The 288,358-nt window shown below is 38.7% G+C and overlaps 9 protein-coding genes across 16 annotated transcripts; 3 read left to right on the top strand and 6 right to left on the bottom strand.

The window, feature by feature from the left end:
* Nucleotides 1-14,058: 14,058 nt before the first annotated feature.
* kalrnb (kalirin RhoGEF kinase b) lies at nt 14,059-133,115 on the bottom strand. Its single transcript, XM_052140801.1, is given in 49 exon segments — nt 14,059-15,407; nt 18,902-19,068; nt 19,974-20,145; nt 20,234-20,419; nt 25,583-25,660; nt 25,779-25,829; nt 26,943-27,035; nt 27,390-27,476; nt 27,862-27,931; nt 30,226-30,329; nt 39,862-39,928; nt 40,021-40,127; nt 40,377-40,490; nt 40,834-41,111; nt 56,422-56,509; nt 56,511-56,669; nt 63,877-63,979; nt 64,829-64,971; nt 67,395-67,496; nt 67,636-67,826; nt 69,094-69,205; nt 69,353-69,445; nt 69,969-70,058; nt 70,373-70,442; nt 71,717-71,823; nt 72,447-72,513; nt 72,796-72,920; nt 73,061-73,243; nt 74,860-74,982; nt 75,174-75,289; nt 75,397-75,511; nt 77,838-77,987; nt 78,390-78,608; nt 81,135-81,254; nt 82,785-82,951; nt 86,882-87,077; nt 89,768-89,942; nt 90,443-90,615; nt 90,762-90,953; nt 93,166-93,288; nt 95,115-95,345; nt 95,549-95,680; nt 99,376-99,567; nt 99,822-99,944; nt 101,532-102,032; nt 103,295-103,487; nt 104,040-104,154; nt 104,330-104,422; nt 132,774-133,115. Coding segments are annotated over 49 exon segments (6,945 nt in total). The 5' UTR covers nt 132,844-133,115; the 3' UTR covers nt 14,059-15,188.
* A 1,706-nt stretch (nt 133,116-134,821) lies between these two features.
* Nucleotides 134,822-141,778, top strand: LOC127653615 (ropporin-1-like protein). The gene is made up of 5 exons (XM_052140351.1): nt 134,822-134,937; nt 135,085-135,193; nt 140,595-140,756; nt 140,912-141,093; nt 141,712-141,778. The coding sequence occupies exons 1-5, from the start codon at nt 134,822-134,824 to the stop codon at nt 141,776-141,778; spliced, it is 636 nt and encodes a 211-aa protein (XP_051996311.1).
* Nucleotides 141,779-143,299: 1,521 nt separating this feature from the next.
* Nucleotides 143,300-158,268, top strand: LOC127654097 (coiled-coil domain-containing protein 14-like). Of its 2 annotated transcripts, none has more exons than XM_052141084.1 (13): nt 143,300-143,558; nt 143,652-143,707; nt 143,816-143,885; nt 144,015-144,087; nt 144,175-144,318; nt 144,428-144,637; nt 145,072-145,166; nt 148,849-149,467; nt 154,898-155,036; nt 155,114-155,196; nt 155,376-155,552; nt 157,123-157,255; nt 157,363-158,268. In XM_052141084.1, the coding sequence occupies exons 1-13, from the start codon at nt 143,526-143,528 to the stop codon at nt 158,264-158,266; spliced, it is 2,736 nt and encodes a 911-aa protein (XP_051997044.1). In that variant the 5' UTR covers nt 143,300-143,525; the 3' UTR covers nt 158,267-158,268. The 2 variants fall into 2 exon arrangements, with proteins under 2 accessions (XP_051997044.1, XP_051997045.1); XM_052141085.1 differs by having other exon boundaries at nt 143,300-143,555.
* A 1,815-nt stretch (nt 158,269-160,083) lies between these two features.
* iqcb1 (IQ motif containing B1) lies at nt 160,084-170,687 on the top strand. Its single transcript, XM_052141086.1, has 13 exons — nt 160,084-160,375; nt 160,570-160,735; nt 160,812-160,932; nt 164,080-164,173; nt 164,289-164,388; nt 164,492-164,664; nt 165,787-165,893; nt 166,158-166,291; nt 166,703-166,845; nt 167,542-167,690; nt 168,021-168,152; nt 168,287-168,443; nt 169,400-170,687. The coding sequence occupies exons 1-13, from the start codon at nt 160,234-160,236 to the stop codon at nt 169,618-169,620; spliced, it is 1,839 nt and encodes a 612-aa protein (XP_051997046.1). The 5' UTR covers nt 160,084-160,233; the 3' UTR covers nt 169,621-170,687.
* A 7,596-nt stretch (nt 170,688-178,283) lies between these two features.
* LOC127654125 (vesicle transport protein SFT2B-like) lies at nt 178,284-185,978 on the bottom strand. Its single transcript, XM_052141136.1, has 8 exons — nt 185,756-185,978; nt 184,276-184,365; nt 184,101-184,186; nt 182,139-182,220; nt 181,955-181,990; nt 181,735-181,793; nt 179,684-179,713; nt 178,284-179,460 (listed from the first exon to the last, which is right to left on the bottom strand). The coding sequence occupies exons 1-8, from the start codon at nt 185,816-185,818 to the stop codon at nt 179,421-179,423; spliced, it is 486 nt and encodes a 161-aa protein (XP_051997096.1). The 5' UTR covers nt 185,819-185,978; the 3' UTR covers nt 178,284-179,420.
* Nucleotides 185,979-186,064: 86 nt separating this feature from the next.
* Nucleotides 186,065-190,057, bottom strand: LOC127654418 (uncharacterized). The gene is made up of 4 exons (XM_052141602.1): nt 189,756-190,057; nt 188,820-189,062; nt 187,443-187,541; nt 186,065-186,818 (listed from the first exon to the last, which is right to left on the bottom strand). Exons 1-4 carry the CDS (start codon nt 189,948-189,950, stop codon nt 186,711-186,713), a joined length of 645 nt encoding a protein of 214 aa, XP_051997562.1. The 5' UTR covers nt 189,951-190,057; the 3' UTR covers nt 186,065-186,710.
* Nucleotides 190,058-191,570: 1,513 nt separating this feature from the next.
* zgc:112023 (PI-PLC X domain-containing protein 1) lies at nt 191,571-195,419 on the bottom strand. 2 transcript variants are annotated; one of them, XM_052140897.1, is made up of 6 exons: nt 194,968-195,419; nt 194,707-194,843; nt 193,882-194,010; nt 193,637-193,792; nt 193,283-193,463; nt 191,571-192,471 (listed from the first exon to the last, which is right to left on the bottom strand). In XM_052140897.1, exons 1-6 carry the CDS (start codon nt 195,068-195,070, stop codon nt 192,215-192,217), a joined length of 963 nt encoding a protein of 320 aa, XP_051996857.1. In that variant the 5' UTR covers nt 195,071-195,419; the 3' UTR covers nt 191,571-192,214. The 2 variants fall into 2 exon arrangements, with proteins under 2 accessions (XP_051996857.1, XP_051996858.1); XM_052140898.1 differs by having other exon boundaries at nt 194,707-194,813; nt 194,968-195,418.
* A 1,645-nt stretch (nt 195,420-197,064) lies between these two features.
* On the bottom strand, nt 197,065-203,591 carry LOC127653994 (PI-PLC X domain-containing protein 1). Of its 2 annotated transcripts, XM_052140899.1 has the most exons (7): nt 203,178-203,591; nt 201,911-202,031; nt 200,704-200,834; nt 200,501-200,623; nt 200,224-200,385; nt 197,708-197,882; nt 197,065-197,606 (listed from the first exon to the last, which is right to left on the bottom strand). In XM_052140899.1, the coding sequence occupies exons 2-7, from the start codon at nt 201,996-201,998 to the stop codon at nt 197,368-197,370; spliced, it is 918 nt and encodes a 305-aa protein (XP_051996859.1). In that variant the 5' UTR covers nt 201,999-202,031; nt 203,178-203,591; the 3' UTR covers nt 197,065-197,367. The 2 variants fall into 2 exon arrangements, with proteins under 2 accessions (XP_051996859.1, XP_051996860.1); XM_052140900.1 differs by lacking the exon at nt 203,178-203,591 and having other exon boundaries at nt 201,911-202,130.
* On the bottom strand, nt 202,847-215,293 carry LOC127653996 (regucalcin-like). 5 transcript variants are annotated; one of them, XR_007971887.1, is made up of 8 exons: nt 209,286-209,515; nt 207,711-207,876; nt 207,336-207,518; nt 205,996-206,211; nt 205,772-205,903; nt 203,802-203,956; nt 203,588-203,696; nt 202,847-203,361 (listed from the first exon to the last, which is right to left on the bottom strand). XR_007971887.1 is itself a non-coding variant. In XM_052140902.1 (7 exons), exons 2-7 carry the CDS (start codon nt 207,871-207,873, stop codon nt 203,646-203,648), a joined length of 900 nt encoding a protein of 299 aa, XP_051996862.1. In that variant the 5' UTR covers nt 207,874-207,876; nt 215,197-215,293; the 3' UTR covers nt 202,847-203,645. The 5 variants fall into 5 exon arrangements, 2 of the variants coding, with proteins under 2 accessions (XP_051996862.1, XP_051996861.1); XR_007971886.1 differs by having other exon boundaries at nt 202,847-203,334; nt 203,577-203,696; nt 209,286-209,514; XR_007971885.1 differs by having other exon boundaries at nt 203,577-203,696; nt 209,286-209,514.
* Between the last annotated feature and the right edge of the window lie 73,065 nt (nt 215,294-288,358).

The following is a 288,358-nucleotide window of genomic DNA, read 5'->3' on the forward strand; positions in this document are numbered from 1 at the left end:
TTGCCCATAATAAAGTTTTTTTTCTTCTTCTTTTCTTTCAGAATCCGAATAATGAGCTTTATTGCCAAGTTAAAAGCGTGAACTTGAAAATATTAAGTCAATTTTACATTTGTTTTTTATTCATAGTAAAGTAAATATTTATGATGATTATTATTATTATATATATATTTTTTAATTTGTCAACTTGTATCATTCCTGAAGTAGAAAACCTTGTCATATTTATTCACTAATTTGAGTAAATTTTACTTTTTTTAATCATACTGTTGTTCAGCATGCATTGGGGTTGAATAATGAAAGAGTTTCTAATTACATCATCATCATCAAAAAATGTGTTAATTATTACCATCATTCTGTGGCGGGTTGAAATTCCTCAGCTCGTGGAGAAGTACAACCTTTGCTGGGCCTTTTTTACTAATGGAGTCTATGTGGTCTCCCACTTCAGGTCCTGTGAGATGATAGAGCCCAAAAGAGCATAAAACCTAACCCTGTTCACCAAGTCTACAAAAGTGTCAGGGAAGAGAATTCTTGAGAGGAAATTTTAGGGGAAAAAAAATAAATCAAGGTAAATATTACTTGAGCAAAATATTTGTACTGTCCGTCATTCCCGATCAAGCTGTAATTTTTCCAAATTATGCAAAAATTGTGAAAGTGTTATTTAATAACGTTTGTTTAGGATACATAAGAGTGCTGTAACATAAACAATAGCAAGTCAAAGAAATCAGATTTTACTTTCTGGAATTCCGCAGTGATAAAATTGCCCAAAGAAGCAACCATAAATGTTCTGATCTCAAAGATTTAGGAAATACTGGTGCTGACTGCTGATAACCCCTTGAAGAATGAAGATATAGAGCTTCAAGTGATTTAGTGCCAATTTTTGGTTAAAGTTTCAAAAGTATAGACACAAGACATAAACTTTGCATGTAAACACAATTTTAGACCTATAAAATCACTTACAAACCTTTTCTGTGTAAAGTTACAGCCAATTTGACAACTTTGCTGTCTTGACATAATGTCAACAAACTCTAAAATGGCTTTAAAAATGACAATTTAAACAACTTGACAGCTCAAATAATACATGAGTTTTAACAGAAGAATAAATGCAAGTGCTTTTATAAAATTATAATTAAAATGATAAGATGCAGCCTTTTAAACGCTCCAAAAATTGGCCTCATTCACTTCCATTGTAAGTGCCTTACTGTAACTCGATTATTGCTTTTTTTAAAGAAGAGGAACGAGTTGAAATTATGCCACAAATGCTGTTGATTGCACTTAACTTGCATTGAACCTAAAATATTCCTTTAATAGAAATATCAGTAAGTCCAGCAGCAGCAGTGCTGACCCTGGTAATGTAGGGCCTGCAAGTGCCGTGCCAACTGACCCTGCAGACTGGCCTTATGTTCCTTTTGTACAGGCTGCTCTGTCATTATAAATATAGAATCATTTATACTGTATATATTGTTTCACAAGCTATTATGATTTCGCTTTTTTAAACATCAGTAAATTAGGTGCACAAAAGCATATAATAATAATAATGTTTTTTTGGGGAGAATGTTTTAAAAAAAATTATTATTCATATTTGATTTGCTGAATTGTAATCTTAAACATTTCTATAGACCAAGAAGAGAAAGTCATGGACCACAAGATTTACTATGGTGGCTTGTATGGGCTTAGAGAAACTTACATATTAAGTCCTTCACACCCACACACTGGCTATTTGGTTCATTAAATGAAGCTGAACATTGTCTTTGTGTTTGTTTTTGAGTTGCCACAGTATGCAATAGACTGACATGTTTTAAGGTCAATATTAGATAAAAAATGGCAAAAAAAAGAAACCGGTTTCTCTAGAAACTCATCAGTCAATCATTGTTTTGAGGAAGGAAGGCTATACAATGCTTTAAATTGCCAAAAACTGAAGATTTCATACAAAGGTGTACACTACAGTCTTCAGAGACAAAGGACAACTGGCTCGAACAAGGACAGAAAGAGATGTGGAAGACCAGATGTGCAACTAAACAAGAGGATAAATACATCAGAGTCTCTAGTTTGAGAAATAGAGCGCCTCACATGTCCTCCGCTGACAGCTTCATTGAATTCTACCCGCTCAACACCAGTTTCATGTACAACAGTGAAGAGAAGACTCAGGAGGACTTATGGGAAGAATTGCAAAGATAAAGCCACTTTTGAAACAGAAAAACATAAAGAAAAGGTTCGAGTGGGCAAAGAAACACAGACATTGGACAACAGATAATTGGAAAAGAGTGTTATGGATCTTAACCCCATTGAGCTTTTGTGGGATCAACTAGACTGTAAGATGTGTGAGAAGTGCCCGACAAGACAGTCACATCTATGGCGAGTGATACAGGAAGTGTGGGGTGAAAGGTCACCGGAGTGTCTGGACAAACTGACAGCTAGAATAACAAGGATCTGCAAAACTGTCATTGTTGTCATGTTTAGAATTTTCTGACTATTATTGCATATATCAGGCTTTAAAAGGTTATAATATACTTTGTACGAAAACCTTAAATGAATAATTTTTTTTTTTTAGTTTAGGTTTTTTAGTTCTTAGTTTTTTTTTTTTTTTGTAACAAGACAACCATAAAAGACAGCTGGACGGAGTGCAACAGAACACAGGGGTATTGAGAATCATTTTTAAAAGAACTATTTTTCACTTGACATGTCTTAAAGGTGCAGTCAGTAATTTTTCCCATAAAAATATTTACTCCTTAAGAAATGAATAGTAATTTGAAACATATGTATAAAATCATGAGCACTCACATGAGATGAGGACTCTAGTCATATCAGTAACCTTATGAAAGCTGTTTTACTCTACATGGGGCAGGGGAGCCCACATGGGGGCTGCCATTTTAGAATCACATGATCAGCTGAATACTAGTTGCTTAATCTCAGTAACCGGCTTGTTATTGGACACGTATTCTTGGATTACATTAATCATGGCTGATTGTGAAGAGTGATTTTCTATAAGGACATCTGTGACAGAAAACGATTGCTTTTGAATGATGCTGCATCCACACCACTAGGTGTCACTGTAAGTCCAAGATGACACAAGCAAATAGTTACTGAGTGCACCTATAAACATTAACACTTATAGTGCGACATCATGAGATGCAATTTAAAAACCAAATATATCTGCGTATGTATTAAAAATAATTCAGACTGAATAAAAAAAAAAAAAAAAACATGCATCCCTTCAATAGGTCAGTAGGACTGATTTTCAGCACCCTTTACAACACAAACCCTTCATAGTACTCTTAAACAAAATTATCAATTATCAAACGTAAAAACAGAAACACATACATTGGTTAAATGCACTCACAATGGAAGTTTATGGGGCGTGTTCACCAAGGGTTTAAAAGCATAAATGTAAAGCTCATATTTACTAGTACATTAATTCTTCATATAAAAATTTATTTGATTTGAGCTGATTTGTGCGTGTGTGACTTCTACTGTTGTTCAGCCTGACATCTGATTGACAAGAAGCTGAAGCAGATACAAGCTCAGATTGATCGTGGAGGGCATGTATCTCACATACCTGTTGTCCAGCAACAAACTCAGCTTAGCAGAGGTGTATATCAGCATCACAGAGCTTCTGCTGGGTGGTGTGGATACGGTAAGAACAAAGAAGTACAGTGGATCAAACAATGTGTGTTTCTGTTCCTCAGAAGTTAGTCATTTTACAGATGTAATTTAAGTTAAGTAATTAGTTGGTTTTTCCCAACTATATGTGCAGAAATCAAGAAAGAAATTAGCTACCTGTGATAGGGAAGTGCAAACACAAATAGACACTGTTCCAAAACCTAGAGCAAAGTGCATTGGAAAATGAACTTACCATTGATTTTGCTAGAATATGATGTTAAAGGGGTCTCGACATGCCTCTTTTAAATTACTTAATATATTCCTTGAGGTTCACTTATAATATTAGTAATGTTTTTTGCACAAACACAGTCATATATTTGTAAATCATGATCATCTTCCACCCTCATTCTGACCCTCTGTCTGCTCTGTTTTGGTGCTGCTTCTCCTTTAAGACTTGACAGTAAACTGTAAAACCCCACTGTTATGATTGGCTCTCCCTACTTGCCATCTCACTGCTCACTGCTATTGGGAGGCATAGGTGGAAATTGCGGGGGGTCAGGACCCCCCCCCATCTGAGGGTTGTCCCCCCCTAAAATATTAAAATATGTGTATTGTAAATAATACAATGATATATTCTTAAAATAAGTGTTTAAGAAATAAAATGATACAAATGTAAACAGGGCAACAACAAAAAACCCCTTGGTGTCCCCTTCAAAAATTGCTCTTGAGAATTGTTATGTTTCTTGTCCCCCTCCCAACATTTTGATGAAATTTTCGCCCCTGTTGGGAGGGGCTATGGAAGTGATAAGGTGAAGCAGGTTTTGGTGTGTTGTTGTGGAGGCGGATAGATGCAAATGTCTACCACAGAGTGACATAATAATGTGGAGGAATTAGAGAGCAATTTGCTTTGGCAGCTTGATTTCAACAAATGCTTTTTTTGCAATGAGGAGGAAGTTTTGAGTTCTGAAACTTACAGTATGTTTTTATAGTGCAGTGTTCTCTTATGTTTAAAGATCAATGAAAATATTATTCTTCACGTCATGACCCCCTAAGCATGTTGCTGAACTAACAACATGGTCCTGTAAGCATAAAAATACACAAAAAATACATAGCACAAACAAATATTGAGTAAAATCTGTGTATTTTATAAACGTAACGCTATTTCTTCCACATGCAGCTTCAATTTAATTTAAGCACAAACGCAACATTTTGAGCAGAATTGTCCATTATTTTTGCGGATTACTAATATACCAAATTCATATGCCTGTGAATTTATATTCTTTTATAATATTTTTTCCACTTTTTCCAATTGGACGGTTTTTCCTTTTAAAGCCGCTCGTAACTGACAAAGTTTAAACTCTTGTTTTAGTGCAGCATTTGATTGACAGGTAAGGGGTGGTGCTTCGCTCCGGCCAGGACCCATACAGGACAGATTAGCGTTTACACATCAAATGTGATGCATACACATGCATTTTTTACCACATTCGTAAGTGTTTTTTGTGATCCAATCAAAAAACATTTTAAACCCCGTTAAATCACCAAAAATGCATCTTAATACCAGGTTTAAACGGGGTCTTAGGCCATATCCACACATTTTCAGTTATCTTCATTATTTCAAGTATGCGGTTATGGAGAGCGTTGTTGAAATGCTTCGTTTTCCGTGGAGGAAAATGCCATTCTGGTGTGGATAAGAGGCGTAAACTTAATGAAATGAATGCATTTCCAGATGTAACCATATCCAGTGCTGGGCAGATTACTTGTGAATTGTAATCAGGTACCATTTAAAACTTGCATGACAAAAAAATGCAATCAGTAACATAATCTTGTAGATTAAATTTTTTGAGTTATCTAATCTGATTACTTTTGGATTACTTTCAACCGAATTATGCATAGTTTGGTGGTTTGAGGGGTGCTTATGTCCTCAAATTCAGAGAAATGATTGCAAATGCAAAAATCATCAACGACCGACTCAAATCTGGAGTTTCTAAAATTATGGACAGGCACAGTAACAAATGTGGTCATGCAATTTCATCATTTCACAAACGCCATCCATGTGTAGTAAGATATCAGACCACATATATTTGTGAATCAGCATCACAAAAGTCTCAGTTATCATTACACAAAAAGTGGATCATGTACATTTTTCGAGCCGACTACAAAAGCAATTTAAGAAAGTAAAAGTAAATTGGCTTCAATAGTTCAAAAGATTAAGGACAATGATATGACCCCTTTAATCATAGGACGTGTCCTGTTGTCCCTGGTAATGGATGCCTGACTGTGGACACGGTAGTAATTGTGGATAAGTAATTGAGGTATCCACTTGATCTGTCACACATACATGTACAAAGAGTCTGAAATAGTATACCTAACTCTATATCTAATGAAATACTTAAAATCCTAACTCCAGTGTTTGTGTCCTCTCTTTCTCCCTATCGTTCATTCTCTCACATACACAGTTCCATCTTTGTCCCTACGCTGTGAGTCACGATGAAGAGAGTTTCTGGAGTTTATCCCTCGGGCTTGAAGAGAAACCAACAAGCTCCAAGGAACCTGTTTTTCTAAACAAATAATATTAAATTACGCCTGCGGGGTCTCAGCCACAAACCTGCTTTTGAGGTATTGCCTATCTAGGGTAGAAGATGGAAGTGGGCCAGCCAAATATATTCAAATCTAATTTTGATGCTCATAAATATTGAGCTCAACTGTTTTAATAAATAGTTACAGATGAGGACTTGGATTGTCTTCTGGGTTTTTAAACAAGCTTTCGCCAAGCTTCATAATTTAAAAACACACTTTTCCCTTTGATATTTGTTCATTAAAAAGCATAAAGGGAGGAAAGGTGAGAGTGGATCAATATGTGCTGACGTTTTTGAGCATGGTTGAAAGCTAAGAGAGAAATTCTTCTACTTTGTATTTTTCTAATTTAATTCAATATTTCATAACAAATTATATTACCAGTATAACAATTTAAGGGCACAGTTTCATTGAAACAAATAACACTGCATTAATGATATCCTGCCTTCAAGCTGGCATGGACTCCAAAGGTCTTTGGAAAAATCTGATGATCTCAACATGGTTTGAATCTAACCTTTTGTACAAAGGAGTTATTATGGTTAATGTAACAAGTTTTTTTTTATTAGTGCCATAAATTGTGTAGAATCCTCAAAAATGTATGTCCATGTATAAATGGAGCCAATATGGACTTTTGAGCATCGTGATTTGTTTTTCTGTCACTCATCTTATATAGGTCAAGAGCGATGTCAGTGTTTCAGTTGTGGTGTAATAATATTACAAAATGGATGTCCAGTAGAGTCATTCAATACACAGCTGCATGCAGTTCCCAGTTGCTCAAGAATTTAAACGAGGAAGCCACTTGGATGAGTGACAACGCATTGAGCAACTGAACTACAGTAGTATAGCTACTTGACATTTTTGGATTGCTTGGATCACTGAGATCTTTCACAGAAAATATTACAACAAATATCAGCGAATAATACATTATTTTTGGAGCAATTCCATTTGGAGCAAATCTGTCACTGTGTGCTCTGTGAGTGCAAAAGCATTTTAATAAATGGCTTTGGGTAAAATGGGCTACCCCAGACTGTAATATGTTCTTGAGTAATCAGATGATATAGATTGCAAGCCTGCCACCTCGTGGCCTTTTATGTACTACTTGAGGACTCAAAAGTGAGGCGTGTAAATTCTGGCCAATATATATATATAAATATATATTTACTGAATATATGTTTTGAAAATACCTTTTTAAAATGAAAAATTTTGATTTATACATAGAATAAAAATTAATACATTTCCAATGTGACAAATGACTCATTTATTTTCTTTATGTATTTTACATTTATTTAATTCCACACGAATTAATTTCCGCATTTATTTATTAATAATTTTTTTTAAATGTAGTTCCACACTTATTATTGTCTCTGAGGTGGGTGATACAGTATGACCAAAATATTTTATCACTGTTTAAGTAATTTTATATCACTGTAACTGTATGTAACTATGGTACGATCTCGGGATGTCCGGGATTCTGCTGAAAATATTGTCAGACAATCTGAACAGAAACCGCTAATTCCACAGATCTGATAATAACAGACACTTTAGGGATTGGGGTGGGATAATAGGTTTCAAAACAGTGTTTCTATGAATGCAAACTTCAATACAGTGAAAAAGACACTATTAGCATAACATAAACATGTACACCATTATTTTGAATGTCCATGTACTAAAATAAAATAGTTGATGCCATGAGTATAGCTTCATTTACTATTACTATTATTTTGAATGGCCATGGAAAATGAAGCAATGTGATGTTGCAAAAAGTAGTCGTTAATTTACCTGATGAACTTTCACCTGTTGCTGACCCTTTATGCTTCACAGAGCCTCACTTGCGCCTTTATTAGCAACTGACGCATATGTGCCATCTTTACATGTCATACATTCTGCTTCCCACGGATCTCTCTTCTGTAAATTTGCACTTTCGTTTGGGCATTGTTTCTACTCAGCTATCATTTGCTGCTACTGTCAAGCAACAGTTTGATGCCGAACACAACAGCGCTTCACGCGTTCGCGGAGAGATTGACAGGCAGGAATTTGGCCAATAGTTGTTGCAAGCCTCTTATAAATTGACCAATTGGTGTGCGAGAAGGCGGGACTTACAAAGACGGGTTAAACAATGCAAATATGCGCGCGCGCACACACACACACACAATGAAGTATTAGACCAGATGCACATCATAATGCAGCTAAAGTCGAATCCCGGACACTTGCGCAAATTTAGAAAACCCGGACTCTAAAGTCAGGTTGTGAGATTCATCAGCCAATCAGATTTATTTATTTGTTCTTGTAGGCGTGGTTTTAAGGATTTGTCCCAGTCCAGGCCTTCTAGATCCTAGACATAATAAATAGTATTTATTATGTCTATGTTCTAGATGGCTTTGAGTGACGCAATCACACTTTAAGTATTGAAATTGAAGGCGAAGAGTGCGAGATCTTGCTGTCATCACTGCCGCTATCGAGAAAGAGATCCTTATTTAAAAACCTAAGATGTTTTGCATGATCGTTCGATTGATCAACTAAACAGGAAAGGAGGGCTGATTTTCACTTTAATAAATTGGTAAGTGCTTGTTGCTTTGTTATAGCAACATCAGGATTTTTTGTGTGTGTAAATTAGGCTGCTTGAGCAGTCAGTGTCAGATCAAGTTTTGAAAAGTAACCGTGTACCCTTACAAAACAAAATTTATTGCAAGCAAAATTTAAATCACAAATATTATTAGAGAGCTTTTTCTTGGTATTAGACCTTGGTTCTGGCTTTTGTGAGTGAACGTGTTTTTAAAAACGTAAATTGGTATTATTAGCTTACTGCCACGTAATGTATGATGGGCATACGGAGTCTAATTCATTGTGAAACTGTGTTTTTTAATGCCATGAATCGGCACTGAAGGCCTAGACTTAAAATGCACGGGCCGCGGCTGATAGTAACACACTACATTTACTTGAGTAACTTTTTAGAAAATAAAATGTACTTTTAGAGTAGGTACTTTTAAGTGGGTAAGTTTTACTCTCACTCAAGTAAATTTCTAATGGAAAGAAAATTACATTTACTTCATTATAATGGGCGGCATTCCTGTCAATACATTACTGGGTTTCATTTTAGTTTGTCACACTGTACCTCAAGCCAAGTGTACAGGTCACTTCTGCAGCATCATGCTCTTCTAACTGAATGAAACACTGTCTTCACTCAAATAATATTTTTGTCATGCAACACCATTTTACACCAAGTCAAGTGGATATTTCAAGATTAAAACTGCAGCTCCAATTTAAGGCAGCACATTTAAGTAAGTTGTGGCTATAATGCTTACGTGGGCGTTTTTGTGTAATGTGATGATCATTTTCAGGGAGATTCTGTAACTGGGCTCTTATGACATTAGTTTTTATGTGTACATTTTCCCGCATGTCACAAGCAGTATTTATGCATTTACCCAGTGCAGCTATCGCAGCTATTTCGGGCTGATTAACTGTAACAACTGATATAATTCCATGTAAACATCCAAGTTAAGTGTAAATGCCTTTTGCTCTGCCGTTCATGTGATTGACAACTGGAGCATGAACAGACAGCATTTCTGGGTGTGCACAGTGAGGTGCAAGGTGATAATTTCAGCATTGTTCATGTTTTCACCGAAATTATTACTAGACATGTTTCCAAACCTCTCTTCTTATTGACAAATACTTCCAGATCTGACAAGAGCCCTTAAAGGGATAATTCACCCAAAAATTTAAATTCTCTAATCATTTACTCACATTTATGCCAGATGTGAATGACTTTCTTTAATCTGCTGAACTCAAAAGGATTTAACTACTTGAGTCGTATGGATCACTATTATGATTCCTTTATGTGGTTTTTGGAGCGTCAAAATTTTGGCACCATTCACTTGTATTCACCTAGAGAGCTAAAATATTCTTCTAAAAATCACAATTTGTGTTCTGCAGAAGAAATAAAGTCATACACATCTGGGATGGAATGAGGGGGAGTAAATTCCAAGAGAATTTTCTTTTTTGGGTGAACTATTCTTTTAATTTGACTGCAATTTACTCTTACTGTATGTCAACAATGATCTAATTGAAGAGAGATACAGTAGCGGTTTGTTCCACCAGTGTTAGATACAGTGTAAACATTCAGAGACAACTAAGTCATTCATAGATTGATTCCAATGAAAACTGTAACACTGGCTCTATGATTCTATCAAAACAAACAACTTTTTGTTTGAGCATCCCAAGCAGCCTGACATATAGAAACTATCTATTATGAGTTAATGATGAGAGAATTTTCATTTTTGGGTGAACTATACCTTTAAAGTGATAGCTCTTATTGATCGAACACAATTGATCTAATTGATCTGTGGAACACAAAATGAATGTTAAATGAATGTTAGGGACTGACAGTCTCGGTCACCATTCACTTGATATATAGTTATATAACTCATTCAGTGAAAGTAAATGTGATCAAGGGAAACATTCTGTCTAAAATCTCCTTATTGTGTTGCATGGAAGAAAGAAAGTCATATGGGTTTGGAACAACATGATGATGAATGATTTCCATTAATTATAATAATAAAAACATTATTCTGTAATACATGTTAAATGTGTATTATTTAATGGAATATAAGGGAGTTAGCACTCTGGATACTTTCTTACTCTTACTCAAGCATTTATTTATGTTAGCACTTTTACTTCTACTTGAGTAATTATTATTATTTTTTTTAAAAGTAATTATACTTTTACTTGAGTACAGTTTTTGGCAAATCTACCCACCTCTGCACACATGAAAATATCCCATATTAATCACATTTATTGTAAACGCACCAGATGTTGGTTATGAGAGCTTGTTTATTCAAGGCTGATGTATAAATGAAAAAAACCTTCGAGTGTGTCCTTGCAGTTGCATTCTTCCTTCACTCTCAGGCCACGAGGGCCCCCCTAAAACTGTCTAATTGAGTCATAACAGCTGCCTGAGTCTTAATCACAGTTTTGATATATTTAAAATGCATTGCAGTGCCCCCTAGTGGCTCAGGAACACTAAACGGCCACTTATACCGCTTATAGCTGGCTCCCGCTAAAACCGTCCAGAGTTTTGTATGAATTTCATAGGGGAAACTGATTTTTTGGGTGCACAAAGCCCTTCGTAGTCAGCGCTTAGGGGAACATTGGAGCTCTGGGTGAAGTCTCAATTCTCTCACAAACAGATTAATGTCTTCAGCTTGCTCTCGTTCAGTCAGTATGTGGATGTGGTTCGATCTTACCTCAGTGTATCTGTAGACCTCTCAGATCCCAAATTCTCTAATAAGTGAAACCAAAACTTGAGGCTACAAATTGAACAAACATGTTAATTATTGAACTGAGCCTCCAAATTACTTGCACACTAAATGGAATAATTCACCCAAAAATGTCATCACTTACTTCAGTGCAACACAAAAGGAGATGATTTGAAGAGTGTTCACGCTGCTCTTTTCCATACAATAAAAAAATGTACCATGATCAGGGGTTGTCAAGTTCCAAAATTGGACTAAAAGTACTGCACCATTAAAGTACTGTTGTATCATCAAGCATGCAAAATCTGAATGTGCACAAATTTGGAATTCAAACAGGTCAGAAATGACAAATGCTGTTGGTTCTTGTGTGTTTTGTTACCAGTCATGATGTGGCAAGTTTGAAATTGCAGAAGTGATTTGAGGACTGTGGCAGAAGGAAAGTTTGAGCGAATAATAAATACATTTTTGTCTGTTCCTCACAGGAGATTTGGAATATAGTGCACAAATCATATGGACTGCTTTTATAATGATCTTGGCTGTGTCTCCCAAAAGCATTGTAAGCCAAAGTTTATCATAAAAACCATTGGTGCCAATGATATCTACGTTAAACTTAAGCTTACGGTACTTTTGGGAAACCCAGCCCTTGGCTTTTGAAGTTGATGTCCTACAGCCGTTGCCAAATGTATTGGCAGTGACATAAATTTTGTGTTTTGCAAAATTTGCTGCTTCAGTATTTGTAGATAATTTTCTCACTTGTTTCAATGGTTTACTGGAAAACAATGAAAAGCGTTTCATGAGTTTTAAAGGCTTTTATTGGCAAAAACATTCAATATATGCAAAGAGTCAATATTTACAGTGTTGACCCCTGTTCTTCATAACCTCTGCAATTCACTCTGGCATGCTGGATATCAGCTTCTGGGCCAAATCCTGACTAATGGAGATCCATTCTTGCCTTATTAGTGCTCGGAGTTGATCACAATTTGTGAGCTTCTGCTTGTCCTCTCACCTTTTGAGGATTGACCGCAGGTTCTCTATGGGATAAAGATCCGGGGAGTTGCCTGGCCACGGATCCATAATTTCAATAAAATGATCTCCATGCCACTTCATTTTCACATTTGCCTTGTGACATGGTACTCCATCATGCTGGAAAATGCACAGATCATCACCAAATTGCTCATGGATCGTTGGGAGAAGTTGCTCTTGAAGGAAGTTTTGATACCATTCTTTATTCATGGCTGTGTTTTTGGGCAGAATTGTGAGAGAGCCCACTCCCTTGGATGAAAAGCAACCCCACACATGGATGGTCTCAGGATGCTTCACTGTTGGCACGACACAGGACTCATGGTAGCGTTCACCTTTTCTTCTCCGGACTATCGATTTTCCAGATGTTCCAAACAGTCAGAAGGGGGGTTCATCAGTGAAAATAACTTTGCATCAGTCTTCTGCTGTCCAATCCTTGTACTTCCTGCAGAATTTCATTCTGTCCTTGATGTTTTTCTTGGAGAGAAGTGGCTTCTTTGCTGCCCTTCTTGACACCAGGCCATTGTCCAATAGTCTTCGCCTCACTGTGCGTGCAGATGCACTCACACCAACCGGCTGCCAATATTGAGCTCTGCACTGGTGGTGACACAATTCCGTAGCTGACTCCTCAGAAGGAGACGGTCCTGGCGCTAGCTGGACACTCTGGGACGTCCTGAAGACTTCTTCACTGCAGTTGAACCTCTCTCCTTGAAATTCTATTTGATCCGGTAAATGGTTCTTTCGGGTGCAATATTCTTTGCAGCAAATTTCTTGCATGTGAGGCCATTTTGATGCAATGCGATGATGGCTGCACGTCTTTCATTAGAGGTAACCATTTCCAACAAGAACACAATGATTGGAAGGAATTCTTCCCTCTTTTTATAGCAATCAGTCTGTTCTTATAATCCAATCAGAATGATAGAGTGATGTCACCTGACTAGTACTCGTTCACACTTTCCCAGGTGCTGCTGATATGATTAGTGAAATGATGTTAGCTGGTCATTTTGTGCCAGGGCCAAAAAACTGTGAAATTTGTGTTTTTGTGATAGTAAATTTTTTTTGGCCAATGAAGCTTTTTGCAATTATTTAAAATGCATCTGATCACTCTGCACAATAATCTAGAAACAATGTGAATTAATATCACAACAACTGAAGCAGAAAACTTTGCGAAACACAAAATTGATGTCACTGCCAATACTTTTGGCCACGGCTGTACAGCAGAGGGTTAATGTAGGGGAAAGAGAGCAGGACATACTGTACAATTGATTACAGCAGGAACCTTTGTACATTTTGTTGTACTTCCATATGATTGCTTCACCATTCTGCTTTCAGAAAGGCACATCAGAAGCACTATTAGGTTACAATTTGCATCATATTGTTACGGGAGAAATATGTAATTACATGCTGCACCACAAGATAAATGCACATTGACAATTACGGTAATACAAAGATGATTTGTATGATTGATGTTGATTCATTCTGATTATACTTTTGTTAAACATTTATAGATAAAATATATTTTAGTATTAGAACTATAGTATAGTTCCGTAATATCTGCATTGATGTAGCTAATGAGAGATTCACCGGTATACATATGATATATAACATGAAATGTCCAAGATGAAAAATTGTCAGCTTTATTATGAACAACATTCAAGAGTTTAACAAGTTATACACCTGCTAGAATGATTTGTTTTACGTTTATTTACACATATGTCTGAGATCTCGGAATGCTGACAGCAGAGACTACTTTTCAGAAATCAACAACATCCATTTTTAACCGACTAATTTTGAGTAAACATCTGGTCTGATATGATTCAGATGGTAACTTATTACATACTAAATCTGATGATGTCAAATGTAAAAATCGGAGGATCTGGTTTCGGAGGCAGTGCAGACTTTAGCTTTCTTTTTTGAGCCTGACAGGAGTAGGAGCATTTTCCTCTGCTGTGTATCTATTATGGCAATGTCAAAAATATTATGTACAAATTTAAAATGATACAGAATAATACATTTAAATCTTTAGTTACAAGTACAGTTATGAGCATTATGACGATTGTGATATTGTACAACTTACCATCATTGCGATACTATTTGTTGGAAAAGTGTCGAATACTTTGTACAGAACACTGAACTGGTTAAAAGAACTGAAGGAAATGATAGATGTGCCACACTTAGTAGCCGTAAAAAATAAGACAATTAAAATAAAAGAAGTTTCCAAAAATAAAATCTTATTAAAACTAAATATACACATGTGCAAATGACTTGGCATAGACAGAGACAGGGAAATAGGGGGAGCCCCATTTAAAAACAGTCCGTAGCACATAATGGAGCATGTTGATGAGAATCGGTGACATTAACATCCATACAAATCCACACGTAATTCACTGACAAATTCTCCTCAGTTTCCTCTATATGCAACTTAGTCTTTTTTTAAATTATTAGCAATATAATATATTTTCTTGCACTTTCTTATTTCACATTTTCTTTTGTCCATATTGACAATTGGAGGTGATGTTGCACCGTTTTTTCACAGCGTGCATCTTTAGTCCTTATCAGTACGACAGCAGGGGAAAGAGGCGGGATTTCCCGTTCTGACTGACCAAAGGCAGATTAGCAGGAGTTTAAATGGCATGTCTTCAACACCTTCCCAGAGTAGACTGGTTCACTGTGGTGAAACTTAAGGGTGAATTTGATTGGTTGAGTTCTGGCTGTAGTGGTTTTATTCCAAGGTGTTGAGGGGGCGTGGCTTTACCGGGTCAAGGACAGTACATGACCCGGTACCCAGCCCTCTGCAGCAGGTGATTGGCTGTTTGCTGGTCGATAAACCAAGCGCATGTTCTGCTGATTAGATGCCAGGATCTGCACCTTCTCACCAACCACCACACATATCTCGTCCTCCTTTACAGCATTGTAGTCCTGCGTCACGAGCACCGATGACAAGCCGTTACACTCCCCCTCGTCCAGCTCCTAGAGGACAAAAAAAGCCCCACACTTGTATAAAACACTTGCAAATGATGCAAAACACAAGAATTAACAACATTATCATCAAGAATATGGTTAAAGTGACATGAAATGGAACAACATGATCACATGGGAGGTTGGCGAGTGTGATTTGGCGGTTGCATTTTTCCCTCTAACATTACTTTTAACTCCACTGATGGTTGGGTTTAGGTTTAGGGTTTGGGTACAGTTTACAAAAATATGCATTCCTTCTTACTGTATTACAGCCAGTGGCATCTCTGCTCTGGGGCAAGGCAATTGGGGCTAAGCCCCACCAGAGGTGGCGCAGTTGTGCAAAACGTGTGGCATAATCATACATTTATTTAAAGCAATAATATATGTTACGCATCTTAAACTTGTTTTATGTCCATTATACAAGAAAAAAGTAGAAATTCTTTTGAGAATTTTTTTCTTTCCCCTTTTTCTCCCAATTTGGCATGCCCAATTCCCAATGTGCATTTAAGTCCTTGTGGTTGTGTAGTGATTCGCCTCAATCTGAGTGGCGGAGGACGAATCCCAGCTGCCTTCACGTCTGAGACCGTCAACCTGCGCATCTCATCATGTGGCATGTGCCATGGAGACATAACACGTGTAGAGGCTTAACGCCATCCACCGAGGCATCCACGCTCAACTCATCAAGTGCCCCACCGAGAACTAACCACATTATAGCGACCACGAGGAGGTTACATCATGTGACTCTAACCTCTCTAGCAACCGGGCCAATTTGGTTGCTTAGGAGACCTGGCTGGAGTCACTGAGCATGCCCTGGGATTCGAACTAGCGAACTCCAGGGGTGGTAGCCAGCGCCTTTAACGTTTAACTTTAATGTTATGCACATGTGCAATGAGCCTTTAATGATGGCCCGAGGGGCTCGTTTGCCTTTGCACCTGAGTCAATCAAAAGCTTTGATCATATGTCAAGCTGTTGACACGAGCCTCGGAAATAACCGCTCTTGAGTGCAGACCTGCATAGTGAACGTCATTGGTAAGTTTTAAAAGCGTATTTTATTCGAATATGTTGCTGATTGGATTAGTTAAAGCACACCACTCATCATTCAATGAATTGTATGCCATTGCTTTGAGGAGTTGTGTTGTTGATGCATTGATTTATATTAGATTACAATAACTGCTATATATTGAGAGTCTGTTCATTTTTATTAGTTGTTCATACGAGGTAATATGCACAGCCTTTGACAATTTGCCCATTTATGGTTTTCTTTACTGTCACTTGAGCTTTTTGACAAGGATGTGCATGTTTTAGTGGTGTTTTGTGCTGAGATTAAATTATTAGGGATGTTTGTGTTTGCCATCAGGTTGCGCTAGAAAAACAATCTTTTTCTTTCACTCTCTGTAAAATTGCATGATCTATTTTTATCCGTCATACTTGTCTTCATTTTATACTTAAGTACTAGAACTACATTCAGGGGCGTATCATCAATTAGAATGGCATACACATGACAGTAGGCTTAAATGATAGATTTGTTTACTCAACATGCTTAAGAGTCGTTAAACCAAGATGTTCTAGGGTGAACATTCTACCTGTCAATCAACCGCTGTGCTAAAACAAGCTTTTTAAACTTTGCCGGTTAAAGTGCAAACATGCAGTTTAAAAAACTTTTTTGTTGCCCCTGATTTGAACATTAAGAGCCACATCTCTAAAGCTCAGTTAATACTGCACTTAAATAACTGACAATTCTGCTCTGATGTGCTCTATTATCATGCATTAACACAATGACGCAACACACAATTGATGTATGCAGTCATGAATCAGTGACCCTGTTGGCCTCTACTCAAACTATAAACACAAAAGAGACAGACAATACCAGGTGTTAATGTTGATACGCTTCTTAACGCATCTTAATACCAGGGAATAAACAGAGTAAACATACAGCAGGAATGTGAGACAGAGAGTAAAGTTAAAACTGATGCACTAGGTATGCCCATCCCATATGCCCAACAACACTTAACGCTTTGGCCACTGGGGGGAGTGTTTCACATTTCGGTAAGCACAGACCGATTTTACCAAAAGAAAAGTCATCCTTCTGACTGTTTCCGAATTCACAATGAGATCAGTCTAAACAGAATGCACAACCAATTTTACTTCTGTAATCTGATGGATTTCAGAGTGAAATCAAATCAATACACTTTTATTAAAGAGTACTAGGGCAGTACATTTTAAATGTTAATTTAATGCAATTAATCATATAAAAAATAACAAGAGAGAATTAACACATTAAATATTTATTTAGTTCAATTATTAATATATATATATATATATATATATATATATATATATATATATATATATATATACACACATATATATATATAATTATTCCTCATTTCGTACTAAGAAATATTTGCTCTCGAAGCAATTCAAGCTTGTATCATCTCAATTTAAAGCTCGTTTCTGAGTGTCTGTAGTTGTCCACCTACAGGACACAGACTGGTGTTCATCAACAGCTTGACAGAGCACAATAAATACAGAATGGATAACTAACTACTTTTAACTTAATGAATTGTGCACAACTAGACCTACAGGTTTTGAACATATGTTCTTCTCTATATGGCTGTACACTGTTGAAAGGCTAATCAGGACAAAGGTTCACATGGACACAAGTCTGTTCCTCACTCTCTCTGCCTGCGCCACTGTGCCAACCTTGACCTGGCACTGGCATTGGAAATAAATAGCTCAGAGTGAAAGCTTAGCTTTGAGACATTTAAAAATAAAAAAGTAGCAAGCAGCTCCTCCAGTCTGGTATTCAATTACAGTCTGATTTATTAGGACCACAGAAAGCAGGGTGTACCAAGGCCAAGATAAAAAAAATCACCAGAGAAAGAGAGTGAGAGAATGTGGGGAAAAGAAATAGAACAAGAAAGACAGAATGCAAGGAAACAGAACAGAAGAAAGAGACCCTGCAGAGACCAGAATTAGGTACAGAACACAGGGAGAGCTGGGAAAACTAGGCCATTGCCCCTCACTAAGGATAACTAGCAGGCGCCTCTCCTCCCCTCAAAGACAATTAGAGGAGAACTTCACAGCCCTGCAGCACGGGAAAAATTCAGTTCAGTAAGGATACACATCCACAGACAGCAGCGACTGGCATAGTGTGAACTAATTTGGTTTAATTACATTTATCTGTCCTAGATGAGATGCTAATTAAACCGGTCTGGGCAAATGATTGATTTGAGATCCCATAATTCTAACTACACAATGCTATTGATATAATTGGCCTTTTGCTTTTAGTCACAGGTTTTTAGGGAGCTTTCACACTTGGTAAAATAAAAATATTTTTTATGCCTAACAATTGATATATTTTGTAAGTAGCCATGTATTAATGCAGATGAATCCTTTTAGTGTGATACAAGACCACTCCAGGTTCTGTAACAGTATGTGTGTATGTGACATCTGCACAATCATTTGATTGGAGTGGATTGAATCTGTTTGGCAAACACGCTCACCTCCTCTGCATGCTTGTTGGATTTGTGGGCGGGGCTGCCATTTGGGGCGGTGTTCGGTTTGAGGGGGGTGGAGGGGTGAGAAGACAAGGAACGGCTGCTATTGGAAAACTGTCTGGTCAGAGAACCTCCACTTTCCTTCTTCTGATACTCCTGTGGGTTCTGGAGAGCTGATCAGGAAGATACGAAAGAAGATTAAGAAAACCAAGAATTCTTTACAATAAAAATATGATCTGAGAAGAATTCAAAACGGCACAAAAATGTCTGTTTATCAGCCAAAAGCTGAAAATACCAAATCTACAATCCCTCCATCCATATTACAATCTCATCAGTCGGTCAATCCATCTATACATCTATTCATCCACATTTCTTACAAACTCATCCATGCATCCATCCACATAACTTACAGGAACATCCATCCATTCATATTACTTATAAACTCATCAAACCATCTCTATTACTTACATAATCATCCATCCATCCATCCTCATCAATCCATCTGCATTACTTGCATTATCATCCATCCATCCATCCATCCATCCATCCATCCATCCATCCATCCATATAACTTACAGAATCATCCATCCACATTATATACACATACATCCATCCATCCATCCATCCATCCACATAACTCCATCCATCCACAAACTCATCCATAAATCTACATTACTTACATAACCATCCATCCATCCATCTTACAGAATCCTCCATCCATATTACTTACAAACCCTTCAATCCATCTGCATTACTTGCAAACCCATCCATCCATCCATCCATCCATCCATCCATCCATCCATCCACAAACTCATCCATACATCTACATTACTTGCATAACCATTCATCCATCCATCTTACAGAATCTTCCATCCATATTACTTACAAACCCTTCAATCCATCTGCATTACTTACAAACCCTTCCATCCATCCATCCATCCATCCATCCATCCATCCATCCACAAACTCATCCATAAATCTACATTACTTACATAACCATCCATCCATCCATCATACAGAATCCTCCATCCATATTACTTACAAATCCATCCATCCATCCATCCATCAATCCTCTCACCCGTTAGGAAGTTCATCTGCATGTCCAGTAGTCCTCTGATACTTTGCACCCACTCTTTCTTGATGTCGATGTTAGCAGCCTGTAGTGTTAACCGTTCAGATGAGCCGCGACATAATAACACAAACTTACAGGGATCACTGTCCACATGCTCCTCCATGCTAAGGTAGCTCACCTGCACAGGTAAACACATTACAAACACTGCACCTTTACTATGCATAAAATAAAAAAGACTCTATGGAGCAACTACACTATAAGTGTACCTTGATGCCCTTTTTAAACTGGTACCCCGGTGTTGAGGACCCTTTACGCAGAAGCTCGCTGAAGATGACGATCTGTTCGAAGAGAAAGACTCTGCGCTCTTTACTGCGAGACAGAACACCACTGTCCTGCTCTGTCACGAAGAATGTGTCCTGCTGCAATAACTTTCCCTGAGCTACAAGCTTCCCCTACACAGAGAAACATAATAGAGGGTTATGAATATTGTTAACACTCTGTTATGCAATGCTGATGCAATGTAGAAATCCATGCACTGATACATACATTATTTGATTGTGTTTGTGCCTACACCCTGATATTTCTCCCTCATGTAGAACTGTATGGGGTAAATATACTTTACAGTTGCCCAACTCATGTGTGCTGTATTTTAGCCAAACAAACAAACAAACAAACAAACAAACAAACAAACAAACAAACAAACAAACATATAACAAGACTAGAATAAGACTATTGTTTGTTTGTTTGTTTTAGTCTTATTCACTAATTGCCCATCTAGTTTACGTTCCTTTATATGTAAATAAGGCTTATTATAAGTAAAAAAGAGAAAAAGCAGGTGTACTACAAAGGTAGCAAAAAAGTATAGCCACTGGTGCTCACTGGAAAAAGGGGAAACAAAAATGTTTGAAAAAAGAGAAAAATGCAAGGCATTCACGTGGTATGAATTAAAAAGCCTTTATTTAATCGGGCTACAACATCTAAAATGGCCAAAGTGTTTCAGCTAAGAAAGCCTTCATCAGGGTACATTTCAGGGTATTTCCCAGTATAAAGATGCACAATATATACAGTTCATCTGGAAAGTATTCACAGCGCTTCACTTTTTCCACATTTTGTTATGTTACAGCCTTATTCCAAAATTTATTAAATTCATTATTTTCCTCAATTCAAACAAACAATACCCCATAATGACAACGTGAAAGAAGTTTGTTTGAAATCTTTGCAAATTTATTACAAATAAAAAATGAAATGTACATAAGTATTCACAGCCTTTGCCACAGCACTCAAAATTGAGCTCAGGTGCATCCTGTTTCCATCCTTGAGATGTTTCTACAACTTGATTGGAGTACACTTGTGGTAAATTCAGTTGATTGGACATGATTTGGAAAGGCACACCCCTGTCTATATTATGTCCCACAGTTAACAGTGCATGTCAGAGCACAAACCAAGCCATGAAGTCCAAGGAATTGTCTGTAGAACTCTGAGACAGGATTGTATCGAGGCACCGATCTGGGGAAGGGTACAGAAACATTTCTGCAGCATTGAAGGTCCAAATGAGCACAGTGGCCTCCATCATCTGTAAATGGAAGAAGTTTGGAGCCACAAGGACTCTTCCTAGAGCTGGCTGCCCGGCCAAACTGAGTGATCGGGGTGAAGGGCCTCAGTCAGGGAGGTAACCAAGAACCCGATGGTAACTCTGACAGAGTTCCAGCGTTTCTCTGTGGAGAGAGGAGAACCTTCCAGAAGAACAACCATCTCTGCAGCACTCCACCAATCAGGCCTGTATGGTAGAGTGGCCAGACGGAAGCCACTCCTCCGTAAAAGGCACATGACAGCCCGCCTGGAGTTTGCCAAAAGGCACCTGAAGGACTCTCAGACCATGAGAAACAAAATTCTCTGGTCTGATGAAACAAAATTGGACTCTTTGGCCTGAATGGCAAGCGTCATGTCTGGAGGAAACCAGGCACCGCTCATCAACTGGCCAATACCATCCCTACAGTGAAGCATGGTGGTGGCAGCATCAGCGGCAGGAACTGGGAGACTATTCAGGATTGAGGGAAAGATGAATGCAGCAATGTACAGAGACATCCTTGATGAAAACCTGCTCCAGAGTGCTCTGGACCTCAGACTGGGGTGAAGGTTCATCTTCCAACGGGATAACTCTGTGAATGTCCTTGTGTGGCTCAGCCAGAGCACAGACTTGAACCCGATTGATCATCTCTGGAGAGATCTGAAAATGGCTGTGCACCGACGCTCTCATCCAACCTGATGGAGCTTGAGAGATCCTGCAAAGAAGAATGGGAGAAACTGCCCAAAAATAGGTGTGCCAAGCTTGTAGCATCATATACAAAAAGACTTGAGGCTGTAATTGGTGCCAAAGGTGCTTCAACAAAGTATTGAGAAAGGCTGTGATTTATTTGTATTTTTCTTCAGTTTAAAAAAAAAAAAAAACTTCTTTCACATTATCTTTATGGGGTATTGTTTGTTTGAATTGAGGAAAATAATGAATTTAATAAATTTTGGAATAAGGCTGTAACATAAAATGTGGAAAAAGTGAAGCGCTGTGAATACTTTCCAGATGCACTGTAGTGTTGGCCATCAGTGAAAACATCAACAGCTGATCAACAAGTTGGAGTGGCTCACAAACTAGCTGTAAGTTTGCCAAATGTTCAGATGAAGTAAAAATGAACCAACAGATAGTACACTTAAAACAACAACAAAACACACACACACGTTAATTCATAGAAATATTTATAAGAACCTACAAAAAGGTTCGATTTCTTCATTAACATCAGGTAACGTAGTGGCATGGAGAGGCCACTCATCGAAGTAGACATTTTAATCTATTACCACCTCTTATTGAACATGGGATAGATTCTATTCCTGTCACTTGAAGGGAGCTGTCACTGCAATGGCCACCTTCCTTATAATGCTTTGCCATTAGGTCTACCAAATTGGAAGTATGAATGGCATATTTGTGTTCAGCCACTCTCATTTTGAGCTTCCTTTTTCTTCGACCAATGTAAAAATGGCCACTTTCACAGTTCATTTTATAGACAACATGGGAAGAGTTACAATTGATAAAAAACTTAAGAATTTGGCATATTATATTTGAGAAAACATCAGTAAATGTTTTTGTTTTAACCATGGTACTGCAGTGATTGCCTTCCCAACAACTATGATTGCCTGCTGAGGGCCTCAACCATGTTCTCTTTTCAGGAGCAGGGAAATGGCTATAAACAACCGTATCCCTAATAGTAGGTGCATGTCTGTAACTAACAGATGTCATTTCCTGGAAGACAGCACAGAGAGCACTATCACTGTTGAAAATATTCCAATTACATTTAATGATTTTAGGCTGTCACTAAGTGCAACCAAGGCGGATGGAAGCTGTTGGCTCTGAGGACATTGCGGTCCATTGGTTTTCTGAAAATCGAGGTATGTATATCACCATAAGATTTCTGATTATTTTACTCATTGACTGAGAAAATGTATCTCCGTCAATGTGTATTCCAAGCACAGTTTCAAATTATCGTTGATATCATTTAACAAATTCATGAAAAGTATGAAGTTCTTTTTCTGAACCTGACCAAATAAAAAAAGACACCAATACATATCTGCCCCACCATGCAATCTTATCAGGGAAGGGGTTGACTGAGGAATAAATAAACCTCTCTTCCCACAATCCTAAAAACAAGTTTGCATAATCTGGTGCAAAACAAGCACCCATAGCCGTGCCCTTTACTTGTTTGTTAACTGGTTTTGAAATAAAAACACATTGTTCTTAAGGGTCCACTCAGTTAATTGTAACAAAGCTGTAGGTGGCATATTTTCAGAAGGTCTACTGCTCAAGATGTGTTCAGAGGCTTCAAGACTGTCTGCATAGTAAGTATTAGTATACAAAGATTATACGTCCATTGTGACTAAGAAATAAGATCCTATATTCTTAATGTCATTAATTTTATTCAGCACGTAAGTGCTATCTTGAATAAAGGATCGAAGACCAAGCACAAAGGGTTGCAGAATGCTGGATCTGCTGAATTTGTGTGAGGTTGGTTTATTACATCTATTTAAATGAGATATGTGCATATTTGTAGATATATGCATATTTGTAGATATGTGCATATTTGTAGATATATGCATATTTGTAGATATGTGCATATTTGTAGATATGTGCATATTTGTAGATATATGCATATTTGTAGATATGTGCATATTTGCATATGGTATATGATATTAAATTTATTGATATTTGCCCTTTTTTATTAGACATGAATGAAACGTAGCACTTTAACATTATGAGCTAAACGTGTCTACCACGGCTCTGATATACGGACCATTTAAATGAGACTGTGTTGCACACCAGTCTATTATTGTAGTAACACGATGGCACGTAACAACAAAACAAACTGTGACTGGACGTTTACATGACTCAGTTGCTTCACATTCTCCGCACCCACAAGAAACAGATTGGCCAAACAGGATTTTTGGGCCTTGGCGATGTATTGGTCAACCACTAGTTTTACGTGTACTATCTGTTGGTTAATTTTTACTTTGTCAACCTTACAGCTAGTTTGTGAGTGTCAGGAGGAGGAGGAGGAGGAGGAGGGCGGGACCGGGCCGTGAGGACACGTGGCCGGCCCTGAATCGGGCTAATGAGCCGGGAGGGGGAACGCGTTTGTGCCTCTGTGTCTTTATGTTTTATGTTGTTTTAAGTTCATTTATATAATTAAACTTTACATTGACTGTTCAGCCGGTTCCCACCTCCTCCTTGCCCATCCCTTACCCCATTACACTGAACCACTCCCACTTGTTGATCAGCTGTTAATGTTTTCACTGATGGCCAAGACTATATATTGTGCCTCTTTGTACTGGGGAATTGTATCCTGATGAAGGCTTTCTTAGCCGATAAGCATTGGCCGTTTTAGATGTTGTAGCCCGGTTAATTAAAGGCTTTTTAATTCATACCACATGAGTGCCTTGGAATTTTCTCTTTTTTCAAGGCTTATTAAATATTGTCTTACTCGCAAAACTTAGCGCTATTAGCCTGGAATAGATAACAGAGTGCTATTACCTCCCACAGAAAGCAGGTGGAAAACAGAATTTTATTAAAAAGAGATGTTAGTGTATATTTTCTGGCATGGCAGAAGAAACTCATCAAATGATCAGAGAAAGTGCTAAAATCAGGCATATATTCAGATGTGTGCTGTAGTAAAGCACAGTTTCTACAAGGAGCCAATTCATCTTTTTCCTTTCCGTCATACATTTCCTCTTACTGTTGCTAAAGCCTAGATTCAATCCCAAAGTTTGTAGTCTAGACAGTGAGTGTAAACAGCCCCAAGCTGTTGCTACAATTCCAGTATAGGCACAGTATTCGATTACAATATTTCATTCTTAAGTTGCCCAGAAATCTTTATTTGTCAGTGTAAATTAACAGCTACTACTACTGCAGTAACCAACTATGACTCACCTTGCAGCATTTGTAATTATAATAATTAGAATTCCAACAAAATAATTTGCAGTTTAGTTACTTCCTTATGAAAACTTAAACTTTTCATAAAGTGTCTCTGTTGTTGTTTTTGAAATGATGTCAGCGAAAGGTATTTATCTATTTTTACCTCGTAGCCCTGCAGTCGTCCCAGATTCATCATGTCGTTACATTGTTTGGGCACCAGGAACATCAGATCAACTGCTTTCTGTAAGAGGCAAGGCACAGACCAGCAGTGTCACTACATGACAGGACATTAAGGATAGAAGTATATTGTAAATATAGAATTGATACAAACTCATATAGAATTGCTTTAGGCCACTTACCTCTATCTCTTTACAGTCCAATCCTGCCTTAGAGCTGTACTTCAAAAAGTCCTTCAAGATACAATGCAAACATACAGGAATAGAGACCACATTAAAATAGCATAATAATCTGCCCATGTTGTGATAAAAGCAATTAAAAGAGTGTTAATTTGCCATAGTAATCATAACTACTGTGGTGCTTGCCCATTCAAAACTTGCCGCCATGATATTGTGGGTATACCAGGGCGTTGCTATGTGGTTGCTCGGGTGTTCTGGCTGGTTGCTAGGGCATGGCTAAGTGTTTTCTACTGTGCTCTGGGTGGTTCTTTAAAACTCAAATTCAAAAGAGCCCATCTCAAGTTTCAATGATATTCTCATCCCAGATGCATCTTGGGTCCCTCCTTCATGATAAGAGTCAACACCCTCCCAACCAATATTTTACATTATGGGGCATACTGTGTATTTACCCCCTTGATTTAAAATATTGGCATTTATAACCTTAGGGAGCATATTTATTTCAGACCATTTTAAAAAACTGTCTCATCCGTTTATGCCAACTATGTTAATTTTGATGAAAAATTCTCAAGATTGAGAATGTATTAGCTCAACATCAATATATGCCATAATAGTATGTATAACTAAGACTAAAATAGAATATTGAGAACTATTTTTGATGTTGCAAATAAAACAAATCAACAATTCATTTTGAGGGCATTTTTTGACCCCACATTTTGAATATCGTGGGCATTTATGTCATATTTGGTGGCATTTTTGCCCATCCATCCATTCATCCATCCATCCATCAATAATAACAATCATTTCTGACCCTTATGCATTGTTGACTTTAAATAATTCGTAACACTAAGGTTCCATTCGTCAACATTAGTTAATGCATTAAGTATCATGAACAAACAATTAACAGTATGTTATTTAAAACCATTTATTAATCTTTGATAATGTTAGTTAATAGTCTCATTGTTAATGTTAGTTCACGGTGCATTAATGTTAACATGTACAGTACAACTTTTGATTTTAAAAATGGATTAATATGTGTTGAAATGCTGTAAAGTTTTGTTCATTGTTAGTTCATGTTAAATAATGTTGATGACTAATGTTAACAAATGAAACCTTATGTAAAGTGTTCCCAAATAATCACATGTGTTTGTGTAATTGCGGGTCTGTTACCTTGAGCAGGAGCTGGTATTTGGTAATCCTCTGGATGGGTTTGATGAGAAAATCACTGATAGACAGTCTGGAGTTTATCTCCTGCTGTACCTCCTGACAGAAACATCAACAACATCATCAAACTGAGCACTTGAACGGATCAGCTCCTTTCCACCAAAAGGGTACTGGTCCATAAAATGATGTTACTTACAAACATTGTACGATAAGTGTTAATTGGTTGCTAAGAACTTTTGACGGATACATTGATAGCAGCTTGTGATGTCATAGAGATGCTGAATTAAATTACTTTGGATGTTAAAAATGTTCTCAAAACATACAATACCCGTAAACAAAGAGGTTCTCAGTTCCCCCGGCTAAACACGGAGTACAGTATGAGAACCAGCAACATTTTGGTGGAAAAGGGGAATCAGAGGACGCAAAACAGAGCTGTCCTGCAATAACACTCACCTCAAAGAATTTGTCATATTCAGCTACAACAAACTCTGAGTGGGGCTTGTTCTGACAGTAGATCACATACATGTGTAACCTTCTCTCCTGGATAACAGGAAAATCAAATGAGGTTTACCACACACACACACACGTTTGTTTTTCATGTTGGGGACTTTTTTTCAACAATCATCATCTTAGCAAATTTATTTTATACTAATAATTTTTTTTTACAAAAATTACCCTCACATGAACCATTTAGCATTTTTCCATTTCATTATGACATTACATGCAATGTAAAAGTTCATTAATAATAAACTGTTTTCCTCGTGTGGACTGTTGTCTGGTCACCATAATATACTGTAGGACGTGATTTCAGGTTTTACTATTCTTTTAGTGGGGACATTTGGTCAATCAACAATATTTGCAAAACTTGACCCCCTCATCCCGCTATACCCCTCCACACATACAGAATTTACTCTGTTGAACTCACATGCTTGATAAACAGCTCGGCCAGTCTATCGTGATCCTCCAGACATTTCTCCAGCTCACCGAGGAAGAACCTTTAAAGAGAGCACAGAAAACATTTAGTTATGCTTATAAACACCCCTCACTCAAACAATTTCTACCTTTAGTGTGAGTCCAAACAGGAACGTTTTTGCATGTTCAAGTTTTGCATACTGATTTTTATTTTATTTTTTGCTAAAAACAGACACTTGTATTTATGCTAAATGTTTGCAAGATTGGGACAATGCTGTGCAGTGGATTTACGTCAAACTGTAACATCAAAGGGCTCATCATCAGGTCACATACTGAATTGCAAATAGTATTCTTGTATAGAAATGAAGACTGAATTGTGATTGGTCTTTTCTTTGTTGGATTAATTTAATCATCTATAGCCGCCTTTCCACTGCATAGATAGTATCGTATTGGGTGTTGACTCTCACCCACAGCAAACAGAACAAATGACAATGGAGACTCTGATACACTATGTTATTTACATAGAACCAAATCTATACTTTTACTGCCATCTGTGTAAACACTGGTATTTCCTTCTGTAAATGCAAATCTAGTTTCAGTTAGTTGCTGTTATTAAAGCATCTAAAACGCTTACTGAGCAATTAAATGCCTTAATTCAGTGTTTCCCAAACACTGCCAGATTGTCAGGTGTGCCGTGGAAAATTATCAAATTCCACAAAATAAATAAATGCATGAAAAAAACAATATTTCAGGGATCCAAACCACTCACTTTTCGGAGTAATTCGCCTTTTGAAAACCATAATCGGTCACTTTTGTGATTGTGAAAAGCAATGATTAATGCGTAGAAGTGAGTGATAATTATACACGTTAACGGTCATCACATGACTCGCGTCAGCGCTGCAGAATACATTGAACTCTATAAAAGTGACGTCACACCAAAGTGTTTTTCACATGTTTTTGCTTCACCAATAATGTCTTTGAGAGTACTAAGCAACAAGAAATATTTATGTCCAATTTTGTGAAGAGACATTGAATGTCTCATAATTTCTTTAATTAAATATTACCTTATCATTTACGAATATCAGAGACCCCAGTTATTGAACTCATTTAAATTCACCAAGAAAACGCTTCGACCTAAACACAAACGAGTCCTTTTATTACTTTCTGCTATCAAAGCAACTGCAAGCTTTTTTCTCTCTTCCAAATACATGTTTTCAATGTTTATTGTGCACTCACATGCTGGCGTTGAATGGAGCGTTGATGCCTCGACTCAACTCGTGCGAAATACGCTTTACAAAACAAAAGAACATTATTGAAACTCAAATGTATTATTATATTATTATTGGTCTTTTCTGATAAAGGTCATGCTCAGCAGTGTAAATGGGCTACTGTGGGAAAATAACACCGTAGATCTGCTTTATGTTTATACCTTTACTGAAGTCAGGAGATTTGTAGCCATGCAATTTTTAATAAAGGAGAAGGACGTTATTGAAACTCACTATTACTAGACTATTATTGTTGTCTTTTTGGATGAAAAGTAATGCTCAGACTGAAGGAAGACACTAGATCTGCTTTGTTCTTTTATTGATTAAACACTATAAAGTCTCTTGGTAGATTTCGGTCATGAACGACTCAAAATGATTCACTGACTCACTCACATTACATACGACGCTCATTTGTCGCCACATAGTGACATTTCCGGAAGGGGTCACTGAACTAATCAGTTAATAAAATGTAACAAATTGGTGAAACAGAAGAAAGCCTCACCAAAATACTCTTTATTTTGCAGATAATTCTGCACAATTGTAAACTTCAATAAACTCGAATAACTAAAATAGCTGGAATTGGTGCTTTTAGCTTATTCTTTAAAACAATATCTCCAGAAACTATTTCGTAGACCAGTGATTGTCTTACCTTTTTTGCCCTTCATGAGTTTGCATCCCTGTAATTTGTTGTGACATTGCAAGATGATAAAAGAATCAAATTTGTTGTTTTTTAATTACCCATTTAGCGTTCTTGCCACCTGTGACCTCACACAGCGTAGCCTACCTGTGATTTATTTTTTTAATATTTTTTGCATAGCCTAATTTTAAATATTACAAGTAAACGCTACTAAGACAGACAGAAAACATGGACAAGTTCTTGAAAAGGAAACATTTTGATGATGGTTACCCTATGTGGGATAGTGGTGTGACGTAGAATTATTTAGTCGTAAAAAGTGTGCCGTGGCAGAAAACGGTTGGGAAACACTGCCTTATTTAAATTAAGCTGTTAGTATTTGTCAATCTGTGAAATTTCTATCATGTTAGATTAAGGAAAACAGCTCCATTCCAGCAGCTCTAGAGAGATGTGACAGCATGATAAAGATATATCTTACTCTTTATGCCAGTCGTAGATTTGATGAATGTTCCCGAAGACTATTTTATCCTTCCCAGTCATGTCCTCCGGAACACCTTTCTCTCCAATCTTTCTCATGAAGCCCTGAGATGAGGAGGAAAACAGACATTTTGGAGAGTTGGTTATTCAGAAAAGGTTCTTTGCCGCACCTTAGGTTCAACAAATAACTATTTTCTTATTTAGAAAAATATATGTTAATATAATAAAAGTTTCCACTTTAAAGAGTTCTTGAGTTGCTCAATGGCTCTTGGAGATTGGAGCTTTAAATAGTTACATTTCAGCAGTATCACAAATCAAATAAAACATAAAATATTTAGGCTATTTATCGGCCCCTGGAACTTCCCGTTATGAGGGCACTTATGATATATATATATATATATATATATATATATATATATATATATATATATATATATATATATATATATATGTCATTATGTTTATATTCGTATAATGTAAGGGGTATTCGTGATATGTTAAAAAGAAAAGAAATAGTTTTATATCTTAAGAGATTCAAGGCTGACTTCTATTTTTTGCAAGAGACTCATGCATTGGGATCTGACTACAAATTCTGGAGAAATCAATGGGGAGATGATGTTTGGCTGTCATATGGAAGCAGTAACTCTGCAGGTGTTGCGATTTTAAGAGGAATTTTTAAGGGGAAAGTACTTAAAAGTAATGTTTCTGGAAGATGGATCATTTTAGTAGCTGAGATAGAAGATTATATTATTATTTTAGGAAACATTTATGGTTATAATAACAAAGCTGAGAATCAAACTTTGTTGCAGAGTTTTGAAGAGGAGATTTCAGAAATGTTGTTAACTTTTTAACGCTAATTTGGTTTTGGGTGGAGACTGGAACACCATCAGTAATCCCTTATTGGACTGTCTTCCTCCATGATATGTTAGACAGTATGGTTATTTTTCTTATATTAATGATTTATGTGTGCATCTTAACTGTCGTGATGAATGGAGAAATAGGAATCCTGGTAAAGTTGAGTTTACATGGAGTAATAAAGATGGTTCCAGACAATCCCGAATTGATTTTTGGCTTTTGTCTAAAGAATTGGCACATAAAGCTAAAAAGATTGATATAATACATTCTTACTGATCATAAAATGATCCATGTTATGATTAGTTTTGATAGTTTAGCTGAAAAAAGATCTGGGTTTAATTATTGGAAGTTAAATAACTCTCTCCTTAGAAATGAACAATTTCAAAAAGTTGTTAAAGATATTATAACTGATTTTTATAGTTATATTGCAAAACTTGACCCCCTCATCCTGCTATACACCTCCACACATACAGAATTTACTCTGTTGAACTCACATGCTTGATAAACAGCTCGGCCAGTCTATCGTGATCATTATAGTTTTATAGCAAATTATTCTAAAATGTATGGGAAGCATTGGGAATTTATGAAGTATTCAGTAAGAAAGTTTGCTATTAGGTTTGGAAAATAAATGGCCAAAGGCAGAAGAGATAAGGAGGATTCCATCATTAAACAAATTATTTTATATATGGAAAACATAGTTCCCCTTCTGTCGCTCTCTCCACGTTGTGTCGGAAAAGCGACACTAGGGGTCTCTCTTGAGCGCCGATATCCACCTCTGATCTATGAAAAAAGGCCAATGAGAGTTGGCAGCCGGTATTTGCATGTCCCGCCCCCGGACATACGGGTATTTAAGCAGCGCAAATACGGGAGTTCATTCAGAAAATTTCTTCGGAGCCGATGGTCTGTTTGCAGTTTGCTGCGAGTTACACACCACTAACGTTCCTGTTTCCTCTGACGATCTGCATGCTGTTGGATCTTGACGGCGCACAACAGCGGCTTTCTCCTTCACATTGCACGGCGTGCATTGTTGCCCCTGAGCTCGACAGCGCAGACACACACACATTGTGTATTTAAAAGAGTAAATTCCTATTAAAAGAGTAATTTCTCTAAAAGAGCAAAACACAGCGGCGTTGAGCGTCCTTTTCAGGGCGCATCTTTTTCAAGATGCCCTTCCGCCCCTGTGTTGTTCCTGGATCGCGATAGAGTGCTCTCCGCTTCAGGCGGCCACAGGCTGTCTCGTGTGTTTGGGCGCGATCACACCGAGGCGGCGTTTGTGGATGGCTCATGTTCTCACTGCGAGAACATAACCATGACCACGTTACGGTCGCGGCTTGCTTTCAGCAGACAGCAAGCCACCCCAACTGCACCCGCATTGCTCCTTCTTCCCACGGGATTGAGGGCGATCGCGGTTGGCGCTGAGGGCGATTTGGGGTGGCAGCGGGTGCAGTTTCGCCGGGTAGCCCCCGCAAACCTCCCGTTCCCGACACGCTCGCTGGTCCCGTCTACGCTTCGTGGCGATAGCGGCTTCGCCTCACGGCCCGGCTGTCTATCCTCCCGAGCCCGAAGCAGATGAGCTCGCCGCTGCATCAGAGAGTGTGATGTCTGATGCCGAGGACTCCCCTGGACTGTCGCCTTGGGCCAGCAGGCCCAGGCTGAGCCGACGCTCAGATGTCTGACATGCTTTCCTGGGCGCCGTGAGCGTGGGGTTGGATTGGAACCCTCCATCCTCCCCACAGCCTTCCACGGTTGGATGACTGGTTCCTGGGGGCAGCACGGCGTTCGCGGCCTCGCATCCCCGGTCCCGTTTTTCCGGAGGTGCATGGCGAGCTGGCGTCTACGTGGAGAGCCCGCTCTCCGCTCGTCTAGGTGCCACCCGCTCCACTCTCACCACCCTCGGCGGCGGAGCGCCACGGTACGGGCGATTCCCCAGGTCGATAGGGCAGTTGCGTACCATCTATGCCCCGGTAGCCCTACCTCCTGGCGTGGCTGCCCCGTACTCTCATCCAAGCCCTGTAGGACAACATCCTCGCTCAACGCGAAGGCCTACAGTGTGGCTGGACGCGCTGCCTCCACCCTGCATGCGATGGCCCTCCTGCAAGTCCACCAGGCCAAAGCACTCAGAAGCATGCACGGGGGTGGACCTGATCCTGATGTGCTGCAGGAACTGCGCTCAGCGACTGACCTCACCCTGAGAGCGACGAAGGCCACAGCGCAGGCACTCGGACAGGCGATGGCCACCCTAGTGGTCCAGGAACGCCATCTCTGGCTCAATCTGGTCGAGATGCATGAGGCTGATAAGAACCGCTTCCTGGACGCACCTGTCTCCCAGATTGGCCTTTTCGGCGACACCGTCGAGGACTTCCCCCAACAGTTCTCCGCGGTGAAGAAGCAGACGGAGGCCATCAGTCACATCATGCCCCGCCGCAGACCTGCCGCTACGGGCCCCGCCCCGTCTGCCCGCCGAGGGTGTCCCCCTGCGAAGAAACCAGCTCCTGCTCCGCCTCAACCCGGACCCAGCTCTCAGCCCCAGCGTCGAGCACCCCGCAGGCGGCACACGCCCCCTGTCTCATGAACCCCCTCTAGGACCCGGAAGGCTCCCAAGCGTTCCTGAGACAGCCGACCCAGAGCCGAAGGCGTTAGCTCGGAGGTGGTAAGACCGCTCCGTCCCCGGTGGAGGGCGGGAGGAGAATCCTTTGTTTTTCATTTGCCACACCCCTGAGGGGGCTGTGGTACCCACATTCTCAATAAAGAGCTATTTCCTTTGCCTCTGGGTCACCTGGCCCGCAAATGCCGTTCTCACGGCAATCTGCTTTCAGATTACGACAGTCCGGTACACGGGACGTGGCGATCCGCCTTCCGCCTGCCCACGACTGTCCCCGGCCTGCCGGTTCAGACGAGTCCAGAGGGCGCCAGCATCAGACCTCCTCCTCAGTCACGAACCCGCCCCTGCCGGGTGCGTGGAGCAAGGTAAGTGCTTTGAGTCTATTCTCAGCACCTCAGCCTCAGGCCGCAACGAAGCCGCCCGATGCTGCACTACCTGTTCCGGCCCGCTGCGAGGCCCGCCGGGTACATCCAAAATACTGCGTCCCTTTGGTGCCCCTAAGCGCCAGAGCTGGGAAGCGTGGCTTTCGCTTCCCAACGCATCACGCTGGCTGCACGGACCATTCGACTTCGGTTACACAATTCAGTTTGCCCGGCTCCGCCCCCTTCAGAGGCGTCCGCTTTCCGCAGTACACGGCGAGCATGCCAGTTCCCTGCGCCGCGAAATCGCGACCCTCTTAGCCAAGGGCGTGGTAGAGCCCGTCCCTCCAACCGAAATGAGGAAGGGTTTCTACAGCCCTTACTTCATTGTACCCAAGAAAGCGGCGACTTACGACCAATCCTGGACCTCGCGAGTTTTCAATCGGGCCTTGTTAAAACTCCCGTTCAAAATGCTCACGCAGAGAAATATTCTGGCTGGCGTTCAGCATCTAGATTGGTTCGCAGCGGTAGACCTGAAGGACGCGTACTTCCACGTCTCAATTCTGCCACGACACCGACCCTTCTTACGGTTCGCGTTCGATGGCCAGGCGTTTCAGTACAAAGTCCTCCCCTTCGGCCTGTCTCTGTCCCCTCGCGTCTTCACGAAGGTCGCAGAGGCGGCCCTTGCCCCGCTACGAGTAGCCGGCATCCGCAGAGTCCAGGTGCTCTGGCACCTCAGCCGTTTGGGGCTTCAGGTCAACTGGGAAAAGAGCAAGCTCACTCCGGTTCAGAGCATCTCTTTTCTCACGTTGGAGTTAGACTCAGTCTCAATGACAGCACGTCTCATGAGCGAGCGTGCTCAGTCGGTGCTGGACTGCCTCGCTTCCTTCAAGGCAGGCAAAGTGGTCCCTCTAAAACTTTTCCAGAGGCTCCTGGGGCATATGGCGTTCTCCGTGGCGGTCGCGCCGCTGGGGTTGATGCATATGAGACCACTCCAGCACTGGCTCCAGACTCGAGTCCCGAGACAAGCATGGCACCACGGCACGCATCGGGTAAGGATCACCCCCGCCTGCCTCAAAACACTCCGACCCTGGACAGACTTCTGCTTTTTACGGGCAGGAGTGCCCCTGCAGCAGGTGTCCCGACGCGTTCTGGTCACAACCGACGCCTCCCGGTCCGGGTGGGGTGCCGTGTACAGCGGGCACGCAGCAGCGGGCCATTGGAAAGGGGCCCCGCTGCGTTGGCACATCAATTGCCTGGAGTTGCTGACCGTCCTTCTTGCTCTCAGGAAGTTCCTCCCGTTAGTTCGGGACAAACATGTCCTCATGAGATCGGACAACACAACGTGTCGTTCCCTCCCTCGGGGAATGGAGGTTACATACGTAACCAAACGTTAGTCTCAGATAGATAAAGATATCTTTGTTAAATTACAATTAGAATTGGATCAAATATTTGAGAATAAAGCTAAAGGAGCATTTGTGAGGTCACGGCATAAATGGTTGGAAGGAGAAAAGAACTCAAAATATTTTTTCAATTTGGAAAAGAGAAATACTGAATTGATGCTAAAGTTTCAACAGATTTAAATGAGATCTCTGAATTTGTAACAAGCTTTTATAATTATACGCAAAAGGTGAAGGCATTGGAGATGCTAAATCTTTCTTGGATAATATTTAACCAATTCTACTATAATAGATGAAGACAAAAAAAAATTTGTGATAGGGAAATAACATTGGATGAAATTCATAAAAATATTGCCAAAATGAAGAATAATAAATCACCGGGTAATGATGGTTTAACTGCTGAATTTTAAAAAACCTTTCAGGAAAATCTTTCTGTGTTCCTTTTACATGTTTTTCAGGAAATATTGGAAGCTGAGAAAATGTTGCCTACAATGATTCAAAGTTTAATAACTCTTATTCCAAAATCAGGTAAAGACCCACTTAATATTGAAAATTGGAGACCCATATCATTAGTTAATAATGATGCTAAAGTGTTATCGTCTATATTTGAAGAGAGGTTGAATTTTTGTGTGGATAAAATTATTGATGACTGCCATTCAGGTTTTATGCGTGGAAGATATATTGGAAATAATATTCGTCTAGTTTTGGTTATATATTATTTGCTGATTATTATAAAGCCTTTGAGTCTGTGGATCATGCATTCTTGATGGAGACTCTTGGTTTCTTTGGCTTTGGTAATAATTTTATAAGAGCGATTCATACAATGTATAGCGATTGCAATACTTATATTAAATTATATTAAATGGTGTTGTTGATTTGAATTTAACTATTCACTTTAACTTAAAATTGGATGGTATAATTATTGTTGATAAAAAATGCAACAATAACTTCATTAGACAGATCTGTCGGTCTTTTAGGTATCCCCAGCTAAAAGTTTCTGGAATTCACGCTTCCAGGACATTGAGTGGGAGGAGGCTTTTATGGTTTCCAGGAGATACTGTGTCATCAATAAGATTAGAGAGATTTCATTTAAAACTATTCATTGTATTTATCCAGTAAATCAGGTTATAAAAAGATTTAAGAAACATATTGATTTGAAATGTGTGTTTTGTAATTTGAATGAAGAGAGTATTTGTCATCTTTTTTTGAATGCATTTGCAATAAATTGTTCTGGTGTGATTTTAAGGTCTTTTTTAAAGAGATTTCTGGATCTGATATTATTTTGGAGGACAAAAATATATATTTATTTTTACGATAAACCTTTTAGAATATATATATTTTTTTTACGATAAGCCTTTAGAATAGAAATCTTTTTTTGTTCTTAATTTGTTTATTATTTTAGGGAAAAATCACATTCATAAATGTCATTGGTTAAAAAGTACACTTAGCTTTGCACAATTTAAGTTTGAGCTTTGTCAGAATCATAAAGCATTGGAGGGTGTAAGGAACACTAAAGCAAAAAATACTATAGATTGTTGTAAAGCCTTGAAATATTATTCTTTTTAAGGATTTTTGTATTTATTTTGTAATTAGAGATATGTTTTTGATTTTAATACCCCTATGTATATAGTTCTTAATTCTGTTATTTTGTTGTTAATTTATTTTATTTACTTGTAATATTTTGTATTAATATAATTCTTTTTACTGATTTTATTGCAATTATTGTTATTGTCATTCTGTATTTGATTATTGTGTGATTTTGATACCAAAAAAAATAAAAATAATAATAATTCAACTCACGCGAATGAAGCGATTTCGCGTTTTCGCTTTGCGCCATTCGCTCCATTCTCGCTGGCCGCCGCGAATTCGCATCTATTCTCGTCTTTGCATTGACTTTGTATGTACGCTTGACGCTTGATTCGCATTGTATGTGAATTCACCATAAGAGATATAGCTGACCATGACATTGCCTGATTTATTCAAGACTGTAAAAAAATCTGATGGAGTTGATGCAATGTGAGGACACAACTTTAATCGGCAGTTTTAAAAAGATTAATTTAAAACATAATTTAAAGTTTACAATGTGTATTGTTTGATATCTTATAGATCCATACCTTTCATTTGATATTTATATTTATAAAGTTTCTGCATTTTTAAACACTTGGTTTTGCAGTTTCCATGTATAGAGCATGCACTTTAAAACTTTCTAATTATATGATTTAAAAATATTAGTAATGAATACCCTGATAACACACAATTTCTTTAAATGTATATTTTCTAGTATATTTATTATTATACATTTCTAGATTTTTTTTCAATAAATATGACTTTTTCATGTTAGACATGTTTTGTCCCTTATCTCAAGAATCAGTGAAATACAGAAAATCACCACATGGGACATTTCAAATGTCTGGGGCATCATTTTTATTATTTCTGTCCCCACATTATAGGTTCTTCAGATCAGTGAAACTTCTGGGTTCTTTAAAGCACCAGTATACATGGATACTTTTTAAAAGAACTACAGCAGTGTTTCTCAATCGTGATCCTGGAGAACCCCATTAATGCACATTTTGGATGTTTCCCTTATCTGACACACCCATTTCAGATCGTGTAGTCTTTACTAAAAAAACACTAAACAGTAGAATCAGCTGCGTTAGAAAAGGGAGTCATCCAAAATATGCAGTGCTATGGGTTCTCCAGGACTAGGATAGAAAACACTGAACTATAGAATAAAAAGATATTTATGGAATTATAAAAAGTCCCCTAGTCTTTAAAAACCTTTTCAAAAAGTGTGAGCAATTTGTAAAGGGTTGATGGAAAATCATAATACAAGGATGGACTCAGAGGGCTCTATTTTAGTGACTGCACCAGGCCTATTTTCGTGACAGTACAAACAGCAAGTGGGCATGGTAAGTGCCACACAGCACAATTTGCTATTTTCCTGTGAAATAGGTTGTTGCACCAAGACATCTGAGAACCCCGTCTATTCTCGACACAAATTCTCAACTCTTGTCTCTGCATTGACAGTTTGGAGATTCTACCAGCGGGAAGTAATAAAGTTCATGTTCAAACTCTGAAAATACAGTGGAACATCAAATTGTGTCTCTGACAATCACTGGTAATACTAGTCATGATTTGTGTCAGTAGATAAAAATGAGTCACTATCTTTACATTTTCTATTATTTAAAGGAGACCTATTATGCCCATTTTTACAAGATGTAAAATAAGTCTCAGGTGTCCCCAGAATGTGTCTGTAAAGTTTCAGCTCAAAATACCCCACGGATCATTCATTATGTTGTAAATGCCTCTTTTTGGGTGGAATCAAAAACACGCGGTTTTCGTGTGTGTCTCTTTAAATGCTAATGAGCTGCTGCTCCCCGCCCCGACATAGCTCTGGTCTCCGTGAGTACTTTTACCATTGTAAGGTTGTTGTGTACACACACACACAGTGCCGACACACATTTACGTACATACACCATGTAAAAGTGAATTTTGTATAATAGGTCCCCTTTAATGGAGCCAACATCCAATTATTTCTAACAAGTAACACATCATGTGTATAAAAGGAGCATATCACTGTCATAAAGATATGCTTGCCATTCAACAAGGAAGCATTTCATGTGCAAAATGATGCAAGTTCTGCTCTTCTAATGTAATTTATTGCATACAGTCCATTTACACTACCAACTTCTAATGTTTATGCTGTCTTCGTTTATATAGCTGGTGCGTGACAGTGAATGTAATATCTACAGTAAAGGGACGCAGATGGCGCACCAAATGCTTTTGCAATTGCAAGGGAACCTTGCATTGCTGTATCCGGTGCATGCTTTGCGCATCTACTTGGATTGCACGCAGAGCTTTAGAAGCTCTGAGCAGCTCTTTGTCTGCTATGGTGGACTGCGGAAAAGAAGCGCTGTCTCCAAACAGAGGATCGTCCACTGGGTCATTGACGCCATCGCTATGGCATAATCATGCACAAGATGTGCCACCCCCTGCTGGGCTGCACGCCCAGTCTTCCAGGGGTGTAGTGGCCTCCTGGGCACTAACCAACGGCGCCTCTTTAGCAGACACTTTGGAAGTGTGTTTTCACGAACCCACTTGCGCTTGGACTTAGCGCATACCTGCACGAAAATACTAAACTCAATGGCCATACACACTGGCTTTGCGCATATGACATACCGCGTAGTGCTGCGTTTAAGGCATAGCACTCTTAAAACAGGGCCCTGCATGACATTCATGCAAATCAACTGCTTTGTTTGAGAACAAAAGCATCACAGAGGTTCAACCGAATATTGAAATATGTTCATGCCATGACATCTAATGCGCCATTATATTTGTAACTTAATACAGATCACGTAGATGGATGGACTTTTCTTTTTGATTTTGCTGATATATATTCCAATGTATTTTGTGCCACATACCTCTACTATTACGCCCAGATTCTTCACGTAGTCTCTCTCTGTCTGTACCATTTCATTTAACACAAACCTTTGGATAAGAGAGATATGAGATATCAATATACACATGCATACACATGTTTTCATTCAGGACTCACATACACATATCAGATGGGTGCTTACATTCGTCCTCTCATGGCTTTGTTCTTCTGCTCTGTCTCTGGGTCTCTGGGTGTCTGATCAGACATGGTGACACTGCCTAACACTGGAAAAGAGCCAGACTCTGGTGTCTGATAAGAGTGAAAGAAAAAAGAGTGAGAGAGACAGGAATCAAAACCCAAAAGAGAAAGAACAAACAAAGATGGACAAAAGTTAACAAACAGGACAAGTAAGCTGACATTTGGTGCATTGAATTACATGCATTTCAGAATTTCTTAGTATTTGGTATGTCTCCCTTTGCTTAATTGATAACCTGCATGAAAGAAGGAGCAAAAGGAGAAAACGGAATAATAAAAGATTGAAGAAATCATGCGGTTCACCTTCTCCTCCTGAGCAGAGGGGTCCTTAATGATCTCCATGGGGGGAGGGAGTGGGGTGTGGGGTTCGTCTTCGGCTTCCTCTTCTCCCCCACTGTTCACTCCTCGTCTTCCCCTCTTTAGAAAAACAGAGAGAGAACATTATACATTGTTAAACTTGAAAACAAAACAAAACAGCGGTCCATGAGCTGGCAGGAATCTATCATTCATGATCACAAACAGTAGGAACAACATTCATAAAACATGCACCTTTGCAGGAAGCACTATTACATAAACATGGTTGACAAGAATAAAAAATTATCTCTGATGTTAGGTGTGCTTTCAGGGGAAAGTGCATTTCTACGCATTTTGGAATGTGGTATCGCAACAATGCCAGAATGTTGAAATGTCTTAGACAAGCATGTTCCCTACAGTTGATAAAATATCATTAGTCTGAGAATTTTTCTTTGTAAATAGTCACCTCTTCAGTGCTGTCTTGGTGTGGTGGGCCCAATTCTACACTCTTGCGGCCGTCTCGTTTACGTTGCTTATTGTTGGGTTTTTTGGCATTAGTGTTGTCACCCTTGCCATGGCTGAGGCGCCGTACAGGACTAGTGAGCCATTTCTTTAATGTGTTTCCAGTAGTTCCAGAGCGTTTGGGTCCTGGAGAACCGGTCGGCAAAGAGGTCACCGATGTCTGCGTCTGCAGGGTTGCAGCTGACTCAGATTTGACCTCTGAACTACCCACAGGATAGTTTTCTGTAAAACAAAAACGAAAGAGCAATTATATAGAGCTATGAATACAGCAGTCCTACAATGGAAAATAATATACTTTTAATAAAAGTAAACACAATTCTGAATCCTTCCCAGAATCTTTGCAGAGAAACAGGAATAGAATGGATTATTGGATACAATTAATTATATTCAAAATTAATTGTATTTAGGAATTTGGAAAGTTTTTTAAGTTTAGAACATTAAGTACATACTATATTCTCAGAACACCATATATAACCTAAAAATTGTTTATATAAAACACAGAATATAATTTTTAACCTCAGAATATTTAGATCATAATATATAACCTCAAAACACTTAAGCGCATACTGTATAACTTTCTACTCTGAACATATACAGTATCTCACAAAAGTGAGTACACCCCTCACATTTTTGTAAATATTTGATTATATCATTTCATATGACAACACTGAAGAAATGACACTTTGCTACAATGTAAAGTAGTGAGTGTACAACTTGTATAACAGTGTAAATTTGCTGTCCCCTCAAAATAACTCAACACACAGCCATTAATGTCTAAACCGCTGGCAACAAAAGTGAGTACACCCTTGAGTGAAAATGTCCAAATTGGGCCCAAAGTGTCAATATTTTGTGTGGCCACCATTATTTTCCAGCACTGCTTTAACCCTCTTGGGCATGGAGTTCACCAGAGCTTCACAGGTTGCCACTGGAGTCCTCTTCCACTCCTCCATGACGACATCACGGAGCTGGTGGATGTTAGAGACCTTGTGCTATTCCACCTGCCATTTGAGGATTCCCCACAGATGCTCAATAGGGTTTAGGTCTGGAGACATGCTTGGCCAGTCCATCACCTTCACCCTTAACTTCTTTAGCAAGGCAGTGGTCGTCTTGGAGGTGTGTTTGGGGTTGTTATCATGCTGGAATACTGCCCTGCGGCCCAGTCTCCGAAGGGAGGGGATCATGCTCTGCTTCAGTATGTCACAGTAGATGTTGGCATTCATGGTTCCCTCAATGAACTGTAGCTCCCCAGTGCCGGCAGCACTCATGCAGCCCCAGACCATGACACTCCCACCACCATGCTTGACTGTAGGCAAGACACACTTGTCTTTGTACTCCTCACCTGGTTTCTGCCACACACGCTTGACACCATCTGAACCAAATAAGTTTATCTTTATCTCATCAGACCACAGGACATGGTCCCAGTTGTCCATGTCCTTAGTCTGCTTGTCTTCAGCAAACTGTTTGCGGGCTTTCTTGTGCATCATCTTTAGAAGAGGCTTCCTTCTGGGACGACAGCCATGCAGACCAATTTGATGTGGCATATGGTCTGAGCACTGACAGGCTGACCCCCACCCCTTCAACCTCTGCAGCAATGCTGGCAGCACTCATACGTCTATTTCCCAAAGACAATCTCTGGACATGACACTGAGCACATGCACTCAACTTCTTTGGTCGACCATGGCGAAGCCTGTTCTGAGTGCAACCTGTCCCGTTAAACCACTGTATGGTCTTGGCCACCGTGCTGCAGCTCAGTGTCAGGGTCTTGGCAATCATCTTATAGCCTAGGCCATCTTTATGTTGAGCAACAATTCTTTTTTTCAGATCCTCAGAGAGATCTTTGCCATGAGGTGCCATGTTGAACTTCCAGTGACCAGTTTGAGGGAGTGTGAGAGCGATGACACCAAATTTAACACACCTGCTCCCCATTCACACCTGAGACCTTGTAACACTGACGAGTCACATGACACCGGGGAGGGACAATGGCTAATTGGGCCCAATTTGGACATTTTCACTTAAGGGTGTACTCACTTTTGTTGCCAGCGGTTTAGACAGTTACTTTGAGGGGACAGCAAATTTACACTGTTATACAAGCTGTACACTCACTACTTTACATCGTAGCAAAGTGTCATTTCTTCAGTGTTGTCACATGAAAAGATACAATCAAATATTTACAAAAATGCGAGGGGTGTACTCACTTTTGTGAGATACTGTAGATCATAATATATAACCTCAGAACATCATATATAACCTCAAAACACTTAAGCGCATACCTCAGGGCATTTAGAATATACTGTAATATATATCATATCAGAACATTATATATAACCCTAACATACTTAAGAGCATAATATATTATAACCTTATATTTAGAACATTTGGAATATAAGATATAACCTCAGAACATGTAGAACATAACATGCAAATGTATGTAACCTCAAAATGTGCATATAATATACAGCCTCAGAATTTGTATTTCTTTTACCACCTCAGATCGAGTCTTAGAGATGCTCCAGATGATAAATCAAACCCACAGAACAAAATCCAATAGAAGAAAACTGATTAAGCCAAGAAACCCGAGAGCTCTGCTCCTTAACACGGTAAGCTGTTGGAAAGCAGCCCTCTTTGCTCAAGTGAGAAAAAAACTATTGTCTGGTCTCTGTGCTAGTTGGTAAGTGAGAGACGTAATTGCAGAGTGAAAAAACCAGCTCTGATCATAAAGGCATTTTGTTACTCAATAGAGCAAGACATCACACAACACAGCGCAACTGGATGACTCAGGGAAAAAATATAATTTGACATTTTACAGCATGTGGAATTTAATAGAATATTCCAGGTAATTTCCAACCCAATGTCTATTTATTGCATGCATGTCATGCTGTTCATTGCCACAGACACCATCCCTCAATGAACACAAACAAACAACAAATGTGTTGACCGTGAACACACTAAGAAGAAAAAGGAAAATTTTGTCCAAAAATGGAGATTCTGCCATTATACTCCAAACTCTTATGACTTTCTATTGTGGACCCCAAAAGAAAAGGCTTTTTCACCATATAGTGAAAGTGAACAGTGACACCTCCAGGACTGTCAAGTTACAGAGGATAGGATACCCAAAATAAAGAGCACCGGGTGTGTTGCGTAATCATGCCTGCTGCGGTATGATTTTGTGCATGCATAGCATTTACTAAATTCTGATTCAGATACAGGGATACTCCCCATGGGGTGCGAACGTTACAAAGGTCACTTCCTTGTTACTTTTTTTGAAAGAGCCATTAACCATCATCCTCCCTGAAACTGCCAACACCCCACAGGTATTCAGTCTCGCCCAGCTTGTCCTGATAGCCTGAGGGAGTATCCACACTGAGCATGTGCTGGAATAAAGCCCCTTTGTTAGAATAACTCTTTATTTCCTCAAAGTTACACTGCTGTCACTGTAACAAGCGTCTAGTGACTCAACATTCCAACCATAGCAATAGACAAACAGGAGCTTCATATTGTTACTTTTTTTATCTAAAACAGGGGAGCCCGCCAGTTGAAAATAACATAGTCACCCACACACATGCGCAATTTGCTGATCCAACATTCTGTCCAGAGAACAAAAACAACTGGGTTTTCTACCTTTGCAATCACACAAAGACTGATGTGCTGTAAAAAATGCCGGTAAACATATTGTTATTTGGTATGTCTAAAGCCTAATCACACACAAACACTAAGGGCGAGAATTTGCAAAAGCATCTTCAAAGAAAATGTGATTCTTAAAAAAAAAAAAAAAGAAGAAGAAAAAAAAAGGGGATCAAGCAGAGCAGGCAACTTGATTTGAGCTTCAAAGCACAGTGAACAGCAGACACACCAGTTTGTTGATGGAGAAATTAGGTTACAGGGGGCAATATTACACACACACACACATACACACGTACAATACATACACACATGGAATAGTCAACAAACATCACATTTGCTATTCCTTTAATTAGTAACAATATATATATATATATATATATATATATATATATATCACACACACACACACACACACACACAAACTAACTGGGTTTATTCAAAAAATGAGTCAAAAAATATAATTCATAATTACTGAATCGACTACATTATGGTACACCAGCACACCTCATTTTTACGGTTCAGATCAGGTAGAAATATGGAGTTCTATATACTGTAGATTTAATTCCTAGGGATTGCACAGACTGATAAAAATGTGCACCCCAAATGCATTGTAAGTCATTTTCGACAAATGTGTCTACCAAAGGTGTAAATGTAACAACTGCACATTTTCACTGTTTATACTGTAAATGTCAGAGGTGAATGCTTTAAAATGACAACATTGCGCAAACCAAAATGCTACTTTCCCATAATCCCTTTATCTGTGAATAAACAGCGGCTGAGTTGAAGACAAAACACCTGCGAGCTCATCTCAGATCTCCAAGATTCAGACCACTGAACCGTTACATTAAATAACAGAGTTCAGATGAAGAGATTAATATGATTCCCCTACACAAAAAACTCAATCCTGATCACAAAACACCCAGCTCCCACATAAACATACTACCACAATGTTGTGTATTAAAAGCAATTCAACTGTCCGCATCTACAGCAATTCTATGTGTTGAGTTACGCACCTGCTCCATCACAACAGCAAATCTTTCCCAAGATCCAACTGAGACAAACTCCACAGGAGCCACACAACCTCCCACTCCGCATGCTGCTCGCTCACTGTCTCACATGTGCGTCCATAGACAGGTGTGACAGACAGAATGGGAGGTATGGAATGCTTTGTCTCTATTTCAATACTGAAGCTCTGCTAGAAGTTAAGAGCTACTCTTCACAATAAAGGGGAGGGGCAAGAGGCGGGGCTAGGGGCCACAGAGCGTGAGAGAGAGAATAGTTGAGAGATAAAGGGACAAAGAGATGGACAGAGAGAGAAAAAGGAGTTGAAAACTAATGAAAGAGTGGAATGACTGGCAGAATAATTAGACGGAGAGAAGCTGGGACACTGTGTCATTTGACTAAATCACCTGCATTTCCTGTTTAAGGTTCCGTAGTATTCACACTGAGATCCAACTTCTCACAGCAATATGCAAAAACGATAATTTTTCCAAAAACAAGACACCACTGTTTTTCAACTGATTCACGGAAGAGCAATTGTGAGAGTGTTTTGTTTGTGTGTGTGCTGAAATCAGCGACATCTGCATGCTGCAGTGGCCCATTTTTGAGAGGGTGTGTCTATATCACAAGACAAACATCCCCACTTCTGCAAGGAGCAAAGACAGATGCAGTACACAAATACACTTTCTATGCAATTTTCCCTACATTTTTTGTTCTTGCTGAGCAAAACCTATTCGCATTGGTCACACACTTTGGTCACCAGAGCATCCTGTTCCCATGTACTAGAACTGTTCCATTCTTTTCAAAGAAATACTATAAAAAAGTATAAAAATGTAATGCAATGTAATTGAATGCTTTATATATACAGTAAATGTAATGGCTATATACTGTATATCAAATTTAGCATTCATCTGCTTCGTGTGGTTCATTAGTTCTCTTCATAAATAAATAAATGCATAATCTGCTATATGCTTGTCCTGTAAATTAATGATTAAAGATGAAAATGTGAACGAAAATAAAAGCTATTAAATGTCACATCATCATTAAAATATCAAAATTAAAATGACGTGTAATAATAGATTATGACGGAATTATGACAGACAATGAGAAGGTCTAATTTTTAGACATTTTTGCATAGCCGAATTAAAAAAATTACAAGTAAACATGCTACTAAGATATACAGAAAGTTCTTGAAAAGGAAAAATATTGACGATGGTTTGCCTATGTGGGATAGTGGTGTGTCACGAACCCCGCTCCTCTGCCCCATCCCCGCTTCGTCGCACACACACTCACTCCCTCGACCTCACTTCCTCGCTCCGCCCCCTCGAGCTTTTCACGCTCTTTTTGCTCGCTCGAGCCCTCAAGCCCACTTTGCTCCTACTCGCTCACATGCTCGTAGGTTATCTCCCGTCCTCTGGTTTCTCACGCGTTTCCAATCCCCCAGAACATTATGACCACCTGCACTCGCGTCATCTGCACTCCTGCACATTAGTTTCACCTGCACTCGTCTCATCACCTGTCATGGTTTACACCTGCACCTTCCCCTATAAATACCACAGCACATCCGTTTCACGGGGGTTGGTTATTGTATTTAGTTTCCCGTGTCTTTGCCCCCCGCTAGTCTCGTCTAGTTTTGAACTCCTCTTGTCCTCCTCTTAGCTTGCCAGCTCCCCTTGTTCCCCTGTCTTTTGCTCCCACTAGTCCCGTCTACTCTGATCCTGTTTCCCGGCTTCGACCTCCCCACTCTCGTTGACCACTCTCTCCCGGATTTGCCCCTTTACTCGACTTTGTTTCCCCGGCTTTTGACCCTACGCTACCCTGACCATTCCCCTCTGGATTTTCCGTGCTGTACTTTTGTTTGCCTGCAAATAAACGCAGTTTTGACATACATTGTGACTGTCTCTTCTTGTGCGGGTTACAAAATAACCAACCGTTACCGAAGACAGTCACAATGCCCCGCGCTGAGGATTCGCGCAGCTCACTAGAGCGGAGGTGCACGCCACATTCGGCGCGAGGAGCTACAGTTTGGAGGCAGGACCAAGCGCCATGGCCCAGGGGCAGCAGGTATGTCCCTTGTCTGATTTATGTCACCCTGTTTCACCTGTGTCTGCCCCTGAGCCCGTTTATGCCTCCAGTGCATTTCTGAGCGCCGTAAGCCTTCAATCCCCTGAGAGGTTTGATGGCTCTTCGGGCGCTTGCCAAGGGTTGTTTATGCAGGGCAGCGGTTGTAGAACTTTTAACCGTGCCCTTAACATTATGGACCCAGCGGCCCAACTCTTGGTTTTGCGTCAGGGGAGTCAACCCTTGGAGGCTTATGTGGTTGACTTTTGTGCCCTGGCTAACCAGGTGAATTTTGATGAGGTGGCTCTAAAAGACATTTTTCAATATGGACTGAATGAGCCAGCCTCATCATTCATGCCTGGTGGTCGCTGCTCTCTCAACCTGGCTCAGTTTATTGACCTCGCCCTACTGTACGCTGGTTCCTCGTTTACTGTGGTGGAGGCAGAAACTGAACCAGCGTTCCATACCACGGCCCCCGTCTTGAAGCCTACCATGGCCCCCATCTTGAAGCCTACCACGGCCCCCATCTTGAAGCCTACCACGGCCCCCATCTTGAAGCCTTACACGGCCCTAGCCCTGAAGCCTTACACGGCCCTAGCCCCGAAGCCTGACACGGCCCTAGCCCCGAAGCCTTACACGGCCCTAGTCCCGAAGCCTGCCACGGCCCTAGTCCAAAGCCTGACACGGCCCCAGTCCCGAGGCCTGTCACGGCCCCAGTCCCGAGGCCTGACACGGCCCTAGCCCCGAAGCCTGTCACGGCCCCAGTCCCGAAGCCTGTCACGGCCCCAGTCCCGAAGCCTGACAGGGCCCCAGTCTCGAAGCCTGGCACGGCCAGAGAGTCAGCGCCCATGCCCGCCACGGCCAACGAGCCAGCACCCATGCCCGCCACGGCCAACGAGCCAGCGCCCATGCCCGCCACGGCCAGCGAGCCAGCGCCCATGCCCGCCACGGCCAGCGAGCCAGCGCCTGTAGCCTCGACCGTCCCCATGGCCATGTCCCCTGTTGGCCGAGGACGCAAGAGAAGGAAGAGGGCCCCTTCTCCCCAGTCTCGTCTTGTGCTCAAGACGGCAGAGGTTCCCTCAGAGTCTTCCACAGCTCTACCGACCTCTGCTCCACCCTCAGAGTCTTCCACGACTCTGCCGGGTTAGGCTCCGCCCCCAGAGTCTTCCATGGCTCTGCCGGGTTCTGCTCCACCCCCAGAGTCTTCCACGGCTCTGCCGGGTTCTGCTCCGCCCCCAGAGTCTTCCACGGCTCTGCCGGGTTCTGCTCCGCCCCCCGAGTCTTCCACGGCTCTGCCGGATTCTGCTCCGCCCCCAGAGTCTTCCATGGCTCTGCCGGGTTTTGCTCCGCCCCCAGAGTCTTCCACGGCTCTGCCAGCCTCTGCTTGCCCCTCAGAGCCCTCGCGGGCTCCGCCTCTCGGGCCTCCTACGGCTCTACCCCCTGAGACTACAGAGCCTGCCAGGTCGTCGCCTCAGGGACCTCCCACGGCGCCACCTCCATTGGCTCCACCTCCTGAGCCTTCCAGGCCTTCCCCCCTAAAGCCTCCTTCGGCTCCACCTCCAGAGCCTTTCAGGCCTTCGCCCCTAAAGCCTCCTTCGGCTCCACCTCCAGAGCCTCTGACGGCACCGCCTTTCACAGCTCAGCCCGGACTTCCTGACCCTCTCCCTGTCCTGTGACCTCTTCCCTGGCCTCCGGACCCTATTCCTGTCCGGTGGTCACCTTCCAGACCCCTGGACCCAGTCCCTGTCCTCCAGTCGCCTTCCAGACCCCCTGACCCTGTCTCTGCCCTACGGCTGCCCCCTAGATCTCCCGACCACCCGCCTGTCCGCTATGTTCCCCCTGACCTTGCCTTGAAACTGCCCATTGACCCCATGGACTGTCTCATTTCCCTCTGTGCCACTTGGACTGCCCTCAATTTTGTTTGTGTGTTTTGTGGGTTGTCTGTTCAGGGTTTTTTGTTTGTTGGGACTTCCTCGCAACCGAGCGCGGCCATCAGGAGCCGTCCGTTTTATAGGGGGGAGTACTGTCACGAACCCCGCTCCTCTGCCCCATCCCCGCTTCGTCGCACACACACTCACTCCCTCGACCTCACTCCCTCACTCCGCCCCCTCGAGCTTTTCACGCTCTTTTTGCTCGCTCGAGCCCTCACGCTCACTTTGCTCCTACTCGCTCACATGCTCGTAGGTTATCTCCCGTCCTCTAGTTTCTCACGCGTTTCCAATCCCCCAGAACATTATGACCACCTGCACTCGCGTCATCTGCACTCCTGCACATTAGTTTCACCTGCACTCGTCTCATCACCTGTCATGGTTTACACCTGCACCTTCCCCTATAAATACCACAGCACATCCGTTTCACGGGGGTTGGTTATTGTATTTAGTTTCCCGTGTCTTTGCCCCCCGCTAGTCTCATCTAGTTTTGAACTCCTCTTGTCCTCCTCTTAGCTTGCCAGCTCCCCTTGTTCCCCTGTCGTTTGCTCCCACTAGTCCCGTCTACTCTGATCCTGTTTCCCGGCTTCGACCTCCCCACTCTCGTTGACCACTCTCTCCCGGATTTGCCCCTTTACTCGACTTTGTTTCCCCGGCTTTTGACCCTACGCTACCCTGACCATTCCCCCTCTGGATTTTCCATGCTGTACTTTTGTTTGCCTGCAAATAAACGCAGTTTTGACATACATTGTGACTGTCTCTTCTTGTGCGGGTTACATGGTGTGCCCTAGAAAAAAGTCGTAAAAAGTGTGCCATGGCAGAAAAAAGGTTGGGAAACACTGCACTAGTGCACAAGTTGAGCCTGAAATACATTTTTACTCCAAAAAAAAAACAATTAAATAGTTGTTTTCCGTATGGATCGCTCGTTTTGGAAGTTTTTATATTGTGTCTCGAGACCAGAAACAGAAAACAGGCAATTAGCATGATCATGGCGCCACCAAGTGGTTGCTCAAGAAAACTGGATACAGAGAACAAACCGCAATAAAGAACAAACTTCAATTTGCGCTCCATTCACTCCCATTCAAACACATCCGAATGCAGCACAGCGGAAATGCACGCTCATGCAAAAACATTTTGTACTATGCTGCCAAATGTTCAAGCTTGGTGAACTCTGAACCGTGAATTCGTATGACAAGAGGACGCGCGACCGATAGGAGACTGAAACGTCACATGCTGACCTCTTGGCTCAATTCAAAGGATACATTTTTCAAAGCTGCGAGATTTAAAAGAAAATAAAAAATGTAAACCATTTGGTGCCACTATAAACTCGAAACTCTCTGGACTGTTCTAGGATGCGGTCCTTGCCTTCCAAAGTAATCAACGCGGTGTAATTCTAAACAAGATTTCTCACAGCTTTACTTCCATACTGAAAATCAATGAACATGAGGAGTGACCTGTCCATTCATTTAGCTCAGAAGTGCAGAAGTGCAAGTCCACACAAAGGAGCATCTCAGAGAACACTTCATTAACATATCTATTTATATATATATCTCATATACAGTATATACATCGGAGATGCAACACACTCAAATGAAAAGCTCATTCTTGTGTGGAAATCCCATTCACAACGAGAACATATAACCCAGACAATTGTGTTGTGGCAAAACCTTTCAGCAAAACTCAAGGGAGGAGAAAGGTATAGAATATTTCAAAGGTTTTAAGTATACCATAGAGGACAACCAACATGTGAAATACCTATTAAATATAAAAATATCTTAAAGAACACCCTAAAATAATTTTTATCATTTTGTTCCAGGTCCTAGAAATCTATTTCTACTAGGAATAGGTTAGCTATAGGCCGTCACCACTGTAGGGGTGACATAAAACATTGCACACTAGAAATCAAGGTTGCAACAACATCAACATGACTCTTATTTAGTGACTCTCATTGTAGTAAAAGTCAAACAACAGGATTGAAAATGAGCCCACTTATCTTAATGAGCCATAGCACGCAGACAGATTCTTTCATGCCTTTACATGTAATTATGGAACACTTTCTGTTTATTATTATCCTATTGCATCAGAAACAGGGTAATTAAATCAGAGCAACACACACACACACGTAGTGTTTCCATGTTTTATGGGGACTTTCCATAGACATAATGGTTTTTATACTGTACAAACTTTATATTCTATCCCCTAAACCTAACCCTACCCCTAAACCTCACAGAAAACATTCTGCATTTTTACATTTTCAAAAAACATAATTTAGTATGATTTATAAGCTGTTTTCCTCATGGGGACCGACAAAATGTCCCCACAAGGTCAAAAATTTCGGGTTTTACTATCCTTATGGGGACATTTGGTCCCCACAAAGTGATAAATACACGCTCACACACACACACACACACACTAAGTATATAGGCAGAAGTGTGGATAGGCGTTAATTCAATCTACAAATAATAAAGACAGACAGTCAGGACAACAGTCAGGAGTATTTGTGTTTGTGTGATTCACGATGCTGCCAGCTTTGCATCTAAACTTCCATGGTAAGCATTTAAATTAGGGCTGTCAATTTAACGCGTTAATTCAGTGTGATTAATTTTATTAAAAATAACGTGTTAAAAACATTTACACAATTAATTGCAATGCCCCTGGACAGTAATAAGGAAGATTCATGAGTAATGCAAGCTTGTAGTACCACCTGTTTACTCCAGAGGGCAGTAAGTGGAACTTCAGCTGTATGGGCAACACACAGTTAATACAGTGAACAAAACAACATTCAGCAGACACACAACACAAACATGCGTTACAATATTGGTTTAAAAAACTTGGAGCGCAAATGCAAACTAAGGGATCTCAATATGTGTTCTAAGTATTTAACTATATTTAACACAGTGACCTAAAGATTGTATGTTTATGACGCAACGCATCCGAGACGCTACACAAGCATGTCTGATGCAGGTGTAAATTGACGGGTCCTTAAACAAGCCCTCATAATAAATCTCCAACTGATTGACAAATTCACTTGTGTAATGGATTGCTGTGAACTGTATGTCAATGATTGACTTATGATCAATAATATGGTAGTAAACAATACATTGTATTTTAAAGTTGCTTTTTGTATTGTCTTATCAATGATGAACTTCTGCCACAAGAATGTAATGCATTTTAATTATCTGAATATTTTTATATATATATATATATAATATTCAGACTAATAATTATTTCATCATTATATATTGAATTATTGTAATATGAGGGGCTTTCTCAGCAAATATTTGTAAATGCGATTAATTGCGATTAATTAATCGGAACACCATGTAATTAATTTGATAAAAAAATTTAATTGATTGACAGCCCTAATTTAAATGTTTTACATTCGTTTATACAGAATGAAAGATGAGTTGAAATAATTTTCTGACATGTTGTCAAAAGAGCTTAAGTTGTAAATATTCCTTCCAATATTATTCCGTCCGATATTAAAATCAGTGCAACACACTTTGCAAAAGGCATGGTTTTGTCGATATAGCTTCGGGATATGAAATTAAATTCTTCTGTCAATCTGTTATATTTGTACTAGTATATTTCGTTTTTTCACCAGAGCACCACCTGAGTCTTCTCCACTGGGAAGAGTTGCTATATTTTACATAGCAACTGGCCCAAAAGTTGAGTGGGGGTGTTCGCTGTCCTTTTCTTCATATTGTGGTCCGTTTTGCATAACGCAGTGGCTCATTTTAGCTTATCGTGGCCCATTCGGCCCATTTCGATGGCTAGTCCGACCTTGATTGGCCCCAAAATGCATCAGCCTACCGGGAAATTGCCCGGTATGCCAGATTACCAGTCCAGCCCTGCCTCCCATCTACCAGTGATGCTTGATTCAACTTCCCTCGTCTACTACCTGCGCAGATATCAACAGCGCAACTGGGTTGTAGGTTGCCTGGTTGAGGTCACAAATAGGTTGAAATTTGTATTATGCGTCGATTGTGTGAGTAGGATGCATTTCATACAAGATCTGGCAACTGGACAAATTAAGGGAGTTTCCCGGGAGAAATAACAAAATGGGTGGGGGGCGGGAGATGGGTTTGAAATACGGGAGACTCCCAAAAAAAACGGGAGTGTTGACAGGTATAATGTAACACTATCCAGTCCCACTCAGGTCATTTATTTGTGTAAAGCAGGGTGTGATGAGGAGGAGCTCATCGCATGAATCATCCTAATCAGCCAGGAGGGGAATAAGGACGAGCCAGAGATGCCAATTAGAGAGAGAGAGAAAGAGAGAGAGAGAGAGAGAGAGAGAGAGAGAGAGACGCACAAAGCTGTGTGTGTGCGTCTTTGTTTGTTTTCAATTTATGTTATGTTTATGTTCAGTTTGTCATAAAAGTTTTACGTTGTCTGTTCAGCTGGTTCCCGGCTCCTCCTTGCCCATTTTAAGGACCTTGTTACACTGGTGCCGAAACCTGGGAAGGAGGAGGGTTGTGCTGTCATAGAGTCCTCGCCGCTGCCGTCCACCATGGAATGGAGGAGTCGCTGCTGTCTGCCGGGAGCCGGAGGAACTGCTACCGTCCACCAGGAGGCGGAGGAGCCTTTGCCGTGAGCCAGGGGAGGAGTGGCTGTCATCCGCCAGGGGGTGGAGAGGTGGCTGAGGACCAGGCGACAGCGTGTCCAGGACCAGCAAGCCACTTTTTCCTCTCTCTCTCTCTTTGTCTCTCCCCCTCGCTCTTTCCCGTCCCCTCCCCTCATCTCTCCCAGGGTCTAAAGAGGTGGGGAAGACCTGCCGGCAGAAGGACAGCCAGAAGGGCAACTCCTCCCCTCCAGAAAGGGGAGTACATCAAGCCGGAGGCTTCCCCGGCCTGAATCGGGTGGTGGTGTGTGACGAGAAGGAGGGCGTGGCCACGCCACGAGGATGCACGCCTGGGGATGAATCGTCCTTATCAGCCATATATATATATATATACTCATAAGTAACAAAAAAAGCTTATTCAAAAGTCTGACAACATAAGAAACCCACGATGGTTTTGTTGTCGAAATGTAAACAGGTATGAGGTATGAAACACGTATGCTAACACTTGTGCACATCAGCCGGTAATAATGCTGGTAAACCAGGGGAAGAGGCCTAAACGTAAAAACACGTAAAAAACATTTGTGGGCACTGTTTTAAAAGAAGAAAAAAAAAGTATTGTATGGTGAGGCTTTGCATCGTATCGTATCTTGAAATTTGACAGCGTGAGCGTGAGCGTGATTTGCTCTAAAATGACATTTTTACTCCACTGATGCTTAGGTTTAGGGTTGGGGTTAGGTTGTAAGGTTAATAAAATAAGCATTGCTGTTGACTGTACTACATCATTCACAACTAAAAACACAACTCACTTTTGATGTCATCCTGTGGACGTTTCACCCGGAAACTGGATCTCACAATTGCCAATACATTCAACAAAACTTCCAGCTTCGGCCACTGGGGGCAGTGCTTCGAATTTCAGTCTTGCATGGTTTTCTATGTTAAAGCTGCAGTAAGCATTTTCTTCTTCTTTTTTTGGCATTACCACACAGAAATAGGTGTCTTGAGAAATAAAACCAGCATCTTTGACTGCCCTAGGCAAGTGTAGAAGTTAGCAAAATGGCACTTTTAAGTGCAGATCCACTGTGCTATCGTTCATCTCAGCTGGTTGGCGAAATATATCATGAGCTTGTGAAGGTGGACAAGACTGAAACCCCAGCCTCAGTTTGAGCCCACCAAACATATACATCAGTCCCCTGAGTCAGATCAAAGCAGGACGCAAGCTTTTGATAGCATTACTAGTACCTTTTGAAACTTCAGCACCCTGTTAATTAATCATCAAACCCTAATTGTACTTTACCCACAGAGACAAGAACTGATTCCCCTGGAAGGAGCCTGTGTTCATGTTGTTCACAGAACTGTGGACACGTGTGAAGCAGCGTGATGCTTTTATTGACGTGGGTCAACATATAGAGAAATTCATCTTTCATACAGAGCCCTTATTTTGGTTCCATTCTTATTGTTTAAAACAACACTGGGCAAATTTAGGACCTAGTAATGTTTATCCATTCATGACAACATCAACTAAATCCGCAATTCTTGTCTGAGAAATGTAAGAAGTTATATATGGTTAATTTTCATTTTATGTTGTTTTTAAGCAGCCTAATCTCACTGTGAAATCGGAAAGAGTGGGTCAATTTTTCTTTAGCATAAATCGGTATATGCTTACCGAAATTTAAAACACTGCCCCCAGTGGCCAAAGAGGTGAGTGTTGCAGGGCGTATAGGTGCATGTGAGCTCCATTTGTGTCCAGGAGAGGTCACCTAAAGCTAGTTTGAGCTCCTTTCAGCTGTACAGGATGTAATACAGTAAAGAGTAATGAATGTCCATATTTATGGGCTCTACCCCCCAACCTAAACCCACACCTAAACCTAACAATTAGTGGAGTAATAATGAAATGTTAGGGGGACAAATGCAACCTCTGAATCGTGCTCGTCACTGATTAAATGAACGCAATTACTTAATGGTTTCAACATGGATACGAACCTGGGTCTCGTGGGAAGGTAAACACACTGAAACCGATGCAAAATTGTCTGGTTGGAAATGTTGCACGTCAGTGAGTCGGCATACTGTCACCGATCCTAGGGTATCGGAACTTTCGGAAACAGCATGCCGAATTCCTGTGTGATCATTCTGGATTCATAAAAGTCATGAAAGTTATTATAAAGCATTACTCAATGACATTACCTCCTCACACTCTTAGTTGGGAGTTTGGATGGGTGTTTTTGTGAATTCCTGAACTGTATGTACCTGTCTATCTGTAAACTCTTTACCTTTTTTACCTTTCACTCAGGTGTGTTAATCAGCTCTGTGTTATTGTGTCACATGATCTTCATTCTGGGCTGTATATGTTTGTGCCACTCACCTTTCCCAGGTGGGAAAAAGCAGTCCATGTCAACACTACTGCGGGAATGAGACACAGAAAGGGTACTACTGGGAACCAGACCCTCCTGATGGGGCTGAGTTTTCGGTGGTCCGCACCAGACACCAGCCAGGTCGCTCTCCAGACCGCTCCAAGAGCTCGACTGTCTGACCCGATTGAATACTCAGCTCACCAACTGAGCCCGCAACGAAATCCTGCAGAACCACGGTCTGCTCACAGCCACCCGACAACTACAGAGAGAGAAAGACATGTTTGCAGTTTTAGTGCTTGATTGCTGACAAGGTTGACTCATAATTGATCATGGCTGATGATGGTATAAACAACTACTGTATATTCAAATGTCAGACAGACAGTTTTCTATAATTTTTAGACCTCTGCATAAAAGACAGCAATGTTTAATAAATATGTAATGTATTATTAATAATACTAATCAAAGCAAATAATTCTTTCAACAAGTTTTACAGTTCATTAGACTTCTCGTAGAAGGTTTATGGTTAATCATTCTTTGAGTTGCCTTATAAATACAGAATTCAATTGATGTGCTGGTGTTCTTATATTGGCTATTACAACCGCTTTGAAAGTAGCTCATCCAATCAGATTTTATTGCCGGAACGTTTTATAAAGAGATGCTTTGACCAGTGTGTGTCTGTGTGTGTATGTGTTTGTGTTTGTGTCTGTGTGTGTGTGTCCTCTCTAGCTAGCCTCACATGACTTATTTTAATTAAGTCTAAAACTAGCGCAGTCGGCAGGATAGATCATAAAGTGTTTACAACCCAGACTTAAACACCCCCCATTAAAAACTGCCCTTCTTACACACAATTACACACTCCATACTGAGAGACATGGTCAGAACAAGGCCATTAAGGGGCAGTTTGGGTACCAGGACTACAATTGTTTTCATAATTTGCATATTGTTGAAGTTATTTTATTAGGATAGAGCAATGTAAAATGTTGTATCTGTGTAATTGGTAAAATAATACTTGAAGATAAATCAAATAATATTTGGGCCTATGTAATTTCATAATAAATGTCGTTGGTCTTGCGATTCATCGCTGAAAATTATTACTTTTGCCTATTTTTATGATTTGCGTATTTAAATTTCACAACAAAAATCCATTAAAGTGAATTATGTAATCTTTAACTAAATTAAAATAATACAACTATACACTGTATCTTCTAAAGAGTAGCTAATGTTTTATTGTATGCTATAATTATGATCACAAGGGCCCAGGTTCACAAAACAATGACAGTTTTTACATGTTGTATATTTTCATAACTCTTTTATTTGTTTGATATACTGTCTTTAAAAAATACATTTTTATTATTTATTTCTAAATATTACAATATTATTTATAATATATGTTAATTATGCCTCATAATACACCTAATATGTCATAACTTCTCATAAATAATTGTAACCACAATTATAATTACATTATAATACTTATACATTATATATATATATATACCTTAGAGAATAATGCATTATAACACCAGCAACATCCAATTTTATCTGCAGAAGTTATAATGTATTTTATATATATATATATATATATATATATTTGTAATTTATATAACATTTATGCTTTAAGTGACAAAAGCAATGTCTTCTTATTAACATCCATTAGATATTTTTATGTGGTTATAAAATTATTTTAACCAATAATAAGTGATAAACCAATAGATATTAATTATAGAGCAATTTGAGATTTACTGCATCAGTGGATAATCATGCCATCTTGGCGAATAATCAGAAGAGTTCTGCCTTGTATCAATTCCAAAATCTACCAACAGTCTAAAGGATATGAAACATTTTCTGTTTAAAGATTTTGCGAACTTTTAAGAAATATTTTTTAAACATGTATTTGTTTGGTTTCAGCAATTTTGTGTATGTAAAATGTCATTAATTATTTGTATCATGTATTTATCAGAAATCGGCCACAGTGCAATCTAGATACAAGCATCTGCCATTTAAAACCCATATCGGTTGACCACTAATAATAGTATGAATTTTATAGACCTTTACAAATCTATTTAGAAACCCTTTTCTTAATCAAACTCTGACAGCACTGAATCATTAATAATGTAGCATAATTTCTAAAAATTAACTTTTTACCTTTACTATTGTCTTTGTACCTGTCCTTTCAGAGTGGGCAGATTAAATGGGTTGCTATGGCACAGTTGTGTCAACCACAAAATTTGGTTTCAATTAAAAGCATGAATTTGCAATTTGCATTCCACAGGCCAAAATAGACTTCTCTCAGATCACAATTAAAAAGCCAATCATGGCAAATTTTATACAAAATGTTCACAAATTTTTCCTAGAACTTGTAAAAACAGTCCCAGACGAAGCTGAAAATCACTACATCGAACCTTTAAACTCTGCTCTGGAGTGTTGTTTCAGAGTTTCTGTTTTGACTAAGCGTCCCATCCTAGACAGCACCAGTGTAGTTATGTCTGCACACATTCAGCAGGATGATCAATTTAGACAAAACTCATCCTTTTCCCATCATAGCATTGTGTGTCTCCAGTTTTGCTATCTGGGACAGTTTATTGGAGATGGTAATACCTTGTTATTTTAGGACATATACCATGTCTTTTTCATTTTAGTTTTCTTTTTTGGTAGTACTATATTTTTCAAGTGAATCTGCAATGACTCTAATTCTATATGTACAACTCTAGAGTCCCTGGAGAGCGAGAAAGAGAGCACAGAAGTGTGTGATTGGGTGGAGGAGTGAGATACACCCTCCTCTGGGGAACACTGGTTGTTTCCCCCACCCTGAAGCTTGTCAGCCAAGCAGGAATATGGAGCAGAGTATTCCACACTGACAGAATTCCCAACCATGAGGAAAGCATAATGAGACAGTGTGTTTAATATGAACCATATGAGAGAATTTAGCTCTCAAAGGCTTTTCCTTTATTCACAGTCAGTTTCAGGCATCATACAGACTGGAGTCAAGATCAGATAATATAGTGACATAATATAATATATACACATAAATGTATCTTTTAAAGGGACGACTAACCAACAAACCTTATGCTTGTTTTTAATAGGTTAGTTAACATACATTCATTTGTAAGAATTGCCATAAAAACTGATTTAAATATTTTCAATTGTATTCATATTTGAATATTCATGGACTTTTGCTCTATTAGCATTATAAAATGTTTGCTAATGACTTAATGATCAAAGCTTTTACAAAATGTTGACACATTTAACGGGAACTGGAGGCCAGTTATTATACCTAATACTGATTGCAAATCTGAAATGTGACTGGCCAAACAAACACGCAAACACATGGAGTAGGACTTCAACAGCCACTCCCTTCTGAGCAACCCAAATCCAAATCTGAGCTCATGCATATGGGGATAGAAAACACACACAGATGCAGTTATAAAAGCACAAGTGCACACCAACATAGAGAGTGCTAATGTCAGCAAATACACTTGAAATAATTTGAGAATGATTATGGGGAAAACACAGCATTCTCATAAAATAGTTTCTCGTTGAACTGAATTTCGGTAACTGCCAGAGATTGGTTAAACAGCTACTAATAAATCATATAATAAAGCATCAATCCAGTATTATAGCAGGGTAATGATGTACTGTACACTTGATATGTGAGTAGTCAACATCAAGATTTTAGGTTAAATGTATATGACGGAAATTGTATAGTTAGGTCCTGTGACTGGTCTCCATTTTGAGTGTTTCTCTCTTGTTTAACAAATCCAAGTTTTTCCACCAACGTAAATCCCCTTTCTGCCTTCACTGGTTCATTTTATTTGGTACTGTAGTGTGATAAACGCATGTTAAAAGTATTAATATTTCATGTAGTCTCTCAATTAATAATGTCATAAAAACTTCATGCATAATAATTATACATTAATTAACTGATTAAAGTAGTTTATGATAGAGTGTAGCATGCCCACTGCAGGACATGCAGTCAATATCCCAAAAAAGTTCAATGACATATACAATGTGTGAGCATCTGTGTGTGTTTGTGTGGATATGTTTGTGGCCGACTAAGTTTGAGTCTCAAGAGAGTCTGAGAAACACCCATACACACACTTTAACATGTGATGGAAATTTGTATTGCTCCCTTAACACACATCCTCGAAACACAAATCATGCTTGTCTTTAATGTGAAATTCTCCAGTGTGTGTCAGTTCAGTAACAAAAGTGGCAAGTGAAAATGGTCCCAGTCCTAGAGTTGATGTACCAATACATCACATTACAATAGAGCTACAGCTACAATAAAACTATTTTATTGTATAAACCTTGTGATTAAATCGTTTAATCAAAGAGTTAAAACTCACATACCAATCAGCATCAAAACAGTAATTCCTTCTCAAGAACTAGCACTAATAATACAAAAAAAACATCCAGCCAATCTAGTCCTCCAAAACCCCATAAAATCCAGATCGCCACATGTTAACTTACAGGTCTGGTTCTCTTGGGTATTCTGAAGCTCCTCCACCTGGGCATGATCTGTACCTCCAATTCAACCAACCAGAAGTGAGTCTGCCAACCAGATATTCCCTCTGATTGGAGGACAGTCAGGTAGCTAACGGTTTAACCCAACCTCTCAGTCCCACAGAGCTGGAGACTAAACTCATGCTAAACATGTTCTTTAGAGAGTATGGAGCACAATTACTGAACTGTCAGTTACATTTGCACAGCTGTGGAGTGACGAGAGAGATCAGCCCAAATTGGAGAGAAGGAGAGAGAGAGAGAGAGAGTCAAAAGTAAAGAGAAAAGTGAGAGAGAAGGAAATATCGAAGGCAGCAATGAAAAGATGGAACACCCTAAACTGGTGTCTTTTGACGCAGAAGGAAATAGTGAGGTCAAAGATGTGTGTATGTGTGTGTGTGTGTGTGTGTGTATGTACATATGTGCATGTGTGATAAAGACAGAAAGAGCTTCAAGACACGCACACGCGCACGCGCGCACACACACACACACACACACACACACACACACACAAACACGTTTACATAGTTATCTACAGTAATTTAAAAAGCTAAGCTAAAAAAGCTTTTTAAAAACTACATCTTACCCTAATCCTAAAAGAAAACATAAAAAAGTATTAAAAATGAATTTTCCAATTGAGAATGTCCATGAATGTGCCTAATGGGAGGTTTTGTTAGATTTTGCTCTCATTTTTGAGAATTTTGTCCTTAAACTTTAACTAAGCAAACACACAAATAAGGGACTAAAAACATTTTTTTTGCAATTTGTTTTGCAGATGTAACTGAAAATGGGAACAAAGTCATTTTCAATTGTTCTGGAGTGGAAACTTTATTTTTAAATGCTGGTAACCAGTTTTTTTTTATCACAGTACACTTTTGGAATTACTACTCCGTGTTGCCCGTGTACTTCCTGTTGTTGTTCTACATTTCTCAGTTGTTTCCAAGTCTTCACTAAATTATTATATATGATATGATGCATTACTACAGATTTGATGCTGTTGGGTTTTGACTGAGAAGCAGATCTGTGATAAAAATTATACTTGAATTATCTGTATGCTTGTTATCATTTAAGTGCTGATAAATTCACCACACCAGACTAAATTTAATGGCTCATTTTCACTCATTTTGGTGAGGCAAGTGGCTTATTTGGGCTTGTTTTTCTCTTGCCAGATCTGGCAACCCTGCAACTTTTACTTCACCCATCCTTAGCTCATAGTCATTTTAATCCCTGACACGAACACACACACACACACTACTGTAAATGGACACATGACATAAACTTCTTTTGTTTTCAGTGAAAGTAATTATAATGACTACAGACTAACCTTCATAAAAGGGTGGGCCAGGGTAGCTCAGCAAGTAAAGATGCTGACTACCACAGCTGGAGTCACAAGTTTGAATCCAGGGCGTGCTGAGTGACTCCAATCAGGCTTCCTAAGCAACCAATTGGTGTGGTTGCTAGAGAGGGTAGAGTCATGTTGGGGTAACCTCCTCATGGTCGTTATAAAGTGGTTCTTGCTCTCGGCGGGGCACGTGGTGAGTTGTGCGTGGATGCTGTGGAGAATAGCGTGAAGCCTCCACATGCGCTAGATCTCCGCGATAATGCGCTCAACAAGCCACGTGATAAGATGCATGGAATGAAAGACTCAGACGAGGAGGCAACTGAGATTCGCCCTCCGCCACCCAGATTGAGGCGAGTCACTACGCCACCATGAGGACTTAGAGTGCATTGGGAATTGGGCCTTCCAAATGGGGAAAAAAGGATAATTTTTCACCTTCTCCAATGAGAGGTTTAGCTTCTGGACAGCTACGCGAACGCACATTCACTCACACTGACAGCAAGCGCTGACAGCATGCCAACCCTAACTAACCAGAGACACAAACAAGTCAAGAAATGTCTAGTGTATACAAATAAAGAATATGACAAGTCTATATAAAGGGGTGTGCTATTTGAGGCTGAGACTAGTACATCTCAAGTCAAACCACACTGAGCAATGCCAAACAACTGATGTGTGTGCTGTTAGAACACACTAAGCTAAAACTGGAGTCAGAGCTTCTTTGTCTGCAATTATATGGTCAAATTAAACAAGAGCAGAAACGACCAGCCTGAGGTTAAGTTCAGGAGCAAGTCATCATAAAATTACAGAGAAATGACATAAAGAGATCACAGAGGGAATGGTGTTCCCATTTTGTCGCACCGACACTGGATGGAAAACAGTGAATCGGAATCAAATTTAAGCGGGACAGAGCAGAAATTATATAACAAAAACAAACACATTAAAGGCGGAGAAAGAACGAGGATAAACGAATCATCTTGCAGACAAAAATAACAACACAGTTGGGCAACACTGTAAGTCACAGTACTAAACTAATGGGTTAAAAACAAAGTTTACCAGTAAGTTTGACGATGCCTGAGGACATGTCTAATGGTTCTGTGTTTTATATCAAATGTGTTCAAGTAAAAAAACACCATAAATCAAACTAGTATACTTTATAAGTGAGAAAAAGGAGTTGATATTTTGGACTTTATTTGAACATAACCACACCCTGACATGTTCACACACCAGAGCCACACACACACACACACACACACACACTGCAAGGCAGCTGCTTACTGGCTAAACACACATAGAATATGTGTGTATGAGCAGAGTCAGATTTTCCATAGGTGAAGGAACTCCTACTGGATACAGATGAACACACACACACACACACACACACACACACACACACACACACACACACACACACACACACACACTACAGTCTGTACACTCACAAACATCCAAAAGAGCAAGCAGATACATTTAAATTATTTTCTTTGCATATAGATCCTGTCTGGCTTAAATTTCTGATCATGTGACCCCCTGGCCAAGCTAACTGGCAATATAGTAACAGCCAACCGGTTCCTGTAGACGCCCTAGTGTTATTGTGGTGTTGTGTTGATGTAGTTTACTGTAGTTCTACCTTGTCACTGTCCACAGTGTTCTGGGATGTGCGGGAAGCGATGGAGATTGTGTCGGGCTGACTGCTGGCATCACCCTGACTGTCCGCATCCTCAGTAGTGTCCCTGGAAGATGACATATATGTTACAAACTCATTCTCATTGTGATCACATACACAATGAACAATGAGACATGAAGAGCAACTATTTGCATTCTGAGAGATGGCAAGCTACTTTAATAGTTTGGAACCATTAAAACGTGGCAATACTTTTGTTTGGGGTCTCAGAGACCCCTAGATATAGAACATAAATAAATGCAATGGCCATGCTAAGATTCTCTGACTGGTGTACCAACTGAGATACACTGCTGTATCAAACTGAAACAATGTTACAAGAAAGGATACAGTCACATTTCTTCATGGCTACTTTAAGGTAAAACAGATGGACTTATTAATATCTGCAGCACTGGGTTTTTATTAGGTCAGAGGAACAGAGAGAATAGGGTAAACAAGAAAAAGTGACAAAATCTTCAGTACATTTTGTTGCACAGGGATTTCTCATTTTAGCAAATTGGTTAGTTCCAAAGTTTGTTTTACATTTACATTTATGCATTTGGCAGACGCTTTTATCCAAAGTGACTTACAGTGCACTTATAACAGGGACAATTCCCCCTGGAGCAACCTGGAGTTAAGTGCCTGGCTCAAAGACACAATGGTGGCGGCTGTGGGGATCGAACTAGCAACCTTCTGATTACCAGTTCTGTGCTTTAGCCCACTACGCCATCACCACCACCCCCCGCTTGGTTTTAAAGACATAAATGACTGGTGTTTAACACTATGTTTTTGTCTTTGTTTAATTTCAATGTTTGAAACGTTCTCCATTACAGTCAATTGATTTTCAAGAGCTTTGTGAATCGGTTCAACCTTCAAACTTTTGCGAATCAGACATCAGTAACATACAGGACTAGCAGTATACCTCTTGCTGATGCTGCGCTGTCGGGCTGGGGTTTTTGGAGGGTGTATGGGCTCCTTTAGCGCCCCCTTCAGGTGGACTGTTCTCTCCTGAATCACCTCCCTGATGTTCCTGATCCACTCCTGTTTTATTTCTATACTGGAGGCCTTCAGAGAAGAAATAAGACATAGTAACAATTATACTTAGCTTCATACACAAGTGTTTTTGAGCCTTTTTGACACTTTCATTGAAATAGTTTTTGAAGAAAACAGGAAATGCTGAGATGAAAAGATTTGAACTTGCATCATCCAAATGAGCACCAAAGCTCATCAAAGGGGCAGTGGTGGCTCAGTGGTTGAGGCTCAGGGCTACTGACCAGAAGGTCAGGGGTTCAAGCCCCAGCACCACCAAGATGCCACTGTTGGGCCCTTAACTCCAGGCTAATAAGTGCACTGTAAGTTGCTTTGGATAAAAGTGTCTGCCGAATGCATAAATGTAAATGTAAAGCTCAAACTGTCAGAACATGTGCACCATAGTCAGAAATAAGCCAGGGCTTAGGGCAAAAATGCTTTGTTTATTCTGATGTTATATTGGGCAGTTTAGCACTCTTTTCAATACTTTTCTCTTTATTTTGCATTTTCTCTGTTACATCAGCATTTCCCCCCCTCTGTCATGTCAAACTGTGCCTGTCTAACACGTGAATCAATACTCTACATTCAAGTGTGACTGGTATTCTGTGTAAATTTAGGCTGTCTGTGCGGCATTAAAAGTTCTGTGTAATAATGCATATTTGCCACTTTAAAGGAATATTTCACCCCAGAAATGTTAATTGTCATATCAATTACTCACCCTTATAACATTCCAGATGTGTATGACTTTCTCTCTGAACTCAACTAAAGATTTTGAGAAGAATTTCTCAGCTTTTGGTCCATACAATGCAAGTGCACGGGTGCCAAAAATTTAAAGCTGCAAAAGTCAGCATAAACGTAATTCATATAACTCATAAAAGTAATTCATATTACATATAAGTGGTTAAATCAATGTCTTTTAAAGTGATATGATAGGTGTGGGTGAGAAACAGATCAATATTTAAGTCCTTTTTACTATTCAATCTCCACTTTAACTTTCACATTCACATTCTTCTTCTTGTGTTTTTGGTGATTCACATTCTTCATGCATGTCGCCCCCTACTGGGCAGGGAGATGAATTTCTGAATTTATGGCTTTCTGGAGCATCAACATTTTGGCATTTTTGTATTGTGAGGACCAACAGACCTGAAATATTCTTCTAAATAAATCAAAATGTATGGTCTGCAGAAGAAAGAAAGTCATGCACATTTGGGATGGCATGAGGGTGAACATTTCTGGGTGAACTATCCCTTTAATGTGACTTCTATGCTGAGTAAAATGAATGACTGATGTTCAGACATGAAACTCTACATGCAGCAAGCTGAACGTTTTTTGAATGTTACCTGTTGGCCAATCAGCTCGCTTACGTGATATGTTGAGCCAGTCGGCTCGTAAAGTGTACAGCGATAGGTCCTTAGACATGTATTTGTATCAACTTTTGTACTCTCTTTTGTCATTTAAATTACATTTAAATTGCTTAGTTTTGCAGATATGCTGGTTTCACTGCAGTGTGGCAAGAGATTTTCTCTGAAACCCACCTCCACCCCAGCTCCACTGGTCTAGATCTGCTACATTGGGGGATGTATGTATGTCTAATTTTGTAGCAGCATGTCCAACATGCTTGATGCAGCATGTCTTGTGTTTTGTCTAACTGTGCAGCAGCAGCAGCAGCAGCAGCAGCAGCAGCAGCATGTCTACGTGCTTAACTTAGCATGTCTGTGTATGTACTAGCAATAGCAAGTATTTGCTCTATAGCAGCATAGCAGATTTAGTTTACAAAGACCAATCCTATCAATGTGTCATATACTATACATATTAACATATAAAATATTTCATAGAGTAATCATAACTGAAACTATATAAGCAAATTTAACCATAAGTCTTATTTCGCACAAACTGCTCTTGCAGATCTTGAGCGTGCGCTCATTTCGGTGGCCATATTAACAGGTTACAACCTTCACACTGGGGATGCGAACTGTGCTGTGCTGCACACGCTGGGCTAAACCGATTTATCATCATGACCTTTTGTAACCCTTTTCGAAACAATATAAAATTCTGCAGTGAACTACTCACACATTGCTTGAAAAAACACAAACACAAGTTACATTTACATTTACGCATTTGGCAGACGCTTTTATCCAAAGCGACTTACAGTGCACTTATTACAGGGACAATCCCCCCCGGAGCAACCTGGAGTTAAGTGCCTTGCTCAAGGACACAATGGTGGTGGCTGTGGGGATCGAACCAGCAACCTTCTGATTAACAGTTGTGTGCTTTAGCCCACTATGCCACCATCACTCACATGTAGTTCCACATGCAGTGGAATCTGTCTGAATCCAGATGATTTAAGCTGTTTATATTGTGCAGTTTGGGGTTTGGATTCGGTTCCATGTGAAATCTGATATACTGTAAATGTAAAACCTTATTTGTCACAGATACACACAGACTTAAAAACACCTTACCTTGAGAACTGTTTTGTTGTCAGATGTTGGCGTCCGTCCGGCCCACAGTGCAAACTTACACGGATCCCCTTCGATGTGTTCCGTGACTCCTAACTCTGATGTCTGTCAAAACACATTTTAATTCACACCCTCACTAATTACTTACTAGTTAAGTGGGAAAAAAGCTTTTAAGGCTCTGCAGATCTCATTTATCTGATGGTGTTTACACATGTTAACAAGGTGATATCCTGAAGCAACTTACCTGCAGCTTGTTCTTGTAAACATATTTGGTACGTCCCGATGAGTCTTTCATCTCTTTGCAAAAGACGAGGGAGATTTCAAAGAGGAAGAGGTGGCGGTCGCGGCCTTTGCGGATAAGTGATTTGGGGTCCCACACCTGGAAGGTGTCCTGTAGGATCAGCTCACCCTGTACGTCCAGATTCTCATCAAAACCTGAAACCACAATCACAAAGATGCCCCTGTAATGGTTAAGGATCAAACACAATGTTAGACCAGCAGATTTAAGGACTAGTTAAAGATATGTTGTTATTCCTCTGGAATAAAATGTTACTTTTTATTTTATTACGAATACTGCAGCTGTATGCTAGTGGTTATATATCATGTGCAGGCACACATCTGTTTGCATTATGCGTTGCAATTTCACTGGAAAGGAGCGTGAGCAAATAGAGCGTGTCTCTAGATCGCCTCCCGCTATCACTCAATGCCACTGATGTCGCAAAGAGCACTCAACATAAACAATAACAAACTCCTATGCTGGACCGCCACTTATTATAACACACACAAATTAAAGGGACATGTCCTACCCATCCCACCCATAAAGAACACAAATTAAGATATTTAGAAGAATGTCTCAGCTCTGTTGTTCCATACAATGCAAGTGAATGGTGATCAAAACTCTGATGGTCCAAAACACACATAAAGTCAGGATAAATGTAATCCATACAACTCCAGTGGTTAAATCCATGTCTTCTGGAGTGATATCATAGGTGTGGGTGAATAACAGATAAATATTAAGTCCTTTTTTACTCAAAATTCTTTCAATTCCACATTCTTCTTCTTCTTAGTTTTTTTGCCGATTCACATTATTTGTGCACATACTGGTTGGAGTTGGTCAAAGGTGGAGATTTGTGGTAAAAAAGGACTTAAATATTGACCTGTTGGTCACCCACACTTATCATATTGCTTCTGAGACACAGATTTTACCATTGTAGTCCTATGGATTATTTTTTTGATGCCTTTGGGGGCTTTTTGGACCATCAGAGTTCTGGTCACCATTCACTTGCATTGTAAGGACCTACAGAGCTGGAATATTTTTCTAAAAATCTCCATTTGTGTTCTGCAGAAGAAAGACAGTCATGTATATCTGGAATGGCATGAGGGTGAGTAAATTCCCTAATTTATACAAACTTTTTAAACTAAGCATTTGAATAGAAAAGTCAATTTGTTTGCCATTTCTTTAAAAACTTTAAATTTGCATTAATAATTAATTACATTTTAAGGCTTATATGAAAGATGTGAAACGCAAGCATGTTACTAACACTTAAAACTGTTTATAACAAAGCTGTTAATTAAATAAACATGATGAAAAAGACCTTTTAATTACTCAGTGACTGATACAATTGTAAAATAAAAAAAGCACAGTTCTTCTGTCTACAGTTATGCTGCATTCTTTTTTAGAAATGCTGTAATTATCACTTACCCTCCAGCATGCTGACATGCATGGCATCATTAGCACGTTTGGGCACACTGAGCATCACCTCCAATCCCTCCTTTATTTCTCCTTTACCTTCCTCACAACACGTCAGCAACTCCTGTTCCCAAAAATACATGTTCACACACATAACACACCGATTAAGTCATCCAAATGGATTCAAAATCTATTTAAAATGTGATAATTATCCAGACACATCACAGCATCTCAAGGGAAAGACAGAATAAAACTATCATTGTATCTGCACCTTCAGCAGCAGCTGGTATTTGGTGATTCTTTGGACGGGTTTGATCAGGTATGATGAGATGGAATTGGCCAGTCCATGTCTCCTCTGGATCTCCTGCGAGAGACACACACACACACATTCAAGAAAAAATAAAATCACAGCAATTTTTTTAAGTAAATAGTCAATTTCGATTTTTATGCCAACCTGAGCCATGATAGAGATTTGCTAATTCATCTTCCTCTCTGATGACAATATTGTGCATCATTAGTGACTTTTATTGATCTGAATGGAACAGAGTTGTGCGGGTGGATGACAGCAGCTCTCTGGCGCCCCCTTTCTGCCCTCTAAACCATCTCCAGCATCTCAACCTCTTTGCCACAAAAACCTCCATTAAGAAATGCAAGTAGGTATAGCTTCAAGCCGGAGAGCTCTATATGGGTGTTGGAAACTCCAAAAGGGGGTTGCGCCAACTTCAAAAGGGGGCGTCACTTCCACACATGATTAGGGGCAGGGAAGGGGTTAAGTTAGGGGCTCTCTATATCTTTGCTGGCGATTTGGAGCTTTTGCACCTTTCTAGTGCTCTGTCTGCCATCATATCCTACTAAAACATTGAGGGGAAAAATGGAAGACAACTCACATCGAAGAACCTCCCGGCCTGGCCCTGGATGAGCTGACTGGAGTCGGGTTTGTTTTTGCAGTAGGTGACGTACATGTGGAATTTATCAGCCTTTAGGACATGGACACAAACAAACATGTTCACTGTAATGTAATAATCTCACCAGAGTTTGGATGTAGTATAAATAATTTAATATTAATGCTTCAGAGCTGAATTGAATTGAAACCTTTCAAGTTTTAAATAATGGTCAGAAAAATGCAGCATAATGCAATTCCCAATCATTTCCAACCTCTCAGCACACATTAGTTTTAAAATATTTATCTGGAGTAAAATGATGATGACTAGTCCACACTGCAAACACAATATGCGCCAAACAAAGCTATATTTTTTATGAAGAAAGAACACATGATTCATCTGCGTCTCACCCATGTGACAAAACAGTGGCCCACATCTTCTGGAAGCTGCTCATAGTTCTCCAGCTCTTTTAGAAATATACTGAAAAACATGAAAGGACGTCAAAATCATAATTCAATTGACATTTTCAGCAAATATTTATCCAATTAATTTTCTTCATAAGCATTTCAAAAATTCCTCAATAAGGAGTTATAAGCCATGTAACCAACCAGCACTGAGATGAATCACAATGTTACCAACTAGATTTAAAAGGGATAGTTCACCCAAAAATGAAAATTCTCTCAGTATGCACTCATTCACATGTCATCCCAGATGTGTATGTCTTTCTTCATTCTTAATAAAATTAATTATTTTTAGAAGAATATTTCAGCTCTGTATGTTCATACAACGCAAGTGAATGGGTGCCAACATGTTGACGCTCCAAAAAGCACATAAAGACATCATAATAGTAATCCGTACGACCCCAGTGGTTTAATCCGTATCTTTAGAAGTGATCCGATAGGTGTGGGTGAGAAACAGATCGATATTTAAGTCCATTGTTGCCACAAATTCATCACCCTGCCCAGTAGGGGGCGACATGCATGAAGAATGTGAATCACCAAAAACGCAAGATAAAGAATGTGAAAGTGAAAGTTGAAGTGGAGATTGAATGAATGAGCATGGAGGAGAATTTATAGAAAAAAAAGGACTTTAATATTGATCTGTTTCTCACCCACACCTATCTTATCTCTTCTGAAGACATGGATTAAACCACTGTGTGGATTACTTTTATGCTGATTTATGTGATTTTGGAGCTTCAAGATTTTGGCACCCATTTACTTGTATTGTATTGACCAAAAAAGCTAAGAAATTCTTCTAAAAATCTTAATTTGAGTTTAGCAGATGAAAGCCATAAATGATGAGAGGATGTTACATTTTTAGATGATCTATCCATTTAAATGGAAAAGTATATTATCAAAAATTATATTGTTTTATTCTACAGGGGGCAGGGGCGCCCTCATGGGGGCTGACATTTTAGAATCACATGACCAGCTGAATACCGCGCGCTTAAGCTCAGTAACCATGCAACTACATTATTTGAATTTAATAAAAATTTTGGGAATATTTAATGTAAAAATTCCAATTTAGTTTCTCAGCCTAGTTGACAGCCCTAGTGCTCATGCTAGGTCTGTATTGAAAGGTTTATATGTTATCGTTAAAAATCAATTTCTCTATTAAGAAAATAAACTGGATTTTTACACACTTCACATGCTGACCATAAAAGTGACAGTTTAGTGTTGAGCTGCAGCACTTCAAATGCAAATCGAGCATATATAACCTGGAAACCCTGCCTGTATGAAAGACTTCAAACGTACTTGTTATGAAATTCATAAATCTCCTGAATATTCCCAAAGATCACATGTTCCTTGTTAGTGATTCCAGATGGGATCTCCGCTCCGCTCGACATTTCCCACATGAACGTCTGTGTATAAACAAACAATGAGTGTTAGGAATAGGTCCACCAAAAATTAAAATTCTGTCCTTATTTACTCACCCTTGTGTAGTTCTAACCCGTATGACTATCTTTCTTCCATGGAACATACAAGAAGAAATTTAGCAGAATGATAAATGTATCTTCCGCTGTAGCTTCCAAACTTGGATATGCACATATTTAAATTGCACAAATGAGATTTGATAGCTATGGCGGAGGAGAAGATATTTTTTGGGTGAAAAACAACCTCTATTTCAGTCTTTTCTCCACACAAAACTATATCACAGCTTCAGAAAACGTGGAATATAGCGCACAGTTCCGATGAACTACAGCTATGGTACTTTAATGGCACTTTTTGATGTCAATTTGGAGCTTGACAGTCTTCTGTCCCTATTCACTTTTATTGTGTGGAAAAAGCTGTGTGAACATTCTGCTAAACTTCTCCTTCAAAGTCAAAGTGTATAACAACGTAACCTTTTATGATTCTTGCTGTCAAGAACCATTACTAAAATGACTAACAAACTTTTAAAAATAGAAAGTTTATGTCGAACATTAAATCTGAATGCTTAGCTGCAAGTCTCGCCGTCTCTGTGGCACAACAGAGCCACTCTCACCTCCAAACACTCCTGCAGGTCTCGTACGTAAGCTCTCTCCGTCTGCAGCAGCTCAGCCATAATATACCTACAGAGAGAGCAAAAAACCCTGCTGACATTCAACTCAATTACAGACATTCGAATGCAAAGTACGTCCAAGACAGCACTTCACATCAGATAACTAATTCCTCCGAAAACCATTTAGATTAACAAGGATTTTCTATGAAGAAGCTATTGATGCTGTAATTTAGTTTGGGACTATAGGCTTAACCTATGCCCAGGAAACTGGCACACTGCACGAAGAGCAGGACAAAGACTCTGATTGGTCCTTAAAATCTCTCTGCGGGATGATGTTCATTTTATCACTCACTCTTTCCTTCTGGCAGATTTCTTTTTTTCTTCATTGATGTCGTGGTCGGGGTCGTTGAGGGTGACCTCTGGGTCAGTGTGGGTCAGGCTGGCAGGGATGATGTCCAGCTCCAGGTCTTTATGGTCCTGTTAAAGAGAACAGAGGGAAGTACTGCTGAATAACCAGAAACTTAAAAACAGACAAGCAGAAAAAAAACAGCAAGATCTAAAATTTTAACAACCAAAATTTAAGATCCCATAAATTTTTGTGTTTTTTTGCCTCTCACCTCAGAACACAGTCCCAGCGCTCGGTCTAAGCTGCAGCGGTACTGACCCATCCGCATGGAAAAGTCTCGGTACCTTCTGTCCACCGTCGACACCCACCTCTTCAGCTCCGTTACGTGGACATGCCCTTTCTCTACCAGACTACCAGCCAGCTGGATCAAGAGCTTCACCTTCTCCTGAGTTTGCTGGAAAAGAACATGAGAGGAGCCTAGTTTATAGATGGAAAAATACAATCACTGTCTTTGCTTAAACCTAGGTAAACTGATTTGGCTTGCTGTCCAAGACCCTGTTTCCACCTGGTATTAAGATGTGTTTTTGGTGACCCAATCTCATGTGGTCAGCGTTAAATCTGGGTCTAAAAGGGGTCTAAAAAGTTTTGTGATCGGATGTGCTTATAAGGGGGTCTGTGGCTCAGTTGGTAGAGCGGGTTGTCCACTAATCGCAGGGTTGGTGGTTCGATTCCCGGCCCACACGACTCCATGCTGAAGTGTCCTACTTGGTCAAGACACTGAACCCCAAGTTGCTCCCAATGGCAGGCTAGCGCAGGGTTGGTGTTGTGTGAATGGTTAAAGTGCTTTGAATACCGCTAAGGTTAAAAAAGGTGCTATATAAGTGCAGACCATTTACCATAAAAAAAACCACATACAAATATGGTCAATAATGCATGTAACCACATCAAAGCACCACCCCTCATATGTCAATCAACTGCTGCACTAAAACAAGTACTTTGACGGTTATGAGCGGTTTTAAAAGGAACGGAAAATGTTAAAAAGCGGATACATTCACAAGCATGAGAACGTCACGGAGCAGTGTGTCTGATATCAACATGTATGGACACTTATGAGAAGCACGAACATCTGCAGATCAGGTTAATACACATCATCCACTAAAATAGCGGATAAGTCAGCACGAAATGTTGCGTTTGTGCTAAGATTTAATTTGTGCTTTCTTTGTCTTTTCTGACTTTTATGGTTTATTATCATGCAATAACACGCTGACATAGTGATTGATGTATGTTGCCATGAAAACATGAGTCCTTCTCTACAAATTAAGATATATTCTATATAGAGATAGACCGATATATCGGTTTTACCATTTAATCGGTGCCGATAGTTGCGTTTTGGAACTAAATTTATCGGCAAAAATCTATGGCAATAGTTGCCGATAGCCCCGGTGTGTTTCGGGCTTAAATCAGTTTTAAAAAATATTGGCCGATAAATCGGCTTATCGGCCTTTCCCACCACATTAGTTATCATATTGGCAAAATCCACAATCGGTCGATGGAAAACCTGGAAATATGGAAATGAATTAACAATTTACAGCTTGACATATTGAATGCAAAAATAAAATTATATTAAATATTAATAAAAAGTTCGTTTTTTGGAAATTGACTTTTTTTATCCTATAAACAAAAATCGAATAATAATAATAATACGTTTTTTAACAAGTTTTTTTATTCGTATTTGATACATCAGGCTTGAAATGTTATTATCCTTCTGAGACCCAGAAATACTTTTTTGCCCAGTACTTTTTTGATTTTTTATTTATTATTTTGTTATTAAGTTTCTCATAGCCCATACTTGTCACATCAGTAAATCTTGGAGTATATTAAAATAAATCCCTGGGCTTTTAACATATATCAAATATGTTTGGAGGTTTATTTTTTACTAGAGAAAAATTAAAAAATTCTGATAAAGAAAATATTTTTAGTGTAAATAAAACATTTATCTTGATTTACTGCGAGATTAAAGAATCAGTTTTAGTGACATCAAAATAATCATCATTATCAGTAGCTTTTTACCTTAACTGAGACACGGAAATCTTCATACTCTTTCAGCAGTTCCTGAGTTTTTTCATTGCTATCACCAGGAGATGTGTGTGTGGACAGAAAGTACTCTCCTGCCTCCTGTAACCAGTCTATAGCCTGTGGAAAGGGTAAAGTTTTCATGTGTTTATGCACAATCTCTCTGTCGTTGGATAAGCATATTTCCATTCACTGCTGAACAACAGACTAAATTCAGAGAAACCTGTTGCTTTGCTAAACTGCCAAAGCAAAATAAACACCACCACATTATCAAACTCCTCAGAAAAAGAAAGAAAAAAACAGCCCCTCACCTGTTTGGCATGTCGTTCAAACAGAACGTACTGTTGGCACTGGTCTAAACGCCTCTTTTTCATAGTCCAGAAATGAAGGACGCGATTTTCCCGCTGTAGCAGCTCACTCAAAATAGCTAAACACAAGAAAAACACACAAGACAAGATTAATAACCAATTACAAAAAAATGCAGACATAATCACATACACGAAGTATACTGGTTTTAATAAGTCCTGAACTGACCTTTGACCTGGGTCTCAGTGGCACGATTGTGTGTGGCGACCCCCGGCATGCTCACATTGTTTCGATGGATGTACTTGAGAAAAACCTCTGCGTTACGACGTGCTAATGTACACGCCTAGAACCAGGGAATCAACACATTTCTTAGATACATGCAAAGCTCTTAAACACCCATAGAGTGACATCACTGAATTATTGTGAATATACCATAATGAATAAAGTGTGAATTGTTGATACTAAATTGAGTTTTAAAGGAATAGTTCAGGAATAGCCTAAGAGCTTGACACAGAAAAGGTTAGTAAGTGTTAAATCCTTTATGTCTTGTGACTATACTTTTGAAACAGTGAGTATTTTAATATAAAAAAACTGGCCTCCATTCACTTCCATTGTAAGTGTCTAATAACTATAGTCACAAATTGAGCTTAACTTGTATTGAACCCGGAATATTCCTTTAAAAGAGTTGAAAGACAGACAGACAGGGATTTTAACTACTGTCCCTTTGACACTTATATATGTAATGACCTGTCTTATGATTGTCTAACCTCTTTGCATGTGAAATGAGTAACACCATATACAGCAGTGGCCAAATGTATTGGCAGTGACATAAATTTTGTGTTTTGCAAATTTGCTGCTTCAGTGTTTGTAGATAATTTTTTCACTTGTTTCTATGGTATACTGGAAAACCATGATAAGTGTTTCATAAGTTTGAAAGGCTTTTATTGGCAAAAACATTCAATATATGCAAAGAGTCAATATTTACAGTGTTGACACTTGTTCTTCATAACCTCTGCAATTCACTCTGGCATGCTGGATATCAGCTTGTGTGCCAAATCCTGACTGATGGAGATCCATTCTTGCCTTATTAGTGCTCGGAGTTGATCACAATTTGTGGGCTTCTGTTTATCCACTCACCTTTTGAGGATTGACCACAGGTTCTCAATGGGATTAAGATCCGGGGAGTTGCCTGGCCACAGATCCAACATTTCAATGTAATGATCTCCGAGCCACTTCATTATCACTCTTGCCTTGTGACATGGTACTCCATCATGCTGGAAAATGCACAGATCATCACCAAATTGCTCCTGGGTCATTGGGATTAGTTGCTCTTGCAGGACGTTTTGATCCCATTCTTTATTCATGGCAGTGATTTTGGGCAGAATTGTGAGAGGGCCCACTCCCTTGGATGAAAAGCAACCCCACACATGGATGGTCTCAGGATGCTTCACTGTTGGCACGACACAGGACTCATGGTAGCGTTCACCTTTTCTTCTCCGGACTATCGATTTTCCAGATGTTCCAAACAGTCAGAAGGGGGCTTCATCAGTGAAAATAACTTTGCATCAGTCTTCTGCTGTCCAATCCTTGTACTTCCTGCAGAATTTCATTCTGTCCTTGATGTTTCTCTTGGAGAGAAGTGGCTTCTTTGCTGCCCTTCTTGACACCAGGCCATTGTCCAAAAGTCTTCGCCTCACTCTGCGTGCAGATGCACTCACACAAACCTGCTGCCAATATTGAGCTCTGCACTGCTGGTGACACGATTCCGTAACTGACTCCTCAGGAGGAGACGGTCCTGGTGCTTGCTGGACACTCTGGGACGTCCTGAAGCCTTCTTCACTGCAGTTGAACCTCTCTCCTTGAAGTTCTGGATGATCCGGTAAATGGTTCATTCAGGTGCAATATTCTTTGCAGCAATTTCCTTGCATGTGAGGCCATTTTGATGCAATGCGATGATGGCTGCACATCGTTCTTTAAAGGTAACATTGCTAACAAGAACACAATGATTGGAAGCACTTCTTCCCTCCTTTTATAGCAATCAGTCTGCTCTTATAATCCAATCAGAATGATAGAGTGATTTCACCTGACTAGTATTCGTTTAAACTTTCCCAGGTGCTGCTGATATGATTAGTGAAATGATGTTAGCTGGTTATTTTGTGCCAGGGCCAAAAAACTGGGAATTTTTTTATTTTTTTTGTGATAAAGAAATTGTTTTTGCAATTATTTAAAATACATCTGATCACTCTGCACAATAATCTAGAAACAATGTGAATCAACAGCACAACAACTGAAGCAGAAAACTTTGCGAAACACAAAATGTATGTCACTGCCAATACTTTTGGCCATGGCTGTAGCTTAATACTGATTAGGTATTGATATATGGGCAGTCATATGATCATGGCTTTGACATCATTATTACCATAATGATTTCTGAATGACCTGTATTCCTACCTTAGTTTACCTATATGATGGAAGCTTTGCATTGTTAATGTTATTGTATTTCTATACATAATGCATCATGTTTTTCAGTTTTGGCCCCCTAAAAAATGATGAACACGTGATCACATATATTGAAAAATTCTCGATTTTGCTATAGATTCAGTTGTTTTTAAAGGTCAGATTTGTTAGAGGACCTCTGTTGTCGCAGGTGTCCCCATGTGTGAGTGTACCTTGAGAAAGGCCTCTTTCTGCTCCAGGTGTTTGTTGATTAGAGGGCTAACATGGTCAGTCTCTGCCATTGAGCCCAGTTTATCATGACCGCCACACCAGTCCTCTTCTCTCCGGTACTCCAGTTCCAGACTCTCCAGTACATTACACACCTGAGACGGAGAAAACACACAGATACAATGCTGAGTGCCTTTAGAGTCCTTAACTAAAGTTTCAGTACTGATCACAATAATGGTCAACCAGTTCTATCAGTTTTTCAATGACCAATGCAGATATGTACAGAGCACTGATATAAAGTAGATTAAAATATACAACAGCCATTGACAATCAGTAGATTTTGAAACTGACAATTATAGCGGGTGCTAAAATTTCTGTTAATCTGGCAAGTGTGTATTGTTATTGATTGATAATCTCAAAGTAGCCATATGTTGGCCAATTATCTGGCATTGCAGATATAACAGTTTATCACTAGTGCACATCTTTAACCACAATCCTGGCCACTTACGATTCTTGCTGATGATATTAATAATCACACACTCTCCACTGTAACTCACCTGCTCAGAGGTCTTGTAGAAGGCCACGGAGGCATTAACCAGCTTCAGTCTGTCTTCCATCTTCAGCATAAGGGTCTGCCAATGCAGGGCTACAGTCTCAGCACACGCCCGTACGGCATCCGGGTCATAGTGGCCCGCCTGCAAAAGCAGCTCTGCTCTCTGCTGTAGCTGCAGGGCACTCTGGTGGGTGCGCTGGAGGGAGTCCGCATGAAGCAGAGACTGTAGACAGGGCAGGAGAGAGGAGTTTGTGGTTTATTTGAATTCTTGAGGTGTACGGATGGGCTCTTTAGGAGATCAATTAAGATGAGATCAGTGCAACGGCATGCCATTCATGCCAACTCGATCACCAGTGAATCACAGCCTGGTGTATTCATAAGAGCACATGCCTGATGAATTTAACTTACGGTCTGAATTACATGCAGAATTGTTTTACATGTACAAATATGTAAAACAATTACATGTAGAAATGCAATTTCAAACCTGGATCATGTAAATAGCAAAGACTAAGGACACTGACAAAAAAGGTAAGAAATTATGTTCTCTAAAGGCAAGTTTTTCAAGTGTCCTTGGTTTGTCCAACATGATCACACAAGAAAATTAATATGTTGCTTCCAAATGTTCAAATACCCTGACATTGACCCAATTCAGCCAAACTACTGACAAGTGTCATCCCCCATGTGATCACCTTTCCCTGTGGTGCTACTAATAGCACATTGACAGTGGTTTTGGTTTCATGGATTCATCAGGTTGCATTTTCACTCTAAAATTTAATTTTTACCCCCACTGATGGTTAGGTTTAGGGTTGAAGTTCGGGTTAGGGAGTAGGGTTAATAAAATATGCATTACTCTTTACTGTATTAAATCATTTATAATTAAAACTCACTTTTGGCGCCACTCTGTGGACATTTCATGCACGAACTGGGGTTCACATGTGCCTATTCTTTTAACAACACTTCCAGCTTCGACCACTGGGGGCAGCCGTTTGAATTTCGGTAAGTACAGACCGATTTCAGCAGCTGAACTTTTGAACTGCTGTCACTGAATTCAAAGAGTAATCAGTCTGGTTTTGACTAAGGGGGCTTTCACACTGGGCATGTTTGCTGCGGTCCAATTTCAAGTGCGATTGTTCCCGGTTCCTCCCGCAGCGTTGGTCTGGTTTCACACTCACTTGATTCTATCAAACCTTGGTCCATTTGCGTTCATCTTCCATCATCACAAACAAGCATGGTGAACACAACGCGACTCATCATACATTTCGTTTTTGTTATTTTGGTGCCATTACACACAGCAGAGTGAACGACAACAGCGTATATGTGTGCTTCATGGCGTAACTCATCAGATGTCCAGGGGAAAGCGGCTTGCTTCTGCTCACAAATGGTGTTTTTTGAGAAGACAGCTGATTACAAGGAATTAATTTACATCTTTGTTTACACTGCACACTTACGTTCGTGTCCAAGGTGAAGTTATCGCCAATGTCATCACCTATTATACCCTATATTTACAACCTATCATAGTATTTATATATAGTATTTATAAGGTGTATCGCTAGATAGACAGGCAGACAGATAGACAGACAGTATTTATAGTGTTGATTGTACTTGTATGTCATTACTTTTTTGGGACTTTCAAGAATGTGTGGATCCTTGTGTGTTGTCGAAACTAATGATGTCGTCGTCGGCTAAAACGCATGTGCAGGTTACTTTACTTCCTAAATGAGTGCACACCCGAGTCCAAGTTGCTTTCACATTCACGCGAATCGCGCTACAGTTCCATTGCAACCGAACTCAGACCACCTCCTACAGGTAGCCTTGGGTTCGGTACAGCGGTGCACAAACCGCACCACATGACAGCTTTCCCATTACCAATTTTTCATGCAAACCTCTCGGACTGTGAAAGCACCCTAAGAAACACTGGATTCAGCACCAAAAAAAAGTTTGAGTGCTATAGATAATTTAAACATCTTGGCTCGCTTATATTTGGCAGAAAGGACATTTTGGCCGATACTCAACGCTGACTTCCTTATATTAAGGGAGGCTGTCGTTACATGCAGCAATTTACTGAATTAAAACTCAGTCTTCATTTTGGGGTAATGCGCCTTTTACTGCTCATAAATTTGCTGAGTAATTGTTTTGGAAAAAAATCAAGTGAGCTCTTTGTCATGCCATCCTTTAGATGAATATGATGGTGGGGGTAGAGGGAAATAATTTATAGACCAGTTCAACCTCTTTGTACGATAGACTACAACTATGTGGGCGGCAATTTTTGCAATCATAAGCCACACTCACACCCCTCAAAATGTGTCCGTATCCTCCTGCAGTGTTAAATGATATGTTTGATATTATCCTGGCAAAGCAGAAATATGATTTCCTAATTGTAGGTTCTTGTTAACACAAGTTTTAATATTTAATTTTGATCCCCTACGCAGAGTTCCATGTGGACGTGGGGTGGGGGTGGGTTTCTATGGTTCGCGTGATATGAGCTCAAAGCAGTCAACCGTGTTCCACAGCTGCTTTCGGGTCCTTGAACAACATATAACGTGTGAGTAAGGGCAGCCAGTGGACTTTCTGGTGCCCTCCTAGGGTAAGATGGTGCCCCCATAGGGGAGTTGGTGCCCTATGCAGACTGCGTAGTCTGCTTATTGGGATTGGCGGTACTGTATTCAATATTAATGTTCACATTAAAGTATATGCAGCATTGTAAGCTGCCCCTTGTTGAGGTCATCAAGGAACATGTGTGTGTGTGTACCTCAATGGCAAGCTGGAACTGCTCGTGCTCTCTCTGAAGTTGCTCCGCCTCAGACAGGGAACCAGCATTTGTTGTGCTTGCTGTCAGCATAGACTCGCCATTACGGATCCAACCCAACACCTGCACATAGCAGTACATGCATGTTAATGCACATGCACACGTATGCAAATAAGTCATACAGTGGAATCCAATATTCTGACACCACTTGTGAAATGCTTCTAGAAATAGGGAGGAAACTTATAGATTTCTTTATCAAATATTTATTTATACCAATGTATGTGTCATGCAGTAGCATTATAAGACCGATAATAAGCCACATTTCAATGTATGACAGCAGGGTGCTGCAACATTAAAGCTGAGCTGGTGGGATTCCACCATCCCATGTTATGTAACACTGTATACATTAACATTCAACTTCTAACATAATCAATGTGCAAGAGAGTACATATAGAAGCAAGATATAATAGATATAAATGAAATACAAGAATAAGAATTATTGAGAACAATAAGAATCCAGTGCTGTCTGTAAAATAGTGCAAGTGATTTGACGGATTCATTTTTCTGAAAAGCAGGGCTGCAATCTGCCCCCACGCACTGCAAGTCTGGATATGAGAGTGTGTGTGTGTGTGTGTGTGTGTATGTGTGTGTGTGTGTGACTCAAAGTGTCAAAGATAAAGGCAATTAGCTGGCACTTGTACTCAGGGCGAATAGCATCAGACAGAATTTTGGACTGCAGTAAAGCTCAGGCTTCATTTCTGAATATAGAAGTCACAGGAACAGACATGCCTCATAACATTATGAGGGTGGTTTCAAACAGGGATCCTATGATCATGAATTGAGATTAGCAGTTGCATCGATTAGTCTATTAGTTATGCCACTTGTCGATGTGTCTGTGTCGACCAGTCAAGGATGAAATTACTTCAAATGTTCAGACAGCAGGAGGACAATCCTTCTGTTAGTAAGTTTAATAAACTGTCATGGCAAAAATATTTTTGGAATTAGAGGTCGACTGATATATCGGTTTTACTGATTAATCAATACAGATAGTAGCTTTTTAAAACTATTGGTTATTGGCAAAAATCCATGCTGATAGTTAATGATACTTTTTTTTACTCCTCATCAATAAACCCATAAATAATAACATATAGAGTATTGTAACAGAGCCAAGTCTCTGTCATTTCAAAATAACAGCCTACAATGTATTTAGAGCTTTTTTTTATAGTTAAAAGTCCCTTTTTTATGCAGCATCTTAATTTTTATGGATATTAAAGGGATTTTGGTTGCAAAATAGACTGCTTTTGGGATATAATTCTTGGGAAGGACTCTTGTAGCCTGTACTCTTGAAACTTCATCTGAGCAACGCTAAACATTTTTTAAACCAATGCCAAGGTAAAATAACACAAAGTATAGTGATATAAATGTGCATGAAATAATAATGATAAAAACAACCACACACACACACACACACACACACACGCACGCACACACACACACACGCACGCGCATGCGCACACACACACACACACACAAACACACACATGCACACACACACACATATAACACTGGGATGTATTAACTAGTCAACTTGTAAAAATTAGTAATCGTGCAAGACCTAATTGAGATATAGCATAACATTGCAAGTAAACACACCTGTTTGACCTCTGCCTGCAGGTGTCTTAGCTGCAGGCACTGCTCCAGACGTTTGTGTGTGTGTTCGGAGCTCAATTCCAACTCATGCTGTTTTTCATTCAAAAACTCCAGAAGCTCTAGAACTCTAGCCGCCAAGTCGACGTCTTTCTCTCCAGTAAGCTCCATACCTAAACAGTTCACACATACATACGTAGGTACATAAACATCAATGTTGTTCATATGTATCTCACCGTGTCTTGTGACCAAACGTCATGGCCTCATGTTGCAGGTTTGATAACAAGACGTGATGAGAACCAAGAGGTGTGATGCTATCGATGTAGCTGCCATTTTTGATTTAAGCACTTTTCTTTACTAGCATAATTTAATAACTAATAATAACATTATTTTTTACCGTACCTTTGAGCGATTTAGCACAAAGTGCTTCACAAAACATGCAATTAAAACACACCCAGTTAAACACAACACATTCATATAATAATAAAGACTTAAAAAAACAGACACAGATTCAGCAGATCTAATATTTCAGCCACCTTTAGTTTTGTATCTGGATCTTGGAACAGCCAACAGTTCACGAAAAGAAGATCAAAGAGGTCTAACTGTTTCATAAGGTCTTAAAATTCTGCTAAATATTCTGCCGCCAAACCATGTAATGCCTTATATGTAATTAATACAATTTTGTAATTGGTAAACCAATACAAAGAAGCTAAAACTGGAGTAATATGATTTGAAGCTGTAGCATTTTGCACTGATTGTAGCTGTGGTAAAGTGGATTGATTTAAAGTTGAAAACAGGGCATTAAAATAATCAGAGCAGGATGAAATAAAAGCATGTGTATAAGCTTATCTGTCTCCCTTACACTCAAGACATGTCTCGCTTTAGAAATGTTACATGAAACTGATAAAAAACAAGACATAACTAACTTCCTGACATGATATTCAAAATGTACATTTGTATCAAAACAGATGCACACATTTTTCCCAACCCACTGCATATTTGGGACCACCTGATTAAGTGCTGACTCAATCTGACTTTTTATTTTATCATGACAGATTCTAACAACTGTTTTATCAGTATTAAACTGAAGGAAATTAAATGTCATAAACATTTTTATATCTGCAATACAAGCTTGAAGCACATTTAAATTAAACAAAAAATACAACTGCAGGTCATCCACATATCAATGAATATTTATATTGTATTTTTGAATCACAGAACCAAGCGTAACATATATAGTGAAAACAATATTGGCCTTTACAGGGATCCTTGCGGAACGCCACAATCCATTTTTGAAGAGGAGGACATCTCATCTCCAACCGACACTACAAATTTCCTATTCGACAAGTAGAAAACAAACCAGTCTAAAGCCACCCCAGATATTCTCACCCATCTCTTCAATGTATCAGTTAAATGAATGATCAAGCAACACTACAATGGAGCAAACTCTAGCATCCTCCTCAATCAATAAGTCATTGGTCACCCTAAGTAAGGCAGTTTCTGTAGTGAATTTGATTGGAGAGTGAGCAACATCTTACATTTAGTTCTGTTTACATGCAAAGTGTCACTTCAGAAGACTTGGAATATAGTGCATAAATCCTATTGATGACATTTACTCTGTAAATTACTTTTTCATTGTTGAGCTTGACAGACTGGAATCCCTATTCATTTAAATTATGGCAAATAAACCTGTTAAGACTTCTTAAAAATTCACAGTTGCGGGTAAAAAAAAAAGAGAGTCTTAAAGGTTTGGAGCGTCATTAGGAATTTTCATTTTTGGATGAACTATTAATTTAAGTGTGTGTACAGTTTATTATCTAATGGGTCAAAAAACAAATCAAAAACTCTCCTTTAGACAACCATAGATTACATCTTTTCTAGAGGATATGTTTTTTCCTCAGTCCAGCAGGGGGCGCTGTGTTTTGAACTATGCTTTAGGTCTCGGTCTCTGTAATCTCAGTGATCAGTTATTATGGGATGTGAGGAGGGAATGTGTCAGACAGGCGAGCATGTGATGGAATGTCCCAACTGCCCAGCCGGTCATACATGCATTTGCATGTATACAACTGCAGGAGCGCGTGACAGAGGCGACCGGCGTCTAATCATGTGCACGAGAGACAGAGATTTACACCTCATTCTACTAACCCTTACATCACCCCACTTATCCTCAGCTACCTGCCCATGGGTAGTCTCCAAGGCAACACCACAGCGGTCCGCTGGAGTCGGTTCCCATGGGAATGGGTAATGTGTTAGTGACAGGTCGGCCCTATGCAGTAGACGGCAAAACGATCAAGAGTGGTAGAGTGTGTCCACGGCAATCCTAAAATGATGGCCTTGTCACTTGGTATAGGGGAAGTAAGAGGGGTTTCCATAGCAAGCTCACCCCGATAATGCTAGGAGAGATTCCAAAATCCCAGTATTGAGGAAAAATACCACCCTCCAACATCCTTCCACACATTCCAATCCATCCCTTAATTTCTCTCCCTTCCTCTTTCACCACACACATCTAAGACAGCTCGTAATGTGTGTAGCAGGTTTTCACTGTTGTGTCCATAGTAACGGTCTATAAAGCGCAACAGAGCACGGAGGCTGATTCACACTCTTTTATCTCTCCACTGAACACTAACTCATCATCACTCCGGCGTTCTTTCCATCTCTCAACGGCCCCTACATTAGATCTTAGCAAACACTTTTCCTGTTCTATCAGGCTATCTGTCCGAGTATCTGTATATTGACCAGTCTAAATGGGCAGTTCAAACTGAATGCTTTTTGCATCAATCTACAATTTTTTTAACAGTTTTTCTACAGTCTGTAAACATGCACTTTGAACGCTGAGTGGGATCTCGCTGTTTTTAGCGTCTCATGCCGGAGCACTGTGTTTTTTACACACTATGTTGGGTTAAAAAGAACGTCGGCTATTAAAACAGTTGGGTACTGTTCCATTTTTGTTTAGCACAAGAACATGTTTGGTCTGAACAGGCTCTAAAGACTAGTTTGTGTGTTTACTCCATGTCCTAATCAGGAGCACCAAAAGTGGATTTACGTTTTACTCAATTGTCCCATGTTCATATTACTCAAAAGATTTATGTAAGCAAGGGAACTTCCTCAACTGAGTTGATTCAACTTAAAAAAAAGTGTTGTCAGCTTTACTTAATCTATGCGTTCTGGGACAGCATGAATAGTTTTGCATTAGCATACTGAAACTGGGCAGAGGATGTCTAGTTTCATGTTTCTAGTTTCAAGACATGGTGTATTATTATGTTATTATGATATTATTTAGTTTTCTTTCCTTAAAAATGGAAAAGAGTGTGTTAACAACTCCAAAAACAACAACAACATGATTAACGATTCATTGTGATTATTTTTCTTTTTATATTAGTATTAGTGGTACTTGATTAAATAAGTAGCATTGTCCACTAAGGCACTCGCACACTTTTGTCTCCATAGAGATGGGACGGAAAATGACCTCATCTTCATGACAACAGGTCGTGATCAAGTCAGATTATTTCAGGGTTTGTTGGAATGACCGACAAACGCAGATTCAACATGTTCAGATGGTGTAAACAAACACCAACAAATGGCAACAATTGCCAAACGGGTTAAAACACTGATCGTACTACCAACCCAGGAGTCACAAGTTCAAATCCAGGGTGTGCTGAGTGACTCCAGGCAGGTCTCCTAAGCAACCATATTGGCGCGGTTGCTAGGGAGGGTAGAGTCATATGGGGTAACCTCCGCGTGGTCGCTATAATGTGGTTCGCTCTCAGTGTGGCGTGTGTTGAGTTGTGCATGGATGCTGCAGAGAATAGCATGAAGCCTCCAGGCACGCTATGTCTCTGTGGTGATGCGCTCAACAAGCCACGTGATAAAATGCGCGGATTGACTGTCTCAGACGCGGAGGAAACTGAGATTCGTCCTCCGCCACCCGGACTGAGTCACTAAGCCACCACGAGGACATAGAGCGCATTGGGAATTGGGGAGAAAAAGGGGAGGAAAAACAACAACACACTGATCGCAGCTTTTAGATGAAATGATGACCCTCTCTTATTCCTATGTATATTCCTCTGTCTTTATAGCTTGAGGATCTCTGTGCAGTTCCTCACCTGAAGCCTGGACCTCCATGATGTACTGGTGGAGGTCTTGTCCCTGCTGTATGACCTCAAAGGTCATGCTGTTCATGGCGATTTTCCGCTCATTGTGTCTGTGGAGTCTCTGTTCAGCCAATGTGAGTTCTTCTGTGTTAAAGTCAGATGCCTGTCGCATCAAATCCTGTTTCCAAGCGTCAAGCTCACCCATTACCTACAGAAAGACGGCAGAGATTACCAGATTACACTTATGAAGTACACAGACAAAAAACACACAGTAAAACATTATTTTAATGTGTCCTTGTTACACATATTACATGCATTTATTGTAACATTCAAATATGTGTAATTACAAGCAGCTAACCCTAAACCAAAACATAACCCCAACCCTAACCATAATGTTGTTAATTAGTAATAATTAGTAATTACTTGTTTAATTACACTGTAAAAGGGACACATAAAAAAGTGTAACCACAAACACAAATGTAATATACAAAGAAAACAGCAGAAAACTAGTGGCTTACACTGACACCTTGTGGCCTGGATGCAGCATCATTCAAAATCAAAAGTTTTCAGATACCAATGCCATCATAGAAATTCAATATGCACAGTAAACCAGGATTAATTTAATCCATGAATGAAAGCATCCAATAACAGGGCAGTTAATGAGATTAATCGAGTAGTTTTCAGCTGGTCATGTGATGCTAACATGGCTGTCCCCATGAATGGACCCTCTCCATGTAGAATAAATGAGCTTTTATGAGGTTACCGATATGACATGAGTGGTCATAATTTTATACATTTATATTTAAAATGAATATTCATTTCTTTAGAAGGTGCTAAGAGTTCTGACCAAAAATCAAATGTCGCAACCACGAATAAGGTCCATATTATACCATCATTACCTATTAATGCAATGCAGAGTGCAACTTTAAGACAAGTCAGTTCACCGGCAGCCATCTTTCTAACACCCATCTATGTTCTATATAGGTAACAGGCATACAAGTAGAGTAATACACTATGAACAAGGCAACATGCTCTTTTAACTGAATGTCACGACTTCTATTCATACAGCCGCCATATTGAGTGTCATTTTTCTATGAGTGGCTTATTCTCGATTCCCCTTTGGGGCACACACAAGAGGGTAAATAGTCTGTCAGAATGTACTTATTATACACATATCCATGTTTATATAGCAAAACAGCACCCACTAAACTGACAGAAGATTCAAACATTCAGTGTTACAAAATGACATACACAAACACGTGCAGATATACTGTATAAAGACTGTATAGGGTTGTTTTTATGAAATTTTGAATGGGAAAATGTCTTGGAATTTGAATAATTTCATGTCAGGTGTGGAAGGTGCCCCGTTTTGTTCCTGTCAGGCTACTTTGTACAATGGGCATATTTTCACGATGCATTCAGAACCCTTGTTAACAGGCACACTATGCCAGGAGCCGAATCAAAGGCATTCATAAGAAAGTCTGATTAATTTTAATTAACTGGTTTGTTCGGATGATAATAAATTTTCACTTTTGTGTGAACAATCCTTTTAACTTTAGCCTACTTAAGATAACTTTGATGTTCTGGAAAACATGTCCAAAAGAGGAATGCTAAAAAATACTATTTTTAAGATTTACGCAATTTCACAAAAAATTTCAAATTACATTTTTATTTTATTTTTTCCTCCTCTTTTCTCCCCAATTTGAAATGCCCAATTCACAATGTGCTCCAAGTCTGGCGTAGTGACTCGCCTCAATCCGGATGGTGGAGGACGGATCTCAGTTGCCTCCGTGTCTGAGACAGTCAATTCGCACATAGTGTAATTACTGCGGAGACCTAGCGCGTGTGGAGACTTCACTCTATTCTCTGCGGCATTCACGCACAACTCACCACGCGCCCCACTGAGAGTGAACTACATTTGAGCATATATATATATATATATGTATAATGTATATGCTATATCCAGTATTTGCAATAATTTCCATATCAAACAAGGAGTAAACAATCATAAATATTATGGGTAACACTTAGTTAAACATTAGTTAATGCATTATATATAATTAACAAACAACAAATGAACAAAATATTTTGAACAGCATTTATTTATCTAAATGTTAGTTAATAAAAATGCAATTGTTCATTGTTAGGTCGTGTTGGTTCATAGTGCTTTAGCTAATGTTAAAAAATACTTTTGGTTTTAAAAATGTATTAGTGTTATGTTTACCTTGTCTTGTTTCACTGTTGCCCTTTTGTTTGCCATTTTTGTCACTTTTGCACTCCTTACTTTTGTCCCTTGTGTAACTCCATAGTCTCTTTGTTAGCTTTCGTGTTCACGTTCATTGTTTGCACCTGCCCTCGTTTATTTGCCATTTTGCTTCTGTTTATCACCTTGTTATCTTGTTTGAGTTCTGTTTGTTCATTGGCCCCTTTTCCTATGTTCATGTATTTATACCCTGGTTTTTGGTTCAGTCCTTGTCTATTGTTGAATGTTGTTGTTAGCCTGGTATGTTTCCCCTGCCCGTGTTTTTCTAGTTTTATGTTTCTTTCCCCATTGAGGGTTTTTCCTTTGTGTTTGTTTGTTTGTTTGTTTGTTTGCTTAATCAGTAAAGTAAGTCTGCATTTAGATCCGCTCTCCTCGTCTGCCTTCATTCATTACAATTAGTATATGTTGAAATTAACATTAACCAACATTAATAAATGCTGTAAAAGTATAGTTTATTGTTAGCTCATGTTAATAAATGGAACCTTATTGTAAAGTGTTACTACAATATGTTCTATTTCTTGTATGATATCCAGCAATACTTAATTCAGTCATTGATCAGCTGTCCAGGAATGTGCATTGCATTGATCAGGTACACCACATATACATTTTAGGCTCAGGCAATCAAGCAAACACACCTCCACTGCGTACTGCTCAAAGATCCGGAGCTGCAGGAAGATGTCCAGTTTGATCCTGCGATCATGGTAAAGCTCCTCCATATGAGCCTGAGCTTCATCCAACTGCTGGAGAACCCCTTCAATATGAGCTACTGAGCTGGCATGAGGTAACTTATTACAGGCCAGTGCTGAGTCCCTGTTGAACACGCACAAACACATCCAAGCACAAATCAATATCAATAGTGATCAACACAGTAAGGACTTCTTGAAAAATTATTCTGAAAAGATATTATTAAATATTGATCTGTAAATTGAAAATTGCTGGATCAATGAATAATTAGTTAGCATGCTTTTTCAATCACATTGAGCTGGGATGCTCATACTGTACGTGAGCCATGAGCCTTTTCTCCCCATCATTCCCTGTCATCTCTTTACTCTCAATAAAAATGGTAGAAGCCCAACAAACAATTGTAGGCTTTTGAAATTCTTTCATCTTTCATTCTAAAAGCTTAAAGGAATACTTTACCCCCAAAAAATACTGCTCTGTCATTGAGAATTTTATAGACTCGTCATACTGCTTTTTTCCACATGACAACAACTTCCAGAGAGGAAGTTATAAATGGAAGAGTCGCTTTTTATAGAGAAACTGTAAGACATGTGCTCTGAATGCACTCATTGGCTGATTGTTAAACTCACCGCAGGTGTTGAATAAGCTCCTCCCCTTCTTTGATGACATTGAGCGTGGCATCCAGCGTGCTGCTCTGCTGCTGCTGAAACTGTCTGATCAGCTCCTGAACAGCATCCACCGACTCAGAGTTCACCACCGGCTCCACCAGAGACTTCTGCAGATCCTCCATCCAAGACCACAACTACATACAGAAAGATAGACAGTCAGACCATACACACATACAGACACATAAGGCAGGTAGATAGACAGATATATAGAAAGACAGACAGACAGACAGACAGATAGATAGATAGCTAGATAGACAGATAGATAGATAGATGGATCTACCTCTTTGGTGTGGGTGTGAAAAGACACAGAGATATCCAGAAGTAGTTTCCTCTGCTCCACCCTGCGGACAAACTCTTGAACTCTGACCTCTAGGTGATGGGCCGCAGCGTAAATCTCTTCAGGATCACACTCTCCCGTCTGAGCCAGCTGCTCCGCTGCTTCCAACAGCTTATCTGCATTAGTGTAAGTATTCTGGTAAGAGAGAGAGAGAGAGACACAGAGACAATATAATACAACATCTGACAATTACCTGGCTAAACCTTGCCTGAAAACCAGAGGTGGTGGTTTGGCTGCTTTATAATGCAGCAACTTGCATATCAAAAACTTTCCTGTCCAACTGACATACTCACTAAATGCAAACCATCTCAAATGCCCTTGATTTTCATGCCCCTCTTAAAAGTAGACAAAAACCACCAGATTGGCACTTTTACTGATTTTGCCACCACCACCCAATCTACAGTTTCTGATTTAATTAGCGATTCGAATTCTACTTCCTGCCAGCTTGATCCTGCACCCATTGTCTTGCTTAAACAATGTCTGCCTGTTATCTCAGTGCCTATTTCCCATCCTATCAACAGGATCAACAGTCCCTCCAGAACTGAAAACTGCGGCCGTCACTCCAGTTTTAAAAAAGTCTGGCTCAGACCCCACTGATCTAAAAAATGACCACCCTATTTCGAATCTTCCTTATTTATCTAAAGTTATGGAGAAAGAGGTTGCATCTCAACTTCTGTCCTATTTGGCCACACACAATCTCTTTGACTCTTTTCAATCTGGTTTTCGTCCTCTACACAGCACTGAGACTGCACTCATCAAAGTTGTTAACGATCTACTGATGGCTGCGGACTCTGGAGCCATCACTTTCCTGGTCCTTTTAGACATCAGTTCTGCTTTTGACACTCACAATTGCTCTCTGCAATTGGCATCTCAGGCACTGCTCTGTCCTGGTTCATCTCTTATCTCTCTGGCCACCAACACTACATTTCTATTCATCAGTTTAAATCAAATTTCTCAAGGTGTCCCCCAGGGTTCTGTACTTGGTCCTTTGCTCTTCCTCAACTATATGCTTCCTCTAGGTCATATTATTCGCCATCATGGCCTCAACTTTCACTGCTATGCTGACGACACTCAACTTTATATCAGCTCTAAACACACTGCCCCATTCCCCACAAGTTCCCTCTCTGAATGTATTAAAGACAACAACTTATGGATGATCAGTGATTTTCTAGAACTCAACACTGATAAAACTGACGTACTGATAGTTGGGTCTCCAAGTGTTTTATCATGTCTCCCTAATCAGTTGGTCGATATTAATGGTGTCCTGGTCAGACCCTCCTCTATTGTTCGTAATCTTGGCATTATCATTGACCCCACAATCTCTTTCCACGCTCACATCTCCTGCTTTCTATCATCTCCGTAAGATTGTGCGACTCCGCCCCATTCTTAGCACCAAAGATGCAGAAACTCTTGTTCACGTCTTTATTAATTCTAAACTTGACTATTGTAATGCCCTCTTTTCTGGCCTCCCCACTAAAACTTTAAACAAACTGCAATACATCCAGAATTGAGCAGCTAGGGTTCACACCTACTCAAAGAAAGCCTCTCACATCACTCCCATACTTTGTAGGCTACACTGGCTGCCTGTGTCCTATCGTATCCAATACAAAATTGTCCTTACAACATTCAAAGCATTACATGGTCTTGCCCCCTCATACATCACTGACCTCGAACGCCACTATACCCCACTACGCTCACTCAGGTCATCTGATTTGGGCCTATTATTCATTCCACGTCACAAGATGACCTCACTAGGTGGTAGGGCTTTTTGCACACTTCCCCCTTCCATTTGAAACTTGTTTAGAGTTCTGTTTGTTCATTGGTTTATGTTCCCTCATGTCATGCATTTAAGCCCTCATGTTGCCATTGTCCATTGTGGAGTATTGTTAATGTAACACTGTTTTGGATATCACATTTTATAATAAAACAGCACTTGGGTTCATCTTCACGTCTTCGTCATCGTCTTCATCATTGTAATTGCACAGCATTGTTAAAAGAGAAGAGCTCAATTACATTTTCTTTGGTTGGTATTTAAAGATTATCAGTGGGCATTTCCAGTGTTTTTGGATGTCATATTTGCAGTCAAATCATGAGACTTAACTTCTTGGCGAGTGCTAATTACTTCTATGTTGACTCATTTGTACTGTATGTATTTTCCCAAATCACCGTGCTTTAGTGGATCTTCAAAATGGTTTAGACCCCATTTCCACCTGTATTGAGCGCTGTCTACTTGTGATCGGATCGGCCGAAATGGATCTTACTACCATATGAATGACATTACCACTACAACTCATTTCCTCTGCTCTCAGCATGCACACACACAACACTAAGCAGAGTTCGCTCTAACCTGTGCCACCTCCTGGAAGTCGTCATGTCGTTTTTGTAGCGCTCGTGCTCTGTGCACAGATTTTCCAACTCCTGTGTGTTTACTGAGGAATGCCTCTCCATGGTTTTCAATCCAGTCCAAAACCTGAGAACACAGACAAATGTATTATTATGCATGTCTATTTCAAATATAAAGGAAATTATATGAAATTATATGAAATTTCTTCATCACTACCATCACAAAACATCTTACATTGGCTGGAAAAATAGATAGTTTATATATGTCAGGCTGGTTGGATGCTCAAACAAACAGTTGTTTGTTTTGATAGAATCATAGAGCCAGTGTTACAGTTTTCATTGGAATCAATCTACGAATGACTTAAAGTTGTCTCTAAATGTTTACACTCAGTGTCTAACATTGGTGGAACAAACCGGTACTGTATCTCTGTTCAATTAGATCATTGTTGACATACATTAATAGTCAATTGCAGTCAAATTAAAAGAATAGTTCACCCAAAAACGAAAATTCACTTAGAATTTACTCACACATCCCAGATGTGTATGACTTTCTTTCTTCTGCAGAATACAAATGAAGATTTCTAGAAGAATATTTCAGCTCTGTAGGTCCATACAACACAAGTGAATGGGTTCCAAAAAGTTGATGCTCCAGAAAGCACATAAAGGCAGCATAAAAGTAATCCATAAGACTCCAGTGTTTTAATCCATATCTTCTGGAGTGATATGATAGGTGTGGGTGAGAAACAGATCAATATTTGAGTCCATTTTTGCTACAAATTATTTTCCCTGCCCAGTAGGATATGCATGAAGAATGTGAATTCCCCAAAACACAAAAAGAAGAATGTAAAAGTGAAAGTGGAGATTGACTGAGCAAGGAGGTCAATTTATAGTATAAAATGACTTAAATATTGAGCTGTTTATCATCCACATCTATCAAATCACTTCTGGAGAATTTGATTTAACCACTGGAGTCATATAGATTACATTTATGGTGATTTTTGAAGCTTCAAAATTTTGGCACCCATTCACTTGTATTGTATGGACCAAAAGAGTGGAGAAATTCTTCTTGAGTAAATGATATGACAATTTGAATTTTTCGGTGAACCATTCCTTTAATGTTGATGGCATAGCTCAGATTGTTTGGTCCAGGAGTTGATATTGAAATCTCTAATATTTGATAGCAGACTTTGGCATCTTGGTAAATCTGTCACAGTTTGAGACATTGTTGAAAATTCTTCTGAAAAGACACATGAAATTACTAAGATCTGTTTCTCAGGAGAAAAAGTGGAGAAGCAGGAGCTATCCAAAGTCTCCATTTACTCCCCATTTTATCTTCTTGCTGTCTTAGAGAAATCATTGAGATGTTTTGGAACGGTTTACCAAGCTTCAGCAGTTAGAAGTCAGAGCTCTTAAATTCAGTGCACAAACTCAAAGCCCAAGTAGGCCTGATTTCTATCTAAAGAGGCCCTGGATCCAGTCACATCAAAGAAACAACACAGCCCTGACAGAGAACCAGTGAAGGTACAACAAAAGGCCCTGAAGGCAACGGCCACAGGAAGTGGAATGTATTGTTGGAGGTTTTGACTGGAGGCCAAGCACAATACTGAGGTCCCTTGAGGACGCTGAGGCAATCTCAGCCAGTTCTTTGAGTCACAGTCTGTGTCACTTCATCTGATACTCTCAGCACTTGATATTTTGTTCTGTCGTGGGTGAAACATCGTTATACGCAAAGATTTATAAACAACTGCTGAAAGGTTGAGAGTCTAAGGTCACATATTTCCGATGCTCTCATTCATGACTGTTTGTTGTTAATGTATAATTGTGTGTGTGTGCATGTGCATGCATTTCTGTGTGTTGTATGTGTGTGTATGCAGTCGTATACGTGCATGCATGTCTATGCAAAACATGCATACTGTATATGTGTACATCTGGATGCATGTGTGTGTAAGTCACCTGTTGCACATCTTGTTGAAACACACACAGCTGCAGTCTCTGGTGCAGTCGGAGCTTGGAGTGTTGCAGGAGACCCTCTAGTCTGCAATACTGATGAACTACCTCATGGACCATCTCCAGAACAACCCTAATTGCCTGACTATAGTCAGCCCCAGCTGTGAGAGACCCAGAGTCAGCTGGCGGCTGGGGCCTCTGCAACACATCCAGCAGGGTCTTCCCTTTCTGACTGACCTGAGATCAGAATCACCACAGTGCTTTAGTCAGTCGGATAAAACAAATACTTCATTCAAATATTGTCTTAAGATTTTGGGACAGAGCAACCAAAGATATACACTGTTTTATTTATGAATAAAACTAATCATAAATATGAAAAATAAAAACAAAGTGGAACACAATGGCACATTAATGAATAAATTAGCTCATGCAGTGCTCACCTCTGTGTATGCTGTGGAGACCAGCTCGTACAGATTCTGGTGGTTGTGTATGGCCTTCTCAAGCTCCTGTGTTGCCGTCGGCAACCCGCTCTCACCGCATGACTGCACCCAGCCCTCCATGCTGGACAGAAACTAAGAGCACAGGGAGAGAACACCCGCTTAAACTTAAAAAAAACTTAAACTTATTTCTAGCGGGAAGACTAGCAGCTGTACATCATCGCACCATTAGCTGGCTAATTCCTAGCCAATCACATGTAATCCATTGCTTTATAAGTCTGCTCACAATCTAACACATTGCTGTTAGAGTGTGCTAACACGGCAACCTCCACCACCCCACCACCACCAGTTGAGTCCCGTCCTGCAAGTGGGGTAGGCTCCTCGCCCCTGCCTCCTATCTCCGGCAGGATATGACGGTTCCGAGTACGACTTCTTCAGACTGCCAGATGGGGCCTACGCCAAAGAGAGACATCGCTTATCTGTTTTATATTCATCAAATAAATGTCATCTTAAATCTCACTCAAGTCTGCGAGTCTTCCTGATAGAACTGCTGATGATCAAACAAATTGGATTCATAAATCAAAGGCATGATTTAGCTACGTGTGCATATTTCGACAAAGGAGTTATTAGTAAACCGGAACCACAGTTGCACAGAGAGGAAACTGGAAATTGTACTAAATTATTCAAGGTGCCAAACAGGTGAAATACAAATTATAACATCAACTAAGCAGTGTTCATCAACACATAACAGGGGATGCTTTGCATACAGTCCATTTACACTACCAAAGTCTTTTATTATTATATATTTATGTCGAAACTGCTTGACAGGAAATGTGGAGTATATAATAGGCCGCAGACGGTGCAATAACCGGAGAAGAACCTTCAAATTAAATTTCACTTAAAACAGTTAATTAGTTCTTTGCACATGCAATTTTGCTCACCAACTTGCGCCTAGACGTAGCACATACTTGCATGAAAATATAAACATTTCATGTCCATACTCACCGACTTTGCGAATATGACATATCGCATAGCGCTTAGTTTAAGGCATATCGCTCTTAAAAATATGGCCCAAAATGTTAACTTAATAGGTGTAAAAGTGTAAACAAAAGCACTGATGCATTGTGATGCATTGATCCAAAAATGAAAAGCTAATGCATTGATTAAAATTGATCATTTTTATTTTTTTATTTTATATGAAAATCCATGTTTCAGACCTATTTTCAGTTGTAAAATTCTTAGGAATCATACCAAAATAATTAAATCAAGTTGAATTGTGATCAAATTTCAGAATTCATGATGGATTGCATCATTTAGTCTTGTAAAGAATATAACTGAATCATAATTGTTGTCAGAGCAAATATTTACACCCCCACATTAATGATCCAACTCAAATTAAAATGACCATCGCTCACATAAAAATGTCCGTCTTAGACTAAAATCTTTTCTTGAAAGATTTAATGAAAAAGGACCAAAGAGTCCAAGGACAGATTTTAAGCCTTTTCTAAGACATTTACTTTTTTATTTTACATAAAAAAATATATTGATATATGATATAGCCATACTCTCATGTTCACAATACAAAACAGACTTTTCATGGAAACTTAGCTGCAAAAACAGATCATTCAGAAACCATCATGGTTAAGACATCATTACCCTGAGCACATTAAATCAAATATTATATGATGGAGCACATACACATTTCAACACTTATTGAGAACATGATCATCCCGAGCCCTCTGACAGTGGGGTCCAGTAAGGTCCATTGTGGTACCATCAACTCATTGTGCCAAAAAATTGACGTGTAAAACAAAATTATGATATTTTTGGAGCAAGAAATTTGAGTAATAATATACACTCAAAGAATATTCCAGGCAAAAGTAATATTTAAGCAAATAGTTTAATCTGGATTTATTTAAATATGCTAAACTTTTCTATGTGTACAATTTGTTAATACCAAAACAAATGCAGTTTCTTTGACATTTACCAAACTGTATTGCTTAAAACTAGGCCTGTCGATTTAACGTGTTAATTCAGTGCGATTAATTTGACAAGAAATAACATGTTAAAATAATTAAGGCAATTAATCGCACTGCCCCCGGACCGTAGTGCACACAACACAAACATACTTTACGTTCTTGTATTCAAAACACTTGATGGAGCGCAAATCCGAACTAAGGGATCTCAAGATGTGTTTAAAGATTAAGTATTAAACTATATTTAACTTGACACAGTGACCTAAACATTTTGTGTGTATGACGCTACAGAAGCATGTTTGACGCAGGTGTACATTGACGGTCCTTAAACAAGCCCTCATAATAAATCTCCAACTGATTGACAAATTCACTTGTGTAATGGATTGCTGTGAACTGTGTGCCAATGATTGACTTCTGATCAATAATATAGTAATAAACAAAACATTGTCTTCTAAAGCCTCTTTTTGAATGGTCTTATTAATGATTAACTCTTCTGCCACAAGAATGTAATGCATTATAATTATCTGAATATTTTATATATATATATATATATATATATATATATATATATATATATATATATATATATATATATATATATATATATATATATAATATAATTATAAGTATATATATAATTTTTAAGATATTTAAAGGTAACTATGTATAATTATATATTGATATTAATATGTTTAATCTTTATATATTGAATTATTTTAATATGAAGGGCTTTCTCAGCAAATATTTGTAAATGGGATTAATCGCGATTAATTAATCGGGACACCATGTAATTAATTTGATAAAAAATTTTAATCGATTGACAGCCCTACTTAAAACTTATCAGTACATTTGGTTTACTACGTTTTTAAAAGTTCAAACTAATTTATTTTAAGTAAATGTGTCCACTATTTAAAGATTACTTAATTAAATTTTATGTAAAATTGTTATACAATTGACAAATAAATGTTAAAAGACTGAAATCGTTTTTGAATGTAAGTGGATGTTTGGGAGAAAAAATTATACACTACAGAAGTTTAGAATCAAAGCGAATGACAGAGAAACAACCTAAAGTCAATAAAAACATTAAGGAGTTCCCCCAAAATGAAAATTCTCTCATCATATACTCACCTTCATGTTATCCCAGATGTGTATGACTTTTTGTCTTCTGCTGAACACAAACAAAGATTTTTGGAACAATATCTCAACTATATTGATCCATTCAATGCATGTGAACAGTGGCCAGAAAGCACATAAAGGCAGCATAGAAGCAATCCATACAATTCCAGTGGTTTAATCCATGTCTTCTGCAGAGCTATGATAGGTGTGGGCGAGAAACAGATCAATATAGAAGTCCTCTTTTCTATAAATTCTCTTACCTGCCCAGTAGGTGGCGATATGCACTAAAGAATGTGACACCAAAAACAAAAAAGAAGAACTCTTGGGTGGGCTTGTGAACGTGGAGATTTATAGTAAAAAAAAAACAGGACTTAAATCTTGATCTGTTTCTCACCCACAACTATCACATCACTTCTGAAGACATGGATTGAACCACTGGAGTCGTATGGGTAACTTTTATGCTGCCTTTATGTGCTTTTTGGAGCTTCAAAGTTCTAGCCACAATTCACTTGCATTGTATGGATCAACAGAGCTGAGAATTTTTTCAAAAAATCTTTGTTTATGATTAACAGAAGAAAGAAAGTCATACACATCTGGGATGGCATGAAGGTGAGTAAATTCATAAATAAAAAATTAGTATTTTCATTTTGGGTGAACTAATCCTTTAAAGGATTTGCATTTTAATGTAAATGTTCTCAGAAACAGTAGGAATCAGGTGCTAAGCAGTCCAGCTGTTACCTGTTCAGACTTCTGGTGAAACACAGAGGACATGGCCAGGATGGCACTACGCTCCTCCAGCGCTGAGGCAAAACTCTTCCAGTCCTGATCTAACTGACTGGAGATCTGCTGGATCTGACCCGCTGCGTAGTGCCCCGCCTCACACAGACGCGTCGCCACAGAGACGATACGTGAAATGTTCACATATGCATTCTGAAAAAAATCAAAGACAGATCAGAGGGAGAGAGAGAGAGTGAGACAGGGAGGGTGTCATTGGTGAAAAGACATGGAGACAGAAGAGAGAGATAGACAGAGGGAAAAAAGTCAGGAGGAGAGAAAGAGACAGAGTGCCAGACAGAATGATAACACTGTTCAATTCGTAAGAAGAAACTGCATTTATGCTGTTTCATATAGTCCTGCAAGGCTGTCTCCTTTTAGCATTCCCTTAGAACAGCTGGATGTCCTACCATAGAGTTCATGGCAAAGTGGTCATGCTGGGTCTGCAAATCTTCTGCATGCTGGTAGCTTACGCCGATGTCTGTGTGTGACTGCAAGAACAGCTCTTTATTGTGTCCTATCCACTCAAACATCTATAGAGAACGAGAGCGAGAGAGAGAGAGAGAGAGAGAGAGAGAGAGAGAGAGAGGATGGTGTTGGAGGGGTCAACATTCACAGACAGTTCGGTCCCAAAAGCTTCCTGTTCTAAGTGCTCAGACACATACAGTACATAAAGTAGCAATCTATGATCGTGGGCTGTAGATTACAATACCGGACCAATCCAGATGCTTGCTTATGCATAAATATTTAGAAAAGAGTGGAGAAATTTGCTCAACAGTCGTCGTAGGCCATTGGGTGATATAGCTCTCTGTTAGTGTTGTAGTGATCTACATGTAAACCTTCAACCTTAATATAAACACACTATCTCTCTCTGGCAGCTTTACAAGCAATAGCCGTTAGTATTTTGGCTCTAGTGGAGCACAGATGGGCTCAGTCAGCAGGATTGGGGAGTGTGAGACTGCCTCTCAATTTGGGTTTAAACGGAGAACAAGGACTCCTGCAGATATTTACAGGGAGAACAGCGAAGATATCACAATGAAATCATTATTTAAATTTTTTAATTACTTTCCTTTAGGGTCTAAAATCAACTTTTTGTCACACCAGCCAGTAATGGGTGAATTGAGAAAATTTACCAGCCATAAATATTCCTTTCGGCTATGAAACTACTATATTTTGTATAAATGTTAGGGCTGACAACTGGTCAGAAAATGTAATCAAATTAATTACATGCTGATTAATTCATCAAATTACTTGCAGATATCAATATTAGATGAGAAAAGCCACCAAATAAAGTTCATTTAAAGGACTATGAACTCACAAAAACTTGATGGTGGTACAATGGGTTTAAACGACAATTTTGTTTACATAGAAAAAGAGCTTTCCAAAAACAGCCGCCAAGTGGACTGGCTTTGTTGAAAGGATCTGGAAATATGTTTGCACAGTTCTAATTAATTTGTTTTTGTTTACTTTCTTTAAATGGTCTATAAATGGCTTGGGCCACTCTTTAAATGTAAGTCTGAGGATTGTTCCACCCAGTTTATTGTCCGCGGTGGCGGGGCGGAGGGCGGGGCCGGGTCGTGATCATACACACCCGGTCCCGCCCTCTGCCCTGCCACATCCGCCAAATGAAAACTGTACTCTCCTTAATTTCACCACAATTCGAGGTATCATTTATGTCCATAGCACTCAAAGTTCAGCTGCCTTTATGTCCTTTTTGGAGGTTGAAAGTGTTGGACCCCATTGACTTGCATTGAATGAATATAAACACATCATATCTCAACCAAAAATCTTAAGTAGCTTTCTCTATCAGTACTTTTCATCACATCATGGTTATACCCTTATGATATTTGTTTGGTTATAATTGTTCTGTTCCAACACTTTTGTGATATCCAATTAGTTTATGTTCTTTCTCCCATTTCTCTCCCATTTATGTGACCCATAATGTGACCTAACCCTAACCCTAACCTAACCTAACCTAACCTAACCTAACCTAACCTAACCTAACCTAACCCTAACCTAACCCTAACCTAACCCTAACCTAACCCTAACCCTCATCCCTAACTGTCTGCGCTGCCTTTGTATAGACATCTTTCCATCATGCTCTCCTCCTTTATTCTTACCTTTTCTGCATCCTGCTCATACAGTCGTAACTGAAAACACTGGTCCAGCTGTTGTTTACGGTTGAGCCATGTCTGTAGCAGGTGCTGTCGCATAACTTGAAGTTTATCCAGCAGGGCAGAAATCTTAGGTACCAAACTCTGGAAGTCTGCCCCACCCGAAAGCCTCCCATCCCCCCCATCCCTGATCTTCTGAAGCAACCTCTGTCCTTCACAGTCTAACTCATCCACTGGCGCCTTCGTCATGGTCTTTCTTAGCCGAGCATGCTCCTCCAGGAGCTTCCGAGCTTCCTCTGCGTTAGCAGCCAGCTCCTGACGGGAGAGCACCTCCTGCAGTTCCTCCAGCCGGGAGAGGAGGTGCAGAGCACTTCCTGAGAACTCCTCAAGGGAAACTCGGAGCTCGGTCCATTCCACATGGTCATACTCCAGGGTGCCCTCCAGATCTGCCGTCAGCTGGGATGGGTCCACCAACTTTGTCAGACCCTCCACTGAAACCATACTGGTCTAAGGGAAACAAATAACTTATGTAATTAAATCAAATAACCAAATATTTATCCAACAGTTAGTTTTGGTCCTCTACTCTAGTGGTTCTCAAACTTTTCAGACCATGTCTGATCACATCAGATCATTCAAATGCCACCTATGTACCATCTTAACTATTTGCATAAAACACTGTAGATGTAAAAACGTATTCTCACAGATTTGTAAATGGATCAGAAAAATAGAAACATGATATTCTTGTAAAATTTAGATAAAAAAAACTTTTGAGTAGTGTAAATTTCCAGATTTATGTTGTGTACCACCTGGAGGAAATCTGCATAACACTTGTAGTACACAAGTGCTTATATTTAATAGTATAACAGCACTGGTACTTTCACAGTTTACATCATTCCAATTGCAGGCTATGTGAGTATGTGAGCGGTGCCGAGCGGTGAGCGGTGCCGAGCGGTGAGCGGAGCAGCATATTTTAAAAGTAATTTCTCTTACTCCAAGATCACTTAGGCCACATCCACACTAATATGTTTTCATCTGAAAGCACATTTTTTCTCTATGTTTTGGCCTTCCACACTGAGATGGCATTTTTGTTAGCAAAAATGGAGCTTTTTGAAAACGCTCTCCCAAATGGCTAAATTTGAAAACGTCGTCTTCACATTGTAGTGTGGACTGGGAAAACAGATACACTGATCAGCCTCAACATTAAAACCACCTGTCTAATATTGTGTAGGTCCCCCTCGTGCCACCAAAACAGCGCCAACCTGGATCTCAGAACAGCACTCTGAGATCTTCTCACCACAATTGTACAGAGTGGTTACCATAGACTTTGATACGGGTCAGGAGCTTCAGTTAATGTTCACATCAACCATTAAAAATAGGAAAAAATTTGATCTTAGAGATTTGGACCGTGGCATGATTGTTAGTGCCAGACAGGCTGGTTTGAGTATACTTTCTGGCCAAATTTAGTTTGAAACATAAGTTGATATTGTTGTATATTGCAATCAGCGGCTGTCAATTGGCATCAGGCATTCTTGCTTGTGATATTGTTAAATCGAAGGATGAAGGACAGGACAATGGGGGCTCTATTCTAATTAGAAGGCAAGTAAAACATTTTTTTTTTTTACAGTTCTTTACGATTTTTAGATTGGAAAAAATGCAAATTGTTATGCCTTAAAAACTTTAAATGCAAAAGTGCAAATGATGATTGTACATAAACTATGATATTATTGATTTCTTTTATATTCCCATTAGACAAAATAACACTATTTAACCTCAAAAGTAAACTTGGCACTGCCAAAGTTGGTCTTCTGCTTCTGCCAGAAGTTGTCTGGTTTGATAATCAGAGCGACACAGATCTCAGCTGGAAATGACTCCTGCAGAGTCTTCAGCAATGGCTTTATTAGATCCCACTTAGAGCCACGCATGTCGACGATCACTGTAAACCCTCGTTTACTTACATCCTCACTGTGTAGAAACAGAGATGGAGAAATAACGTTAGAGAAAGGCAAACTTAAGGCCAGGCTAAAAAACATCAATATTGTATTCTTTATGTTACCTTGACTTTAGCAACTCAAGCTTAAAATAATTCACAATCTTTTGTACAGAGCAGACAAGTATGTCACTAATAGTTTACCCAAATACTGACATTTTTTACTCAACCTCATGTCGTTTTAAAGCTGTATGCTTTCGTTTTTTCCACTGAACACAAAAGGAGAAAACTTCATGCAGATTGTTTTTATACAAGCCATGTGATCATGTCTGTCAAGCTCCAGAAAGGACAAAAAACATGTTTATTGTCTTTTTTGAGCTTGACGTCAGACGTGGACACTATGAACTGCTGTTGTATGGAACAAGACTGCTTAAAGACTCTTTAAAATGTCTTTAAAATTAGTGTTTTACAGAAAAATAACAGCACAAGGGTTTGGGATGAGATGAGGGTAAGTAAATAACAACAGAATTTTCATGTTTGCGTGAACTATTTCTTAAATTAAGTAATTTCAGGTAAAATTTTATAACCTGGGCACAGTGGAGAGGTAGGTCACCAGTTTGCGCAGGTCTTCCTGCTTTATTCTGTCATGGTTACTACGTGCTGGGAAGGTGAGGATGGGCCCCCCTCTCTTGTCTCTTCCTCCTGAAGAGAAGAGGATAATTTCATTTATTATGGAAGTACCAATGAGTCTGTGTGGGTGCATGCTTAAGAGGGTGTTGAGACAGAGTTGTTCACAACTGAAGTGAAGCAGACTGGAAAATAATGGGCAAATTGAATGAACTTGTGTGTGTTTACTATGCAATTGTGCATTTCCCACCTGAGACAAAGGCGACCTTCTCTCTTAAAACTGTCAGAACATCAGCCGCCTTTATTCCATCATTCCTTAGAGATCCTGATGAGAAAGAGGGGACTGAAAGAGAGAGAGAGGATATATAGACAATCAGCTTAAATACCTTAAAAATATACATTGCACTACCATAGCCATCTTTTGTATTAGGAATAATTAACATTTTAAAAATAAAAATATGTAGTCACCCTGGTGTCGTTCTACATCTAGATGCTTATATTTTTTCCATAGAAGACAAAATGAGAAGTTTGAGATCTTTTCCATACAACAATAACCATGTCTGTCAAGCTAAAAAAAAAATAAAACCATAAAAGTAGTCCATGTGACTAATATGCTATTTTACAAGTTATTTGAAGCCATATGATAGATTTGTGTGAGGACTAGACAGAGATTTATGTAATTATTCAGTGAAAATCTCCCCTTCCACCGCTGCTCCAGGTTTGCCAACTGTAACGTATTAGCCCAGGCATCCTATATTTGTATGAAATTAAGGTGCTTATCATCCCTTATTGAAGGCAAAACACTTTGTAGGGAATCCTGATGAAGAAAATTCCCTTATTCAAGTATCAAAATGGTCAAGTATCCCATATTCGCACAGAGAAAACTTGTGTTTCAGTGTTGTTTGATCATGGGATAAGCAAAAACCAATAATGTTTGAGGGGTAACTTTGATGTGAATGACATCCAACCTACCACAGCCTTCATATTTCAGTTTTACGCTAAAACAGAGGGGACAATTTCAGAGAAAATCGACTTAAAGTTGCACTCAGTGATTATTTTTAAATGTCATCTTGGACTTATACTGACATCTAGGGGCTGGGAGGCATCATCATTCAAACACAATAGTTTTCAGTTACCGATGTCATTGTAGGAATTCACTATTCACAATTAATCCTGATTAATTTAATCCATGAGCGAAAGTGTCCGAAAAGAGGGTGGATGCTGAGATTAACCAAGTAGTATTAAGCTGGTCATGCGATCCTAAAATGGCTGCCCCCATGAAGAGACCCTCTCCATGTAGAATAAAAACCCTTTATTAAGGTTACTGATATGACTGGATACTTCATCTCATGTTAGTGCTCATGATTTTATGCATATGTTTTGAAATTAAGATTAATTTATTTAGAAGTAAAACCTTTTTAATGAGGAAAAAATGGCTGAGTTCACCTTAAAGTTATACAGTAGCTGTACCTCACACACAGCTATCATATGGCTTTAGATGACTTAGTCGTATAGACTATTTGTTTATTTGCTTTTTGGACTTTCATTCGATGGAAAAGTGCTGTATTCTACAAAATTACAAAAACATGTTTTTTTTGTTTTTTTTTTTATATTTGTATAACTCTGGAACAAATGGAGTTATCATAAATAAATGAGAGAATTAAAAAATAAATTCACTTGAATAACATTGGTCTCTGGATGCACTAGATATGAAAGTGTGCAATTTGAACATAAATACAGGGCAACAACAGTGTTGCTCTTAGTAAATACACAAACATGATGTGTGTGGGTGTGTTAATTGAGATAGCAGTTGCTGTAGCTTGAGACAGCAGCATTGCTGTTTTGTACGTCTCGTACATGGATCACTAGGGAACACGTGAATACTGTAAATGCTGAATGGCAGACAACAGTAATAAGCAGAATAGTGAATGCTTTGAACATGGAAAATAGAGTAGTAGGCCACAGTGGGTCGAGCAAGGGAGACGGGGATGGGGGGGGGGACCAGCTGTAGGCACATCTCCTTCTGTTTAGATTCATTAGTGGTGTAATCTGCCTGCTCTGTAATCCCACCGCCGACAGCTGGGCACCGGCGCTGAGTGAGTAAAAGTTCAATCACATTTAAGCACATATAGACAGCAGAAACACACACACACACAAGCTGCATGCTCACAGATGTGGTGCAAGCACATACACTTTACACACACTCACATTCCTGTACAGTACATCTGTTGTGTCAGGATGAGGCCTACAATAAGATCTTTACAAAGGGCATTTGTGCATTTAATCTCTTGTGCAGACTCGGTTTCGTACGCAGACAGCATAAACTATTAAACCCAAGTCCAAGGGTCTGAGACTGAACATGGCATGTTACATTTACTGTGAGAAACTTGGAGGCTTTCCCCTGCCCCTGCTAGAGGGCACACACTATAGGGCACTATATGAAGAGTGTATAACAAGGCATATATCCAGATTCACGGTGTAGTCAAGTGCACGTTCTGCATGTTTAAGAGATGATCCAGATATTTGGATCATATGCTGTACAGTCCCGACAGAGTGTGTCAAATATGGTGGTCTGCGACATCCTCCCCATATAGCACTCAGAAACGGGCATGTTTGCGCCATTTCCTTATATGCATAATTTCATTGTGAATCGGGAGCTAAACCAGCACGGAGAGCGTGTGCAAAAAACGGCACTTTTACTGGCTGATATTCATTCTTATTGAATCTTCCCCTAAAAGATTATTTATTATGAAACTATACATTTTTGTGTGAAAATATCACAGTTACTGTTACTCTGTAAAATTGTGATGCATTTTAGTTGTGATGATGTGTCATTTGACAAACCTTACTTTTGGTGCATAGCTCAGGCTCTGATTTAAACAAAACAAATTAGTACTGTAATTCAAATGGGTTGCATCAGTATTGAGGGAAGCCGGTTGATGCGCTCTCTGTAGATACATTAGGTTAGAGCAGAGCAGATCATTGGTGTGTTTCAGTAAAGGCTCGTGCCACCCTCGCATGAAAACCATGCTTCAATCGAACTGTTAAAATATCATGTAGCAGATGAGAAGCATATTTAGCGCATATAAAGCGCAGAACGCGAGGGCCCAAAATTTGCTTGGATGGCCGCAGAAACTTTTACAATGCAGGGAGAACCATGTTCTTTCCCTGCTGTCCGTGACCCAGTACCAACACACCTGCGACCCACTTTTGGGACATGACCCTCCAGTTGAGAAACACTGGTTTAAGGGATACATAAACACGAAGTCATGCACAGATTACATTTACGTATGCAAGTATTTAATTAATTACACATTAGACATACAGTATGAATGCTATAGTTTATTTGCATCTGTATTATGTTTTCTTTTTATTAACAAAAAGTTCATGTACTTAATACAAACCCATTGATTTCTGTCTGCATCTTGATCTATGCAAAGACATTAAGTTCACAGTATTTTAGGGGCAGGCCAATAAGAACAACACCTTTGTTAATTATTTGCTTAGTGAAAAACAACATGTGTAACGCTGCATTACAATTTGCACACTATACATCCTAAATAGTATGTAAGATTTTGGCCCTGTCCCAATACCCCCACTTTTGGTTTGGTCTTGCCTACTTACCCACTTGTCTTATGTATTTCCAGTGTTAGGCCACTAGTGTGCAAGTAGACATGAAGACTGCAAACATATGTATGACTTGATTGCATGCACGTTGGGACACTTGTGACTTAACAATGTTGGTGCTGGTTGTGACAGCTATTTTTGTCTTTTCACTCAGCTGAAGACTGATTGTTTTTTGTAGCAGTGACTGTAATAGCCTATTTAACATAATAAATAACTGAAAATGTTTTACACATCTTTTCCTTTATGAATACACTATTGGTTGTTGGAAGTGTATTGTGCTGTAGAAAATATGCAAGTACATTTGTATTTATTATTTTTACTCATTTTGATTTTCAATACATTGCACATAAAAAAAAATGTAACAGTAAAATTGTGTCATCTCTAATTACTTAAAATATCAAATAGAAGCAATTACCCAGCAGTTTCTCAATACACTGCATAAAAATTTATAAATCAAAAACTTTATTCTATAAACCTATGTGATCCATTGATAGCTACTCATACAACCATTTAATTTATATGCCTTGTCTTGTCATTTTTTTGTATTATTATTTATTATTATTTTATGCCACTGGACAGGCCGACTCCGCCCTGCATGCCATGGCCATCCTGCAGTTACACCTGGCCAAGGCACTAAAAGATCTGTACGTGGGTAGTTCTGATCCCGATGTGCTGAGGGCAACCGCACTCGCCCTCCGGGTGACGAAGGTCACAGCGCGAGCACTCGGGCAGGCGATATCCACCTTGGTTTATCGCCGGAAGGCTCCTAAGCACCCCTGAGACACTTTTGAGAGTTGCTGTGCACGCACAAGGATTTGGTGCTCAAGCACCTTAGCCGTCTAGAGCTTTGAGTCAACTGGGAAAAGAGCAAGCTCTCTCCGGTTCAGAGAATTCTTTTCTCAGCATGGAGTTAGACTCTGTCTCAATGATAAGTGTGCCTCACAAGTGAGCGTGTGAAATCAGTGCTGAACTGCCTGAAGTCATTCAGGGGGGGACAGTGGTTCCACTTAAACACTTTCAGAGGCTTGGGTTGATGCATATGAGATCACTTCAGCACTGGCTTCAGACTCAAGTCCCAAGATGGGCATGGCGCCACGGCACACTTAGCGAAGCTATCGCACCGCTCTGCTGCCACTTATTCAGACATGGACAGACCGTGTGTTTCTACAGGCAGGAGTTCCCCTACAGCAAGTGTCCAGACGTGACGTGGTCACCACAGACACCTCCAAACTGGGCTGGGGCCACATGTGCAATGGGCATGCAGCTGCCGGTTCCTGGTCAGGGCCATGACTGGGTTGGCACATCAACAGCCTAGAGTTGCTGGCTGTACTACTTGCCCTGCGGAGGCTATTGCCATTGATCCAGGACAAGCATGAGCTGGTCCGGTCTGACAACACAGCGACAGTAGCATATATAAACTGCCAAGGCGGCGTACGCTCTCGTCACATGTTGCAACTCATCCGCCATCTCCTCCTCTAGAGTCAGCAACGGCTGAGGTCGCTGTGGGCCACTCATATCCCAGGCAGCCTCAACGCCACAGCGGACGTGCTGTCGTGACAGGCAATGCTCAGTGGAGAGTGGAGACTCCACCCCCAGGTGGTCCAGCTGATCGATTCGGCACCTCTCTAGCAGACATCTGCAGAGCAGTGGGCTGGGCACCACCTAATACCTTCGCAAGATTTTACAATCTATAGGTTGAGCCCGTTCCATCCCGTGTTCTTTCAGGTATAAACAGGTAGAGTTCGGTAATACGGAACAGCTGGCCTGGCTCTGCTCCTCAGCACAAAACCTGAAGGGAATCGCATTCCAGCTCCTTTTATAGTGGAATGCAAATTCCACTCACCAATTCTCACTGGCCTTTTCTCAAAGAATGGGAGATGTTTGGGGCTCTCAAGAGCAACCACTAGTGTCACTACATCTACACAATGTCTCATTCTCTCCATCAGGGAACTGAAGTTACGACAGTAACCAAGACTTGTATTGAAAAGCTTTCCTTGACGTCATCATTGCAAAATTACACAGATCTCTCGGGTAGGTGGTGTGTGAGCTCCTGAATTCTGGGATACACTTAGCCTGAAAGACCGCTCCAAAGCAGTATTCGCGCTAGTGTGGATTTAGTGTGGGTTAAGTGCACTGAGCTTTGGCGTGTTTTAGACATGGAACAGTCTTTGTCAATTTTTGCTCGTGTCATGTCAAGCCATTTTTATTTGTATAGCGCCTTTCACAACGCACATTGTTTCAAAGCAGCTTTACAGAAAATCATGCATTAAAAGAAAATGATACCGTAATTTCTATAAAGTTGTAGAGTCATCATTGTGTAGTTTGATCTATTGAAGACATCCCACCCTGCAAAAACTAATTTCAGGGAGGTAGCTCCATTGATTACAATGAACTATGGATAATTTTGAGCAATAATTGAAATATACGTATATTGTATTTATAATCAACATTTCTCTCACCGCATCTGCCATCTTTCTTTGTTCACAAGTTTGGAGCAGTGCACTCTGGGATTGCCATTACTGCAGAGAATTAGCCAGGAAAGCACTTTTGATGCCTTAAAATGCTGCCTATGTAGGCAGCTCACTAGCTGAGGAGATGACAGATCTCTTTGAATTTATCTGTTGCAGAAAATGTTGAAGAATGTGAAGCTGAAGCTACAACCATTTACAAATGTCTGAATCTGAAAGTGATGTTGAATATTTAGGTAATACATTTAGCTAGATGCTAACAAGAGTGTCTGTGGTAACAAGATGCAGTTTTAAAACAAACATGCATTATGGATGTCTGCATGACACAGACAGTACCTTAATCTGACACAACTCAAACCAATTATAAAGCATTCATAAAAGATACTGTAAACAAACTGCTTTATTGCAGCTTTAGCCAGCAGTTACACAAGGACCGTTGCTGCTCTGTGGGTGCTGCAGATGGCTTCATAACATCACAGATGAAAGGAAAATGGCATCACTGAGTTGTCATGAGACCATCCACTGCATACAAAGTGCTGTATCCATATTTCATAAGGATGCCATGCACTGTTTTCTGCATGTTTTATGAGATCTTCATCATGTATGCTTCATGTGAGTACAATGGGTACATGGTGACCACTTGGTCTAAGCAGAGGTGGACTTAGCACTAGGCAAAGGTAGGCAACTGCCCAGGGCCCCTTTAAAATACAAAAGCTATTTTTATAATAATAATAATAATTATTATTATTATTAAGTAAGGGATAATGTACAATCAGACATTTTTTATCGCAAAATAATGCCAGACTGTGGAATCAGGACTTGTATCACCTTGAAGAGGTTTATTTTGCGAAAGCAACCGGCTGACTGTACATTATCCCACTTATTATACACTTCTAACTAAACAAATAAATACATGGACATAAAATATTTATTTGAGTTAAAAATATGTAATTATTTCAGAATAAATAAATCACTGAACAGCTGAAATCAACCTTGCGTCTGAGTTCTGTTGTTGTTTATTTAGTCATTGCTGAATGTCTGACTGCTCATTATGCATCTTATTAAAAGACTAATTGACAAATAAATAAATAAATGCACATGAAACTTAATTTGAGTTAAAATATTTTATTAGCTTACTTGTAGAGATTGCACAGTGATCCTGAGAAGCAGGAAAGATGGCTTGCAATACCCGGATGAGAGGTCTGATATGTGGATGTGCGGTTTTTACTAAGAAATATCAAAACACTAGATGGCGCCATTGACCAATCAGAACTGAGTATTCGAGAGAGCTGTGTATTCATGCTAAATAAAATATGCTGACATTTTAAATATCGCTATCATAACACCGATATGATTAGTCGCTGTTATTTTCAGCACCGTCAATGCAAGCAACCCCACTTCCCCCTCAGATCAGGCTGTAATGGATTATTCCAAGGTTTTAAGCAATTATGCAAGTTCATGGTGGTAAACAAGTGAACGGGAGCATCACTGCTCAGACAGTTTCATATGATTTCACTTTATACACTGTTGCAAGTTCAGTTCGGTTTGAATTTGTGAAGAGAAAATATAAACTGAATTATCCTAGTGGGGCAGAGAAAAAGGAGGAATATAAAAAGTTTATCTCAACATCCATTTAACATTAAAGAAAGAGGAAGAGTGAGACAGAAAACAATGTTTAGTATAATGTATACTGTAGTTGTGTATAGTTTATGGAAGCCAGATTGTGTTTTTCATGCAACATGTTGAATCACAGCATCATAACAAAGAAAGCAAGCTCAGGGAAAATCAAGGTAAATATGCGCAAGTGAAGAGGGCCCCATTCTTGTATTTTGCTTAGGGCCCCAAAATCACTAAATCCACCCCTGGGTCTAAGCCTGTATGTGATGCAGCACAGACTAACATTAATCTGTCATGTGGGATGAACGGTATAAAGCTGTATAAAGCTCCTAGATCACATCTGATTTACCACAACTCATGTTATCTGGAGTTCTTTGTATACTCAATGTTATTGTATTGGGGGTAAACACTGTTCGGTTTGCATCGTGGATTTCTGGACACGGTTTGGTTTGATGTTGTAGTTGGTACTTGCTATTACGTGTGCACAGTATAGAAAATTTGAAGCAATAACCATTTAGATGTGATAGCCTGATGCATAATACTCATAAAATAATAAGCAAAATGCTGTTTAATATATATATATAGATGAAGTATAGCATGTCACACCACAATGTCAACTACCCATATAAAGAAAACACATTTGAATAGTTCTGTTGTAATTGTCAGAGATCATTGTGACTCACTGGCAACTAATAAACACAGGATCACACACACCAGAAAAAAAGAAGAAGAACAAGAAATACATGTCCAATACTGCCCCCAAAACTGCGCCAGTAAGAAATCATTATTATAAAATGTTTTATCTATATTTCTGGTAAGCTCTTGAACCTTTGTACAAATGCATCCTGAACCACAGGTAGCGAATCATATGGAACTGTTTCACCCCTAGTGAGTATGCACGCATTTAGTTAGATCAGCTTTCGGAATGAAGAGCACACTGTGGACCAATAAGATCGCTTTGTTCAATGAACATCAACAAATGAGTCCTATGTTTGATGCACTGTATTACACCAGGAATCCATGATCCAACCTGCCTATGGAGTCAGGATATGAGGCATTCTGTATTCCCCATGTTTCCCAGAATCAGGGTGTGTCCCCACAAACAGAAACACAAAAGCTCACAGCAGCAGCAGGAAGAGTCACTCTCTGCACTAAATGAAACCAGTCCTGCCAAAATGTTGCCAAATGGCCCCACTAGATTGAATCCTGCCAAGGGCAGTAAGAACAGCATCATGGCCAGTAAGCCTTAGGCACACCCAATTGGGAGTCTGAAAACAATGGTTGGCTGAGGTTCGGTGTTAGTATTAACCTTTGTGTAAGTGTATGCTGTGAGATCATGAACTGGTCCCGGTCCAATATCACCAGCCTGGAAGCTTATGTGGCCTAAATTTATGAGGTATGTAGGCTTGAATGGGGCTTTAGGGGCTATTTTCACAAGGGTTGTTTTGTGCGCAGAAATGTCCACCAATGGACCACTGGGCTAAAAGGGAATTTACTGAAATGTCTTAAAGATGCACTCATCAATTTTGTAAACATTAAAAAAGCTTTACCCCTACAAAATTAATAGTACTTATAAGAAATAAGTTTAAAATCATGAACACTCACATGAGATGAAATATCCAGTCATGTCAGTGGCCTAATAAATGTTGTATTCTTTTACATGGAGCTGGGCTGCCACATGGGGGCTGCCATTTTGAGATCACATGACCATATGTGCATCCCAAACAGCACACTTCTGCACCATTCAATGCCATTTTAGTGTAAGTAGGGCGAGTAGTGTGTTAACACTATAAAAACAACTAAAAGAAGCAGACAATGACTATGAGTACCCCGTAGCTGAAGGGGTAGAGTTACCTGGCTGCATTGTTGATCTTGCTAAAAAAAAAGAAAAATAATAGGGAATGTGGCAACTAGCTACACTTCACTGAATACAGTACCTTACAAATGTAAATGAATGCTTTACTATCACCACACGCTATGTGAATATGTCCATTGTTTGAGTTATAAGTGTTGAACTGAGTTTGGCTAACATGCTAAAGCTAGCAGCAACACATCGCATGCATTTGACATTACTTCTGTCAGTTGTAAAATGTTGTATGCTTCCGTATTTAAAAAAAAATTAAGTGTTTCATTTGAGACGATACTACATGTTGAAAATGCATACACTACATGGCTGAGTGCACAGTGTATAGTGTAAATGCAAAGTGGATAGTGCATCGTTTGGGACACAACTCCCAAACAATTTAAAATTTAAGAATTAACTCCCTTTCATTAACTCATGAGTTAATGGAACAACAGGAAGTTGAACTGGAATGATAGGAATTGGAATTTACTGAATTGCAATTCAGTGAAATTCAACACAGTCACACTACACAACTGAATTAGTCCAAGACACATTTTGAGACAAATAATACAGTATTGCCGCTACCTATAAGCAGACTACGCAGTCTGCATAGGGCACCAACTCCCTAGGGGGCACCAGAAAGTCCACCCGCTGCCCTTACTTGCACGTTATACTTTATTCAAGGACCCGAAAGCAGTTGTGGAACATATCAAGCTTTTCAAAATGGCACACATAGATCACAATACTTATTACATAAAACACAAAATTTTCTTCAAGAGTGTAAATGGGACTGAACCACACAAACATTTTGTGTTGTCCAGGTTGAACCAAAGTAAGGGCTGGACTGGGAAGAGAAATCGTCCCGCAAAAGTGCATATCGTTGCACCGTTTTGTGGTCTGTTCTGCATAACACGGCGGCTCATTGTTGCTTATCGCAGCCCATTCGGCACGTTTCGCGGCCGAACCACCGGCCTGCTCTGTTCTCCCGATGGACATTCCGCCCCTGATCGGCCCAAAAGTGCGTCGCCCACCGGAAAATGCCCGTTATGCCAGATTACCAGTCCAGCCCTGAATGCAGTAATCCAACTACCTGCTGTGATTATTGGACTTAAAAAGAATCTAAGTAGTTGTAATATAGAAACTGCATTAAGATACATTAGTTTTTTACTGTGTAATGTTACTGAAAATTCCTTATTTGTCATGCATGTTTCATGTTTTAATGTAAAAATCAAATGTATTATTAAAAAATAAACTGAAATTTTCATTCCATTTAAATTCTACTTCCTGAAATTCAGTTTTTGAAATCTTTTTGATTCTTCAATTCAAATTCAATCCAAATTCAGGAATTTAATTTGAATTGAATCTGCATTCTTCATTTAATTCTGAATAATGCACAATCCTGCTAAATACTATTAACTTTATTTTGGTAATTCTCCTGTTATCAGACACTTTCGCTCACAGAATAAATTAATAATGACTGACTAATAGTGCATTTCTACAATGGAGATTGTAACTGTAAACTACTGCTTTCTGTGACGCTGCATCCTCACCACTAGTTGTTAGTATAACATTGCCTCAGTCAATGGCTTGAGTTTGGGGCAGGACAACCCGGGAAGAGAGTTAAACTATCCTAAGGGGAAAAAACTGCCACTGAGTTACCCACTAATGGATAAAATCCAAGAATACTTCTGAAATTGATTTCATTGTCTCCTGGCCAACATAATTACTGAATGAACCTATTCTGCTCCAAGAACTCCAGTCCTGAGCACAATCTTGGCAAAAGCTGCTACAGCAACCCCTCTGGCCTTCAATCAGGAGAGATGGCCTGTTCAGGATGAAATAGTAGGCTTGCCTCTCTGAAGACCATGTTTCAAATTGTAAGCGCAGTCATCTACTGTGTGGTACAGCCTGTAAACTCCTGCATCCTGTAAATTGAATATGTTCAGGGATTATGGTAAATCAATGTAGCACAGGTTGCGGTTTTGCTTTGTGGTCTAGTTGCTGAAGATAACTTTTTGAAATTGGTGTTTGGTAAAATAAGTACAGTACGCAGCTACTTAGAGGGATAATTCACCCAAAAATGAAAGTTCTCTCATCATTTACCTACCCTCATGCCATCCCAGATGTGTATGACTTTCTTTCTTCAGCAGAACACAAATTATGATTTTTAGACGAATATCTCTGCTCTGTAGGCCCAAACAATGCAAGTGAATGGGTGCCAAAACTGTTATGCTCCAAAAAGTAGTCATTTTTATTTGTATAGCGCTTTTCACAACACGCATCATTTCAAAGGAGCTTTACAGAAATCTTGCATTAACAGAGCATGAAAACTGTAATATCTATAAAGTCTTAGATTCATCATAGTGTAGTTTAAATATGATTGTAATTTGTGCATAAAAATAAATAATTAAATCATAATTGTATTTATAACCCCAGTGAGCAAGCCGAAGGCGACTGTGGCAAGGAACACAAACTTGGGAGAAACCAGGCTCACTGTGGGGGCCAGTTCCCCTCTGGCTAACATCATGAATATAAAACCAATATTAGTTATTTATGTGCAGTGCAGGGCATGGTTTAAAATTAGTCAACTAAGTATTACATAGTTTGTATGAACTATAAGATTAATGACTAATGTCTTACATTAGTTTCACATTGATGCATTGTCCTTTGCTAGTTGGCCGATGAAGGCTTTTGTTGACAAATAATTGAAAGTCTATGTATTCCATTTTAAGAGTGTAGTCCATCATTAGACCGAGGTGATGCAGGCAGAGATCAGTGAGGTGCATCGCAGTTCAACCAGTAGGTCATTTCAGTGAGGTCTATCCTAAATCCAAAGTTCAGTCAGAGGCATATTAAGTATCCCATGTCTTATGGTTGGAGGTGGCATTAGTTCATCCCCTGAGGTTAATCGTAATAGACTGAAGTGATGTCTGGCTGGCACTGGCTGCATTTAGTCATCATCACTCAGAGACACATAGCAGAACAGCTCTGAGACAGGGAAATAAATAAAATAACATTAGCATAGATGCCATTAAATGTTTTGCAGAAATATAGATCATGATCAATGTTTCTGGTTCTGACAGACCAAACTAAAGGAGCCTAATTCTGAGTTGATGGATAAATTAGGTGTATGCCTGGCTAAATAGATGAGTCTTTAGTCTAGACGTAAACTGAGGGAGTATGTCTGCATCTTGAACAGTGTTAGGGAAACTTTTTCATAGTTTAGGAGCCAAATAGGAAAATTATCTACCTCCTATTGTGGATTTTGATGTTCTAGGATCTAACTGGCTAAAAGTTTGCAATCGTAATGAACGTGATGGAATATAGTGTGGTAGAAGGTCACTTAAGTACTGCGGAGCTAGACCATTCAAAGCTTTGTACGTAGTTAATTAATACAAAATTGAACAGGTAGCCAATGTAATGATGATAAAATGGGGCTAATATGATCATATTTCTTGGTTCTCGTCAGCACTCTGGCTGCTGCATTTTGAAACAATTGAAGTTTATTTATTGAACTTGCTGGACATCCTCCCAGTAATGCATTACAATAATCTAGTATTGAGGTCAGATTTCTTAATTGTATCTGACAGTCATATTAAGCATTATTAGTTCAAAAGACTTAAACATATCATGTCCTCTGAATAATACCAAAATCGTCACTGTAAATTGCAGCAACACCTCCTCCTCGACCCTTCAGGCAAGGCTCATGTTTATAACAATAACCTGGGGGAGTAGATTCATTTAAACTATTATATTCATCCGGTTTTAGACAGGTTTTTGTCAAACAGAGCGCATCCAATCTATGATCTGTAATAATTTAATTTACAATTAGTGCTTTGGTTGAAAGAGATCTCATGTTTAGTAGCTCTACCTTAATATGATGTTTATCTGAACTTTTTTTCTGAATGTTATTTTTGTTATGTTATGTAAGTTTACCTGTTATGTAAGTTATGTAAGTTTTTTCTAAATGATTTAAGGAGGGGTTTGTGTTTGGTAGTTTGGGCAACAGACACAGTCTCTGTGTGATATATAGGTGATACAGTCTCTATGTGCTGTTGTTTATGTGACCTGTGTGACATCTCACGGCAGCTAGAAGACGTTCGGATTAACCAGTTTGTCTGCTTCCTGACCTGGGCCCAGGTCAGTCAAATACAATCACTATTAAGAATATGAGCCAAATTACTAGAGAGGAGAGCGGCACCTTCCCTGGAGGGATGGAGTCCATCTCTTTTTAGCAGGTCAGGTCTACACCACAAACTCTTCCAATTGTCTATAAATCCTATGCTATTCTTCAGACACCACTCAGACATCCAGCCGTTCAGTGACACTAATCTTCTATAAACCTTGTAACTATGATTAGCAGGGAGGGAGCCAGAGCATATTATAGTGTTTGACATCATTTTTTGCAAGTTCACACACCTCTTTAACATTATCTTTAGTGATCTCCAACTGGCAAAGCCAGACATCATTAGTGCCGACATGAATACAAATTTTAGAAAATATACGTTAAGCATTAGCCAGCATGTTTTTTTTTATTTGAAAAAACAGTAGATAATCTGATGTCAGATGCTCTGGCACCGGAAATGCATTTAACAATAGTGGCTGGAGTCTCTATTTCCACGTTCTTTCAATAGAATCTCCTATAACCAAGGGCTCTTTCAACATGATTCTCAGTGGGTGCATCACTGAGTGGAGAGAATCGATTGGAAACCCAAACAAGAATGGGAGAGTGGTGTCACTTTGTCACCCAAACATTCGGATGAATATCTGATTAACCTTCTCCAACCCTCACTGCTGATGAAAGAATTTCTAGTAAACATGTGGCATGGAATCCAGGAAGCACTAATATGAGCGGATGCCATGACTTACCGCAATTGTTTGTTGTTGTTGTTTTTGTTGTTGTTATGGTTGTTCTTGAGCTTCAAGGGTTTGAGATCAATGTGATTCCCTCACACAATGGTTTGCGGTTGTTGTGTTAGATCCTGATCAGCAGATGTTTGAGATAGATGCAATAATCCATGCAAAACACAGAGGAGAAAACGAATGCATGCAATCGAAATGCGAGATGCAGACAAGCGGAAAAAGAAAAAGAAAGAAAATGGGTGAGTACGGTAATATACACGCAGTTGAAACAGCAGAAAAGCTAAAAAATGTAGCACGCGGTAAAATGGCAAAGGATAAAAAATGAGTGGGTGGGTCGTTGTCCATTTCTGCATATCATGGCCCCCTTCGGCATAATGTGGTAGCATTTTGCGGCCCTCTTCAGCCAGTTGCGGCCCATTTCAGCTTATCGCCACCCGTTCGGCGATACAGCTCCAGTGCTTTAATCCATTTCTTCCAAAGCAATATGATAGGTGTTTGTTAGAAACAGATCAAAAGTCCTTTTTTCATAGGGGTGATATGCATGAAGAATGTGAACCACCAAAAACACAAGAAAAGGACTTGAACATTTATTTGTTTCTCACCCAGACCTATCATATCTCTTCTGAAGACATTGATTTAACCACTGAAATCTTATGGATTACTTTTATGCTGATTTATGTGATTTTTTGAGCTTTAAAGTTTTGGCACCCATTCACTTGCCTTGTATGGACCAAAAGAGCTGAGAAACTCTTCTAAAAATCTTCATTTGAGTTTTGCCGATGAAAGTAAGTCATACACATCTGGGATGGTATACAGGTGAGGAATTAATGAGATAATTTACATTTTTGGGTGAACTATACCTTTAATAATATATGTGGGGATAAATGGACCATCTATTTCTAAGAGGTAACTCTGCACAAAAATGCTTTGATTATATACTTACCCTTGTGTCGTTCCAACCAGTATTACTTATTTTCTTCCGTGGAACACAAAAGGAGATGTTAGGGACTGACAGCCTTAGTCACCATTCACTTTCATAGAATGGAAAAAGAGGCAATGAAAATAATGAATGAGACTGACTGATTCTTCCTAACATCTCCTTTTGTTTGTAAAATGCAAACGGGGATAGAACAATGTTGGGGGGAAGGAAAATTATGAAGGCATTTTCATTTTATCTAAGTTACAAAGGTCATTCCATTATCAGAAGACGAAGCCTTGTCTCCAGTAATTTTCATACTTTTGTGTACCAGTGCACTCTGGGAAGTAGAGGCACTTTCTATTTCAATGTGTGATGACACATGCATGGAAAGCTGCATAACAAGTTCATATACAAAAAAAAAGGTTCTTCTGATTTCTGCTTGACTGTCCACCATTACTACAATGTGTCTCCTTATAGTAAACAATTACAAGCAAAACATCTGGTATTGAAAACTTGCTCAATTACTCACTAAAGTCAAAAGCATGCAAATTAATGTTGCATTCAGTGGGCGCAATTCATTCTTAGTGACCATCCCCCACCACCCCCACCCCCACATATGGTTTCACAGTTTAATGCGTTTCATATAATCTGAGGGATTTCAAATTAAATGCCATCCAACTGGAAAACTGTGCCTCCCTGATCTATGAACTTAGGATGTATGAAATGTAAATAGCAAATGTAAGTTCAACTGTTGAGCGGTTCATCACAGTGCAAGATGTGTTCTTTAAAGTCAGACTGAAAGCCACAAGGGGGTTGAAGCTAATATGTCATGTCACAACGATCTGTGAACATCCTTTCTCTGGCAAATCTCATCCTTTAAATGCCAAAACATTTAGCCAAGAAACTCTAGTCACTTTGTAGTTACTTTTTAAATCCAATAGAGGCATTGTAACCATTCATACATATCTAGGCTGTCAACATATTCTCCTCAATATACTACTTCATGTATATATATATTTCATATACTCCTTACTTATTGTATTGCATATTGTGTATTCTATATTGTGTGTATTGTATATAATTATCGTGTTGTGTAAGTATGTGTACATTTGATATGTAAATTGTGTTGTGTAAGTATGTTGTTTATTGTAATTGGTATATGTCTCGTCACTGTCATGACTGCTATGTTGCTCGGAACTGCACACAAGAATTTCACCTACTGTTGCACTTGTGTACATGGTAGTGTGACAATAAAGTGATTTGATTTGATTTATTATGACATCATATGCATTTTTTTATATAGCATTTGCACATGACTTCATTGGCTCAGGCCTATAACATCAGAAAGTACACACAGCAGTTTTACCACATGACAGATTATTGTAATACTGTAACATTATTGGCATAGCACATAGCAGTCAAAGCAAGAGGAACCCACAAGCTAAGCAGCTTAAAAGTTTCCATTTATATAACACAGGGGACCTTTTTGGTTTTTAGGCCAAATATCAGGCAACCCCAGTTGTTGTGGGCGTAGGCAAAATTAAATTACTTTGAAATAAATCAAATTATTTGCCGAGTTGCATAATTCCAAATAGCTGCAAATGTTTTTTTGCTTTATGGTTTATATATGCAGCGGCCCCAAACGTAACAATACAACATATGAATGTCATTGCATTGGTTTGATATTTTGTCCAAGTGTCCAAATACTGGGGTACTGGGGTCATTGTACTGTATGCACTCATGTAAAAGGTAGGTAAGTGATGAATGTTCATAGAGGCACGAAAACAACAAATGCCAGAAAACCCTCTCTTAAAGGAATATTGTGGCTTATATACAAATGAACAAAAAAATTTAATGGGTCGATGGGGCAAACATACACCACAGATGCTGTTGATAGAGCTTAACTTGTATTCAACACAGAACATTTCTTTAAACCAACATCCAATCTCTGTTTCTTTCTTTCAATCTCCTTCTTACACCTTAAACAAGTGTCTGGAGGGATACTGTGCTTGAATGAGACATCCGTCCACACAAAGTGACCGTGATCTCTCACACTGGCACAGAAATGTCCATCTCTGCCTGATTCCCAGACGTACAATACGGTGCGCATGATTATCCCACCCAGTATGAACATACTAATCCGATTTGAGAAATACAGGAACTATTAGACTGTGAATATGTTGGATAAGAGTGCAGGGGGTGTGAGAGACACGTGCCAGACAATCTCCATCATGGGAGGGATCACGGTTCGCAGCGAGAAGACACTCTGAAATCTGCCCTAGTACACACCTCCTGCTATTACTGCTAACTGGGATATGAGAGAAAGAAAGAGTGTGTGTATTCTGAGCATGCACACACATACATGCTTACCCACTACTCTGAGCATGTTCAGCAATCTCTGTGCATATTCTGATAATCCTGCACTGTATATCAGCGGTTCTCAACTGGTGGATCGTAACCAAGGTACTGATAGGGGACAGCAAGTTTATGTTAAAGTTTGTGTGTCCAATCAAACTCTTCTGTAATTTGGCACAAATTCATAACAATTAGGCAGATGCCAACATTCTGTCATCCTTGGAAACCATAAACAAAATTATGCAAAGTAAAAGAAAATACAGCCCAGACTATGCTAAATATGGGGTCATAGTAAATGATAATAATAACAGGATTTATGCCAAACACAATGTGTTTTGTGCTTTGAACTATTGGCTAAAAAATCTGGGTCTTAGAGATAGTTCACCCAGAAATGTAAATTCTCTTATCATTAACAACCTCAGTTAACCTCTGATGACTTTCTTTCTTCTGCAGAACACAAACAGATTTTCTGAGGATTATCTCAGTTCTGTAGGTCCATACAATGCAAGTGAATGGTGTCCAAAACTTTGAATATCTAAAAATCACATAAAGGCAGCATAAAAGTAATCCATAGGACTCCAGTGGTTAAATCCATGACTTCAGAAGTAATTTAATAGGGTTGGGTGAGAAACAGATCAAGTCGTAATACATTTTACTATAAAATGCCCCTTTAAATACCACATTCCTCTTTTGTTATTTAAAAATGTTCAAGTGGGATAAAATCAGAAAGCTTCAATACTTTTTGGAGCAAAATCCAACACCAAGGAGCAGCATAACTAAAAGCAGTCTTACTAAATTCAGTCGTTATACGTGGGATATTTAGGGCCAGAATGTTAACGGAGCGGAGATTGTAAATGGAATGATTCCAGTTCAACAAACTAGTAAGATAACTGGGTAAATTACCATTAATGACTTTATAAATAAAAATATGCCAGTGAAACCATCTACGGAGACCTAAAGAGCTAAAACCAGTCGCCTCATAAAGACGACAGTGATGAGTGCGTGACTTGGCATTAGTAATAAACCGTAATGCACCATGGTAGACTGTGTCGAGTGTATGCAGCAATTTAATCCACCACTGAAAGTGTCCAATAACAGGTCGGATACTGAGATTAAGTTGTGTCGAAATTTCTGTAATTACGAGATGGCAACTCTGAGGTTCTACGCTGAGCCATTGATGTCCTGAAAACTCCTGATAACAGCTTAAATTTGTTTCACTACATTAATACATTTATTCACTTTGATGTGTTGTTGAAAAATGTTTAAGAACAAAGAAAACGTTCCAGGTAACGACGGCATGATAAGATGCAGTGGCGATTTCTCAGGGCCAGTAAAGCCTTCTCTGCTGGTGTAACATGACAAATAAATAAATATTTTTCAACCTTTCATTCTCAATCACCTTTTAGCCTATGTATTTTTAATCGCTTTCCACTCTTAATTCATCTACAAACAAATAGAGAAAAACAAAAAGTATATCCAGTCAGAATTTATTCCTTGATTCTTACAAGCAAAGTGTGACAACTGTTTCACAAATCGCATGCCTGCAGTCGAGCTCATAGCGGAAGCAGCGCGTGAGTCTGAGCTCCACCACCTCAGGCCTTCAGAATTTCCACAGAAGCCCTCAACAGTGCAAATTAATGAGCAAATAAAGTCCGATTGTCAGATTCATCAGCCAATCAGATTGATTTATTTGTTCTTGGTGGGTGTGGTCTTTAGGATATTTCCTGGCCGAGGCCTTCTAGCTGGCCTTGAGTGATTTGAAAGCGAAGAGCACGAGATTTTGCTGACAGTCCGCTTTCACTGCCACATCACCATTGAGAAAGATATGGCAAGTGCAATTAGCTTTTAATAAACCCAGCATTACATGTCGTTTTATACTAGTAAGAAATAAATTAGAGAGATTTACAATTCAATTCTTACTAGTGATAAATCCAATTAGAGAGCTATACAATTGAATTGTAACTAAAAAGAATTAGGATTAGAGAGCTCTGTAATTGAATCGTTACTAGTAAGAATTAGGATTAGAGAGCTCTGTAATTCAATTGGTACTAGTAAGAATTAGGATTAGAGAACTCTGTAATTCAATCGTTACTAGAAAGAATTAGGATTAGAGAGCTCTGTAATTGAATCGTTACTAGTAAGAATTAGGATTAGAGAGCTCTGTAATTGAATCGTTACTAGTAAGAATTAGGATTAGAGAGCTCTGTAATTGAATCGTTACTAGTAAGAATTAGGATTAGAGATCTGTAATTGAATCGTTACTAGAAAGAATTAGGATTAGAGAGCTCTGTAATTGAATTGTTACTAAAAAGAATTAGGATTAGAGAGCTCTGTAATTGAATCGTTACTAGTAAGAATTAGGATTAGAGAGCTCTGTAATTCAATCGTTACTAGAAAGAATTAGGATTAGAGAGCTCTGTAATTGAATCGTTACTAGTAAGAATTAGGATTAGAGAGCTCTGTAATTGAATCGTTACTAATAAGAATTAGGATTAGAGATCTGTAATTGAATCGTTACTAGTAAGAATTAGGATTAGAGAGCTCTGTAATTCAATCGTTACTAGAAAGAATTAGGATTAGAGAGCTCTGTAATTGAATCGTTACTAATAAGAATTAGGATTAGAGATCTGTAATTGAATCATTACTAGTAAGAATTAGGATTAGAGAGCTCTGTAATTCAATCGTTACTAGAAAGAATTAGGATTAGAGAGCTCTGTAATTGAATCGTTACTAAAAAGAATTAGGATTAGAGATCTGTAATTGAATCGTTACTAGTAAGAATTAGGATTAGAGAGCTCTGTAATTCAATCGTTACTAGAAAGAATTAGGATTAGAGAGCTCTGTAATTGAATCGTTACTAAAAAGAATTAGGATTAGAGATCTGTAATTGAATCATTACTAGTAAGAATTAGGATTAGAGAGCTCTGTAATTCAATCGTTACTAGAAAGAATTAGGATTAGAGAGCTCTGTAATTGAATCGTTACTAAAAAGAATTAGGATTAGAGATCTGTAATTGAATCATTACTAGTCAGAATTAGGATTAGAGATCTGTAATTCAATCGTTACTAGTAAGAATTAGGATTAGAGGGCTCTGTAATTGAATCGTTACTACTAAGAATTAGGATTAGAGAGCTCTGTAATTGAATCGTTACTAGTAAGAATTAGGATTAGAGAGCTCTGTAATTGAATCGTTACTAGTAAGAATTAGGATTAGAGGGCTCTGTAATTGAATCGTTACTACTAAGAATTAGGATTAGAGAGCTCTGTAATTCAATCGTTACTAGTAAGAATTAGGATTAGAGAGCTCTGTAATTGAATCGTTACTAGTCAGAATTAGGATTAGAGAGCTCTGTAATTCAATCGTTACTAGTAAGAATTAGGATTAGAGAGCTCTGTAATTGAATCGTTACTAGTCAGAATTAGGATTAGAGAGCTCTGTAATTGAATCGTTACTAGTCAGAATTAGGATTAGAGAGCTCTGTAATTGAATCGTTACTAGTCAGAATTAGGATTAGAGGGCTCTGTAATTGAATCGTTACTAGTAAGAATTAGGATTAGAGAGCTCTGTAATTGAATCGTTACTAGTAAGAATTAGGATTAGAGAGCTCTGTAATTGAATCGTTACTAGTCAGAATTAGGTTTAGAGAGCTCTGTAATTGAATCGTTACTAGTAAGAATTAGGATTAGAGAGCTCTGTAATTGAATCGTTGCTAGTAAGAATTAGGATTAGAGAGCTCTGTAATTGAATCGTTGCTAGTAAGAATTAGGATTAGAGAGCTCTGTAATTGAATCGTTGCTAGTAAGAATTAGGATTAGAGAGCTCTGTAATTGAATCGTTGCTAGTGAGAATTAGGATTAGAGAGCTCTGTAACTGAATCGTTGCTAGTGAGAATTAGGATTAGAGAGCTCTGTAATTGAATCGTTACTAGTAAGAATTAGGATTAGAGAGCTCTGTAATTGAATCGTTGCTAGTGAGAATTAGGATTAGAGAGCTCTGTAATTGAATCGTTACTAGTAAGAATTAGGATTAGAGAGCTCTGTAATTGAATCGTTGCTAGTAAGAATTAGGATTAGAGAGCTCTGTAATTGAATAGTTGCTAGTGAGAATTAGGATTAGAGAGCTCTGTAATTGAATCGTTGCTAGTGAGAATTAGGATTAGAGAGCTCTGTAATCGAATCGTTACTAGACAGAATTAGGATTAGAGAGCTCTGTAATTGAATCGTTGCTAGTGAGAATTAGGATTAGAGAGCTCTGTAATTGAATCGTTACTAGTAAGAATTAGGATTAGGGAGCTCTGTAATTGAATCGTTGCTAGTGAGAATTAGGATTAGAGAGCTCTGTAATTGAATCGTTACTAGAAAGAATTAGGATTAGAGAGCTCTGTAATTGTTACTAGTAAGAATTAGGATTAGAGAGCTCTGTAATTAAATTGTTACAAGTAAGAATTAGGATTAGAGAGCTCTGTAATTGAATTGTTACAAGTAAGAATTAGGATTAGAGAGCTCTGTAATTAAATTGTTACAAGTAAGAATTAGGATTAGAGAGCTCTGTAATTAAATTGTTACTAGTAAGAATTAGGATTAGAGAGCTCTGTAATTGAATTGTTACTAGTAAGAATTAGGATTAGAGAGCTCTGTAATTGAATCGTTGCTAGTGAGAATTAGGATTAGAGAGCTCTGTAATTGAATCGTTACTAGAAAGAATTAGGATTAGAGAGCTCTGTAATTGTTACTAGTAAGAATTAGGATTAGAGAGCTCTGTAATTGAATCGTTGCTAGTAAGAATTAGGATTAGAGAGCTCTGTAATTGAATCGTTACTAGTAAGAATTAGGATTAGAGAGCTCTGTAATTAAATTGGTACAAGTAAGAATTAGGATTAGAGAACTCTGTAATTAAATTGTTACAAGTAAGAATTAGGATTAGAGAGCTCTGTAATTGAATTGTTACAAGTAAGAATTAGGATTAGAGAGCTCTGTAATTAAATTGTTACAAGTAAGAATTAGGATTAGAGAGCTCTGTAATTAAATTGTTACTAGTAAGAATTAGGATTAGAGAGCTCTGTTATTGATACTAGTAAGAATTAGGATTAGAGAGCTCTGTTATTGATACTAGTAAGAATTAGGATTAGAGAGCTCTGTTATTGTTATTAGTAAGAATTAGGATTAGAGAGCTCTGTTATTGATACTAGTAAGAATTAGGATTAGAGAGCTCTGTTATTAAATTGTTACAAGTAAGAATTAGGATTAGAGAGCTCTGTAATTAAATTGTTACAAGTAAGAATTAGGATTAGAGAGCTCTGTAATTAAATTGTTACTAGTAAGAATTAGGATTAGAGAGCTCTGTAATTGTTACTAGTAAGAATTAGGATTAGAGAGCTCTGTAATTGAATCGTTACTAGTGAGAATTAGGATTAGAGAGCTCTGTAATTGAATCGTTACTAGTAAGAATTAGGATTAGAGAGCTCTGTAATTAAATTGGTACAAGTAAGAATTAGGATTAGAGAACTCTGTAATTGAATTGTTACAAGTAAGAATTAGGATTAGAGAGCTCTGTAATTAAATTGTTACAAGTAAGAATTAGGATTAGAGAGCTCTGTAATTGAATTGTTACAAGTAAGAATTAGGATTAGAGAGCTCTGTAATTAAATTGTTACTAGTAAGAATTAGGATTAGAGAGCTCTGTTATTGATACTAGTAAGAATTAGGATTAGAGAGCTCTGTTATTGATACTAGTAAGAATTAGGATTAGAGAGCTCTGTTATTGTTATTAGTAAGAATTAGGATTAGAGAGCTCTGTTATTGATACTAGTAAGAATTAGGATTAGAGAGCTCTGTAACTGAATTGTTACTAGTAAGAATTAGGATTAGAGAGCTCTGTAATTGAATCGTTGCTAGTGAGAATTAGGATTAGAGAGCTCTGTAATTGAATCGTTACTAGAAAGAATTAGGATTAGAGAGCTCTGTAATTGAATCGTTACTAGAAAGAATTAGGATTAGAGAGCTCTGTAATCGAATCGTTACTAGAAAGAATTAGGATTAGAGAGCTCTGTAATTGAATCGTTGCTAGAAAGAATTAGGATTAGAGAGTTCTGTAATTGTTACTAGTAAGAATTAGGATTAGAGAGCTCTGTAATTGAATTGTTACTAGTAAGAATTAGGATTAGAGAGCTCTGTAATTGAATTGTTACTAGTAAGAATTAGGATTAGAGAGCTCTGTAATTAAATTGTTACAAGTAAGAATTAGGATTAGAGAGCTCTGTAATTAAATTGTTACAAGTAAGAATTAGGATTAGAGAGCTCTGTAATTGAATCGTTACTAGAAAGAATTAGGATTAGAGAGCTCTGTAATTGTTACTAGTAAGAATTAGGATTAGAGAGCTCTGTAATTTAATTGTTACTAGTAAGAATTAGGATTAGAGAGCTCTGTAATTAAATTGTTACAAGTAAGAATTAGGATTAGAGAGCTCTGTAATTGAATTGTTACAAGTAAGAATTAGGATTAGAGAGCTCTGTTATTGTTACTAGTAAGAATTAGGATTAGAGAGCTCTGTAATTTAATTGTTACTAGTAAGAATTAGGATTAGAGAGCTCTGTAATTAAATTGTTACAAGTAAGAATTAGGATTAGAGAGCTCTGTAATTGAATTGTTACAAGTAAGAATTAGGATTAGAGAGCTCTGTAATTAAATTGTTACAAGTAAGAATTAGGATTAGAGAGCTCTGTAATTGAATTGTTACAAGTAAGAATTAGGATTAGAGAACTCTGTAATTAAATTGTTACAAGTAAGAATTAGGATTAGAGATCTCTGTAATTAAATTGTTACTAGTAAGAATTAGGATTAGAGAGCTCTGTTATTGATACTAGTAAGAATTAGGATTAGAGAGCTCTGTTATTGATACTAGTAAGAATTAGGATTAGAGAGCTCTGTTATTGTTATTAGTAAGAATTAGGATTAGAGAGCTCTGTTATTGATACTAGTAAGAATTAGGATTAGAGAGCTCTGTTATTGATACTAGTAAGAATTAGGATTAGAGAGCTCTGTAATTAAATTGTTACAAGTAAGAATTAGGATTAGAGAGCTCTGTAATTGATACTAGTAAGAATTAGGATTAGAGAGCTCTGTTATTGATACTAGTAAGAATTAGGATTAGAGAGCTCTGTTATTGATACTAGTAAGAATTAGGATTAGAGAGCTCTGTTATTGTTACTAGTAAGAATTAGGATTAGAGAGCTCTGTTATTGATACTAGTAAGAATTAGGATTAGAGAGCTCTGTTATTGATACTAGTAAGAATTAGGATTAGAGAGCTCTGTTATTGTTATTAGTAAGAATTAGGATTAGAGAGCTCTGTTATTAAATTGTTACTAGTAAGAATTAGGATTAGAGAGCTCTGTTATTGTTACTAGTAAGAATTAGGATTAGAGAGCTCTGTTATTGATACTAGTAAGAATTAGGATTAGAGAGCTCTGTTATTGATACTAGTAAGAATTAGGATTAGAGAGCTCTGTTATTGTTATTAGTAAGAATTAGGATTAGAGAGCTCTGTTATTGTTACTAGTAAGAATTAGGATTAGAAAGCTCTGTTATTGATACTAGTAAGAATTAGGATTAGAGAGCTCTGTTATTGATATTAGTAAGAATTAGGATTAGAGAGCTCTGTTATTGTTACTAGTAAGAATTAGGATTAGAGAGCTCTGTTATTGTTACTAGTAAGAATTAGGATTAGAGAGCTCTGTTATTGTTACTAGTAAGAATTAGGATTAGAGAGCTCTGTTATTGTTACTAGTAAGAATTAGGATTAGAGAGCTCTGTTATTGTTATTAGTAAGAATTAGGATTAGAGAGCTCTGTTATTAAATTGTTACTAGTAAGAATTAGGATTAGAGAGCTCTGTTATTGTTACTAGTAAGAATTAGGATTAGAGAGCTCTGTTATTGATACTAGTAAGAATTAGGATTAGAGAGCTCTGTTATTGATACTAGTAAGAATTAGGATTAGAGAGCTCTGTTATTGTTATTAGTAAGAATTAGGATTAGAGAGCTCTGTTATTGTTACTAGTAAGAATTAGGATTAGAAAGCTCTGTTATTGATACTAGTAAGAATTAGGATTAGAGAGCTCTGTTATTGATATTAGTAAGAATTAGGATTAGAGAGCTCTGTTATTGTTACTAGTAAGAATTAGGATTAGAGAGCTCTGTTATTGTTACTAGTAAGAATTAGGATTAGAAAGCTCTGTTATTGATATTAGTAAGAATTAGGATTAGAGAGCTCTGTTATTGTTACTAGTAAGAATTAGGATTAGAGAGCTCTGTTATTGATACTAGTAAGAATTAGGATTAGAGAGCTCTGTTATTGATATTAGTAAGAATTAGGATTAGAGAGCTCTGTTATTGATATTAGTAAGAATTAGGATTAGAGAGCTCTGTTATTGTTACTAGTAAGAATTAGGATTAGAGAGCTCTGTTATTGATATTAGTAAGAATTAGGATTAGAGAGCTCTGTTATTGTTACTAGTAAGAATTAGGATTAGAGAGCTCTGTTATTGTTACTAGTAAGAATTAAATTGCAGAGCTTTTTATTTAAATTACAGAGCTCTGCAATATAATATATATTTTATGTGATTTGTTACTAGTAAGCATTAGGAATGCTGAGCTCTGTAATTGGAATTTTCACTAGTAAAAACTCAGTTAGAGAGATCTGTAATTGCAAATCTTACTAGTAAAAATGCAATTGTAGAACTCTCTAATTGGAATATTTACTAGTAAGAATTTAGTTGTAGAGTTCTCTAATTTATTAATTACTAGTAAAAATGTAATTAACGCTGTGAACATTAAAATATAATTTGGCTTTGCATAGAAAGAGATCCTTATGGATTTACAAACACAAGATATTTTGCATGACCGTGTGATTGCTTAATTTATTAAACAGGAAAGGAGGACTGATTATCACTTCAAAAATTGGTAAGTTCTTTTTGCATTGTTATACCAACATCAGGAGATTTCTAGGTGTAAATTTGGCTGCTTGAGCATTCAGTGTTGGATCAAGTTTTGAAAAGAAGTGCTGCGTTCCATTTAACTCGGAGAGTTGGATTTTCCAACTTTCTACTAGGAAAAGTGCAATGGAATGCATTTTGAAGTCAGGATTACAACTTTTAGGCTCATGTAGAAATTATCAACTCCGACTTCTCAACTCCGAGGATGCTGCCATATTGGTTCTATTCACATGACGTCATGACTGTCAAGTAGGAGCTTATTACGAGTTCTATGAAGATGTGAACGTTTTTTACAAGTCGGAATCTCTGTATTACGGTAATTCCAACATGGCGTGAATGTACCACAAGCAAGTGGCGCTAGACTGGTCATGTGATCTCAACATGGCAGCCCCCATAAGGGAACCCTCCCCATGTAGATTCAACAGCTTTAAAGTTCACTAATAATGTTACTGATATGACTGGTGTCTTCACTTTATGTTAGTGTTCATGATTTTATAATAAGCAATTCAATAATATTGCTTATTCTTTAAAAGTGAAACTTGTTTATAAGGGGGAAAAATGACTGAGTGCACCTTTAAATACTCATCTGTTTCTCACCCACACATATCCTATCATTTCTGAAGACATGGATTTAATTACTGGATATTCTTTTTGGAGCTTCAAAGTTCTGGTCACCATTCACTTGCATTGTACAGACCTATAGAGCTGATATATTCTTCTAAAAATCTTTTTTTGTGTTCTGCAGAAGAAAAATTGTATACACATGTGGGATGCATGAGGGTGGGTAAATGGTGAGGGAATTTCCATTTTGGGGTGAACTACTCCTTTAAGGGTTGAGAACCACAGATATAAGTTATTAAATCATACTAACATTGCCAAGTTTAAAAGCTGATACAATACAGTGTATTGTAAAGTGTCCACATGTAAACACATGTGTCCATGGTAAATGGATTGCTGCAAATGTCACTACATTGCTACAGTGATACTTGCTCACATTCCAACACACAGTGCCACACACTAAGAGCTTAAAGTTTTTTTCTTAAGGCAACACAGAAGCTGCATATTATTGGCTGAAGTTGCCAGGCAAACCAGAACTAGGTCAATGTTAAGGGTCATAGTTCAAGTGCTGGGTGAGTCTTTACAGTAAATAAAACCAATCAAGCACAGCTCAGAGGAGGGATCAGGATGGACAAATAAGCAAGGGCTAGATGGAGACTGGAGGATATTGAAAAGACCGGTTTAGACCAGAATGAATGTCCGTGCTGGTAAGTGTGGTGGTTAGTGCTGGTTTGGTGTTGGTGAAAAGCCTCCACAATACAGCATCCCAGCCATGCTGGCCTTTTAAACGGGGAATTCTTATATTAAGGCTCTTTTCCGTTCCTCGTGGAAGATGAGGTACAGTAGTTTGACTCTGCTGTTTGTGGGAATCAACAGGCTTCTGCTTAAGAAACATGAATCAATGTCACGACCGACAAAAGGCCGAGAGCCACTCCCGCGCCCGCCGCGGCGCCTCTCGATCCCCGGCGCGTCCAGAAGTGATAGTAATGTAATTAGAGAATGTGTTGAAGGTGCGAGAAAAGTGACAGGTGAAGTAGTGCCCTATTTACAGGGGGACTCCTTCCTCTTCTGCACAACAACCCAGACACACCAATGCAAGGGCGTTGAACGTGCCACTGCTGTCTGCATAGTGCACACTATGAACATTAGACTGGCTTTTGAGGAACATGGCAGTCCAATCACACATGTATTGCAGGCTATATAGCCTACAGTTACAATGTGATAGATAATGGGTGTTCTGTATATTCAGATACTCAATTATGACATTAAAATATAATCGGACACATTATTAACACATAGATGTGGGCTTACTTCTCATTAATTAAACTACACTTATAGGAGCACGAATGGATGGATGCACCTGAGTAAAACACGGCCAATTCCTCAGAACTAGAATTAAACTCATTGACATTAACTGGAACAAAAAGTCAAACTGTACAATATGCTATTCACCTGTTTTGAAAAACGGGTCTGTATCTGGATCATTTGGTCCTTCCTCAGCCGCCTCGGCAGAATTCATCATTGCAGAATAGCCTATGTGTTCCCACGGATGGACGACGATGATGGTGGTGGATTGAACGGATTTCAAACCTACGGATCTTTCAAATCTATGTGTGAAGAATACAAGAGCGCGTGGCCATCTCCATTTGTGAACGCTCGTATAGCGGATGATGATGATGATGATGATGTTGCGCGAGGTTCTGCGCTCAGCGATACTGTCACCAGCGCACTACCCGGCGCTATTGTTCAAAGCTGACCCACCTCTGCAAGGCAACCGCCGGGGAACCCCGATATAGAGATCCGTAAATAAAAACCGCTTAAGTGATGTTAATGCCGTTCTCGCAAAATCCCTTATTCGTTCGTTATCCGCTAGCCGTAGTAGGTACAGTATATTCCTCCATCCGTTGTATGTTTCGCACAACCCAGAGAATATAATGGCAGCGCTCCACTATACACGCTTGTTAGAGGTACCGCAAATTGCCTTCCACAACGGGCTCCCACTATTACAGATGAAATTAACAAAGTAGAGATAATGCAACCGTTATTTCTGAAACAGATAGTAGATCTGGCGCGCGAGACAGTCTCATCTTTATTGTGATGCAGCGTGCAGAACTGGACCAATCTGTTCTCCTGATGCGCTCAAGCGCTTCTTAATAATGGGGTGTGTGTGTGTATTTTCAAGAGGCCGGAGAACCCCTACCGTCACCATTCGGTACGGTCCTGTTTCAGGGATGCTTACAAATTAGAATACATGAATAGGCATTTATTATATAGGTACCAATGTAAAATTAAACAAACAACAAATATTTACAGAATAGCCTTTTTAAATTTTAATTAAAACATCCGCAAATATTACAAGAATAATGTTAAAGAGAAATGATGATAAAAACTATAACGTTAGGACTAATGTTGTACTTTAAAACTCTTTAAAGAAAGTAACAGCCTATATATTCTGTGAAGAAATTCAAGTTCTGTAAATAGACTCTCATAACGTAAATAAAGCAGAAGTAAATTTGCCAATACAGAAATCTGATTATATATGTTTGGCCATTTGTAGCTATAGTATTTTGAAATATGTTTCATGTGTGTAGGCCTACAAGTAATTATGTTCTTTTAGTTTTTTATATCAGTGAAAACCATATATGAACATATGTGTTTTGCATATATTGCTGTCAGATGTCAGTGTGGTTGTAATGATTGGTAATGCACGATGGTGAACGCATTATTATGTAGGCCTATACAGTATTTAGAAATTTTAGAATGATTGATCTGAGATTATGCAGTATTTTAGAACAGTATATAAATAACGGTAAATTCAGTTAGTTCTATATTGTTTTAGTTGGTGGGAATCTACCAATCAGCGCCCTTGTCAATCACCACGCCCCCTTAAGTATGAACATGAGAGTGTTTATTTTGAAATCAAATGCTTGAACTGGGGCACAATTGTTGTTTCTGGAAGTTACAAATTCCGGCCGGCTTTAACCAGGAAATTTAGTCTTCCTGTAATTCAGATTTTGTCCTGGCAGAATGTAACTACTATATCCATAAAAAACAAACAAAAAAAAACAGACGTAGGCCTACTGAATGACGCTGTATTAACATTATCTTGACTTGCAGGTTAATAATTGTTCTTGAGTATAACATAACTTCAACGACTAAGAAATGCATTCTTAGAGATATTACAGATTTAGACTATTGTACATGAAGAGAGAATGTGCTCGCAGATAGTTTATTACCGCCCTCGTGAGGAATTGTGGCGTCTTAGTAGAGGCGTCTACGACAGAGGCGTCAGTGGTTCTATTTGGAATCTTAAAAAGTATAATAGGTATTTAATATTATTTGATGTATTGACATCTTATCTAAACAGCCTCCTCACTGAATTCGACAAAATACACAGTGTTTAAGTAATCAGTCTAATTTTGCTATTCTTTACATTAACCTACCTGCTGGATTGATTTATATGGTTATTCTCTGTATAGGCCCCAGTTTAGACTCCTATAATGGCTCACACGCCAAGGCAAATGGTCATCCCTCCGGAACTGCCAGTTATTCTCATGCGGTTTACCGAGGATGCCATAAGAACCCAGCCGGAGGATATTACTGAATGGGCAGCACTGTAAGAATCACTTTGTAGACTCATTGAATCTGCTGAGAAATCAGAATGCAACTCTTTAACTCAAACCATCAAACATTCATGAGGATAAATCCATATTCTTAATAGTATGCAAGGAAAAGTTTGTGAGGGCAAGATGTTCTTTTCCAGGTACTTCAGAGCTCTGGTCCAGGGAAACCCTCTTCCTGTGAGAGAGGTGCTTCCCATGACTGATTCTGTGGACCTCAAACCGGAAATTCTCGCTGCCATGCATGCACAGGTGAGGTACTTCATAGATCAAGCCGCATGGTAGGCAGAAACATACAAAAACATCTCAAGACAAAATCACTATCCACAGACTCATAATCAGTGTTAGGTGTAACTGCAAAGTAATTAGTAACTGTAATCAAATCACGTTTTAGTCAAAAGTAGCATAAAAAATTACAGTTTAAGTTCATGTAATCAGGTTACAGTTACCAATGGCGTAGGTTTGGTTTGAATGTTGGTAGGGACATATTGCCAGGATAATATTAAAAATTTTATTATTAAGAAAATGCGAAAATGCTCATATAACAAGTCTAATTTTTTATCTCTTTGCATCACCATATTATAATATTAACTTTAAAATTAAGAATTGACCACTAGGGCTGCATGGAATGGAGGAGAAACGTGATATGCAATGAATTTGGATAATGTGACAGGGATATGCGATAACCCTAAGATCAATTGGTCAAAATCTAATGTTAAAATGTTTTTCAAGAAGATTTAACCCAATAAAATGAAATCCAAGCGACATGAAGTGACATTCTGTCAAATCCAGCATTAAACAAATGTAAATCCAAACAAAGGGACGGGGTAAATTAACAATTTACATGTGCAAAAGATATCACAAGATAAACAAATATGAGGAGAATGGAGCATTGACATGTTTCCCCACTTTCTGCTTTTCAACTCCCCTCACTTCCACATAATCTTTTCTCATACTGCTTATTTACATTTTTATCTGAAAAGGCCTCCTGAACAAAGTAGGCTTTAGGCTTAGCCTAAAAACACTTATTGGTAGTTATATTAGCATTTTAAAATCCTGAAATTAAATAAACTTGTCAACCTCAAGAGAGCACTCTTGAAAAAGCAGAATCCTCCATTGGGCAGCATGCAAAACTCAGAAAATGTTTTACTTTTAGACATGAAACATTTGTACACGAAAATTATACTTGTTAAAATCTATTAATGTCCAGGACTGGACGTAAGATGCCAATGGAAATCCACCTGTTTAATCTCAAGAAAATGATTTGTAAAAAAATGTTACAAACGACTGTGATTCTGAACAGCGTTGAGAAAAGTAACAGGTGTCACATGACAACACCGTATATACGTTGCTTCAGAAGAGGGAGGACAATAATTTACATGTAAGTAATTATACTAAGGACCTTTAATGATTATTAAAATATAAATAAATACATAGTATTATGTTATAGTATTTTCTGTGTGGTAAAATTACCCAAATGTTGGTCGGGACATTACTGATTTCTGAAAGTTGATAGAGACATGTCCCTATTATCCTTACTTAAATCTGCCAATGACAGTTACTGAGTTTTAGTTAGGGTGATTACTTATAAGTACATTAATTGAGTGGGATGTTTCTAAATTAATATTATCTGTGCAGAATACATGTCATCATCATCGGCAGTCCATCGTGTATCGACGATGACTGTCTGGATTGGAGGCTATTGTAGGCAGGCTCTTGTGTGGGCTAGAAGGCCTGCCCTCGATCTACAGCAGCGATGGCATTTGCTACAGACGAAGTCTTTTGCTGCAATGGAATAGTGCCGCCTCTCATGGGCTTTCTCATAGTCTTTCTGACGCTTTTTCTCAATAGCTGCGACAGCGGTTTTCAATCCATGCTGCCATTTCTCATGCTGCAGGGCCTGTTCCTCCCAGCTTTCCGGGGAGATCCCGGTGTTCCTCATATGTCTTTTCAGGGCATCTTTAAAACGCAGTTTTTGACCACCGCGGCTTCTTTTGCCCTCTTTTAGCTCTGCGTAAAAAACTGCTTTGGGCAGTCGGCTGTCACTCATCCAGCACACATGTCCAGCCCATCGCAGTTGTGATGATGTAATAAGGGCTTCAACACTGACCGAGCCAGCTCGTTGGATTACCTCTACATCTGGTATTCGATCCTGCCATCTGATGTGTATAATGGCACGTAGATGACGTAGCTGAACTCGTGTGAGTGTTTTGATATGGTCTGCTGTAGAGCGTTAAACACTCGGTGGAATAGAGCAGGCAAGGAAGTACAGCAGCATTGTAGACTTTCACTTTTGTGCTGTACAAGATGTCGTGACACCTCCAGAGGCGCTTCTCAAGAGAGCCAAAAGCCTTGGTAGCAGACTGAATTCTCCTCTCAACTTCCAGATCTGAGGAGTTCGTGTAGGTCACTGTACTGCCAAGGTATGTGAAGGCCTTGACAGATTTCAGGGGCTCTCCATGTACCGTCACTGGCTGTGGCTCTCTCACATTGTTGGAACACATTGGTGGTGGTTGATACAAAAGTTCGGACTTAGAGATGTTAATGTTCAGACCGAACAAATCTGCTGCCCACGAAAACCGGTCTACTATATGTTGCATTTCCTCAGCGTTGTTAGCCACGAGAGCAGAATCATCTGCATAGAGCAGCTCCCGGATGCATAGTTCTCTGGTCTTGTTGGTTGCTCTAAGTCGGGCTAAGTTGAAAAGCTTGCCGTCTGTCCTAGTGCGAATAAAGATCCCCTTGTACAGATCAAGGCACATTGAATCTAGCACAGCTGTGAGGTATAGTGAGAAAAGCGTCGGTGCAAGCACGCATCCCTGTTCCCCACCAATGAAAACTTGTCCTTTCATCCCTATGTGAAACTGCTTGATGATGTTGACAAGCTTCTCGGGGCATCCATAGATCTGTAAGACTTTCCAAAGAGTTTCTCAGTCGACCGTGTCGAAAGCCTTTGAAAAGTGTATGAACATGACTGATGTTGCTCCACTGCTTTCTCCTGTAGCTGCCGTAGAGTAAAAATCATGTCAGTGGTAGATCTCCCCGACTTAAAGCCGCATTGACTCTCTGGTAGGACTTGCTCGGCGAGGTTTTTGAGCCGACTGAGTATGATTTTAGCCAGAACTTTGCCTGTTATGGCTAACAAGGAAATGCCTCTGTAATTTCCACAGTCTTCTCGGTCTCCCTTTCTCTTGTAGACTGTGACAATCAGTGCATCCTTGAAGTCCTGAGGTACACACTCATGAACAAGGCAGCTGTTAAAAAATTTCAGGAGCTCCTCTCTGAGTACTCTTCCTCCTTTCTTGAGCACCTCTGAGGGTATTCCATCTAGACCTGGTGCTCTGTGGCTTGCTGTGGCCTTTAGGGCTTTCTCAAGCTCTTCCATAGTGATCTCACAACAGAGGTCATCGTGACTCTGGTGTCTCTTTAGCCATTTACAGGCATCTGGTTCAGCGGATCCCTGCTGATTTAGCAGATTACAAAAATGCTCTTTCCATCTACTCTGAATCTCATGTAGTTCAGTGTAGAGTTTTCCTCCATCTGCTGACTTGACAGGTGCCACTGCATTGCTCCTTGGACCATAGATGGCCTTTAGTCCTGTAAACAATCCATGATAATCATGGTTGTCAGCCATGCTTTGCAGTTTTTCTGCCTTCCTACACCACCAGTCGTTCTTTATTCGTCTCCCCACTCTCTGTACTTTGGCCTTGATCTCAGCAAAAGCAGCCTTACTCCTATTAGAGTTTTCCTGCAGATGTCGCTTATGCAGGAGGTGCTTTTCATCCAGCAGCTTCTGGATCTCCTCATCATGTTCCTGAAACCAGTCAGGTATCCTACGCTGTGGGTGACCTAAGGTCATTTCTGCTGCAGAATAGACTGCCTTCTTCAGTGCTTGCCATTGTTCTTCAATGTCCTCTGATCCTACTGTTTTGACTTTTGCACCATTTACTGCAGATGACACAGTTTCAGCCAGTCTTCTGCAGTGCTCTTCATTTGCAAGCTTTCTAAGGTCAAGTTTTTTAGGGGTTGTGCCATTAGTTTTTCTCCTTGGCACGGTTATCTTGTGTCTGATCTGACACCTCACAAGGTAATGGTCAGTTGAACACTCCGCCCCACGCATGACCTTGGTGCACATGATCTCATGAAGCCCGCTCCTACGGGTAACAATGTAGTCTAGCAGATGGTAGTGTCCAGAGCGTGGGTGTTTCCATGTGAAGAAGTTCTTATCTGGCTGACTGAAGAAGGTGTTCGTGAGACATAGCTCTTGTTGAGCACAGAAGTTAAGCAGGAGGTCTCCGTTGGTGTTCTTTTTACCTTTGCCGAACTTTCCAATGATTCCAGCATAGGTTTCACAGTCACTTCCCACCCTTGCATTAAAGTCACCCGCAACTAACAGCTTGTGTTGTGAGGGGACTCTGCTTACAATCGTTGTCAGCTCCTGGTAGAAAGCCTCCTTTTCCTCATCTGGGTTGGTCATGGTTGGGGCATACACATTGACAATGGTCAAATGCCTGTTGTTCTCAATTGGTACACATATAACCATCATCCTCTCATAGACGAATGTTGACAGAGTTGTCAGCTTGATCTTGTTATCGACAGCGAAGGCCACACCAGCGTCTCTCCTTCCCTCTGTCTTTCCAACCCAGAAAAAAAAATACATGTAAAATATTAATGAATGTGTTCATATGTACCTCTGTTTGTTTCTGTGACAACAGAAGGGTGTGCAACAATAAAGCAGGAAATAAAGACAATTTGAATTCATTGAGCAGAAAACCGAAACATTTATTTAGAAATTCATGTAATAGTAAAGTAATTACTAATGTGATTACTTTTTCCAAGGAAGTAATCAATCAAGTATTCTGATTACAATTTTTAGAGAAGTAAATAGTAATTTGTAGTTGATTACTTTTTTGAGTAACTTACCCAACACTACTCAAAATAATGTAAAAATATCAAATCTTCAACCACCTACACTGATTACAATTATTATTTGATCTCAAACTAAAATGTATTTAGTTTTAATTCAAATGTAATGTACAACTATATGATTCTAAACATCAATAATGATTAACCCTCCTATTCTGATCAAGAAGGGATGCTTACTTTTTAATTTTAGACTGGACTGGACACAGTACTTTCTTTTTTTTTTTTTTTAAGAAATGATAGCATTTATTTTACTCTGAAGTAAAACAATACAATTATGCACTTCTCTGTGTGTGTGTGCTGCATTGTGGCTGATTTGTCGATTTTGTTTTTACAAAATAAAAAAAAATTGCTTTATTTTTGTGTTTTTTAGTCTTTCCCATTAATTTCCAATGGTCATCAATTTTGACCACGAGCAGCAAAGGACCACTTTATGACCACTTAGACTTATCAAATCAAGCCCACAATATTTTGGTGTGTGTTCAGATGACAAGTGAAGGAAAAGTCACTGTCTTGTACCACTCAGATAAAGGAAACCATTTTTATTTCATTGTAAAAATTTATTTCGGTCAAAAATGACCGAACAGAATGGTTAATGGTGCTGCAATATAAGCATCATAACAAATTATGTAAATACATTAATATGGAAGTACACGTCAGGCTAATTTCTAATTGTTCAAACACTGTATTCAAAAGAGAAGCATAGTATATCCATCTTTTCTTTTGTTAGCTGGGCATGATGGACACAGTAAATAAGCTGGAGGTGGAGAAGGTGTGGCGGAGCTTTGGTCTGGCTGAGGAAGTCCTTGCACACATCTTTTCTGTCGGCTCTTTTGGTGAAACGCTTGAATGGATGAGATTCTTCGCAATAAACTGCAGCTACCTAGGAGGGGTAAATACAAATGTAGAACATAAAGTATACAAGAATACATGATTTACACTTAATTATATCTGATTCATTAAATGTATTGTCAGATGGAGAGGATATGATGATGTCTTCAAAAGATGGCTATTGCTGTTAAGTCTGTTTTGCTCTTGTATTCAAAGACATTTAGGAAGGCTATGGCTCATGCATGCTTTATACTGGGCGGTGACCCGAAATGCAAGCACTCTGATGCATGTTTGCCATTTGAGATGTTCCATGATCTTTACACCTATCTGGCAGAGATGGACCGAGAGGTTTCCCAGGCCCAGGTTGACATAGCACTTGCGTACCTGGAGGCACAAGCGTGAGTGAAATGCCTCCTGCATCATTTCATATACTTGGTATTTATGGAAAAGTACACCTATAACTGAAAATTCTAGCTTTATTTACCCAGCCTCATGTTGTTCCAAACAACTTTTCTTCAGTGGAATGCAACTAATAATCAGTTTTCAGTGAATAACAATTTAAAAATGTCATCCTGTTCCTCACACAAATCATTTCCAGAATATTTTCAGATGACTTCGAATATTCAGGAAGCACGAGTCATTTGTCTAGGCCAACTTTTATGGTGCTTTTTGGAGTTTTTTGTTTTGTCTACTTTAGAGCTTGACAGCAGTGGTCACTTTGGAACGACATGAGGATAAGCAAATAATTACAAATTTTTGGACATACTATTCCTTTAATTATAGGAAAAGTAATCATGTGGTGTTGTCACAGAAGTACTTGTTTTAATAATAAATGATAAAAACAGATTATAAGAAATCATGCTAAATAGAATTGATCTGCAACAAGCTGCAATGTCTTCTATAGCTGAACCCTGAACGCTGACTTAACATTTTTGTGTAATATTTTGATTTATGAGTGGCTTGTCATCTTTCCCTCTATAAAGCCTGCTATCTCTCTAAGACTTCTCTCATTACAGGAAGGCAAATAATGGCATGGTGAAGGTGTCTGATTTCATCAACTGTCATAAAGTGTGTTTGGGATGAGCATCTAATGTGATAACGAGAGGATGAGAGCAGAATGAAACCTCATCCACCATTTTCCCAGGAGGCAATAAACACTGGAGTCAAAAAATAGCATCCAGAGTTCTCTGTTTTCTTCCTCTTATTAGACTGGACAAAAAGCAGGGCACTCTGCACTCACATGTGGTCAGCGGTGCCAACTACACCTTTAACAAATACAATTTAGACCACCACTTAAGGTGAAGGTCATTCAGATAATCTAATTGTACCGGAATTAAATGCAAGACTACATAAAGCAACTTACTTGTGCTGACATATTGACTCGTATCAAAGATAATGTGACTGTTTAACATGGAGTCTTAGGCTGCAAGCACATTGGTCAAAAGAGAAAAGTTGTATGGCTTTGACTACAGCATTTCTCTTAACTTACGGTAGGAATATATGCAAATAAAAAATGTGTTAGTAGCCTTTATTGTATCAATCAAGGATTTGTTGAGAGGTCCAACTACAATATCACTTATTACACACAATAATAATATCTGGATTCCAGTGAGGCACTTACAACGGAAGTGAACGGAAGTCCAATCTGTAAATGTTAAAATACTCACTGTTTCAAAAGTATAGACACAAGACATTAAAGTTATACGTGTAAACATAATTTTTGTGTAAAAAAATTGCTTAACCTTTTCTGTGAAACATATCCTATTTTACAACTTTGTTGCCATGACAATGTAATGTCAATTAACCCTTAAACCCTAAAACAACTGTTTAATCAATTATTTAACAACTTTAAAGCTTAAATAATACAAAAAGTTAACAAAAGAATGAATGTAAGTGCTTTTATGAAATTATAAGCTTCACATTTCTGCCTTTAAACCCTCTAAAAAAAAAATGTGTTGTTGTAGTTGCTTTTTTTTAAAGAAAAGAGGGACGAATCGAAATTATTTATTGCCACATATGCTGCCATATTTTGTATTGAACCCGGAAAATACCTTTTCAATCTTTTCATACTATAATAATTTTATACCATGTTATCATCTATGAATTAAATAATATTACATGATAAATATTTTACATTGTGAACTATATTATAATATATAGTTGTACTTAAATATGCAAATTTGGGAATTATATTATAGTATATAGTTGTACATATATATGCAAATTTGGGAAATAAAGAAGCAATAAAGTGTTTTATGTGGCAACTTAAAAATAATAATTATATATATTTATACATACACATTTACCTCAAGAACTGAGACGCGGGAATATCATGTTACAAAACCGCGTAAATGGTTGATTATTTGGCTGCTCCATTTCCATAGAAACACCTCATTGGGCGTCCGAAGCCTTCGTGGGTATTTGTTCAGTTTGGGAAAGCGATTGGCTATCATTTATATGATTGACATAGACTACGACCAATAAAAAGAAGGTTTGCTAAAGGCTTTACCAATTTGTACCAATGAAATGCAGAGGAGAAAATTGGCTGTATTTCTATTGGTCGAAAGCGCTCGTCTTCCGTTTTTGAACGGCGGACACAGCGCCTGCATGATGGTTGTTGATAGGCGGATTCGCTTTGTTTTCCTTTTAATTCATGCGTTATTTTTCATTATTACAGTTTGATTTAACATTTGCGCTTTCCGAATGAGGATGTATCTCCCCGAAGGATAACAAAGCGATGGCAAAACATTATTAGACTCGTATTATCATGAACTATTATTGTTTTTGCTACTTGGTGATCTTTACAGATTTAGTCTAAGTGAGATCCAACATGGCAAGACAAGGTGTATCAAGACCCAAGGTAGTAGTTGCAGTCGACTATTATATATACATATGTTACGAATAACTTTGTTTTACCATGTTTTGTTTCGTACTTAAATCAAAGTGTCTCTCGCAGGTGGTCTCATCAGGCAGGCTTACAGGCTCTGGAAGGGGACAAATTCACAAGAAAAAGTAAATTACACTAGATTAAAGAAATCCTCTCTACACTGCATCACTTTTAGAAACGTTAAGATATTTGAAACAAACAAACAAACAAACTGAATATGCTGCCTGATTTAGGGTCACTGGGAGATCTGTGCCACCACTTGAACCAGCATATTCCCTTTATTCAACAGACTCCGAAGACCAGGTAAAGGAATCGCACATCTTTTGTCTTAGGAAAAATTTCAGTAAGTGTATTAATTAACTGAACAGAATGGAGAAATAATATGACATTCAAGCTCTTGTTTCATTCTTTCATACTGAAAATGTTATCCAGGTGATGACAATAGACAAGGGACTGGACCGGTGTGCTGCTTTACTCAATGGGATACTTCAAGCTGAACAAGCAGGTGTGATATTTTTGCCTCTAAAATCAATCTTCATTTTTCATGATTAGCAAACGTGTAGTGGTAAGATTGCAAATATTCACTCAACAGAATCAAAGCCCAAACCACAGGGAAAAAAGACCATCTTTAAATCCAAACCCAAGAATTTATCAAGAAAGATTGAGACAGACAAGAAAAAACATGGGAAGAAGGCAAACACGGCTATGCATGTGAACAAAATGAAAATGAAGCCAGGTAATTTTAGAAGTCTCACTCAATTTGATTGCTGCTAGTATAAAGATTATATTGTAAGTCTATGTAAGTGTTGTTTAATAATCTATACATCCCTTTTTACTTTATATAGGTCTGGTGCAAAAGACTATTTTATCTACTAGTTCTCACACCGGTTTAGCAGTGCAACCTTGGTGCCAAAGTGATCGGAATCCTGGGATCAGATGGGCACAGGGGTCACATGATCAGCCTGCAGGACTGACTCCTGTAACACAAGCTCCACAACACTCCGTTCCACTGGCCTGCTCTCAACCTGCTGCACGCTGTAATCTGCCATCTTCAGGTAAACAGACACGCGCTCGCATAAATACTCATTTACTGTAGACGGTTTATGAGGCAAGACAAAACTACATTTCCCATCATTCTCTGTAGCAGTTATAGAATATAATGCATAGATTAAGCATCAAATACACCCTAAATATGCATCCATAGCTCTTTATTTTGTCGCATTAGTGGTAAAAGGCTTATAGTATTTGTTTGGAAGTAAAAAAAAAAAAGAAAGTAATTTAAAATGGCGCAAAATGCTATTTTATTAAAAAAAAAAAAACATTTGAATTCACATCACATTGTATTTATGTCCTCCAAACTAGTAATTACAGTAGGCACTTTCCAGTCAGCATTAGCTTATTAATGAAGGTCTTCCTTTAAACAGTGTTACTCCTAATGCTGGCCCTGATATGATTTCTATATGATCTCAATTCCTGTCTCTATTTTCAGGTCCGGTTCAAACATCTACTGTGTTTAACTGTCGGCTGACCACTTCAACTCCTGCATTGAGCCCTCAAAGACCTGGATCATCACACAGTGAACCTGTATGTCTATTGAGCAAATGTAAATGGATAGTTCACCTGAAAATGACATTTTCCAATTTTTTACTCACCCACATGCCATCCCAGATGTATTGTACTTTCTTTCTTTTGCAGAACACAAAGATTTTTAGAAGAATATATCAGCTCTGTAGGTGCATTCAATGCAAGTGAATGGTGGCCAGAACTTTACATGCTCATAAATTTTTGTGCCTTCAAAGACAGCATAAAAGTAATTAATATGACCCCATGTCTTCAAAAGTCACATGATATGTGTGGGTGAGAAACAGATAAAAAAATATAGATTTTTACTATAAAGCTCCACTTTCACTTTCTTCTTTGTTTTTTAGTGATTGACATTATTTGAGCATATCTCCACCTACTGGGCAGGGAGGAGAATTTATGGTAAAAAAAAAAAAGAACCTCCAATATTGATTTGTTTCTCATCCACACCTGTCACATTGCTTCAGAAGACATGGATTAAACCATTGGGTGGTATGGACTACTTTTACATTTACATTTATGCATTTGGCAGACGCTTTTATCCAAAGCGACTTACAGTGCAATTATTACAGGGACAATCCCCCCAGAGCAACCTGGAGTGGCCGTGGGGTTAGAACCTGTGACCTTCTGATGAACAGCCCTGTGCTTTAGACACTACGCCACCACCACCACTCCCACTTTTATGCTGCCTTTATGTGCTTTTTGTAGCTTCAAAGTTCTGGCCACCATTCACTTGCATTCTATGGGCATACAGAGCGGAGATATTCTTAAAAAAATCTTGTGTTCAGAAGAAAGCAAGAAAGACACATCTTGGATGGCATGAGGGAGAGTGAATGATAAGAGAATTTTCATTTTTGGTTGAGCAATCCCTTTAAATTGAACAGTGTTATAAAGATAGTAATGATTTTCTAGAGATGGATGATTTTCTTTTCAATCCAATACCAAGTACTATTACAGCCATCATATTTAAAGGGGTCATGAAATGGAAAATCAAGTTTTCCTTGATATTTAGACATATATGAGGTAACTGTAAAACATACTGTAAATTTCAGAACTCAGAACGTCCTCCCCAGTCTAAAAAGAGAATTTAATGTTTACACCCTTTTGAAACATCAAGTTTTATTATAGGAGAGGACAGATCTGTTAGCATTGACAAAGTCCCCTGCTGGACTATTACAGCGCATGCTTGTTTATATACAACAGGCACTACAGAATTGCTGAAATGCACTCTTGTAGGAACTTTATTATGTGGCTCAAGCACATTAAGCAGATGCTTGAACCCTGTGTTCTCGACGAGTGAGTATGGTCACATATCTTTAGCAATAAATACTCCTATGGCATTCGTTAACGCTTTAGCTCTGTCTGAGCTTGCAGCAAGAGGCTGCTTGTATGCCTTGGCAAGACTTCCACAGGCTGTTTATGCTTTGCTCCTGTAAACTCAATAGACACATGTGGATAATGTCGCTGCAAATGAATCATCATTTTAGATGTGCCACCGATAAGGGGTGGATAACTGGACCTTTTGTATATCGTAACATTTTGTATAGCGTGTTCAGCAGGAGAAGCGGATCTAAACATGGAGACAGCGCGTGAAAGCTGCTGGGGTATTGCGCAAGTTGATGAAAGAACTGTCAGCATAAACTTCACATGATTTATCTGATCCACAGTTTCTAGTGTATCGTGTAGCGCTCTGTACTGTAAAATTTTTCTTTTAAGTTCTATGCGATTTGTGTTTTGTTATAAGTTGTTTTAATATTGGTTTCACGCATGCTAAGATATTTAATCATTCGTGTGACTGCGTGTACCGTACCGAAGGCCCTGTATGCATTTGGTTCGGATACATGTACTATTGCAGCCCTAATTTACATGCCCACAACATTTTTCGTTGCACCCTTGGCTCTGCCCACTGGCACTCAGTTCAGATCGTAAACCGAGTGGGAGCGAGACAGGCCCAGTGTGACCAACTATTCTTGAACTCCAAAGGGGACCCATCTGAACTATTTTATTTTTTGCAGATAACATGCATTAGACAGACGTCTTTGACTGTTGTCATGTTTATCGAGCTACTTTTTAAAGATGAGGTGTCAAGTTACAACTCTGAAAAGGAGATGCCATTCAAGTTTCATTCAGCTGCTCTGCGTCTTTGTGTGCTTGTGTCCATTTGCACTATTTTTAAATGGTGGTGTATGTAAACAAGCACTAGCTGGACGTCTTTGACTGTTTGGATGTGTTTCTGGTGATCTGCGCCTTGGTGCAGCTATGTGTGTGTGTCATGTTTCCCCATACTATGGCCTGTATGTGCGGCTATCAGCATGGACTGCTTGTGAACCAGTCATAACACAATTCGTAGAAACTGTTAGTGAAGAATGGGGCAGTTAACAACTCTTGGACTAAGTAAACTTTCATGAAGGTTTCTTTCATGAATATTTCATATGTCATGACTGTTTTATAGTTTATGTTGCTGCTTGAGTGAACATTTTAATATATTCGGATGCGTTGTGCTTTATATGTAAACCCTGAAATGTAGTTTTATAATGTTGTGGAGTGCTTGTGTATTCTCTTCCGATTAAGTTTCAAATATGGTTGTATTCAAGGGCTGCACGATGTTAGCCAATCAGAACAGTGGGCGTTTACATTGATGTTTAAAGGAGTCGCTGAGGCCAAAACCAAGAGTGTAAAATCATCATTTATTACTAAACTATGGTAGTATTGGTGCATTTTTTTTCACTGATATTATCAGTGGACCTCAGGGAAGATAATAAAATTATTTATAGAAAATGGCATTTCATGACCCCTTTAACGTTCTTTGCAATTTAAAAATGAGCATTAGAAGAAATGGCTTCTTTCATACACAACTGTTTGCTAACACGGTTCAGTTTCTTTACTTATGCATTAATTTCAATGGTAAATAAATATTTAAAAGAAAATATTAAAAAGTTAGAATCAGTATTTTTGTTTGTTTTATCTCAGTACAACGTCAGCATCAAAAGTACTGATACTTCTGTAAAGGGATGTCCTGATACAATTTTTTGTAGTACGAGTACCGATACTTCCTTTACAGTACTCACCGAAACTGATACTGAGAGCAGTTTTTTTTATGTTTAATTATTAAGTTATTTTTTTTTTTATAAGAAAATAAAATCGATAGAAAATAATAACTGTAAAGAAAACAAAGAGAGCTGATTTTGTCTATTTAAATGGAACTCTTATTTTGAAATTTACCCAGCAATGCCGCTTCATGATCTCACAGCTGTGGAAGCACAGATCGCTGGTGACTCAGTGAATTTAAACTGCTAAAGCAAGTGATTAAATCAACTATAACTGCATGTGCACATGCAGATTTTATATTTATGTCATTAAATTGCAGCCTTTGTTTTTTTAATAATAAAACTAGGACATGTCGTGGAGCTTATTTGTGCACTATAAGCTTACGCAAGGACATTCGTACGTCAGATGGTATCGATTTAGGTATATGAGCCTTTTTACAATTACACGGACCCAATTCCGATACCAGTATCGGTATCGGGATATCCCCACTTCTATCCACCCATCTCTAGAATTTCCTCTAATTTTTCTTTGCCTGTCTAGGTTTCCATGTATTACACACTGACACTCACTTTTACCCCTTGGATATTTTTGCCTGCGTGTCTCAATCTCTCTGCTTATGTCTTTCTCTTTCGTTCAGTGTACTGCAGAGTGTTTGCAGATCAATGGTTTATCATCAGGAGAGTCTCATTGCATAACTCAGTCGTGGCCCATGAATACTGCCACCCCTTTTTGCCCTCAGGGGTCTGTCGCCAAAACAGTCACACAGACTCCAGTTACTGCATTTCCTGTCCAAAATGGACCAGGCACTCAATTAGAACAAGGGGTGCCTTTGATCACCAGTCCAATCTGTGGTGTTCCTCAGTGGGGATCTTTAGGGCCGAACATTTCTTTGACATCATCAAGTGGGTTCATGAGCTGCCCTTCAACAGCAGGGTTAGCAACACAAGTCCCCATCCAGGCCCACATTACCAATCCTCAACCTGATCCAAATGGACATGTACCAATACATTACAATGCCCACAAGCAGGAGATCAGTTTGGAAGAGGGTGGAGGCAGTACCAGCACAGAAGAAAAAGATGAAGAACATAATGGGGTGGACACTACACCTGTCAGAGACATCAGTTGTCAGACCAGCAAGGAGAAATTAATAGATGTCAGTCTCGAAGACAAACCCACTACCCCAGAGAAAACCGCCCTGAAAGTGAGGACTGTCAAATTTATGCTGGGAGAGCTGAAGACTCTGGTTGCTAATCAGGGTGAGATTTGATTTTAATTTTCCTCCAGCTAAAAATAATACTCAAGTATTGGTGTCTTTAATTAGGTTATGTGCTGATTATATAAAATAATCTTTTACTGTTTTGATAAATAGTTACTCTTGATGACTAATTCAGGTGCTCCAAAAACATTTGACATAATTCATTTGATAACTTGATCTAGAGAGATAGAGATAGATAGATGCACGCATGCGGCCTTTATGTTGGTTTACGTTGATGTTGTCCATTTAGACTTTATTTTGACCGTTCAGCCGGTTCCCAATTCCTCCCTGCCCAACGTTTACCTGTTGGTTTGGATTGCCTTCATAATGTATTCCATATTACTGCATTTTTTTGCCATTGCATTTAATCTAACGTTAGTTCTCTTATCTCTAATATAACCTATATCGTAGAACAAACCCCTTTAGCCGTGCAGTTGGCCTATATAATAGGTTGTGAAATCACCATTTCTTCAGAATTTTCTTCCTTCAAGACAGCGACTTCATCTCTCGTCTTGACAAGCCCTCTTATCTCTGCTTTGCCGTCAAGAGACACTTCAGCGGACGTGTTCTTGCTCTCACAAGCAAGACAACTCATCACCTTGACAACTCGGTGCCTGCAGCAAGACGACTGACCCGCTCCCCTGTAGTGTTCTGGCGAAGACATTCACTGCCTTGCTTCACCAGCAGATGGGCTCTTCGCTACAGACTCATTGCCTTGACAACACGGTGTGACTGTCCTGCTGAGATCCTTGAATGCTTTTATCATTATACAATATATATAATCTAAAAGGATATATTTCATAAGAGCCACTTGTGTGTAACGTGTCTTTACCAAGATGTCGTTCCACAAGTATTCCACATGCGAGCAGCCAATCCCGCTGTCAGATGAACTTGAGAGCTGCATTCGCTACCTGGACCATGCCCATGCTGAAGCAGCTCTCATGGAGACAGACTGCCCTCATTCTGAGGGCATGTGTCTCCGGACGCTCCACCTCCCTCGCCCTCCCACCCTCTGTGTTAGATCCCGAGGTACCACACGAGGAGGTTGAGATGGATGAATTTGAGGAGGATGTCATGCCGGCGCAATACCACTGCGCCCCCCAATATTCCGATGTAGCGCCCTTGCGGTGCAGAATGCGCGTGATGAGCTCCGGCCCTCTGGAGCGCAAGGCCTTATCACATTTGGCTGATTTGATGATGAGGATGATGCCATGTCCTTGTAGCATCAGAAATTTGTGAATGTCCAGAGGATGTTACCGTGTCTTCCCAGTAAGGGTGAGGAGTGGTCACATGCCACTAATAAAGAGCTGCTTTGCGTCCTCTCACGTGCGGTTGAGGAGCTCTGTTTACAGTAATCCCTGACAGTCGAGCTGGAGATCTGAGTGTTAGCTCGCCTCATAGAGTGTTGATTCAAGCTGACATGTGACAGTGTCATGGGAGTGATGTGAAAATTTGTGGTTGCTTCAGAATGGCTCAGCGGGTCACAAAAAGTCAACAGCGACTCAATCTAATGACTCGCCACTGTCTTAGAAATCCGTCCCATTGCTCCAGCTCTGCCAAAGACAGCCTAAGACATCGGTGAAGCCACGTGGCATGAGAGGGTTCTTCGTGTTCAAATAAAGTATGCTCTCACATGTTCGTTTGATGTTGACTCAAACATCATGTACCATGGCATGCCTGGTGCCAGGGGTGCATGCGCATTGGTATAACTCTCCACTGTCTAGTTGCTCGGGCACACTGTGTTGCGAATGCCTGATCTTCGGCACCTGGACAGTCAGAAAGCAGGCATGGCACTTCAATCACCTGGAATTACTAGGTGTCTCTTAGCTTGAAAGCTGTTCAGGCCGGGGAGCGAATCACCACTTTCTGATTCGATCGGTCATCATGGCAGTGCTAGCTTAATCTGCCAGCCCGGAATCCGATCGATCAGCCTGACATGGCATCTCCTCCTTTGGAGCGAGCGCCAATCCGTCACGTGAAACATATGTCCCTGCACCCCTGAAAATCAGTTTAAAACTACTCAAACATTACACATGTTGGCTATCATTGTAAAAAGGCAAACGGTTGTCTGAGTCATGGCAGCGGGGCAACAGTTGCTAAAACAGGGTTGGTCAGAAACACTTAAGGCGGGGCTTAGCGAAGGGTCAATTCAGATGCTCGCTGACAATGTAAGTTGACGATGTAAGTGTCTAGGACTAGGGGTGTTCGATTTAGAGTTTTTTGGAGTCCACTCCGATTCCTGACTCCAGTCGATGGAATCGACGACTCTACTTATTTTTAATCAGGATTGTGTCCAAATTCAGGGCCGTCACCAGGGGTGGCCATTAGTGGGTAGTGGCTTCCCAAGTGACATATTTTCACCCACCAAAATTGCTTGTCAGGCATGAGCGGAAAATCAGTGTAATTATAAAAATCATCATTAATTTTCACTCGTATATTGCTCGCTCCATAATTTTTAGTTTTTTTTGTAACTCATGGTCAGTTTCTCCTACATAAATCATAACCCTAAATGTTAGTGGGACAGGAGAAGCTAACTTGACATGGCTTCCATGCTGATGGAAAAACAAATCATGCATATATTCTTGCTCGATTCACTACAATAATTATCAGTAAGCATAGTATGGAGATGTAATGCCTAATGAGAAAATAATTAATTTAGACCATTGTTTTTAATTGGAATGTACAGTATGTTATTTAAAATGATATATTAGTGGGATGTGGTGAAAAATAAACAAAACGACAGCTTTTTAAACTCTACAGTCTCGACCTTGCCGGATTAACTAGCAGTGGGTTTAATTAAGATGTTTTGGTGTGGTTATTGCTTTTAAAAAATGTCACTAGCTTACCCGTACATTTAAGATAATAGTGTTTCCTATTCCATATGTTCTGGCAATGTCCTTGTGAAGATTGCAGTCTTTATCGCACACTAAATGTAGTTTTTATTTTCTCTAAAGAGTTTTTAAAACCGTGGTTCTCAACCACGCTGCCCACTTCCACCCCCATATCAAATTATGTGACATAATCTGAAAGGCGAGATTATCCCAGATATAGGCTAAAACCGTTAAGTAACTGTAAACTGTTATTTTAATAACAAATAATGAAAAATACGGTTTCATATTATTAATAGAAATTTGTATAGCCATTTATCATGCATCAGTGTACAACGCATTGCCAAATGAGTCAGACTGAATTAAAAGTTATTGATCATCATTGGTGAATTATCCCAACACCTGAAATATGATACATTTTAATGAGTATATACACTAGAGGACAGCACCCTTCAAATAATGGCCAGAATTTACCTGATGTTTTGTATTTATTTTTTATTTTTTTACATTTAGCATAGGCTATGTTATTTATTATTTTCTTTACTATTTTAAAGGCCTATATGACATTATCGTATGCTTGTTAATATGAAGAAAAAGAAAATTAACAAAAGGGGGGTGTCTAACTAGGGGACAGGCTTGTAAATGTTCTCAGAGGGGGGCTTACTGTCCAGGACTCTGAAAACCCCTGAACTAGAAGCATGGCCTCTTCATGGGCATGGACAAATGGTGTGTCTTTGCAGGACATATGTTAAACATGTTCGCAAGGTTTTACAACCTTGACATTGTGTCCATCTCTTCACAGGTCCTCTTTGTCTAGAGCGCTTGTTGTTCCAACACTCAGCAGGTGATCCAAAACTTCCTTATTATGGGCGGGCTGCCTGATATATTTTAATACAGCCACCTGTATGTAGGCTGTTGTTGAAATTTCCCCACCCTTAGAAGTCACAAGCACTTCCGCTAGAAATAAAACCTAATTTCCCAGCCTCTGATTGTATAGGGTTTACATTTATAATGTGTGTATTTATATGTTTCATATAGATTCCTAGGCTAGATTAAATTCTAATCTGGTTTTCACCATGGTAAATGGTCTGCACTTATATAGCAGACTTTTTAACCTTAGCGGTATTCAAAGCGCTTTACACAGCATCTTGTTCACCCATTCACACACTAATGACTGTAGAGCTGCCATGCAAGGGGCTAGCCTGCCATTGGGAGCAACTTGGGGTTCAGTGTCTTGCCCAAGGACACTTCGGCATGTGGAGTCGTGTGGGCCGGGAATTGAACCACTAATCCTGCGATTAGTGGACAACCCGCTCTACCACCTGAGCTGCTTTTCAAGTGGCTAAACCTCTTGGGGTATTGCGTCATGTAGTGCGGAATGATGGGACTTAATCGACAGGGAACGTCTCCGATTACATGTAACATCGGTTCCCTGAGATGAAGTGAACGAGATATTGCGTTTAGCTGGCTGCACTACTATTTCAGGGTTTCGAGGTACGAGCGACGCACTCTTGTCCCTCAATCAGAAAATTTGGAAGAAATGGCAGTGGCATGTAATCCGCATTGTTCCAAGTGGTGGCATGTTTTAACCTTAATTGCTTCCAATCACCCCTCAGACTGTGTACACATGATAATGCTGCCAGTAAACTCGTCCAGCAGGTGAACTGAAATAGTGTCTCGAATGTTTTCTTTCTCATAATTGCGTCGCTTTCGGTGTGCAAAGACCTTAACTTTGACGGTACTGGGATTTTCTTTGTCAGTGGATAACTTGTCACATGGATCAGTTCGTTTTATCCAGGATGACTGACTGGTCTCATGGTAAAGTTTTCTCCTCTTAATCAAGGACTACTAATCCGCCCTTATATAGCTTTTTAACTTAAAGATTGGATCAGCACATATCATGAGTGGGGACATGAAAGAAAATCGCCGCCCATTGTCTCTCAAAACCACAGCTGCAACGAGCAATCATTGTTAAGTGCTGTAAACTGGATTGCCCCTTATTCTAACAGACAAACAAAATGGGAACTTCTGCTCAAGATCTGGAGATGTTTTTCTGCATTAGACATGAAAGATATTTCAAAAAGTGGTTGAAACATGTTCTACCCGTCGCACCCGTAATGATGCCTATGGACCTAAGCCATATTTAAGGACCAGAATATCATAGAGACTTGAGGGTGGGTCCTTTTGACTTGTACTAGTAAGCAACCAAATAGTTATGTACTGTTTATGTATGTAGCTAAGTACCACTTACCGAAACAATGGACTGGCAACCATCCAGAACACCTTAGCAACTGCATAGCAACAACTTATCACAACACCCTAGTACTGTGGTGGAGAATTTTGCACAGGCAAGCACTACTCTCAGTTTCTTCAGGAAATGTAAAGATCTTATCCATACAGCGATTTTATCAGGCTCTTATTACAATGCCATCTTTTAGTCATCCCCTAGCCGTGATTTATGAAAGCTGAAATCATATTTCAAACCTAATATGGGGTATTAACTTCACTTTCAGTAACATTATCATAAATGGAGGCTTGAAATATTCCTGAGTCCAGGAACTCCAGCTAGTTTGAGCAGATATTCCTTTCTCCCTTCTGTGCAGACAATGATGCTGTACGTCTGATCTCAGAGGTGGAGCAGAACATCTCACTACTACCTGTCATGGTGGGCAGCACCAACATCCAGGCGGAGATCGCACTCGCCCTGCAGCCTCTTAGGAGTGAGAATGTACAGCTGCGTAGGTCAGTTGTTTCTTTATTTCCGTGCTTTTCAATCAGTTACATATTAGAAAATGAGTGTTCATGTGCATGTCTCCCAGACGACTGCGAATACTCAATCAGCAGTTATTGGAAAGGGAGAGAGCAGAACGGCGGGCCAGACCTGTGGACTACAACATGGAGGGTGAGCAGATCCATTCCTAATGCATGCTGTCAGAGACAAATCAGCTCTCTCTGCTTTGTCTATCAAAGAATACGTCATGTGAGAGTAAAATCACACAATAAATCAGGCCTTTGAATTTGGTCTTTAATTTTCTGTCTAGCCAAGTGGATGTATGAAAACCAAACCTGTGTGTGTTTTAGTGGTTGCATTGCAGTCACTGAACCTCACTCTCCAGACCCAGTTAAACGAGAGCCGTGGAGAGCTTGAGACTCTGCAGCAGGAGAACATGAGACTACAGAAATCTGTGGAGGACATAGAAAGTTACCTGCAGCAGCACAAAGAGCTGTGCAAGTTAGAAAACCATCGCCTAAGGCTGGGTAAGAGTACTTTCTCAGTCTTGGGGTTAGATAATTATTTTTCATTTGCACTTTAAATTTTGCATGTACTTTTATATATTTATATAGGATTGTTTTAAGTAACCTTACAACCTAAATTGTCACCATTTACTCACTCTCATGTTATTCCAAATCCACATGGCTCTCGGTCTTCTGCAAAACACAAAAGGAAATAATTGAATAAATGTCTCATCTGAATTAAGTAAAATAGCATAGAGACACTTAAATCCTTAACAAAGCATCCAATGTCATAAAGATTTCACATTTGACTACTGCATCATATTCCAAGTCTTCTGAAGGCATACAAATCACTTTGTATGATGAACAGACCACGATTTAAATGATTCAGCTCTCAAATCATATCACATCCTTGTAAACGGAGCACAAATCCAATATGGCGACTTGTCAACAACACAAACCTTATTTTAACCTCACTGTAATAAACGTATAAGTGAGTCTCTATGTACGGCCATTTTATTGAATGCATCAAATGAGACATTCATTAAATTATTTAAATTGAAGTTATAATACAAAAAAGTAATAATGGGTTCAGAATGATATGAGGGTGAGTAAATGATGACCGAATTTTCATTTCCTCATTCCATCCCACATTTGACTTTCTTCTGCAGAACACAAAGATTTTAAGAAGAATATCTCCGCTCTGTAGGTCCACACAATGCAAGTGAATGGTGACCAAAACTTTGAAGCTCCAAAAAGCAAGTAAAGGCAGCATAAAAGTAATCCATATGACTCAAGTGGTTTAATCAATGTCTTCTGAATATATTTATATTACTTATATTTTAATACTTGTTTTTTATATTTCGAGAATGTGTGACACACGCCTACAACACCAAAACAAATTCCTTGTATGCGTAAAAAACATACATTGCAATAAAGCTTTTTCTGAAGCTATCTAATTAATTTTGGGTTTCATTATAAGTCTTGCTCATGATTTAAGGCTCGATTACATTTCCTAGCACCATTTAGTGCTCTGCTCATACACTAGGAAGTGTAATCAAACTTGAAATCATGATCATGCCTAGAGACTGTAATGGCAAGATGTACAGTGAAACAGGTGTTATGTTTTGGTCTGTTTTCACCCAAAACTGATTAGATCACTTCAAAAGACGGAGTCTTATGGATTGCATTTATGCTGCCTTTATTGTGCTTTTTGGAGCTTTAAAGTTGTGGTCACCATTTACTTGCATTGTACAAACCTACAAAGCTGAGATATTTTTGGCACCCATTCACTTGCATTGTTTGGGCCTACAGAGCTGAGATATTCTTCTAAAAATCATAATTTGTGTTCTGCTGAAGAAAGAAAGTCATACACATCTGGGATTTCATGAGGGCGAGAAAATGATGAGAGAATTGTCATTATGGTGTGAACTATCCCTTATGATAGATGTGGTATAATAGTATATTATAGCATTTGTCAACATTACAAGATAAGATGTCTTTTTTTTTTTTTTTTTTAAATGTAACAAAAAATCACAGATTTAGGCCTCTTTCTTAATGCTGCCTGTGATTGTCACATTACATAACCTTGTAGAGGTGAATGATGCATTAACTGAAATGCAGAGCTCCAAAAATAAATGCCAAGAGTGGGAGATTGAGAAGTCTTCATTGATGCTGAGTCTCCAGCAGAGGGAGTCAGAGATCAGCAGACTGCAGGATGTCATCAGGTTAGAGTCAACTCAATCTCACACAAATCCTGAAATGAAATTGAAAGAATAAATCGTGTAACAGAAGATGCTGGTGGGTTTAACATCTGCTATTCTTTCATGCACAGAAATCTACAGAGAAACCAGAGAAAAGACACAACTGAACATTCTCCACAATTAGATTTGTGCCAACCAAACTCTCACTCTCAGCTTACAAAGAGTGTTCTGGAATTGCATGAAAATGCACAGAGAGAGACTGTTGTATTAGACCAACTTTCAGACTCTGTAAAGACCTATCTACAAACTCTAGTGGGGACTGGACAGGCCACTCCTCCCCAAAGAATTTGTGTGAGGTCCCATACATTACAACCAGCTTCCCTCGTCCAGTCTGATGTTGGTAAAGAAAGCATTATATTATCAAATACTAAAGTCTGTTCACCAAACGTCAGGGGTATACATGAGCCAACCCTGCAAGCCATAGGTGAGAGTGTGCATCAATTACAGCAGAAGAGAACAACTTTTGCCCCTTTAAGAGAGGTACCAATGGTGCTTGCCACTGGGGTTGCTCAAAGTAAATCTCACACTCAGTGTGATGAGCTGAGAACAGCCATGGATCAAAGGGAAGATTTGGATGAGCCTGTAGGGCTGAAATATCTGGGACGTGCTTTTACTGAAAAGCTGGGCATCTCTGATGTGCTCCAGACTCCGAGCCGAGATGTCCTTTCAGATCGTGATGGTGCGGCCTTGCAATTAAATCAGGAAAACAAGAGCCTGGATGATCACACAATGCAATCCCAGCATGCCCGTCGGAGCCTAAGGATGGGTGTTGAGTCGGCATACACTGGGCGGCCCTCAGTGATGGAGAAGACCTTCTCCTCTTGTGATATTAATTCTTTGGCCTCTGATTGGAGCTTAAACTCCTGGTCGACGTTTAACACGCGAGATGAGCAGAATTTCAGAGACGGGCTAGCAGCACTAGATGCCAGCATAGCAAGTCTGCAGAGGACTCTAAAGGCTGATTTAAACAAATGAAAATGTTGTTTTAAAAGTGCATTGAATGTATTTTATTTTTAATTTGAGTAATTTATGGATATTTTACCTGTGTATTTTATTTTTTATTAAATTATTACTTGGAAAAGTTTAATTATCATTGCATTTTATTGTTTTGTGTGTTGTCATGACTACTAGAATAGACTATGAATGTATGGAAAACAGATGTAAAGCCAATTGTTTCTGGAAAATGAAATGATCTCCACGTATTCAAAGACCCTTTCAAGGCAAGTCAGTCCACTCTTTGGCCATCTTTGGAATGCTCCTGGGCAGCCATGTTGAATTTCGATTAACACAAAAATAATTTCAACTTGCCGCTTATTTACAAAAAAAAAAAGATTAGTGAGTAATTTTATCACACTAAAATCATGTTAACACGTTTTTAAACAGTGTATTTTAATGATTTTGGACTGGCCCCGTTCACTTCCGTTAAGTGCTTTGGCGTAATGACGGACGAGTCAAACTTAATGCTGTTGAGCTGAACTTGAATTGAACCCAGACTTTTTATATAAGCATATTACATATGGTGCCGCATTTATGATTCACCACAATATTATCAATCAGTGCAGTTGATATGCATGCATGATAAACAAAACATTTAATGGTTAATAAGACAAAAATTCCAATAACTGAAAACTATTTTGAAAATAAGAAAGCTGTGATATATTAATATAATAGTGTAACAATTTAAAGTGTTTATTTAAAGGGGTCATGACAAGAGAAATCACATTATCCTTTGTTTTTGTTTTTTACACAAAAGGTCATTATACTATAAAAACATACTGTAAGTTTCAGAACTCAAAACTTCCTTACTGCAAAAAGATTATTTTTTGAAACCAAGCTGTTAAACGACTCGTTCTATACTTCCTCCGCATTGTGATGGCACACTGTGGTAGACATTTGAGACATCAAAGCCTACTTTACCCTATCACTTCTGTAGCCCCTCCCAGTAGCGGTCAGTCAAGAGAAGAGAACCAATCATAATTCCGGTTTCACATATTGTCTGAGTGGGGCGTAAGCAGCGTGTTTTCGTTTCGCCACCCATAATAACAGATTACACCATATCGCAAGCGTGAGTTGCGAGGTGACTCATGCCAGAAGTATTTAGATATAGATAGATAGAAATGGTAGATAGTAAAAGGAATATTTTTGGGAAGAAATAGGAAAGAAGAGGTAAAAATAGGTTAGACTTAGGCATTCAGGTTTGAATTCATCACTGTATTTAATTGGAGTACATGAAAATGGATAATGTAAGTATTGTGGAGGAAAAGAAACAGTTGTGCTTGTAATATTTGAATGTAGTTGGTATGAAGAGGAGAGAAGAGAGTTAATTTTATATTTAAATAAAAAAAAGGTTGAAAAGATACGGATTTAGTATTTGTATTGGGCTGGGAGTATAATAGGGATCGAGTAGGGTGCAGGCTTTTGATGCAGTACTTATAAATAGTACAGGTTTGAATAAATTAATTGAATATACATTAGATTAATGATGCTATTCCACACTTATAGGATCATGAGGGGTTCTGTGTAGAGGATGGAGGAACTGAACATGCAGCACCATCTGAATCATGGGGTCTTGATTGAACTAGAGTGGGGAGAAAATATATATTTTTTAAGGGAATTGTGTACAAAAGCAGGGAGAGGAAAATGCAAAAAAAAAAAAGAAAGTTAAAGGAAAAGATTAACTAAATGAATCATGATTGCATACAATTCAGTAGGTGGCGATATACATACTGCGAATCGCCGAAAAACAAAAAGTAGTCGTCGCAGGTTGATGACGTAGATGTTGCTATGGAAAACCTGTCACTAACCCAACTCCTGCTCCTGTCTGTTTTGTCGCTTTTCCTGGACAGAGAATTAATTGATATTTCAGCTTCACCAAACATATCAACCAGGAACTGAACATAAACTGCTCATATGAAGCATACATTTTAATCGTCATTGTTTTTATGACTTCTAGCGTTTTTCCCCAACCGCTGAGCGCGATGGGGCCATCAGGGGACGAAATTAACCCAGAATATAAAGATCTGGTTGCTGACACGCGAGAAGAATCGGAACAAAAGATCCACGACGTGCTGTCAAAATTAAAAGGTGGAGATAAGTGAAATAGCAGTCCTGTCTATTGTTCTTACTTTCAGCGTTTAGTTTGGTGTTTTATCACCATACTTTTATAACTCTTATATTGTTGGTTGCTGATAACTTAATTGCTTTAGGTGCTAAAACGGCTGGTAATGCTTGAAACAATACCATGCATCTGCCACATTAAAAAAACACCTTTCACACAGATCTTCTAGGCAGAAAGTCGTTGGGAGATCAGAGGGAACTGGAGGCATGTAAACAGAGTCTTTACTCATATGGTGTACTGAAGTACTGCTCAGCTTCCCTGAGATTGAGTCCAACCAGGATTGAACAGGGCTATGCAGTCCAGACACAGATGGCAGACATTCTCAGGTATTCCAATTTTAAATGAATTACAAATAGATACACGTCAAATGGAGTTTTAATGTGTGATCCCGTGTCCTTCTAGCATGTGCTGTGTGGGTCTTGGCTCTTTCAGAGGCATGGATGTGTTCACTCAAGAATTTCTGCCATCCATGGTCGAAAATCTTCTTTTTCTTGCAGACCGTCTAATGAACAGAGCTCTGAGGGTAAGACAGGACCATGTTGTAAATCAGATGAGGAACATAATGAAGCAGAGAATTATATCTCTGCAGAACAAAAATGGGCTTTCACCAATCAGTGGGCATTTTCAAACCATTGAGATTCCCTACTTTCATTGGTTAATTTAGAAACGTCCATCTCGGTTTGGAAACGGCCACTGATTTCTACACTGAGATTCCCTACTTTCAATGGATAATTTAGAAGCGCCCATCCCAGTTTGGAAACGCCCACTGATTTCAACACTGAGATTCCCTACTTTCTTGGATAGTTTAGAATTGCCCACTGATTTTCACACTGAGATTCCCTAATTCAATTTGAAAAGTTTAGAAACGCCCACTGATTTCTACACTGAGATTCCCTACTTTCATTGGATAGTTTAGAAGCGCCCATCCCGGTTTGGAAATACCCACTGATTTCTACACTGAGATTCCCTACTTTCAATGGATATTTTAGGAACACCCATCCCAGTTTGGAAACGCCCACTGATTTCTACACTGAGATTCACTACTTTCATTGGATAGTTTAGAAACGGCCACTGATTTCTACACTGAGATTCCCTACTTTCAGTGGATAGTTTAGAAGCGCCCATCCCGGTTTGGAAATACCCACTGATTTCTACACTGAGATTCCCTACTTTCATTGAATAGTTTAGAAATGCCCACTGATTTCTACACTGAGATTCCCTACTTTCAATGGATATTTTAGGAACACCCATCCCAGTTTGGAAACGCCCACTGATTTCTACACTGAGATTCCCTACTTTCATTGGATAGTTTAGAAACGCCCATCCCAGTTTGGAAACGCCCACTGATTTCTACACTGAGATTCCCTACTTTCAGTGGATAGTTTAGAAACGCCCACTGATTTCTACACTGAGATTCCCTACTTTCATTGGATAGTTTAGAATTTTGCACTGATTTCTACACTGAGATTCCCTACTTTAATTGGATAGTTTAGAATTGCACACTGATTTCTACACTGAGATTCCCTACTTTCATTGGATAGTTTAGAAACGCCCACTGATTTCTACACTGAGATTCCCTACTTTCATTGGATAGTTTAGAATTTTGCACTGATTTCTACACTGAGATTCCCTACTTTAATTGGATAGTTTAGAATTGCACACTGATTTCTACACTGAGATTCCCTACTTTCAGTGGATAGTTTAGGAAAACCCATCCCGGTTTGGAAACGGCCACTGATTTTCTACACTGAGATTCCCTACTTTCAGTGGATAGTTTAGAATCGCCCATCCCGGTTTGGAAATACCCACTGATTTCTACACTGAGATTCCCTACTTTCAATGGATAGTTTAGAAATGCCCACTGATTTCTACACTGAGATTCCCTACTTTCAATGGATATTTTAGGAACACCCATCCCAGTTTGGAAACGCCCACTGATTTCTAAACTGAGATTCCCTACTTTCATTGGATAGTTTAGAAACGCCCATCCCAGTTTGGAAACGGCCACTGATTTCTACACTGAGATTCCCTACTTTCATTGGATAGTTTAGAAACGCCCATCCCAGTTTGGAAACGCCCACTGATTTCTACACTGAGATTCCCTACTTTCATTGGATAGTTTAGAAACGCCCATCCCAGTTTGGAAACGCCCACTGATTTCTACACTGAGATTCCCTACTTTCAGTGGATAGTTTAGAAACGCCCACTGATTTCTACACTGAGATTCCCTACTTTCATTGGATAGTTTAGAAACGCCCACTGATTTCTACACTGAGATTCCCTACTTTCAGTGGATAGTTTAGAAACGCCCACTGATTTCTACACTGAGATTCCCTACTTTCATTGGATAGTTTAGAATTGCACACTGATTTCTACACTGAGATTCCCTACTTTAATTGGATAGTTTAGAATTGCACACTGATTTCTACACTGAGATTCCCTACTTTCATTGGATAGTTTAGAATTGCACACTGATTTCTACACTGAGATTCCCTACTTTCAGTGGATAGTTTAGGAAAACCCATCCCGGTTTGGAAACGCCCACTGATTTTCTACACTGAGATTCCCTACTTTCAGTGGATAGTTTGATTGCTTGTTGTCCCAGGAAAATGATTTATTTCATAGCTGTGATATTGCATAATAAAATAATGTCAGCTCTAATCATTTTTATTTATTTATTTGGTAAATAGCTATGCAAAAAGCATAATTTACAGTCATTATCGCAAACAAACCCCTTCTGAGTAATACAAGATCCTTCGTTTTGGGGGTCACTGTCAGGGTTTATTTTGCCTTAACAACCAGGCCCAGTTGCAAGAAACTGCTTAAGTTAGGAAAACCCTTAGTGATAATGTCTTCACAATTATAATTGAGAGTTTTCTTAACTGAAGGGGTTTCATGCTACTGGGCACATTTGATAGTTTTACCATGACAACAGGCTTGTCCAAAGCCACTTTTATATGTCAACCCTTCTGTGCAGTTGACAATCAAGTAACACAGTAGCTCTTTGGGACTAAAAAACAAACACTTTTCTTTTTGTTATTGTTAGAAATGATGCATTAATACAGATTTGATGCTGCCGGCTTTTGACTCAGAAGCAGATCTGTAATAAAAATTATACTTGAAGGCATAGTTCACCCAAAAATAAAAATTCATCCCTCATACCATCCCAGATATGAATGACTTTCTTTCTTCTGCAAAACAAAAACAAAGAATATTTCAGCTCTGTTTCAGCTCTGTTGGTCCTCACAATGCAAGTGAATTGTGACCAGAACTTTGAAGGCCTAAAATGCAGCAAAAAAAAAAGTAATCCATAAGACTCCAGTGGTTAAATCTATATATTCTGAAGCGATATGATAGGTGTGGGTGGGAAAAAGATTAATATTTAAGTCCTTTTTACTGTAAATCTACATTTTCACTTGCTTCAGAAGATATGGATTTAAACACTGGAGTCATATGGATAACTTTTATGCTGCCTTTATGTCATTTTTGGACCTTCTAACTTCATTTGCATTATAGGGACCTACAGAGCTGAGATATTCTTCTAAAAATCTTCATTTGTTCTCAGCAGATGAAAGAAAGTCATACACATCTACGAGTAATTGATGAAAGAATTTTAATTTTTGGGTGAACTATCCCTTTAACCATAGATTTTGATTTCTCTCCACAACAGGACAAGGCACAAAATGAGATGATTCGTTTGTTCAGAAAAGTCTTTGATTCCATTGGCTGGCTCCTCAGGGCTCATAGACATCTTATTCATCATGGTAAGTGACAAGAAAGCGATGTTTTATAATCAGACTGAGAGCATTTATAAGCTGTATTTAAAGCTGTTCTTTAACTTCAAGAGAAACTAAACTTCATTAAACTTTCTCTTCTCAGTGATGAGGTCTAAACATTTTGAGAGTGTCCAAATGTGTGAAGACGATGACATTGCCGTTGTTACTATAAAAATGTGGAACGATATCTTCAGGGCAAACAGGTACAACAGCAAGCCACCAGTTCCATACCACAAGCTTTGGCCAACTGCTACTATTTGGAAAATATCCTTTGGTCTTTGTCTCTCACCCTCTTTTTTTCTGCAGTGCTGTTTTAGCTGAGATGGGCAACAGAGCTCTCACTGGCATTACAGATGATATTGTTTATAAAATGTCCAGTAGCTCAAATCCTGTGATTGGCAGGGCAGCTGTGAAGACACTCATACTGATTATGGACAACAGCAACTCAACCCATCAGCTCATTTACAAACGATACAGAGGTAGAGTCACATTATACACATCTCAGAATGTCCCGATGAGGGTCCGAAATTAACGTTTTGCCACAACTGCCAATGGCAGTTGGCAGGTGTCTTGGCATGCTCTCTACCAGTCTTTCACATTGCTGTTGGGTGACTTTATGCCACTCATGGCGCAAACATTCAAGCAGCTTGGCTTTTTTTGAAGGCTTGTGGTCATCCATCTTCCTCTTGATCACATTCCAGAGATTTTCAGTGGGATTCAGGTCTGGAGATTGGGCTGGCCATGACAGGGTCTTGATCTGGTGGTCCTCCATCCACACCTTGATTGACCCCGTATGTGTGGCATATAACATTGTCCTGCTGGAAAAAACAATCCTCAGAGTTGGGGAACATTGTCAGAGCAGAAGATTGCAGTTTTCTTCCAGGATAACCTTGTATGTGGCTTGACTGTCTACCTTCTGCTCTGACAATGTTCCCCAACTCTGAGGATTGGTTTTTCCAGCAGGACAATGCTCAGGGTGGAGGACCACCAGATCAAGACCCTGTCATGGTCAGCCCAATCTCCAGACCTGAACCCTCTGAAATGTGATCAAGAGGAAGATGGATGGTCACAAGCCATCAAACAAAGCCGAGTTGCTTGAATTTATGCGCCAGGAGTGGCATAAAGTCACCCAGCAGCAATGTCAAAGACTGGTAGAGAGCTGCCAAGACGCATGAAAGCTGCGATTGAAAATCAGGGTTACTCCAACAAATATTGATTTCTGAACTCTTCCTATGTTAAAACATTAATATTATGTTGTTTAAAAATTTATATGAATTTATTTGCAGTATTCGAGCTCTGATAACACTGCATCTTTTTTTGTTATGTTGACCAGTTGACATTTTCTGCAAATAAATGCTCTAAATGACAATGTCTTTATTTGGAATTTGGGAGAAATGTTGTCAGTACTTTATAGAATAAAACAAAACTGTTCATTTTACTCAAAAAGTAAATTTTGCAGTATTTTCCAGAGCTGTATATACATATATACACACATACAGATAGACGCAACATAATTTTATTTTGTTGATGATTTGATTTGCTCACGTCACTTACTGGCACTGCTTGGCACTTGGCGAGTGTTAATTTTGTTTGTGCTGCAGGTTTGGATGATTTGTCTTTGAAAGATTGGCGTGGTAAAGGCTTTGACGCTGCACTGGATCAACTTATTGACCGACTGCAGTCAGATGTCCCATGGAGAGACACTGAGGTCAGCAGCCACCAACTGTAATTCAGCATCACAGTATCAAATCCACTCCCTGCAAGCGCTGTGTTCCATTTATGAGGAGTAGTTCAGTTATCGGCTGTCCATGTTAAACTGTTATTAAATTGGATTTATTTGTATTACACAGTGATATATAGAGGGATTTTGGGGTTATAGTTATAATGAATTTCACACTTGAAATGTCTTATCTTATATTTTATTGTTTGCTTGTATTTACATTCTTCATTATTTATTTATTTATTTACTCAGCATGATCCTAAGGAGTCCTCTGAGGAGAAAGTGAGAGCAGCATGTGTAATCCAGGCCACCTGGAGAGCCCATCAGACCAGAAAAAGACTTAAGAATCTGCCTAGAGCTGTCAGCACATTACAACGCAGCTTCAGGTTAGGAAATAATGATCCTCCCCATGCCCAAATATGTCTACGTCCCTACTGCTGTATATAGTATACCAAAAAGCGTATGTCAGATGAGTAAGATGTCTGAATGCTCAGTATTAATAAAACTGTAATTGCAGTTGTAGTACAACTATTTGCTTATTGAATTGTGATTCATATTTCTTGCCTTCATCGGTTTAACCATGTAATTGCCTTTACAGAGGCAGTGTCACGTTGTGTGTTGATTCTCATGCAGTGACCGAAAGCAAGACACAAGTTTTGTTACACAGAACCAAAACTCAAAACCTAAGCTTGCCTGAAATGTTAACACCGTTTTGCTGCCTAGCAAGCACTGGTAGTTACTGAAGAAATTGTTAATCTAGTTTTTGATTATTGCGCCAATTTGCCTGTGGCTTTTAGGGAAAAGCGGAGGCGGCAACAGGAACATGCTGAGCGACAACATGCAGAAGAGGAGTTACGTCATCAAGTGTGTCTGCGAAGACAGAGAGCCATGAGACAATTCCGCCAACGCCAGCTTCATCTGATGGAGATACTACCTGCTGGTAACACATGCATCATTTCACCCAAAAATGAAAATTCTCAACCCATATGCCATCCCATTTGCTTCTGCAGAACACAAATGAAGATTTTTGAAGAATATCTCAGCTCTGTAAGTGCATGCAATACAAGTGAATGGTGACCAGAAGGCACATAAAGGTAATCCGTACAACTCCAGTGGTTAAATCCATGTCTTCAGAACCGATATGATAGGTGCAGGTGAGAAAAAGATCAATATTTAAGTCCTTTTTTAATGTAAATCTCGACTTTTAACCAGCCCTGACCAGTAGGTGGTGATATGCAGTCTTCATGCATAGCATGTAAAAGTGAAAGTGGAGATTTATTGTAAAAAAGGACTTAAATATTGATCTGTTTCTCACCCACAACTATCATATCGCTTCTGAAGACATGGATTTAACCACTGGAGTTGTACGGATTACTTTTAGGCTGCCTTTATGTGCCTTTTGGTGCTTTATTGTTCTGGTCACCATTCACTTGTATTGTATGGACCTACAGAGCTGAGATATTGTTTAAAAATCTTTGTTTGTGTTTTGCAGAAGAAAAACGTAAGATACATCTGGGATGGCATGAGGGTGAGAAAATGGTGAGAGAATTTTTATTTTTGGGTGAACTGCCCCTTTAAGTAAAAGGTTGCTGTAATATACGGGGTGGTTAATGCTGTAAATGTCCACCTCTCCCAGCCCAGGTGGAGAGATACATGGGGGAGCTGGAGAAGAAGGCAGCTGTGCTGATTCAGAGAGTGTGGAGAGGACACAGTGAGAGACGAAACTTCCAGCAACACAAATACATTCTAAAACAACACAAAGCTGCTGTCACTCTGCAGAGAGCTGTGAGTGTAGAACTAAAAGCTCTGTTGGCTAATGCACTGATGGAGTGAAACATCAGCGATGCCTCTGTCACATTGCATCGCGTTGCACGCTGGTCAAGCTATGTAAAGTGTTGTGTCTCAAGTTCAAATTTCAATTCTGACCCCCCTTTGAAGCCAATGATTACCGGGCAATTTGCAAAGTCTGTCTGTCACTTGATTCCTTGTAATTCATTTCTGTTTTCCATATTGTTTCCAAACATTATTCAGTTAAGTGTGTCCTTTTTGTTTTTTGTCTGGTAGAATATATAAAGTCTGTGAATGAATTTGCTTATAATTGTGAATATCTGACAGATTCTGCGGTTTCTAAAACGTCGTAAAGCGCAAAGGATTATTCTAACACCATTCAAGGGACCCAAAGGACTGACTGACAGTCGGAGGACGGAGCTCAGGAGACAGATAGAGGAGCACATCTCTCTACATCCTGTGAGTTACTACTGGCCCCTACTATAAATGACATCCATTTTAAACACTGTGTACTTTTATCCAGATGTTTATCCAGTGTCCAAATGATCATTTATCTCAATGTGAGCAGTCATGATGGATTTTGTGTTGTGCAGTCATCTGTGATGTCAGCAGAGGGCAGTATGGAGCTGCATCAGAGAGCTCAGAGTCTCCTTCACAAGCACCTGGTCAACAAAGCATCTGATCGGGCACAGGAGCAGCACAGACAGGCTCTCCTTGCACAGATCAACACCGACATTGAGCTTTTACTAAGTATGTACCAAAATCTGAGGCTATAGTCATGAAATATCTTGACATTTGCAAAGTGTAAGAACTTAAACAAATGTTTAATAAAAGGATTGTGAATTGGTCCTTAAAGGGATAGTTCTCCCAAAAATTATAATTCTCTCATCATTTACACACCCTCATGCCATCCCAGATGTGTTTGACTTTCTTTCTTCTGATCAACTTCAACCACGATTTGTAGAAGAATATCTGAGCTCTGTAGTTTCATTCAATATAAGTCAACAGGGTCCAAAACATTGAAGCTCAAAAAGCACATAAATGTAGCATAAAAGTAATCCACACGACTCCAGTGATTGAATCATTGTCTTATGTAGTAATATGATAGGTGAAGGTGAGAAACAGATATTTAAGTCCTTTTTACTATAAATCTCCACTTTCACATTCTTCTTTTGTTTTTGGCGATTCACTTTCTTTGTGCATATCACCACTTACTTGACAGCCTGGTGAATTTATTGTAAAAAAGGACTTAATATTGATCTGTGTCTCACCCAAACCTATCATATTGCTTCTGTGGACATATATTTAACTACTGGAGATTTATGGATTACTTTTATGCTTCCTTTATGTGCTTTTTTGAGCTTCAAAGTTTTGTACCCTGTTGACTTATATTGTATGAACCTACAGAGCTTAAATATTCCTGTAAAAATCTTAATTTGTGTTCTGCAGAAAAAAGTAAGTCCTACACATCTGGAACTGCATGATGGTGAGTAAATGATGAGAGAATTTTCATTTTAAGTGAGCTATTCTTTTAATACACTTATAAAATTGGACTTTCATCAAAACATGTAGTAAGTAATCATATTTGATTACTTTAAAGTGTAATCTAAAAGTTTACATTACTGATTACAATTTTATCTGTGCAATTTGTAATCAGTACTAAATTACACCATCTCATATTGCACATAACTTCTGTAATATTTCAGATCCCCCATCCCTGAAGGATGCCAGAGGGGAAGATGCGATCCTTTTCCTGAGCCGTTCTGTCCCTGTGGCTACACGAGCCCGTCAATCACACACTGCTTTGATCCAGAGCATGCGTCTCCCATGGTGGAGGATGCTGGGAGAGGAGTTCTCCAGCCCAGAGGACCCTCCCAGGAAAGACTATGATATGGACATTGAGTCACTGTATCTGGGCGGTAGCTAAATTATGTTGAAAAATGAACAGATGTTTACAACAGATTTTTATTACACTAGTGGTCAAAAGTGGTCACTGGTAATATAGCTCTAATATCAGCATACTTGACAATGGTACATTTGAATTGTTGCAAGTTTTTATAGGGATAGTTCACCCAAAACTGAAAATTCTGTCATGATTTACTCACCCTCCTGGTATCCCAGATGTGTGACTTTCTTCAGCAGAACACAAATTAAGACTTTTAAAAGAATATTTCAGCTCTGTAGGTCCTCACAATGGAAGTGATTGGGTGCCAACATTTTGAAGCTCCAAAATCCATATAAATGGAGCATAAAAGTAATCCATATGACTCCAGTGATTAAATCCAAGTGTTCAGACATGATATTATAGGTTTGAGTGAGAAACAGATCAATATATAAGTCAGTTTTATCATAAATACTCCTCTTTGCCCAGTAGGGAGGAGATATGCACCAAGAATGTGAATCACCAAAAACAGAAGAAGAAGAATGTGAAAGTTAAAGTGAAGATTGACTGAGCAAAAAAGGACATTTAACATTGACCTTTTTCTCACCTATCAAATCGTGTCTGAACACTCGGATTTAACCACTGCAGTCTTATCGATTACTTTTATGTTGCCCTTATGTGGATTTTGGAGCTTCATAATTTTGGCACCCATTCACTTGCATTGTATGGACCTACAGAACATCTGGGATGGCATGAGTGTGAGAAAATGATGAGAAAATTTTCATTTTTGGGTGAACTATTCCTTTAAGGCTTCCAAGATGATGTGCTTGGTAAATCGAAGAGTAAATGTGATTGCCTGTATTTTATAAATGCAATGCAATAACAGAAATGATTAGCTACATATTTACTAAAACGTTAATCCATGTAATCTAAACTAATTTGTATTCTTTACATTAAATTTAAGGACCAACGCGACAAGTCAAGTCCCTGTCTTTTATTGATTTTGAGTGTCAGATAAACTAGCAATCTATTTTAATCACTTGCTCTTATATTATTAAGTGCAGCTGTTTTTGTTGTTTTTAGCCATTGGATTTGGTTGTCCACTTTTTTTGTCCAAGGACTCCTTTAGGAATCATTTGAAATATTTCTCATATTTTTAAGTTTTTTTTTTTTTTTAGTTGAGTAAATCTGATGAAAACAATGCTACATTTCTTAGTTGATACATTATGTTCTTGTTTTATATTTGCAGGAAGTTCAGTATTATTAGAAATAAATATGAAAAAGAATTCTGAATATGAAACTTCACTGAAACGGTCTATTTCCTAAGGTCGATGCTAATGGGAAAAGTGCCAGGTAAACATAAAAGTGCTTCTGTGCCTGCCAAAACTCTGCTGTGCTACAAGTGCCAATGTGAGGTTTAATTAATTAACTACAGTAATCTTTTATGCTGGCACATGATTAAGTTTTACCACAGTTGTATTGGGCTCTTTCTGTCCCTCCAGTCAGATATTGTTCGAAGTTCAGATAACTTTTGCTGTTGCAGTCTTCTGATTAGACTTAAGTCAAAATGTACAAATGGACTGCAAGGAAATAATAAGAGTTGATAAAAAATCTCTTTTTCTTAAATCTGCATTAATGCATTTAGCATATGCTTTTATCCAAATTAACTATGTGTGATATCTGGAAATCAAACCCATGACATTTGCATTACTAGTGTCATGCTTTACCAGTTTTTAGACATTGAATGAAAAAATAAACACTTTCATTGTTAAACATTTAAAGCCGTGGCCTAAAGTATTGGCAGTTAAATAATTTGTGTGTTTTGCAAATGTTTCTGCTTCAGTTGTTGTGATATTAATTCACATTGTTTCTAGATTATTGTGCAGAGTGATCAGATGCATTTTAAATAATTGCAAAAAGCTTCATTGGCCAACAAAATTAACTTTCACTGTTTTTTGGCCCAGGCACAAAATAACCAGCTAACATCATTTCACTAATCATATCAGCAGCACCTGGGAAAGTGTGAACGAGTACTAGTCAGGTGACATCACTCTATCATTCTGATTGGATTATAAGAGCAGACTGATTGCTATAAAAGGAGGGAAGATGTGCTTCCAATCATTGTGTTCTTGTTAGCAATGTTACCTTTAAAGAACGACGTGCAGCCATCATTGCTTTGCATCAAAATGGCCTCACATGCAAGGATATTGCTGCAAAGAATATTGCACCTGAAAGAACCATTTACCAGATCATCAAGAACTTTAAGGAGAGAGGTTCAACTGCAGTGAAGAAGGCTTCAGGACGTCCCAGAGTGTCCTGCAAGCACCAGGTCATCTCCTGAGGAGTCAGTTACGGAATCGTGTCATCACCAGTGCAGAGCTCAATATTGGCAGCCAGTTTGTGTGAGTGCATCTGCACGCACAGTGAGGCGAAGACTATTGGACAATGGCCTGTTGTCAAGAAGGGCAGCAAAGAAGCCACTTCTCTCCAAGAAAAACATCAAGGACAGACTGAAATTCTGTAAGAGAGTACAAGGATTGGACAGCAAAAGACTGGTGCAAAGTTATTTTCTCTGATGAAGCCCCCTTCTGACTGTTTGGAACATATGGAAAATCGATAGTCCAAAGAAGAATATGTGAACGCTACCATGAGTCCTGTGTCGTGCCAACAGTGAATCATAAGACCATCCGTATGTGGGGTTGCTTTTCATCCAAGGGAGTGGGCTGTCTCACAATTCTGCCCAAAATCACAGCCATGAATAAAGAATGGTATCAAAACGTCCTGCAAGAGCAACTACTCCCAACGATCCAGGAGCAATTTGGTGATGATCCGTGCATTTTCCAGCATGATGGAGCACCATGTCACAAGGCAAGAGTGATAATGAAGTGGCTCGGAGATCATTACATTGAAATTTTGGATCCGTGGCCAGGCAACTCCCTGGATCTTTATCCCATTGAGAACCTGTGGTCAATCCTCAAAAATTGTGATCAAATCCGAGCACATCAGTCAGGATTTGGCCCAGAAGCTGATATTCAGCATGCCAGAGCGAATTTCAGAGGTTATGAAGAACAGGGGTCAACACTGTAAATATTGACTCTTTGCATATATTGAATGTTTTTGCCAAAAAAAAAAAAAGCCTTTAAAACTCATGAAACGCTTTTCATTGTTTTCTAGTAAACCATTGAAACAAGTGAAATAATCTACACATACTGAAGCAGCAAACTTTGGAAAACACAAAATTGATGTCACTGCCAATACTTTTGGTCATGGCTGTACACATTTAAGTTCCAAGATTCATTGTCATACGATAAAAACAACATTCACATATCTGTAATAACGGTGCTCAGATCAAATGTAATGACTCCCTTGTAATACCATAATCATGAAAACCAAATTATGATATAACAACAACAAAAGGTTCACAGTACACTGATTTGTTCTAAAAACAAACACTTTCTGAATGTCATTTAAGTAGTTCTTCACAGGTGAGTTTTACCTCTGCTCCTGAGAGACTACAACTACTTCTGCTTGAGTTGAATTATTCAGTGCTCATTCCACTAATATTGTTGTGTAATATCTCACACACTCTTCACTGTAGCCGCTTAAAATCTCTCACTCTCACTTCACACTGCCTCTCCAACATGCTCCGTTCCTCACACACTCACTCCATTCAAAGCATAAGCGCTTAATAACTGCTGCTAAATACGGCTGATTTCACACAGTCATGCCAGCTTGACTACTGCTAATGCCCACTATGATATCACTACGAGTTGAAATGTGCATTGTTCAATTGGTGAGAAAACGATTAGTCTTCTTCTGGACAATTCACTAAAATTAAACAGTGTAAATTTAGATTATATACTGACTTTATTTTACTTTCTTATATTGGTCCATATTGTACCAATAGGGCATGACAGTTGGGTTCCAGAAGTAAAAATCACATTCATTTTCTCCATAGGCAAACTCTTTTTGATTTTTAACTATAACTTATAAACCTTTAAAGACAGATTTACCGTGAGCTCCGAGGTTGTTAATCAGTGGCCAATGCCTCTTTTGAAGCCATCAGTCGGCATTGGAATTTTTGACAATCTTGTTAAATAGCTGAATTCCTGTTGAATTTCGACACTATCCATGATCAAGCAGAGAAAGATCCACCAATCAGAGAATTGCTGCCAACAAAGGGTACCAAATACACTCTGCAGCGACCACCCACTCCCATGACACCTTCACCTTGTAAATGATGCAATTAAGTCAGCCTTAACATTTGTGCATGGAACTACTTCCTTACGCGACGGAGCAGAATCTGCCGTTGCTGGTTCAAACCAAATTATGCGTCTGAGCCTCTCAAAAACGTCACTTTAGAACTAGTATCATGGCGTTTGGTGTTTCTAACAAGTTATTGGAGAAACAAGGATGTGAGTGTGTGTGTGTGTGTGAGAGCGAGAGAGAGAGAGATGCTGTAGGGTGTTAGTCAGCTTTCTGAAGATAATATTATTTTGGTAAAATGCATCCTATTTTCTCTCCACCATTTTGAACAGTATGTCCTCTGCAATATGGAAACTCTGGTAAGAGGTAAATGCCTTGAGTTTGTGTAATTAATCAGTCTGTTGTGTCTCTCAGCTGTGAGATTCTAGCAACCAAAGTGAGGTTACCCCATGTGACTCTACCCTCCCTAGCAACCGGCTACCCAGGCCCCAGTTTAAAGCTATTTTTAAACCAGCTTTAGTAGTGTAGTAGTAATCAGAGAAATCAAAGATGGCCGATGAATGAAAATACAGACTGACAGCGCTGATTAAAACCACGTCACCTCAACTGGCTAATTTACACACAAAAATGGTCTTTTGTCGCCACCTTCTGGCTACAATCTGTAATGTCACAAAAATAAATGGAAAGAGACACATCTAGCTCTTTACATATCTGCACTGCTCTTACAGGAGGAGAGGAGGGTGGAGAGGTCATGTAAATACCAATAATAATTTGGTAGCTGAGTCATACTCTAATAGAGCGGGTTGGAGCACCTCGCTCTGCTCGCAGCAGCCCCGCTGAAAGCCAGGATGGCTAGCTGAATGGACAACTCTCTGTCTGAATGGCAGGAAGTGCATTAAATGAGAAAAGTGGCAATTAAGAGCAGTTTTTCCTGTTTACATGCCGTCTCTGCAAAACATATGTGCAGTGGATGCAGAAGAGAGCACTAATTGTATAAATGCGCACTTGAAATTGCCCCATGGCAGCACACAGGGTGATTCCTAAAAGCTACAAAGGCCTGTTTGGACACATAAGATCCCTAAGAGGCTACTCAAGATTACGGAACAGGGAACGTAGCACACCTGCACAACTCGAGCGCTACCTGTAGATACTGTGTGGTGTTTGTTGATGGATGTATATAAGCAAACAGAGAGGGACAAATGTGGATGAAGCAAAGCGTCATTGACAACAGAAGATGGAGCGGCTATAAGAACAAACGGAAAGAGTTTGTTAGAGATATAAAGTATTTGAACACTTAATTAGGCTCCTGCATTTTGTAGTAGTTTTTTTTATTTTTTTATCCAAAATTCACTTATGAAACTATTTGATAACTCTTATTACTTTATTACATTGCTCTACCAGATGTGCTACAGGAATAAAATATCAAACCAAGTGACATTTATTTTAAGCTCAAACACACTTTTCAAGCAAAACTTTTTATAAAAAGAAGTTAGATGTGAAATGATACAACAATAGATGGTAAATAGTCTACACGTATATAGCGGTTTTTTAACCTTTACACTGCATCTCATTCACCCATTCACACACAGCAGATCTGCCAATGGAAGGACACCCACCAAAATAATAAACATGGATAAAAATAACAAGGCATTTTGGCCGAAATAAAGCAGAAAACTGAAAATGCTTTAAGACAAAGAAGACGTATTTTGATAATAATTTAACTGTAAAAAAGTGGCATTAATTAAATATAATAGTCCTCTTGCAGCACATTTCATTATATTAAATGTATTATTAAATGTCATTAAAAATAGTTTAGTTAACATCTGAATTTCTGCTACTATTGGAATGACAAATTGTGAATTACTCTTTTTATCTATAAAATATTTAATTTATAAAAAATGTTTGTGTTCATTTAAGTTTGAGAAAAACAACACCTTTGTGTTTTATAACTTTTTTTTTTTACTTTGACATATTGGTCAGATGGGATGCGATGGCTCACCTGCAGCTCTTCGTTACAATCATCTCATTGGTCACTTCTTTGAATTTCCTCCAGAGTTCAGATTCTTCCAATGTGACTTTGAGCTGTTTCTCTGTGGGATCTCTCTTCTCTCTCTCTCTCTCTCTCCATCACGCTCAGATGTCACTCTGTCCACGATCCCTGTGTCTCCCTCCACATTCACGAGTGATGGGCAAACCTCACACCCTCTCGACAAGTAGAAGAGAACTCTGCTCTAACTATAACTCACTATAATATATGAGGAAATGTATCACATAAATCCCTATCACATAAAACAACAGGTGAATTCTTCTTCCGGGTTGCTATTATCAGTGTGTCGCATGATAGCCTAAAGTGTGTTGATGCCTATAAGACAAAAATGGAAAACTATAACCTTTTAAACTATAAAACAGTAGATATGGATTAAAAACTATTAAACACTATAAATAATGTGTTGTACTTGCACAAGAACAAACAATAAAGAACTAAATTCTCAGTTCAGGTCACTTGATGACAATAAACATACGGTCCGGTCTCGCGATGACCTTTATTTACTAGTAAAATAATACATTCTAGAGTTATGACGAACAACCTGTTACCTATTTCTTGTCAACAAAGTCAAGCTTCAATTGAGAACATATACGATGTAAATAAGGACACGACATGCTATAACAGCTGTAGTATTGTTCTCTGCTGAGAACGGGAATTGCTGGAACTCTATCCAGCGACCGGTGCTCTCATCACGGTGACACGCGCATGGAGAGATTTGACTAGGATTTAAAGAGTTTAAATCCGGAAAAAAGGGTCTCATTAATGAAGATTCCTCCTGCACATCAAAAATCTGAAAATCAAACCTCTGACCCTTCAACAGCGAAGATGATTTACGCACATCGGTGAACTTTAAAAGTCTTGAGTGTCACATTGTGTGGCAAACACAGGATTTCTTTTATGATAGTAGAATACATATAGGCCATACCTTGAATAATAATAATAATAAAACTGAATTAAGTTGTATTAACAATGCATTAACACCAAAATATACAGTTGAGGTCAGAAGTTTACATACACTTAGGTTGAAGTCATTAAAACTCCTTTTTCAACCACTCAAACCAATTGTTTCCAACAAGAAACAGAGGTTTACATACACTAAGTTAACTGTGCCTTTAAGCAGCTTGGACAATTCCAGAAAATGATGTCAAGCCTTTAGACAATTAGCTTCTGATAGGAGGGGTACTGAATTGACGTGTAGCCTACCTGTAGATGTATTTTAAGGCCTACCTTCAAACTCAGTGCCTCTTTGTTTGACATCATGGGAAAATCAAAGAAATCAGCAAAAAAGACCTCAGGACCTCCACAAGTCTGGTTCATCCTTGGGAGCAATTTCCAAACGCCTGAAGGTACCACGTTCATCTGTACAAACAATAGTATGTAAGTCAGCCTGGTACCATGCAGCCATCATACTGCTCAGGAAGGAGACTCATTCTATCTCTTAGAAATTAATGTAGTTTGGTGTAAAAAGTGCAAATCAATCCCAAAACAACAGCAAAGGACCTTGTGAAGATGCTGGAGGAAACAGGTAGACAAGTATCTATATCCACAGTAATACAGCCCTTTATCGACATAACCTGAAAACCTGTTCTGCAAGGAAGAAGCCACTGCTCCAAAACAAAAAAGCCAGACTACAGTTTGCAAGTGCACATGGGGACAAAGATCTTACTTTTTTGAGATATGTCCGCTAGTCTGATGAAATAAAAATTTAACTGTTTGGCCACAATGACCATCATTATGTTTGAAGAAAAAGGTGTGAGGCTTGCAAGCCGAAGAATACCATCCCAACCGTGGCAACATCATGTTGTGGGGTTGTGTTGCCACAGAAGGGGCTGGTGCACTTCAAAAAATAGATGGCATCATGAGGATGGAAATTATGTGGATATATTGAAGCAACATCTCAAGACATCAGCCAGGAAGTTAAAGCTCGGTCGCAAATGGGACTTTGCAAATGGGCAATAACACCAAGCACACCTCCAAAGTTGTGGCAAAATGGCTTAAGGACAACAAAGTATTGGAGTGGCCATCACAAAGCTCTGACCTCAATCTGATAGAAAATTTGTGGGCAGAACTGAAAAAGCGTGTGCGAGCAAGGAGGTCTACAAACCTGACTCCAGTCATACCAGTTCTGTCTGGAGGAATGGGCCAAAATTCCAGCAACTTATTGTGAGAAGCTTGTGGAAGGACACCAAAATGTTTGACCCAAGTTAAACAATATTAAAGCGATGATACCAAATACTAACAAAGTTTATGTAAACATCTGACATACTGGGAATGTAATAAAATAAATAAAATCTGAAATAAATAATTATCTCTATTATTCTGACATTTCACATTCTTACAATAAAGTCGTGATCCTAACTGACCTAAGACTGGGAATGTTTTCTATGATTAAATGTATTTGGCAAAGGACTAAAAAAACATAGATCCACAAAGACTTAATGAATTTGAATACCGTTTAATAGCAATGCTGTAGTAATATTTCCACATAAAAAGTAGTGATTTTGTTTCTTATAAAACATTTATTTTCTTACATAAATGTCATCTCACATAGTCTATATTGTTCTTTATAACAGTAAAGTAGATCTTCGTAATAAAAGACAAATAAGAATAACAAAATATTGATCTGATGGGGAAATTCAAATTTTTCAGTCATGATAAAATTATTCTGAAATTATTTTTTTCATAGTCTGGATAATATTTCCATGCAAGTGCTGTAAAATAAAAGAGGTCCCTTCAGTAAACCCACAGCTGCTGAAATTATGATTTGAAATGACAAAATAAAAATAACAACATTGGGAAACTAACATTGTCATGCTTGAAATCGCTCCAGTAAAAATGAAATGTGTTTAAATACGAGGCTTAAATACAACACATTCATAAGAAAAAGCCACATGATTTTTATCTTAAACACAAAGCTAATTAAAACTGCTGGAAAAGGAACCTCCAGATATGCATTGGCACCCTAATGAGGGATTATTAATTTTACTTATCTAATACGATAAGAATTACAAAAGAAACAGGATGACAGAAACCGGCTTATTACTTATCAACTAGGTCATTTCTGAAGACTGAAATATGATTGCAACACCACTATTTAAAAAAAAAACCTTAGTAGCAAAAATAATCATTACAATCTTATTTTGAAACACTCAAAACTACCACACAAATAACACTTCAAAACGAAAACAGCACACATTGGTTACAATTCTACCCAATCTAGTACTCAAGTAAAAGACAGTGAGGAAGACCCGTGGAACGGAATCATTTAGCAATTAAGCAGCAGTTAAAAATAAAGTGTGCAGCTAATTCTTACTGTACCAAACATATCTCTACAGTTACAGGGAAGAGACCTAACATTGACCTTTTACCTAATTACAAGTCCCATCCTTCATAGTTTCCTACTTGAGAGTAAAGCACAGGTGTTTGTTCGTTTATGTGTGTTTGTTATTTCACACAGATGGAGAGTGTCCATCTGTTTGAGGAAGGGGGAGTGCCTGAAGTGTGGTGTGTGCCAGGTTGCAGAGTGGGTACATGAGTGGCATTGAAGGCAGCACCAATGCTGGAGCCAGAGCAGCACACAGAGGCATCTATCTCACTTGAAGCATGCGGAGAACAACTTCACAATTGCATCCCTAAATAAAAACAAACCCCAAAAATAACATAAAATAAGATGACTTAAAAGTGCCTTTTTTCTGCTGCTTTGATCTGCAGACCTAAATTTAGTGTATAAATGATTTGTGAAACTTACATTTTATATACATATGTAAATACCAAAAAGCAGTTGGAGTTAAAAACTGAGCATTGATTTAATGTCAACAGTTTTTCAAAAAAAAATATTTGAAAAGGGAAACTCACCTCGCAAAAGGAATGTAAGATAAGCTATACCTGCGAAATCAAATGGACAGATTTGTACTTATCAAAGGCAACATGTCATATATATGTAGTTCAAATGGATTCAGACTTCTAACGGATGCTGCTTTATTGCTTGCTAATTTAACTTGATTAAAATAGGTTAATGCAACACAATTTTTTTGCATTTGGTCTCGACTTAGCATTTGGTCGGGACTGTGTGAATACTATTTGTTGCATCAATGTATAACTGAAACTGAGCAGGGTATTTACATGTCCCATTATGCTTTGCTTGGGACAAAATCGAGAGATTTAGTGTTATTTTAATGCATTTTACACCAAATGAGACAAATAGCAGACTTGTAATTAATATTCTGTTATGTTGGGATTTAGAAGAGTTTCTGTCATGTTGAATATTTTTGGTGGTTGCCATTGTGGAGAAGGATGGAGCTAATGGTTAGGTCAAGGATGGGTAAACGTCTACTGAAATATCAAAGTATATAGCTTTTCTCATAAAGCAATAACTGAGGGATCATCCCAAGTCAGTTACTATTCTGACTGACTTCTGATGCCACAGTACCAAAAAATATAATATGCTAATGTATTTTTTTATGTAAACAGAGGCTAACTCAAATAATTTAGGTTTTCACAACACAAAGTATTTGAAGAGCATACATGCTAATTTCATATTGAGGAAACTAATTTTCATTTAGTGGAACCAATGTCCACAATTGAATTAAGTTAAACCAACAAATTTTCATTGTTATTACAATTGAATATGCAGGATTCATTACAGTACTTTAATTATTTACTTTACTTATGTTTTAAATCACTCTGGAAAAGAGCAAATGCCTTAAAAGGATAGTTTACCCAAAAACAAAAATTCTCAGAATTCTCAAAAAGGAGATTTTTAGAGGAACGTCTCAGCCCTGCAGGTCCATACAATGCAAGTGAATAGTGGCCAGAGTCCCAAAAAGGACATAAAGGTGGCATGAAAGTAATCCATACAACTCCATTGATTAAATCCATATCTTAAGGAACGATATGAGAGCTGTGGGTGAGAAACAATTTAATATTTAAGACAATATTTTACGTTAAATCTCCACTTTCACTTTCACCTTTTGTTTTTTGGCAATTCACACTCTTCATGCACATGCAAGTCCTTTTAGTACTATAAATCTCCATCTTTGACCTGCCCTGACCAATAGGTGGCATATGCATGAAGAATGTGAATCGCAAAAAAACAATAGAAGAAGAATGTGGAGGTGAAAATGAAAGTGAAGAATTATTGTAAAAACTTAAATATTGATCTGTTTCTCACCCACACCTCTCATATTGCTTCAGAAAATATTGATTTAACTACTGGAGTCTTATGGATTTCTTTTATACTGACTTTATGTGATTTTTGGAGATTCAAAGTTCTGGCCATCATTCACTTGCATTGTATGGACCTACAGAGCTAAGATATTCTTCTAAAAACCTTTGTTTGAGTTTTGCAGAAGAATGAAAGTCATATACATCAGGGATAGTGATTAAATGATGTCAGAACTTTATGTGTGAACTATTCCTTTAAATTAACATAATATACAAGCATTCTACATGTCTCAATATCCCTAATAGCTGCTAAAATGGCAACAATACCAAGCTCAGTTTCACAGTTTTTGAATTTGCAAATACATATATTTCACAACATGGCACGGAGCTTGAGAGAACAAAGCAGTTCAAGTCAGAGCTAAAATCTAGGGAAATAATTGTTTAATTTAGATTTATCAATTTGTTAACCAAAAACCACTGCCGGTCAATAGGTTGCAATTGATTTTATGCCCCCTTTCCTGCAATTCAGAGGTCAGGAGAGGACAGCTGTCTTAATGTTAAACTGAGCTTAATAATTATATGGACATACAGGTTCCTGGTTCAACGTTCCTTATTGACATAATGTATCTGACTGGTATACTGGAGTTGTCACTTCCGCTGACTCTCACCAGTTTAATAATAACATGCTTGTATACACAAAAGGTATAGTAAAAGTTCATTACTAGGGCTATCTGGTTTCTTACCAAGTAAAAGCCAGAAACTGGAGGACACAGAACAGCAGAGCAAGGCCTTTGTTCTTCCACTGAGAAAGAGTTAAAAAGATAATGACAGTAAATTACCATGAAACATGAACATTTATGTGTTAAATATTCCATGATAAAAAAAAATCACATAACTTGTTAGGTAAAAGCCAAAGTTCTAAACTTTAAAAAGCAACTAAAACAAAACAAGAAACCAACTTACCCAAAATGCAGCACAAAAGGTCAGCACCAGGCATGTCTGCAAACCCATAAAAACACAAGTAGACTACTATACATTGCTAAAAGAGCCACAAATTCACATACAAGAAACAAACTATCAACACATCTATATCTGAATCTCTAGACTTATTTTAATTTATGATGTCAGTGTGTGTGTATGTTCTCACAATCATAATGGCAGTTGCCAGTGCTCTCGTCTTGTCACACATCCTCTTGATTTGCTTTAAAGGGCCCATTAAGAACATTGTGCTGAAAGTAGTCCACAGCGATACATTAAGGATTTCGTGTTGCACCTTCTCAGACTTATAGATTCCCATAGAGATGTTGCACTTCAGTGCATACAGTACATGGGTCAAAGACATGACAATTATTTGATTTGTCCAGATATGGTGTATTGCTTCAAAATTGCTTACTCGTGATTTTTGCTCTGGCAATTTCCCTTAATGAGAAGTTGTATAAATGCCCATATTCCCCTGTAATTTACCTGGATGCATGTGCGAACAGGGCTTATAATCATTCTAGAGCATTATGGACTTCCAGCTTGGCTGAAAAGGTTTCGGGAGGGCCTTTTCTGTTCCAAAAAGACATTATTCATGCACAGAGCAAGCAGTGGTTTAGAAATGGTTAACCATAAAGAAATGGTTTACAACTGTAAACCTGGTTTGAAGGAATTTGACTGGCCTGCGCAAAGCCCAGATCTGAACCCTTATTGAACGCCTTTAGGATGAATAGGAATAGCAAGCCAGGCCCATTAACCTAATGTCAGTGCCTGATCTCACTGATGCTCTTGTGTCCTGTTGAACATTTAAAGGAAAAGTTAACTGCTCACCCTTATGCCATCCTAGACATTTATGTCTTTCTTTTTTATGCAGAACACAAAGATTTTTATAAGAATATTTCAGCTCTGTAGATCCATACAATGCAAGGGAATGTTGACCAATGCTTTGAAGCTCCAAAAAGCACATAAAAGAACTATAAAAGTAATCCATACAAATCCAGTGGTTTAATCCATGTCTTCTGAAGCAATCCAATCAGTTTGGGGTGAGAACACACCAAAATATTACTCCTTTTTCACTGTACATGATGCACGATCATGATTTCAAGTATGATTACACTTCTTAGTGCTTGACGCATGCGCAGAGCGCTAAATCGTGCTAGGAAGTGTAATCGAGCTTGAAATAATCATTGCAGTTATTTTTGGTGTACTCACCCAAAACCGAATGGATCGCTTCAGAAGACATGGATTAAACCACTGGAGTCTTATAGATTACTTTTATGGTGCCTTTATATGCTTTTTCTGGTCACCATTCACTTGCATTGTATGGACCTACAGATATGAGATATTCTTTCAAAAATGTTTCTTTGTGTTCTACAGAAGAACGAAAGACATGGGAGGGTGAATAAACAATGAGAGAATGTTCATTTTTGGGTGAACTATTCCTTTAATTAAAAAACAATGCTTTATCCATTTCTTTGCTGCTATTACAGTTTACACTCTTCTGGAAAGTCAGGGATTTGTTCCCATGCAGACACAAGGGCGTCAGTTAGGTCATGCAGTGGCATTGGGCAATGGGGCATGACAGGCAGACACAGTTCCAATTCATCCCAAAGGTGTTCAATTGGTTTTAGGCCTGGGCTTTGCCATTGTGCAAGCCAGTCAATTTCTTCCACCAGACTTTTCTATTTGGACAATACTCTCTGCAGGGGCATTGTCATGCTGGAACAAAAACAGTGCCCACTCTAAACTGCTGCCCCAATGTTGGAAGCACAATTCTCTAGATAGAATGGCAATGTTTGGCATAGCATTAATATTCATCCTATAAGCCAAACATGTTCATTAAAAGGGTTTGTTCACACACTTTCGGCCAAACTGTGTAAAAACTTTTATCTTGAAAATACATTTTAAAACATCCTATGAAAATAATAACTAGGATGTGTTCATTCAAGGTGTGGATATTACTTCACTTAATGGTTACACCACTTGACATAATTTGATTATAAAAAATATTGTTCCTTTTCATCATTTCAGACATTCTTATTTGTCATTGATCCACATGCCAATGCAAACATGTTCCATTATTATTAACAAGGTAGTCAGTGGCACACCCTATCAAGATAAAATGACTCACCTCGAAAGTGAGGCAATATTGCCCAAACTGTAGAAGACTGCGAAAAGTATCAGTCCACTTTTAGGAACCCAAAGCAAGCACGTCCCCTGAATGACAAAAATAAGGAAAGAGTAGAGGTTTGGCGGTTGTTCGCACTATAGAAACCATTTTATTTGGACACGCAGATGCACCTTACCAAAACTGAACACACGATGCCCACCACAAAGCATGCGACGAATCCCTTCACACGCGTGCCCCATCCCAGTGTTGATGCTTCATTCGCTGCCTACAACAGCCGGGTTATATTCATGTAAACATACACTGGTGGCCAAAAGTTTGGAATAATGTACAGATTTTGCTCTTATGGAAAATAATTGGTTCTTTTATTCACCAAAGTGGCATTCAGCTTCTTAAAATACTTCAAAGAGTTCTCATCATCCTCCACATGCAGCAATGACAGCTTTGCAGATCCTTGTTATTCTAGCGGTCAGTTTGTCCAGATACTCAGGTGACCTTTCACCCCACACTTCCTTGTCTTGTCGGGCACTTCTCGCACACTTTACAATCTAGCTGATACCACAAAAGCACAATGGGGTGAAGATCCGTAACACTCTTTTCCAAGTATCTGTTGTCCAATGTCTGTTTCTTTGCCCACTCGAACCTTTTATTTTTGTTTTTCTGTTTCAAAAGTGTCCTTTTCTTTGCAGTTCTTCCCATAAGAGTCTTCTCTTTACTGTTGTAGATGAAACTGGTGTTGAGCAGGTAGAATTCAATGAAGCTGTCAGCGGAGGACATGTGAGGCGTCTATTTATCAAACTAGAGACTCTGATGTATTTATCCTCTTGTTTAGTTGTATATCTGGTCTTCTATATCTCTTTCTGTCCTTGTTAGAGACAGTTGTGCTTTATCTTTGAAGACTGTAGTTACACCTTTGTATGAAATCTTCAGTTTTTTGGCAATTTAAAGCATTGTATAGCCTTCATGCCTCAAAACAATGATTGACTGATGAGTTTCTAAAGAAACCTGTTTCTTTTTGGCCATTTTTGACCTAATACTGACCTTACGACATGCCAGTCTATTGCATACTGTGGCAACTCAAAAACAAACACAAAGACAATGTTCAGCTTCATTTAATGAACCAAATAGCATTCAACTGTGTTTCATATAATGGCAAGTGATTTTCTAGTACCAAATTATCAATTTAGCATGATTACTCAAGGATAAGATGTTGGAATTATGGCTGCTGTCTAGATTTGATCAAAAATGACTTTTTTCAAATAGTAATGGTGCTGTTTTTTACATCAGTAATGTCCTGACTATACTTTGTGATCAGTTGAATGCCACTTTGGTGAATTAAAGTACCAATTTCCTTCCGAAACAGCTTAATCTGTACATTATTCCAAACTTTTGGCCGCCAGTGTTTTACAAAAAACAGACAGTTAAAATCGATTTCAGATTTCTAAACATGACATCTCCTCCACAGTTACTATGCTTTTTATAGATATTATCATTACAATGTTATGACAGGCGTGTAAACACGTGGTCTTTATCGCAACAAAACAAGATGTAAAGGTCTGGATACAAATTTGAAGTAGCCACAATTAGATTAAATTGAGAATATAACTCAACTACAACTTAATCGAGCTAGCGGGCTGTAAACTGTTAATCGTAACTACCTGAAGTACGTTGAGGTCGTCATTGCCGTCTTGGCCACTCAAAACTTTCTTTAATTTATCCATTAATGTTCAGATTCACGATATAAATAAAAATCGATCCAAAAAACCGATGTCTCAAGTCGAAATAGACGTGGCACACAACAACTTTGGTCAAAGGAAATGTATTGATTTGCTCCCTTTCCTGTTCGAAAGTGTAACAGGTGCATTCGATAACTTCCGTATGTAGCCACGGCAACGATTATGTGACGTCATCACGTTCGACGTACTGAAACCAAAAGCAAAAGCGATAGCAGATTTAGTTTTCCTTTATTGTTTAGACCAAACATGATCTCGTGCTGTATTACATTTACACTAGACTCTTAAACATGTGTGTAGACAATGTATGAATATACACTTACACTTTTGTTGATGGATTGATGATACATTAGTTTCATTGTAAAATAGACGTTTTATACAATAATAATATACAACTCTAAAATATTCCAGATAAACCTAATAAAGTAAGGTACATTTTACATTTGCATTATACAGCTTATAAATGTGTCTCCAGAAAAAAATATACAAGGTAGAAAATGAGACATTCCTTGTCTTAATATGTAAATACAATAATAATAATACAAATAATAAAAAAAGCTTTTCATGCAATAAGTGAGAAAAATAAGCCTAATGTGATGTTTCTCCTGATATACACAATCTCCCCTTTGCCAACATTTTAAAAGCACATTTCTACTACCATTTTGAAGCACAACAGATTTAGAAATTAAGAGTCTCTGAAAATGGGTCTTTCTTGTCATGTTAGAGGAATAATGCTAGATTGCAACAGAACAGTGTAATATGAACGACAGCTGTTCCTTTTAAATCCATTGTCCGACTCATATCCAAACTTTTGGAGACAGAAGATCTTTGCTATACATCCCATAAAAAAGCGGATGGTTTGAATGGGTGCTTGGAGAACTCAGGGCACTATTACTCTGGTAGATGTCCAGTAGAGGGGCTCCGGCATGGCAACATGCTTTCGACATGTAGGACAGGTCTGCGTGGTCCACAGCCACTCCTCTATGCACTAAATCAGAAAGAGCAGAATATTCAATTAAATCAAGTGTAGTTTTATTTGTATAGTGCTTATAACAGTAATTACTGTTTCAAAACAGCTTAATAGAGAATAAGGCCTTAATACCCCAGTTTATAAGCTACAGGCGAGAGAAGCTAAATTGAAATGTCCTAAGATGGTTAGCGAGAAAACAAGGCTCAGTATTAGCTACTCACTCAGATTAAATACTGATCAGATCGTAGCTGAAATACCTGACTTTTGAACCATTTATATTTGACAATGATTAGCAGTCACTTGTGGAATTAAAGGTATAGTTCACCCACATATGAAAATTCTGTCATCATTTACACCATGTTAGTCTTAAACTATTTTTCTCCATACAATTAAAGCGAATGGTCACTGAGGCTGTCATTCAGCCTTGCATCTCCTTACCTGTTCCACAGAATAGAGAAAGTTATACAGGTTTACAACAACATAAGGGTGAGTCAATGATGACAGAATGTTTGGGCAAACTGTCTATTTATGCCCATAGCTGTTCGGGCTGTAGAAGACTTCTGTAGAAGATTTCTGAAGTTAAACTCCTGAAAGACAATTTACAATCTCCAGATTACCGTTTTATAAAGTCTGAAATCTGACCTCACTGTGAAAGCTGTGGGAACAGTGAAGCTCTCTGATAGCCCCGCCTCTTTTGTGTAGGTCTTCATGGCAGATCAAACACATACTGTAAGCATCACTCTGAAAGGCAGATACCACATTATGAATCCAGTTGAATTTGTCCTACTGCACATTATATTTACACTGTAAAAAATGAAATAGCATTTTATCCTGCTGGGGGTTGTGTCACAGATACTACGAAATGTAAATTACTTTGCATCTATACAAAAACAAAAGTTAGACCAACAATATTCCCCCAAATGTTGACCCAACTAGCCTAATAGACCTGGCTAGAGTAACTCAGCACTCCCTAGATTCGAACTTGCAACTCCTGGGGTGGTAGTCAGCTTCAATACTCGCTGAGCTACCCAGGCCCCACTAAGGACAATTATTAAGACATTTGTTTAGAAAAGTCAAAAATCTCTTGCAGCCTGTTCCATTATATTTTGAGTTTTCACAACTTTTTTGAAGATCAAAAAAGCACATAAAGGCAGCAAAAGAATCCATAAAACTCCAGTGGTTTAATCCATGTGTTCTGAAGCAATCCAATCGGTTTTGGGCAAGAAAAGACCAAAATATAACTGCTTTTTCACTGTGCATCTTGCCATTGCAGTCTCTATGATCATAATCTCAAGATCAATTACATTTATAGTGCTTGATGCATGTTTAGAGCACTACATGGCACTAGAAGTTAGATTAGATAACTTCAGAAGACATGGATTAAACGTATGGATTGCTTTTATGCTGCCTTTATTTGCTTTTTGAGCTTTAAAGTTGTGGTCACCATTCACTGGCATTGTATGGACCTAAAGAGCTGAGATATTCTTCTGAAAAGCTTTATTTGGGTTCTGTAAAAGAAAGAAAGTCAAATATAACTGGGATGGCATGAGGGTGAGTCCATGAGAGAATGTCAATTTTGGGGTGAACTGTCCCTTTAAGGTTCTTTAGGTGAGGATCTAAATGTTCTTGCAGTGAAACTCAGATGAATGAAAACAACCCTTTTCATTAGATAGTAAATGATGAGAGATTTTTCATTTTTGGGTGAACTATTTCTTTAACTTTATGGGCATTCCGAAAGATTCGGGGTCAGTGAACCCCTGGGGGTCTGTGGAGGTAATGCACGGATCCACAGAGAACACACACACACATATATATATATATATATATACACACACACTTAAAACATAGAATATTCTTTAAAACAATTAGTGACATTTCTAACAATCTGAATTATTTTATAAGCACTTTAAATGAAAGTTAAGCCTATTATATAACATTACTGAGAAAATCTGATTATTTAATATTGGGGTCCCTAAATTGGCTGAGAGTGTAAAGGTAGAGAACCCCAATCACACATACCAGAGACATGACATTTCGGCTCCTAAATCTAGCTTTTCTCTCCATGGGCTCGCGGACCTCAGGAATGGTGGGGATGGCAGATGGTCGTCTTTCAGAAGCTCTGCCTTTGGCATGCGCTCTCTCCTCACCATTACCACCATGACTAGATCGAGAGCATGGCCTCGCTTTACCACTCAGGTAAGCTGGGCTAGGGGCCATGGTGGCAGCATGCAGACGACTTAAATGCATTGCATTCAGCTGAGCCTGAGACAGTAAAAGTATATAGGTACAGAGAACAAGAAAGCAGTGTCCTGTAGTGTGACATGTATTCTGTAATTATTAAACATGCAGAGCTTATGTCTTAATCTTTACTAGATAGAAATGATTTTGTCACACCGCAGGGCTATTTAAAATGAACCAGTGAAGGTGAAAATGTGATTTAAAAACAATATTGATCAGTTTAAAATGTACTTTTAATCCAACATGTCCAAACTGACATAATGCTAAGTAAAGATATATAGGATAAACTCCTCTAAGAGTTCGGATTAGGTAAAAGGGTGTCCTGCTTTGATCTCTGAGCTCGCTAACCTGTAAATCAAAGCCAAAGTCTTCATTTTTAAAGGTGTGCCTTAGATTCACAACCTAACTCAGTTATGAAGATGTTTAAATGATTCACAGGTATATGCCAGATAAGGCTGTTTTTCAACTGTGTAAATTTAGAGCCTCTACAACAACGCTTTTAGTTTAATAACCTGAATGAAACATAAACTTTTATATTTATCTTCAAGCTCATTTTTTTCACATAAAATGACAATATAACACATTTCACTTTGAACTAAGAGAACAGAGAACATGCCATCACACTCAAATACTCTTGATTTACATATGAAGAAAACTATTTAATCAAATCCTTACACAACACACACACAAAACTTTCATGCACACTGATCTACTAACTGGGCAAGGAAGTGAAGCTCTGCGGCTGGCCAGCGACTGACTTGGAATCGGGATATCCCAACTGCTCTTCCTCCCAGCCTCTGGCTCCTCTTCTTCTTCCTCTTCCTCTTCCTCCTGTTCCTCCACATTCTCCTGCCCTTCATATCCTCCCTGCATGGTTGCAAAGATGTCATCTTCCTCTTCCTCATTCTCCATGTTAAAAAAAGTAGTTGTCAACAATCCCTGAGCTAAGAGCTTCTTGCAGCTGAAAGAGGAACTGCGAGGAGGCAGTGGCTTGAAGCTTTGCAGCTGGCTTTACCTGCTTCTGGCTGGGCTTTGGCTTGATGAATAAGCTTTTGTAATTAGATCCCCTGGTTTTCTTATCCCATCTGCTTCATCTGTGGCTCTAAGCCTAATTCAAAGACTGCACAGGGTTTAGTGCAGGTTCCTTTAACTCCTGGGTAATCTGTTAAAGGCTTGAAGAGAGAGGTGGGGACTGGATGGGGGAGGGAATTCTCCAATCTATCTGGAAGTATCTAATTCCATGTTTTGATTGTGATGGATATCACATGTAGCACTATATTATCCTATGCTGCACTATGCTATACTGCATGAGGGTGAAGTAATTTAAGCCAAAAATAGGTCCAGGAGGATGTCTTATGTATATGAAGTTGTCCACACTTTAAGCATGACAAAACATGGTCGGGATACCATTGGTGGAACCCTTTGGAAAAGTTCTTGGCACACTGTGGAAGGCACCTCGATTTTCTATTCTGCACTCAACCCTACTGTTATGATCGGCCATTTTTGACCATTTTAAGAATTAGAAACATTGAAAAACTAATATTAATCTTGTATTTGGTCAAAATGCCTCCACAACAGTTAATTCATTTGTAAGTAAAAAAACAAAAAACAAATATTTCATTTTTTGTGTTTTGGGTGATAACTAGGTTGTTGCTAGATGGTTGCTAGGGCATTACTAAATGGCTGAAAGTCAAAAGAGACCATTCCTAAGTCTCTATGACATCCTGATCCCAATATACATATATGTGTGTGGGACGTTTTCAATGCAAGTCTATGGGATTTTTTGGCAAACGTTTTTACCACCAGGCAGAGTTTTATATTCAGAATAGTTTTTTCTTTTAATGAAAACAATGATTCTATATTTGTTTCAAACAAATTCAATTTGTAAGCATTATAGTTTCCATATTTTTACTCAAAATTAACGGTTTACTACGCTGTAAAATAGTACCACCAATGAAATCAACAGTAGGGGGTTCTCTTTCCATATGAAATTGCATTTTAAAAAGCTTGTGTTTAATGTTAGAAGAGATCAATTTAAGTCATTTTCAATTGTCAGTAGGTGGTGATATGTAGGAAAAAAGTAAATGGCCAAAAACAAAAGAAGAAGAATTTGAAAGTGAAAGTGGAGATTTACAGTAAATAAAGACCACTCATATCATATCGCTTCTGAAGACATGGATTTAACCAATGGAGATTTATGGATTACTTTAATGCTGCCTTTATGTGTTTTTTGGAGCTTCAAATGTCTGACCGCCATTCACTTGCATTATATGGACCTACAAATCTAAATATCTTTGTTTGTATTCTACAGAAGACATAAAGTCACACATCTGAGATGGCATGAGGGTGCGTAAACGAAGAGTGAATTTTCATTTTGGGGTGAACTATCCCTTTAAGGTAACAAATGCAGGTTACCACTTTTTTTTTTTACAGTGTATATACAGTGTTGGTCCTGGAAAATTTCACTTTATGAAAAGTGTTTTTTATAACATGGAATCCAAAGAAAAACAATCACACATTCAATATAGACCTCATGTTTATTTACCTTACACATTTACACAAACTGAGTGTGAAAGGCATCAGTGAACAGGATCATCACTTAAGTAGATACTATATATGTCAAGCACCTTAGAGAGAGCATCAGAAGAGCCATCTAAAATTAGAGCCCAAGGATGGATATCACACACATGGATGAACAGATAGCCAACCAGAGTGTCAACACAACAATTGAATTAGATATTAATAAAATGAAGTGTGACTCATTGGACGGCCATTGCAACCAATTTGTTTAGCCCTTGAGAGTTTGATATATGAATATGCTTTTTCCATTTTGTGAAACTACCGAAAAACCTAATTTGGAAAGCTTGTTGTCACAATGAGTTAGCCAGTAACATAATTTTGAGGCACGTCTCTCAGTAGTATTTAACAGAAGTATTTCAACAACAGTATACATATGTATTGCCTCTAGATGGAAACATTGCACAAACCATTTCCAGTTTAGGGAACCAAACGAAACATTCACAGTTTGGGGTTGTCATAAAACTCAAAACATTATCAATTTGGAAACATTAAATATGTGTCTCCTTATCAAAAGCATCCAGAACCCTAAGAGTTTAAGTTGCATAATAGTGAGTTCACCATCTAAGACAGAGATCCTCTGCTATTAAGTCAAAGATCTACATGATGTCAGGCCTCCTCAAGAGTTTTTGATTAAGTCCAATAACCAGCTGAGCAAATTCATTGCTGAAATCCCCGACAAAATCTGCACAGATGATGTTGAGGCATGTTTTGCCTAAACCTGGACGCTGCTGCTTGACCCAGTTCAGGAGCAGACTATAGGAGCTCAGGGTCATGCCTCTTAAAGACTGGCATGGATGGGAAACAACATACCAAGCATCCTCAGTTAGATTCAGACCAGCTGCAACAAACCCATCTGAAAACAATGTAGAGGCATTATTGATTCAGGGAAAATCCTTATAGCACTTACATTTTCCACTGTATTTTAACAAATATGTGTCATTTGGCAATAAGTAGAAGATACACAAAGTAAAAAGACATCCGGGAAGCACAAATCATCAAGGTTTGTAATACTGTATGTGAATGCGCTCAATCACATTCAAATCAGAACGATAGCCCCATTTACACCTGCTGTTACCATACCATACATTTCATACGTGGACAGCACTAAATACAGGTGTAAATGGAGACCAAAAAGTTTAGTGATCTGATAACCAAAATCACATACAGTCACATTGCATTTGTAGTTTAAATTAACAGGATTCGAACCGGCGTCTCCAGCATGGTAGGCGGGTGTGCAAGTGAGGAGGCTAAAGGTTGCAGCCTCTAGCATCAGTCACTAGGGCACCTCTTGAGGCCAGGGGAGTGAAGCTTACCCATACTGCACAGCTATCACGTACCAGCTGGCTCCCGTTACACTCAGCCCCCTAAACCTCACTCCCATCCGGGTCACGGCACCACTGTAACCGGTCCTACCTGACCCGCTCCGAGAGTGAGTCAAACCTGTGTCAGCGGCATGGGAGGTGGGCGTGCTAACGAAGAGGCTAAAGGCTGCAGCCTGTAGCATCAGTCGCTAGTGCGCCTCGATGCCAGGAGAGTGAAGTTTACACAGGCTCCCGTTAAATAAACACTAATGTGAACTGATGCATCCGGACAGTGAAGGACCACATACTGTCAATCAACCACTGTCAATTATGACTTTAAAGAAAACAATAATTATGACTGACCTGGTCTTCCTTCCTCTTTCCTTTCCTCCAAGTAGGATATGACACAGTTTGGATCTGATGTATTTGCCCACCAGTAGTCACACTTCGGCCACAGTTCATCATGACCAGTCGCAGCCAAGTCATCGTATGTAAGAATAACCTGATAACTGTGATTCCAACACTCTCGTACTGAGGGTGTCACCTGAAATAACAAAAACGTGTTTTTATTTAAAATGTGTTTTTTTGCTTCAAATTTTAAGGCTAGATAAAAGGCTGTTGTTGCATGTAAAATGTCCACTGTGACATTTATGTTCAGATTGCTCACAGACTCATATTATATTGCATATGATATTGCAAATATTTGGAAATACTTACATTACTAGGGCAAATTTTATGGCCAAATGTCCTTATGAGGAAGTGAATAAGGTCTTGGTGTTGGTCCAGGTTCATGTCATCAAAGGCAGAAAGTGCAATGATGACCACTTCCTTGGTGTGCTGGTCTAACCAGTGAGCTACTTCTGTCAGCGCCTCCTTATAATAACAAGAACACAGACAAATGTAATCTCGACTGGAATGAGGAATTAACCTTCTATAGATTACCGCTGTTAGATCAAACTTACCTGTACGGTCAGGAGGGAGTAGATCCCATGTGCAAAGTAGAAAACCTCATCAGGATCTTTTCTCTTATGAGCTATTCTTAGATCAAGGAACCGAATGCCTAAATCCAACTGGTTACAAATGCTGCCATCCTGAAAAAAAGTTAAAGACAGTAAATATAAGAATAAAAATACTACATATACAGATATCAACTTTTGACTGTTCTAAAACCACAAACACACACACACACACACACTCTTAAAGGGACAGTTCACCCTAAAATAAAAAAATATCTCATCATTTACTCATCTCATGCCATCCTAGATCTGTATGCCTTTCACACAAAAAACACAAACAAAGATTTTTAGACTCCAGTGGTTAGATCCATGTCTTCTTAAGCGATATGATAGGTGTGGGTGAGAAACAGAACAACATTTAAGTCCCTTTTTACTGTAAATCTACATTTTCACTTTCACATTCAGCCACCTACTGGCTAGGGCTGGTCAAAGGTGGAGATTTACAGTAAAAAAAAAGACTTAAATATTGATTTTTTTTCTCACCCACAGCTATAATATTGCTTCAGAAGACATGGATTTTACCACTGGATTTTTATGGATTATTTTATGCTGCCTTTATGTGCTTTTTGGACCTTCTGAGTTCTGGTCACCATTCACTTGCATTTTTTGGAGGCATTCTTCTAAAAAAAAAATCTTCATTTGTGTTCTGCAGAAGAAAGAAAGTCATACACATCTGGGATGGCATGAGGGGGAGTAAATTATGAGAGTGTTTTAATTTTTGGGTGAACTATCCCTTTAATTGATAGACTCAGATTGACAGACATGGCTTACCTGGGTTGTTGCCCATTTGATTATGCAGGGCCGAACGAGGCAGGGAAACAAAGTGTCTAAAATTCGCAACACCTTTGGCTCAGACTGCAACACTGAGGATTGCTTGTCTAAACAGAAAGTCATGGTGTCATGACTTCCTGAAAACCCGTAAGCAATACGCAGATGTTAACGATTGCAAAAACAGAAGTAAAAAAAGCTTACATGCCAGCTATTAGATGATATTAGCTAAACAGGAATACAAAAATAAAACAGACGTATTACCTGGTATAGCAAGATTCCATAGCGGAACGTCCCAAAGACCCGCTGGCATCTCTGACATCCAGTCCGCACAGCAGGAGATACATATTCTTTCTTCATCCCCCATTTATTTATTCATTTTTTAAAAAGGAAAACAAATCTAAAGACCTAAAACACTATGTGTACTATAGTGGATTTACAGTACCATCCATCCCTCCGTAATCGTTTCCGTGTTGTTGTTCTTTGATGTCGTGCGATATTCAAGCGAAACCGAAATTCGTGACGTTATCGTTATATTTGTGAAATTTAGATTCATTCGAGGGTTTGGAGGAACAATAAAGATTCCACATGTTCATGCAGATCTCGTGCCAGTCAGTTTCTCGATGACAACAATGTTAGGGATCGTCTTAAAATGTTCATTTTTTTGCATTTCGTGTAAAGGGGCGGTCACACTTGGCTTTGAGCACGCGAATCTCACGTTATGGACCAGGATATGATGTCACGCGGGAGGACTTCTGGTGTAAGTAAATAAAACATAACAAATAATACTATACAAAAAATGTTAAAATATATGGTCTACTCACTTTCCTGCAACAATAAATCACAAGTGTGACATTTCAGTCTTCTATTGGTCACGCATCCTCTGTTCCGCGATTTAGAGTTCACTAACGTAATTTTTTTTCTCCCCAATTTGAAAAGCCCAATTCTACGTGCTCTAAGTCCTCATGGTGGCTTTATTACTTGCCTCAATTTGGGTGGCGGAGGACGAATCTCAGTTGACTCTGCGTCTGAGACGTCAATTCAGGCATCTTATCACTTTGCTTGTTGAGTGTGTTACCATGGAGATGTAGACGTGTGGAGGTCCAAGCTATTCTCTGTATACACAACTCACCATGTGCCCTACCGAGAGCAAGAACAACACATTTTAGAGACCACAAGCAGATTACCCCATGTGACTCTATCCTCCATAGCAGGAGGACTCTATCCTTGGTTGCTTAGGAGACCTGGCTGAAGTCACTCAGCATGTCCTGAATTCCAACTCCAGGGGTTGTAGTCAGCGTCAATACTCGCCGAGCTAGCAAGCTTTTTGTTTGTTTGTTTTAAGTTAGCTTTTGAAGTTTGATGTTAATATGCCTGTAATTAAAAAATCTCACAAAGACACTTATCAATCTAATGAAATGTGGCATGCTGTATTTTGAGTATTTAAATATTTTCTCTGTTCCGTGTCACGATTCTCACAAAACAAACAGGCCAAGTGAATTTGGGTCCATTATTGGGTGGAAAAAGAATGTGATGTAAGTTGGAGGTGAATGGCGTTAAAAGTTAAGTGCTTGTTTGCCATCTTCTTTTCTTCATGGTCCAGTTTCATGGCCCTGTGTGCTTGATTTTCATTGGCTGCTCACTATATGTATTCATATTGGAGTCGTGGAGCATCATACTCTACAAGATTTCCTCTATAGTCAGCCCTAAAATATCAAACATGTTTGATATCCTCCTACTGAATAGAGTAACTTCACTAGTTGTCCAATTTGAGGACATTTGTTTTACTCCTAAATAACTGCATTTTCTCCGTCAGGACTTTATGATTGGCCCAAAGCAGACTTCTTATACTTTCTGTACAAATAACCCACAGATGAGAGGAGGACTGTAAAATTGGAGCGGCTGTGGCTCAGGTGGTAGAGCGGGTCGGCTGCCAATGACAGGGTTGGCTGTTCAATTACTGGCCCACATGACTCCAAATGCCGAAGTGTCCTTAGGCAAGACACTGAACCCCAAGTTGCTCCCAATGGCAGGCTAGCGCCTTGCATGGCAGCACTGCCACCATTGGCGTATGAGTGTGTGTGTGAATGGGTGAATGGGACACAGTAAAAAGTGATTTGGTAACCTCTAAGGTTAAAAAAGCACTATAAAAGCGCAGACCATTTACCATTTAAAATCTGTTTGTAAAAGTCCTGTTTGTCAAATCTGATATTAGCTTCTTTTACCCATACCAAAATAATTATGTTAAGAGTTATACATTTAAATTTCATGACAAAATTTCATCACATTTAATTGAGTAATATAAAACAAAATAAATGTAAAAAAAGAAGGAAAAAAACCAACTAAATATTTTTACAAGTTTTATTCACTTCATTTGGTTAAAGTTTACACTATTGGCCTAGTCATTTCATACCTTCATTCCACGTTCACTTATTGGGTTTATTGACTTCCTATGAATGAACAAAATTTGGAAATCTCACAAGTACAAAAACATTTTTATGCTTGTATCTCGCTCAAAGAGTAAAAACATATTTTAGCCTGGAGGGAAGTCATCTTTTTTGTGTCTGAATCAGGTTAATACCATATAACCTGATAATAACCAGGTTATAACTCATTATAAATATAGTAATAGAAGTAGTACAACATTGGTTACCCATTGGATCTTCATGAACCACTGTCTGCTCTATTGAGCTGAATGATATCCTGAGCAAAGCTATTCACCCCAACAAAATCTCCAGCAATGATGTTAATGCTTTCTTTATCAGGGCCCTGGTGTTGTTCCTTCACCCATTCCAGCAACAGAGGGTACGCCGCCATGGTCTTGTCCTTCAAAGACTTCATTAGGTACAGGAGCATGTCATTCCCATCAAAAGTCAGATTAAGACCAGCAACAAAAAGTCCTTCTATAGACCAATTAAACAAGTTATAAGGGAGAATGAGAAAGGATAATGCTTTAAAAAGTACTTGCAAAGAAAGTAATTTTTGAGTTGACTGGTTAACTCACCTGGCCTTCCCTTTTGTTTCTGGGTATTGAGGTGTGAAATTACTTCCTTGGGGTCTGAGTTATCAGCCCACCAGTATTCGATTCGAGGCCACAGTACAGCTTCATCATTGACTAAATTGTTGTCATAAGAAAGGATGACCTGATGACCATTTCCCCAGCAGTCACTTAGTGAGGGCTTCACATAAAATGGAAAGAAAATTTGATCATATAGGGTATTAATTTGGAATTGCACTTTAAACCTTAAATGCATACATGGGGTCTTTAGTGACCCAAGATCTCTTTCCACCTTCTTTACCTCAACCATTGTTTGGAGTTATGCCCCCACTACTTAATGATTCCTCAAACTTTCTCTTACATATAAGTATATATATATATATATATATATATATATATATATATATATATATAAAGTGTATAGGGTCTTTAGTGACCTGAGATATGTAATAGTGCCACAATATACAGTACATTTCTACTTTTATAAATCATATTTTTACGATTATTCCATAACTATTTAAACCCCTGAGATCCTTGCGTGACTGCTGTGTGTATTTTCCATTTCCCTTTGTGATCTGTAAATAGTAGCACCTCATAAACAAGCAATGCATTTATAATTTTGTTTTTCTAGAGCTAGTAGTTCCCTAAAAATGGATGTCCACATATGTGGACAGCGGGACTAAGTTGTGAAATTTTAAGAAGTCAGATTTTTATCATCAAATAGTTTATTATGTGTCCAGGAGTGTTGGTTATTCATGTTTTTGAGATGTTATAGACATTACAGAGCTGAATTAATCAATCTGATTAAAAGTAATGGCCAGCATCATCATATCACTGCCAACCATGTTAAAATAACATTTTGCATTATAAAATCCTGAATCTATGTAGTGATTATAATTGTCCCATGTCTGTCAAACATGTTGAGCATTTCAAACATCATCTGCAGCCTGAAACTGAACTTTTGGTAGGATTTTAGGAGTGAATGCACTTAGCTGCATAGACAGCTATAGGATGCACCCTTGATCCCTTGCTCCCTATTTAGTGAAGGACTTAACGTCCAGTGTGCTGTCTGTCTGCACCGGCCTCAGATCAGTTAGAAATGCACCTCCTAACTCATCCTAACTCCATATAAAGCCTCTGAAAGCAACATTTGTCAGCTTTTGCATGAATACATTTATTCTCAATGTGAAAATGCACAGTAAATGTATAGGAATGCATTTACTAGTGTTAATGAATAGAACAATACCGTGAGAACAAAATAAAACAATAACAATATATATATATTAAAATGAAACAAATTGTTAATGTTGTATTAATGTTGAATGAAAAATATTCAAAATAACTAACATGTTTTTTAAGTTTTGATGGAACACGGTCCTAATTTCCACATATGTGGACATCATGTTTATCAGAGCGCTGATGCACGAAAAATGAATGGATTTTTTAAAGCTGCATATCAAACGAAACTAGAGACGCTTCTCTTTACAACCAAATAAGTTTCAATAAAAAAAACTTAAAAATGTTTCTTAGCAGTGGCGCTTTTGTTGGTGCGGCGCCAGTAGCAGCACTTCCTGGAAATTAACGTCATGCTGTTGTGTCACGTGACACGGTGCACCAGAAGTTTAACCCTTAAATGACAGTGTAGAGTCTTGCGAACAGTATTCAGTTGGTTTCAGTTCATTTAAATAATGCGTTGAGAATAGCGAAGCCAAAATACAACATCCACACACGTGGACGCGAGGTCGCTCAAGGTTAAGTTTACTATTCCAGTAAAGTTGCTATGATGGTGAATTATCAGTATCCCATATGCATATCCACATACATATTAAACATGTTTTATGTTTTGAGATTTGACACTGTAGTTTCAGTGATTGACTTGATTCACCTTTGACATTGTTATTTGATGTTAAAGTAACATGGAAGTAAACTATAGCAAGTACAACACATGAACAGTATGATATGGCTATTGACATTTGGGTGTACTGTACTACTCAATAGCTGCCTGGGAAAATACATTTGTGTAGCTTATGTGTAGCTTATGTGTTATGTGTAGCTCAATTTGTGTTTGAAAGCCAGTTTAGTCTCATAAAATTTCAGTGTGGAAGTAATGAATCCTATCCTTTCAGTTGTTGCAATCTATTTGATATATAAATAATATAACACACCAAAATATAACACAATATATTCTGTTCTATTATTTTCTAATTCTAAAATGTTACACTATCTGGGCATTTTGTAGATCCATTTGTAATAGATATAAGTTCCAGGTTGCTAAAGACCTAAGGTATGAATTGAAATAATTTTTGGCAAAAAACCCCCACATCATTTAAGGGTTAATTGCTGTGTACAATTTATGGCCTCTTTTATGGTGATTCAACAAATATTTGAAAGATGTCTACCAAAGAATAATGTGCATTCACTCAGTAGGTTTATAAAATAAAAAGTAAGAATTGGACTTTACATGGGACATTTATATGGGGATCTGCCACCAAGATGGTTATGGCTATTCAGAGGTTACATACCACTTGAGGCTTTGGGCAGAGTTTTGTTTTAAAGTGCTCCTTGAGGAACTTGGTCAGGTCCTTATGTTGATCGGCTGTCATTTCTTTGAAATGCGAGAAAGTAAGGATCACCACCTCCTTGGAATGCTGGTCTAACCATTTATCCAATTCTGTCATTCCCTCCTATAAAGTTATTAAGCATAATTGCAATTATAATAATTACAGTACTTTCTATGAATCACTTTTATTTCATTTATGTAAAGTATTAGTTGAAATGATTAAAAAATGACGGGACAACCTTCACTGTCATTGTCGTGTAGAGTCCATGGTAGAAGAATAAATCACTGGATTCAGGCTTCCCAGCAACCCTCAGATCAAAGTATCGCACTCCACCGTCAAGCTGCTCGGAGATGTTTTTTTCCTGAACAAACATTTGAAAACATGAACAATCGACTAGTGCACGTGTATCATGAGATAACTGTGCTTTAAAAGGTGCTTTACCTGGACAGTGCCCCATTTTTTGACAATGGGCCTTAAGAAAGCACTAAACATTTTATCCAAGGCCTTCAATCGTTTAGGTTCCAGCACAGAAGAGTCCATGTCTAAGCTGTATGCCATAGCATCATGGCTCCCTAGAGCAAAACAAACAAGCAAAAAAATGTACAGTATGTTTATTTTGGGTCTCTTTAACTCATGGAGCATTCTGTGCATGAGCGTAATTTGTTATTATATTCTGTATGTCATGGTTCCCTAGCATAGTGTAAGTTTATTGGATAGCGTGAAAGATAGAGATTGAGGAAACCTATAGGCTGATTCAGAGGTGCCCAAACGTTTTCCTTCGAAGGGACAAAATCAAACTTGATTGAGGGCCGTGGGCCGAAAGTTAACGGTGCATTTTATCAAACTGTATTATATTAAAATATAAAGTTGCCCTGGTTACTCTCCTTTATGATTTCATAATATAACAAAGATAATTATTCTGCAATCGGAAAAATGTATGTAATGAAGCGTTGCGTCAATGGCATTACCCCCCTCCCCCCTTCTTGTCATATACGGCATGGCAGGCCAAATCAAAGCTCATCATGGGCCAACTTTGGCCCGCCGGCCCTGATTTGGGCATTTTTGTGCTAACTGAACACAATTATTATATCTTATTGGTCATTTGCATCAACACTGATTTATTTTATGAAATTATGGAATATGCTAATTATGAAATAGAACAAGGAAAGAGGCCTGGAAAGCTGTTTTAAATGGGGTTCCCTGCTTAGATGATGCTACCAGTGGCATGGTCAGGATTCCCAATGTACAGTATACTGTAAATTCAATGCACTGTGTGTCACTTTGGATAATAGTGTCTGTCAAATGCTTAAATGTAAATGAATTAAGCAAGAAATGAAGGTAGTTAATAACTAAAACATCTAATAAAATTCACATTTCCTCATGAAAAAAAAGTTAGGTATGTGTGTATTTGCAAAATATGAAATAAATTAGAGCCTTATTCACAGTATAATGTTTAATAATTTATATATATATTATCTCATGTTTGATGAAAACCATGTACATTTTCTAAATGACTTGTTTCCAGTACTAACACATTAGCCCGTATCAGAATATAGTATAAGACAGCTGTTCAATTTTTCAAAAGGTTTCATTTTGAAAATGGATTGAGATTGACCACTCTGTAGTTTTTGATATTCATATTACTCACCCGGAATGGCAAGGTGGCTCAAAGGAATTTTTGTGAACTTCTCATTAAGGTTAGACATCCAGTCAGCAAGATGCTCCGTTTTATCCATCTTTCTGTTCTTTCTCAATAGGGATACATTTGCCTATAAGGAAACAAATCATACCATTTATAACAGCTTTTTCCAAACACAATCTAGAATTAATCACAGACAGTTCACATTCTTTTGTGGTTTAGCTGGAAAAGCAAACAAAGTACCTATTTGTTACATACCCATTTGTGTTGTTTGTTCTTAAAATTCACAGCATTGTCTTTATATGTAGTTTTAGGTAACACCCTCCAGTTAGGTCATTTTAGATTACTTAGGAGGGACCAATTGGTTGCTTAAGAAGCCTGACTGGAGTTACTCAGCACACCCTGGATTCATACTTGCGACTCCACGTGTGGTAGTCAGCACCTTTAATTGCTGAGCTACCCAAGCCCTGACAAATGTGTTATTGTGACCTTTCTGAGGCAAGGGAGGTTATGGTCCATATTACCATCAGTGGTCTGCTGGATATTGGGCACATACAAGATTATTTGCTGGGCATCTATTGTAGTCCAATGAATCATTGAGCCCATATGAAAATGAGGACTTTCTCAAAAGCTACTTATAAACATATTCACACTTGAATGCAAAGTTAGACCGTTCACAAACAGTTAAGAGAAGATTTGTAGTTTTTGCCAACACAGCTGTTTACTTCCCTTTTTTAGTTGTAAATGTTGCCATTTTGCAGCATTGGCTAAATGCTGAAATCGGCAAACAACCACATTTATAGTTGTTCAGAAGAAAGAAATGAGAACAAATTTGCAACAAAAATGTGATAGCAATTAACCCCAGTGCATGAGCATGCAAAATACTTTGTTGGCATTTTAAAGGCTAATATTAAACTGAACTTTATCAGCAGTTGTTCTTTACTGTTTTTATTTGTCATTTGCATTTTTATAAACTTCACAGAAGGTCTAAAGATCATTTGAGTGAATTCTAAACTTTTTTTTTTTTTTAAAGTGTTCACTATTGAACAAATCCATTACTGACAATCATTTCTTAATAGTTACAGATTGTGCCCTTAGTACGGTTAATGAAATAGAAATGAATACATTTGTTTCACATCTTGATCTTAGTCATGCAATAGAAATGTAAGTGCAGTTTAGTTCTAGTGGGAATACTAGCAGCTGTACATCATTGCACAATTAGCAGGGTAACTCCTAGCCAATCACATATAAGCCGTTGCTTTATAAGTCTGCTCACAATCTAACACATTGCTGTTACAGTGTGCAAACATGGTAACCTCCACCACCCCACCACCACCAGTTGAGTCCTGTCCTGCACGGGGGTAGGCTCCTCGCCCCTGCCTCCTATCTCCGGCAGGATATTACGGATCCGAGTACAACTTCTTCAGACGGGGCTTACGCCAAAGAGAGACATCAATTTTCTGTTTTATAGTCATCAAATAAACAGAACTTATTCATTATATTCATTATGTAAGTGGATTATTAAAGAAACACCAACAGCAGCCGCATCATTGACCAATACAATTATCTATTTAATCCAGTTTACTATTAAACAAATAGTTCCCAATGTATATAATCCTGGAAATCATCAAAATTAGGTCAGATTTTCAATATCATTAGGAGTTATATTACTGACTGCATGATTACAACATTGTGACAGCAAAATGAATGTGATGCTTTAATGAACATCACGTCTCCTTGGTTTTCATCCAGTAAAAGAGTATGGTGGGATGCCCTTGAACCCTAAACCGGAAACCTGGGCCGAGAATAAAGTAGATATTACTTGTCAAAAAATAAAATGCCGTGTTAAACCCATTTCACACACGCTACGTTGACCCATGATATGAAATATGATATCTACCTTAAATATGCAGCCGGCCTCAGGCTGTTTGGCCAGTGAATGTTCATCCATGCCTTTATACGCTGTGGTGACGTAGAGATCGCTGTAGTCCTTCCCACCAAAACAGCATGATGTGGTTTTCTCAACTGGTAGTTTTACGGTTTGTAGCCGTGTTCCTGAGAGAAGTTCATTATTACCACAAGGCACAAGCACCTTTCAAAGACAGTGTTTGTGTATATGCATACCAAACATTTACTTACAGCATTGTATACTCCGCACAACCAATACTGTAGAAAAACTGGTAAACGCTACATTATTTTAGTGTTGACTAAAATATTTGTCACACCCAGACTATGTATCCCATTGTCTTTTCAGTCATTTGCAAACTTTTGATGGTGTAAAGCAGGTCTGTACTGAGTATCACTTCTTGTACTGTGGTCTCTTGTAGCGGTTGACCAATAGTAGATTTTTAGTTCACTGTGCAACCAAAATCCCAATAATAACCAGAAAAATTACGATGTAGTGTATAATCGTAGGACTTTTAAATATAAACTGAAATTTACCAGGGACTCTTATTTTAAAATGATAAAGACTTGGATCAGTTACAATGATTACAATTTAACTATTTTTAAGTATTTATTAAATTAAGCTTTTTAAAGCCTATATATTCACCAGATAAAGGATTTTATATATATATATTTATATATACACCGGCCACTTTAATAGTTACACCTGTACACTTACTTATTCATGTGATTATCTAAACAGCCAATCATGTGGCAGCAGTGCAATGCATAAATTACACATATACGGGTGTTATCTCAGTGAATTGGCATGATTGTTGGTGCCAGATGGGCTGGTTTGAGTATTTCTGTAACTGCTGATATCCTGAGATCTAGAGTTTACTCAGAATGGTGCCAAAAACAAAAAACATCCAGTGAACTGCAGTTCTGTGGATGGAAACGCCTCGTTTATGAGAGAGGTCAACGGAGTATGGTCAGACTGCTTCGAACTGACAGAAAGGCTATGGTAACTCAGATAACCGCTCTGTACAATTGAACTCAGATAACCGCTCTGCACAACACGTCGAACCATGAGGCGAATGGGGTATAACAGAAGAAGACCACACTGGGTTCCACTGAGGCTGCAGTGGGACTACCACTCGCTGAAATCGAGATTCATCAGACCAGGCTATTGTCTTTAAATGTCCAGTTTGGTGAGCCTGTGCCCACTGCTGGAGATCAGCAGTGAAAGAAATACTCAAACCAGCCTGTCTGGCACCAACAATCATGCCAAAATCCGGAGATCAAATTTTTTCCCCATTCTGATGGTTGAAGTGAACATTAACTGAAGCTCCTGACCCGTATCTGCATGATTTATGCACTGCTGCAACACGACTGGCTGATTAGATAAATCACATGAATAATTAGGTGTACAGGTGTACCTAATAAAGTGGTCGGTAAGTGTATATATGTGTTTGTGTGTGTATACTGTACATACAGTATATATATATTACAACAGGTGAGGTTTTTTATTATTATTCACAAGATATACAGTAAAGTTGGAGACACGATGTATGATGCATGGTTCCATGTAATCACATTTTTCTTTGCATGCCCTTGCTTCAATATAGAACACTTGATTATCTAATACATTTTTTTTTAAATATATGAATATTGTCAATGATGACAGATTTACATACAGCAAAGTGTCAGTGATTGTAGAATCAAGCCTTTCTAAATGTAGAATCCTTAAGCATGACCACGGAGGAATAATAATAAAAAAAACTATCGGCATAGATTTTTTGCATATAACCAATAGTTCCAAATAGCAACTATCGGCACCGATTAATCGGTAAAATCGATATATCGGTCTATGTCTATCCCTTTTTACAATGATTTTTTGTCATTGGAGTGCTAGGTGTTTGGCAGCATTTGTAAATCTCCTTACCTTTGGTACATATTACGCTAATGTGTATACATTTAACACACCTGTTTGTGGGTCAATGCGCAGCACTCTTCCTCCATTGTAGCAGGCGACCCACAGTTTGCCTTCTGCGTCTATACACATACCATCTGGTATGCCTTCATCCTTCTCCATCTTGTAAACCACTCTGCGGTTAGCTTAAGCAACCACACACACATGCATAGATTTAGAGAAAACATGCAAAGCAGTTTTACATCAAGACCACCTAACAATGCTCATGCAAACTCACATAGCCCTCCAGTCTGGATGTCATAATCAAAGGCTTCCACCTTGAATGCCAGGCTGTCTATGTAGTAGAAGACGCTGTGATCCAGTGACCAGTCCAAACCATTGGAGATGTCCACTTGGTCAAAATTCTGGACAACAGAATGGTCAGGATAGAGGGTGTACAAAGACCCCTGTTTCCTCTCCACAACTGCAGGCCGCAATACCATACCCATGGTACCTGGACACAGCAGGGGAGAGGTGGGAAAGTGACAATCCAAGAGAAAATTGTTTAAATGGCTTATTTAGAGAATTAAATCAGAATCAGGAACTATTTCAACATGCTAGAAATTCAAAAATGCACTCAAATTGTTATGCTCATAATGTAAGTTGCACTTTTTTTTTAAATGTCATCCCAAATGTGTATGACTTTCTTTCTTCTGCAGAACACGAATATTTTTAAAAGAATATCTCAGATTTGTAGTGAATGTAAGTGAATGGTGCACAGAACTTTAAAGCTCCAAAAAGCACATAAAGGCAGCATAAAAGTAATCCTTATGATTCCAGTTGTTAAATCCATGACTTCAGAAGTGATATGATAGGTGTGGGTGAGAAACAGATCCATATTTAAATAATATTTTAATATAAATCTCCATTTTGCTTTTACATTCTTCATTTCTTGTTTTTGGTGATTCACATTCTTCATGCACATTGCCTCCTACTGGGCAGGGAGGAGAAAAGGACTTAAATATTGTTCTGTTTCTCACCCACACTTATTATATCGCTTAAGACACCATTGGAGTTGTTTGGATTATTTTATGCTGCATTTATGTACTATCTGGAGCTTCAAAGTTCTAGCCATCAACATTGCTTTGTGTGTTAAAATTGTGGCTTGTGTTCTGCAGAAGAAAGTCATATACATCTAGGTTGGCATGAGGGCATAGGCGGAAATCGTGGGGGTCGGGGGTCAGGACCCCCCCATCTGAGGGTTGTCCCCCCCTAAAATATCATTAAAATATGTGTATTGTAAATAATATAATGATTTATTCTTAAAATAATTGTTTAAGAAATAAAATAATACAAATGCAAATGGGGCAACAACAAAAAACCCTTCAAAAATTGCTCTTGAGAATTGTTATGTTTATTGTCCCCCCCCAACATTTTGATGAAATTTTCGCCCCTGCATGAGGGTGAGGAAATAAATAGGGCATTTTCATTTTTGGGTGAACTATCCTTATAAATAATATAAAAAAGCTAAATAAAAGCAGTTAAACAAGTGTGCTCAGACTTTTGAACCCCACTACTGCATGTACGAAACTGTTCATGAAACACCACAGAAGATTAAGATTTCTGGCTCTTTCATACCTGCAAAAAACCTGCCGGCTGGATCGACTTTTCCATCATTGAAGCGGGTGTTGGTTTTTTCCTTGTCCAGTTGAGCAACAGTTGTAATAGTATGCTTTCCCCAGTCAGCAAACGCAAATCGAGTTCCCTCTGCAATTACGTAACCACCTGACTGGCGTGGAACCACAGAACCCACAGGTTTCTCTGTGAAAAGACAACATACTGTATTTGAATTCCTCAGCATTACAGTAAATGCCACATACTGTCAGTAAGATCAACATAAACACATTGCTTAATTGAAACTGTGTACATCTTGAAACTTAGACTTTACATGGCTTTTGTTGCAACAGCTAAAATGCAAACCATATTACACTTAATGATGTCTTATTGGTTTACCTGTAGCAATACTCTCTATTTGACTGGTCAGAGAGCTCCATCGGCTGACCCTTTGACCTGAAATATCAACATATACCAAAGAGGAGTCCTTCTCCTCCCAGACTGGACTCTCTCCAACCTCATTCTTTTCTTTGATTACACACTCGATCTTTATGGATGACATGACCTGAAGTACACAATTAAAGTTCATGTTATTGTGTGATGTCTTGAAATAGCTTTTACTTCCAAGCAGAAACATAGATACTACTTAGATGAGTGAAGTTCAAGGGAGACAAAGTTCAAATAAAAAACAGAAGCATCTTGTGTGTTATCGAATGTATGTTTCATAGTAAACCAACTAAACCAGACTTATTTAAGCTATTTAGAACACGGCTTTTTAGAAAATAGACCTCTATCTTATTTTAACATGCACTCCAAATATCCAACATGTTAAAGATGCACAAATATAAGTGCATAATGTTATACAAGATGCATTATTTATTTGGTAGGAAACAAAATATCCAAATAATTTTCATTAATAACACAAGTAACGCGTAGCAGTAAGACAGTTTGTCACATATTTCAGATTCACATACAAATTTACATGAACTACTGGATTTGTTAAGCATTAGGCTTTATTATGTTTGTTAATTACTTATTAAAGGAATAGTTCACCCAAAAATGAAAATTCTCTCATCATTTACTCCCACCATATCCTCCCATATGCGTATGACTTTCTTAAGATTTTTAGGAGAATATCTCAGCTCTGTTGGTCCATCCAATGCAACTGCATGGTGACTTCTGAAGGTCCAAAAAGCACATAAAGGCAATATAAAAGTAATCCATACGACTCCAGTGGTTAAATCCATGTCTTCAGAAGTGATATGATAAATGTAGGTAAAAAACAGATCAATATTTAAGTGAGTTTTTACTATAAATCTCCACTTTCACTATCTACTTTTTTTGTTTTTTTTACTTGTTGGGGCCGGTCAAAGGTGGAGATTTAAAAAAAGTTAAAAAAGGACTAAAATCTGGATCTGTTTCCCACCCATGCCTATCATATAGTTTCTGATGACATGTATGCAACCATTGGAGTCGTATGGATTACTTTTATCCTGCCTTTATGTGCTTTTTGGAGCTTCAATGTTCTGCCCACCACTCACTTGCATTCTATGGACCTACAGAGCTGAGACAGTCTCTTAAAAATCTTCATCTGTGTTCTGCAGAAGAAAGAAATTCATACACATCTTGGATGGCATGAGGGTATGGAAGCATATGGGTAGCAATATTCAATTTGACATTTAATATGCAAAATGACAATGCAATATGTAAAATGGCAATGCATTCTGTATTTAAATTTACATTTTACATTACCATTCTAGCAACGTTTGGTGCAAAATGAAAATGAAATTACATAATTTACATTTGCCATTTCATACACTCGTTTTAATATGCATTATTGAAACGCATTATAAGTTGCAAAATTAAAATGAAAATGTATTACAGAAATGATTAGATATGTGTAACATGTTCAAGCAAAAACTGTGGCAAAATGATCATTCAAATGTTATTTTTCTTAAATGCATTTACACTCACAGTCAAGACACTTGCGATTGCTTTTTCATTAAATGTCCCGCAATGAATGTAGCAAAATTCAATGTGCACATTGAAAATGCATTCCCAGCCGATCACGCCCCTGCCCCGCCCTGCCCCCTCCCACCCTGTCAATCACTGCATCAAGGCGGGGCTCGGCAACAGGCAAACATAACATGTTATGGCTATGTTACGTGTTTTGAGCTTACAGTCTATGGTTTTGAGGTGTTGGAAAAATGGCGGCGGCAGAGCTAATACGAGCGTTAAATTCACTAGCAGATGAAGTGGAGCGTGAACAGAGAAACGGTAGTATTTCCGAAGATTATTACGAGTATGTAGGTGCTAGAACCAGTACGTTGTTGGAACGTCTGGGAGAAATTTCTGCCTTATCAGGCGCCGACACCCGTTTGGATGCTGACCTCTTAAAGGTGGTGGAAGAACAATTGTATTCGGAGAGGCCTAGGGGAGTGGGGAGACCAGCAGCCCTGGAGATCCCTGGCGAGGCCATAGAGGGGTATCTTATGTATGGGTTAAAAGTTAAAGATATCGCAGCCTTGTATGGAGTTAGTCGATGGACGGTACATCGACGAATGCAGCAGTGTGGACTGAAGTAAACAACAACTTAAATATATTTTAATGATTTTATACAAATGCCTCAAGGCCATAGTCTCTGTGTTTACTCCCGAATTCTGCCATGGGGATTTTAATAAAAAAAAAAGGCAGTTTTGTTTTTTAAATGTAGTAACGTTAACTGTTAATAGTTATCTAATGTTACTTCAGTTAATTTCAGAAGTAACAATTGATTTACATATATACTACCGGCAAGTCTTATCCTGCGTGACTGATGTATTTAGACCTGCTTTGTCTTTGTGGTGGTAAAACGTCTTGAAGCAACAGAGAAACATACAGTTGAATAGAATAATCTGATAGGTAGAAGTTAAACTAGGACATTCAGATATGACATGAATAACTAAGACACAGACACATGTGTATAGGGTTTTACACATTTCTGTTCATCACATAAATATCTGATGCATCTAATGCTAAATACATCACTCTATTATTCACTTGTTCCGCAGAGTTTCAGAGTTGTACTCTGGCATTGAAAATACAGAACTGGACCGTTTGGTGATGGACATTCAAAGGGAGCACCCACGGTGTGGGTATCGTATGATGAGAGCTTTTCTCCAAGCAAGTGGACATTTGATTCAGTGTAAGTTTGTTTTTGTTTACATACTTGCAGGCTGATTTATACTTCTGTGTGGGACCTATGGCAGACCTGCATAGCCTTTATGAGGTTTGCATTTATAGCCCCGCTTTGGTGTGTTTGTATTGTTCTGCAAGTATACAGCCAAACCAGTGGTGTCGACTACAGGAGTAGTCAGCAGAAGCAGGTATTTTATGTTATGACTAATTGTTATTTGGATTCATGTTTTATGAGCTTTTCCTTCTATATATTTGTGTAAGCAGCCTTTGCACTTTCATTACAAGCAATCAGGCACTATTACATTTAGTCCCAATGAATGCAAAACTACTGCAGATATATTTTGTATAATCCTGGGGAGGGTCTTTGGTTCTGACCAATTACAGCACTTGCATTCTGCGTAAATGCAATGTATAGTTATATTATGGAGAGGTGTAACCATCGTAGCTACACAGAGCATACGGCTTTGTTCCAATGTAGAAGTATAAACCAGCCTTCAGTCTACACTCACAAGATAGCTAATAAGATATTTGGTGTGTACACACAAACATTAAGTCCAGTTCAATTCTGAAAGATATAAAAACCATTAGTCATTATTATTATTATTATTAATTTTATTTCAGTAACTCTCTTTTTGAAATTCTTGTATTTACTTTGACAAGTAGAAGTGATTTTACCCAACTCTAATTAACTTTACGCAAATGCAACATTACAAAAATCACAATAATATCTCATCATCTGAAGTTTTTAGGGTACGTGAATCACTACACAGAGTGGACCCAGAGGGAACACAACTCGAGCCCTGGCTAACCGGACTCTTCATCGCAGACAGTACTCGTTCCTGCTCGAATTGCATGTGGCATATAGATGGAAATCATAAATTAATACGGTAATTCGATTTTTTGGATGGCACCCAACTGGGATTGTCAAATGTTTTGATGCCAAAGACCCCCAAATATTATGATCTCCTTGTGAGGGACCTACATATTTTCATTTACTACACATTTATACTGTGAGACAATAATATTAAGCATTATATTTTGAATGACAACAATGTTGTTATAATTATATTCATTATTAAATTATATACAAGACAGATTTACAGGTGAAACTCGAAAAATTAGAAAATCGTGCAACAGTTCATGTATTTCAGTAATTCAAATTAAAAAGTGAAACTAATATATTTAGTATATAACTGTATACATATGTATGATTATACTTTTCAGAGGGCCGACATTTCTGTATTTAAAATCCTTTTTTTTATTGATTTTATGTAATATTCTAATTTTCTGAGATTTTGAATTTTGGGGTTTTCATAAGCTGTAAGCCATAATCATCAAAATTATAACTTTTGCACGATATTCTAATTTTTCGAGTTTCACCAGTAAATCTGTCTTGTATATAATTTAATAATGAATATAATTATAACAACATTGTTGTCATTCAAAATATAATGCTTAATATTATTGTCTCACAGTATAAATGTGTAGTAAATGAAAATATGTAGGTCCCTCACAAGGAGATCATAATATTTGGGGGTCTTTGGCATCAAAACATTTGACAATCCCAGTTGGGTGCCATCCAAAAAAATCGAATTACCGTATTAATTTATGATTTCCATCTATATGCCACATGCAATTCGGAGCAGGAACGGAGTACTGTCTGCGATGAAGAGTCCGGTTAGCCAGGGCTCGAGTTGTGTTCCCTCTGGGTCCACTCTGTGTAGTGATTCACGTACCCTAAAAACTTCAGATGATGAGATATTATTGTGATTTTTGTAATGTTGCATTTGCGTAAAGTTAATTAGAGTTGGGTAAAATCACTTCTACTTGTCAAAGTAAATACAAGAATTTCAAAAAGAGAGTTACTGAAATAAAATTAATAATAATAATGACTAATGGTTTTTATATCTTTCAGAATTGAACTGGACTTAATGTTTGTGTGTACACACCAAATATCTTATTAGCTATCTTGTGAGTGTAGACTGAAGGCTGGTTTATACTTCTACATTGGAACAAAGCCGTATGCTCTGTGTAGCTACGATGGTTACACCTCTCCATAATATAACTATACATTGCATTTACGCAGAATGCAAGTGCTGTAATTGGTCAGAACCAAAGACCCTCCCCAGGATTATACAAAATATATCTGCAGTAGTTTTGCATTCATTGGGACTAAATGTAATAGTGCCTGATTGCTTGTAATGAAAGTGCAAAGGCTGCTTACACAAATATATAGAAGGAAAAGCTCATAAAACATGAATCCAAATAACAATTAGTCATAACGTAAAATACCTGCTTCTGCTGACTACTCCTGTAGTCGACACCACTGGTTTGGCTGTATACTTGCAGAACAATACAAACACACCAAAGCTGGGCTATAAATGCAAACCTCATAAAGGCTATGCAGGTCTGCCATAGGTCCCACACAGAAGTATAAATCAGCCTGCAAGTATGTAAACAAAAACAAACTTACACTGAATCAAATGTCCACTTGCTTGGAGAAAAGCTCTCATCATACGATACCCACACCGTGGGTGCTCCCTTTGAATGTCCATCACCAAACGGTCCAGTTCTGTATTTTCAATGCCAGAGTACAACTCTGAAACTCTGCGGAACAAGTGAATAATAGAGTGATGTATTTAGCATTAGATGCATCAGATATTTATGTGATGAACAGAAATGTGTAAAACCCTATACACATGTGTCTGTGTCTTAGTTATTCATGTCATATCTGAATGTCCTAGTTTAACTTCTACCTATCAGATTATTCTATTCAACTGTATGTTTCTCTGTTGCTTCAAGACGTTTCACCACCACAAAGACAAAGCAGGTCTAAATACATCAGTCACGCAGGATAAGACTTGCCGGTAGTATGTATGTAAATCAATTGTTACTTCTGAAATTAATTGAAGTAATATTAGATAACTATTAACAGTTAACGTTACTACATTTAAAAAACAAAACTGCCTTTTTTTTTTAAATTAAAATCCCCATGGCAGAATTCGGGAGTAAACACAGAGACTATGGCCTTGAGGCATTTGTATAAAATCATTAAAATATATTTAAGTTGTTGTTTACTTCAGTCCACACTGCTGCATTCGTCGATGTACCGTCCATCGACTAACTCCATACAAGGCTGCGATATCTTTAACTTTTAACCCATACATAAGATACCCCTCTATGGCCTCGCCAGGGATCTCCAGGGCTGCTGGTCTCCCCACTCCCCTAGGCCTCTCCGAATACAATTGTTCTTCCACCACCTTTAAGAGGTCAGCAGCCAAACGGGTGTCGGCGCCTGATAAGGCAGAAATTTCTCCCAGACGTTCCAACAACGTACTGGTTCTATCACCTACATACTCGTAATAATCTTCGGAAATACTACCGTTTCTCTGTTCACGCTCCACTTCATCTGCTAGTGAATTTAACGCTCGTATTAGCTCTGCTGCCGCCATTTTTCCAACACCTCAAAACCATAGACTGTAAGCTCAAAACACGTAACATAGCCATAACATGTTATGTTTGCCTGTTGCCGAGCCCCGCCTTGATGCAGTGATTGACAGGGCGGGAGGGGGCGGGGCGGGCAGGGGCGTGATCGGCTGGGAATGCATTTTCAATGTGCACATTGAATTTTGCTACATTCATTGCGGGACATTTAATGAAAAAGCAGTCGCAAGTGTCTTGACTGTGAGTGTAAATGCATTTAAGAAAAATAACATTTGAATGATCATTTTGCCACAGTTTTTGCCTGAACATGTTACACATATCTAATCATTTCTGTAATACATTTTCATTTTAATTTTGCAACTTATAATGCGTTTCAATAATGCATATTAAAACGAGTGTATGAAATGGCAAATGTAAATTATGTAATTTCATTTTCATTTTGCACCAAACGTTGCTAGAATGGTAATGTAAAATGTAAATTTAAATACAGAATGCATTGCCATTTTACATATTGCATTGTCATTTTGCATATTAAATGTCAAATTGAATATTGCTACCCATATGCTTCCATATGAGGGCGAGTAAATGAAGAGAGCATTTTCATTTTTGGGAGAACTATCCCTTTAAAGATATTGTGAAGAGTGACCATTTGATAGCCTATCATACGTAACGTTAATATGGATAGTACACTAAATTAATGAGAATTATGTTACTTACATGGCATCTTTAAGTTTGAGGAAATGTGTAAGGGCAGTTTTATAACTAATTTAAGTTGCGAGTGTAGTTTTGTCACGGGGACTCCGTCAACCGCCACTGTCAACAGTCTCGCTCATTCATTCTCACGCACCTAATTTGACTAATTATTGAATTTCTACATTTCCAGAAACTGTGACAGGACAATGACATTTTTTGTAGGACGTTGTAACAAATGCGTCACTGCACAATCACAATCGCGAATGACACAACTGTGATTCTTTTGAAAGGGATTTCATCCACCTATGTTATAACAAAAAGTGACCATGCAGGGTTGCAAGTGAGCCTCGTTTGACACTTAAAATAAATAAAGCTGCTGACTAAATGTTTCACTTTTAAAAATAAATATTAAACCAACAAAACTATTCAAACTACATTTAATTTGCAGTATAAAGTAACCTATCTGGATAAGCAGAACTGTTAAATCAATGACAGGGAAATTCTGAATATGAGTAATCGGTGTCATTAGACATTAACCAGTCTATAAACTCGGAGTTTTGTGTTGTCGTACCTTTTGAAACTCTCTTCAATCGGTGTCTTTGCGACTTCCAACTCAGCAAAGATTCAGACGTCTGACTCTGTAAACGTATAATGAGTCCAGAAGAGCGCCCTCTTTGGTCAGACGTGTACATACATCTCCAAAGCCAATTTAATATCCAAGTGCAAATAAGAGGAGTTTGACCTCTTCTTTCTTGGCACCATAAACAGTGCCTGGATATAAGCTGTTGTTTAAAACAACAACAACAACAAAAAAGTCACTTTAAACAGTTATGCAAGTTATATTTCCTCCTACAATAACTGGGTGACAGAGACATCACACATTACAGAGCAAACCAACAGTGTGATTTCAATGCACGCATAACATACAAGATTCAGTATGCAATCATGGATTAATTAGAGTGACAGATATTTCTCTGTCATTCAAGTGTTTAGGTTATATTCAAAAAGACAGATCGGTTTTATGTAACACAGGCATATGATTAGTGACATGTATGATTTTACCACAAGCACACAATGGTTCAAAGACGGTTTCAAAGTTTATATTGTGGGGGGAAATGGGAACTGCTTTTGGCTGTCCACTGGAGGCAGGAAAACACATATGCTGACATGCAAGTTCTCTTGCTGTTCTTCTCTCTGTCTGTGCATCCAACTAGACATTTTTCCCAACTCCTTCCATCTGCGTCAGCCATTCTCTTTCTGGAAACTTTCCATTACACAACTGAAAGCAAAATCTGCAAACTGCTGCGAGTTGCTTTGGGTTCACAGGGGTTCACTGTTTGGCAGCAAATACAGTTTGGTTGAACAGGGTGGAAGTGTAAAAGTCACTTTTTGGCAGCAGTGGCTTTAGCACGGTTTAGACGATCAACCAGAGCATGATCTGTGGTTACTGAACAGCGCAAAAGAACAGTACTGATCTCGGATTCATTCCATCTCTCCAGATCCCTGTGAACGAAAGAATAATAAATATATAAGACATAGTGTGCTATGTCTTTTCCAATTTTTTTGAAAGGGCTACTTTGAAGCGCAATTTCGCGCCAGTGCAAAGAGCAAGTGCTGTTGTTGGGAGTGTTTTTGCGCTATCTGTGGGTGTATATGCGCAAACTGTGGGTGTATTGTATGTAATTGAAGCGGCGCAAAGCACAATCACAAATTTGCTATTTTCCTGAGAAATAGATAACTGCGCTAAGATGTTTGAGAAGCACGTCTAATCTCAGCGCGACGTCTAAAATCAGTTCCTGCATTTGCAGTTTGGAGATTAAACCAGCAGGTGTTATTAAAGTTCATGCCCAAACTCTGAAAATATATGTCATATATAAAGTATATCAAATTATGTCCCCAACACAGTTGTAGCAATTTTATGATTTTTTTTTTTAAGAGATGAGAGTTAAACTATCTATAGGTCATGGTTTGTTTCAATTATTATTATAATGTTTATATTTACAATTGTATTTATGATATAATTTGAATTGGTATTTTTCCACCTGTTGTCGTGGAGTGATTTTAAGTCACTGCATAAGGGGCGGGTGAAGAAATTGGAGAGTAAATTGTTTGGATTTGGTATGATCTTTTTTTACCACTTTATTATTTTGATTATGTTTTTGTTTTGTTTGAGGTGTAATTTGAATCGACAGATAGAAGTGAGTGCATGCGTGCTGAAGCAATCACTGTTAATACTAGCCCTGGTTTGTGTGCCAGCAGATGAAAATAATTAATAATATATCCTACATCCAAATCCTGTCGAGAAAGCACATTTTCCATGCGTATAAAAGGAGCGCATCACTGTCATAGAAATATGCATGACATTCAACAAAGATGCAGTTAATGCACAAAAGACCAAAAGTCCATATTTCTTTTCTTATAATTCATTGCATACAGTCCATTTACACTACCAAATTCTTATGAATGTGATGTCTTTGTTTATATCGCTGGTGTTTGACAAGGAATGGAACATATAATAGGACGCACTGGTGCAATAATTGGAGAATACATTTAGAATTAAATTGCACACTACCCATTAGTACTTTGCACGCGCAATTTTGACAAACCCACTCATGCATAGACTTCGTGCCTGCTTGCACGAAAATACCAAAACTTCATGGCCATGCCTACTGAGTTGCGCTTATGATTAAAGCAAAGCTCTGTGCTTAGCGCTCTTAAAATAGGGCCCTGGATCTCGAATCTCAGGCACATACATTTGTGCTCAAAGTTTACCCCCTTTCTCATAAGCTTACATATGCTTTGCAGAGTCAGTTAATTTTATTTAGAACTGCCCTGAAAAAGCTATGTGACTGAGATGTTGAATTAACCACACCCCCTCATTCCAAAGATAATTTTGAGACTAAAACAAGAGCAAAAGAGCAGCATTGTTTGTTTCTGTGGCTGTCAAATGCAACAGTGGCACAATAGCGCCCTCAACTGACAAACTGAATCACATCCTCAATGTTCCGCTTCAAATACAACACTATGAGAACGAGCAAAATGATTGACAGGAAATTATACATGAATCAGTAATTGATTTGATCCCTCTTATTTAAAAAAAAAAAAAAAAAGAAGGAAAAAAAAGAAGAGGATAAACATTTTGCACATTCTCCAAGAGATATAAACATAAACAAATCAAACCAAACGTATGAGAGGAACTCTACACACACATCCAAACTATTACCCTACATCAAGGTGATGAGGGTGCTTTCAAACTTGGTTCGATCGCTTGGACCGAACCCTAGTTCATTTCCTCCCAACTCCCATCTGGTCTCTGTTCACATCATATTTTTTGGGTCCGATTACATCATCAATGCAAGTACATGTGGCAGCTGTTTACCACTGTAACTAGGCAACAACTCAAGAAGACATCATCTTTGCTGTGATATTAAAGTATTCATCTCTAAGGTTTTACCAGCAAAACAATTTCTGTTGTTGCTGTAAAAGTGAACATAAGAGTCTTCATGTTCTCCCGGCATCAGAGCCAATGAAGACGCAGTGGACAAGTTGAAGGAAATGTGCCCCAAAACAAAAATGTGTGTATGTTTGTACAAATAATTTTACACCGGACTGCTTTGTAAATGAGTGTCAATATAAAGCAGGATTTTCTTCAAATTGGATTCTCAAGCATGGTTCAATACCAACTGTTCGTGTTCCAGCTTTATATCCTGAAGATGTAAGTATCGCACTTTATATTTTGTGAATGTTTGCAAATCGCCTTTCCGAATGTGCTTGTTGGCTGATTCCATGGCCAATGCAGCTACCATTGTCTCTGATTGTACTCACGGAGAACAGAGCTATGTCAGGGGCGGGGAGCAGCAGCTAATTTGCATTTAAAGAGACACACACGAAAACAGTGTGTTTTTGATTCCACCCAAAAAGAGGCATATACTGTATAACATGGTATAATAAATTATTATACCATGAAACTTCACAGGCACATTCTGGGGACACCTGAGGCTTATATTACATCTTGGAAAAAGGGGCATAATAGGTCTCCTTTAATAGTTTTTAGTTGGTTCTGTAGACACAAGAGGTGTGACGTAGGTGAAATACATCATAATTCTTCAGTCTTTCATTAGCTATACATGCTAATTCAACAGGTTAACACAAGAATTTATCCTAAATATAAATTCTAATTAACAATATTTCTATGGGTTACATTTGTTGTACAGTTTTTCATTTCAGTGCTGCTTCATCATTTAGCTCTGGATATTTGAAGACATGGCCAAAAACAGCACTGAAGATTGTTCTGGGCCAGTGATTTCCAGTGTGTATAGTTTATTTAAATAAAATAGAAAGAGAATGACTGAAACAAAGTGTGAGAGGAAGTTAATATAAGAAGGAAGAAATAATACAGTCAAGGACACCACTTTTCAGGCACTCTTAAGGTCTCGTAGAGTTGTTCGCCGTGTTTGTGCAGTCCCGGCGGCCTAGTTTGCCCTGGTCTGAGGTCCTCACCTTGGCAGCAAATTCATTCTTGGCATTCTTGGCCGTACTCGTCCACAGCACTTTGTAAATGAGTAATCCAAGTCTCCAATATCTGCACAAACATACAACATTTTTTTTAACAGATTTTTCATTCCAAAGCAGCTTTGATAAAAACCAGATGCATATCTTGTTCCTTCTTGCTCGGGTGAAGCTGAGACATGTTGAATTCTATCTCTGAAGTCTTTTGTTAAAACCTCTATCATAATGAAGCCAAGGTGGAAACCTGAGGGCGGTAGGTCAGTCTAAAAGCAATAACATTGGCTTACACATACAGTGTTTTCTCATTTACAATATCTAAACATCAAAGGTGTTAGATAGTATATGTTGACTTTTGTGTTTTTCAAAACCTTGGACATTAGCAGGAATTTTGCCATCATGACAATATACAGGATTGGGTTAAAGGTGCAGGAAGCATTTTTAGTGTTCTGAAGCTTCACGTGACTGAGCTGTTGAATTAACCACGCCCCCTCATTCCAAAACCCCACCCTCCAAAGATCATTTTGAGACTAAATTCAAGCAAAAGTGCAGCATTGTTTGTTCCTGTGGCTGTCAAATTCAACAGTGGCACAATAGCGCCCTCACCTGACAAACATTATGAATCATAGCCTCAATGATCCGCTTCAAATACAACACTATGAGAACGAGCAAAATGATTGATGGGTGAAAAGAGTCAATGTCCATGGACACATAATTGTTTGCTGTTTACAAAGTCTACAGCTGCACAAAGATATCTCAGGACACTTATCTCATTCATATCTTCAAGGGAGTATGAACACTTTTTGCATCCTTTTCCATGAAAAAATAGCTTACAGCCCCTTTAAGCAGAGAGAAAATTAGGAAAAATGAAAGGTGCTAACCTGCACTTTATAACTGGCCTTTATATAGACGTTGCAGAGTTCGATACAAGAAAGCTCAGATGTCACTCTAAACCCCTTTGACTTTCTTCGGTAGAACACAAAGGAAACATTTTAAAAATATTTTTATATATAATAATACACATTATTTTCGCCATAAGCTCCATATGACTCGTGCACAGCATTCCAAGTCTTATGAAGCCATACGATCATGTTATTTAAGGAACAGACAGACATTTTAGACGTTATTCACTTTCAAATCAAATCGCTGATCAACTTGTGTCCACAGCGCCAAACCAAATATGGCAACAACATCATTTACATCAAATCTTATTGGTTCTTGTGTCATGATGTCATTATATTTGGTCATAAGAGATGCCAGAACCAGTGAGGTTTCATGTTATTGACATAGTCGCCTTATGTGATTTGGGTGCTACATTTGTCCTTGTGTTCCACAGAAAAAGTAATTCGGGTTTAGTGCAATATTAGGGTTTTAAAAACATAAATGGCCTGGTTATAAATATAAATAAAGGGAGTTCAAAATTAATGAACGATTCCTTTAAAGAGAGCATAATTTTGGTCCCTGCTGTTTGTTACAGCCTTTGTGTCTTGCCTATGATACCTAAAAATGTTGTCTAAGTGGGCAGCTCACAAGGTTTTTAAACATATGCATGCAAATGGGTGTGTACCGAGGTCTGTGTCTCCACTCTCAATAGCTTTGCTCAAAGCTAGAGAACTTCTCTTCATTTTTAACAGCAGTGGGACCTGCTCACCAGAGTGTGGCTCAAATTTCAACAACTGAAAGAGAGAGTGATTTCGGCTTAAAATATATTAAACACAATATTTTTTGTGGGCTCTGGTCTTTATTAATATCCACATTTTTCCTGACCAACCACTGTGCGGCACTATGAAGCTTTGAATTAGCCATGCCTCCTCATTCCAAAACCCCACCCTCCAAAGATTCATTTTGAGACTAAAACTGAGCAAAAGAGCAGCATTTTTTGTTCCTGTGGCTGTCAAATTCAACAGTGGCACAATAGGGCCCTCAACTGACAAACATTATGAATCATAGCTTCAATGATCCACTTCAAATGAGAACGAGCGAAATGATTGACAGATGAAAAGCGTCAATATCCGCGGTTCGAGGACATATAATTGTTTGCGGTTTACAAAGTCTACAGCTGTCACAGAGACTAGCGAGATATGTCATGACACTTATTTCATTACTATCTTTAAAGGGAGTAGGAACATTTTTGCATACTTTTCCATGAAAAAAAGGCTTACAGCACCTTTAACTTTATAATATTTATGCAAAATTCAAACAAGATTGAATGGCCCAAACAAGGCCATGGTTCTCAGCAGGAAACCCATGGAGTGCGTAATCCGGGTAGGGAAGGAGGTATTGCCCCAAGTGAAGGAGTTCAAGTACCTCGGGGTCTTGTTCACGAGTGAGGGAACAATGGAGCAGGAGGTTGGCCGGAGAATCGGGGCAGCGGGGGCGGTATTGCACTCGCTCTATCACACCGTTGTCACGAAAAGAGAGCTGAGCCGGAAGGCAAAGCACTCGATCTACCGGTCAATTTTTGTTCCTACCCTCACCTATGGTCATGAAGGTTGGGTCATGACCGAAAGAACTAGGTTGTGAGTACAAGTGGCCGAAATGGGCTTCCTCAGAAGGGTGGCGGGCTTCTTCCTTAGAGATAGGGTGAGGAGGTCAGTCATCTGTGAGGAGCTCGGAGCAGCCGCTGCTCCTTTGCGTCGAAAGGAGTCAGTTGAGGTGGTTTGGGCATCTGGTAAGGTTGCCCCTGGCCGCCTCCCTAGGGAGGTGTTTCAGGCATGTCCAGCTGGGAGGAGGCCTCGGGGAAGACCCAGGATTAAGTGGAGAGATTACATCTCCACACTGGCCTGGGAACGCCTCGGGATCCCCCATTCAGAGCTGGTTATTGTGGCTCGGGATAGGGAAGTTTGGGGCCCCCTGCTGGAGCTGCTGCCCCCACGAACCGACTTCGGATAAGCGGTTGAAGATGGATGGATAGATGGAATTCAAACAAATATTGCTGTATTTGTAAACAGAAAATGTGCATCATTCATTGATAGGCTGTATGTAGATTTTGGGACTGACACTAGGTGTAATGACCAATCTGTTAAACTGCCAATTGGACACAGTTACCATCTGATGATCTCAAAATGATCAAACATCGGCAGAATTATCGGCCACTAGTTACTAAATCACAAGTGAGTTTTAAGAGGTCTTACTATATTTGCATAAACACTTAGGGTCTCACAAGTATAGAAAACAAGTACACATACACCTTGTAGCAGGCCCAGTGTTTGAGGACAAAATGGGGATTTGGAATGCACGCACATCCAACACTTCTCAGGTGCTGGATCAAGGCAAAAAGGACTGAAATAAAACTGAAGTGGATCCACACATTAATTCAATAATCATAAAACAACCACAACAGGTCTCAACAATGAGGTTCCGCACAGTTTTAACGTCTCACCTATCTATGAGCACCTGTACAGTCATCTGTTTGAATGGGTGTGCGTGAGGGGAATGCCGACGGTATAGTCTCGGATTGCATTCAATACCCGGAGGTCTCTGCACAAGCTGACAAACTGCTCAAGAGGAAAATTACTCAGGAAACACTTCCCAAATGATGCCGCCTGCAGAGAGAGTGATAAGGCAAAAACCTGTGTTTTCCGTCATCTCTTCTGTAAATGTAATGGGTGCAATTTTGTCAACAGGAGATTAAGTAATGGTGCTGAAGGGAGGCCATGTCTCAATGCTCAGTATGTTCAATCTGTGTATCTTACCCTCAGGAGTGTTTTCTGTGTCTCCGGTTTGTGTTCGTGTCCAGCTGCCTCCACACACTGCTTCACGGTCTCACTCAGCAGACTCTGTTCTTTAATGTCTCAGATACTCGTCTGCCTTCTGACTCTCTTTCTGCACTCATATACAGTGCATTCAGAAAGTATTAAGACCCCTTAATGACAAAGAATAAACCAGATGTTTGATAACTCTGCAAATGTATTAATAAGAAATATCACACTGACATAAGTATTCAGACCCTTAACTCAATACTGAGTTGAAACATCTTTGGCAGCGACAACAGCCTCAAGTCTTTTTGGGTATGATGCGGCAAGTTTTGCACACCTGGATTTGGGGATCTTCTGCCATCCTTCTCTGCAGGTCCTCTCAAACTGTCAGGTTTGACATTTTTAAATCTCTGCTCTAATTTTCTCTATACATTTTTCACTATTCATTTACATGTCTTTTCTGTACAATCATGCACGGATACTGCCACTAAATTATTTTGATAAATTATTTCCAAGTTGGTCATGTTATGAAATAATATATTTGAGAAAACCCCACTTACTTGCCAGAGTAAGCTACAATATGGACCGGACCGTGCATGTACCACCGTGAGTATTAGTGGCAGCTTTTTACCACAGTAGTAAGATAATGAATCTAACCCTAAAATCAAACCCTAACCCTAACTCTCAGTGTTGTTGTCCTCGAGTCCAGGACTCAGACTCGATCCCAACTCGAGTGACTCGTCTCGGACTTGAACACTAATGACTCGGACTTTGGCTCGAGCATTGGGTGCATTCTGACTTGGAGTATGCACCCAATTGTATTATATATTATTCACACAAAACTGTATAAACAAATATAAATGCGACTAAATGGTTGCATTTTGCGATATTATTCCTAACAGTGCGATTAAACTTGGCAAGAGGTCGCACTGGTTCGACTACAAAGTTGGCTAACTCTGATTATGTGCTGTGGTTTTTTGTTGCATATGAGAAATATCAAACGGCAAACGTTCCAAAAGCGAAACCAAACAGCTCTATCCAGATCATTCACTGCAGCTCAATGGATAGATCAGAGAAGAGCAAGTGTGTTTACACGTGAACCGGTCTTGAGCTCAGCAAGTGGTCTGCGTGATCATCATAAACAGCGCTGTGAGCAGCGTGGGCTGGGTCACGGTTTCTGCATTGATTATTTGTTGAAAACCCATAATGTGTCAGTCATTAAACTAGTTTAAAAAAGGCTTTGTTTGTATTCAGATGACTATATTTGAATCAGTTAGATCCTGATGAAAGGAAACCATGAAAGAATTTCTAACTCCCACTCTCATACTATCCTATTAAATAGAGGTGTTTTACAGATTACTTTTGTAAATATGTAAATTTCAAAATAAATGTCTGGAACCCTGGATTGGCTGCTGGCGGCCATTTTTGTTGATTTGTCCAATCGATATGTTAAGGATATGTTTGCACTTGCAGCGCATTTTTTATTTGAACTTAGATGACCAAACAACTGCAGAGTTATTGTTACAGTTTTTGCAGCCCATACATTTTAGGGCAGCAAAAGAATAACAATAAGAACATAATTAATCCTAACAAATACCAATAGGTTTCCTTTGGTGCTTGGCCTCATAAATAGATGTGTATAAGATATAGCAAACACTAAACATACATAAATCATGCAAACTGGAAAATGTTTTCATACCAGGCCATCTGTTTGGGGGGAGATTTGATTTTGAAACACAACATTAATCATCTGATGATGCTGATTACATATTAAGGCTGACAGAGAAATTAATTAACTAGTCCATTATATAACTGAAGGAGACAGAGTAATGAACTGATGAACTACAATTGCTTAGACCATGAGGCTTTTAATAAATCTGCTACAAGAATCTACAAACACTTCATTAAACACATTCACAACCAATCAAACACTTGGTAGACATAATGAAGTGTCAAATCAATCAAATCAAATCAAATCACTTTATTGTCACACTACCATGTACACAAGTGCAACAGTAAGTGAAATTCTTGTGTGCAGGTCCGAGCAACATAGCAGTCATGACAGTGACGAGACATATACCAATTACAGTAAACAACATACTTACACAACACAATAATTATATACAATGTACAGTAAACTATACACACAATATAGAATACACAATATACAATACAATAAGTAAAGAGTATACATTATATATATATATATATATAAGTAGTTGTATTGAGGAGAATATGTCCAGACAGTCCAGTGTGAGATTATAGTTTAATAAAGTGCAGTGCAAATTATTGATCGTGAGAAATCAATTGTTCAACAGTCTGACTGCTTGGGGGAAGAAGCTGTCATGTATTCGGCTGGTGCAGGTCCTGATGCTACGATACCGCCTGCCTGATGGTAGCAGTGAGAACAGACCATGACACGGGTGACTGGAGTCTCTGATGATCCTCCGAGCTTTTTTCACACACCGCCTTGTATATATGTCATGGAGGGAGGGAAGCTCACCTCCGATGATGTTTCTGGCAGTTCGCACCACCCTTTGCAGGGCTTTGCAGTTGTGGGCGGTGCTATTGCCGTACCAGGCAGTGATGCAGCCAGTCAGGATGCTCTCTACAGTACTAGTGTAGAACCGTGTGAGGATGTGTTGGTTCATTCCAAACTTCCTCAGCCGTCTCAGGAAGAAGAGGCGCTGGTGAGCCTTCTTCACAACGGCCTCAGTGTGGAGGACCATGTGAGTTCCTCAGTAATGTGGACACCGAGGAACTTGAAGCTGCTGACTCTCTCCACCGGTGCTCCGTTAATGGTGATGGGGCTGTGTTCTCCATCTTTCTTCCTGAAGTCCACTACAAGCTCCTTGGTTTTACTGATGTTGAGGGAGAGGTTGTGCTCCTGACACCAGCGTGTCAGAGTGTGCACCTCCTCTCTGTAGGCTCTTTCATCATTGTCAGTGATCAGACCTACCACCGTCGTATCGTCAGCAAACTTAATGATGGCATTGGAGCTATGTGTTGCCACACAGTCATGCGTGTATAGGGAATACAGGAGAGGGCTGAGAACACAGCCCTGCGGGGCTCCAGTGTTGAGGGTCAGTGATGAGGAGGTGTTGCTGCCCATTCTAACCACCTGACGTCTGCCTGACAGGAAATCCAGGATTCAGCTGCACAGCGAGCTGTTTAAGCCCAGAGCCCGGAGTTTCTCATCAAGCTTGGAGGGCACTATGGTGTTGAATGCTGAGCTGTAGTCTACAAACAGCATTCTCACATATGTGTTCCTTTTTTCCAGGTGGGAGAGAGCAGTGTTTAGTGTAGATGCAATGGCTTCATCAGTGGAGCGGTTGTTGCGGTAGGCAAACTGCAATGGGTCAAAAGAGGTGGGCAGAACAGAGCAGATGTAATCTCTGATTAGTCTCTCAAAGCATTTGCTGATGATGGGGGTCAGAGCAACAGGACGCCAGTCATTTAAGCAAGTGATTGTGGCTTGCTTTGGTACAGGCACAATGGTTGATGTTTTGAAGCATGTGGGGACTACAGACAGGGAGAGGGACAGATTGAAAATGTCCGTAAAAACACCTGCCAGTTGATTCGCGCACGCTCTGATGACGCGACCCGGAATGCCGTCTGGACCCGCGGCTTTACGGATGTTCACCCGTCGGAAGGATCGGGTTACATCCACAACAGAGACGGAGAGTGAACCAACCTCTGTAGCGTCAGCCGCGAGTGCTCTCTCCGCGAGGGCGGTGTTATAGTCCTCGAAACGAGCATAAAATGTATTAAGTTCGTCCGGGAGAGATGCAGCGGTGTTCACGGCAGAGTCTTTATTCCGTTTGTAGTCCGTGATGATGTTACTTCCCTGCCACATACTTCTAGAGTCAGTGGTGTTGAACTGACCTTCGAGTTTGTGCCTGTACTGGCGTTTGGCTTCACTGATAGTGTTACGGAGGGCATAACTGGCTTGTTTACGCTCCTCCGTGTTAGACGAATTAAAAGCGGAGGTCCGCGCAGTGAGTGCCGCGCGAACATCGCCGTTAACCCATGGTTTCTGGTTGGGGTATATCCGTATTGTTTTGGTCGGAACAACATCCTCTACGCACTTCCTGATGAAACACATTACGCTGTCAGCGTAAACCTCGATGTCGTCATCAGAGGCGGACCGGAACATCTCCCAGTCCGCGTGATCAAAACAGTCTTGTAGCGCAGAGTCTGATTGGTCCAACCAGCACTGGATTGTTCTGAGGGTGGGTGCTTCCCGTTTCAGTTTCTGCCTGTAGGCGGGCAGAAGTAGAACGGAAGAGTGGTCCGATTTGCCAAATGGGGGGCGGGGGAGGGATTTGTAGCCATACCGGAAAGGAGAGTAACAATGATCTAAAACTCGGTCCCCTCGTGTGTTGAAGTTTATGTGTTGGTGGTATTTTGGTGCTATTGTTTTAAAATTTGCTTTGTTGAAGTCCCCGGCAACAATGAATGCAGCCTCAGGGTGCGCGGTTTCCTGCTCACTTATACTCCCATACAGTTCCCTGAGTGCCCGGTCTGTGTCGGCTTGTGGGGGGATGTACACAGCTGTGATGATGACCGCTGTGAATTCCCTCGGTAGCCAGAATGGTCGACACAGAAGCATGAGATATTCCAGATCAGGAGAGCAGAAAGACTTGATGAAACGTACGTTCCTCTGATCACACCATGATTTGTTGATCATAAAACATACACCACCACGTCTGCTTTTACCTGAGAGGTCTTTCGCTCTGTCCGCTCGGTGCACGGAGAAGCCCGTGATTTCGATGGCCGAGTCTGGAATCTCCGTAGACATCCAGGTTTCTGTAAGACAGATAACACATCAATCTCTCGTCTCTCATTGGAAAGAGATCCGCGCTCTCAGCTCGCAGAGCTTGTTGTCTAGAGACTGAACATTTGCCAATAGTATACTGGGTAGCGGGGGTCGAGTTGCACGACGTCTTACTCTGATGAGAACGCCGGCTCTTTTTCCCCTTTTCCTTCTGCGTTTCCACGGCCGAGCAGCCCAGACAAAGGGCTCCGCCGGCGTGTTTGTAAACAGCGGGTCAGCGTTGAGGAATTTGAAGTCCGGTTTTCGATGTGTAATTGTAGAACCAATGTCCAAAAGAGTTAATTGTCGTAAACAATAAGGCAGACAACATCCAAGACAAAAAAACAAAGAACAGTAAACAAAACAAACAATAAACCGCAGTGTTGTATCGGAGCTCGCAACGCAGCAGCCATACTCGGCGCCATCTTGTTATAATATTGCTGGGTTTTACTCACCCTTAAGTTGGACGTGCACATCCACACATGGCCAGATCAGTGAGGAGAGCTAGATACTTATAACTGAATGACACACACATGTACACACACACAAGGAGTTGTTGGAGAGATTACATAATGGGTTCATGGAGATTTAACCATCACAAAACAAAATAACTGTTTATTTATTTATTTTTGATCAGACATGAATGGAAGTTCATGAAAAGAAAATGCAAACATTTGAACAAATGATAATAATAATAATAATAATATATTATAATAGTAATATATAGCAATATATCTCAATCGTGCACCTTTAACTTTTAAACCCTCTGGCTTTTATTTTGACATTCTAAACTCTCCAGGAAGTCCTGTAAGTGTGTTTGTTTGTAGGCAAGTTCACAGTAGTTTAATTCGCTTCTTATTCAAATTCTGGTTCTAAATGCATATGATAAGTGAACCGAACTTTTGAGCATCTACATCCGAGATGTTGTTTGTGAGTAGCACTCAAATACTGCACAACGCGTGAAGGCTAAAAATAGCCACAAATGTGTGTGTAAACAGAGGTGCATTTTATATATTTACTTATTAAACACAGTCTTTTGTAATTCACAGAGCTATCGCACGTCTTCAAGTGGCTTTGATTAAAATGCACGAGTCATATGAACTACTTTAATTGCGTTTTTATGGTTTATGTCATTTTTGAGCTTGACAGTAACGAACATGACTAACACACATTATCACGAGATGCTATGAATACATGATATTTGAAATAATTGCATAATTCTCTGCTTTTGACATCAAAACACGAAGAGGCATGCACACGACACTTACGTACATTGGATAAGCCGGTAATTACACTGGTTAAGGTGTTTACATGCAATGCCAAATCACGGTAAAGAGTAGTGATGTGTCGTTCATGAACGATTCGTTCATTTTGAACGAATCTTTAATATGACTCGGGACTACCGAGTTGTCTCAGAGAGTGATTCGTTCTTTTTGTGTTGACCGCGCAACATCGCATAAGGTACATGAAGTCATAAATGATTAGTTCATCTTTCGCGAGTCTTCGGGTTCGGCCGGGTCCGAGTCTTTCGTTCTTCCTGTCAGTCCTGTCATAACAAAAAATGTTGTCGTGGGAGCCAGAAATCTTCCCATTCTATATCATTAAACGTATTATTCCAAAAGCTTACACAAGCAGGTAGAGAAATCTGACACGTGTTAAGAATTAAACAAATTTTTTGGTTTGACATGTTACTGAAAAGACATTGGTCAACAAATAAATTAGTGTTGTCAAAAATAGGAGGAGAGCGTAAGAAATCTTTAGGGCCAGGATTTACTAAAAGTTTGACACAATCAGGAATTGCAACAAAAACAGTGGCATACTCTCTTGGGGGTACTGAAAAAGAGAAAACTTGCATAACATTTTGTAACTGAGCAGGACACCCCTATCATCTACAAGTTGACATACTAAAAGTATATTCTTGTCAAACCAATTATGAAAAAAAAAGAGATTCATTTTTATATTTAATATTTTTGTTGTTCCAGATAAAATAACTATGTGGAGAAAAACTATAATTATATATCAGGGACCAACATATTAAAGCCTGTTTATGAAAACTAGATAAAGCTAAAGGTATTTTAGAGACGTCATAGTTGCAGCACAAGAAAAAAATTTAAACCTCCAACTGAACTGAAAATATGATTTGGAATGACATTTCAAAAGGACGTGGGGTTGTTTAAAAATGATTTTATCCATTTAACTTTGAAAGAGTTATTAAGAGTGGAAAAGTCCACCAACTCAAAACCCCCCATAGCCCGATCAGCTATCATAACACTCTTTTTTATTAAGTGAGTTTTAGAATTCCAAACAAAGTCTACAATAATTTTGTCAAATTTTCTACAAATCTCCACAGATACATTCAGTGCCACTGTGGGATAGATAACCAGAGATAATCCATCTGCTTTGGAAAGCAACACTTTACCCGTTATAGAAAGATCACGCTGTAACCAGGAGTTTAATTTACAACGAATAGCAAGGATAAGAGGTTCAAAGTTCAGTTTTGTAACAAATATTAACATCAGTGGAATGTTTTACAGATAAAAGTTCACATTTGTTGATATTAAGAACAAACCAGAAGAAGATGAAAAAGAATGAATTATGTCTAAAGCTAAAAGAACTTGATCTTTATTTTTTCAGAAATAGAGTTGTGTCATTAGCCAATTGGCTTATTAATATTGATCGATTTGCTACAGAGATACCTTTCAAATTACTATTTTGAATGAGGGTGGCTAATAATTGCATAGGAAGCAGAAAAAGGTAAGGTGAGATTGGACAACCTTGACGGATGCCTCTCTCTAAATTAAACCTATGAGTAGTACCAAGTTGTAATTTGATTGAAGCATTGGCGTTATTATACAAAGTTTGAATTTTGTTAATAAAATTGGGGCCAAAACCAAAAATATTCAGGGACTTGAGAATAAAAGGAAACTCAACAGAATCAAAAGCTTTATAAAATCAAGAAAAAGCAAGAAACTGTCATCAGGGATCAAATCTGAGTAATCTAAAATATCAAGAACAAGTCTAATATTATTTGAAATAAGTCTGTCTCTCATGAAACCTGACTGACGTTCATCAATTATATCATCTAGAACACATTTAATCTTTTTAGCAAAAATCATGGCTAATAATTTGTAGTCGTTATTTAGGAGGCTAATAGGTTGACAATTTTCTAATTGAGCATGGACCTTTTGAGGTTTAGGGATCAAATGAATAATGCCCTGAGTCATATAGGGTGAGAGAGTACCCTTATGAAGACTTTCTAAATAAACTTTGACAAGAAAGATCGTTTGAAAATTTCTTATAAAATTCTGTGGTCAGACCATCATTTCCAGGAGATTTATTCCGTTTCAACTTGTCAATCTCCTCAAAGATATCTTTAATTTGAATAGGAGATTCACACAGAAGCTTGCCATTATCATCAATTTTGGGAATATGGTCCATGTCAAGGGAGTTAAAAAATAAATCCAAGGTATGTTGAGAGTGTCTAGAACAATAAAGGTCTTTATAAAACTCTTCGCAATAATTAGAAATGTCTTTATGATTCTTTAAAACCACTCCATTTACATTAAGACTATTTATAGAATTAAGATGATTTTGTTGTTTCTCTAATTTGAAAAAATAGCTAGAATAACGTTCTCCCTCTTCCAGCCACCTCCTTCTTGAACGAACAAAAGCACCCTTTGCTTTATGTATATACAAGCTATCTAATGAATTCTGTAGTTCAACCAATTCTGATTTCTGAACAACTGATACATTTTCAAAGGGGATGCAGGAGAGACAGACACTTCTTTTAACATTGTTGAGTTCCTCTAATTTAAATTGTTTGGCTTTTTGAGTTCCAGATTTAAGTAGCATTAACTTCCTCGCCCATCTCTTCCTACAAATTTTTCTGGCTCGGAGACGTCACATCTGTTTCGCCCACTAGTGGTTTGTTTATGGCACAACACCAGGTGTTTCTCAATTCTAAGTATGCAGAGAACGGACTTGTGTTCTTATGAAGACCAGTCTTACCAAGGTACCTTAGAAGAGCGAACTCGGAAGGACAGGAAGACTTTGAAATGTTCTGCGATCTTCATGTTGCGCAATTAATCGTCAGTGAGAGAACTACTGGCATTATCACACCAGTGACAACATTAATATCATCACACCAGTAAGGTTTTGCAGGACTAGTGATACGTTAAAAGAATACAGTCTGTATATACTTGTTCTCTTCATGTTTATTACTGTATTAACCCTTGTGCGACCTTCGGTACATTTATGTCTTTTTTTTAAATAATTTTTTAGCTGTTAATGCCAACGGCATGAAGTTTTACCAAATGTGTGTATTTTGGGGGGATTTTTGATATTTCAACCTCACTTCCTACAATACATCTATAATACACTATGTAAACAAAGTAGTTACACTCAGGACCTTCAGGGAAACAAAATGTCACCATTGAAACCCATTAAAACGGCAATATTTGATCCCAGTGACATTAAAGCATATAATCATGAATTACATGACATTATACTTTCATTCTGGAGCCCTGGCTTCAAAATGTAATTTTTTTTTATATTTTCCACCAGATGGTACCATTTTTCTCATGTTTAACCTGTGGAGCAAATACAAATTAAATAATACTTTTCCCCCTGTTTTCTTTTTGTTGTATAATAGAGCACTGCAGGACAATTGAATAAATGATGCAGCTAAAATTGTGTGGGTGTGTTGGGATGGATGTCAGAGTGCGTTTTGTATGTGTGTTGAGAAATGTGCATGTGTGTAAAAAAACAACAACAGTGGCATTATTTAAACAAACTGGCATTTAAAGGGTTAAAATCCTGAAAATGAATGAATATTTAGTAGTTATGATTAGGACTGATGTTGGTTAAAAAATGTAATTATTGAAAGTGGAAAATAATATTAACATTATTATTGAGTGTTTTTTTTTTTTTTAATCTGACACTGCACAAAAAAATAATAATGCATCAAAATCAATGTTGTTGCTAATAATTGACATATCCCAGATTGTGAGAATAATAATAAAAATATATAAAAAATAAGTAAAATAAAAAAAAAAACACTTAGCATATGAAAAATTATTCGTTTTGTGTGTGTGTGTGTGTGTGTGTGTGTGTTTTCCATACAAAAACAACAGTGGCAATATGTAAACAAACTGGCATTTAAAGGGTTAAAATTCTGAAAATGAATGAATATTTAGTAGTTTATGATTAGGACTGATGTTGGTTAAAAAAATTAATTATTGAAAGTGGAAAATAATATTAACATTATTATGGCAGTTTTTTAAAGTTTATTTTTGTCCTCTAAGGACCTCTGAGTTACTTTTTTTAATGGACGCACAAGGGTTAAAATTATGCCAAAAAATAAAACAACAACAAATGTTTACGGAGTATAACGACTCACGAGCCGTCAGACTGTAGCGAGCTTACAGCAGGCCTGTACCATGCAGTTTTAGATTCGTTTTTTTTTATTTTATTTTATTTTTTAAAAAGAACAAATACATCTTATTATTGCATACCGTATATATATTTGCATACAGTATTATAGCCTTTTTTTTTTACTTTTTATTTTTGCATATTTTTTTTACTAAAGACAATATACAAATTGTACATCAAGAAATAGAAATAATAATGAAAAACCCCCACAATGTTATTTTGAATAGCCATATCATATAACCATTCACAAAATAGTTGATAAATAACATGTGCAATTCATTCATTTACATGTTATATTTTATTTCAAATAAAGTGGAAAGAATTTTAAGGCATCACGTCCTTTTTTTAAAAATAAAATTAAATGAGATAGGGCATCATACTTTAACTAATTTTGTTAAAAAATCAAGAATCTGAAGGAAACAATCTATCTAAATTAATTTATAATGTTTTCAAGCAAATCCAATTTATGTTCACATTCCAGACTTTTATTATTAATTATAAATGTTATTTGGTATATTTCCAAAATCTTTGAAATTGTGGGGGCATGAGGGTTTAAGTTTTTTTTTAAAAACTGTTTCAAAGCCTGAGTGTTCTTGTTGTGGGCCGATAATTCACTTACGCATTGATATACCAGCTGTTTTATATATATATATTAATCACATTAAGACTTTGTTTGCAGCAGTCCTCTTGAGCTCTCGTAGCAGATACTAGATCTGTAAATGTCTTTAATGGCTTCATAATTTTACAGTTTTCCATGAACTTTTTCTGCCACCTACCGAGTTCTTGCCCACAAGTCATCATCCGATGCATCTTCGAAATTAAGGACACATTCGCGTCACTTCCTGCGTCCTCGGCGCTTGCGTCCTCAGCAGTGGATGATGACGTAGAACAAGCTCACGAGAACGCGCAACAGAATTTGTTTTATCTGATACTTTTCTCAGCAATGTGAGCATGGACCATTTATAGTTGTTTATGGTACAGGAGAAGGCATTTTCCTTTTGAGTATCGTTTATCAGTGCTTAATAGATTTAAAAGATTATGCGTTTAGTGTACATGTACCGACAATAAGCTAAAGTAACGTCCCTTGTTTTAAACTCAGCTCAGAGGGGGATTCAGTCTATTGTCGCCACCTAGAGGAAGACAAGTGACCAATGCCAATAAATATCCACTTGGTGTCGCTGCTCACCCATATATCGCGTTCATTTACGTCCACACCGAGCATGGACACCTGTTAGGACGTTTGATCAAATTAGGGACAGAAGAATGGTTCAGGTGTGTTGGCTTACATAGCATTAGGAATCAGTCTTGGCTAAGTTGTCGTCTTCGTGTCTTTGTATTGCCTCATTTAACTAGCTACTCTGTAACAGGCTGTAATCATTAGGATCTTTTGTGGTAGATGATAACATCCTTGAGCGTCTCAAAATCGCATTATTGTTACGATTATAATAGCAGTGCTGCATAATTGTACTGTTGTCTTGTGTGGGGTGGGGGTTCACTATTTAACTGTCAATCAGATGAGAACACTTGGTACTCTCTTTTAATGAAAGAGCCCAAAATAAGTTTGATTTTAAAACTAACAATAAAAGATATAATTATTATAATTATATTATTTTTTAATGTTTCAATTGACTGTTATTTGAAGGTAATTTACTGTTACATCCATATGTAAGTTGTTTTTCTTGCAGTCTCTCACTGAAAAACAATCCAAAATGTCTGAGTCATTCTTTAAAATTAGCCACATTACAAAAGCAATCCTAATGGAAGAAGATATGAAAAAGGATTTTTGAGAGGGGGAGGACAGGATCAGATGGCAAAATAATTAATTAGTTTTTTACTCAAGCAAGAGAAAGACATGGTTTATTACACATTTAGTCTTGGCGAGATAAACAATGCCATTATTTCTGATAACAATGCAGAACATGTCAAGTTGCCCCGATAGCAAATCATAGTTAAGCGCCCGGCTCAGAAGCATGATATTAGCACCCGATGGAATGACTTAAGATGATCTGCAAAGAAGCAGAATAATCCAGTAAATACCAGTAAAATAATGTGTCCATGTGTATGGATAGATTTATTATAGACCCTATATTAGAAAAATTGACATACATGTAGTAAGAGTTGAAAATAGTTTATGTCAGGGGCTAGACATAAGCCCCCCCATAAATCATAGTCATTACTACGCATTGTGTGCATGCAGTAGAGAGAGATTTATTAATTGATTTTAGATGGCCAGTTGTATATTTGAAAGGTTTGTATTATTTTTGGGGATGTATTTAATAGTAAGGATACATTTATTGAAAATACATTATATTAAATAGGCTATATGGCTTGTTATTCCAGACCAGGTCACTTGTTTCTCTTGTGAGATCTGGCAACACTGCAGTGTACTGTCATTTTAAAAATAAAATTATTAATCATTCTTTTATTTAGTTAAAACCGGTAACCATTTGGAAAGGAGGCCACAGAATGCCAAAGAAAGAATTAAAATGGTAAAGGTCATCACTCCCATAGTTCACAGAGACACATGGCTACCTGTTGCAAGTCTTTAGCTCTAAAATACATTAAATTATTAACAATGTTATGAGGAGAAATGACAGGCAGTTCAACTAAATGCTAATTTTCAATGTTTAAAGTAGATGTGTGTAATTTTGCTATGTTAAAATACCTTAGTTTATCTCAATTTAATATTCAGAGACAATTATATACTGTAAATAAACTATGTTGATATTGCAGAAGGGTGTAAACACTGTGTCGTGGAGTACTCGACACTGCCCTGCCACATTGATATATTAACCTTCTGTAAATATAAAAGTCTGCTTTTCACTTTAAAATTGTTTAAATGTTAAATTGTTAATCACTGTAGTAACGCAAAAGTTCACATGATGACTTAGTTCATTTTTATGAACCATAATTAATACACATAGGGCCGTTTTTGATCATTTGGGGGGCCCCAAGTAAAATCCTACTTTAAGGCCCTCTGCCCAGTTGCATAAAACACCTTAAGTCTTTCCCTTAAATATAACGCTAAAAGTGTGATTTTTCCTTACCTCTCAGAATGACATGAGGGCATTGCATATAATCCCTTAGACAGTTCTTAGCTAAGGGAAACCATTAAGGAGTTTTGGCCAGATTTTACCTGTAGATACAACATGTCCCCCCTATACATTCAGAAGATCGGAAATGTCCAGTGCTGCGTCCGAAACCGCGTACTGTCACAGTATGTACTGTATTTGATAGGACGCACCTGACGGAAAAAAAAACAGTCCGTTCTTTTAGGTATGCATGAGTGTAGAATACATTTTGGACATACTTCATCCGGGTACGTGGGAATCGTCTCATTCCCTGAAGGTATAACTGCGAAAACTATCTGCTCAGGTTTTGACTTCTACCAAGCTTTAATAAATTTTTAATTGTAAACTGCTCACCCTTATTTACTAGTTCATCCTTCCACTCATTCCTTTCAACAGTATATTTTGTACAGTGCATTAAAACATGTTCAACTGTTTTATACCATTATAAATGCATTATACCATGCATTAATACCACATATCTCACATAGACCATTTGATGTTTTGTTGCTGGATTGTTGTTTTCTTCACTGTATAAACTGTATATGCGCGTTGCCCATAAGGCTGAAGCTTCACTTACTGGCCTCTGGAGTAAACAGGTGGTACTACAAGCTTGCATTATTCAGGAATCTTCCTTATTATGGTCCGGGGGCATTGCGATTAATTGCGTAAATTTTTTTAGCGCGTTATTTTTTATTAAATTAATCGCATTGAATTAACGTGTTAAATCGACAGCCCTAATATATATATATATATATATATATATATATATATATATATATATATATATATATATATATATATATACTTTTTAATATTTAAAGATAACTATGTATAATTATTTCATCATTATATATTGAATTATTGTTATATGAGGGGGATTCTCAGCAAATTTTTGTATATGCAATTAAATGTGATTAATCACAATTAATTAATTGGGACGCCATGTAATTACATTTACATTTATGCATTTGGCAGATGCTTTTATCCAAAGCGATTTGCAGAGCCCTTATTACAGGGACAATCCCCCTGGAGCAACCTGGAGTTAAGTGCCTTGCTCAAGGACACAATGGTGGTGGCTGTGGGGCCCGAACCAGCGTCCTTCTGATTACCAGATTACCAGTTATGTGCTTAGACCACTACACCACCACCACTCCACTGGTGTCGAAATTAATTCGATAATAATTCCTGTATGTTACATTTTGATACTTACCAAAATGTTTCCTCAAGCATATGGCTGAACACCAACTTGTGTAATAACAATTCCCCCTTTTGCTGGAAAGAATGGTTGAAGAGGGGTGTTGCTACACTTAGTGACCTTTATGAAAACTGAGCTTTGAGATCATTTCAAAATATAACCCAGCAAATGGGGATTCCTAGGTCTTAATTTTTCGGGTATTTACAGTTTAGCCATCCACTTTGTACTATTTTTGGGAGCAATACACAACCCACTAAAGCTGCAGACACTCTCTGTATGGTGCTCACAGCCTTTGGAATGGTGCATGTAGCGGCCGTTTATTATTCCTCGTTGATTCACAGTCTTGGTGATGGGGCCTTAACAGCTGTTAAGAGGTTATGTGAAAGAGATTTGAACTTGGTATTTGAGGATGGGGATTGGGAAAGAATTTTAAAACTATGTCTAGGGATGCAAGGGTATGCCTTATTCAGTTTAAGATTTTGAATCGTTTCTGCTGACTCCCTCTATATTGTTTAGGCATGGTTTAAAAGACACACCTACCTGCTGGTGATGTCAGATGGAGGATGGAGATATAGCCCATGTTCTGTGGTTTTGCGCTAAGATTCAAGAATTCTGTGAATGAGTCCAGAATTTTATCTGTGAGGTTTTAGATCCTCAAATTTAATTCTTCCCCAGACTATGTACTGTATATTGGGTGATGTGGTGGTTATTAAAGTAGGTGACAAATATACAAAAAGCTGGGTCCAAACTAGGGTAATGATTGCCAGACAGATAATTCTTAGAGGATGGAAGTCAATTGAAGGCATTTGAAAATATGTCATATAAACAGTTTGGCAGACTGGACACTTTTGGTATGAAATGGGACAGGTATTTGTCCTTTCTGAAAGGCTCCCAGTGAGGACCATGTGCCATGTGGAGAGAAACAAAATTGTGGATTCTGTTCTTTGTGGATTTGTTTTCTCTTTGTTTATTGATTTGTATATTTTTGATTATCTCAAATATATATATATATATATATATATATATATATATATATATATATATATATATATTGGTACAGTATACAACCTACTGTATATTTTATCATATACTACTGTATATATACTGTACCTACTGTATATACCTACTGTATATTGGGGGGTAATGGGGGTTATGAATGTTGATTCTGTATAAATAGTTTTTTTATTCTGTTTTTTTATATACAAGAATCAATAAAAATTGTTCATAGCAAAAAACAAACAAAAAAACAAGCACAAATTAACCATGAGGAACAACTTTCTACCTATAGAGTCCCAAACTCACAGATCTCTGCCATATGTTATTCCACTGGTTTCAAACTTTTCTATCACAGCCGATGAAGTTGGCCATCCAGTATCATGATTAATGAGTTTTTGGACATCCAACTCATGTAAGATACTGTGTAGCATTCTACATAGGTAGCTGATGAATAACTTACAGCATCTATGGACTTTTTAATCAAAGTCAAGTTTTTAGAAAAATGGAATGACATTGTACAAGGGAAAGTTTATATCTCAGGTCATGCACTGATAACCAAGTTCTATGGTGTGACAAATCCATTTTAAAAGTACAAATATGTAGTCTCCCAATCACTATGATCTCATGAAATCTGCATCCATAATTACTATACAAACATTAGAAAATGCTGTTTCAAATGCTTTTAGATGGAATATCATGTCACACTGCACGTCAACTTCCAGAAAGTATTGCATGTCAACTACCCACATATACAATATACTTTACTGTTTAGCAGGGCTCAATGCATATTCTGATGCAAGGTTGCTCTGGTGACAGTAGATGAATGTCTCTACATGTCTGTGGCCAGTGATTTAGGTAGCGTGGCAGCTTTGGGGTTGTCTGAGGCGGCAGCCACCACTCTGATCAGACAGATGAAGAGGAAAAAGCAGCCCATCCATCAGCACCCACACAGCGACCATTGTTACTCACACACTGAGAGCCAGAGAAAAGAGAGAGAGAGAGAGAGAGATAGAGAGAGAGAGAGAGAGAGAGAGAGAGAGAGAGAGAGAGAGAGAGAGAGAGAGAGAGAGAGAGAGAGAGAGAGAGAGAGAGAGAGAGAGAGAGAGATAGAGGGAAAGACTTCTTTTCAAACATTAACTGACATGGGCCTCTGTTCTGCTTTGAAAATAACCCACAATCTTCCTCCCTATTATAAAGCTTGTGCCTAGTTGTTAAGATGGCCTTAAAGTCAGTATTTGAGACCATTAGTTCCGTTATCTGACATGGGAACACTTTCTGCTTATCTTATATGCTTAGTATAAATATACTAAACCTAGATAACATTGGACACTTAAGCCACACTTAAAAATAAATGACTTTTATTGCATTAGACAAAATATCAAACAAAATGGCATCTGCCAACAAATAATGCTAGAGCTTTTCTCAAAAATAACTTCACGAAAATTAAATTAGTGGCTGTATGAAATTCTCTCTAACTCACACAGATGTCCTAACAGAGTAAACACCTAACAGGTGTAGGTGTAGAGATCTAGGTGTGTTTACATGCTTTTTAAGATCACTAAACATAATATATATATGGACAAGAAATACTAAAAATACAACTATCTCAGGTGAATGATATCTATCTATTATGGAATATCTATAGGGCTGTCAAGCAATTCAATTGCTAATCGATTTCATTATATGAGATTCTGACTATTCTCAATTAATATATCAATATTTGCTGAGAAAGCCCCCCAAATAAAAACTACTCAATACAAATACTACATAATAATTTATATCTTATTATACTAGCCTATATATAGTCTAATGAATATAATTTAGATATCCAGATTCAAACTGAATACATTACATAACAGTCAATGACAAGCAAAGCATTAATTAGACAATACAAAAAGTGGCTTTAGACAACAACATATTCTTTCGAAGTGTTATTCTATAGACACAACAACAAACGGTCAAAGAATGAATTGCTGAGAGTAAAAGATGCAGAGGGTGATTTGCAACACACTTCCCAGCATGCATCAGACATTCGCCAATACTGCTTTCATTTAATACTGAACGAGTGCACAACCCGAGAAAAGATTTAAGTCATTTCCGCCATGAAATGCTTCCTCATTAAGCCGCATCTCATTGCACGTGTAATCATTAGTCCATGATACAATGCGCTCAGATTTAGAAAGTGCCGGGGTCATTTTTAAAGGAGCACTTAAAGCCATTGGGAAGTCTGACATCATGATAGGGGCACTTCCCTCTTCATTTGTAACACTATCTCCCCCATTAGGCTGCATGGGGTTGGAGGGGCAGTAGAATATGGGTAAGGGGCAAGAGGAGAGTGTGTGTGTGTGTGTGTTTATGCTGTCTGTCAGAGCGGGCTTTTAAGGTGTCAGCTGTAAAATTTATAACACACCATAGAGAGGCTATAGTAGCACTTGCTGCCCGCGCTCACTCAATAGAAATTAGATTAGAGGGAAAATAGGCCCGTCAGTTATCGGAGTTTGGAGAATCAACGCAGTTTGGCATCGGACCACCTGGGCTGGAAGTGAGGGGCGGAGTCTTGCGGGTCTTGGGAAAGATCTCCCTGCAGAGTCATTATTCAGAGAGTCATAAGGCTCAGGTGTCTGTCTTATGGATGTCTGATGATCAGTGCACATGGAATACAATAAAATACACACACACACACACACACACACACACACACATTGGCACGGCTATCCTTATAAGGACTCTCCATAGACATATTGATTTTTATACTGTACGAACTATAGATTCTATCCCCTAAACTTAACCTTCACAAAAAACTTTCTGCATTTTTACATTTTAATTTTCACATTGTTTAGTATATTTGATTTTAATTATGGACACTACAAATGTCCTCATAAACCACATTTATAGCATAATACCCTTGCAATTACCAGCTTGTAACCTAAAACAATATCCTGTTAAACCAGCCAAACCTGCACACGCACGCACGCATGCACGCACACACACACACAGGGATGATTTAGGACTAAAAAACAGCACACTACCCATCTCGACCTATTATAAACTATTGCATGATTTATTATCCATATATGGTGGCCAAAAGTTTGGAATAATGTACAGAGTTTGCTGTTTCGGAAGGAGATTGGTACTTTAATTCACCAAAGTGGCATTCAACTGATCACAAAGTATAGTCAGGACATTACTGATGTAAAAACAGCACCATTACTATTTGAAAAAAGTCATTTTTGATCAAATCTAGACAGCAGCATCACTCCAACACCTTATCCTTGAGTAATCATGCTAAATTGATCATTTGGTACTAGAAAATCACTTGCCATTATATGAAACACAGTTGAAAGCTATTTGCTTCATTAAATGAAGCTGAACATTGTCTTTGTGTTTGTTTTTGAGTTGCCACACTATGCACAGACTATTTGTCTTAAGGTCAATATTAGGTCAAAAATGGCAAAAAAAAGAAACAGTTTTCTCTTGAAACTCATCATTCAATCATTGTTTTGAGGAATGAAGGCTATACAATTCTTGAAATTGTAAAGAAACTGAAGATTTCATACAAAGGTGTAACTACAGTCTTCAAAGACAAAGGACAACTGTCTCTAACAAGGACAGAAAGAGATGTGGAAGACCAGATGTGCAACTAAACAAGAGGATAAATACATCAGAGTCTCTAGTTTGAGAAATAGACGCCTCACATGTCCTCCGCTGATGGCTTCATTGAATTCTACCCGCTCAACACCAGTTTCATCTACAACAGTAAAGAGAAGACTCAGAAGTGCAGGCCTTATGGCAAGAATTGCAAATAAATTATGACAACAGGTAAATGACAAAGAAATGCCAATATCTGCATTTTCTACAGACATTGCTTATCTTATGCGAATTGACAGTAAACATTACAGATGTTTGCTGTAGCAATTAATTTACCAACATATGTCCAGAAAATTAATCCCGTCCAAATAGGGCTTGAGACAACTGCCATTTCAACTAGTACAAAACAAACAAAAAATGCTATTAAATGATACAAATTAAAGCTCAAATGGTACAGAAAATATTTCAGAATTCTAAGAGGATTGTAATGGAACATAGGACTAGCACTAAGGTGCACAAACAGAGCAGTTGTTTTAGAGAAGTGGAGTGTTTATCTAAGGGCTATGTGCGGAGGCATCCTGTGCTGCACTAGAAAACATTGTATATATGTCACCATTGTATATATGTCACCTAGCCCACAGGATCCACCACTGTGGCTGTCAAAAGATTTCTCCTATAAAATCGTTCTATATGTACTTTGGTTTCCACCGCAGGCCCAAAAGTCCTGTAACGTAGTTGGTGGGGCATAGCGCTTGCCAAGATCATGGGTTAAATTCCCAGGGAACATACATAATGATAAAATGTATATCTTGAATGCACTGTAAGTCATTTTGAATAAAAGTGTTTGCCAAATGCAAAATGTCAACTCCTTCTCTAAGGCCTCAAATAAAGTTGCTTGTGCAAGACCCAGCGTGTCAGTCAATGTACGCCGAGAGCAGCCTCTAGAGTCTGTTTCCAATGCAAACGGCAGGTATGCACAGGGCAGTCTGATAAGGGAGGCACCACTGTCAATATTTGGATATATTGCATGTTTAACAGCAAAATGTATTATCATACTAATAAATATATTAATGTTGTTACATTATGCAATCATATAGCTATTTTACATCCCTTAACCCAACTCAACCCCATTCCTAAACCTTACCAATTAATAACATTTTAAATCATGTAACAGACGGATAATTTTAGATTTATATTACACTATTATATAGATGATTATGACCTGACCCCACTTCTACGCCTAAACCTAGCAAATTCTCAACTATATAAAAGACATAGTAAGCAAATATAGTATAATTAGTATTGTGTTAGAAACAGAGTGAAACTGAAGGTTTTAATTGGTGAAAATGTTCCTGTTAATGCAGTGACATCCTGATCCAAGCTAGTAGCTCCACCTGTCACACGTCTCATTTAAAAATATATACCTGAACTTGAGCTTGCTGCAATCGGTCACAAGACATGTGAGAGCCAATGATGTTTGACATAGCTGACGACAAGCCTGTGTCGTAATGCTTCTTGAGGTGGGAGGTTTTGAATGTGGAACGAGTCGAGAGCAGTAGGTGGAAGCTGGGGGACTGTGACTGTGAAATGAACCATGAAAGGAAAATCATACTGCACCCTAACATATTATGTCACAAAGACAAAACTGTACCCTATCATATAGTTTCACAATGATACAATTCTGATGTTCTTTGCATCAGTCTATTGGCACCAAAGGTGCTTGCCGTATGGATTGGAAACTGATGCGGGTGCCTTTAGAGTTGACGGGCAAGGATCTTGTATCGATTCCAGTTATACACATACAAAGACTCACATCACCAAACTTACCTTTAAATGATCTTTTAATAATGTAAACTTATGACAGCTGCCTTTTGTTCCTCTTTGTCTACGTCACCTCATGTCATCCACTGCATTCATAATTGAAGTTCATAATCCTGCAGGCTTTAATCAGAACAGCAGGTCAGAGAATGTCAAAGGTCTTTGCTGGTTAACCATAGCAGATCTGTGGCTGGTACCCCACAAATACAGGCAAGTAGATAGAAGCATTAGACTGGTCAAAAGGAGGGAGTTTGCATCCATTTAGAAATGGAAGTAACTGCTGAAGTCTTTGATTTTTCAGAAAGGTTTGGCACACTCTCCGGTTCTTCACAGAAGCCTTGCCCCCCCCATGGTCTGACGATATAACACTTGCACACCCCCCACTCGGTTGGAGTATATATCACTCGCATACTTCCCTCCCCCCGGTTGGATGGAATGGCTGTGCCCCATCCCACCCACCCCCCAAAGAATATCCTGGCACCACCCCTGCTCTCCGAGAACATATACTGTAAAAGGACCAAGACTTGAATCTATTTTTGTTTGATTAAAGTGTTATTATTGTGCTCCACACCAGTAGAAGATGATCATGCCGAGAAGCTTCAAACTGAATATCGATTGACCAAACAGAGAATGTCTGAGTTCTCCAAATCTGATTGGTTGTATGGAAGAGATGACATTAATTGTGTTTACATTTTCAGGTTTTATTAAGCTACTTCATGAGCAAATACAAATAGATTGTAGGTGATTGACAATTTTCATGCCCTTTGAAGATCTTTCCCTCATCATTTGAAATCTCACTTTCAAACTCTTCACCTCGTTTCTCACCCTCCCTCATCTGGTAACTCATCTCTTTCTCATGGTTAATTCACAGGTTTCTAATTTGATATTCAAACATTTCAGGTCACTTAATCACCCAAATCATTTTCAGAGGGGTGTTCTATCCAAATTACACTCCTGTTTTCCATTCCATGAGAGACAGAGGAGCTTTGAAATGTAAATCTCACCAGTTCTCTTTTCAGAGCCTTTTTAATTAAACCAATGCACTTTATTTACCCTGGATCCGAGAAAATTCTCAGCTCTGAGAAACAGAGCACATTCTTACACTTCCAGAAAAGATTCAGTATATAATGAGATTGTATAGTTATTTTCTAAAAGGCATAGTTTTATCAAATCATGTTTAGTTAAAGAGCTCAGAACACATCCATGCTTGGAGATATTTTATCCAGGGATGAATTTTTTATCACTGTAATTAATATTATAAAAGTACACCTTCTGTTCTGTCTTAATTAATTTGAGAATTCTGTTACCTTTTAAAATAGTTTGTTTTGTTTGACCTCACTTTACATCTTAAACATAGAGAATGTCATCCATTGTGCTCTGCACAAATGGACATCCTTGAAAAACACATCCATTTGAAAAGAAACTAAAGTAGTTTTTTATTTTTTTTATTTGATTAGACACTGGAGAAATGAAACCTTGGAACATGAAGCTTGTCATAAGCTAGCTCTGTAGTTTCACAAATGTAAAATCATCCATACTGCTGTAGGCCTCACTTAATGAACTGAATCCAAATTGTACAACCTGACCTCAAAATGTGGCAACATTCTGTATTCTTACCCCTCTTCATCGCGTATGAAAGGTGATCAGTCATCTTGGAAATTAGTTATTGTTTTGAGACTAGTAAGGTTGGCCACTTCAGTATATAAAGAAATATGCTTGTAAATGGCTGTGTGATTTTCTCACTTATAATTCTATTTTAATGTCATTATTGTTCAGTAAAGTTTTAATAATAGCCTTTAGGGTCAAATTGATAATGGACTTGACACATGCAAATGAGGACTGACACATTAGTTTATTCCACAGCATGCACAAGCTGTGGAATAAGGGGAAATAGTGCTGCTTATGTCCTATTTGGGCACTTTCAGTCACTAGTGTACCCTGACAACATATTTTTGAAAACTTTTCAAATTTGATTTTGAAACTATCCAAAAACATTGGACTTTCAAACTTGCATAAAAAAGTGCAAAATCTTGTCTCACAATATATTGGACAGCAGTTGCAAAGGTAAGATTGGTCATTGAGGTTTATAGGGTGGAGCTTAGGAAAGGGTCATTTCCTAACATTAGCGATTCACTATATAGAAGGAATTTCAAACGGTGCATTAGACCACATGATATTTCAGCACTTTATTCTCTCGCATGTGCTTATCATCTTTTTAACACTCTGAAGAGGAAGACACGGGATAAATGTGGCAAATATGTGACATTTTTTAGTTTGGCCTGCAAATGGGTTGATGCGACACATGTGTGGCCTAATACCATTATCTGAGCCTCCCAGTGGGAGCAAATTGGGAAATATAGATTATCTGCCACCTAGAGAGTTTAAAATACCTTTCCTGACAGGAGAGAGAAACACAAGCACACATGCATTGACAAACACACTCAAACACAAATTCACACCATGCACTTGTAACAAACCGGCCATGGAGATGGTGTTAGGATCCATGTGCATAAAGTTTATTAAAAACGACACAAGTAAACAATCCAAAACAGCAGGCAGAGAGACGTAGTCGTAAAGCAGGCAGATAAATCCAATAAACCAAATAGACAGTCCAGCCAGGCAAACAAAACAAAGGGTAATCCAAAAAGCAGTAAATCTAATAAAACAAGCAATGGTCATCACATGAATCAAGAAACAATGGCAATGGAAAATCGCTCGGTAAGGCAGGGTAAACTGGCAATATTTTGCGATGAACAATGGAACTGTATGGCTATATACTGTATACGTACATGTGGTAAATAGGAAATGAGCAGTGAATAAGTGGGTGAACATCAGTATTCTGGAGAGGGCTCTCTGGTCAGAGGTGGGTAGTAAAGCGTTACATTTACTCCGTTACATTTACTTGAGTAACTTTTGGGGGAAAAAATGTACTTTTAGAGTAGGTCTAAAAGTGGGTACTTTTTACTCTCACTCAAGTAAATTTCAAATGATTCTTTTTACTTTTACTTCTATCAATGTGTGGCATTACTGTCGTTACATTACTGGGTTTAATTTGAATTAATGTGTAATTTATTGAGAGATTATTGAATGGGACTTTTACGAGAGCGGAAATTAACTGCTGAGACAATATCACAGACTGTCACTCAATCCCTGCAGCAGCATCAAACTCTACAAAGTGAAACACTTTCTTCACTCCACACAGTGAAAAAAATAATAGTTTAGTCATGCAGTGCCTTCATTTACATTTATGCATTTGGCAGATGCTTTTATCCAAAGCAACTTACAGTGCACATATTACAGGAACAATCCCCCCGGAGCAACCTGGAGTTAAGTGCCTTGCTCAAGGGCACAATGGTGGTGGCCGTGGGGTTCAAACCAGCGACCATCTGATTAACAGCCCTGTGCTTTAGCCACTACGCCACCACCACTCATTAAAGTCACAGCTCCAACTTCAATCAACAGGCTGAGGTAAGTTTTGGCTCTAATTCTAACGCAGGCTTTTCTGTGTAATGAGATGGTCATTTTCAGGGTGATTCTGTAACTGGGCTCTTATTATGTAATTTTTAAGTGTACATTTTTAGATTAGTGCAGCAATATATCAGTGTGCTTTGTCCAGCATGTCATAAGCAGTATTTATGTATTTACACCACGCCCTCACGGGGGTACTGGAAACTATCGCAGCTACATCAGGCGGATTAACTGTATAAATCCATGTAAACATCCAAATTGAACATAAATTACTGCCATTCGCGTGATCGACAACTGGAGCGTGAACAGACAGCATTTCTGCGCGTGCACAGTGAGGTGCGCGGGGTGCGTGCGCGTGAGATGTGCGGGCACGAGGTGATCGTGGCGACGAGAGTCGCTGTGTACGATATCGTTCACTCATTCACTATTTCGGATATAGTAAATGGCAGTTAGTGCACTATATCTCAGCAGAAAGTGAATGAAATGAGTGAATTCGGACGAGAGTGTCGGAGCCCTGGGTATGGTGCAGAAACGTCACATATTACATTTTTAAATACTTTTTTGCCTTATATGTTATTCTTATTAAATCATATATTAATACAATAAATCTTCAATCTGTTTGTCATTTTTAATATATACTGTGTGTTAATATAAAGAGTAAACACATTTGATCAATAAATAGTACATTAAAATGTATTTGTATGTTTTGTCTCTCTATATGTTGGCTTTGTATTATGTGGAACACAAAATATGTTAGACAGAATATTCTGGACTGACAGCATTCACTTTCTCTCTCTCTCTCTCTCTCTCTCTCTCTCTCTCTCTCTCTCTCTCTCTATCTATCTATTATATATATATATATACAAAAACATTCACTGAAAGTAAATAGTGACTCAGGCAAACATTCTGTCTAATATCTCCTAATTGTGTTGCATGGTAGAAAGAAAGTCATATGGGTTTGGAACAACATGATGGTGAATGATGACAGAATTTATATTAATACGTACATATTCAATATGTATTATGTAATGGAATATAGGGAAGTAAACATCTATTATGTCACTTGTGAAAGTAACGAGTTACTCACTACTTGAGTACTCTTTTAATTGGATACTTTCTTACTCTTACTCAAGTAATTATTTATGTTATTACTTTTACATTTTCTTGAGTAATTATGTTTTTGAAGTAATTGTACTTTTACTTGAGCACAGTTTTTGGCTACTCTACTCTGGTGTTGGTTGGATGGGTAATAACCTCAGATGTTACAGCACTACACTTGTGGTGGGAAGACATTTACAGGTTAATTGCTTGCCACAAAACTAATTTCCTTTGTTTATTTCCATTTAGTAAATCAGGCATCTTTTCTTTGAAGAAAAAGCTTAGTACTAATTTAAGGGATCATTCTATAAAGCAGAAGTTGAGCTTCAGCACCCAGATTTTCCATTGGACATAAGTGACTCAATAAAGTACCAACATTTTCATGCAATCATACAAAAGTAAAGAACTATCTTCTTAAAATCAAATACTGAAATGTATTAATGGTATTAGTATCATAAAATGCATAGGACAATAACAATATACATAATTATTAAAATAGGCTGAATAGAAAAAGTGGCAAGTGGCAGAAGTGTGATTTACCCCCAAACCTGTATTTAATGGATTCCTTGTTGCATCATTGTGTATTATTCATTCATTGTTTTTAAGGATAAGGGCATGCCATGCAACCTGTCCATGTTGGCATCTGCATAATTTAGCTAGATTCTATCAAGTGACAGTATTACCATTTTGAAAGCACTTCAATAAATAAATAAATAAGAATTTTCTCCTGCCTTTTTAAACTTGGTAAAGCTATTTATAAATGCATTATTATTGCTTTTTACTGCTGTCCTTGACCCATCGGTAGACCTGCATTATAGCAGTGTTTCTCATCTGATAGGAAGCAACCTAAATATGTAATGTTATTTTTAAGATGCAATCCATCACTCAAGAAACACTGCTATATAGATGACTATTCTATATTATTTTATTAATATTTTATTAATATGGATTTCATAGAAAAATGAACATTATAGATAATGAGAATCTGGGTATTCAAAAATGGTGTTTGATATGAAGCACTTTGGTACTAGATGTAGAATGCACTCAATATAACACTAAATAGCTGTTACAAGCGAGTTGGCCCTTGACCTCCTTAAAAGGGTAAAGCTAATGAAGCTTCTGATCTATATGCCATATGCTAAGTGTTGTGTGTGGTTATGTGTGTGTATGTCACTGTTATCAATAATGTGTGTAGAGTCAGCTGAGGCTCACACTTCAATCAAACACACACTAATCAAACCCCTCCAGCCTTCACTTCCCAGAAAATTCTAAATATAAAGAATTTTAATATACAGTTATTAAGGCACTAGGGAGCAAGGCAGCAGGAAGCAAGGGAGCAGGGAGCAAGGCAGCAGGGAACTCAGAGGGCTCATAGGCCAGGAAAGCTGAGGATTTGAGGGGCGGAGCCATGGAAGACTCAAGGAGCGGAGCCGCTGAACAGTGGTCAGCAGACTGGCCGGTGGCGCTGGCCGCTGGACAGATGTCATACTGAAAGTGGACGGCCGCTGGGACTGAACAGACTGCTAGCTTGTGTTTGACAGGTGCTGGCCACCGGACTGAGCAACAGACTGTTCGATGGCTGCTGGGGACTGGGCAGGATCTTCAATGGTCTCAGAGAACTGGATTGGCTCATTGATAGCCTCAGGGAACTTGATAGGCTTGTCCAGGGAGCGAGGACAGACGCTCCAGGAAAATGGTTTCTGCAGCCGTGGGCACTGGCATTGACAGGGGAATGACCTCCATGGCCGAGGACACTGGTACTGAAATCAAGTGCTGGCACTGGGATGGTCAAGACTTCAGGCACTGGTTCTGGGATGGAAGAGTCTTCAGGCGTTGGCTCTGGGACGTACAAGGCTTCAGGCGCTGTCTCTGGGATGGACAAGGCTTCAGGCACTAACTCTGGGACGGACGAGGCTTCAGGAACTGACTAGTTGACCATGGCAGGCTTGGGCTTTGCCGTTGGCTTGCGGCTGCCGTGGGCGCTGATAGCATCAAGGGATTACTGCCATACCCCACGGGTATGACAGACATCTGCCTCCAGGCAGACAGGATTTTACAGGCTTGTTGAGTCCAAACAAGACTCGGCTTGTCACGGATGAGACCAATGACCATGGTGTTGTCTGCAAACTTCAGGAGCTTGACAGTGGGGTCCTTTTCAGTGCAGGCATTCGTGTATAGGGAGAAGAGCAGTGGAGAGAGAATGCATCCATGAGGAGTACCAGAGCTAATAGTGAGGGTCCCGGATGTGAGTTTCACCAGTCTCACCAGCTGCTGCCTATCTGTCAGAAAGCTGGTGATCCATCAACAGATTAGGGTGGTCACAGAAAGCTGGGTCAGTTTGGTTGAGAGAAGATAAGGCATGAAGGTATTGAAGGCTGAATTGAAGTCCACAAATAGGATCCTTGCATAAGTCCCAGGTCTATATATAGGTCAGTATATACTGCAGACCTATATTGACAGCATCATCCACAGATCTATTTGTCCAGTGAGCATTGAGCAATTGAAGGGGGTCCAGCAGGGGTCCAGTGATGTCCTTCAGGTAGGCCAAAACCAGTCTATCAAATGACTTCATTACCACAGACGTGAGAGCGACATGTCTGTAGTCACTAAGTCCTGTGTTTTAGTTTTTTTGGGGGGCCGGAATGATGGTGAAGTGTTTGAAGCAGCAGAGAATTTCACACTACTCCTGTAATCTACTGAATATCTGTGTGAAGATGGGGGCCAGTTGGTCAATGCAGAATTTCCTAAACTTTTGTTTCCGAAATACCCAGCACACATCCTCCTCAGAGATCATAAGTGCAGATTGAGTAGCAGGAGAGGGGAGGAGGGTGGTTTCAGGAGGTGTAGATGTGTGAGTGAAGTAAAGATCAGAGCTGAGGAGGGTGTGAGACTGGGATTTTCAAACCTCATCAGCCATTTGTTGATTCTCTACAGAGCGAGGGGGTGGTGTCTTGTACTTCGTGATGCTTTTCAGGCCTTTCCACACAGATGCAGTATCGTTGGCTGAAAACCACTCTGATTTCCTTAGTAAGTGTGTTCCTGGCCTGGTTGTACAATATTTTATCCACACTTCTGTAAGCATCCTCTGAGGCATAATGAAGCTGTCTGAGTTTTCATGTAAACCATGGTTTTTCATTATTGAATGATAAAAATGTCCTACTAGCGATACACATATCCTCACAAGAACTGATATATGATGTTACAGTATCTATGAGCTCATCCAGGTCTGTGGCTGCAGCTTCAAAACCCTCCAATCAGTGCAGCCAAAGCAGGCTTGTATTAGTTTGCTATTATAATTACTACTTTATTAGTCCAGATCTTTACAGTCCTTACTACAAGCTTAGCTGATTTTAGTGTCTGCTTGTACGTCGAGAGAAGATGAACCAGACAGTGATCAGAGAGTCCTAAAGCTGCACATGGTACAGAGTGATATGCATCCTTTACTGTGGTGTAGCAGTGGTCCAGTATATTTCTGTCTTTGGTGGGGCACGTGATGTGTTGATTGTATTTTGGCAGTTCACGGGTGAGGTTAGCTTTATTAAAATCTCCCAGAATAATAATAAGTGAGTCCGGGTGTTGTTGCTCCATGTCTGTGATTTGATCATTCAGCTGTTGCAACGCAGCGTTCACGCATTCTTGTGGCAGGATATACACATTCACCAGAATGAACGAGGAAATCTCCTGCGGTGAGTTGAAAGGCTTACAGTTGATGAAGAGTGCTTCTAAATTAGGAACACTAATCTTCTTCAATGCTGTTACATCTGCAAACTAACTTTCGTTGAGCATGTTCCACCATCTTTCGTTTCAACCCAATGATTCTGCAACACGATCCACTCTGAACAGCTGGAAGCCCTGCAGATGAAACGCATTATCCAGGATGGTTTCATTCAGCCAGGTTCCCGGGATACCCAGAGCAGTGGAGTTAGAAAAGTCCTTATATGTTTGAGTGAGCAGAAGCAGTTCATCTGTTTTGTTGGCGAGGGAGCGGACATTCGGCAGATAAATACTCAGGAGCGGAGTCGTAAAGCTACATTGACGAAGCTTCACAAGCGCACCGGCTCACTTCACTCATGTGGGTTTTTTGGATTGCTTGTGGAGCACTGCTGTGCCTCCAAAAAATATGTCTAATAAAACGTCCAAATAATCAAACACTGGCAAAAAATGATCAGGTATGCTGTGCCGAATATTCAGCAGCTCATCCCTGGTGAAACAGATCAGGAAAGAGTGGCAAAAAACAAGACAAAGAGGCAAAAGTAACAAAAACGCCAGAGAGCTCCACACCGAAGATGCCATAAAGAATATTTGACCAGGGTGACACAACTTTATGCCTTTTAAAATGAACTTGCTCCTCACCCAGGCTTGAACCTTATTATATTATGAAACATTACTGAGGTTTTTATATATTGAATGAGGGGTAAATCTCTGTGGGTGTGACTGTGCCAGCAGTAGGAGGTACAATACAGAGGATGCTAATGGACTCTGACAAAGTGAGCAGATGCCAACACAGAAGGCAGAGTTGATATACAGCAGGACTGCAGAAGTAAAGCCCCAGGCCTATCAGCTGTTTTTGGAATGTCAGGCACTGTGCCCTGTATTCAACATTCATGTTGATTATGAGTGGTAACAATATTACATTCTTAAAAATTGAGGCCCCAATTATAAATACCATAGCCTGATGCAAATTTAGAAAAACATGTTAGTCCTATGTAGAAGGCAGAAACCAATATGCTAATCTAAAGGACCTATAATTTAACAGAATATTACAGGTTCATTACAAGTAAAGATTCATCAACAGCATTTGTGGCCAGGGGTGGTGCCAGGATATTCTCAAAGGGTGGGTCGGACAGGATACCATTATTATGATAAAATCATGACAGTCGCTCCCCCACTAGAACCACCCCTGTTTGTGGCATAATGCTGATTACCACAAAAATTTATTTTGACTTGCCCCTCCTTTTCTTTAAAAAAAAAGCTAAATCTGGGTTACAGTGAGGCACTTACAATGGGTTACAGCAGGGGTGGGCAACTATTTTGCAAATGTGGCCACATCAGGCTTTTTTTTAAATGTTTTTGAATATTAAAATACTCACTTTTTCAAAAATATAGCTACAAGACATAAACAATTTATGTGTAAACATGATTTTAGTGTGATAAAATCACTTACTAACCTTTTTTGTGTGAAGTTATAGCCAATTTTACAACTTTATTACCATGACGATGCAATGTCAACCAAACCTAACACCCTAACATGTCTGTGAAAGTGACAATTTCTAACAGAAGATTTATATAAATGTATAACATTGGCCTCACTGCAACACTGATTTGTGCTTTTATATAAAGAAAAGGAGGGATGAGTCAAATTTATTTTTCCAGTAATCAACCGAAAAACACAAATGCTGTCAATTGAGATTAACTTGTATTGAACCCGAAATAGTCCTTTAACATTAAAAGAACAGTTCACTCAAAAATGACAATTCTGTAATAATTAACCATAAAAGAGCCAAAAATGTAGTCCACAACCCTGTATGGTATGCATTATGTTGTAAAAGTTGAATATTTTTGTCCCATTTTATTTTCAGACATAAAATAAAGAATAATAATTATTATTATTAAATAACGTCCAAAACATTTTTCTTAAAAATGTACCAATTTCTCCTTTAAATTAATTAATATTTCTTTTTTAATAAATGTATTAATACACTTGCATTTTTTGCCATTCCATTTACATATTTGCCATATGGCAAACATAACAATTTTCCCTTTGTGGTACCTTGTTGTCTGTAACAATTCTGCACACTGCTTCACACTATGTAATGCTTTTCAGCTTCACTACACATTAACTCTGTTTTCATCTCAACACTACACACAATCATCTTTGTGTCTCTCTCTCTCTCTCTCTCATCTAACCACTGTCTCCTCTCTTTAAATACTCCCACCGCCCCTCACTGGAATGCAAGACCGGTACGGCAAACTGGTGGACCTCATTCACCACTTATCTTCCTGGCATCGCTCTGCCCAGACGCTGCTTAGCCCCATAGCCATATAGAAAAGTTTATAATTTCTCAATTTTCGGTGAAACTACTGTATTTTAGATAAAGTTGATCAATAAGAAACATCTTATTATCTTAACTAATTAACTTATCAAGACGCAGCAAAAATCATGATGTAGAAGAAACATACTGAAATGTGTGTATGAGAGCAATTTGATTTTATTAACACAAACAAACATAATTACATTAACTAATAACATATCATCACCATCATTCAAATTTGCTGCTTCAAAGAAATCGAAGGTGCGTTTGCCTGCTGCGTGACGTGACAATAACTTTATCTATAGGCAACTCAAGAACCCAATACAGTGAGAATTGGTTCGTGACAAGAGAAAAGTTATTTGCTGAAACTTAGGTGCTGCAGTAAATCATAGAAGAACCTTCTAGTTACCTGTGAGATATCACAGCTGTTTCTGTAACAGCCCTAGGCTCAGTGAACAGTAGGGGAAAGTGGTGCGGACCGTAGTCAAATAGTTTGTTTAGCCAATTAGTTGACTTTCTACCCGTCAATCAATGTGTGCGTTGACAGGGCAGCACATATATGCTTGTGTCAGTGCCGGAGGGGTGTCCTGCTCATGCGAAATGCTCATGATCAGACCCCAAATTTCTCAGGGGGCATATTGCCCTCCATCTACTCCAATATAATGGTCTATAGCGGGGTCTATATGACTTTAGAGTGCAGGGTTTTGGAAAAAGGGGGTGTGGCTAATTCAATGGCTGGTCTGGTGAAAGTTCCAGAATGGCTAAAATCGCTTACTGCACCTTTAAGTGTATGAGTATCTTTGTCTTAAAGCATTCATTCTGGTGTAAAAAAAATGAAGCTTTGAGAGCGAAAGAGAGGGAAAGAGAAAATAGAGTGTGAGATAATGAAAGACATTGACTCAATGCTCTTTTATACTGACCCTTTTTTGAGAATATAAATGATTCTCATTTTCTTCCTCCCCACCTCTCAGTTTGACCCTTTTTCTGGAACTGACCTTCACACAAGAAGTGAAACGATAAAGCAAGAATAATAGGAACAATATTCCCTCTGTTCTCTCCACAGAGGTCATAAATGTTCTCACGCTTGCCTGACCACTTTCATTGTTAATAGGACCTTGCGGCATGCTTTGGCTCGCTATCTTTTCTGCTGAACCGTGAGTGTGGATGTACAGCCTCACAAAGTTCCTTATCATCTCTGGTCTAGTGAGTCTGGCAGTGGAATGCCTCAGGTGTCCACTTTAGGAATGCTCAGATTGCTCTCTGAAGATTCTCAATTTTATGCAATGATCTGCAATTTTCAAATAGATACAATTTAAAAATTTTTAAGCCTCAGCATGGGACAGAGATTCAGTTAATGGCACTATCAATTTTAAAGTCCTTTTTAAAGATCAATAAAGTCCTGCTACATCCATAACAAAAACCAGCCAGCTCTGTGATATTTCTTGCAGACATCCCGGTCTAAATTCATGTTGCTCACACAAACAAATGAACTGTATTTGCTTGCATTTGCCTGCTGAGCAACTGCCATTGAGATAAATAGGAATGCTTATGGATGGCTTTCTCCATGTATTCTAGCTTTGGTTAAGCCGTTATATGCTATGTGTGAAATGCTAAAACTGACAGTTGATATAACCATACTGATCTCACAGTGAAATTGGAAACAGTAGGTTGAATTTTCTTTGGCAAAAATCAGTCTGTGTTCATCAAAATTCGAAACACTGCCCCCAGTGTCCAAAGCAGTAAGTGTTGTTGGGCACATGTGCATGCGTGAGCTCCAATTTCCTGGTGTAATGTCCCAGGAGGGGAGCCAAAAGCGAGTTGTGATCAGCTGTACTGTCTATAATACAGTGGAGTAAAAATGTGATGTTAGAGGGGAAAATGTAACCTCCAAATCACCTTCGTCACTGACTGATTATGCAAACACGATTACTTACTGGTTTTAACACAGGATCCAGACCTGGATCTCCTACACTGCTGATGCATCGCACTTCTGTTGCACACTGGAGCAGATGCAAAAATGTCTGATAGGAGATGGTGCTTGTCGGTCAGTCTGCATAATATGGCCGATCCTAGGGTACTGGAAGTCTCTGAAACAACATGTCGACTTCCCGTGAGGTCAAGTTGGATATAACATAGATTTGCATGTGCGATTTGTAGCATTCATTACCTCTCTCTCTCTCTCCAAAGGCCACCTCATTTACAACAGTAAAACAGAAGCTTCCTCCTTCTTCTCACTTCTTTGTCTATCTCTCTACATACACGCATTTCTCTTTTTTCTTTCTTTGGAAAGGACAGAACAGGTGGCCAGCTAGTAAAAGCCACTTTTTCCATATGTTCATTCCAAAACTGAGAGGTTCTCTGAAATAAGAATGAACCAGTTGAAGTGTTCGGAGAAATGAGCCAGTCGCTGTCAGACCCTTTCAGCTGTCATTTCAAGACAAAACAAAAAGAAAATGCATTCAACATTTGGTGTTCAATGTTGTGTGAAAACCTAATATGCAGATAGTCTGTGAGACCCACTAAAATGTTTGAAATGTTTATAGAAGTGATATCCGTGCTTTCTGTCTGCCCACGCACAAAGCAGATCATTGTTCTGTACGATCATCTAACAGCCTGTTAATTTCACCACCAATTTCACAACACGTTTTTCACACCATGCATAAAAAAAAGAGTAATAATGGTATATTAAACAACAAAGTCTATAACACAGACAGCAGTAACTCCAATCGTGTTTTGTGCTGCTTTTAAAAGCAGCTGACAGATTTAAAGACACTTTAAACATGAACAAGAGAATAGAAATCAATAGCGAGTTGAATAAGTTGCAGTTCTCCTCTCCTCTCCTGCATGATTTATGTTTAAAATGTTGGACAAGAAGCAGCAGATAACTGGGAGATTATCATGTAAAACGTAGTGGATAATGTTTATGCATTAGAGGTTGTAATTTTTCATCCAGCAGACAGCAAGCATGTGATCAAACCAGGACCTGTTCACTGAGCTGGCTGCTACTCTACTCAGCCATGTAGGATAACTGCAGGATAGCATGAATATTTATTAAGCATCTGAATTGGTATATACGTATCACTATATTTCAACCTGTCATTGTTTAAGAAGCTTCTATACTTTATAATACTCTCATTAAATACTCTTAAATATAACCCCCTTAAATATGAACTCTTAAATATAACCCCCTTAGTAAGTCCCAGGAGGAAACTTAAATCATTAGCTCTGTTTTAAAACCTAGTGAGCTGCCTTCTAAAGCATCTTCCTAACCATCATGGAACTTTTGAAGGGATTGATTTGAACATGCTACATTTGTAGCAATGCTGCATTCCACAAAAATAGTGCTCCACATTGGAGACTTAACTCACAATTGATTTGTTGATGTTAGCATGTTACGTACAAAGATTATTTTAACAGTACATTTCATTTTTGCATGAAATCAAGTTTCTCCTTTTTTCCACTGTGCTTGTCAAAGTACATTCTGAGATTTCCTTCTCTGTTAAGGACACATTAAATGCTGCCTTAGAATATGGCCAAAACAAGATATTTTTTAAGGCAGCATGAATAGGTTACCTAGCTTTTCACATAGCCTTCATGACGGATCCATTCCAATTAGTAAGTGTACCTAAAATTGAAAAATAGTGTCAACAATTATTAACCCTCTTGTTGTTCCTGTAAATTAGTTGCACATGCAACCAATTTTGCACTATGAAACTAAAATGTAAATCGGAAAATGGAGCGCATTTGGAACAGTACAAAATTAGAGGTATTTCACAGTGCATGGAAGGATAATGTCTGTAGCTACAGACAAGCACTGAAAGCTGCCAGGTCAGCATATTTTAGCAAACTCATAGAAAATAACCACAACAATCCTAGGTGTTTATTCAGTACTGTGGCTAAATTGGTTAGGAATAAAGCCTCAGCTGAACCATATATTCTGCCGCAGTAATGAATTTATTTAATTATAAAATGTAAATAATCTTAAATAAAATTGGAATTATGCAATCCTTCGCTGTCATATGTCATGAAGAGCTAATGAAACTTATCAAAACATGTATGTTAGATCCAATACCAAATAAGCTCTTAAAAGAGGTATCCCCTGTAATCTCAGAACCTCTTCTTAATATTATTACCTCCTTGCTTTGCTTAGGACATGTCTCAAGAAACTTAAAAAAATGGAAGTTATCAAACCGCTTATTAAGAAGCCACAATTTGATCCTGGAGAACTGGCTAATTATAGACATATTTCAAATCTCCCATTCATATCGAAAATATTAGAAAATGTAATGTCCTCCCAACTATGTTAATTTCTACAGAGAAATAGTACATATGGACAATTTCAGTCAGGATTTAGGCCTCATCACAATACAGAGACTGCACTTACCTGATGCCAACTCCAACCATAAGACACGGGATACATCATATGCCATTGCCTGAACCTTGGATTTTTTGATAGACCTCACAGAAATTACCGGCCGGTTGAACTGCGATGCACCACATTGATCTCTGCCTGCATCACCTCTAATGATGGACTACACCCTTATAATGGAATGCAAAGACTATCAATTAACTGCCAACAAAACCCTTCATCAAAGAACAAAGAACAATTGCATCTATGTGAACTTCTGTAGTTAATCCAGGATGGACTTCAAAGAGATTAGTCATTAATCTTACAGTTCTTACAAAATCTTTGTTTAAACACTGACCCTTAACACTTACTAAGTTTAATAATTTTAAACCTTGACTTGCACTATACAAATTTAAGTAATATTTACATTATGTTCATGATGTTAGCCAGAGGGGAACTGGCCCCACAGCCTGGTTTCTCCCAAGGTTATTTTTCTCCATTAACCAACTTCTTATGGAGTTTTGGGCTCCTTACCACAGTCGCCTTCGACAATTCACAAAATTGTATGATGTTAATTGATAAAAGAAAACTATTTGAGGCATTATTTTTGAAGACATCCTCACTATGTGTTTTATGATTTGTACCTTTTTAAAAGGCTAAAATGGGACAAACAAAAAGCTAAAAACTAAAGTTATTAGTAAAACTAACATTTTCATAGTGTACCTATTTTACAGGGACTGACAGCCTCAGTCAACATTCACTTTCATTGCATCTTTTTTCCATACAATGAAATGAATGGTGACTAAGGTTGTCAGTCCCTGTAAAGTAGGTACACTGTGAAAATGTTAATTTTACTAATAACTTTAGTTTTAGCTTTTTTTGTTCTGCCTAACATATCCTTTTGTTTTCCACATATTTAGAATGACATGAGGTTGAGTAAATAAATGACAACAATTATTTATTCTTGGGTGAACTATCCATAATGCTGCCACGCAGGAAGCTCACTAGATTTTAGAATAGAGCAACTAACTGTCAGTCATGTGGCTTTGACAAATGTTCTTTATCAGTTATCGAAAGCAGCATCAGGCCTTCTACCAGGCTCATTAGCCTAGCTTAGCCAGGGCCAGATCAATGACAAGCGTAACCGCACCTCTGTGTTTTTTCATCATAAATCCCAGTTTGAGTTGAAATCAGAGACGGTAACTTCACTCCTCTAATCTGTGATGGGGTGGGGGCATTAATCTCAATCAAGCATATGGACAGCCATTTTGAAGCTCTCTGCATCTGGCAGGCTCCATTTTGTTTATAAATGATCCGAGCTGAGAGTGGACATCAAGGAGAGAGAAAGAGCCATCAGCGAGGGCCTTGATGAGCTCTGCACACTAAACTGCATTCCCTTCTGGGATGCTTTAAAGACACTTTCTTTAATGGTATAATCCATAAATGCTGATACACCCCAAGTGCTGCCCCAGGAGTGAGCTCTGAAGCCCAAAAACAAAACATTGTTTGTTAAAAATGTGAGCAGAGTCTCCGTTGAAGCAAATAGAACTATTGTTATTGTTTGAAAGTGTTCATTATTGCACTGCCACTAATGGACAGCAACGAATGGATAGTATTTCAATTGAGACTTTCTGTTGCTCTAGTAAAGGTTTTAGCTTTAACTGTGAGAGACTCTGGTGTTGCTGTGCTATAAAACGTAAAAAAAGCCTTTTATTTAGATAAATACTTTATTTATGATGTGTTAATACATGATAGATGGATGGATGGATCTAAACAGTGTTGCATGATTATAAGCAATTTTGAGAGCTGCATAATATATGTAAAAAACACAAGTGGAGGATGTCATGAAGTTTTAGGCTGAACAGTTGGAGTTAAGTCGATGTAAATAAAAGTTTAAAAGGAAAATTGCAGATCAAGCATGGCAAATTGTCCCATAATTCTATTCAGGGGTTAACTCAAAGTGTCAAGTTCACCCAAAAATTTAAATTCTGTCATTATTCATTTATTAAAACTGGTGTGCTGTTATTTTGTCCATTGGAACTCAATAAGTGAATTTTTAAGAATATCGATGTTGCTCTTGTCCATACAGCAATAGTTCATATTGAGTGTGGTAAAGCTCCAAAAAAGACCATAAAATCATTATAAATGTAGTCAGTATGACCTATGTGATATATTCCAAGCATTCTAAAGCCATATGAGAGCATGTGTGAGGAAAAGACTTACATTTAAGTCATTATTCACTCTCGAAATAAATAACTCATGCAACTAGTTATGTATCTGTCAATCCAAATATGGCATCTATGTGTAGCTGCTGGGCTGTAAATAACCACACTGGACACAAAACTATTTTTGGGGATTTTTATCTGATGGCTGTTTATACAATAAAGGACTGCGGTTGATGGGGCCGTATTGAAAAAGGGATTAAAAGATATAAAAAAAATTATAAACTGTTATTTTGTACTTATTTGATTAATGAAGAATTGGATTACAATCAGGGCTGGACCGGGAAGAGAAATCGGCCTAGGATTTTACATAGCAACTGGCCCAAAAGTTGTGGGGAGGGGTGGGTGGGGGGTGTTCAATGTACTTTTCTGCATACTGCGGCACCATTTTGTTGTCTGTTCTGCATAACGCGGTGGCTCATTTTAGCTTATCCCATTCTGCCCGTTTCGCTGCCTACCCACCGGCCTGCTCGGATCTCCCGATGGCCAGTCCGCCCCGATTGGCCCCAAATTGCGTTGGCCCACCGGAAAATGCCCGGTATGCCAGATTACCAGTCCAGCCCTGATTACAATCCAGGGGTTTTCTGACAATTTGTAAATGTGACTCAAAAACAATGTCCCAAATGAGAGCAAAAATGATTCAGTAAATTTCAGCACAATGAAAATCAGTGGAAATAAATAGGAGATGAAATACAGTAATGAAATTCGGCAGAGGCCAGCAATCACATGTGTGCACCAAATGTGTTCAAACTCCACACATGCAATCCATATGCATCCCAAAGAATGATCAAACTATGAACAAAACTGGGAGCTCTCTTGCACAATGTCTCTTCTCACGTTCTAACCAGCACCCTTGTGGAACACAAGGAGTTCTTAAAGGGGCCACATCAAATTTATGAGTAAAAATATATATTACATTACATTTCTCCACTTGGATACATATGGTTCACATTTGATGTTTTTGACGTCAAACTACAGAGCCATAGGTGGCATATTTGTTTGACTGCTGCATACTGATTTGCATCAAAATACAAATTTGGTGTTGGTAATTCTGTGTAAAAGTTTAATGATCTTTTCTAATGGTGCAGTGCCTCCCGGAAAGGAAATGAATGTGAATGTTCTCACTGGGATCAAAGCAGCTTAACAAATCCTTCCACCTACATTAACTGACCAATCATTTAATAGAAGGAGGCATAGCCTTTAGAGCATGAAATAAGCATCTGTGTCAGCTGCCGCCCCTGAACACCACCACAACCACGCTCACTGCCTCCTGTTCACTGATTTCACCTGAGCTTTACTTTTAAGGAAAACGAATGCAACACAAAATGAATAGTGTCTGAGTACTACAAATAGCTTTGGTTGAAATATAGCACTGTTTAGCAGCTAGCCAGTCTTTAGTTGGTTTTACAAATTGTTATGTTATGCTTCCTGCTGACCTTACTCTATATTCCAACCAGACAGGACACAATAAAGTAACAAAAGTTGTCTCTTCCATATAATAATACATTTTGTTTAGTTTATTCGATCACTTGCATCTTGCTGGATAGCCCTCCCTCTTGAAATCTCATTGGTCCAAAATACCATTCCACATAATGTCACATTAAACAATCACCATAATTGTGTCACGTTGCACCACAGTTTTGTGTTCAGTGTGGACAAATTGCTTTTAGCTGGAAACCTGTCGCATCTCTCCCGGTTAGGACACGGTGTTAGCTATTTCTTTTTAAGAATGTCACTGTATTTGATTAATTGTGACTTTGCTCTTATAATTCATCCTTTGTATCCTAATTCCGTACATAATTACTCTGTCTACTCTGTGGGGACGTCCTGTGACACTTGTAAATGGAGCATTCATAATCACTTTGTCCTTCATCTGGAATTAAGGTGGTTTAATTCGAGGTTTAAGACAGGTGTTTGACTACCATTGATTATGACTACCACTTATTAAGACACTCATTAAGATTTCCGAGTACATTAATTCAGAGGTTTTTCCAATGAAGCAATCAGGTGGACAGTTGCCAACATTAAACTTTAACAGATACATTCATATTAAATACAACAAAAAATACACAATATAAACGCATTTAGATAACAGAGTTGAAATCAGTGATGAACAGCAGATGTTTATGCTCTAAAGTATTTCAAATATAGGCTGATGATGCTACAGTATAGGCTACTTGCAGGAAACAATATCTTGTTACAAGGAAAGCTATTATTTTAAAATAGCCTTTACACTACTCAAAATGTAGTTAAGTTAGTAAGTTTGCTACATTTTTAGTTACTCCCCAACACTGTACTGTAAACTGTAAATAAGAAGCACAAAAACTGCAGAACAATATTACATTGTGATTAAGGTAATTACAATTGAGACGATTAAACCGAGACCGAGGCACATTCTCTTGTGTATACACATAATCTTCTACAAGAACGAAAAGGCAACTCTAAAAGTGCATTTGTTCAGCTCGAGACAAATGATTCTCCATAGTCGTAATTAGTTTATATATTTCTAGAAAAAAAATCTAAAGTGTTACGATCATTATCCTGAACATCAGAGAATGGAAAATGATTGAATTTGGGTTGTGAGTAAGCTTCATCATTCTGCTTTCCTTCTCAGATTGAAGTGTGATATAGCTGCACTGATGGCAGGCATTAATCTGGCTATAATGACATTGCGAAACACATCAGGGTCATAATGGGCCAGTCGAGTCCAAGCCTCCGCTTCTTGTAATGACCCAGATGTCAGAGGAAACGAATGTTATCGCCGGAGTAATAAATATCCCAGTCAATTTGCTACTGGCTAGTAAAGAGCTTTAGGCCATTACGAGGAATTTACATCAGAGAGAGGCAGGAATACTGACTGATGGTGTCGTTATGACAGCACTTTGTCATTACGAATCAACTGATCACCGGCGATCAGCATTGTAGGATTTAAAAGTCAACAGGCATGTTTCCGATAATGTATCAGCTCTTCTGTTTGGAGATTAGGAGATTTCAAATATGCTTTGTGTCCATGCTCAGACAAGCTGAGAGGGCCTCATTGGATCTCAGGAAAATTATCTATCCATATCCAAGATTGGCTTTTAAAGGGCTGCACAGCGTGCAGGATATGAGGCCGGGAGGACAATCATCTTATCCTGGTGTGAACATACATCAGCTTTTGAAGATAATATTATCTTTAAAAAATCAACCATGAAGCAGACACATTCACTCCATTAACAGGCTTCATGGACTATTAGATGTGGTTTAAAGGGCTTTAAGGTATAGCTGTGATGATCTTGTTTACCCAGGAGGGTTTAACCTGTGCACGATTTTGCAAGATTGTGTGCATGAGCAATTTATCACATTTTAAATGGGTCACATCATGTGAATCAAATTTTCCTTGATCTTTTGAGAAAAGACTTTGATGTACTATGAATACATGCTGTCACTTTGAGAACATCTTCCCAAGCCCAAAAGGAGTGTTTAGCTCCTACAGTGATTACTCATTCTGAACTTTTGTAGCTTTCTGCCATCAGACAGGTGAATGAACAAATGACCCCGTTTACATGTCAATGATGACTATTGGATGATCAGAAACTTTGCCAGATCTGTCACGTAACAATATTTTTTTTAGAGCAAATCGTTTTCCTAAAAATGTATGTCCTCATATGGGAACAGCGGGACTAAGTAAGGAGAAAACACAGTCATGGCTGGAAACCCACTGCAGCTGGACTGGGGGCAGACGAACTTTGTCCAGGACCGACTGGAACCGACAGACAAGAACTGGACTGACTTGAGACTGAGATGAAACATGAAACAAGACGAACTGGCACTGGACAGCACACACGAGGTGACATAAATAGGGAGAGAAATCAAACAGGTTTACAGACAGGGCAGGTGTGACCAGATAACTAATAATAGGCAAATAAGGAGGTGGGGTATGACGCAAGAATGAGAGACACATGGCAATACAGAAACAAAACAAAGCCAAGTGCTCTCACAAGACACAGACACCCGAATGGCACAAGCGCATATCACCAAGACAATAGGCAACATGCGCTCATGCCAACCAACAGAGAATGCACGGCAATGCCAACAAAGCAGTACCATGCATTATCACACCAGACAAAGCCTGAGCGTACATTGCGAAGCAAACACCACGTGATGCATGCAACAGGTGACAAGACGAGACAGTATAGTCATCATCAACGTTTGCGGTCGTCTGCTGCAGCTATCACTAAAAATGTACCTGCAGGATGAGGAAATATTCGGTGCATTCATGACTGCTTTTTGGGCATGTTTTAGCCATTGACTGATTTTCATAGTTCCTTGCCTAAAACAAGGCAGATAGCATGTGCAAATAAACGGCACTATCAGTGAGTGCAATTCATTCTTTGTAAATGTCCCCCTGAATTTTAATTGGTTTGGTTTCTGCACATGCGAGGGTTGGTTAAATCTCTAAGTAGACCTATATATCCTATTTATACACCAATATGCAAACAGCCATGTCTTGGCTTTCCAACCCTATCACTTAGAGTTATTGCCGCAAAACTGGATTAACATAGGATCGCCTGGCATTGTAAATTCTCAGTATGTACCTCACAAAATCAAATTACAATTCGGATACAAAGTGAACAAAATCTGGCCTTTGCTGCTTGCTACCTCTTTGCATTCACTCTGGCCCACCTCTCGAAAGCTGCGTTCACACTGCCAGCGACTTTGTCGCTGCAGGTCGCCAGTGGCTGGCAGTTAGGTCGCTAGTGGGCGTTCCCACTACTGGTTGCCTAGTAACGTTTATAAATGACATTCACTGATGCCATTCCATTGCTGTTGACAGCGAATCAATATTCTTGCCGCTAAAAACAAATATTTTGGAGGGAAAAGTCTAAATATAAATGGAATCAGTAGTTAAACTTGTTGTCTCAACTTTGTCGCGTCACTGGACACGCCCACATCTGGTCGCCAACGGTCGCACCAGCTCTCATTGAAAATGAATGGGATGGTGTCGCTGTCTGTCTCGTGCAGTGTCGCTGGCAGTGTGTACACAGCTCTATCCATCACCAAGCCTCACCCTGTCACACCTCTATGTATTTTGTGAAAACACTTAAGACACTTGAAACTCATTTCCTGATTTACATGCATACACAACTTTATAAGAAATCCACCCTGCTCAGTGCAACACATCAATTTCTGTCTCTCTATTTCTCTTTCTTGCACTCTCTCAACAAGTTTTTTTCTTCCAAATACAGACTAGCAGGCTAGCACATATTTAATGATTTAGCAACCTGTCATTATTTGTGCTCAGGCTGTTAAAGTCTGTCTAAATGTAGTAGTATTACACAGTGTTCTGGAGAGACAGACAAACAACAGACAGACAGACAGACAGACAGACACAAACAGTGTCCAACAATTCATCTGTGAATTAGTCAGGGAAAACACAGGATGAGTAACACTGATGTGAGTAAATCAGCCAACTAATAACCAGCACGTAGAGATTAAGATTACTACTGCAGCTCATTGCTTCAATGATAATATCGTGCCATTGAGTTCACCCACTTTAAATAAGAATTGAATAACACTTAGCTTGGAGTAGAAATCCCTTTGATAGGTCATAACCAGAAGAGCACTTCCTTCTACCCATCTCTGAACATGCTTTGATCTTAAAGAGGGAGGTCTCTCGGAGACATTCTCCACCATCTCTTTCTTTCTCCCACACATTCAAATTTATGCACGTTCATAAAATATAAAAGTCAGATCACACAAATCTGTTTTAAAATGAAAGAAATCGCTCATTAGAGAGAACAGACATTTACAGTACATTTACAGGTACGCCTTTACCAGATGATTTTATCAAAAGCAATTTGCAGTGCATTCAAAGAATACATAGACATTAGTTTGTGTGGTACCTCGAAATCAAACCCATAACTTTGATGTTGTGAAACAGCACTTTCCACAAATACAAATTGGTGTCCAATTATTTTTTATATAAAGCATTAGAGACACACATTCCATTTTTTTCTTATAAAAACTATTTTTAAACACTGGTTTCAAATGTCTGTATTCACATGATTTCCCTGTTACAAAATATTATAACATTTCTTAAAATGGTGACACCAGAGAATCTTCATTATTTGGACTCTGTCTACAGAATGGCATGACAAATAAATAATCTCCTTCCATTTTCTCAATCGTCTCAAGTTATTGTAAGAAATATTGATCAAGCAATTTTATAGGAAATATTGTTGAATATGAATATGAGTAATTATATGACTACATAACAAAATGAATAACTAAAAAAAACAACATTTGGTCCCAAAATATCAAGCCCAATACTGATTGATAGTTTGATTTATTCTAAATTGTTAACCCTGTTACCCATTCTTGCCTGGTTTTTATTAAATTACAAATGGCTTATAAAAACATATATAGAAGCTTGTGCTCTTTTTTTTTTATTAATTTTTAAAGGGTTTTAACTCCTATTTTGTTCTCTATTTGTGGAAAGGCCAGTATACAAGAAGAGCCAAGATAAAGAGAGAAAAAATATGAAAATAAAAAGATAAATGCAGAGGAAACATGAAAACAGTTTGAGCATAATAAAGGTTACTATTTACCTGCCTAATGCTTTGCAGTGCAAATGTGTCATTGTTGTGTTTTGCACTGCAAAATTATTTGGATAGACCAAGCTAAAAAGTGGTATTATAGATATCCCAGGTTTGTTTGCATGTTTACGAATGGGCTTTAGAGCAGAATATTAGGGCTCTCATTGAGAGATGCTGTTTGCTTTAGGCTGATGGATAAGCAGCGTTAATGGGGCTCTGAATGTTACAAGCAAACTTATCAATTTGATGCCCAATGTTTATATAAAAGTTAATCTTTTGATCTGCTGTGATACATTTTTGGCTTTTTTCATAAGGTTAATTTTAAGAATTCACCCAAGAATTTCTGCAATACCTGAAATCAATTTGCATTCCCATTTCTCCCAATGGCAGTTGCTAAGTTGGCACAGGACCACCAGGAAGTACAATAAATGATTTAATTTAATTTCCCATGAGGTGCAGTTTGTGAATGCAGGTAAAACAATGACAGGAAAAAAAAAAAAAAAAAACTATTAAGAAAATGTGCAGAAAAACATTTTATGGCATTTTGGTGCAAACAATAAAATAAAATACAAATAAATATATAATAATATCAGATGGAAAGATGACAGGAAAAAAGCCCCCTGCCATCTTTTGATAACATTAAAACAACACGGTTTTCTGTTTAACGCTTATATCTCTACTCTTTGAAAATTTTGCGACACACAGTTTGTCACAATCATGTACAAATGCCTGACTGACTTACTGTATGTCTGCAAGTTTCTAAAAACTTTAAACTGTTTAGGTGCTGCTGACCACAGGCCTACCTCTTTGCTGGTGTTTGTGTTTCATGGCATTGTAGCACTTGATGATGATCTTGTTGAGTTTCTATGAATATTAAATTCCACCATAAAAAGAGGGCAAACTAGATTTAAAATGTTCTGGTGCATGTGTGTGTGTGAGCGAGCAAACGAGAGTGGCCGAGAGAGAGAGCTGCACCGCGGTTCCAATCTGATCAGTTCTGATTCCACTCAGGATTTATAAAATGACAGCTAACAGAATGAAACATTTTGATGTCAATTGAATATATGCATTACTACAGCATAAAAAGTTAAGAGTTAAATGTTGTATTTAATGAATTATATGATTTTAAATAGGGTGACCATACGTCCTCTTTTTCCTGGACATGTCCTATTTTTCTGGCCGGCATTTCTAAATTTGCGAAAACGAAAAGTGCAAATTTACAGATTTCCACACAATATTCGCATGCTTTCGTCCAGGTCTAGATCCGTGGGAAGCAGAATGTATGACATGTAAAACTGGCACTTATGCATCAGTTGCTAATAAAGGTGCAAGTGATTTAGAAGCACACATTAGCTCTGCGATGCATAAAGGGTCAGCAAAAGGTGAAAGTTCATCAGGTAAATTAATGACTACTTTTGCGACCAGGAAAAATTGTTATCACATTGCTTCATTTTCCATTGCCATTCAAAATAATAGTAATACTAAATGAAGGTACACTCTTTGCATCAAATGTATTATTTTAGTACATGCACATTCAAAAGAATGTTGGAAAATTTTATTTATTTATATACGTATATTTATGTTATGCTAATAGAGGGTCTTTTTCACTGAATTAAAGTTTGCATTCACAGTAACATTACAATTGTTTTAAACCCTACAATTTATAAACCTATAAAGGTGTCCTCTTTTTGGAAAACCTGAATATGGTCACCCTGTTTTAAATGAAACCCCTCAAGAATGCGCAAATTTGCTTTCAAGGAGGTCTCCTGTTGCATTCATAGGGTCTGAGACCCACTGTAATTCGCACGGCCCTTGCATTCACAGCAGTTATCACGTTGATGATGCAATCATACTGCAGTTCGGAATCATATACAATGTGAACAGAACTCCCGCAGGATTCTAGAGTCAATGTCTCTTTACTTTTCTTTTTGCGACATGGTCCTTGTCTTTCCTGTTTGTTAGCAGAGTAAGTGAAAGCAGTGAAAAAAGCAGCTATAAAAACTGGAATATGCGATCATCCTCCATAGCACGCTGCACTCGCTCCAAAGTTTACCTCTCACAGCATCACCAAAAATCCATGGGAGTATTCTAACTTTTTAACTAAAGTTGGAAAGTACTTGCTTTCTGTTTGTTTGTTTGTTTGTTTAAATGGGTCTTATTTTGCACTAAATGCCAAACATGTGATGAGGAAGGACTTAGTGTCAACAACTTTTGATTTGACTTTCTTGGTTTTTCTTTTATACCATCACCAGTCTTTCTGATTTCAACATGATTGTGTTTGCATACTTTGAAGGCCTTAATTGGAATATCTCACATAGAAACTCTTCGAAAGAAAGATATTTATACATTTGTTGAAAATAGAATTTTATGAATAGTCGAACAGCACAAGGGGGCGTGAGTGTATAGTGGAATCACTGCAGCATTATTATTGTATATTATTATTTTTAGTCCCACAGACACCCTACACCAATCCCTACGCCTACCTTACAAAATGTAATCATGGTTTTACTACAGTAACCATAATATAACCATGGCATTTTTCTAGTAAAATAATAGTAACCACAAAATTAAACATGGTTACTATTAACTACTATTAACAACATGTTACTGTAGTAACACCATGGTTAGTACATCAGAACTATATAGTTTCCACAAAAACACATAGCTACTACAATATTACCACAGTTAAACCATGGTTAATTTTATCCAGATCAAATCCTTCTCTCAACTCCCTGACCTTCAGTGTAACCAAATCACTGCTAGTAATCTCTTTTATTTATTAATATAAGTATATTATTACTATATAAGTATGCTCCGCGTGCATGCTTTCTTTCTCATGAAAAATGCCCAAAGTTTCTAAGAGACATTCATCCTTGCACTAAACCTTGGATTGGCTTCGCACTCAAGCAAACAGCCACTTTTAACCATGCACCGGAGTTAGTAGAGCAAGACCACATATCAGCCACAGAAGTGGCTTTGTACATTCATGACCTGAGAAAAGTCTTGCAGGCCAGGCTGGAGGAATCATTCATACCATCTTACATCAAAAATTTAATTGATACACATTATACATACATTTCTGCATATACATGGTGAAATTATTTATTTTTCACATATCCCAGCTAAGCTGGGGTCAGAGTGCAGGGTCAGCCATGATACAGCACCCCTGGAGCAGAGAGGTTTATGGGCCTTGCTCAAGGGCCCAACAGTAGTGTCTTGACAGTGTTGGGGCTTGAACCCCTGACCTTCTGGTCAGTAACCCAGAGCCTTAACCACTGAGCCACCACTGCCCTGTTAGTAGATGATTTATTTTGTGCAGTGAGAAACTTTTATTCAGCATTGGTGGATTACCTCCAAAATTGGAGCCGATCATTGGAGAACACAGAAAAACTTTAGTGGGCCCTACTGAGAGACATCCCAGAGTGGAAAGACATTCAGAGCATCCTCGAACACTATTACTCCGGAATACGTGCTCTCGGTTTAATTGTGGGCTTGCGTGAAAAATATTGTCATTCGTCGCATCACTGTGGAACATGATCAAGATGGCCGTGCTTTGAGAGATAGGCAGACATTTTTTGTGAGCTGGAGAGCAAGATCATCAACTTCACAGTCTTAGCCAAGGTCGTGGAATTTGTTTTCTGCCTGCCTCGGGCATCTGTATATGTGGAGCGTGTGTTGTCATTTATGAACATAGCATGCACATTGGATAAATCTCGACTCAGTTAAACAGTCACGAAGGCTGGGCTTTTCGTACGTCCTAATTTTGGTCTGAACTGTTCTGCATTTTACGATAAACTCTTGAAAGACAAGCACAAACTAAGAAAAATTGCTGCCAGTGAAAAGTACAAGGTTACAGATGCAGATGCACCCTCTACCTCGCATTGATCTGTGCCTAGGTAAGGATACGTCAATTAAATCTTTGCTGGGAGGGGGCTGTCACGTTTTCCACAAGAAGGAATCTGGTCACCCTATATAAGTAGTATTATGGAAATATTAAGAGTAGAGACATGGGAAAAAGTATGTCAAGGGTTGGGATTCAAACCCAGATCTACAACACATACACATACCGTCATTACACCCAGAGCTACTACAGCTGCACATGGGGATGCAGTTTGTCGTAAAATCCTGTGTTTCCACCAGATTATTGGTGCACATATAGTCACTTAGATATCCAATCTCTTAATCCACTAAATGTCTAACCCATTAACCTATCTCTGCCCCAGGCATTCAAACATGCCTGCCTTCATTCGACCAGCAGTTGAACCCAAATAAATCTGTCATGGTTGTCTTGAGTTTGGTCTTAGCATTGGTGGGCGGAGTTAGTGTAAATAGCCTGTGCCAGCAAGATGGGCTATTTGCACAATAGACACTGTTAAAATTCTCTGCAAAATAAATAATTGAAGTGTCTCTTTTCTGCTCTGCTGGTTAAAAAGGAAATTCAAACAGCCTGCTCCCATTGAGGATAACACCTTTTTATTTATGGATTTATACCGTTTTATCTACATGGCAGCTATTCTCCATCATCCTCTCCTTATCTCATTCACTCACTTACTTCCTCCTCCCCTTCAGAGTTAAATTAAGAAGAAAGTTTCCATGTACAGTCTATATATATATTTAGCACACAGCATCTTTATATTACCGGTAGAAGTCTATTCTCATTGCTATTATTACTTAGAATTTCACATTATTACACAGAATTTGCATGGTTTTAGTAAACGTACACAAATCTAGAGGTGCCGCAAATTCGGCACTCATTAATTTTTACATGCAAATGAGCCATACTCCAACCTCTTCACTGTCGCCAAAAGTTTGCTTCAGGTTCACCACTACCAGTCAAGAGCTGCAAACATCTGTCAAACATTTGCGGTGAAAAACAAGATCATTTGCATATGAAAATAATGAGTGTCAAATTTGCAGCAAGTTTGCGGTAACCCTAGATTTTTTTTTAAGGGATGCAAGCTCAAGAACTTCTTCTCACCAGTTACAATCAGCTTGAAACAGGAACAGCTGCGTTGATTTGAAGTGTAAAAGTAGAGCCTACGAAATGCAAACTAACAAAAATGCAGTTGTCAAAGTGACAGGAATGACAGATAAATGAGGGTGCACTCAAGACACTTTTTTTATTCTTGATCTGCTCTATTGTTCAGCCACGAAACCGAACAACCTCTTCATCTTTGCATGGTGCCAGATCATACATCTTATCATTGAGTCAAGGTTTTTCCATAAATAGTCAACTGGGGAGTCAAATAAATTATTCATGAACATTTTCAAGTGATAAATCCTTAGTGGTTGGACAAACCAAGGCCGCCTCTCTGCCTGGCTGGATGTTTTGTAGAAGTTGAGGCAGATCGGTTGGCATTGCCAGACGATGACTGAAGAGTCTGGTGCATTTGAAGGATGAAACCTTGTTTCAGACGCAGCGTTGAGTGCTCCATTGCGCTGTGCCGCTTGGAGCGCATGCTGGTGCCATCCTCTAAAGGCTTCATGGGTTTTGAGTGGTGAGAAAGGCGATTAATGTGATATTGATCATAACATGAATTCAGCGGCAGTCTTTGGGTTGGCTGTAATAACTGAGTATTACTTTGTTCCCAAGCGTGTCCTGAAATTCACGTCCAGTCAATATCCCATTAGAGAGTTGTGTTAGTACATCTTTGTGTGTGTGTGTGTCTTTGTGTGTGTGTGTGTGTGTGTGTGTGTGTGTGTGTGTGACAGAGTTTGTTGGTTGGGAGGATGCAGTAAAAATCACATTATAAATCATTTATTAGGTAGACATATGGCTGCATGTAAAAATCAATGATGATTATTGGTGGCGCATCAGCACCCTGTAACTTCAAGTACACAAAATATTCCTTGAAGTGTGGTTCAAGAAATGAGTGAAACACAAGTTAATATTCAGGGTTGGGAGGGTTACTTTTTAAAAGTATTCCACTACAAATGACAGAATACATGCTGTAAAATGTAAATTGTAATGTATTCCTTTAGATTACTCAATGTCAGTAATGTATTCTACATACTTTGGATTACTTCTTCAGCACTGGTAGATTTTTTCACATGTTTTGACTATAATGACTCTGCCAGTACAGTAAGACAAAATACACGTTAAAAATACATTCTCTGAAAAACCCAAATATCTCATGCAGTGTTGTTTCTAAAACAAATAAATCTAACTGATCCTGTTTTAAGGATTTTTAGATATTTTTTCACAAAAACAGAATAAGATTTTTGCCCTAATATCAAAGATCTTATTAGAAAAAAAAAATTACGATCCAATGGGAATTTTCTTGATAAAAAAATATTATCGTGTCTGGTAGCATGTGCATGTGAAATGGTTAGAAATAGCATTTTAGCTTAGCGTAAAGCTGACAATTTACACAAGTTTTATTTCTATTTCTTCTGCTCCAGACTTACTTCAAACTTACTTCTCTGTCTGCTCATATGAATGTAACACATCATAAGAAAGTGTTTCATTGCTGTTCAAAAGCACTTTGGATCGCATCATTTATATGTATAAATGTTTTCCATCTGAAAGGACTAAATATTAAATGAAACATACAAAAGACAATAAATTGCAAAGAAAACTCTTCAGTAATCAAATTACTATTTCAATGAAACTGTATTCTAATTACCAATTATTTATATTGTAACTTTAGTTGTATTCAGTTACTTATATTTTGTATTTTAAATACGTAATCCCGTTACATGTATTCTGTTACTCCAAAACCCTGTTAATATTACACCTTAACATCGACTGACTAGATATTTCATACTTTTTAGGTTTGATGGTAAATGTAAGCGCAGCGAAGTTTTAGCGGGAATACTAGCAGCTGTACATCATCACATCATTAGCTGGGTAACCCCTAGCCAATCACATGTAAGCTGTTGCTTTATAAGTCTGCTCACAATCTTTCACATTGCTGTTTCAGTGTGCTAACAAGGCAACCTCCATCACCCAACCACCACCAGTTGAGCCCCGTCCCGCCTGGGGCTAGGCTCCTCGCCCCTGCCTCCTATCTCCGGCAGGATATGATGGTTCCAAGTACAACTCCCTTGGTCTGCCAGACGGGGCCTACGCCAAAGAGACATCACTTTTCTGTTTTACATTCACCAAATAAATGTCATCTTAAACCTCACTCAAGCCTGCATGTCTTCCCAATAGTAGTAATTTCAACCATTATAAGTGGAAATGACAAAACCCATTTGGAAATATTCTGTCAGTTTTAGTTGTGGAATCTGGCAAACATAAGCGCAAGGTAAACATTACAAATTACGCATAATCTACTGCATAAAGAATATTAACTTTCAATCATCATTGAGTGGTGACAAGTTACTAGGTTGCAATGCATGTTACCACGAGATCGTCGAGATCTATGCATGAATAGTTTGACCCCACAATTTTTTTTTTAAACAAATCGATCACTGACTACAGGAAAAGGTCAAAAAGTTATAGTCTTCATCAGTAATTCAGCAGAATGTGGTCAATTTCAGGGTACATGAACATTCAGATTCAGCATGTCAATTTCCTGTGTGATCATGTTGTCTCTGAATCTCCTAATTTTAAAATATACAGTATAAAAGCCAACTCTTCCTCTTCCGCTAATCCCTTCCTTTTAAACTCATTCTCGCTTTTTATCTTCTAACTTCATCTCTTCACCGCTCCTTGAAATTCACTCAGCTGTAGTCTTCACATCCCTAGCCTAATTCTCTCGCTCTTTCTCTTTTCACTTAGGGTTTAAGCATCTCACTCTATGACATCTGGCTACTCACCAGCTGTTTTGCTTTTTCCAAGATCTTTCATATTTTCCCCGCTTGTCTCACTCTCTCCAGAGTGCCTGATAGCATCTTCATTGTAGGGACATCATATTTTATAATCTAGTATGTACCGACACTGCTGAGCAAAGTTGAGCTAATTTGAAAAAGAGCATAAATCATAGTATGTAGAGAAATGTGTATGAGGTTATAACACAGAGATCTGTTATAGTGACAGTGAATGTGTCGAACAGATGGAAGCTGAAGACTGATTGCCCGTACCATTCGCATGTGCTGACGCTCTGCATGTCCACACACTGGGCTGAGCTACAGGTGGCTGCTAAATATGACATATTGTCAGAGTTAATGAACGCAGAGATGATTGGACAGATGTTGCCCGTGTGAGGATTGGTGGGTTGTCTGGATGTGTAACAATGGCCAAGGAGGCCTATAATACCCGGAGAAAGCTATCTGTTAGCATTCCCATTCATCTAAATGGCAGGTGTGGAAGTACGTGACCTGCTTGCTATCATTATGGGCACTCAGTTCTGTGCATAGAAGTTTTTGAGGCAATCACCTGAGCCGTAAGTGTCATTTTAACTAATAATTCTGGAGCTGCAGTAAAATGATGTAATGGCAATGCAGATTTGCTAATGGCAGCACAAGAATGTGCATAGTACACCAACAAGCCCTTTACTTTAAGAGAAAATGGTACTGTTAAGGGTACAAAGGCTGCCACTGAGGTGGTACCCTCAAGGGAACCTTTTCTGTACTTCTAGTTATAATTTATGACTTGTTTTGTGTACATAATTATTCCCCTAAGGACCTACTGTGTACATTAGTTACAAGGTACATTTATAGGTTTTGTTCATCTGATAACAACATTTTTTTATTTTTTTTTAATCCAAAATATGTATCCACAACAAGGGTACTGCCCCAGTGATGTTGTCGTACCTTAAACAGTACCATTTTACTTAAAGTGTCTACATTATGCTTTTAAGAGTGGTCATTGGCAAAACATCTACTATAATATAATGACATATTTGTGCTATTCAAATGATATTTTCTGTCACTATTTATTCAGTACACAGCAACATATGAATGCCCATTAATGGAACACTATGCCTTTTGTTTGCAGCAGTATTTTGTACTAATGTTGTCCATCAGCAGGGGTAATAGATGCTGTAAGTATGCCCATGCTTATCAGCCAAACCTGACCCCTTGATGATGGTGGAGGGTGAATTCTACAGTGTTTTTGGGGTAAAAGTGTCCATGCTAATAGATTTATTAAATAGAATGATCATAGTACAGTTGTTTTAAAATAGTGTAGCTTTTCCTGCAGTGGTGGACAAGCAGTGGTGTAGTGTGGCAAAACTCTACATAATTATTAATTTTTTTAATGTCACATTGTTTATGCATGAAGTTTTACGTCTGGCCCAATTGATGCAATAATCATATACAAAAATGTCCTAAAACAACAAGCTTTCTGTGGTGGTGGGGCATGGTTGAGCGCCGGCTTGTGAATGGAGAGTGAGATCAGGAGATGAGAACGATAAGCATCACCTGGCAATGATTGTTTCTAACAGCTGTTTTGTCATTACAGTAAGAGTTGGAGATGGATTTAAGAGTGAGCCAGACACCATTGAGGGGGAGAAAGAGCTACCACACACCCGCCAAGACTGTGTTATGCTGTGTGCGCTGAAAAGCGTGATTATTGAGTGAATTGCAGAAAAGCCAATTTTGTGTTATAAAATAAATACTGTTTTGAGTTGGATTCGCCATCTCCAGCTTCCTCCTTGCAACCCCATTACGAATTTAATTTCCTAAAAAGTGCTCTCTCTTGCAACCTGGTCTCACAGAATCATGTTACTATTGCAAGATTTTTGCAAAATGAAATTTACATGGCTCATTATATTTATTACGGCACATTCCTGGTGAAATAAACACTAAAGGTGCTATAATAAGTTTTAATTAATTTTCACACAATTTATGATTAAATGATTAAAAAGGCAGATTATCACTTTTCACCCTGTTCCCAACACAATGCTATCTGATCACACCAAGGTACTTTTACTATAGCAAATGAATTGTAAGGCAATATACTTTAATGTTTTCATTACATAACAAACAAGCTTTTTTGTGTGCAATCAAATTGTGCGGTAGCTCAGCTGATAAAGTTTCGTTGTTTTTTTTGGTTTAATTTTTATGTTTTTAAGAAAATGTTACTTACTTTTCAGTGCCACACAGTGGAAATTTCACTTCTGAACTTTGGCATTACATGTAAAAATCATGTAATAACATTTTTCAAAAATGTTGCCTCAGCCACGTAATTTTTTTATGAGATCAGACTGCTCTCTTGTGTGTAGTGCTTGGAAGGTTCATGTAAATTCACTGGTTGAAAAAAAAAAATGCTCCTGGACAGCATTTTATGTATTTATTAGGGTGTTTTCTAGAATTATTTGTGTTATTTAGTGTGAATTGATCTGTTCAAATGCTGTTTAAAGCTGTCACCCTAATTGAGATCCTTTTATTGTGCTAAATAAGCTATGTTTGCAAAAAAAAAAAAACAATTATAGTTATATCATCTTACAGTATAGTTACTGTCCTCTTAAATACTGTAACTTCAAACGAGTGTAGTGTAGCTAATTACTTAAATGAATATTCCAGGTTCAATACAAGTTAAGCTCAATTGACAGCATTTATGATATAATACTGATTTACACAAAAAGTAATTTAGACTATTTCCTCCTTTTCTTTAAAAAAAAAGCAAGAATCTGAGTTAAAGTGAGGCACTTACAATGGAAGTGATGGGGGCCAATTTTTGGAGGGTTTAAAGACAGAAAGGTGAAGCTCATAATTTTATAAAAGCATTTACATTAATTCTTTTGTTTAAACTTATGTATTATTTGAGCTGTAAAGTTGTTAAAATCCTAATATTTTCAGGCATTTTAGGGTTTGTAAACAGTACATCGACGTGGTTATGAAACTGTAAAATTGGCTATAACTTTACACAGGAAAGGTTAGTAAGTGATTTTATCACACTAAAATAATGTTAAAACACATATAGTTTATGTCTTGTGGCTGTACTTTTGAAACAGTTAGTATTTTAACATTCAAAAAACCCTCATTCACTTCAATTGCATTAGCCTCACTGTAACCCAGATTTTTATTTATTTATTTTCAAAGGGAAGGAGAAGTCAAAATGAATTTTTTTGGTAATCAATATTATGCCACAAATGCTGTCGATTGAGCTTAACTTGTATTGAACCAGGAATATTCCTATAACCTCTTAACGACGGGTGGGTCAAAAATGTATTTACATTTAAATTATGTTTAATGCATGTTTAAACTGTGAAATTGTAAACTAATATTGACATCTAATACATCATTTGAAAGATCTGGGTCTCAAGATTTTATGACAAAAGAGATTTTGACAGAGCAGCCGCGGCCATCTGCCCGGGGACGAGGAGCCCAGCCGCCTGGAAGAGGACGACGGCCACTGACCGCGAGGGGAGAAGGGGCTCCTAACTGACTGCCTGGAGCGGTCAGGGCCGCTGCCAGGGGCGCAGGAGTCACCTACCGGCCGCTGAAATGCGGCGGGGTTTGAGACCGCCGACCGTAAGCGGGGAGGGGCTCGCTGACGACCGCCTGGAGTGGGAGAAACGCTGCCAGGGGCGGGGAAGACCCCTTCTGTTCCCCGAGGACGCGGCGGGGCATTCCGTCTGCCAGGGGCTGGAGATCTGCCTCTGATCCAGCCAGAGAGGCGCGGCTGTCGTCCGATAGAGGGTGGAGGAGTGGCCGAGGAACAAGCTGCGGCGTATCGGAGAACTGGCGAGTAAGAGGTTTTTTTTATTCATCTCTCTCTCTCCTCCCTCTCTCTCTCACTGCCACTCTGTGTTGGCCTTTTCCCTCTCTTTTAAATTTTACAGTGTTTTTTTGGGGGGGTACTACACTGTCACAGGAAGTACCCCCTCCCCAGTTTAATTATTTATGTTTCCCTCCCCTTGTCCCCTCCCTCGTCCAGGTAGACGGGGATGACCTGCCGGCAGACGGGGCTTAGAGCACAGCCTCCCCCAGGGAAAGAGGGAGGGGATGTACGTCATGCTGGGGGCTCCCCAGCCTGAGAGAACGAGGGAGGAATGTGGCAGGGCGGAGGGCGGGGCCGGGTCGTGATCCTACACACCCGGTCCCGTATTAGGCTAATAAAGCCTCCGAGAGGGATAAAGGTCTGTTTCAGTTTATTATTAAAATATTATTTACATTGTCAAGCCGGTTCTCACCTCCTCCTTTCCATTGATCCCTTTACACCATCATAACAGACCGAAGTGATCTTTGGCTGGCACCGGCTGCTATTAGTCATCATCACTCAGCGACAGGTGCATTGGAGTCTAACACGAAGCAGGAATGGAGCTGGATCCAGCCGGTTCTGGTGACCTCAGGATAGGAGTCCCGAGGTTGACACTGGGAAACAAATAGAATAATATTAGCATTCTTTAGTCTAGACTTAAACTGAGTGAGTGTGTCTGCATCTCTAACAGAGTTAGGAAGACTATTCCTCTTTTTGTGGATTTTGATATTCTAGGAACTATTAACAGACCATAATTTTGTGATTGTAATGAACGTGATGGAATATAATGAGGTAGAATGTCATTGAAGTACTGCAGAGCTAGACCATTCAAAGCTTTGTACGTAGTTAACACAATTTAAAAATATGAAATTTAACAGGTAGCCAATGTAATGATGATATTTCTTGGTGTCACAGTTTGTCTCCATAATGTTCAAGGACTATACTTTTTTTCTGCACTACGTTTCCCAGTATGCACTACCCTAATCACTTCATCTTATCCCCACCTGTATGCCATTCCCTCATTTAGTTTCCAAGTGTATATATACCTTCTTGTTTTGTTTAGTTTTTGTCAGTCCTTGAATGTATGGAGGACAAAACATGCAAAAATAATAAATAAATACATAAATAAATAAATGTAATAATAAGAAAATAAGACATTTATTCCTTTATTTATTTTTTTATTATTACATTTATTAATTTATTATTTATGCAGGTTTGGGCCTCTATATGAATGGTAATGTTTGAAGTGTTGCGTTACGGTTAGATTTAGTGTTTGTTCAATTGTTTGTTCCACTCCATCGATTACTATTGTTGAGCCTTTTGTTTGTACCACTCCAGCATCTGTTCCACTCCAGCGTATTCTCCACTCCAGTTTATGTTATTAAAGTATTTAAAGATTCTACTCCTGCATCTCCTCTCTTCCAATCCAAGACACCAAACGTTACAGAAAGACTGACCATATAAATGGATATACCAGCAATGAGAATTCAACTCCTCGAACAAGGAGATCATCCATGAGCGTGCGTGAGTTTCTCTATCTTGCGAATGTGGTGCACTATGAGGACCGCTCTCTGGTCTATTTCTTCATAGCTGGTCTGAATAGTGCGCTGAAGGAGCGGATGCCTCTGGCGGGTCCTCACTGGACACTGTGCAACTTCGTAGAGGTGGCGTTGAAACTTTGCGGCTCACTATTCACTGTGGGTGTGGATGATGAGGACTTTGAATCTCCTCCCACAGTGGAGGTCCTCCAGCCTTCCATGGCCCCTGTTTCCAAGCCTTCCGCACCCTCTGTCTCCAAGGTGACTCCACTCCATTCAACTATTTTGTTTTGGGGGGGCTTCTCCCCAGTCTCTGCCAGTGCTCACGACCATGGAGGTCATTCCCCAGTCTCAGCCAGTGCTCACGACCATGGAGGTCATTCCCCAGTCTCTGCCAGTGCTCACAACCATGGAGGTTGTTCCCCAGTCTCTGCCAGTCCTCAAAACCACAGAGTCCTTCCCTGTGGCCACCTTCCAGGCCTCCAGACCCAGTCCCTGCCCTGTGGCTGCCTCCCAGGCCTCCAGACCAAGTCCCTGCCCTGTGGCTGCCTCCCAGGCCTCCAGACTCAGTCCCTTCCCTGTGGCCACTCCCCGGGCCCCTGGATCCATTCCCAGCCCTTCAGCAATCTGGCTGCTGCATTTTTAACCAATTTAAGTTTATTTATTGATCTTGCATTGATTCTCCAAGTAATGCATTGCAATAATCTAGTCTTGAGGTAATGAACGCATTAATTAGTTTTTTGGCATCAGCAACAGAGAGCATGTGCCATAATTTAACCATATTTCTTAGGTGGAAGAATGTTGTTCTACAAAAATTGGTAATTTGATTTTCAAAGGATAGATTGGTATGAAATATAACACCTAAGTACATTCATCGAGAGTCAAATTATATTTTAGCGGCTTGAGGTTTTGGCCCAATATTTAGTACCTCTGTTTTGTTGGAATTGAGTAGAAAGAAATGTATGGCCATCCAATCTTTTATTTCATTAATGCACTCTGCTAATTTGGAGAATTGTGTAATCTCATCAGCTTTTGAAGAAATATGTATTTGGGTATCGTTGGCATAACAGTGGAAACTTATTCCACAATTCCTGGTAATATCTCCAAGGGGAAGCATATACAAGGAGAATTGCAGAGGTCCTAAAACTGATCCCTGTGGCATACTTTACTTTTGCTTGGTTTGACATTTCCACATTTCCATAAACAAAGTGGTAGCGGTCTGCTAAATAGGACCTAAACCATGCTAATACAACTCCACAAATGCCAACATAATTCTCTAGCCTATTCAAGAGAATGTTGTGATCTATCATGTAGAATGTAGCACTAAGATCTAAAAGCACTAGAAGTGAAATGCAGCCACGATCAAATGAAAAGAGCAAGTCATTTGTAACTTTGATAAGTGCAGTCTCTGTACGGTGATGAGGCCTAAATTCTGACTGAAATTGTTCATATATACTATTTCTCTGTAGAAATGAACATATTTGGGAGGATACTACTTTTTCTAGTATTGACATAAACGGGAGATTTGAAATTGGTCTATAATTAGCCAGTTCTCCAGGATCAAGTTGTGCCTTCTTAATAAGCGGTTTGATAACTGCCACTTTAAAGTTTCTTGGGACATGTCCTAAGGATAGCGAGGAGTTAATCACATTAAGAAGAGGTTTGAGAATACAGGGAATACTTCTTTTAAGAGCTTGGTTGGTATAGGATATAACAAACATGTTGTGGCTTTTGATGTTTCGATACGTTTTGTTAGCTGTTCATGACCTATGACAGTGAAGGATTGAAGTTGCACGTGAGGAAAATTATGAGACACTGTTTTCTGAGCTACTATTACAGATGATTGAATAATTCCAATTTGATTTCTGATTATTTCAATTTTATCAGTAAAGAAATTCATGAAGTCTTTACTATTGTGCTGTGACAGAATATCTGGTTCTGTTGAGGCTTTAGTCCTTACCAATTTAGTCACAGTACTGAATAAACACCTTGGATTGTTGTGTTTTTTTTCTATGAGTTTGCTAAAATATGCTGACCAGGCAGTTTTTAGTAGCTACAGACACTATCCTTCCATGCACCGCAAAATACCTCTAATTTTGTATTCTTCAACTTGCACTCTATATTCCGTGCTGCTCTCTTGAGAGCATGAGTGTGATCATTGTACCATGGTGCAGGGCTTTTTTCTGTTTTTATATTTTCTGTTAGTTCTTCAAGCTTTCTCCAAGACTTTGGGGTTTACTGAGTGTATGAGACAGATCTGGAAGATTATTAGTGAAGCTATCTTTAGTGGTCGAAAAATAGTTCTACATGAATGATAGCGTGGTGTAGATTGAGTAACATTAGCTGATCGCAGTATACAAGAGACGAGGTAATGATCCGAGATGTCATTGCTCTGTGGCAGAATTCCTATGGTATAAACATCAACTCCATATGACAGAATTAAATCTAGCGTATGATTATGGCGATGAGTTGGTCCTGTTACATTTTGTCTGACTCCAAGCAGTTGAGAATATTAATAAATGCTAATCCCAATGTGTTATTTTCATTATTCAATGTGAATGTTGAAATCACCAACAATTAAAGTTCTGTCTACAGTAACTACATGATCTGATAAAAATTAGCAAATTCACCAAGGCAATCAGAATAAGGCCCGGGTGATCTATATACTGTAGCAAGGGCATTTGCTAGACAGAGTTTTTTTTATTTATAACTAATGGTGTCACAAGCAATAGTGGCTGGAGACTCTATTTCCACGTTCCTTACAATAGAATCACCAATAACCGCTTGTGTCAAGGGCAGGTGCGTCCAATGGTTAATAAAACCGCAGCGATCGCAGCTTGCCTGACGCCCAAGACCGAAAAGCAGATAAGGCAGTTTTTGGGGCTGGTTACTACTGGAGGTTTGTGCCTAGTTAATCTGATGTCACCAGCCTGCTGACTGAGCTTACTAAAAAGGGGACTCCCAATCCAGTCCAGTGGACAGAGCCCTGCCGACAGGCTTTCCTTAAGGTAAAGTCTGCACTTTGTGGGGGGCTGCTGTTACATGCACCTGACTTCTCTCTCCCCTCTATTCTGCCGGCGGATGCATCTGACAGGGGCAGGGGGTGATGCTCTCGCAGGAAGTGGGAGGGGAGGAACCGCCAGTACTGTTTATTAGTCGCAAGTTCTCCTTCAGGTAGTCAAAGTACCATCGAGAAGGAGTGTCTTGCGATTAAATGGGCTGTTCTTACCCTCTGCTACTACCTGCTGGGGCAGGGCTTCACCCTCCGTTCCGATCACACTCCTCTGCAGTAGCTAAAAGTGTGTCTCCTAACTCCTCTTTTGCCCACAAACTTAACATTATCACAAATATATTCCCAATTAATAATAAAAAATGATATCTTCATGCATATTTTGGTTTGTGTGGTATTTTCTACATTGAAATATTAACAAATTGTGTGTTTTGAACCACTTTGATCATTGGTTAACGGAGTTATTACAAGTGGTCTATAGGCCCCTCCAAGTGGCTTTTTTTGGAAGTACACATTCATAAATCATTATAGAACAGAGTTTTGGTCATATCGACTTTAAAATTGTGTCAGACCTTTAACAGACATGTGGCTTTGTATTGAACTATTTTAATATATGAGTAGCTTGTTGCTCGGCAAACTGCCGTTTCAAAGTTGGTTCTCCAAAACTGATATCATCTGCCAAGACCAGAGAAAATATAAAAGATACCTTCTTAATCAGCTTGACTAACGGCGATCGCCTGTTTTAGAATAGGACTGAGATTGTTTTGGTTTATTGGGGCATGAAGGTTGATGTCAATGTCTGTCTTTCTCACTTCATTCTAGAAACCTTCACCAACAATCTGCTGATTGGCATCAGGTAAAAATCTCATTATAAAGAGTGATACCATTTTTGGACATTGCAGTCACCTTCCGTTACTGTTTAACCACGTTTGAAGTCATCTGAGATTTAGAGGAGTTGGTTTTGTTCACCTTGGAAAAGGCTCCTTGTTAGAAATGATTTGTCGATTTAGTGACAGCACTAGAAAGTGAGAAGGCATTGTAAGTGTGTGACTTTATTGCCGTGGAGAAACTCTGGTAATTCAATAACAATTGATGTTGAGTCATTCTTCAGGAAAACTTTGGCATGCTACTCACACAAATGAGTGGGTAGCTGGGGGGATGGGGTAAAAAGAAACTCTTGGTGTACCCAATTAAAGTCTAAAAGATGACACGTCATATATAGACATTGACAATCTCACCGTGCTAACTAGTCTCTTTCCCTCTCTCGCCGTCTCCTTTCCCGTTGTTGCGCATTGTACTCATTGCATATGAAATTTTCATGAGATGTGCTACAGTGTGTGTCCACCTGAAGCCCTGAAGCACAGGTGCAATGAATCTAATGGGATCTACATGCAAAACAGCTGCAGTCTGCAACAGGGAAAGGAAAACAAGGCCAAAATAAAATCCAAACAAACAGGTATGCAGACAAAACAAGTTTAGACAGTTGAAGGCAATACTCTATATAGTTTTTCAGTACATACACACTCCCCATGGTTTTGCAGTACAATGCGTCCTGCAACCTCATGTCGGTGTATTGAATTAAAGTGCACACCATGTTGAATAATTCAGATAAGATTCTAGTGTGTGCCATAATGTAAACTGTTTGTCATGGTCTGGATCTGGACCTCAGATATATGTAAACTATATATATTTATATATATTTAAAAAAAAAAATTTTTTTTTTTTAGATGCTATAAATGCTATAAGTGTGTGTGTGTGTGTGTGTTTTTAATAAACCTATGAAGCTAGCATGGACAGAAAGATTACAACCTTATTTTTTATTTTAATGCCATAACTACAGTATTCTGCTGCAAAAAGCATCTTTCTCCATTGCTTGCATATATTTTTTAAATATACACACAGATATTTAAAATAGCTCTGTATTCAAAGCTAAATATGCCACAGAAAAAGGCAACATGTGTCAGACCTCATGCATACTCATGCATTCTGGTATATTCCTGAGCATGTTTTATCATTGGATTTATGAACATCATTGCATTGAATTTCACCTGCCAAAAGAGCCCACCTGCTGGGAAGGGCAAGAAATGTCCTGCTCATTCAAAGGCTGATTTTCCTATAGATGAAATGTTCACTCACACATAACTCACACAGCCTTCAATACAGGTGGCAGAGATAAGGGAGGGAGAGAGTGGTTCACTGGGGTTTAAGCAGCCACATTATGACACACAGAGGAGATATGACTACTTTAGCTGCACATTTAGGTTCAATGTTCCATTACAGCTGAGCAAGGGCCCCAGATGCTGGGGTGTAGAAAATTAAAGTTAAAAAACAAATTTGAAAACTGTCTCAAGTCAGTTTTGTGTAAGCAGCACTGTAGCATAATTGCAAGAGCAAGTGGCATGCAAATGTAGGGCTTTCTCACTGACCAAGTTTCAGCTGCGTAAAGCCAGTTAAACACTGAACAATTTGTTCATGTCATATACGACTGTTACATGTCAGGGCGTTTTATGTAATTTAGCAAAATTGCAAACACTGAACACTAACAGAAATGCAAAGGCAATTAATTGGCCATCAGTGAATTTGTCATATTAACAGTGACAGATTTAGGCATGGGTGACATGTTCACACATACAAATGAGTGCCCTGAACACAACTTTTCAACACAACCTGAAGCAGGTTTTGCCCAAGGCGCTATACAAACTAGAACCGCTACTGCATATTAAGCAATAAAAGAATACAGATTTTGCCCTATGACATGAGAAATCTTTTACTATCACACCAATTTTTGTCAGACAGCAACATTTTAGCAAAAATTTTACAGCGTGTGAACTCAACTTAAGTGGCCATTTATGCAGAATGTGTTGTTACATCCATTTGCACTGTTTTTGGAAATGTAAGTGCAGGGTAGTTCTAGCGGGAAGACTCGCAGCTGTACATTTTTGCACCATTAGTTGCCAATCATGTATCAGCCATCACTTTATAAGTCTGCTTACAATCTATTGCATTGCTGTTTCAGTGTGCCAACATGGTAACATCATTCTATATCTCACGTTGTCTTTCGTCGAGTCAGATTTGCTCCCTAACGAGTTCGGATATCCATCAAATGCATTTAGAGGATGGTTTATGGGTCTTAGGCTTCCTGTTGCCAAAGTTGTCTGTTCATCATAACACTCATCTGCATCAATATCAAATTCAAGAGCCAATATTTCATTTCAATAGCGCAATCGGCTCTCATAGTTCATGGTAGGTGATCACGCGTTTCTCAGCGTAACGACCGTGCCATGAGGGTAACTCAGTTAAGGTTTACAATGGATGATTCATTCACCATGTCGCATGCCCGACTGTACCCCTATCAGGGAATCAAGATCTATTATTCATGCATACAGGGTCTTATCACTCCATTTGGTTAAGATGATGCATTGTTTTGTTGGCCGCTCATATCGTTTGAAAATCATGTGTTTCTTACTCTATATGTCTACTTCCAAGTTCTCCAAATAAGGAAGCACTTCTGTTGTTGCGCACCTCTGATACCTAGTGGTAGGCTCTGTTCATTACATTTCCATATTTCAACAGTGAATTTCATTACCAGCGGAATGGATTTTGCTGCTTGTAACAGTTAAGGACGGACAAGGAGGAGGCGGGAACCGGCTGAACAGTATACTTAACTATTAATTATATAACTGAACTTAAATCAATCGCTGGTCAACCCTACCTCCTGGAAACCTGGGGGAGAGATGAGGGGAGGTGTGGGGAGAGGGAAAGTGTGAGCAGGAGACACACAGAGAGAGAGAAAGAGGAAAGAGACAGAAAATTTGCATCTGACTCCTCAAATATTGTGGTCCCCTCACCTAGTCTCGAGGCACTCATTCAGAATTAGTGCGGCCACAACGGCTAGTCATCAAGGACTATCAGAACCCACAATTAAGATGCTCAGCCACTAGTCTTTCTCATCCTTCCTGAAATATATTCGACTCAATCCTCAAATTATCACACATGCTCAACTTTCAATCAGCCATAAACATCTTTTCCCACACAATTATCAAATTCAAGCATGTCTATTGTCCTGAAAGGACACTGCATAACCATATCACACCCTCCTCACCAAGGCTTCCACAATCCCAAACATGGTTTTCCTTTGCATAGGTACTGCAAAAGTCTAGCTTGCCCTTATCAGAGGACTCATGCATAAATGTTGTTTATCTTTCAACAAAGCGTATTGCACGCATTGTCGCCATTATCATATGCCTTTATGCTACGTTGTTCATCTTTTGGCAAAGATATTTCAAACAACGTCGCCCTCGTCAGAGGGCTCATAATCAATGATGTTTATCTTTCAACAAAGAGTATTGTACGCAATGTTGTCATTATCGAATGGCTTTATGCTACTTTGTTCATCTTTTGGCAAAGACATATCAAACAATGTCCACTCTCTTTGGAGGGATTATATTCAAATGATGTTTATCTTTCAACAAAAGGTACTGCACAACAAATTCTGCATTATCGTAGGGCCTCATATTACGTTGTTTATCTTTTGGCAAAGATTCTGCACAACCACGGGCCCCTCGATGGGGGCTCATAATCAAACTCATTTTCTCTCAACAAGGACAAACCTCCAGCAAGGATATCACTCACAATATGCTCCCTCTATCATAAGAGCCATCAGTAAATGCAAGCACGGCTTATCCTATTGCAAATGTATTGCACAACCATGCCAGGGATATTGTGTAT

This window comes from Xyrauchen texanus, chromosome 13 (genome assembly GCF_025860055.1).
Source record: "Xyrauchen texanus isolate HMW12.3.18 chromosome 13, RBS_HiC_50CHRs, whole genome shotgun sequence".
Lineage (NCBI taxonomy): Eukaryota > Metazoa > Chordata > Actinopteri > Cypriniformes > Catostomidae > Xyrauchen > Xyrauchen texanus.

Excerpts from the sequence above, each read along its gene's own strand:
- LOC127654097 (XM_052141084.1), top strand. The coding sequence starts at position 143,526 with ATGGCAAGACAAGGTGTATCAAGACCCAAGGTA. Across the intron at positions 143,708-143,815 it reads GGACAAATTCACAAGAAAAA|GGTCACTGGGAGATCTGTGC; the intron begins GTAAATTACACT and ends TGCCTGATTTAG. Across the intron at positions 144,319-144,427 it reads CAAAATGAAAATGAAGCCAG|GTCTGGTGCAAAAGACTATT; the intron begins GTAATTTTAGAA and ends TACTTTATATAG.
- LOC127653615 (XM_052140351.1), top strand. The coding sequence starts at position 134,822 with ATGGCTCACACGCCAAGGCAAATGGTCATCCCTCCGGAACTGCCAGTT. Across the intron at positions 134,938-135,084 it reads ATTACTGAATGGGCAGCACT|GTACTTCAGAGCTCTGGTCC; the intron begins GTAAGAATCACT and ends GTTCTTTTCCAG. Across the intron at positions 135,194-140,594 it reads TCGCTGCCATGCATGCACAG|CTGGGCATGATGGACACAGT; the intron begins GTGAGGTACTTC and ends TTCTTTTGTTAG.
- zgc:112023 (XM_052140897.1), bottom strand. The coding sequence starts at position 195,070 with ATGGGGGATGAAGAAAGAATATGTATCTCCTGCTGTGCGGACTGGATG. Across the intron at positions 193,793-193,881 it reads ACTCCCTCCTGACCGTACAG|GAGGCGCTGACAGAAGTAGC; the intron begins GTAAGTTTGATC and ends TGTTATTATAAG. Across the intron at positions 193,464-193,636 it reads ATAAAATTTGCCCTAGTAAT|GTGACACCCTCAGTACGAGA; the intron begins GTAAGTATTTCC and ends TTGTTATTTCAG.
- LOC127653994 (XM_052140899.1), bottom strand. The coding sequence starts at position 201,998 with ATGGATAAAACGGAGCATCTTGCTGACTGGATGTCTAACCTTAATGAG. Across the intron at positions 200,835-201,910 it reads GAGCCACCTTGCCATTCCGG|GGAGCCATGATGCTATGGCA; the intron begins GTGAGTAATATG and ends GTTTTGCTCTAG. Across the intron at positions 197,883-200,223 it reads TCTGCCCAAAGCCTCAAGTG|CCCTCACTAAGTGACTGCTG; the intron begins GTATGTAACCTC and ends TTTTATGTGAAG.
- iqcb1 (XM_052141086.1), top strand. The coding sequence starts at position 160,234 with ATGACTTCTAGCGTTTTTCCCCAACCGCTGAGCGCGATGGGGCCATCA. Across the intron at positions 164,665-165,786 it reads CATTTACAAACGATACAGAG|GTTTGGATGATTTGTCTTTG; the intron begins GTAGAGTCACAT and ends TTTGTGCTGCAG. Across the intron at positions 166,846-167,541 it reads GATGGAGATACTACCTGCTG|CCCAGGTGGAGAGATACATG; the intron begins GTAACACATGCA and ends CACCTCTCCCAG.
- LOC127654418 (XM_052141602.1), bottom strand. The coding sequence starts at position 189,950 with ATGGAGAATGAGGAAGAGGAAGATGACATCTTTGCAACCATGCAGGGA. Across the intron at positions 189,063-189,755 it reads GAGCTTCACTTCCTTGCCCA|GCTCAGCTGAATGCAATGCA; the intron begins GTTAGTAGATCA and ends TTACTGTCTCAG. Across the intron at positions 187,542-188,819 it reads GCCGAAATGTCATGTCTCTG|AGTGATGCTTACAGTATGTG; the intron begins GTATGTGTGATT and ends TCTGCCTTTCAG.
- LOC127654125 (XM_052141136.1), bottom strand. The coding sequence starts at position 185,818 with ATGGATAAATTAAAGAAAGTTTTGAGTGGCCAAGACGGCAATGACGAC. Across the intron at positions 181,794-181,954 it reads CCTTTTGTGCTGCATTTTGG|TGGAAGAACAAAGGCCTTGC; the intron begins GTAAGTTGGTTT and ends ACTCTTTCTCAG. Across the intron at positions 179,714-181,734 it reads CAGTTTCTGGCTTTTACTTG|GTATAGCTTATCTTACATTC; the intron begins GTAAGAAACCAG and ends TTGATTTCGCAG.
- LOC127653996 (XM_052140902.1), bottom strand. The coding sequence starts at position 207,873 with ATGTCATCCATAAAGATCGAGTGTGTAATCAAAGAAAAGAATGAGGTT. Across the intron at positions 206,212-207,335 it reads AGCCGGCAGGTTTTTTGCAG|GTACCATGGGTATGGTATTG; the intron begins GTATGAAAGAGC and ends TGCTGTGTCCAG. Across the intron at positions 203,957-205,771 it reads GCGCATTGACCCACAAACAG|GAACACGGCTACAAACCGTA; the intron begins GTGTGTTAAATG and ends AACTTCTCTCAG.